Source organism: Oncorhynchus mykiss, chromosome 30 (assembly GCF_057628025.1).
Source record: "Oncorhynchus mykiss isolate SJ-2025 chromosome 30, ASM5762802v1, whole genome shotgun sequence".
Lineage (NCBI taxonomy): Eukaryota > Metazoa > Chordata > Actinopteri > Salmoniformes > Salmonidae > Oncorhynchus > Oncorhynchus mykiss.
Genome location: NC_143051.1, coordinates 21,115,375 through 21,356,457, shown reverse-complemented (window position 1 = coordinate 21,356,457; position 241,083 = coordinate 21,115,375). Strand labels below are relative to the sequence as shown.

Here is a 241,083-nt window from a genome sequence, read left to right as displayed (position 1 = left end):
ACACACACACACACACACACACACACACACACACACACACACACACACACACACACACACACACACACACCAGTCAGAGATATTATTAACTGGAGTAACTAGAGACCAAAATGGCTGGACTGGTACACAATATTGGCATCAACAGTGAAACTCACAGCTAAAGCCTGGTATTCATCTCTTACATTCACCCAGTGCTGGGTGTGGTGGAAATAAATAAAATGGGTATGATAACGACCAGATGGTAAACCGCTCACGTTTTCACATACGGACGAAGATACTAGTCATGTTTGAATATAAATGAGAACGTAACAACAACAGAAATGTACAGTATGTTAAAGAAGTAGACTTGGAATTCTTAGAATACTCAGTAGTAGATGCAGTCAATCATGTTAACATCAAGATAAGTTGCCTCACCTTCGCTCTTATTCTCCTGGATCCTCATGTTATTTTCCATTCCATGTCATATTCAATGAGGATTTTTGTTAATACCATGTAAGCCTCAGATGGGACGATGAAAGACGGGGCTAAAGGATTTCACGGTAAGCGGGGCAGGGCCAGCGCAGAGTCCATCCATGCCAAATGATCAGTCTTAGCCTGTGGAACATCTTTTATGGCATAGTTAGGAAGGTGGGAGAGGGGGACAGAACATCACGCCCAACTGGTCTTGATCTGGAAACTATCTTTAGCATTTTCTCTTTTCATCTAGAACGTGTCATAACACAGTGGTTAAGGGTCATAACATAGTTCTTGATGCACAGTACACAGATGAACCATCGTTTTATGGCACGGCCTACTGAATAGTGCAACAGCATCTAATGAAAGGCATTGTGGGTTGGATATGCACACAGCCTTAAAATACAGCTAAAAAACAGTCATTGTTTATTTTCCCTCTACCCCTCTTGACCCTCCTTTTCATTACAGCCTGACTGAAATACACTGACCATATACTGTAGTTTCTCCCTGTGGAGAGGTGGGCCTGTGGCTATAAGGGACTGGTAAAGGGGTATGGAGGAGATGCCCATGCCAAACCCCTATCAGCTCCCAATCAGAAAACTTAACTCACAGAGCCTGGGTCTTAACAGGCCATCAGTGGTATTATCACCTGCTGCATTCCATTCACCGCTATCCCAGGGGACGAGACGAGAAAACGGAATCCGCTCTGGAATGGCTTTTAAAAGGCTTAATTTAACCCAGAATGTGGATTGACACGGTAAATCAGGAAGATGTGTCATTCCCCCCAAGTCTCAGGTCCCGGGTGACAAGACTCTGTACTGATTTACCATCAGCTAATAATGGCATCCAGGCACATCTCGTGGTTGGCTCTGAAACAAACAATAGAAAGAAATAGCCCTTTGGAGACTGAGAGTCTTGGCTGAGTTAACACTGCAGATCTGGAGACTGAGAGCCTTGGCTAAGTTAACACTGCAGATCTGGAGACTGAGAGCCTTGGCTCAGTAAACACTGCAGATCTGGAGACTGAGCCTTGGCTGAGTAAACACTGCAGATCTGGAGACTGAGCCTTAGCTGAGTTAACACTGCAGATCTGGAGACTGAGGGCCTTGGCTGAGTTAACACTGCCGATCTGGAGACTTAGATCCTTGGCTGAGTTAACACTGCAGATCTGGAGACTGAGATCCTTGGCTGAGTTAACACTGCAGATCTGGAGACTTAGATCCTTGGCTGAGTTAACACTGCCGATCTGGAGACTGAGCCTTGGCTGAGTTAACACTGCCGATCTGGAGACTTAGAGCCTTGGCTGAGTAAACACTGCAGATCTGGAGACTGAGACTTGGCTGAGTAAACATTGCCGATCTGGAGACTGAGCCTTGGCTGAGTAAACACTGCAGACCTGGAGACTGAGAGCCTTGGCTGAGTTAACACTGCCGATCTGGAGACTGAGCCTTGGCTGAGTTAACACTGCCGATCTGGAGACTTAGAGCCTTGGCTGAGTAAACACTGCAGATCTGGAGACTGAGACTTGGCTGAGTAAACACTGCCGATCTGGAGACTGAGCCTTGGCTGAGTAAACACTGCAGATCTGGAGACTGAGAGCCTTGGCTGAGTTAACACTGCCGATCTGGAGACTGAGCCTTGGCTGAGTTAACACTGCAGATCTGGAGACTGAGAGCCTTAGCTGAGTTAACACTGCAGATCTGGAGACTTAGATCCTTGGCTGAGTTAACACTGCCGATCTGGAGACTGAGCCTTGGCTGAGTTAACACTGCCGATCTGGAGACTTAGAGCCTTGGCTGAGTAAACACTGCCGATCTGGAGACTGAGCCTTGGCTGAGTAAACACTGCAGATCTGGAGACTGAGAGCCTTGGCTGAGTTAACACTGCCGATCTGGAGACTGAGCCTTGGCTGAGTTAACACTGCAGATCTGGAGACTGAGAGCCTTGGCTGAGTTAACACTGCAGATCTGGCGACTGAGAGCCTTGGCTGAGTTAACGCTACAGATCTGGAAACCGGGAGCGCTTGATGAATGAATGACCTGTTTCAGGACTGGAGGTCGGTCGGTGCTGTGTTGCTCGTCCCAAATGGCACCCTATTTCGTGTATAGTGCACTACTTTTGACCAGAGCCCTGGTCGCTCCTATCTGTGTCTGTGTCGGATGGTGAGAGAGGCTGCTTACCAAACAACTTATAAATGCCTGCTTCTGGTTCACCAATAACTCAGTGTAGGAAGAGTGGGTAACGCAGGCAAGCTAGGTGCTCATGAAGGCAGATATACTGAACAAAAATATAAACGCAACATGCAACAATTTCAAAGATTTTACTGAGTTACAGTTCATATAAGGAAATCAGTCAATTGAAATAAATAAATTAGGCCCTAATCTATGGATTTCACAACTAGGAATACAGATATGCATCTGTTGGTCACAGATACCTTTAAAAAAAGGTAGGGGTGTGGATCAAAAAAACAGTCAGTATCTGGTGTCACCACTATTTGCAGCGTGACACATCTCCTTCGCATAGAGTTGATCAGGCTGTTGATTGTGGCCTGTGAAATGCTGTCCCACTTCTCTTCCATGGCTGTGCGAAGTTGCTGGACATTGGCAGGAACTGAAACACGCTGTCGTACACGTCAATCCAGAGCATCCCAAACATGCTCAATTGGTGACATATCTGTTGAGTATGCAGGCCATGGAAGAACTGAGACACTTTCAGCTTCCAGGAATTGTGTACAGATCCTTGCTACATGGGGCTGTGCATTCTCATGCTGAAACATGGCGATGGTGGCAGATGAATGGCACGTCAATGGGTATCAGAATCTCGTCATGGTATCTCTGTACATTCAAATTGCTATCAATAAAATGCAATTGTGTTCTATGTCCGGAGCTTATGCCTGCCCATACCAAAATCCCAACGCCACCATGGGTCACTCTGTTCATCATGTTGACATCAGCAAACCACTTTCCCACACGACGCCATACACGTGGTCTGTGGTTGTGAGGCCGGTTGGACATACTGCCAAATTCTCTAAAACGATTTTGGAGGCAGCTTATGACAGAGAAATTAACATTCAATTCCCTGGCAACAGACATCTGTGGCATTGTGTTGCGTGACAAAGCTGTACATTTTAGTGGCCTTTTATTGTCCTTATCACAAGGTGCACCTGTGTAATTATCATGCTGTTAAATCAGTGTCTTGATATTCCACACCTGTTAGGTGGATAGATTATCTTGACAAAGGAGACATGCTCACTAACAGGGATGTAAACAAATTTGTGCTCCAAATTTGAGAGAAAGAAGAGTTTTGTATGTATGGAAAATTTCTGGGATATTTTATTTCAGGTCATGAACCATGAGACCAACACTTTACATGTTGTGTTTATATTGTTGTTCAGTATATATAGGGTTTCCAAAAGTGTCAGGCCTCTCTAATATTAAAATGTCTTCAAAATAATTTTTAAACCTAAACCTTTCACCATTGGTCATATAACTGCCAGGGATGCTCACCTCTCCTCCAAATGAAGCAAATTATAACTTTGTTGTTCGCTTTTTTTCTCAACAACACACAGTCACTAATCAAATCAAATCGTAATAGTCACATGCGCCGAATACAAAAGGTGAAATGCTTACTTACGAGCCCCTAATCAATAATGCAGTTAAAAAATATATATATGGACGAGAATAAGAAATAAAAGTAACAAGTAATTAAAGAGCAGCAGTAAAATAACAATAGCGAGACTATATACACAAAGGGGTACCGGTACAGAGTCAATGTGCAGGGGCACCGGTTAGTTGTGGTAACAATTTTTAGGGCCTTCCTCTGACACCGCTTGGTATAAAGGTGCTGGGTGGCAGGGAGCTTGGCCCCAGTGATGTATTGGGCCGTTTGCACTACCCTCTGTAGTTCCTTGCGGTTGGAGGCCGAGCAGTTGCCATACCAGGCAGTGATGCAACCAGTCAGGATGCTCTCGATGGTGCAGCTGTAGAACCTTTTGAGGATCTGAGGACCCATGCCAAATCGTTTCAGTCTCCTGACGGGGAATAGGTTTTGTCGTGCCCTCTTCACCACTGTCTTGGGGTGCCAGGACCATGTTAGTTTGTTGGTGATGTGGACACCAAAGAACTTGAAGGTCTCAACCTTCTCCACTGCAGCCCTGTCGATGAGAATGGGGGTGTGCTTGGTCCTCTTCTTCCTGTAGTCCACAATCATCTCCTTTGTCTTGATCACGTTGAGGGAGAGGTTGTTGTCTTAGAACCACATGGCCAGGTCTCTAACCTCCTCCCTATAGGCTGTTTCGTCGATGTCGGTGATCAGGCCTATCACTGTTGTGTCATCAACAAACTTAATGATGGTGTTGGAGTTGTGCCTGGCCATGCAGTCATGAGTGAACAGGGAGTACAGGAGGGGACTGAACACACACCTCTGAGGGGCCCTTGTTAAGGATCAGCGTGGTGGACGTGTTGTTACCTACCCTTATCACCAGGGGCGGCCCATCAGGAAGTCCCGGATCCAGTTGCAGAGGGAGGTGTTTAGTCCAGGGTCCTTAGCTTATTGATGAGCTTTGAGGGCACTATGGTGTTGAACGCTGAGCTGTAGTCAATGAACAGCATTCTCACATAGGTGTTCCTTTTGTCCAGGTGGGAAAGGGAAGTGTGGAGTGCAACAGAGATTGCATCATCTGTGGATGTGTTGGGGCGGTTTGCAAATTGGAGTGGGGTTAGGGTTTCTGGGATAATGGTGTTAATGTGAGCCATGACCAGCCTTTCAAAGCCCTTCATGGCTACAGATGTGACCGTTACGGGTCAGTAGTCATTTAGGCAGGTTACCTTAGTGTTTTTGGTCACAGGCACTATGGTGGTCTGCTTAAAACATGTTGGTATTACAGACTCGGACAGGGAGAGGTTGAAAATGTCAGTGAAGACACTTGCCAGTTGGCTAGCACATGCTCGCAGTACACGTCCTGGTATTGCGTCTGGCCCTACAGCCTTGTGAATGTTGACCTGTTTAAAGGTCTTACATCGGCTGCGGTGAGCGTGATCACACAATCTTCCGGAGCAGCTGGTGCTCTCATGCATGTTTTAGTGCCATTTGCCCCGAAGCGAGCATAGAAGTAGTTTAGCTCGTCTGGTAGACTCGTGTCACTGGGCAGCTCTCGGCTGTGCTTCCGATTTGTTATCTCTCATGGACATACCAATCTGACTAAATTCTAGATTTTAGTTCTGGGTTAACTGGGATTACACAGTCACAACATATGGCTTGATAGACTGTAAATACACCTACATCTGAAATGTAAATTGGCTGGTTTTAAACTCTTCCAATACTCCCTTTGACTACAGTTTGAAAAACAGTTATTTTCTCCATCACTGTTTCATGTTGAGCCACACTGCCCCCTGTCGTTCAGTCACTGTATGCAAATATGACAGTAAGTGTGGAGGGTCAAAGAAAGACTCAATTTCATGTCTCAAAAAGATGTACAAGCCTTAAAATGTGTCCGTGTTGTGACATCAAATTGAACATGCAGTTAAACAAATATTTATATACAGAGTTAAGAAATATATTTATTCTGGATGTAAATTACAGCAATAGCCCAAAACAAAAGTGAAATTTGGACAATCACACGTTAAACCATTACATAGAGAATTAACATGCTTTACAATGTCATGCTTATAGCTGGATCAGAGATAATGTAATGAACTACAGGGAAGGATGCCATCTTTATGACTACGGAAGCTATTGACGACCCTGTAGCATCGGGTGTAGTCTTTAGGGCACACCATAGCGAAATACTTTACAACGGAAAACACAAATGATTATTTTTGGACAAGTTTAGGTTCTCCCTTATTCAGCTTTTCGCTTCCATTTGGTCCCTATTGAATACACCCCAGCTATCACCTCTGGGAGGCTAACTAGCCAGAGCAATGAGCTATAGCCTATTTATTTGTTACCTTAATAGGGAGTTCTGGGGCAGTATGTATCAAGCATATCAGAGTAGGAATGCTGACTTTGGGTCAGTTTAGCCTTTTAGATCACAATGAATAAGATTATTTGGACAGCCTGATCCTAGATCACCACTCCTACTACTCTGAGATGCTTGATACAGTTGAAGTCAGAAGTTTACATACACTTAGGTTGGAGTCATTAAAACTCATTTTTCAACCACTCCACAACATTCTTGTTAACAAACTAGTTTTGGCAAATCAGTTAGGACATCTACTTTGTGAATGACACAAGTAATTTTTCCCACAATTGTTTACAGATTATTTCACTGTATCACAATTCCAGTGGGTCAGATTACATACACTAAATTGACTGTGCCTTTAAAAAGCTTGGAACATTCCAGAAAATGATGTCATGGAGTTAGAAGCTTCTGATGGCGTTAGAAGCTTCATCATTTGAGTCAATTGGAGGTGTACCTGTGGATGTATTTCAAGGCCTACCTTCAAACTTGGCGCCTCTTCGCTTGGCATCATGGGAAAATCAAAACAAATCAGCCAAGACCTCAGAAAAAACATGGTTCATCTTTGAGAGGAATTTCCAAACACCTGAAGGTACCACGTTCATCTGTACAAACAATAGTAGGCAAGTATAAACACCATGCATCCGTCATACCGCTCAGGAATGAGACGCGTTCTGTGTCGTAAAGATGAACATACTTTGGTGCGAAAAGTGCAAATCAATCCCAGAACAACAGCAAAGGACCTTGTGAACATGCTGGAGGAAACAGGTACAAAAGTATCTATATCCACAGTAAAAGGCTGCTCAGCAAGGAAAAAGCCACTGCTGCAAAACTGCCATAAAAAAGCCAGACTACGGTTTGCAACTGCACATGGGGATTAAACCTTGTACTTTTTGGAGAAATGTCCCATGGTCTGATGAAACAAAAATAGAACTGTTTGGCCATAACGACCATCGTTATGTTTGGAGGAAAAGGGGGACGCTTGCAAGCCGAATTCGGAAAGTACTCGCGCATTCGGAAAGTACTCAGACCACTTGACTTAACATTTTGTTACAGCCTTATTCTAAAATAGATTAAATTTAAAAAATGTCCTCATCTACACACAATACCCCATAATGACAAAGAAAAAAACTGTTTAGACATTTTGCAGATTGATAAAAGAAGTACCTTATTTACATAAGTATTCAGACCCTTCGCTATGAGACTGGAAATTGAGCTCAGGTGCATCCTGTTTCCATGGACTATCCTTGAGATGTTTCTACAACTTGGAAGTCCACCTGTGGTAAATTCAATTGATTGGACATGATTTGGAAAGGCACACACCTGTCTATATAAAGGTCCCACCGTTGACAGTGCATGTCAGGGCAAAAACCAAGCCATGAGGTCAAAGGAATCGTCCGTTAGAGCTCCAAGACAGGATTGTGTCGAGGCACAGGGGATCTGTGTTTCCTCTTGATGAGGGTAAAACATTTTTATTTTAGAATAAGGCTGTAACATAACAAAATGTGGAAAAAGTCAAGGGGTCTGAATACTTTCTGAATGTACTGTATATGTATTAATTTCTGACCAACAATAAAATAACCTCAAAAATAAACATTCCTTTCATTGCACTTTGGTTACAAATAAAGTGAAATGAACACGACAAGGAACTTTATCAGTTATACAAATTGTTACATTCCGTTTTTTTTGTTCTAGCAGTTGTTTTGCTTCTGAAAGCAAATGCTAACAAATGAGCCTGTTTTATACAACAGTTTGTCTAGGTTTGTCAGAATATAGGCTTTGTTACAAAAACATGTTCAAATAAACAAACTCTCAAAATGCACACATACACAGTCATGACAGAGAATTCACTTGTGTGATCATGGAGAAACAGATTCCCTGTGCAGGTGTTAGCAGCAATTCCCTGTGCAGGTGTTAGCAGCATGACAGCCAGTGGGAGCTGACCATATTGCAGTGTCAGCCAGTCAGAGCTGACCATGTTGCAGTGTCAGTTAAGGCCAAGTGAAGAGACTGGATGTGCTGCTCAGTACATATACTGTGAACAGCTAAAATACATATTTGAAACATGAACAAGTTGTACACAGAATGTCCCATGATTTGATGGTCTGTGCCTTTATAACATCAGCAGCTATACGTAGTCTCGTAAGAGTGTCCAGGAGAGAAAAGTAGAGTATCAAGTGTCTACGACGAGGACGTCGTAAGGTAGTGGAAAGGGGAGTAGTATGCATGGACATCGGAATAGTATGACATTCGACATCATGCCATTTAGTAAGGGGTTTCATTTTGTCCACCGCGGTTTCCTAGAGTGAAGAGGGTTGGTGAATAGGGGGACAGGGTGAGACTGGTAGCAGATGGGTGTGGTCATCTATGTAGTGTTTTCAGGAGGAACGACCCTCTGGCGGGCAGTCTTGAGCCTCTGGCGTTGGGTAGGAGGAGAGGTATGCTTGCTCTTTGATTCGGACGGCTGGGTCTCTGTCTGTGGAGATCCGGTGTCGCCCAACATCTCACGCAGGAACTTGAACTTGGACAGAAAGAGCTGCCAGACAACATACCAACCTGAGGAGCCAAAAAGAACAAAAGTCCTCAATAGAAAGTGCACAGTGACCATATATGAATCAAACAATTAATTTGTTGTAATTTATTTTTATATACACACTGAATAACAATATAAACACAACATGTAACAAAGTGTTGGTCCCATGTTTCATGAGCTGAAATAAATAATCCCACCAATGTTCCATATGCACAAAAAGCTTCTCAAATTGTGTGCACTAATTTGTTTACGGCACTGTTAGTGAGCATTTATATCCACCTGATAGGTGTGTAATCTATCCACCTGATAGGTGTGGCATATCAAGAAGCTGATTAAACAGCAGGATCATTACACAGGTGCACCTTGTGCTGGGGACAATAAAACATCACTAAAATGTGAAGTCCTGTCACACAACACAATGCCACAGATGTCTCAAGTCTGCAGGAATGTCCAGCAGTGCGGTTGCCAGATCATTTAATTTCTCTACCATAAGCCACCTCCAACCTCATTTGAGAGTTTGACAGTACGTACAACTGGCCTCACAACCGCAGACCACGTGTTACCACACCAGCCCAGAACCTCCACATTCAGCTTCTTCACCTGCAGGATCGTCTAAGACCAGCCACCCGGACATATGATGAAACTGTGGGTTGGCAAAACCGAAGGAGATGTGTCCCGCTGCATGAAGTAAATGGTGGTCACACCAGATACTGCCAAAAAATTCTTCCCAGGCATGTGAAATCTATAGATTATGGCATAATTAATGTATTTCATTAACTAGATTTCTTTAGATTAACTGTAACTCAGTAAAATCTTAAATTGTTGCATGTTGCATTTATATTTTTGTTCAGTGTATATACACACAAGATAAAGTGCAAAACGTAACATCAAATAAGTCTTTGTTTTCCACACACAGGTATGCATAAATTAATGTAACTGGGCCTCAACAATTGATCATCACATTTTTTGATTATAATAGACAGATAGGGTTATTATTATTATAGGTAAAATTAGATGTAGCCTACAAAGATATGATAATGAAACAGGAGACTGCCTGACTGGATGATGCTTCAAGACAATCCTGTCGAACACTGCTCAAGCACAAAAAAACACTCAACTGATATGTATCAATTATTTAAACTGATCCAATTAATAACAGCTATGAGGGACAAACCTCTAATAACATGATGTCTTGAGAGATTATTCTTTGTATAGACAACGTTGATCTACCTACTCAACATTTTGAGAATGAAAAAGGTCAAGACAGTCGCTGCTCACTAAAGAAAGATAGATGGCAGGTAGCTCTGGATATGAAACACCATGGCAAGCACTAAGTATAATCATGGCTGAATGCTACATAGCTAGCTTACTGTACCTAACAGCTAATACGTTTCACAGCTGTGTCCGAGTAATGTCATTTCACATTACATTCAAGAAAACTGAAAAAATTAAGTCAAAATATTATGTTACTTACCAAACACCATGAAGAGCAACGCACACACAAGGGTTGCCACAATAACCAGCACAGTTAGACCAACGCTTTGCCACATGGTTGTCTTCTTGTCAGGGCTAACTAGCCAGCTAGCTTCTAGTTAGCGAAGGCGTTACAAAGTCAAAGTTGTTGACAGCTACGTGAACTCCCCAATTCGCGTTACCGTTCAGTCCATTAACTCATTCACCAGACTGACACTGACAGACAGTTTACAACTGTTGTTTGCCACAGAAATAACGTTACAACATAATTCCTTGCTTCAACATTAGTGGAAAATAACGTCACCTAATTAGCTACTGCGGCGAAGGAAAATAAATCCCTCGTTGCTGAGTGAATCGGTCTCGCCGCCTGCAAAAATGTCAACGTCGGTTTGCAGTGGCAAAATCATGGACGGATAAAGTACCGTTCATATTTAGCTGCATTATTGCAACCTGAACGATTACATTTGGAAAAGAAAGTAGATATTACAAATGGTGGAAATGAGCATGCGCAGTAGGCTTAAGATACGCGTTGCATTTTGGGTACAATAGTCAATAGAGTTCGCCAGCTTTTAGTTCTAAAACCCGGAAATGATTTACCTCTGGTTCGTTCAACAGTTCCAATGTGAAAGTGAATGGGGAAAGAATAGGGTTTTGCGCCGAAAATAAAGTCTGAGGTTAACACAAGCTTATGAGATCTATGAGATAATATCAAACATGATATTTATAAATTATGAAGCCTTTAAGTGCTTTTTAAAAATTAAATGTATTTTATTTAATCTTTATTTAACTAGGCAAGTCAGTTAAGAACAGATTATTATTTACAAGGACAGCCTAGGAACAGTGGGTTAACTGCCTTGTTCAGGGGGAAAACAACAGATTTTTACCTTGTCAGCTCAGGGATTCGATCTAGCAACCTTTCGGTTACTGACTATCATTTCTTCCAATCTAGTTAGACCTATATCCCCCAAAAGTGACATATTTAGAGTGATTCACACAACTGGAGTACAATTTGTCAGATCAACAACGACAGATCAACAAGTAAAATCAACAACAAGCATCTGGATCCGTTTTTCTGACATCTTCAACCAAGCTGGTGAAAGCTTTCACTACCATTGTGTTCAGGACACGTTTTCACAGCTCCCAGTCAAATTAAGGTCTTTCATCTTCTCCATGTAGATCTTGTCAAACATCTCACTCTGGGCCACTGTGAACATAGTCTTCCAGTCCCCCACCTTCCCCGATTAGAGACATAACAGACAGTATGGTATCACTTTATAGGCCTTTTCACACTGCATTGGTCTTAGCCCTGGGCTATCTTAGCCCCAGGCTAGCCTGGGCTAGCTTAGCCTGCATTCGCACAAGCATTTATTAAGCCTGGACTAAGCTTTAGCCCTGGCTAAGGATTTAAGCTTGTATTCCAAAACCCTGAGCTAACGGACAAACAACATGCTACCAACATTCGTTCTCTGACACACGACCAATGTTATAAGCAATAAGACATTTATTAGCACATTATTTGCTCTTGCTTTTAACCTAGCGTTTAGTTTCCAACAGTGATAGTTTGTTTGTATAAACCTTGCTGTCTGCCAATCTGACCTCGGAAACAATCAATATGTTTCACTTCTGAAATTCGATCTGGCCCTATGGGTTTTTGTCCTCAGGATGAAATAGTACCCTTATCAAAATAGCGTGCAGGCATCACGAGTATATGTAAATGAAGTAACAGTGCAGATTTTGTGATTGGACAGTGAGCATTCTAGACGTAGAACAATCCAGTTTCACTGGATATCTTTGCACCGTGTTTCTGGGGCTAGCCCCAAAAAGTTTGTACTAGCCCAGGGCTAAGGTTGGTGCTATCCCACTTTAGAATGTGCAAGAACACTTGCTTAGCCCCGGGCTAAAATCTCCCTTAGCCCAGGGCTTGGAGGCTCTTAGCCCTGGGATAAGGTGCAGTGTGAATGCGCAGTATTTGGATAGTCCCAAATAGATTATTTGTATGTTCAGTAGTCAACTAACTGTCAACAACATTTCAACTAACTATCCACTAGTATTTTTATCTTTTCTTTGGTGAATTTTTTACCATTAATTTAAATTAACTTCATTAATATGAACATACCATGCCTTTTCGATTCAAGGATCCACTTTGTTCAAAAATTGCAGGATGCTGTATATCATTTTGAGCCTGTGGATTTTCTTTCATGTTCTTGAAGGAGGGTTTGTCCACTATTGTGTCAATGGTTTTATCATCCAGGTTTTTAACCAAGAAGTTTGATATCCTGACAACTGCACCTCGTGTGTCCTGAAAGCAATTGTTGTTGTGTTGTTGTTTGATTAGTCTTACCAATATGCAATCCATTGTTTTGTGATCTGATCATTATGGACATTAATTTACCTTGATCATATCCTCAAATGTCAGTGAAAGGGTATCAAATGAATCTTTCTGAGCATACCAATCAGCAACATGGTCAAACCAAGAGCCCCCGAGAACTAAGAAATAAATATATTTAGGTTATTTCACAATGACACACTTATCATGTGCATTGAAGAGGCTATAGATGTGTTTGATCAATCAATTAAATCAATAGCATGCATTTTTTTACATCCCTCTGTCATTTGATCGCCATGATACAATAGGGACAAAATATTCTGTATCCATGTAGTTCCTGTGTTTTTTAAAGAAATATAATCTGGGCATTTGTGAGATTACGTTGCACATTCACAGTACAATCCCAAAATTCATGCAGAATTTAATATGTTTTGTAGTGTAGTCTACATGTCGCTCTGTAGTAAGTACTGTATAGTCCTATAACCTACACTATGTCAGATGCATGGTTTTACCTGACCGTGGGTAAGTAACAGCAAATATGTCATCATCATGTACTTCAAATGTCTCCAGAGACTCAAGGTGTTCAACTTGATGTACCCCTCTGATCAGGTTGATCCCCTTGTATGGGAAAAGCCCAAGGGCAGTCTTCTGAATCTTAATTTCCTCTCCCAGCCTTCAGGTAAAACAGGTATAACCACCTATTACGGCTATTAGGTTAAAAACTAACATTGTCTCCACAAGTACATATATACCCTCTACTGGGCAGAGTCAACTCTTTGCACATCTCCACAGCCAATACATCTCTGTTGCTAGGCAGGAACTTAAGTGATGTGTGTGATAAAACTGTTCCTTCTCCCTTCAAGTGACCTGACCTCTGCCCACATTCCTCACTAATCCACAGCTATCCACCTTTATCAGTGACCACAACCATGTGATTGTCTTTTACCTTAATTAGTAACTCTCCAAGCCCCTAGCTCTTATCCAACCTCCATTGACCCCACAATATACATTACTCATACATGTACCCATTAACTTCTAGTTTAGCAAGTATTTCAAACTAGAACCCAACACGACCTACAGGATGTTTCTGAGAAAATTCCACACTTTCAAAAAAGATTTAAGATCAATTTGGAGGAATCTCTAATCTGGCCTTATTTCACCATGTACTGAAGTATAGAAGTTCTAGAAACTGATTACAGCATGTCCAAGTGATTGGGAGTCTTCCTGGCTGCCTAACAAGCATGCATTGAGGTCGCACTGAGGTCATGTGAGACATTGGTCAATGTGAAGTTGATACAGGCAGAGACTATAATTTTGTATATATAATTACCCCTTCCCTCAAAACGTTGAATCATCCGTCATATTTGATACATTTCCGATTCATATGTAACAAAGTCATATATTTGCTCTCAAGGACTTTTGTGCAATTGTGGAGATGAAAGAACACTGCAACATGTTCCACACACAGTCCCTCAGAGAGTATTTCTGTCCAACAAGATCACATCATCTCACTGACGGGCTGCTGTCAGTTTGTCCATCATCATCAGTCCCGCAGGGGGTGTTACTGTACATCCACATCTGAGATTTTTGAGGCCCTAAACCTTTTCCCAAGCTTTACCCGATACTACACTGTTCTTGAACACTTTGTTATTGCTTATGCTTCCTTCCTGATGACAGTGCAATTCGCGGGATGATGGCATACAATATCTTTCTGTTTTCTGTTACACCGCTGGTAGCTTTGTTATAACAAGACCTTAGATCAGTAATCCTGTAACCACCATACAGTACAACGGTCATTAACATCATAACAGTTGACATCAACTGTGACGGACTGTCTTAAGTCAGTTTTCACTAGAAAAAAAGTTAATAACAGTAGTAACTGTTTTTCTGTCAAGTCAACATTATGGCTTCGTCCCAAATGACATACTAATGACAATGGCCCATAGGGCTCTGGTCAAAAGTAGTGCACTATATAGGGAACAGCGTGCCATTTGAGACGTAACCTTAATTCCCCAGTCAGCCCTCATGTGACCCTGCAGCAGTAATTATGTTTTAAACCTTTAAAACTGTAACAAACATCTCTCTGCCTTCTTTGGGAAAATGACAGGTCAAGTCTGGATGTGTGTTTGTTCATCTGTATATCTGTGTGAAACCGGGTGTGTTTAGTGAATTCTATACCTTGCATAAATATTTGCCCATGGTAGAAGTGGTCAGAAAGGGATTATTTTTGAACCTGACATTTGCCAAAACATTCAGAAAATGGTCCTCCATTTTGAATACCCCACCCTACCATAAGACATCCATGTCTTCATCACTGAAAAAGTTGAACAGTTGAGTTTGATTAAAAAACACCCCTGGTCTAGTTCCTCGTCATGAGAAACAGTGTGTGTGTGTGTGTGTGTATTGACAAGCGACCTAGTCAATATTTTATTTAACTAGGCAAGTCAGCAACCGTTTGTTTACTGGCCCAACGCTCTAACCACTAGGCTACCTTATTAGTGGAAGGAGCAGTACAATGGAAGCACACTGATGGCATTGTCTTATGTCAGATAGCACAACTATTCCTCCTGCACTGAGAGGGACGAGTGTTGCGAAGGAGTGACAACATAAAGTAAGACAATGCAATATTGGAGAAACTGTTCCCTCAAAATGAGTCATGAATTTATTAAACCCACAACAGAAGTTTGGTGAATTTCCTCATTCTCAAAATAACTATTATATTTTCCCATCAGTAATAATAGCAGTGAATAGCACGTATGAACAGCTCCCAGCACAGTGAGTCACAACAGAAGTTTTGCAGTAGAAAGACTTACAACTCCTCCAAAAGATGAAAGCTTATCAGTACCACTACCAAAACTGTGACAAAACGAAATAACTTTCCTACATATTATCCATTGTCACATCATGTTTCATCTGTAAAGCTTTGTCTAAAACATTATAAACATTTGGGGAGATAAACTTTCACAGACTAATTTATAACATTTTATTCTGATACTCCACATCAGATTCCATCTGTTTTGGCTGGTTACCACTTTGTGTCTCTGTGTTGCTACTTGGTCACACTGTGCATGATCTAACCCATCTCACGTCTTGATACGAAAACTGAAATTATGAATTGCCTGTATTCACACCACAACTCCATGCACACTGAAGAAAATAAAAAAAACTCCCTTGGCAGCTAATGAACACACACAGTGCATTCGGAAAGTATTTAGACCCCACATTCTGTTAAGTTACAGCCTTATTCTAAAATTGATTAAACCCCCCCCCCTTGGTTTCATCAGACCAGAGAATATTGTTTCTCATGGTCTGAGAGTCTTTAGGTGCCTTTTGGCAAACTCCAAGAGGGCTGTCATGTGCCTTTTACTGAGGAGTGGTTTGCGTCTTGCCACCCTAACATAAAGGCTTGATTGGTGGAGTGCTACAGAGATGGTTGTCCTTCTGGAAGGTTCTCCCATCTCCACAGAGGAACTCTGTTAGAGTGACCATCGGGTTCTTGGTCACCTCCCTGACCAAGGCCCTTCTCCCCCGATTGTTCAGTTTGACAGGGACGACCAGCTCTAGGAAGTCTTGGTGGTTCCAAACTACTTCCATTGGAGAATGATGGAGGCCACTGTGTTCTTGGGGACCTTCAATGCTGAAGAAATTTTTTGGTACCCTTCCCCAGATCTGTGCCTCGACACAATCCTGTCTCGGAGCTCTATGGACAATTCCGTCAACCTCATGGCTTGGTTTTTGCTCTGACATGCTCTCAACTGTTGGACCTTATCTAGAGAGGTATGTGCCTTTCCAAATCATATCCAATCAATTGAATTTACCACAAGTGGACTCCAATCAAGTTGTATAAACATCAAGGATAATCAATGGAAACAGGATGCACCCAAGCTCAATTGCGAGTCTCATAGCAAAGGGTCTGAATACTGAATACTGATGTATCATTTCTGCTTTTTGGGTTAAATATTTTTTTTTTAATTGCACAATTTTCTAGAAACCTGTTTTTGATCTGTAATTATGGGTTATTGTGTGTAGATTTATGAGAAAAATATTTTATTTAATCAATTTTAGAGTAAGGCATAACATAACAAAATGTGGAAAAGGGGAAGGGGTCTGAATACTTTCTGAATGCATTGTAGCAGGGCACTGAACAACGATCTGAAATTATAACAATAATACACAAGCCATCTGCTCTCACATTGCTACACACAGAATGAATACAAAGTAGATAGTAGAAAATTGCAAAAAATATTATACTGGTCTATATCTATTGACTTGATTATAGAGGTATTTTTTTTAATTAAGAATACAATTATACTTCTTCTCTGGACATTAATGTTCTTCAATGAACTTGACCCATAGAGCATCTACTTCACTACCGTATTAGACCGTACTAGACAGTTAGCTGTGACCACCATTATGGCACACTGTGCCGATAATACCCTTTATGTCATAATTCATCTTGAAACATTTGTCTATAATAGTGCCCTAAGGCCTATGTACAGTGGGGCAAAAAAGTATTTAGTCAGCCACCAATTGTGCAAGTTCTCCCACTTAAAAAGATGAGAGGCCTGTAATTTTCATCATAGGTACACTTCACCTATGACAGACAAAATTAGATTAAAAAAATCCAGAAAATCACATTGCAAATAAATTCATTAAAAATCCTACAGATTATGGTGGAAAATAAGTATTTGGTCAATAACAAAAGTTTCTCAATACTTTGTTATATACCCTTTGTTGGCAATGACAGAGGTCAAACGTTTTCTGTAAGTCTTCACAAGGTTTTCACACACCGTTGCTGGTATTTTGGCCCATTCCTCCATGCAGATCTCTAGAGCAGTGATGTTTTGGGGCTATTGCTGGGCAACTATTGCTGTGATTTTCTGGAAAAGTTGAAGTGTACCTATGATGAAAATTACAGGCCCCTCATCTTTTTAAGTGGGAGAACTTGCACAATTGGTGGCTGACTAAATACTTTTTTGCCCCACTGTACATGCATTCTGTAAGAATTTTGCTCCTCAAATACATTACTTTTACCCATCGAATACACTCGAGGGTCTAGAAAGAGTTATTAAATAGATACAACTTGCATCAACAATCAATTGCCTCCGGTTTTATGTTCGAGGCAATATAAGCGACCTAGTTCCTGAAACACTTGGCAAGAACACATTTGGCAAAGCAAATACAGTAGGAAGGTCAATGTTTCCCTAAAGTGGAAACACAGATCTTTATAGTAACTTGGACATTTTTTCAAGAGACTCTTTCAACTGAAAAAAACTACAAATCCCTCCATCTCAGAGCAACGAGCCAATCACAGGCCCTGAGAGGATCTCAGGGTGAGGATCTCAGCAGCCAGTCTCTGTGGGTCCATGAGATGGGGGAACATGTCCATGGCCCTGTCCACCAGACGGCCGTTAAAGATGGCCAGCAGCTTCTTCCTGACATCCTCCCTCTCCCTGCACTCCCCATGGGGGCTCGGCTGTGTCCGGGCAGGGGACCAGTGTCTCTGCTGCTCCACCTGAGCAATGCAATGGAGAGTCTGAGGATAAGTCCCAAACGGGTCCGACCAGAAGGTCTGCTGTGAACGGTGGACCCTGCCCTGCTGTTGGAAGTCACTGGGGTGGCTATACTGATGCATACTAACTGGATACATTGGTGTTCCATAGTTGGGGTAACAAGGGGGGTAGTAGGTCATCATGTCTGGGTTGTGGGTGCTGGCTGGGCCCATGCTATGGTGTGGGCTGTGGTGTTGTTGGTATCCTGCACTGGGGCCAGAAGGCTGAGGAGCATGGGAGCAGCAGTTACAAGGCAGGTCGCTAGGGAGAGAATAGCGTTGTTGTTTCATACTGGGGGCGGACTTTGACTGGCAGTTCCTGTACCCAGCGTTGCTATAGTGATCACAGTGGTTTCTAGAGGGGTCAGATGCCTGGCTCTCGAAGGAGCCCAGCCCAGAATCTAGCCTCTCTTGAGAGCCACTGGCCAGGGCCGAGTCCAGGTCGGTCAGGGAATGTCGGTTGGTGCTGGCCTTCTTAGCTGGGGACGTCCAGCTGGAGCGATGGCCTCCCTTGAGAAGAAGAACATTCTCACTGGTGAGGCCTTTCTTCAAGGAGCCATTCCACTGTTCTAGGGTCAGTTTCTGAGCCATCTGCTCCTCCAGGGAAAGGCCATAGGCAAGTCCAGGACCTGTGGTGGGGTGTTTCTGTTGTGACAAGGGCAGCTTGGCCTTCTCCCGCAGCTCGTCAGCCAAAGAGCGATTGGATTGGTTGACTCGCTCCGGGTGGTAGAATTTACACTTTATTCCATAAGTGCATTTCCTTCCTGTATTCATGAAATATAAACAAGAGTTAATTAGTACCGCTGAGTTTAAGCACATACAGTACATTTATTACATCCATTACAGTATTTGTGTCCGTTTGTTAATAATTATTTGGAAATGTTCCCCCCACCCATATGTAAGGTCAACCACAGGATGACCCCAGTAGAGATGTGATCTCACCGTAAGGACATGGCTGTTTGCGTGGTAACCGAGGAACCTTCCGTAGAAAGTTCTCCAGGGTGGGACCATGGCGACCCAGGGGGTCATCAGGGGGCATGAACCTGAGAGAGGGGGAGTGGAGTTTAGATTGATACTACATTGTGGCTAATGTATACTAAACAATAATGCATAATTTGCATATATTAATAGTTAAACATTCATAAGCATTTATAATGTCTCATTCATGAAAGTTATAGATCTGTAACAACTGCATTATCAGTTAAAACATGAGTTATTAATCCAGTGTGCCATTTTACGGTTAATAATAAGCTACCACAAGACTTACTTGTCATTGACGAACGAGAACATGAGCAGCCTCTCCTCGATGAAGCGCTTCCACTCCTGTCTCTCGCCCTGAAGGTCACGGTATGTGTCGTTGGATACGATGACACCGTCTGACTCGTACGCCAGCTTGACGATGAAGCGATCATCGTAGCAGACCACACGTTTGCCCGCTACACGCCGCGAAGGGGTGAACACCATGATTTTCTTTCTCTCCAGCTCACGCAAAATGTGTTGATCTTTAGAGTAGAGAAAAATATTAATGTTAGATAACTATTCAATTAGTTAATCATCAATTAAGTATTAAGATCAATCATACTCATTCACTTGTTTCCCCCTGATCTTTGTGTAAGATGTTTTTTTACCAGGCAACAAATTCTTCACAACACTTTACTTTCTCCCATGTTCTCTCTCTCCTGGGGGAAACATGTCATCCTTTGTTGACAAACTTAATTGGAACTCGAGCAACTAAGATGCTCTGATAGTGTGCCGGCTATAGCATGTATGCTCAACGTTGATATGATATTTGGCACACACATATTAAAAAGGACAAAGTTTAATTGATGAGCATCAGATATTTTACATCTTTAAATTAAACTCAATTGAAAAATATCTATATGTACAGTGAGGGGGAAAAAGTATTTGATTCCCTGCTGATTTTGTACGTTTGCCCACTGACAAAGAAATGATGAGTCTATCATTTTAATGGTAGGTTTATTTGAACAGTGAGAGACAGAATAACAACAACAAATGCATGTCAACAATGTTATAAATTGATTTGCATTTTAATGAGGGAAATAAGTATTTGACCCCCTCTCAATCAGAAAGATTTCTGGCTCCCAGGTGTCTTTTATACAGGTAACGAGCTGAGATTAGGAGCACACTCTTAAAGGGAGTTCTCCTAATCTCAGTTTGTTACCTGTATAAAAGACACCTGTCCACTGAAGCAATCAATCAGATTCCAAACTCTCCACCATGGCCAAGACCAAAGAGCTCTCCAAGGATGTCAGGGACAAGATTGTAGACCTACACAAGACTGGAATGGGCTACAAGACCATCGCCAAGCAGCTTGGTGAGAAGGTGACAACAGTTGGTGCGATTATTTGCAAATGGAAGAGACACAAAAGAACTGTCAATTTCCCTCGGCCTGGGGCTCCATGCAAGATCTCACCTCGTGGAGTTGCAATGATCATGAGATCATACGCCGTGAAGGACTGAAATCCAGCAGCGCCCGCAAGGTCCCCCTGCTCAAGAAACACATACATGCCCGTCTGAAGTTTGCCAATGAACATCTGAATGATTCACAGGACAACTGGGTGAAAGTGTTGTGGTCAGATGAGACCAAAATGGAGTTCTTTGGCATCAACTCAACTCGCCGTGTTTGGAGGAGGAGGAATGCTGCCTATGACCCCAAGAACACCATCCCCACCGTCAAACATGGAGGTGGAAGCATTATGCTTTGGGGGTGTTTTTCTGCTAAGGGGACAGGACAACTTCACCGCATCAAAAGGACGATGGACGGGGCCATGTACCATCAAATCTTGGGTGAGAACCTCCTTCCCTCAGCCAGGGCATTGAAAATAGGTAGTGGATGGGTATTCCAGCATGACAATGACCCAAAACACACGGCCAAGGCAACAAAGGAGTCCCTCAATAAGAAGCACATTAAGTTCCTGGAGTGGCCTAGCCAGTCTCCAGACCTTAATCCCATAGAAAATCTGTGGAGGGAGCTGAAGGTTTGAGTTGCCAAATGTCAGCCTTGAAACCTTAATGACTTGGAGAAGATCTGCAAAGAGGAGTGGGACAAAATCCCTCCTGAGATGTGTGCAAACCTGGTGGCCAACTACAATAAACGTCTGACCTCTGATTGCCAACAAGGGTTTTGCCACCAAGAACTAAGTCATGTTTTGCAGAGGGGTCAAATACTTATTTCCCTCATTAAAATGCAAATCAATTTATAACATTTCTGACATGTGTTTTTTTCTGGATTATTTTGTTGTTATTATGTCTCTCACTGTTCAAATAAACCCACCATTAAAATGATAGACTGATCATTTCTTTGTCAGTGGGCAAATGTACAAAATCAGCAGGAGATGAAATACTTTTTCCCCCTCACTGTATATATTAGAGAGATGTGTGCACATATCTATATGTTTGAGACAAACATCATATAAACATTTGAGCATACACGATATAGCTGGCTTTTGGCATAAATTGGCAATGGATAAGGCATGAGGATAATTGGCTATGGCAATAACAGTTACTATAAGTCAGCCAAGCCAAGCATCCTGTCATCACAGCAGCAGCTCATCGTGAGAGGACAATTTTTATGTGCTACAGCAGGAAGTAATAAAGATGTTTAGAAAAGTCCCTAATTTAATCAGATGAATAAGAGGTGGTTTGGAGATAAAGTTCAACACAAGTTGCAATTTGGAAACAGAAAAATACTGTTTCCCCTCCTGCTCGCTACACTGCTCTCACCAAGAGTACAGGAGTTGCATCACATTGAACCCTAATCCGTTTTCGTGCCTAAGTTGTTTGCCTCAGGTTCCGTAACTGACAAAGGCCAAATGGTATATTGTTTCTTGCTCAAACACAAAAATGTTTTACCTTTCCAGACCAAAGAGACACTCTCTACTCAATCATTGAGATTGTATGCACATTTCCTGCAGTCAATATATCCCATAAAGGTATTCAGTAGTAGAAAAAGTACCCAATTGTCATACTTGAGTAAAAGTCAAAGATACATTATTAGAAAATGACTCAAGTAAAAGTCAACCAGTAAAAAAAACTACTCAGGTAAAAGCCTAAAAGTATTTGGTTTTAAATATACTTAAGAATCAAAAGTAATTGCTAAAATATACTTAACGATTCAAAGTGAAAAATAATTTCACATTCCTTATATTAAGCAAACCAGGTGGCACGATTTCCTTTATTATTATTATTTTTTTTTTTTTACAGATAGCCAGGGGCACACTCCAACATAATTTACAAACAATGCATGTGTGTTTAGTGAGTCCGCCAGATCAGAAGCAGTAGTGATGAGCAGGCTCTTGATAAGTGTGGGAATTGGACCATTTTCCTGTCCTGCTAATCATCCAAAATGTAAGAAATACTTTTGTGGGTCAAGGTAAATGTACAGAGTAAAAAGTACATCATTTTCTTTAAGAATGTAGTGGAGTAAAAGTAAGTTAAAAATATAAATTGTTAAGCACAGATACCCCCAAAAAAACTCGTAGTACTTAGTGTTTTTACTTAAGTACTTTACACCACTGAAGGTATTAAATAATTTTCTCTATGTGCCATCTCTGATTTTAAAAAGCATATAAACTCAAAATTCCATTGAGTGCCGAAAACAAAATGTCCACCCATGTCCACCCATGTATTGAGGAGGAAATCTACTGGATTACATAGGCTACAATGAGGGCTGTTGTGTGATACAGAAAAGGAAGTAAATATTGGGCCCTGTGTGGTGTATTCCCAACATCCTACCTGTGATGGAGACATCTGGTCTGGGCTGCTCCTTCCTCCATGAGGGAACAAACACAGTGATATCAGTATGACCCCTGTCCAGGAAGAAGTTCACAGCCAGCTGGATTCCCAGGCAGGAAAACACTTCCTTGTTTCCGTGGCTACAACAGAGGCAATAGAAATAAATATTGCTGAGCAAGCAAGCCAATCAAATCCTTCTTTGTACACTACATTTCCTTGTTCACGTGGCTACAACAGAGGGGCAATAGAAATGAACTGTTGAGCAAGCAAACAAATCACGTTCGCAATTACTTATTTGTGTGGTCAGGGTAAATGGCACCCTATAACCTACATAGTGCCTATGACTCTGGTCAATATAAGTGCACTATATAGGGAAAATGTTTAAACTGTTGTTGTTCATGTTTTGCTGTGTTCTAGTGTACTATGGAATATATTGCTTTCTTATTCTTGACACTTCTCCCAGTCATATTTAAGGTTAGAACTACCTTTCTAAGTGTTCTGATATTTCTAGCTTGGAGTTGTATTTTTATGATAACATAGCTACAGTTCTTCACTTTTTAATGTGTATAGTATTGCTTACTAGGTGTGTCCAATCAATTTTGTAATCGCATTTGAATTAATTATATGAAGAGTGCCTTGGTCCTTCTTTCTTTTTGATGACCAATATTCAAAAATCTATTGAACTTAGTAGGGAAAATGTTAAAAGTTTATCATAAGACATGAACAGAATGCATCAGTGATTCGTAATTCCTAACTTTCTGAAGAGACAGGTGCTGCTACACCTGCATTGCTTGCTGTTTGGGGTTTTAGGCTGGGCTTCTGTACAGCACTTTGTGATATTAGCTGATGTAAGAAGGGCTATATGAATAAATTGGATTTTAATTACCCCAGATGATGCTAATGAAAATTATTCTAGTAGATGGAAAGGCTTTCCCAAAAACATTCTCAACTTAATGTTAACTAAAATGTTGCCTATGCTTGCTTACCGAGCAGAATGAGAATGATTATTTGTATCAATCTAGTGGGTATTTATTTGGCAAACCGTACCATATATGCGCACATAAACACAGCTAAACAGCATCTTGCTAGGTGAGCACTGGAATTAAAGGGTAACTATACCCAAAAATAAAAAGGACATTTTTTTTTTTTAACCAGACTTCAAAAGTTGTCTCCTGATGTGGTGGAAGAATTGTGAACTAAATAACTAAATTGGAGTTTCTATTAATAAAGTGTAACCTTGAGAGCAAAAACATGAAAACACAGGAGAAAACTTAAAATGTGGAAAATTACAGAATCAGACAAAAAATATATATTTTATAGGGCCCTTCTATGCCGTTTACTTTTTGCATCTAAGTCATATTGCTGAGTCTACCTTTAACAAAAACGTGTTATGGTAAAGATTGACTGTTGCACTGGTAAATGTACACTGTGCATTCTGAAAGTATTCCTTATTCTAAAATTGATTAAATTGTAAAAAAAACAATTTTTTTAAAGGATTCAGGCCCTTTACTCAGTACTTTGTTGAAGCACCTTTGGGAAAAGGAAAGGGTATACCTAGTCAGTTGAACTGAATGCATTCAACTGAAATGTGTCTTCCGCCTTTGGCAGCGATTAAAGTGTTCTTGTGTATGATGCTACAAGCTTGGCACACCTATATTTGGTGAGTTTCTCCCATTGTTCTCTGCAGATCTTTCAAGCCCTGTCAGGTTGAATGGGGAGCGTCGCAGCACAGCTATTTTCAGGTCTCTCTAGAGATGCTCGATCGAGTTCAAGTCCAGGCTCTGGCTGGACCACTTAAGGACATTGAGACTTGTCCTGAAGCAACTCCTGCGTTGTCTTGGCTGTGTGCTTAGCGTCGTTGTCCTGGAGCAGGTTTTCATCAAGGATCTCTCTTTACTTTGCTCCGTTCATCTTTCCCTAGATTCGGACTGGCTTCCGTCTGTCCACTCTACAATGCAGGGCTTAATTGGTGGAGTGCTGCAGAGCTGGTTGTCCTTCTGGAAGGTCCTCCCATCTCCACAGAGGAACTCTGGAGGTCTGTCAGAGTGACCATCGGGTTCTTGGACACCTCCCTGACCAAGGCCCTTCTCACCCGATTGCTCAGATTGGCAGGGCGGCAGGGCGGCCGGCTCTAGGAAGAGTTTTGGTGGTTCCAAACTTCTTATATTTTAAGAATGATGGAGGCCACTGTTCTTGGGGACCTTCAATGCTACAGAATTTTTTTTGTTACTTTCCCAAGATCTGTGCATCGACACAATCCTGTCTCTGAGCTTGGTTTTTGCTCTGGCATGCAATGTCAACTGTGGGACTTTATATAGACAGGTGTGTGCCTTTCCAAAATTGAATTTACCACAGACTCCAATCAAGTTGTAGAAAAAGCTCAAGGATGATCCGTGGAAATTGGATGCACCTGAGCTCAATTTCAAGTCTCATAGCAAAGGGTCTGAACACGTGTAAATAAGGCATTTCATTTTTTTATTTTATACATTTGCAAACATTTCTAAAAACCTGTTATTGTTTTGTCATCATGGGGTATTGTGTGTAGATTGATGAGGAAAACAATTTATGTTATCCATTTTAGAATAAGGCTGTAACATAACAAAATGTGGAAAAAGTCAAGGGGTCTGAATACTTTCTGACCGCAGTGTACATGTATTATCCTCATCAAAGGACAGTCAGTAAATGCAACGCAATCAAGCCTGTTCCTGTTAGACTGAACTGATTTGCATGCTCAGATTTGCATACCTGAGCAATAAGGGAGAGATGTGCCTGTATAGGTGTGAGTGTGTATCAAAGTGGGAAGGAAGCCAAAGAAGTACATGGTGCAGTGGCTGGGGGAGGGAGATAAAAGGTTGAGGCTTCCTCCAGACTAACTCCAGCCACCCAAGTCATAAACTGTTCTCTCTGCTACCGCACGGTAAGCGGTAACGGAGTGCCAAGTCTGGGACCAAAAGGCTCCTGAACAGCTTTTACCCCCAAGCCATAAGACTGCTGAACAGTTAATCAAATGGCTATCATTACCACTTGCTTTGACCCCCTTTTTATTTGCACTGAGTCTCTTGCACTGGCTCTATGCACACTCACTGGACTCTACCCACACACACATACTACAGTAACACACCAACACACACATGCAAACTACCTGCCCTCCAGGACACCTACAGCACCCGATGTCACAGGAAGACCATAAAGATCATCAAGGACAACAACCACCCGAGCCACTACCTGTTCACCCTGCTATCATCCAGAAGGTCAGGTCAGTACAGGTGCATCAAAGCTGGGACCGAGAGACTGAGAAAAACAGCTTCTATTTCAAGGCCATCACTAGCACTGTGAGGCTTCTGCAAACATATAGACTTGTAACCATTGACCACCTTAATAATGTTTACATATCTTGCATTACTCATCTCATATGTATATACTGTATTCTATCTATTTCATCTTAGCCAATGCTGCTCAAACATCACTCATCCATATATTTATATATTCTTATTCCATTCCTTACTTAGATTTGTGTGTATTAGGTATTTATTGTGGAATTGTTAGATATTACTTGTTAGATATTGCTGCACTGTCAGAACTAGAAGCACAAGCATTTCACTACACTCGCAATAACATCTGTGTGTGACCAATAAAATTTGATTTGATAGATGCCACACACACTTTGACATACGCTGCTACTCTATTATTTATCCTGTTTGCCTATTCACTTTTACCCCTACCTATACGTACATATTACGTCAATTACATCATACCCCTGCACTTTGACTCGGTACCGGTACTCTGTGTATATAGTCTCGTTACTGTTATTTTATTGTGTTACTATTTTATTTTTTGAACATTTTTCTTACATTTTTAACTCTGCATTGTTGGGAAAGGGCTTGTAAGGAACCCTTTCCCGGTAACACAGTCAAATTAAATTTAACAGTCAAATTAAATAAAATTGTATTTGTCATATTTTATTTTATTTATTTTATTTATTTTACCTTTATTTAACCAGGTAGGCAAGTTGAGAACAAGTTCTCATTTACAATTGCGACCTGGCCAAGATAAAGCAAAGCAGTTCGACAGATACAACAACACAGAGTTACACATGGAGTAAAACAAACATACAGTCAATAATAAAGTATAAACAAGTCTATATACAATGTGAGCAAATGAGGTGAGAAGGGAGGTAAAGGCAAAAAAAGGCCTTGGTGGCAAGGTAAATACAATATAGCAAGTAAAACACTGGAATGGTAGTTTTGCAATGGAAGAATGTGCAAAGTAGAAATAAAAATAATGGGGTGCAAAGGAGCAAAATAAATAAATAAATTAAATACAGTTGGGAAAGAGGTAGTTGATAGGGCTAAATTATATGTGGGCTATGTACAGGTGCAGTAATCTGTGAGCTGCTCTGACAGTTGGTGCTTAAAGCTAGTGAGGGAGATAAGAGTTTCCAGTTTCAGAGATTTTTGTAGTTCGTTCCAGTCATTGGCAGCAGAGAACTGGAAAGAGAGGCGGCCAAAGAAAGAATTGGTTTTGGGGGTGACTAGAGAGATATACCTGCTGGAGCGTGTGCTACAGGTGGGAGATGCTATGGTGACCAGCGAGCTGAGATAAGGGGGGACTTTACCTAGCAGGGTCTTGTAGATGACATGGAGCCAGTGGGTTTGGCGACGAGTATGAAGCGAGGGCCAGCCAACGAGAGCGTACAGGTCGCAATGGTGGGTAGTGTATGGGGCTTTGGTGACAAAACGGATTGCACTGTGATAGACTGCATCCAGTTTGTTGAGTAGGGTATTGGAGGCTATTTTGTAAATTACATCGCCAAAGTCGAGGATTGGTAGGATGGTCAGTTTTACAAGGGTATGTTTGGCAGCATGAGTGAAGGATGCTTTGTTGCGAAATAGGAAGCCAATTCTAGATTTAACTTTGGATTGGAGATGTTTGATATGGGTCTGGAAGGAGAGTTTACAGTCTAACCAGACACCTAAGTATTTGTAGTTGTCCACGTATTCTAAGTCAGAGCCGTCCAGAGTAGTGATGTTGGACAGGCGGGTAGGTGCAGGTAGTGATCGGTTGAAGAGCATGCATTTAGTTTTACTTGTATTTAAGAGCAGTTGGAGGCCACGGAAGGAGAGTTGTATGGCATTGAAGCTTGCCTGGAGGGTTGTTAACACAGTGTCCAAAGAAGGGCCGGAAGTATACAGAATGGTGTCGTCTGCGTAGAGGTGGATCAGAGACTCACCAGCAGCAAGAGCGACCTCATTGATGTATACAGAGAAGAGAGTCGGTCCAAGAATTGAACCCTGTGGCACCCCCATAGAGACTGCCAGAGGTCCGGACAACAGACCCTCAGATTTGACACACTGAACTCTATCAGAGAAGTAGTTGGTGAACCAGGCGAGGCAATCATTTGAGAAACCAAGGCTGTTGAGTCTGCCGATGAGGATGTGGTGATTGACAGAGTCGAAAGCCTTGGCCAGATCAATGAATACGGCTGCACAGTAATGTTTCTTATCGATGGCGGTTAAGATATCGTTTAGGACCTTGAGCGTGGCTGAGGTGCACCCATGACCAGCTCTGAAACCAGATTGCATAGCAGAGAAGGTATGGTGAGATTCAAAATGGTCGGTAATCTGTTTGTTGACTTGGCTTTCGAAGACCTTAGAAAGGCATGGTAGGATAGATATAGGTCTGTAGCAGTTTGGGTCAAGAGTGTCCCCCCCTTTGAAGAGGGGGATGACCGCAGCTGCTTTCCAATCTTTGGGAATCTCAGACGACACGAAAGAGAGGTTGAACAGGCTAGTAATAGGGGTGGCAACAATTTCGGCAGATAATTTTAGAAAGAAAGGGTCCAGATTGTCTAGCCCGGCTGATTTGTAGGGGTCCAGATTTTGCAGCTCTTTCAGAACATCAGCTGAATGGATTTGGGAGAAGGAGAAATGGGGAAGGCTTGGGCGAGTTGCTGTTGGGGGTGCAGTGCTGTTGACAGGGGTAGGAGTAGCCAGGTGGAAAGCATGGCCAGCAGTAGAAAAATGCTTATTGAAATTTTCAATTATGGTGGATTTATCAGTGGTGACAGTGTTTCCTATCTTCAGTGCAGTGGGCAGCTGGGAGGAGGTGTTCTTATTCTCCATGGACTTTACAGTGTCCCAGAACTTTTTTGAGTTAGTGTTGCAAGAAGCAAATTTCTGCTTGAAAAAGCTAGCCTTGGCTTTTCTAACTGCCTGTGTATAATGGTTTCTAGCTTCCCTGAACAGCTGCATATCACGGGGGCTGTTCGATGCTAATGCAGAACGCCATAGGACGTTTTTGTGTTGATTAAGGGCAGTCAGGTCTGGGGAGAACCAAGGGCTATATCTGTTCCTGGTTCTAAATTTCTTGAATGGGGCATGTTTATTTAAGATGGTTAGGAAGGCATTTTTAAAAAAAAAAATATGCACTGAATACAACAGGTACAACATACTTTTTTCTACTATGTTATTGACTTGTTTATTGTTTATTCCATGTGTAACTCTGTTGTCTGTTCACACTGCTATGCTTTATCTTGGCCAGGTCGCAGTTGTAAATGAGAACTTGTTCTCAACTAGCCTACCTGGTTTAATAAAGGTGAAATAAAAAATTTACAAATTTTAAAAAGTATGTTGTACCTGTTGTATTCAGTGCATATGACAAATACAATTTTATTTTATTTGACTGTGTCACCTGATAGTGATTGAGTATTGAGGGCTGAATCATAATTATTAGGTTAGGGCAGGAGTTTAGCGTAATAAGGAAATGATCTGTTCTTGAGGACAGGAGGGGGAATTCTGCCGGTAAAGTACAAACCACAAGTTCCTTCCTAGAAACAGTCACTGTAGAAACAGCCACTGGAGAGATTAGATTAAAGCTGGTCGAAGCCTGTATCTACGTGTATTCCATGAACATTATCCATTAAGAGTGATTATATGTCTACATTATGTCCACCCCTCCACTTTCTGCAATTAGAGCACAGATCTGAGAGCACGACTGATTTGTTTGTAATGTTCACAACTGAAGAGCACTTTAATGCTGACTCAAATACTTATTAGTAGTGGAGGTGGAGGTACGAGGAGTCCTGATGAGTGGCCAGTAATGTACATAACATGCAGATGTCACAGACCCCTGATACCTTCCTCAATGCAAATCAATTAGGTGTCCTCAGGACCCTATCAAAACACAGCTGAATAATACATTCTGCTATAACTATCACCAGCAAACAGCAATTCAAGACACATGTAGTTTCCCAGACACAGATTAAGCCTAGTCCAAGACTAAAAATGACTTTCTTTGAAGAATCTCCATTGAGCATGCTTTTTACATTTAAGTAGACACTCTTATTCAGAGCGATTTACAAGGTCAATCGGTAAGCTACCTGCCGCCCCTTTTAATCTAGGACTAGGACTAGGCTTAATCTGTGTCTGGGAAACCAGTCCTCAGACCCACAGCATGTAATTCTCTACTCACCTCATAGCTATATTACTCCCATCGATCACTATGGGTTTCAGGTCATCTTCCTCCTCACTGGCTGCATCCTCCCAAATTGGTGGAGGGGTGAGGGGCAGGCTACTAAGGGTCTCCCCTCTAGCAATCAGGACAGACATGGTAGTTGGGGCTCCCTCCTTCTCCATCCCTTCTGGGCTGGCTCCAGTCTGCACCAGTTCCCCCAGAATCCTGTTAGTGTCTGTGTTCAGGCCAAACTTCTGCAGCACGGTCTGGACCTGCGCTGGGGAGTAGCCCAGTTTACGGTAGAAGTCCAGCTGAGCCTCTCCAGGGTCTGTGGCGGTCTTGCTGCTCTCCTCTGGAGCAGAGCATTGGGTGCCACTCTGCTGCATTCTCTCACAGATGGGATAGGGTGGATGATGATTGTGGAAGGCAGGCAGAGCGGTGAGCCATCCGTCTGTGTCGTGGGGCTCTGTGGGGCTCAGACGGGGTGTGTAGGAGAACTCATTCCATGGGAAGACCTCTGCGACTGGGTACAGCTTTGGGATGGGACTGACTTCTATGTTCATCTCTCCCTCTCCCCCCTTCGGGCAGTGCTCTGTTTAAAAAAAAACATTGTTTTGGTTGTGTGAAGTGGTATAAAAAAAAATTGTTTCCCCGATCATATCAATACCATTAGGTTTAAAAACAATACAATCTGATGACAGATCACATCTCACTTTAGTATTGAAATTGACGTCTGTATTAGTTCTCATCAAAAATACCATTAAAAATCAGTTCATTTTACAGTTGTCACAAAATACTAATAATTAGTGATCATGGTTTAACAGCGTCCCCTGCTAATTTCTGTCAGTATCATATAATGAAGCCTAAATAAATGTATTGTATTCCTTCATACACTGTACATTTACAATACCCTTACTTTGGTCAGAAAATACATGTCTGTTATTGATATAGTTCTACTGTATTATAATTTGACTGGGCTACACTCCTATTCAATGGATAACGGCGATTATTGATTAATTCAGCCTATAGTGTCTTGGTTAATTTTATCATTGCCTATGTCTATTGTCAACCACTCCAGTATTTTCAGGAAATGAAATACATTTTTGGTGTTCATTCCCAGAGACATGTGTCAGAGACATGTAAAATGTATCCTACCAACCTGAGTTTACCTTCTTTGATTTGTTCTACATGTTAGTTTTGGAAAATCTAAAACGTCTGACTTCATGAGATTTTGACACCGTTATCTAGCCCAATGTTGGACTGATGGGTTACTCCTTAGTCCAAAGACCGTACATTTTCTGTTTAAAGGGCGAATTGGCTCTGAAACCAAATACTCCATGTCAACGTGAATCGATTCTCAATTGCGGTACAATAAACAAATCCCTCTATTTTCATATCAAATCTAAATACATTTAACAAATACAAAATCCACACTTACTATACCCTGTGTTAACCGATTTTAGCACAATTGTAGCGGATGGTATTTTTCAGTGACAACACGTCTGTGGCATCTGTCTTTTGTTTACACACAGGTGTTTGGAGTTGCAGATATTCAATTAACGTTAGCACAGTCGAGTCCACTGACTGTCTTCCGTGGACAAGCGCTGTAATATGGCAGTGTCGGAACCCTAACTCTACAATAGGTGTGTATCAATTTAACGTTTTGTTTTTTGTAAATTATCTCTCGCGGATATGAAAGATAAGGTCCTTAAGCTTTCAAAACCATACCCCCAGCGATGCGTCTTTATGTTCCGACCGAGCGTTGCGCTTCTTATCAAAAGTCCCCCATACAGAAGACTCCTTTGCCCAATGATCAAGGGCTACATGTTCCCAAATAAGAAACGAAGTAAACCCGTTAACGTAGTTATCCTACTTACCAGTAATTTATAGTCCAACAGTTTCGGCCATTCATGTTCGTGTTGTTATCCATGTGAAATATCTTGCTCTCTTATGAGCAGTTTCACTGTTGACAGTAGGCTACAACAGCATATTGGAGGCGATGACGTCAGTCATACGCTTCAAACTCTGAACAAGGAAATAGTGCTTTGTTTCGCTATACTTTTTTTTACACGTTTATTTATTAAAAACTCGGCAAGTCAGTTAAGAACACATTCTTATTTACAATGACGGCCTACCGTGGAACAACTTCCTTGTTCAGGGCAAGAACGACAGATTTGTACCTTGTCAGCTCGGGGATTCGATCCAGCAACCTTTCGGCCCAACGCTCTAACCACTAGGGCTACCGCCCCTGTTTGATGTAGCAATCAATGTAAGTTGTTGATCATTTTGTATTATGAATAAACGATTTTAAAAAATAAAATAAAAAAGGAAATAGAGCGTTTTCCGTTTTATTTTAGTAAGGAAAGGAAACAGGCCAACGGCAGTTGATCATTTATTGCCTGACTGAACACTTGATTCAAAGCCTTTTACAAATAAGTTTCAAGGGCGCCAATATTGTTATCAACTAATCGATGGTATGAAATGTATTTAGGCCAGAGACGTATTGGCTATTATTGCTACTGCCTATCCTATTTTTGTAGGCTAGGCTACCATAAGACATTTTGATTTCTGCTTGTTTTATTATAGGTTCACATATCCCCTCTCTACCTGTATTTACCTCCTGGTAAAGGAACAGAGTCAACATGGGGTATTTAGCCAGTAGTGTCATCAGTTTTAAGATTGCCCAACTTTGATTACCATTGATGGGTTTTTGACTCACATCATATAGTTAATCAAGCATTATCTTATATCTGAAGTGGTCATTGGCTGATACAATAAAGTATGATTTCTTCTTATTTCTGTAATGTATAGAATAGGGGTTGTTGATGTAAAGGGCAAAGGCCTTTTTCCCTTTACACTGTCTGTAAACATTGTCTATTTTCTACTGTCTATAGCCTACTGTACGACTCACAATATGTACAGGAAATATGCATTTGAGATTCCATTGACAACATTGGTAAATAACTGCTCTACATTTTCCTTCACCATAAAAGGAAGATAAAGGTCAACTGTATAAGCTTAGACCAGACAGAGAAACAGACAGAAATCAGCTGTGTGGTCTGATGACCTGTGACTGAACAATACACCCTTTTCTGCACTTGTAATTTTCCTAAGGCTCTTACCTGATTTTGGCATTTAGGCATGTTCCTGAGCTGTTTTTCATACTCAAGAGAAACTCAGAAAGCCCTTTGTCTTTATTTGCATACAGTTTAGTCTGAGGAGTAGGATAAGGTTGCATTGATGCTTGGGCTATTTTCTTATGGGTCATACTTATGCATTAAAATCAGTCATGTTTGTCTGCTTGCTTGCAATATGTAATTAGTTTTGCCTTACCTTTCGATATAAATATTTTAGAATCTGTGTCGTATAACTTTTATAAATTCTTTCCTGTTTCATCACAGCATGCAAATATAAACCCAAAATCTTTGGATAGACGAATTTAGACAGGGATGATCTGATCACCTTGAACTTAAGACTACACTTAAAGTAGTATTTACAGTAGTACTATTACATTTAAACCTAGAGGACTCACTGACTGGGTTTAGTTCGGGTGGGCAACTCCAGTCCTCGGGGGCCTGATTGGTGTCACAGTTTTGCCCCAGCCCCAGCTAACACACCTAACTCCAATAATCAACTAATCATGATCTTCAGTTTAGAATGCAATTAGTTGAATCAGCTGTGTTTGCTAGGGATGGAGAAAAAGTGTGACATCTATCAGGCCCCCGAGGACTGGAGTTGCCCACCCCTGTCCGGGAGGGCGCGGACGGAACTAAACCCACAGTTAGCGACTCCTCTGAGGGGCTAAGCCTCCTTATGGAGCTGGGCCCGTGTGTAGTGGATAGCAGAAAAGAGGAAAATCTGTCAGTATTATTGATGTTTGCCGAAGAATAATCTCCCTTCACATGTGAAGCTGGGATATGTAAGATATATGATGTGAGCTTTCGCATCCAAGCCGTTGTTTTTCTGGAATTTCAAAAGGTATGGCCATGTATCAAGTGTGTGCCAAAGCCATGTTGAAGAATCTGTGGATGTACAGTGTTGCAATTGTGCTGGAAATCATGTTCCCAATTCCCCGGAGTGCCCGGTTAGGGTAAAGGAGTATGAAGTGGCAAGGGTTTGAGCAGCAGGTCTCCTACACGGAGCCACACCAAATTGTTGCAAGAGCGAGTGAAGCTGACGATATGGCGGTGGATACCCCACAGCCTGTGGAAATTCAGTGTCCAACAGTTGAGGGAAACTGATATGCTGAAATGGATTATGATACTAGTTAATCACATTTTTTTAAAGTATGAAAAATAAAATAGTTCGCCATGCATGATTAGCATGATCCCTAACGTTTGCTATTTCAATTGATCGATAACTGAGCTAGCCTAAATGTTAAAGGCTTGAGCTGATTTATAATAGCTGTCAATTTAAACATATCAACAGCAATATAGTATAATATGATTGGTTATTGGAATCTCACAAGTAAGATAACAAACGACTTCAACCATACTTTTTCTTTAGATTCCTTAATCAATTCCTTGATAGATTTTTCCAGCTTTCTTCATGCTCGTCCCTTGCAGTGTCACTCTGAAAAGCACAGTCTCACTGTCATGTTTGCTCAAGAACTCCCACAGAACGTTCAGGACCTCGTGGAAATTGGTATGTTTTATATGCCCATTCATGACATCAAGGATGTTCTGGAAAATACTGGCCTCTACACGTATATCGAAGTATCGCAATCCTGCTTTCAGCTTGTTCTCAAAGGTTCAAGCCTGACACTGTATAAGTGGTCCACCGTACAGAGTTAGGCTCTCATGAGTTCCGGGGATAGTGAGAAATTGAAGGAGTTTGTCATCAAGTATATATGCCACGATAAACCACAAGCAGTTGTGAAAATCCTGAAAGGGAAGAGACAGAAAATCACATTTCTATCAACCAACATTAATATCATGATGATTTTATTTTATATGGCTAACTCCATGTGGAAAAAGAAAAGTATGCAAGTAGGTAACTCTGACTTACAAAGAAAGAAGACATAGGCATAGAGGGAAACCTATGGTTGTGGTATTTCCAAAAAAGACAGTCTGGGAAAGGAAAGAGTGGATATGGTGTTGTGGAAATTCTTACTAAGGGACACTCAAAGTCAATCTTAAATTAATCATAATCATCCAGCGTGCTGGAGAGGTTCCAACAAACTTGATGCACCTCTGTCTGTCAGGAGCTCTAACGTGGCAGTCCCGTTTAGTTCTCTTTTATAAACTGGGTGGTTGGAGCCCAGAATTCTGATTGTCTGACAGCCATAAGACCATATACCACGTACTGTTGAAGTCAGAAGTTTACATACACTTAGGTTGGAGTCATTAAAACTCGTTTTTCAACCACTCCACAAATGTATTGTTAACAAACTATAGTTTTGGCAAGTCGATTAGGACATCTACTTTGTGCGTGACACAAGTAATTTTTCCAACAATTGTTTACAGACAGATTATTTCACATATAATTCACTGCACCACAATTCCAGTGGGTCAGACGTTTACATACACTAAGTTGGATGTGCCTTTAAACAGCTTGGAAAATTCCCCAAAATTATGTCATGGCTTTAGAAGCTTTTGATAGGCTAATTGACATCATTTGAGTCAATTGGAGGTGTACCTGTGTATGTATTTCAAGTCCTACTTTCAAACTCAGTGTCTCTTTGCTTGACCTCATGGGAAAATCAAAAGAAATCAGCCAAGACCTCAGGAGAAAAAAAAAGTAGATCTCCACAAGTCTGGTTCATCCATGTGATCAATTTCCAAACGCCTGAAGGTACCACGTTCATCTGTACAAACAATAGTACGCAAGTATAAACACCATGGGACCACGCAACCGTTATACCGCTCAGAAAAGAGATGCGTTCTGTCTCCTAGAGATGAACGTACTTTGGAGTGAAAAGTGCAAATCAATCCCAGAACAGCAGCAAAGGATCTTGTGAAGATGCTGGAGGAAACAGGTACAAAAGTATATATTCACAGTAAAACGAGTCCTATATCGACATAACCTGAAAGGCCGCTGAGCAAAGAAGAACAACTGCTCTTTAAGTGGGAGAACTTGCACAATTGGTGGCTGACTAAATACTTTTTTGCCCCACTGTATGTAAACGCAGCCTTTGTACAGTGGGGCAAAAAAGTATTTAGTCAGCCACCAATTGTGCAAGTTTTCCCACTTAAAAAGATGAGAGAGGCCGGTCATTTTCATCATAGGTACACTTCAACTATGACAGACAAATTGAGGAAAAAAATCCAGAAAATCACATTGTAGGATTTTTAATGAATTTATTTGCAAACTCATTAAAAATCCTACAATGTGATTTTCTGGAGAGAAAAAAATCTAATTTTGTCTGTCATAGTTGAAGTGTAACTATGATGAAAATTACAGGCCTCTCATCTTTTTAAGTGGGAGAACATGCACAATTGGTGGCTGACTAAATACTTTTTTGCCCCACTGTATCTAACTATTTATGTTGACATTATACGTTGTTTTAGATATATTATTTGAAGCAGCTCTTCTACATACATAATAGAGATTTTTTTTAGAAAACATTTTAAACGGAAATGTTACATACGTACATTTATAAGAGGGTGTAAGTGATCGCCTTAGAGACTTAATCATTTACATGTCCAGATGAATCATCATCAAAACAAGCAGTAATATGCATTGTAACCTGTAGGTGTCACTGTGGGTTTAGATACAAGTTTCTGAAAGGCCCTATGCTATTTTATTAAACGTATTGATGGGAAAAAAATACCCTCAGACAGATCTCAGCACAGATGGGTTAATTTTAAAGTAACTATCAGATTTGTATATTTCAACTGCAACATGGAACAGTTGGTCTTTCCTAGTTAAACATGCAGTTAATATACAAAATACCACATAGTAGACAATTGTTTTACTGTTTGAAGGGAGCATTTGATTTTGTATTTATTGTTGTAAGGTTTTAGATGGGATTCTTCTTTACTGAGGTTAATTGGACAATAATTGTGTTTTTTAATCTCTTTATGTTTCTCATTGCATCTCTTCTTCCTTGGTTATTCCAGTAAGGCTCTTTGGGCTACCCTGGGGGTTCAGGTCCAGGTTCTGCTGGTTCAGGTTCTGCTGGTTAAGCCTCTACTGGTTCGGCCTCTGCTGGTTCAGTGTCTACTGGTTCAGGCTCTGCTGGTTCAGGCTCTGCTGGTTCAGCCTCTGCTGGCTCTGGCTCAGGCTCTGCTGTTTCAGGCTCTTCTGCTGCTTCTTCTGCAAGTTGGGGCTCTGCTGGTTCAGCCTCTGCTGGCTCTACTGGTTCAGGATCTACTGGTTCAGGCTCTGCTGGTTCAGCCTCTGCTGGCTCTACTGGTTCAGGTTCTACTGGTTCAGGCTCTGCTGGCTCTGGCTCTAATGGTTCAGGCTCTGCGGGTTCAGGTTCTACTGGTTCAGGCTCTGCTGGTTCTACTGGTTCAGGCTCTACTGGCTCAGGTCCTGCTGGCTCAGATTCTGCTGGTTCAGGCTTGGCTGGTTCAGCCTCTGCTGGCTCTGGCTCTGCTGATTCAGGCTCTGCTGGTTCAGGCTCTTCTAATGGCTGAACCTCTGCTGGTTCAGCCCCTGCTGGCTCTGGCTCTGCTGGTTCAGGCTCTGCTGGTTCAGGCTCTGCTGGTTCAGGCTCTTCTACTGGCTGAGGCTCTGCTGGTTCAGGCTTTTCTACTGGTTCAGGCTCTGCTGGTTCAGCCTCTGCTGGCTGAGTTTCTGCTGGTTCAGGCTCTGCTGGTTCAGGCTTTTCTACTGGTTCAGGCTCTACTGGTTCAGCCTCTGCTGGCTCTGACTCAACTGGTTCAGGCTCTTCTACTGGCTGAGTTTCTGCTGGTTCAGGCTCCGCTGACTCAGGCTCTACTGGTCCAGGCCCTGCTGTTTCAGGCTGTGCCGGTTCAGGCTGTACTGGTTCAGGCTCTTCGGCTGGCTGAGGCTTTGCAGGTTCCCGCTCTAATGGTTCAGGCTGTTCTGGTTGTTCAGATGAACCACTTCCTGGATTTCTGTTTATCTCAATGATGTTATGGATGAGGTCTGGACTGGGGAAGTCCATGCTGATTACCCCCAAGCAGTCTGGTTTGTTAGAGCCTGTCTGTAGTTCAACTATGAGCTTATTGAGCTGACCATTAACCACTTTGGCCACAGTTTTAGGGCCTTTGAAAATGGCTGTGGCGGAGGAATCGGTCAGTGCCAATGCATGACCACAATTCTCTTCAGCTTCTTTCAGATGTTTTGTGATCTTCTTCATCTTGTTTTCAATGTCTTTGAATGTGAAGTCGCCTGTGACAAAAGTGTCATGGTTAAGTGTTCCAACATTGAAATTGGTACTCTGCACGAAAATTATCTTCCCCCTTGCTTCTTGCATTTTGGGGACAAATATCTTTGTCCATACTCTATCTTCAGAATTCTCAATCAATGTTTTGATACATTTTCCAGCTTTTTTCATGCTTATTCCTTGCAGTGTCACTCTCAAAAGCACAGACTCACTTCCATGTTTGTCCAAGAACTCCCATAGAATGTTCAGCACCTCATGGAACTTGGTGTGTACTAAATGCCCATCCATGACATCAAGGATGTTGTGGAACATACTGGCCTCTACACGTATATCAAAGTACCGCAATCCTGCTTTCAGCTGGTTCTCCAAGGTCCAAGCCTGACACTGTGTAAGTGGTCCACCGTACAGAGTTAGGCTCTCATGAGTTCCGGGGATAGTAACAGCTGAAAGGAGTTTGTCATCAGGTATAGACTCCATCCACTTTTCCTGATAAGAGTTTTCATTAAGTGTTGAGTCATCACTAAAACCTGTATGTTCAGGCTCTGCTGGTGCAGGCTCTACTGATTCAGGCTCTTCTGAGTGCTCAGATGAACCACTCCCTGGTTTTCCATTGACCTCAATGATGTTATGGATGAGGTCTGGACTGGGGAAGTCCATGCTGATTACCCCCAAGCAGTCTGGTTTGTTAGAGCCTGTTTGTAGTTCAACTATGAGCTTATTGAGCTGACCATTAACCATTTTGGCCACAGTTTTAGGGCCTTTGAAAATGGCTGTGGCAGAGGAATCGGTCAGTGCCAATGCATGACCACAATTCTCTTTAGCTTCTTTCAGGTGTTTTGTGATCTTCTTCATCTTGTTTTCAAGGTCTTTGAATGTGTCGTCGCCTGTGACAAAAGTGTCATGGTTAAGTGTTCCAACATTGAAATTGGTACTCTGCACGAAGATGATCTTCCCCCTTGCTTCTTGCATTTTGGGGACAAATATCTTTGTCCATACTCTATCTTCAGAATTCTCAATCAATGTTTTGATACATTTTCCAGCTTTTTTCATGCTTATTCCTTGCAGTGTCACTCTCAAAAGCACAGACTCACTTCCATGTTTGTCCAAGAACTCCCATAGAATGTTCAGCACCTCATGGAACTTGGTGTGTACTAAATGCCCATCCATGACATCAAGGATGTTGTGGAACATACTGGCCTCTACACGTATATCAAAGTACCGCAATCCTGCTTTCAGCTGGTTCTCCAAGGTCCAAGCCTGACACTGTATAAGTGGTCCACCGTACAGAGTTAGGCTCTCATGAGTTCCGGGGATAGTAACAGCTGAAAGGAGTTTGTCATCAGGTATAGACTCCATCCACTTTTCCTTATAAGAGTTTTCATTAAGTGTTGAGTCGTCACTAAAACCTGAACCACAAGCAGTTGTGAAAATCCTAGAAGGGAAGAGACATAACATCACATTTCTGTCAACCTACGTTAACTAAATGATCATGTAATTTTGCTTTCTTTGAATAACTCCAGTACCATGTGGCAAACGAGCCTAATGCAAGCAAATAACTCTTTACTTACAAAGAGAGAAGACATAGGCATAGAGGGAAGCCCATGGTTGTAGTATTTCCAATGAAGCCAATCTGGGAATGAAAAGAGCGGATGCACTTGTCCCATGAACTGTATAGTAATGACACACACAATACAAAAAGTGAACTTACAAAACTTTTTAATAACAATATCCCATGTTAAAATCCAAGCTGTATCCTATTCAAAAGCTATGTTACAAATACTGCTCTGTAATTTTCAATCAGCCAATTAGTCCATGATATATACTGAGTGTACAAAACTTTAGGAACATCTTCCTAATATTGAGTTGCACCCTCTTTTGCCCTCAGAACAGCCTCAATTAATCAGGACATGGACTACAAGGTTCCAAGTGTTCCACAGGGATCATGTCGACTCCAATGCTTCCCAAAGTTGTGTCAAGTTGAACCATTCTTGACACACATGGGAAACTGTTGAGCGTGAAAACACCAGCAGCGTTGCAATTCTTGACACACTCAAACCGGGGCGCCTGGCACCTACTACCTTACCCTGTTCAAAGGCACTTAAATATTTTGTCTTGCCCATTTACCTTGTGAATGGCACACATACATATTCCATTTCTCAATTGTTTCAGGTTAAAGAAGGATTTTTATTCCTTGTCTCCTCCCCTTCATCTACATTGAATGAAGTGGATTTAACAGGTGACATCAACAAGGGAACATAGCTTTCACCTGGATACACCTAATGTTTTGTACACTCAGTGTATATATATTATCATTTTTTTGTCCATGATATTTCCTTACCTCTACAGGTGTTTAAGAGTCTTCTAATCCCCCAGTTTGTATCAAAGGTTGACAATGATCCTGTTCGTGGAACTGTCTATTGGATAACTGACTGTAAGACTATTAGGACTACACCCACACTGCTCTGTGGCTCACAAATGTACATAAAAGATATTAGGAATTTGCATCTTTCACTGTACCTGTCCTGCCCTAAGTCACACACTAATACATCTCATGATACTGTATTGCAATAAGTTAATATAGATTCCAAGGAATGCATAAAAGATGACGATGAGAGAGTTGTGGGACAATATGGCCTTGGAATGGTTCCTTTTAGCAATACAGAAACATTATGAGCAGACACAATAGTTAAACTGTAATGTTTGAGAACTGATCTCCCCTTTGATGATCATGGAAATACGAGCCAGTCATGAATGGGAGTATTTTCATATTGTAACACAGCCATCAGTGGCATGAAAGAAGCTATTCATTGCCATGTTTGATTTCAGGTAATACAACTTTTCAGGTAATTCTTATGACTCCTCAACAACAGGTACCAACCATGCTTGCATTCAACTTTTATTTTATATTTCGAATAGGCACTATTTATATGCAACAGTTTTTTTTAGGTTTGGCTTGATCATCCCCTACCAGATATGAGATGAGATGTCCTATCAAAAAAGTATCTCAGTGGACAAATTTGTTTCAGAGGGCATCAGTGGCGACCCGTCATTCAGGGCAGGTGGGGCACCTGTTTTTTTGGGGGAGGGGGCTTTCCTGTTTTGCATGTTATTTTGACATTAATACATGTCACATATCAGTTTGCAAATAATGTAAAAAGATATATATCATTGAGTTAATAAAGCCGCATACAAACATGGTCTCTTTTTTGTTTTCTTGAGTAAGGGAGCTCCAAATTGCAGGTGTTTCAGCCTAGCTCAGTGCTTTCTGTGGTGGTGCGGCAAGCTAGCAGAAAATCCGGGACTTTGATGACAAAGTTTGATAACAAAATTTGCCCACGAAGGACCTCCGCGCCACCTTCCTGTTCAAGTAAGTATAGCACAACAAGGTGAGTCCAAAAATGTCTTGTATGCTGCTGCATAAATGATATGATATGCCAGGGAGATATGCATACTGTAGCTAAGAAAGTAATACTAAGTGTATGTTGTGTATCAAGCTGTTAGTAGCCCATGTGCCTCACCACACAATCAACCTGATTGTAAGAGATGCTCTGAAGGGGATGAAGCCCACCGTGGACAAAGTGAAAGCAGCTGCGGAATACTTCCACAGGAGCACAGTAGATGTTGAAAAACTAAAGTCTACACAACGCCAGATGGGGATGCCTGAGCTGAGGCCTAAACAAGACTGCACTACATTGTGGAATTCAACATTTTATATGTTGAAGCGGTTTCTTGAGTCAAAGGATGCCATCATCTCTACCCCTGGCCATTGTCAATGCACCTGTTGATGCTCTGACCCAAGAGGAATGGAAGGTGGTGGAGGAGGTGTGCAGAGTCCTGGAACCCTTTGAGCAGGTCACTGTGGAGATCAGTGGAGAGAGGTACAGTAAGCAGTTATTACTACATCATTATTTAATCTAGTATTATATATGTATATGAGCAGTAGATGAGAATGTAGTATTAGTAGATAAAAAAATGAACCTGAACTAATAAGTTACTATTCTCTCTTTTCAGCTATGTGACAGCATCAAAAGTGATACTCCTGTGTCAGGGTCTGCAGCGAATCACAGCCAGCCGCCAGAGAGAAGCAAATGTAACCACAGGACAGAGTTGACACCCTATGTTCATCAATGGACAGAAAGTTCCAAAGAATGGAATATAATCACGTGCTATCAGAAACCGCTGCACTTGACCCCAGGTTTAAGAAGTTAGCCGTCAGTGATGCCAGAGCGATTGAGGCTCTTCAAAGAATAACCTCACAGCAGGGAGGGACAGCCCCAGCAGTCAGCTGACTCAGGCACCAGGGCAACGGGAAGAAGAGGGAACAGATGGAGCAGAAGCACCAGCAGTAGTTCCACAAACGTCTGCTGTTTGGATGCTGTTTGACAAGAGAGCAACTGGGGATGCAGTACGAAGGAATCTCTCAGCAGATGCCATAACGGAGGCCCGATCCTATTTGGAGGAGCCCCAGATCCTCTGAGCTGGTGGAAGTACAAGGCCTCTGTCTACCCACGGCTTACTAAAGTCATGACAGGGAGACTCTGCATAGTGGCCACATCCGTTCCCTCTGAGATGGTCTTCTCGAAAACAGGACAAATAATTATTGAAAGAAGAAACTGTATCAGCCCCTCGAAAGAGAGGCAGCTTGCAATTCTGGATGCAAATCCCTCATAAAAGCAAAATATGGTCAGCATTGCTGTGTGCTTGCTAGTTATAACATGGCAATAAAGAAGAGAGAGAAAAGAGGGACCAGTTTAATGTTTTAAGTGTGATGCTGCAGTTTTGCACATTGTTATTTATCTTTCTTTGATATGGTGCAATATTGTATTATTATGTTGTTCAGATTGTATTCGTTTTGAATTGTTACATTTATATACACTTTGTTTATATACATTAAAAAAGTTGTACTTTAAATGCACATGTGTAATAGCATCCTTCTTTTTTACATTTATTTAAATTTGTGGGATGCTGCAGTTTTGAAAATTGTTATTCATTTCCCTTTGATATGGTGCAATATTCTATTATGCTGTTCAGATTATATTCGTTTTGGTTAGATTTATATGCACTTCGTTCATATACTGTAACGACAATGGGTTCATATGCGTAGATATCGACACAGCCGCTCGAGTATGCTTTTATGGCACAGTCGATAGCGCGCTGGACTTCGGGCTAGAAGATCAAGGGTTCGAGACCTACTCCCTGCTTGTTTCATTACAATACATTAAAAAATTATACTTTAAATGCAAATGTTTAATAGCATTACTTTTCATAACAAACCAATGCATTTTTAAATACATTGTGGTTAAGGTAGAGTATGATTTCATTTAATAATTAAATTCTAATTGTTTTAACACCAATCACTTGGTGAGCCGAACGAGCCGGCTCACTGAAAAGAGCCGGAATGCCCATCACTACTGGAAAAATAGAGGTTGGTCTATGATGTGGTTCAATTTGTCTGGTTGGTTGTGTTCTGCTGTGCCACGTGACTTTGAGCGACTCAACTAGCCACCTGTCATGCGCAACTGTTCACTTTGTGATTGAAGAGCGGAGCAGAGGTTGAAGAACCCATCGACTAACTGTTACTTGGACTAGGCTAATTTTAACGGTCTATTTGAGCCTTTTGACATTATGCATTTACTACAAGGTTAGCAGATAAAGGTAGTTATCCACAGTCTCAGTACAGCACGGTCCACCAATACAGCAAGTGAGCTAACTAGCTTGCTAGCTAATCCTCTGAATCTACAAGATGTCTATGAGAACACTTCCTCTAGTTTTTATTAACCTCGGCGGAGAAATGCTCTATATTCTGGACCAACGTCTTCAAACTCAGAATACCGCCGATGATAATACACAGAAAGGTAGTCTGTAACTAGATTATCATAGCTAGCTACTGAAGGCATGTTAGCTGCGCACACAGTAGGCTCCCAATTAATCCTAACCCTTTCTAATTAGCCTAACTAGTTAGATGACTAACCTCAGTCACACATGAATAGGGGAAACCTATTCATCTGGGCCAGGGGTAGACAGCCCTGGTCCTGGAGTGCTACTTCATGTTTTGATATAACCAACCTGGAAGACCAGGTGTTGAATTCAGACAATTATTGAACTGATCAATTAGCTCAGTTGGTCAGGTGCCTAGTTGAAACTAAATCCTGCAGTATCTGCAGCACTCCAGGAACAGGGTTGCCTACCCCTGATCTGGGCAATTCTATGGTAACGTAGTGATGCTGAGACTCAGATTTTGTGCTTTAAAATGTATGTCAAACAAAAACCAATGATTGCAAAGTTAAACAAACAATAAAGCACTATGCACAATGACTACTGTTAACAATTTCAACATAATATTTTACAAAAACACAGTTGCAGAACAGTGTAGATGTAAAGTTTGGTAACAGAATGCATTTTTGTTCTGTCATTTTGTTACCAAACTTTGCATCTGCACAGTTCAAGTTAAAAAAAAAAGTCTCAGCATCACTCTGTTACCATGTCACTCTGTTACTTTGCCAATCTTTAAATGTATGAGTTAATTGCAAGTATCTTTGGTGTAGTAGCAGTTTGAATTTAACCATCCCCCCTCAACATATTATATATTTTTCCTCCTTAACATATTTATTTCCCTAAACATCACTTTATTGCAGGTGTATGGTCAGATGACGACAGAAAAAGAGGTATTTTCCTAGCCAGTCACATCCCTCTCCCCATGTATCCTAGCTGTAGCCTGTATTCTGTACTACTGTACTATTAGTCAGTGTAGCCCTAGGTCCAATACATTAGTGAAAAATGGTACTGGTTCAGAAAGCTTGTTATACAAGACAGCACTGCAATTCTATGATGTTCAACAATCGTATATATTGGGCATGTGTTGAATTTATCAAATTAATTATTGCTGTCACATTTGGCAAATTTTTGGATTCCTTTCTGTACCTCCATGTTATCACCTTTATTTTGTATCACCTAAAATGCATTCATAACCAAATTGACTTTTTTTTACATTTTTGTTTTGTTCAAGTCCTTAATAAATTAACTGTTTCTGTCTGTCCTATCATGTCTATAGTTATGAATGACATCATAGCCACCATGTTCAGTAAGGCCTTTATGGAGGAACTGCTGAAGCCTCAGGACCTCTACAGTAATAGGGCTCTGAGAACAGTGCTAACACGACTAGCCCATGCCTCCATCATGAGGCTCAACCCTGCCAGCATGGATAGGGTAGGCAACATACAGTAGACTAGAGGCCCTAATTCAAATAATCCAAGTTTAGAAATTACTTGATAATTGAAAGCCTCCATGTAGTCTGTTTACTGTAAATCATCACTGTATGGCTAATAAATCACTTTATTTCATGAAAATAACTCAAAATATATTTTGTTGCCAGTGAATTTACATACACAGCTCTGATTGGTGGATTGAATCAACTCTACCCCGCTTACCCCTTCAAAGTAGGAGGATACATATGCAAATAAAAGATGACTGGTCATTGGTCAGAATAATCAGATCAGATTGTGACGTCATGCTATGGGCCAAAAACTCCATCCCACCTGAGCAGACTGAAATTATTTTCAAAAAGCTCTTGCACTAAAAGGCATTATCATCATTTTCACAATTTCAGAGTGTTACATCGACCTCATAGGGTGCAGAATAAAAAAGGGGGGGAAAATACGTTTTTGACTGCACTGCCACTTTCAATCTGCCCCTTTTAAATCAGCTGTGTAGTGCTAGGGGAAAAACTAAAGCTGTGTTCGAATACCCATACTAACATACTGTGTACTATACTTAATGAGTATATACTACATACTAAAAGTCCAGACCTGAATCCAATCGAGAATCTGTGGAAAGAACTGAAAACTGCTGTTCACAAATGCTCTCCATCCAACCTCACTGAGCTCGAGCTATTTTGCAAGGAGGAATGGGAAAAAATGTCAGTCTCTCGATGTGCAAAACTGATAGAGACATACCCCAAGCGACTTACAGCTGTAATCAAAGCAAAAGGGGGCTGAATAATTACAGCTGTAATACAAAGTATTAACTTAAGGGGGCTGAATAATTTTGCACGACCAATTTTTCCGTTTTTAATTTGTTAAAAAAGTTTGAAATATCCAATAAATGTCGTTCCACTTCATGATTGTGTCCCACTTGTTGTTGATTCTTCACAAAAAAATACAGTTTTATATCTTTATGTTTGAAGCCTGAAATGTGGCAAAAGGTTGCAAAGTTCAAGGGGGCCGAATACTTTCGCAAGGCACTGTATTAGTTTATTTTAGTATACTGTAAACGAACGGTATCATTTCAGTTGAGCGTACTAGAGCTTCGCCTGTCTACTGGAAGTTGGTACTGTTGCTATGAAACCTCTTGCTAGCTTGTTAGCATAACAAATGACTAGCTAAACATATTATGATTTCGGTTGTGTTCGTAAATTCAATCCGGAGTGCCAGAGTGTACTCTAGGCATTCGTAAATCTATAGCGAACCTAGAACAGACTGTTCATAAATTCTGAACATTCAGAGAGCGCACACTGGAAGCTCTGGCCGAGGGTTGATCTGAGCGTTCAACGAAAGTCAAGCACCCAAGCTAACTGGCTAACATTGGCTTGCTACTTCCAGACACAAACTTGACGTGTAAATATTTGTATGAATATAACAAGATTCAACAACTGAGACATAAACTGAACAAGTTCCACAGACATGGAATAATGTGTTCCTGAACGAAGGGGTGGTTAAAATCAAAAGTAACAGTCAGTGTCTGGTGTGGCCACCAGCTGCATTAAGTACTGCAGTGCATCTCCTCCTCATGGACTACACCAGATTTGCTAGTTCTTGCTGTGAGATGTTACCCCACTCTTCCATCAAGGCACCTGCAAGTTCTTTGACATTTCTGGAGGGAATGGCCCTAGCTCTCACCCTCTGATCCAACAGGTCCCAGATGTGCTCATTGGGATTGAGATCCGGGCTCTTCGCTGGCCATGGCAGAACACTGACATTCCTGTCTTGCAGGAAATCACGCACAGAACGAGCAGTATGGCTGGTGGCATTGTCATGCTAGAGGGTCATGTCAGGATGAGCCTGCAGGAAGGGTACCACATGAGGGAGGAGGATGTCTTCCCTGTAACGCACAGCGTTGAGATTGCCTGCAATAACAACAAGCTCAGTCCGATGATGCTGTGACACACCGCCCCAAACCATGACGGACCCTCCACCTCCAAATTGATCCCGCTCCAGAGTACAGGGCTCGGCGTAACGCTCATTCCTTCGACGATACACGCGAATCCGACCGTAACCTCTGGTGAGACAAAACCGCGACTCGTCAGTGAAGTGCACTTTTTGCCAGTCCTGTCTGGCCCAGCGACGGTGGGATTGTGCCCATAGGCAATGTTGTTGCCGGTGATGTCTGGTGAGGACCTGCCTTACTACAACAGGCCTACAAGCCCTCAGTCCAGCCTCTCTCAGCCTATTGCGGACAGTCTGAGCACTGATGGAGGGATTGTGTGTTCCTGGTGTAACTCAGGCAGTTGTTGTTGCCATCCCGTACCTGTCCCACAGGTGTGATGTTGGGATGTACCGATCCTGTGCAGGTGTTGTTACACGTGGTCTGCCACTGCGAGGACGATCAGCTGTCCGTCCTGTCTCCCTGTGGCGCTGTCTTAGTCGTCTCACAGTACGGACATTGCAATTTATTGCCCTGGCCACATCTGCAGTCCTCATGCCTCCTTGCCGCTTGCTTAAGGCACGTTCACGCAGATGAGCAGGGACCCTGGGCATCTTTCTTTTGGTGATTTTCAGAGTCAGTAGAAAGGCCTATTTTAGTGTCCTAAGTTTTCAGAACTGTGACCTTAATTGCCTACCGTCTGTAACCTGTTAGTGTCTTACCGACTGTTCCACAGGTGCATGTTTATTAATTGTTTATGGTTCATTGAACAAGCATCGGAAACAGTGTTTAAACCCTTTACAATGAAGATCTGTGAAGTTAACTGGATTTTTTCTAATTATCTTTGAAAGACAGGGTCCTGAAAAAGGAATGTTTCTTTTTTTGCTGGGTTTATATACCTAATTCACGTCACTAATAGTGCGGTTAGTATGAGTATTCGAACACAGCTTAAATGTGAAACACTGCGGCCTATCCCTTTTACTCTCGACCACTAGGCCCGTAAACAGACCCCTTTCAAATATGAGTAGATTAGAAAATACTGGTCATGCCATCTTATTTGGCTTTCAACGTACTGTAATTTGTGTTTTCTTTTGTCTACTGTTTTCTGTATAGCTTTATGAATTGATGGTGATGGCTTTCAAATACCAACTCCTGCTGTGTCCACGTCCCAGAGACCTGCTGATTATTTCATACAATCACATAGACGCCATCCGGGAGTTTGTGAGAGACACCCCCAGTGTTCTCAACCAAGTGGACGAGACACACCGAAAGATCATTGAGGTACGGACCTGTCACTGGCACTCTATTCCCTATATAGTGCACTTCTTTTGATGAGGGCCCATATGGCATTTTTTATTTTCTTTTATACAAAAAAGTATCATGTTCGAGTGATCTGTGTACATGCTCGCAACAAAAAGCCCTGTAGCAGAGAGCTAATACACTGATGTCAGGACCTTGACAAACTTAGCACTGAGTAAGTGTTGACAACGACAACACAAGATTGATGGCTATAGCTATACTCAACAAGTATATTATTCCTCTGGGTTATTCTATCTAGCTCTGTTTGTGATATTCTACCTTGCCTCTCAAGCTTGCTAGGTAATCAATCTTCTGACACCTGTGATGATGTAGACAATAGCCATCTGATTAGGTGTTTCCTAATTTACATGAGCTGCATCTGGAGTCAGATGTGATCTTATTTCTGGTCAAAGGTAGTGCAATTTTGTAGGGAATTGGGTGCTATTTGGGACGCAACCTGACTCATTGTGACAGATTACATGCATGCTTTACCTAAACTACAAAAATATGGCCTTCATTTGCTGTCTCGCCCACATCCTGCTTGTAATGCCAAGCTAAGTCTGATGTACCCTTTTCTACTCTTCCTGTTTGTTAAAGGTGTACACACCCTTGTCTGATGGGGAATTTCAACTCCTCCGACAAACGCTTCTCATATTTCTTCAAGACATGCATGTCAGGGTAAGTCCCTTTTTATCTTTATCGGCTGTTGAAAACTCTAAATGTTTCTGTATAATTTTTTTTTTAAATCCATACAAAAAAATAGAATTTTGACCGATTCTGCTGTTGACAAAAACAAAAACAAATATGAATGTTGTCTCTGACAGGTATCACTTTTCCTCAAGGATAAAGTGCAGAATCCCAATGGACGCTTTGCTCTCTCGACCACAGGCCCAGTGCCCCATGGGACAGAAGTCCCAGGGTTAATCAGGTAATCTATTTGGCAGTAGCCAATGTGGAGTCTCCAGAAAACGCTAAGATCTGGTTTTCAGGGATATAGTATTTTCAACCTACCTTCCATTTCCCCTGAAAAAACTGAAGTGGGAACTCCGCTCAGGCATCTTTCTATACCTGCTACGTTAGGTTAACTTGGCAGTAACGCAACGGAGGTGTTAAACATATTTGAACCGCTAGTTAGCGGATCAACTACCTGGTCTCCATGAGTAGTGACTGAGAGGTCATATAGATATTCATTGTAAAGGCCAAGAGGAATTGTATTGACGGTCATGCATTGCATGCTACAGTTAGTGGTAGTATTTTGCTAGTCTGTTCCTTTTTTTACTAGTTCCCTTTTAGATGCGTTTCAACCTGAAGACATCAATGTAACCAATCTGAATTCAGGGTTTCATCTCTGACTTCCTGTTATCACAGGATGTTTAGTAGCAATGGGAAGGAGTGGAAGAGATGGGAGTTCCCCACTGGAGGCAGTTACACCAGCTCCATCCGAGTGGGCTCCTTTGAGCGGTTTGGAGATAGAGTCACCCGAATTGGGACAAATATGTAAGTAACTACCTACTGCACCTGGCATGGAGGCTCGACCATTAAACATCAGAGTCGGAATTCTACATTAGCTGTTTGTTTTAAATCAATATGTATCTGTTGAATTCTAACAGGTACAGTGTGACTCAACCAGAAGAAACTCACACATCCAAGAACTACTCTCAAAAGGTTGAACTCTGAACACACTTCATTCCACTTAAAGTGCCCTCATTTTTGTCATCAGGCAGTATGTATCATGCATCTCAACGTAGGGGTGCTGATTTAGGATCAGTTTAGCCTTTTAGATTACATTGAATAAGACTACATGGACAGGTAGGACCTGATCCTAGCACTCCTACTCTGAGAGACTTGATCCATACAACCTCTGGTATGCATTCTTACAAGCACAGTAAAGACTGCCCTCTTGAGGCACCAGCACTTACTGTACATTTTAGTCATTTAGCAGACACTGTTATCCAGAGCAACTTGCATGAATTATTTCTACTTTTTCATAATGGTCCAACATGGAAATTGAACCCACAACCTTAGCGTTGCAAGCGCCAAGCGCCATGCTCTACCAGCTGATCCACATGGGGGGCAGTAAACCCAAGTAACCCAATCTGCAACCGAAATGGCACCCTATTCCCTATATAGTGCCATTTGGGATGCATACCCACTATATATACTTATTATTCCACAGGCAAACTCTGAACCCAACCCCCTGGCCAAAGAGGAGCTGAACCTGCTGGCTCGACTGCTGGGTGGAATGAAGGTTCAGAACCGAAACACTGAAACAGGGTTCCGGGTCAACCTCTTTGCCACAGACCAAGAAGAAGAGGAGGCGTGAGTTCTCTTTCACTACTAGTGCCTTAGTTCTTTGTTTAACAGTGGTTGTGATGCATATTGCAGCATCTTGATCATCTATAATTTGGTTTGATCAGAGCGAGTAATTGGTATATGTGAAGGAATGATCTTTGTCTTCTACAGTGGAGCATCAGGAACGAATGGGGATCAGTCATTCCAAGTGATTAATATTCAAGCAACACAGGTATGATGGTATTGAGTGATTTCACAGCAATTACACACACCGAATGCGACCTGCCGTTCATCTGGCGTTTGTTCGCCGCAGTATGTGTTTTAGGGACTGTCTGACTGCTGATATTTTCAAGCGTTTCTATATGTAGATCGGTTTGCAAATTACGGCTGGCACTCTGTTCAGAGGTGCTAAGTACTCTCGGCAGGCAACCTAGCATCAGACTGACAAACCAAAGATCACCATGTCATTGGTGTGTATTCCTGCTCAGCTCTCATTTACAATCTCCACTAAAACCCCTTTAAGCTCAACAGCATATCTGTATCAAGCAACAATTGTAGTTCATTATTGTACTGATTATGCATCAAATGAAGTGGGGGTTTTTCCCCTCTCAGGACGTGCAAGTCAACACAGAACTGGCTCGGATCGCGGGAGAGTTTACCGGGGAGCCTGAACAGACTGAATCGCCAGAGGGACCAAGCAACAAGGGGGATGACCTGCTGGCCATGATGGATGAACTTATTGAACTATAATGTTGATTATGATGAGGTTTTAGTGGGTAGAGCTGTACAATCAGTATTGTAGTTTGGGCAAGATGCCTATTGTAGTTTGGGTGCTTAATGTTACTGTGGTTATCCACTATACTGGAGCTGGTCAATCAATGCTTACATACACAAACTCAACATTACCTCTTAGGCCCGTTTGTTGGACAAAAGTTGAATCACGTATTACTTTAGTCAATCTTTTCATCCCTCTGGTGGTGCTATTTTGGTTTGTAGATTACATCTTAAAACAAGTGCAAAAAGTGAAATATAAGACTCTAAAAATAAATGAAAATTATTGTAGATATGAATAGCTGTTATGTTGTATATTTGTAATGTAGATGATTCTATGAAGAACATCTTGTGTATATAGAGAATATTTATATATAGTATGTATGAGTTTTATTTTTGTATTCGGTGGCACTTCATATTTTGGTAAATGATCTACCAGTCATTGAATATAAGAAGCTTCTTCAATAAACCAACACTCAAGCATATTTTTCCACATTTGTATTTTTGTAGATTTGCACAGATCATGTTATTTTCTGAAGGATCCTCAGATCGCCAGCAGGGGGAGTAGTAACAACATGCCAGCAGAGCCATGTATTTCTAAAAACATGTTTTCTTGTTAAGTCATGTTCTTACAAACATAGATGGTGTTACAGTACAAAACAGCCTTTTTTTGTTACAAAAACAAATGTGTAAATCCACAAAAAAAAGCAACTTTTCTGTTTCATGAGGTGTGCAACCAAGGGAAGCTACACTACATAACTAAAAGTATGTGGACACCTGCTTGACGAACATCTCATTCCAAAATTATGGGCATTCATAAGGAGTTGGTCCCCTCCCTTTGCTGCTATAACAGCCTCCACTCTTCTGGGAAGGCTTTCCACTAGATGTTGGAACATTGTTGCGAGGATGTTGCTTCCATTCAGTCACAGGAGTAATGTCGGGCACTGATGTGGGTGATTAGGCTTGGCTTGCAGTTGGTGTTCCAATTCATCCCAAAGTTGTTCAATGGGGTTGAGGTCAGGACTCTGCGAGATGGTGAAGCGTGATTCATCACACCAGAGAACGAGTTTTCACTGCTTCCGAGTCCAATGGCGGCGAGCTTTACACCACTCCAGTCGACGGTTGGCATTGTGCATAGTGATCTTAGGCTTGTGTGCGGCTGCTCAGCCATGGAAACCTATTTCATGAAGCTCTCAACGAACAGTTCTTATGCAGACATTGCTTCCAGAGGCAGTTTGGAACTCGGTAGTGAGTGTTGCAACCGAGGACTAATGATTTTTACGCGCTTCAGCACTCTGCGATCCTGTTCTATGAGCTTGTGTGGCCTACCACTTCTCGACTGAGCCGTTGTTGCTCCTAGACGTTTCACCTCACAATAACCACTTATAGTTGACGAGGGCAGCTCTAGCAGGGAAGAAACTTGACGAACTGACTTGCTGGATAGGTGGCATCCTATGACGCCACAACACTGAAAGTCACTGAGCTCTTCAGTAAGGCCATTATACTGTTTGTCTATGGAGATTGCATGGATGTGTGCTCGATTTTATACACCTGTCAGCCGAATCCACTAACTTGAAGGGGTGTCCACATACTTGTGTATATATAGTGTACATAGATTTTAAGTGCCTATAATACTTTAAATAATGTGCTCCTTTAGTAGGAGTGAGTCTCAAAGCTCTTTGAGAAAGTCACCCCACTGAGGTTTTTCCTGGTCTTCCAGCCAGTGTGGGGGCCAGGTAGTTTTGACACTTGGTCTGTCCTTCATCATAGAGTAGTATGCTCTCAGTTTGGGGTAACGCTCTGCTGACAGCCCAGAGCGGAAGGAGTAGGCAATGGTGGGGAAGACAAGGACATCAGCCAACGAGAAGGCTTTTCCTGCCAGATAAGAGCCTGCCTCCATCTTCTGAAAGTATCCCTCCCACAGTTTAATTTCAATTGCAAGGTTATCTTTGTTCCTCTTGATAGCAGAGTCATGTCTCTCTCCCTGAGGGACATAATACTCATAGTAGACCACATCACTAAGTTTCTTGTAGAAGGTTTGGCCCTCAAACATGCGTTGGTACATCAGGGCCTGTTCGGCTAGACCCTCAGGGATCATCTGGGTCCCCTGGGACCTGAACTGGTTTTCCAAATACATGCATGCTCCATAGGACTCGTTCACTATGCAGTCCCCGTGTTTGAATGTAGGGAGCTGTGCCCGGGGGTTGAGGTCCATGACTATTGTAGATTTGTGCTCTTCTTTATCAAAGTCCAACAGCGTCTGGTTGTATCCCTGCAACATTTTCTCCTCCAGAGCGATCATAACCCGCCAGCACGGAACCGAGAAGGTGCACCAGAGAAGTGTCATGTTATTGGCCATGATTGTAGACACGGAGAAAGAAGCGAGGAGTACTCGACTTGGTAGTGTTGTTCAAGACGTTGGCAAGTTACGAAATACATGGGCCCTGCGTGGCAGTTGGTGGTGACGTAGACGACACAGTTGTGAAACGTCATCAAACTGCTCCGGCGGTTTACTTTCATCCTCAAGTTTGCTCCGTTGACATGATTAGCTGCAAAGTTGTTCTCTAAGTACACTTAACCTTGGTTTCTCCTGAATGTAAACGAATCAACCAAAATGTACGCTCGCTTCTTAGCTTTGTGTAAAGTCAGTGTTATCTAGCGTCTGTTGTACCTCTAGTCCATCGCGCTACTACAACGACTTATCTAGCTTTGTCGCCTTCCATTGATCCTTTAGGATATTCTTTCTCTATGCTTAGTGACTTGACTTATATATACTTTAGTAACCCACCAAAGTAAAGATGTTGTGCTGTACCGTGATAACTTATTTAATTGTGCGCACGGTGTCGCGTTTTTCCAAAATAGTAGCTCTGGTCCATGCGTCAGATGGGAATGCAGATCCAACGTGTGCGCCAGAGCCTTCTATTTAGAATTATAATATATGATAGGGCTACCCATAATCCCGTTTTTGCAAGAAACGTTTAGGAAACGAATTAATAACAAGGCTTTACATTTTATACACAGACCCTTTCCAGCCTCTCCATAGTCTTCCCTGGCTGTATCCTCAACCAAAGCAGGACCAATGGAGGTGTCCCATTCGATCAGGGAGCGCACCATAGCAGAGAACAGTCTGGTGATCCTTCTCCAGGGGCTTCAGGGGGAGGTGACCACCGTGGACCTGAGGGATGAAAGCACGGCGAGGGGACGTGTGGTCAACGTGGACGCCTTCATGAACGTGCGTCTGGAGGAGGTGATTTTGGGGTTGATTTTTGGGTAAAACAGATTTTTACATTTAGAAACAATAATGTTAAAGTACAAATAACTCAAGAGGATGACACATGTAAGTGTTAAATACACGTTTTTCCAATGTTCACTCATGGTGATGATGATAATGATATGTGTTGCACAATTAGATTTTATGTATTTATTTATTCTATGTGGATGCAGCAGCACATTCTTTAATCATCCAAGACGATTTCCCCCTTTGGTGACAATAAAGTATATCCTAATCCTTCCAATGTGGTCGACCACAGGTGCTGTACCGGGACCGTCGCGGCCGGCTCAGTCAGCTGGCCGATCTGTTTATCACGGCCAGGAACGTGCGCTACGTCCACATTCCCGACCACGTGGACATCATGGAGACCATACAGACCCAGCTGACCAGGATCAGACGCGTTCGCAACTTTGCCGGCAATAAAGGCGGCAGGAAGGAGTATCAAAAGAAAAAGAACTGAACTTGGAAGGGTGGAGGACGTTGTGTTGGCCCCAAGGGGCTGACCTGAGTTTCAGCTCCTTGTCACTCATGGTCACCTCAAACGTGTGGCTTGACAATCGGCAATGGAGTTGGCAAGAGCACAAACAGATCTGGGACCAGGCTATACTGAATTGATAAAATAATTGAACTTGAAGAGTGGTATTCTCATCCACCAGTTGGCTTTCTCTCTGTCTGTATGTGGTTGGCTAGCAATTGAACCAGGGGACGAGGTTAGAAGGGTGGAGGTTGTGTTGCCCCAAGGAGCCTTCCATTACCGCTCATTTCACATTGTGCAATTTCTCCTTGTTTCATTAATGAAATTGTGACTCCAGAACAGAAGAATATGAATTTGAATTGATTCTCACAAGTTACATGTGTCATCCTTGAGTCTTTATGTTCATAATGCTTTAACATTATAACTCACAGAGGGTGACAGGTTTTCCTCTTATCCAAGGAAAGAAAACTAAAGTTTAAGAATGTCAATAGTTGGCATTGTAAAGACTTTTCTTTGGTAAATAAAGACTATTCTTTTGGATGCTTAAGTGTTTTTGATTCTCATTTTGCTCCATCTCTTGTTGAAATACTTTGAATAAACATTCCTTTTTTAAAGAAATCATTGCATTTTCAGAAAAAAAAACGAATTGAGTAATTCCAAGCCATGTAGTCTTAAGTGCTGTTTGGTAAGATGACAAGATGTGTGATTGCTATATTTTGTTAGTTAGATTGTCCTTTTGTCTTGGGGAAAACTGGTTTTGATATAGGCACAATGCAATTTGGTTTATTGTGAATCAATCAATCAGATGTATTTATAAAGCCCCTTTAAACCAGCAGATGTCACAGTGCTGTACAGAAACCCAGCCTAAAATCCCAAACAGCAAGCATTTCAGATGTAAAAGCACACCATGTAAGTTACACATCTGTATACCATTATTTCATTACGTATACCTTTCGTCCCTTCCTTGAAGTGATCACAGACGGTTGATCCTGTAAGCTATGTATTGGTGTCCTTGCTTTCACCTGTCCAACTGTGTTAGATCTGTACTTATGAATTCAAGGAAGCAAGGAAATGTTTTAATTGTATAGAATTTGAACAGGAACCAATACATACAGCACACTACAGTGAGGGTGTGTTTGTGTGGGGGCAGTGTTTTCTCTACTGGACATGAACATGTCCAAATGGCACCCTATTCCCTATGTATTGCACTGAAGTGCAATATCCCTATGAGCTCTGGTGAAAAGTAGTGCACTATAAAGGGAATAGGGTGTCATTTGGGATGCAAACATGGCCAGGAGCCTCGGCTAGGATAGACCACAATGCCCATCTGTCTGAGGAACCAGCTCTCTGTCTCCCTCCCTACCCACAGGCCAGCCAGGGAAAAGATTACTTATGATCAATACCCGTCTGGATGAGGGGAAAAAAACAGGGCTGTTTCCAAACTTTAGCTCTCCCTCTCCCAAACAAAACCCACTCATAAAAGCCTTTTGGTTCACTCTTGAATGTGATTGGTGGACTGGCAGTCACAGAACCAGGATGGAACTTCTTGGGGCCAATGGCATAGAGAAACTAAGAGGAAGAAATAAGTGTTTCCCTTGGAAATGACTATCCTAAATGTTCCGATGGTGTTTGGGATTTAGAGGAATTTCTAAATGGGTATGTTATTTCTTAGCAGTGTCAGGAAGAGGACAGGTCTGACATAACATGTGTTGGCTGGAGAAGAAGATTAACCCCTCCACTTGTTTCTTGGGCTCAGTGCTAGTGAATGACACTCAACCTGTCTTCATCATAAGGGAGGTTTCTGAGTCAAAGGTGAACAAGGTGATTAGCTCACTAAAGAACTCTAAAGCCAAAGATGTGTTTGGGATGGACTCTACCTTTCTTAAAAACTACAAAGAGTCACTCATTGGCCCCATTACTAAGGTCACCAACACATCTATTGGTCTCGGTGTGTTTCCAAGGGTATGGAAGTCGGCCATAATAACGGCCATCTTTAAATCAGCCGACCCTGCTGACGTGAGTAACTACAGGCCCATTAGTATACTACCTGTGGTGTCAAAGGTTGTTGAAAAGTGTGTAGCAGAACAACTGATTGCCCACCTCAACAACAGCCCCTTCACATTACACTCCATGCAGTTTGGCTTCAGAGCGAAACACTCCACAGAAACGGCCAACTGCTTTCTTCTGGAAAATGTGAAGTCCAAGATGGACAAAGGGGGTGCTGTTGGGGCTGTGTTTCTGGACCTAAGGAAGGCTTTTGATACTGTTAACCATGAGATTCTCATCACAAAATTGTCCAAGTTCAACTTTTCCCCTGATGCCTTGAGATGGATGAAATCATACCTTGAAGGCAGAACTCAGTGTGTCAGAGTGAGCAATGAGCTGTCGCCCACTCGTAGCTATGATGTGGGCGTGCCCCAAGGGTCAATACTGGGGCCCCTCCTGTTCAGCCTGTACATTAATGATCTGCCTTCTGTCTGTACTGGGTCTGAAGTTCAAATGTATGCAGATGATACAGTGATATATGTGCATGCAAAGAGCAAACAACAAGCTGCACAAGAACTCACTACTGTAATGGTCCAGGTTACAAAGTGTCTCAGTGACTCGTGTTTGCATCTCAATGTGAAAAAAACTGTTTGCATGTTCTTCACAAAGAGGGCAACAGATGCTACTGAGACAGATGTCTATGTGTCAGGGGAGAAGCTCCAGGTGGTATCCGATTTTAAGTACCTTGGCATCATACTTGATTCCAACCTCTCTTTTAAAAAGCATGTGATAAAGGTAATTCAAATAACCAAATTCAACCTAGCTAATTTCCGATTTATACGAAATTGTTTGACTACAGAGGTAGCAAAACTGTACTTCAAATCTATGATACTCCCCCACTTAACATACTGCTTGACTAGTTGGGCCCAAGCTTGCTGTACAACATTAAAACCTATTCAGTCTGTCTACAAAGTGCTTGATAGGAAGCCCAATAGCCATCATCATTGTCACATCCTTAGAAAGCATGAGCTCTTGAGTTGGGAAAATCTTGTGCAATACACCGACGCATGTCTTGTATTCAAGATCCTTAATGGCCTGGCTCCCCCTCCACTCAGTATTTTTGTTAAACAGAAAACCCAGACATATGGCAGCAGATCCACAAGGTCTGCCATGAGAGGTGACTGTATAGTTCCCCTAAGGAAAAGCACCTTTAGTAAATCTGCATTCTCTGTGAGAGCTTCCCATGTCTGGAATACACTGCCATCAGACACACATAACTGCACCACATATCACACTTTCACAAAATGCTCGAAGACATGGCTAAAGGTCAATCAGATTTGTGAACATGGTCCCTAGCTGTGTGTTGCCGCTTTCCATGTTGTCTGTTGTCTGTAGCTTGTGAGGTGTGGAAACACTTTGTTACTTTTATGAATTTTGTCTTGCTGCTTTTTGTTTTATGTTGCTCTGTCTGTATGCTACGTATTGCTTGTCCTATGTTGCTCTGTCTGTATGCTATGTCTTGCTTGTCCTATGTTGCTATGTCTTGCTTGTTCTATGCTGCTATTGTCTATATTGTAATTGTTTTTAATAACCTGCCCAGGGACTGCGGTTGAAAATTAGCCGGCTGGCTAAAACCGGCACTTTTACTGAAACGTTGATTAATGTGCACTGTCCCTGTAAAAATAAAAATAAATAAAAATAAACTCAAACTCAAACGCTTGAGTTCAGATAGAGTTTCATGTATAGAGTGTACTACAAAGGGGAGGAGATGAATTCACCTGGGGTCAATATGTCCCTACAGAATGTAGTACATATGGAAAGGGGGATACCTAGTCAGTTCAACTGAATACAACTGAAATGTGTCTTCCGCATTTAACCCAACCCCTCTGAATCAGAGAGGTGGGGGGCTGCCATAATCGACATCCACGCATCTTTGGCGCCCAGGTAACAGTGGGTTAACTGCCTTGCTCTGACAGAACGACATATTTTTACCTTGGTCAGCTCGGGGATTCGATCCAGCAACCTTTCGGTTACCTGCCCAATGCTCTAACCACTAGATAAAGAATGTAGTTCCACCACTGGATCTCAGGAATTTCCCTATGCCGTTCCATTATTGTTAGTCGGGGACCTGTGGTCTGAGCTGTGGTGTGATTTTGGTTTTGAACCTTCTTTTAAAAAAACAAATGTTTTCTCTAAGACCAACCTTGAGAAACCTCTCAGTGACAACAACCACATAACTGCTTTTGAAAGCCACTGGACTGACTGCCACATCAACACTGTTTAGCTCAGTACAGTTCTTTACAGAGGAATTCAAAATAAACATTTTGGTTGTAAAAGCCCCTTGGAATAATAAGAAAAAATGGTTGTTTACCTCATCAATCTGAAATATGTGGACAAATCACTATGGTTTACACAACAAACACAAAGAACCACATAAAAAAACTTGTATGACTTTCATGGGGGTGTGAAACAGTTTATTTAAACCTTGCTAGGGACATATTAATCCCTAAAACCATGTGCCTGTCTTAAATGGCATCCTATACCCTACACAGTGCACTACTTTTGACCAGGACCCATAGGGCTTATGTCAAAAGTAGTTCCCTATATAGGGAATAGGGTGCCATTTGGAATGTAACCCCTGAGATCACAACACAAAAAGTTTAATTAATCCCCAGTCAGTCCCTCCTTCCTGGGTTAACGCTGAACAGAGCTTCCTCACTGTGGCATGGCCTAGAGCTGGAGATAGCCCACACACACAGAGGCCAAGTTAACAGGACACTGACTATAGCACAAGTATACCTCAGACTGAGTGTAAGTATGTATGTATGAAGATCTGTGGAATGCAACTAATGTTGTTTGGGGATTTTTGGTAAATGCTAATCAAGCTCATTTCTTTCTGTGTTTTTTGGAAAATGCTAATCAAGCTCATCTCTTTCTCTCCTCTCTCTCTTTTCTTTTCTCTCTCAACACCTCCCTTTTGACAGCCTCTTTTGGCCCAGGTTTGGCCAGTCCTCCCTCTCTCTGAGTAGAGGCAGTGGTGGTGGAGCACAGCTGATGTTGAGGAGAGAGGCAGTGGTGGTGGAGCACAGCTGATGTTGAGGAGAGAGGCAGTGGTGGTGGAGCACAGCTGATGTTGAGGAGAGAGGCAGTGGTGGTGGAGCACAGCTGATGTTGAGGAGAGAGGCAGTGGTGGTGGAGCACAGCTGATGTTGAGGAGAGAGGCAGTGGTGGTGGAGCACAGCTGATGTTGAGGAGAGAGGCAGCATGTGTGAAGGCTGTTCTCTAACAGATTATCTTCAGTTTTACAGAGAGGACAGGTCAAGCACCCCTGAGCCTTGGATCTTTCCTCATCTTAAGCAGCAGTATAACAGCCCGATGGGACTAACTGCTCCTACTCCTCTACGCCTCTGAGATCCTCTGATTTCTCCTCCACTTTTTTTCACAGCCTGTGGCAGTATTTGCTTTCCACAGAGATGGACAGCTGCTCAGTCTAGACTTAGAATCATTGTTGGATCTGTGGATTGACTGTGAAGCCACAAATTCAACTGACTTTATCAAGATTAAGGTGAGTGAGTGGTTTCAGTTCACTTGTGTTGTTGAATGGTGTTGTCACTATTTCTGTATGTAGGACCGACTGTTGATGTCCTCACCAGTGATAAGGATGTATTCACTTGCCTTTTTACATGTAATGTTTTCTATGGAAGAGATTGATTTCCTAACAATTTAGGAAAACACTTTGAGTTTACCTAAAAAAGTGATCCTGTACTCTGGAAGTAACAACATGACATGGAGGTTTATTAGTAGAGACTGTTATTAACTCTTATTCATGTCTGTACTTCATAATGCCACATCTAGAAAACTCTTTATAGGCACTGTAGCAGTAACAGAAGCAGAGACCCAAAACGCCTCTACATCCTCACTTAAACATGATCAGAGCAGTCTGTCTCCCAGCCTGCCACACATGTATGTTGTTAAAGACCATATGTGCTTTTGGCAGTTTTGTTGTCTCTTTATTTTTTGTATTATGACAACAACCTTATCCATTAAAGTTACTGTGTTGTTGGATGATATCTGTTTTAAGGCACCAGTGACAAGAATAATACTTACGGGAAAATCCACGGCAACAGAGTGATATTGAGATTTTAACAGAATGAAGGTTTGTGCTTTTGATGCCGTCATTCTGTTACCAAACTTTGCATCTGCACTGTTCTTCAAGTAAATGTGTTTTTGTAAAATTCTGTGGAAATTGTTAAAAGTTGTCCTTGTACATAGTTGTATGGTTTGTTTAACTTTGCAGTCATTGGTTTTTGTTTGGCATACATTTTAAAGTGAAAAATCTGAGTCTGTGTTACCGTAGAATTTCCCTTAGGTATTCAAAGGTTTAAAATGTCATCGTTTGAATCTGATTGATTTATCCAAGCAGGAAATGTGTAGGGTTGAAGGCAGAGGGTTTAATGAGGTATGTAAACACGCACGTCCACAGTTAATTTCAGGAGTTATTGAACTTGTCTGGTAGGTGTTAATGCTGTCTGTCTTAGAATTTGTTGACCAGAACTGTGTAACTTAAAGAGCCATCACCAGTTACCGCCGGTGTGTAGCATGCAGACATTTTGAGACTGAGAGAAACTTTTATGACGGTAACATTTCTTGTTTGTTGTGCTAAAGTTTTATGGTTGTTTGTGATAAAACTGCTTGGAGTGCATTGGTATACATGGCTATTCAAAGAGAGGGAGGGAGGGGAAGGAGAATGCACAGGGAGGAGAATGTGCTTGAAAGGGATTATATTTCGAGATGCCAAGAAGTAGACTATAAACACACAAAAAAGTACAGAAATGTGTCTGGTGCATTTTTCAAATGAAGAGAGCTTTTGTGCCTCTTAAAAAAAGAGCCTTCCTAACCTTGATCCTTTTCAATCTGCCTGACTCATGGTGATGAAACACCATCCTGGTAATTTGTAGGATTTGGGAAATTAAAATCGAGGCCAAGCAAGGCCTAATTAAATGAAAATATTGTTTGTCTTTAAATGAACAGCACTTGTCATTAAAGCCTGAAAAAAAAACTGAGGATGAAGTTGGTGAGCTATTTCCTTCCAAAAGTCAAATCAATTAGCTAGCCAAGATAACTATAAGCAGAGAACCCCTGATGGGGCAAGGCGGCAAGTCCCACCATCTCCCATGAGTCTGTGGGCCAACAAAGCAGCAATGCTGCCAATTGCGGCCACCATTTAATTGGCAAAATGTACTTTGAGAGTGAACAGGGTCAGGGTCTGCTGCGGGATAAAGGCTCGGCGGGATAAAGATCAGGGTGGGAAAACACAGGATCCTGATGGGCCTGATGATAGCTGGCATGATTTTAAACTCCCAGAGGAAAGACGCAGCGAAAGAGCAACAGTCTGCCATTGCCTCAGCTGTTGTTGAATTGCATGCAGGCAATGAGGGAGGGAGCAATCAGTCAGCAGTCATTGGATTTCATCAACACTTTGTTGTCCTATTCCCTCCCCCAATCCCCAGATTCACTCTCAACCTCTGTAACACTGTATAGTGTTATTTGTCTTTTAGATCTCTCCTTCCCTTTCACTTTGGCTCCTCCTCGAGGTGAGACTCCACACAGACAGACTGTTAGCGTGCATGTGAAACACGTGTTTCTGTGGGAAAAGTGAACCCCCCCACTCTGAGCACACAGGAAAGGAATAGCTGGGCCACTGCTACGGAAATACCAGAAATACGAAGTAATTAGTGGTTAAGCAAGCACACTGACTGACTCGGTGTTTATGGTGTCCTCTGTGGGGCACTAGGGACGTACTACCAGGAACACAATGTGTACATCCCAGTGACCTCTGACACCTCATTGAATTGTAGGGAGGATGGTTGGGTGGGAAATAGGTGGAGGCATTCTGTTACACTCTCTTCTAAGCCTTATGAGACTCCTAAGGACCAGAGAATGAGCTCAGACAGTTAGACACTTTGAGTGCTGGCTGTCTAAAATGACAGTCCGTTCCTCTCATTGGAAATGACACTGGCGTCATAGTAGAAGAGGAAATGTTGATTGTTTCCTGTTTGTGGGGGCAGTTCTGACGGTATGTTAATTATTTTTGAACTACAGGTCCTTGTATTGGAGACAGGCCCGGAACTGACACCAGAGACCTAGAGATGTGATGACCAGAGAAGTCGTCAAAACAGAAGAACTCGTCATATTGTTGGTGGATGGTGTCAACCAAACAGAGGTCAAAATGGAACCAATTAGAAAAGACATGGAGCTGCTAAGTAACAGCATGGCGAGCTATGCTCACATCAAAGGTGAGACATCCGTGTTTGTTCTTCTTATAATTCTAGGATAAAGCAACCCTTTATTAATTCTGATGCTTTAAGAAAGCTTTCCGAAAGATCTGTAACCTCTGAGTAGAACCACAATCCTTTCCAGGGACTTGTGCGTTCTGTTAGCTTTGGCTTGACACCCCTGTACCGGGAAAGTGTCTGCATGCTTGACCTCTCAAATATTGTGTAAAGTTCCTCATTTCCTGCACTCATATTACAGCCAAAGGAAAGTGGATTATACAGTAAGACCAGTCAGGGGCCCTTTGTGAAGAGATTTGCCAAGAACTGATACCAAACAAGGCATTGTTAAAGTCAATTCACATGCTGTTGTATTTAGTTTAAATGAAATGAAGAATTGACTGAACCCCTGGCAATGTAGCTGATAGCATCAAAACCAACCTGATCTTGCAAGCTCACACAATCTGTTTTCACAAGGCTATGTAAGTGAGTGATCTAAACTGTTTTTCCTAAACCCATCTAGCCAACCCAGAGAGCTTGGCTTTGTACTTCATGGTGGGTGTGTGTTTTGGCCTGCTCCTGGCCCTGTGCCTCCTGGTCACTGGCATCGCCTGTAGCACACGTCGTGGTCGCACCAAGAACAACAACACTCCCCACTCCCTAGAGAGGAGACAACTGAAGTCTAGTGAAGAAGATGAGGAACAGGAGAAAGTGGATGTGGAAGAAGGGGAGGAGGTTGAGATCCCTAAATTAACTGCGGTGCCTATGAGCAACCTCAGCAGCCAATCAAATGGTACTTTGAGGAGCGTGAACGTGTTTGCGTCGGCAGATGAGCTGGAGAGGGCGAGGCAACTGGAGGAGAGGGAGCGCATCATCAGAGAAATCTGGAGAAACAGGCAGCCTGATATAATGACCACTGGGACAGGGACCATCGGACGGGTACACTACCTCTAAAGGACCTAAAGTGACTCAATGACCTAACATTTTATTAACCCTGAACTTTATCTACTTCAGACAGAGACTGTAGAGGACTTTACTGGGCAGGCACAGATTCACCTTCATCTTTTCATTCAATGTGTATTTTCAACGTTTTTCATTAATGTACGACTATGGCAAATGTGTTGCACAATACAATGCACGCTTTTATGTTTATACTTCAATGAGTATCCATATACATTTTGGTAATAAAAAGTAGAATTTCATGACCACTGGACATTCACACATTGATTTACAATGCAGACAGCTTAGAGAAACCACCAATATCACTGTCTTATGTATGTTAACATTTGCTTATTGAATTACATGGTTGTTAGGCTGCTCCACAAGAGCTCCAAGCTCCAACCCTCCATGTTAATCTTAGCCGGCTACAAGTCTTCCCACAGAATCCCCCATCCTTTAACCCCTCGTTAGCCACCATCTCTGACTAGTAACTTCCTGTTTTCCTTTCCACAGTCCCAGCAGTCTATGTTACAGCAGCAGCAACACTGTGGATCCATAAATGGCACCCTACTCCCTTACATGGTGCACTACTTTTGACCAAACTCCTAAATGATTCCATTTGGGATGCATACTCGATTTCCCTTTCCACACTCCCTGCAGCCTCTCTCTCTTTCTCCTGAAGAGGTTGTTCAGGACTTATGAAAAGGTCATTTGTCCCCGGGCAAAATACCTGTTTTTGTTGCCCCAAATGGCACCCTATTTCCTACCAAGTGCACCACTTTTGACCATGGCCTCTGGTCAAAAGTAATGCACTATATAGGGAATAGGGTGTCATTTTGGACATACCTGTGCTGTACATCTTACCAAGGTACTACTTCCCTTGTGCAAAATCCAGTGCATCCCAGCTATGTCCCAGGGGATCCTCTGTTTTTGGCTTCCCTGGGTGAGTTTTTCCCTCCAAACCCAAACTGTTCTATGCTGAATGAAAAGGTTGCTTGTTATGACTGGAGTGTTCATGTCCAGTGCCAGTAAGTGTCCTGTTAATTATTTCAATTGGGGATTGTAACAGCCATATAAAAAAAAAAACTGGTGTATGTCTCAAATTGCACCCTATTCCCTGTATAGTGCACTACTTTTGACCAGGACCTTGGGCTCGGGTTAAGTGGTGCACTATGGGATAGGGTGCCATTTGGGCTGGCATGTATTCCTTGAATTTTGCTTGAGTGAGTGACCCGTGTTTGCTTTTGAGGTTATGTAACTTCAGTCTGCACTAGTGATGGATGGGTTATTAGCAATTCCAGGTGAACAAACAGCTGACCCGCGCACAACTAGTCTGCAGTCGCATATCGAGTATGTGCTCATTACCAAATTCCACAGCTAAATTCCTGCAGTCCTTATCAAATTGTCCTAAGCAGGCACTCATGTCTAAAATTAGTTAGACATGTTGCAGTATATCTTGTCAAGTCCAAAGAATTGCAATATAACAAATACCGTGGATGTGTACAACTTTTAGAGTTTCCATTAGGCACTTGATAAGAATGTTGAAAACTCAGAACTTTAAATGAGGAGTGCAGAAGGAAAAGGCAAGTAGTACATGACAAAACAATTCAAGTGAACCAGAGAAAATATTTATTGAAAATTAATGACAAGTACTTAAAATCTCTTAGGGAACAGTAGAAAAGATGTCAGCTTCTGTTTCGAGTAAGAGCGTAAAAACAAAGAATAGAGTCCTACAGTTACAGTATGCTCAACACATACAGTATGGACACAATGTAGTCTAGGGGTAGACTGCACAAAGCAGCAGTCTTGCACTGTTGCTGACTAAACCTGCTCCTTGACATCTACTCACCTGTATTCGTGCTCCAACAACAAGTATAGTTTGACAGTATTTATTTGCCACATACAGGGAAAAGTTATACTTATGTCATCTTGTGCCATAACCTCAATAGTATAGGTTTACCTTTTGATGTAGAACATTACGGAAGAACGAAAATGATGAAGCCCGTAAACTGCTATACTAGACTGAACAAAAATATAAAAACGCAACAATTTCACTTATTTTACTGAGTTACAGTTCATAAGGAAATCAGTCAATTGAAATAAGTTCATTAAGCCCTAATCTATGTATTTCACATGGCTGGGCAGGTGCGCCCAGATAGGCCCACCCACTGGGGAACCAGGCCCAGCCAATCAGACTGAGTCCTTCCCCACAAAATGGCTTTATTACAGACAGAACTACTCCTCAGTTTCATCAGCTGTCCAGGTGGCTGGTCTCAGATGATCCCGCAGGTGAAGAAACCGGATGTGGAGGTCCAGGGCTGGCATGGTTACATGTGGTCTGCTGTTATGAGGCCTGTTGGACGTACTGGCAAATTCTGTAAAACGATGTTGGAGGCGGCTTATGGTAGAGAAATGAACATTACATTCACTGGCAACAGCTCTGGTGGACATTCCTGCAGTCAGCATGACAATTGTACACGCCCTCAAAACTTGAGACATGTTGTGACCTTTTATAGTCCACAGCACAAGGGGCAATCGAGGCCAAGCAAGGCCTAATTAAATGAAAATATTGTTTGTCTTTAAATGAACAGCACTTGTCATTAAAGCCTGAAAAAAAAACTGAGGATGAAGTTGGTGAGCTATTTCCTTCCAAAAGTCAAATCAATTAGCTAGCCAAGATAACTATAAGCAGAGAACCCCTGATGGGGCAAGGCGGCAAGTCCCACCATCTCCCATGAGTCTGTGGGCCAACAAAGCAGCAATGCTGCCAATTGCGGCCACCATTTAATTGGCAAAATGTACTTTGAGAGTGAACAGGGTCAGGGTCTGCTGCGGGATAAAGGCTCGGCGGGATAAAGATCAGGGTGGGAAAACACAGGATCCTGATGGGCCTGATGATAGCTGGCATGATTTTAAACTCCCAGAGGAAAGACGCAGCGAAAGAGCAACAGTCTGCCATTGCCTCAGCTGTTGTTGAATTGCATGCAGGCAATGAGGGAGGGAGCAATCAGTCAGCAGTCATTGGATTTCATCAACACTTTGTTGTCCTATTCCCTCCCCCAATCCCCAGATTCACTCTCAACCTCTGTAACACTGTATAGTGTTATTTGTCTTTTAGATCTCTCCTTCCCTTTCACTTTGGCTCCTCCTCGAGGTGAGACTCCACACAGACAGACTGTTAGCGTGCATGTGAAACACGTGTTTCTGTGGGAAAAGTGAACCCCCCCACTCTGAGCACACAGGAAAGGAATAGCTGGGCCACTGCTACGGAAATACCAGAAATACGAAGTAATTAGTGGTTAAGCAAGCACACTGACTGACTCGGTGTTTATGGTGTCCTCTGTGGGGCACTAGGGACGTACTACCAGGAACACAATGTGTACATCCCAGTGACCTCTGACACCTCATTGAATTGTAGGGAGGATGGTTGGGTGGGAAATAGGTGGAGGCATTCTGTTACACTCTCTTCTAAGCCTTATGAGACTCCTAAGGACCAGAGAATGAGCTCAGACAGTTAGACACTTTGAGTGCTGGCTGTCCAAAATGACAGTCCGTTCCTCTCATTGGAAATGACACTGGCGTCATAGTAGAAGAGGAAATGTTGATTGTTTCCTGTTTGTGGGGGCAGTTCTGACGGTATGTTAATTATTTTTGAACTACAGGTCCTTGTATTGGAGACAGGCCCGGAACTGACACCAGAGACCTAGAGATGTGATGACCAGAGAAGTCGTCAAAACAGAAGAACTCGTCATATTGTTGGTGGATGGTGTCAACCAAACAGAGGTCAAAATGGAACCAATTAGAAAAGACATGGAGCTGCTAAGTAACAGCATGGCGAGCTATGCTCACATCAAAGGTGAGACATCCGTGTTTGTTCTTCTTATAATTCTAGGATAAAGCAACCCTTTATTAATTCTGATGCTTTAAGAAAGCTTTCCGAAAGATCTGTAACCTCTGAGTAGAACCACAATCCTTTCCAGGGACTTGTGCGTTCTGTTAGCTTTGGCTTGACACCCCTGTACCGGGAAAGTGTCTGCATGCTTGACCTCTCAAATATTGTGTAAAGTTCCTCATTTCCTGCACTCATATTACAGCCAAAGGAAAGTGGATTATACAGTAAGACCAGTCAGGGGCCCTTTGTGAAGAGATTTGCCAAGAACTGATACCAAACAAGGCATTGTTAAAGTCAATTCACATGCTGTTGTATTTAGTTTAAATGAAATGAAGAATTGACTGAACCCCTGGCAATGTAGCTGATAGCATCAAAACCAACCTGATCTTGCAAGCTCACACAATCTGTTTTCACAAGGCTATGTAAGTGAGTGATCTAAACTGTTTTTCCTAAACCCATCTAGCCAACCCAGAGAGCTTGGCTTTGTACTTCATGGTGGGTGTGTGTTTTGGCCTGCTCCTGGCCCTGTGCCTCCTGGTCACTGGCATCGCCTGTAGCACACGTCGTGGTCGCACCAAGAACAACAACACTCCCCACTCCCTAGAGAGGAGACAACTGAAGTCTAGTGAAGAAGATGAGGAACAGGAGAAAGTGGATGTGGAAGAAGGGGAGGAGGTTGAGATCCCTAAATTAACTGCGGTGCCTATGAGCAACCTCAGCAGCCAATCAAATGGTACTTTGAGGAGCGTGAACGTGTTTGCGTCGGCAGATGAGCTGGAGAGGGCGAGGCAACTGGAGGAGAGGGAGCGCATCATCAGAGAAATCTGGAGAAACAGGCAGCCTGATATAATGACCACTGGGACAGGGACCATCGGACGGGTACACTACCTCTAAAGGACCTAAAGTGACTCAATGACCTAACATTTTATTAACCCTGAACTTTATCTACTTCAGACAGAGACTGTAGAGGACTTTACTGGGCAGGCACAGATTCACCTTCATCTTTTCATTCAATGTGTATTTTCAACGTTTTTCATTAATGTACGACTATGGCAAATGTGTTGCACAATACAATGCACGCTTTTATGTTTATACTTCAATGAGTATCCATATACATTTTGGTAATAAAAAGTAGAATTTCATGACCACTGGACATTCACACATTGATTTACAATGCAGACAGCTTAGAGAAACCACCAATATCACTGTCTTATGTATGTTAACATTTGCTTATTGAATTACATGGTTGTTAGGCTGCTCCACAAGAGCTCCAAGCTCCAACCCTCCATGTTAATCTTAGCCGGCTACAAGTCTTCCCACAGAATCCCCCATCCTTTAACCCCTCGTTAGCCACCATCTCTGACTAGTAACTTCCTGTTTTCCTTTCCACAGTCCCAGCAGTCTATGTTACAGCAGCAGCAACACTGTGGATCCATAAATGGCACCCTACTCCCTTACATGGTGCACTACTTTTGACCAAACTCCTAAATGATTCCATTTGGGATGCATACTCGATTTCCCTTTCCACACTCCCTGCAGCCTCTCTCTCTTTCTCCTGAAGAGGTTGTTCAGGACTTATGAAAAGGTCATTTGTCCCCGGGCAAAATACCTGTTTTTGTTGCCCCAAATGGCACCCTATTTCCTACCAAGTGCACCACTTTTGACCATGGCCTCTGGTCAAAAGTAATGCACTATATAGGGAATAGGGTGTCATTTTGGACATACCTGTGCTGTACATCTTACCAAGGTACTACTTCCCTTGTGCAAAATCCAGTGCATCCCAGCTATGTCCCAGGGGATCCTCTGTTTTTGGCTTCCCTGGGTGAGTTTTTCCCTCCAAACCCAAACTGTTCTATGCTGAATGAAAAGGTTGCTTGTTATGACTGGAGTGTTCATGTCCAGTGCCAGTAAGTGTCCTGTTAATTATTTCAATTGGGGATTGTAACAGCCATATAAAAAAAAAAACTGGTGTATGTCTCAAATTGCACCCTATTCCCTGTATAGTGCACTACTTTTGACCAGGACCTTGGGCTCGGGTTAAGTGGTGCACTATGGGATAGGGTGCCATTTGGGCTGGCATGTATTCCTTGAATTTTGCTTGAGTGAGTGACCCGTGTTTGCTTTTGAGGTTATGTAACTTCAGTCTGCACTAGTGATGGATGGGTTATTAGCAATTCCAGGTGAACAAACAGCTGACCCGCGCACAACTAGTCTGCAGTCGCATATCGAGTATGTGCTCATTACCAAATTCCACAGCTAAATTCCTGCAGTCCTTATCAAATTGTCCTAAGCAGGCACTCATGTCTAAAATTAGTTAGACATGTTGCAGTATATCTTGTCAAGTCCAAAGAATTGCAATATAACAAATACCGTGGATGTGTACAACTTTTAGAGTTTCCATTAGGCACTTGATAAGAATGTTGAAAACTCAGAACTTTAAATGAGGAGTGCAGAAGGAAAAGGCAAGTAGTACATGACAAAACAATTCAAGTGAACCAGAGAAAATATTTATTGAAAATTAATGACAAGTACTTAAAATCTCTTAGGGAACAGTAGAAAAGATGTCAGCTTCTGTTTCGAGTAAGAGCGTAAAAACAAAGAATAGAGTCCTACAGTTACAGTATGCTCAACACATACAGTATGGACACAATGTAGTCTAGGGGTAGACTGCACAAAGCAGCAGTCTTGCACTGTTGCTGACTAAACCTGCTCCTTGACATCTACTCACCTGTATTTGTGCTCCAACAACAAGTATAGTTTGACAGTATTTATTTGCCACATACAGGGAAAAGTTATACTTATGTCATCTTGTGCCATAACCTCAATAGTATAGGTTTACCTTTTGATGTAGAACATTACGGAAGAACGAAAATGATGAAGCCCGTAAACTGCTATACTAGACTGAACAAAAATATAAAAACGCAACAATTTCACTTATTTTACTGAGTTACAGTTCATAAGGAAATCAGTCAATTGAAATAAGTTCATTAAGCCCTAATCTATGTATTTCACATGGCTGGGCAGGTGCGCCCAGATAGGCCCACCCACTGGGGAACCAGGCCCAGCCAATCAGACTGAGTCCTTCCCCACAAAATGGCTTTATTACAGACAGAACTACTCCTCAGTTTCATCAGCTGTCCAGGTGGCTGGTCTCAGATGATCCCGCAGGTGAAGAAACCGGATGTGGAGGTCCAGGGCTGGCATGGTTACATGTGGTCTGCTGTTATGAGGCCTGTTGGACGTACTGGCAAATTCTGTAAAACGATGTTGGAGGCGGCTTATGGTAGAGAAATGAACATTACATTCACTGGCAACAGCTCTGGTGGACATTCCTGCAGTCAGCATGACAATTGTACACGCCCTCAAAACTTGAGACATGTTGTGACCTTTTATAGTCCACAGCACAAGGGGCACCTGTGTAATGATCACGCTGTTTAATCAGCTTCTTGATATGTCACACATGTCAGGTGGATGGATTATCTTGGCAAAGGACCAATGTTGACTAACAGGGTTGAAAACAAATTTATGCACAAAATGAGAGAAATAAGCTTTTGTGAGTATGGAAAATTGTGATCTTTTATTTCAACTCATGAAACATGAGACCAACACATTACATGTTGCGTTTATATTTTTGTTCTGTATATTTAAAACATTTAAACTCCCAATATAAAAGGCCTCAATATCAATAATTTTGTTTGTTACATAACTACTTATTTTTCCTATAATTATATTCAAAAAAAATCTAAATAGTGATTTACCTAAAATTATGACACAGGCACAAACATACACCTGCTATTTGTCAGCTGTGAAACAATATTTTTTTGTAGCAGACCTTTCATTTTACACAGTGAAAGTCCTCTTGATGCTTAAAAACAGGAAGTATCAAGGGGAACAAACCACACAGAAACAAGCTCAACTCTCCAACAAGTAGAAGACCAGAAGTATTGGTGGTAATGAGAATGCTTATGTAGGATGGAGAATTCTCAACGTGGCAGGACATACTGGTATGTGAGCAGTAGCTGGGACGATAAACCGAAATTTAAATCGCAGGCATTTTGCTGATATCGTTCAATACGATAAGTAGCCTATAGTAGAGAAATGTGAACCTTTAAATAAAGTTTGCTAATATGGGTGATTGTTAATTGGATAATTGATGGCTACAACCATCAAACTAGTAGTAGTTGAAAGTATCATTTAAAAAAAAGAATTAACTGTGTTAATTGTTAGAAATGTATTGTTCTCGCATCAATTCAGGCAATTTATCGTGATATGGATTTTTGTCCACATCGCCCAGTTCTAGTATGAGCCCTGTACCCACAGTAGAGATTGGAATCTAACCTTACCACCCCATGGGACCAAAGTGTCATGCAAAACACCATCAAAAACCTAGCACTGCCCAAAACAGCTGTTTAGCTAAAGGCTTGCTTTAGCTAGTACAGCAGAAAAGCTGTACGACGAAAGTATAAGAGCAATACATATCACTATGAATATCAATTTTAAGGCACAAATCCATTTGTCATTTTTATGTCATGAGGAAAGTTACTTTGCTTTAAATCAACGTAGCTACAATAACGTAACCATTTCAGAGGACCCAGAGGGGTGTACTACAAAGCAAGATCAATGAGTTAGCCAACCAGAAATAACTACAGATATTCGGTTCATTAAGAAAGCTAAACTTTCATATGTATTTTTGGTTGTTGAGTCAATTAGACCATGCCTATTTCAATCTGGGCATGGTCTAATTGACTCCAAAAATAAATAACTTTCTTATTTCATAACATTTACTGTAGGCAAGTTAGCTTACCAACTCCTTTATCCTGTTTGTAGTATATCCCACAGGAGACGATCGGAAACCAGTCTGCTATTGTTCGTAACAAACAAGCAAATACAGATAAAAAGACAAACAAAGCACATCTTTACATATCAAACACCCAGAAACAAATACAAATTACTGGTAGTAATTAAACAAAAATAAAAAGTAGCTTGCCCCTTCATTCAAGTTAAATTAAACATTTTCTCCCATATAACCCTTACTGAAAGTGGCTTGAGTCAACGATAGGAAAACAACCGTGTACATTCTGATGCTGTGACTGACTAGGTGCAGGGCAGGTAGCCAGAGTTTAGACTCTTCAAGCTTACGCAGAGATGACGGCAGATAATCAGATGACCTCAAACAGATGAACAGAAAGCTCTGGAAGAAGGAAGAGGAGGGTCTACTACAGCTTGGAAGCTGAGGGGTCTCCGGACTGGATGTTGTCTTTATGGTCCATCTCTGTGTGGTGCTCCTCCCCATGCTCGCCCCCCTCCTCCCCATCCCCCTGGAACTTGTCATGAGTCCACTTGTTGGGGCTGCTGCCGCCCTTGCGGTAGATGAAGCGTCCCCTGCTGCGGGGGAAGGCCCCTCGGCCACGGCTCTCCAGCCACGTCTTCTCTCCCTCTCGGTCATCATGCTGCCAAATAAGTAAACGGTCAGATCAGTGAAAAGGATTCCAAGACAACATCAGCAAATTAAAATGTGTTAACATGTATTAATGTTCATTATTAAAGCCGAGATCCACATTGGTGTAACAGTGCCACTGGTCGCCCCAAGCACATTTATTGTTTTCTTTTGAAACGGGGCAGAGCATTCTACATCATGGTAAAAAAATATCATAGAACATACTCTGCTGTTCTATTGCGTGTGCAATGCTGTTCAAGGGAAAACTACGTCTTTGTTGTAATATCGCAAACAGACGTGGCAGTTTCACCGCTACCGATTCCAGATTTAACATGTATACATCTTGTATTAATGTCACTAAGAGCAAAGATGATCACCTATCACAATATGAAAACAGAATCAAGACCATGTTTTCATATTCTAATCTGGGAAAAACAGAACCAAAATCAGCTCTGAATGTTAGGAGAGACTATTTGGATTCAAATCCACTAGGGGTATTGTGCAGAGAAGTGCTCACACAAAAGTAATTATGGTATACTCAAATAAAGAGTAATTATGGTATACTCAAATAAAGAGTAATTATGGTATACTCAAATAAAGAGTAATTATGGTATACTCAAATAAAGAGTAAGTGCTGAAACTTACAAAGTAATATTTCCTACTCTTAGGAGTGTACTCTGGGTCCCACTCCTCGTCTGGCGGGCGCTCTGGGGGGGCATTGCTCATATTAGGAGGGGGGTTGCTGTTGTTGTTTCCTTGGTAATTGCCCCTGTTCCAGCCCCTTCCACCTCCTCTCACTCTGGGGAGCTGAAACCAAAACAAACAGGGTCAGACTGGGGGTGAAGAGTGAAGTTGCCCATAAACACTGATCTAGCATTTCCCCTATTAATAGCTAAGGTTAGGATTGAGGGAGGGGATGCTGATCCTAGATATGTACCTAGGAGAAACTTAGTCTGAGCACAATCAACTATTATAATTTCCAATATTCACAGGGCTTGGACTGAGGTGAGGGCTTGGACTGAGGTGAGGGCTTGGACTGAGGTGAGGGCTTGGACTGAGGTGAGGGCTTGGACTGAGGTGAGGGCTTGGACTGAGGGGAGGGCTTGGACTGAGGGGAGGGCTTGGACTGAGGGGAGGGCTTGGACTGAGGGCTTGGACTGAGGGCTTGGACTGAGGGCTTGGACCTGAATAAAAAATTATAGCTGCAGGAAAGCATTCCCAATGTAAAGATCAAATACATCAGAGATGGAGAGCGAGAGAGCGAGTAAGCGGGATGAGAACACCAGGGGCTCTCAGTCGGCTGTGGAGAGAAGGAGGAGTCAGGCTTCTACATTGAGTATTGTGTTTCTGAATGTCACATGAGTATTACTTTACCTTTAGTAATCAGGTATGGATTAAGTGTGAAATAGAATCATCATCCTCCTCATTTTCCTTATCATCATCATCATTAGGAGGAAGGAACAGAGCAGAGAAGCACAGTCTATAGCGAAGTTATAAAGATAGAAAATTACAAGACAATCAAATTCATTCCATAGTGCACTCCAGTCCATACAGTAGGCTGGCTAGGTGAAACAGTAGAATACGTCACACAGAGAGCAGAACTTACAAATCCTCCTCCACGTCCTCGGCCCCTATCCATGTGGCCCTCGTAATCCCGGGGGGGACCCCTCTCCATGTGGCCCTCATAATCCCGGGAGAGACCCCTATCCATGGGGCCTCCGTAGTCCCGGGGCCCGAAGCGAGGTTTATTGTAGCCCTGGTCCATGTGCTCCATCTCCTCCCCCATCATGTGGTCTTTACCTCTGAACCCTCCTCTGAAGGGAGAGGGAGAGGAGGAGGAAGAGGAGGAGGATGGAGAGCGATCACGCTTCTTCTTGGTTTTTCTGTGAGCGAGAGGGGTAAAAAGGGGGAAATTACAAACTAGACTCCATTTTAACTGGATCTATATTTTAAGTGCTGAACATGAAATCGCAAAGAAACCTTGGGGTGGAGAAAATGACATGCATATAGTTTATATAACCACATTCCAATGAAAGAAACAATTCAGGGATGGAGGAGACTATGGGGAGGTGATTTCAAAGTAAACTATAATAAGCCTACTTGGATTTCTTGTGGTGTTTGGCGGATCTCTCTGAGGACCTCTCTTGGCTGGGTCCTCGGGAGCCTCCGGAGCCCTTGCCCCCGTCCCGTTTATGCTGCCCAGGCTCCTTCCCAGAAAACCTTTTACGGCGCTCTATATCCAGACGCAGGTCCATTGGGTCACCTTTAGGTTTTTTACCCTGATCCTGTGGAGATATGGAAGTGCGGTCTATGTTATTTGCCACTTCCGATACCACAACTTAGAAGTGGGCAACATAATGAAGTAATGATGCCTTTCCATTTCATGGGTTGCACGTTTCGTCACAATATTGTTTTGAACATTCGTTTTAGGACTGGTGCCCAACTGAGCATTCTATTCAATGCATTGTCAATGAGCGCTGATGGAGATTTATTAAAAAGTGCAGTACAGTGTCTTGGAAATACAATCACATTTCAAAAGGAGGCAAATAATTAGTAAGAAAATAGTCATCATTGTGATGTCGCCAGATTGACTTTAGATGCAGTATAACATTAGCTAGCTAGCTAAGATTGAGGGAAGACCACCAGTTTTTAGCTGGCTAACATTAGCATTGCTAGCTATTTTTGAGAAACTTTGCAAGATAATGACATTTCCATCTTTCTAAAGTAAATTTGACAGCATGATAATGATGGCAAAGTTGCTGCCTACAAAATATTTTCCTACTTTAGCAATGTCAAATTTCCAGGCCACTATCGTATAATTTAAACAAAACAGTCATTAGCCTCCGTTCAGAATGACTGGACTTATCACGAGGGCATCTTGAGAACGTTCATAACAATGGCATGACGTGACAGTGACTGAGGTGCAACCTATGAATGTATCAAAGATTAAGTAAAAAATAAATAAAAATACATGCAGTGAAATAAGGAAGGTGTGTGTTTGTAGTATTGCACCCCATCTGCTGGTGATTGCACAATAAATGCATCCCTCCAGAGAGCCAAGGCCATCTTGAAATGTTTTCTTCCAAATAACTTAAGCTCTATATCAAAGTATTTTGAATAGATGTACTCAAGTAAACAGATCAATCACGTGTGTTAATGTAATCTTAGTTCATTTTCTAAGGCTTTATTAAACGGAGTAACTTGGCCAAGTAACAGACATTCACATCAACAGACATATACACACTCATGGGAAACAGGAGCATGCTTTTAAGATATCCTTTAAAAACAAAATCATTTTACTGAACTTGAAAACATGTTGCTTGTTTGAGGAGAAATACTTACGATGGCATTGCTTAGGGTCCCATGAGAGGCTTGGACACAGCATCTTAAGTCACCTCCTTTTAGCTTTTTCTTGGGTACGTACATACCCGCTCAATAACCATATCTCATAGGCTGGGGGGCTCGCTTGGGATTACAATACACAAATTGGGCTCTTTTGATTTAGACTTATGCATCTCCTTTAAAAGAAAAGCACAAGCTGAACACTGCTGCTTTGGATCGTCTCAATCACCTTATATTTTTACATTAAATGTCAAAAAGGCCGGTCACCTTGTAGCTGCAGTCCTCCAGCTCATCTAGCAGGTGAGAGTGTCTCTTAAAAGCACTGGGGGAGACATCGATTCTCCTGGAGAACACAAAAGGAAAAGGCACAAGGTGAGTTGGATATGGCTTCATCAAAGCATGTACTTAACACACTATAGTGTCAAAGTATTTGAGAGTATTTCATTTGTTGAACACACAACTTTGCAGCTATATTGAACGCTTAACGTAAACTCATAGCAATCTGAAAAGAAGACACTTATGAGAAAGACTGCCTTACCTATGGATTTCTGGACTCTTCCTTGGCTTCATCAATTCCATCTCAGCGGCTTTTCTTTGGTACATGGCAAACCGCTCACTTAAAGTCATGCCTGAAGAGCTGAAATGTTGGGCTGCAAATGGAGGACAGATACAATATCTATATAGTCTTTCTAGTCAATGGACATCTCTAACAGATTAGACCGGGTAAGAGATCTATTTCACCAGCCACGTTGGCGGGTGTTCAGGGCTCTACAGTGCAAACATTTCACGTGCCTTTGTGAATAAATAAAAGTATAACCACATTTATAGTAAAATCGCACAAAGTAAAAGAACTACAAATCCTATATAACCCATTCCACCTTGTGCTGCAACACTACCTGGCTGAACTGAGTGAAAGATTCATTTTCAGAAACGCTGCATACAGGCATGAAAGTTTACTTGAAGCGAAAGTCTACTGAAGTTAGACTTTGTCCTTGTTTCTTGGCTATTTACATTGTTTTGTTCACAAGCTAGGTTGTTTTCCTATGTATTAGTTTCAACTGCTAAGGAAGACAAGATATAACACTCCTACCAAAAATGTTTATAGCTAACCCAAGATCGTGTCATTTTAGCAGAAAATATATATTTTGGCTGGTAAATAATCTGAGTGGCTGGTAAATCCTACAAAGGGACAAGTGATTGAACAGTCCATGGAACTAGTGAATATTTCAAAGCTAAACCCCACTGCTGTCCTTGTTGTGTCTGTGGCGTCATAGACAGCACTTTATGGTCCCCAATAAGAGACCTTACCTTTGATGTAGTGCACAATGGTGACAATGTGCTGCGCAAAAAGCTCAGAGGGGCTGCGTCTGAGCTGAGCCGCCTGAATATGCTGGAAGATGGAACGGAACTCTCCGTGATCTTTCTTAGCGGGATGCACCAGATCCCTGGACATACCACGCTCCTTGGTCAGACCTCCAGATGAGGAGCTGAGAAAGAGAGACCAGGTGGATCAAGCAGATACAAAACTGTTTTGTTCAAGACCGTGATGAGTACCATAACATTTTTGACTTTCAGGCAGATCAAAAACTATCCTGTGTTAAAAATTATATTTTCAGAAAACATTAACCCTCCAAGCAGTCTGTTGATGAACAATAATGGTAATGCTGCTTACCTGGGCATCTTGTCAAAGGAGTTGATACTAAGCTCAAAGTCATCCCTCTTTCCAGAGGGCCTGGGTAGGGGTGACTCCACCCTAGAGATGGGGAATAGGGCCAGGGGCCTGTCCTTCTCCCTGCTACCTGAACCCCTAAGGGCCACGGTTGCTATGGTTGGGGACGTACTGCTCTTCTCCTTGTCTTTCTTCTCCTTCTTCTTGGACTTCTCTTCTTTCTTGGAGGCCTGCTTGCGGCTGCGGTAAAGCTCCTCCTCCATGTGCTCCAGGTCTTCCACCACATCTTCGGCCGTGTCTCTCAGTCTCTCCTCATCCTTCCCTGGGGGGTAGTAATGGGGCTCGTCTTCCCACTTCCCAAACACGTCCCGTGTTGTCAGGGTGGCTCCTTTGGGCTTGGCCTCCTCTTCTGCCTCCCTCTCCCTCTCTCTCCCTGCAGCCTGAGACTTGAGGAAGGCCTCTTCAGCTTTGTCCAGGAAGGGCAGGGACTTATCGGCCTTGGAGCTGAAGGAACCTGCTGTTATGTTTAAGAGGCCACTGCTAGTCCTGCTCTTGCCTTTCTCTCTGCCGTCTCCGTCCGTGGTGCTTTGGTCCCTGTCCCGGCCATTCTTCCACTCTGCCGCCGCCTGCTGTTTTTTGCTCTTGTTTTCTGCCAAGAACCTGGACAATCAGACAGAAGTAAATGGACCTTTACAACATGTTATACAAAGAAGAATGTCTAGTTGTGTTACAGAACCCCAGTTTTGTAACAGGGCACTGATTAAATTTGAATGCTTTTCGTCTCAAGGGGTACAAATATTGGATGATCAACAAACAAGACAGCACAACCATAGAGGTGACAACACCACAGAATGACATGTAACACTTACAATAGCATAGGTCTGGTATTGAAATAATGATACTTAATCTCCACCTCCAAAATTAGGGGGATTTCATACAACTGAACCTACTTTCAATGCATAGCAGAGGACAACAGCCAGCGACTTTTTAATTGTTATCACTAGCATTTGAAATGAGAAGAGGACTGCCATTGACTACGGCATACAGTTTTAGCTGTATTCTTCCAAGGATTTTTGTAGCTGAGCACAGACTGAACAATTTTAAAAGAATAATTACAATCACAAAGTGGGATGAGGAAAACTCAACTTAAAGAAAATAAAACAAAACAGGTATGATGAAAGACAAATGTAGCAGAATATAATGGGAAATATGGAACATACTTTTTGAAAGCAGAGGAAATGGCACTCTTATCGTCTACCGTGGTGGGATCCTCCTTGCCAAGGAAGCCAAACCCGCTGAAGGAGGCGGTTGGCCCAGCCTTGGTGGAGCCCGGTGGGCTGTTGGTGGAGGGAGCACTGCCAGTGCTGCCGATAGTTCTCCACAACGGCCCTTTGGGTTCTGATTTTCCCTGGTTGGCACCAACAGCAGGACTGCTGCGTTTGGGGCTGGTGTCATAGTCACTCAGACCCTGCCATTTCCCAGCAGAATCTTTATCATGACTACTGGCCTCTCCCCCCTGTCCTTCTGCCTGCTCCCCAGCCCCTCCTCCGCTCTCCCCCTTGGCCTCTGCTGGCGTAGGCCTGTCCTTTACATCCTTGGAGCCGGGCTTCCCCGAGCTAGGGCTGCTGCGGCGTTGCCGCGGGGATGAGGAGCGGGAGCGAGACGAGCTGTGGCGCCCCCGAGACCACCGAGAACCCCTGGAGGACGAGCGGTCAGAGTATCGAGACCGCGAGTGGCTGCGGCTGCCCGAGCGTTTCCTAGGAGTGCGGGAGCGTGAGCGGCCTCTCCTGGGGCTATGCGGACCGTGGTGATCCTGGTCGCGGTGTGGCCCGTCCCGGTGGCCACCCCCCCGCCAGTTGTTGGCCCTGTAGCCATAGCTGTTCCCTCCTCTCTGGTAACCACGGCGAGGGTAGAAGCCCCGGGTTCTACCTCGGAAGTAGAAGGGTCTGCGGAAGCCGCGGTTGTAGCCTCTCTGGTAACCCTGGTAACCCTGGTTGTTCTGATAGTCTCTGGTGGGATAGTTCCTGCCGTGGGACGGAGAGTGAGATCTGGAGCGGGAGCGAGACCTGGAACTAGGAGAAGAAAACAGAAGAGGAGGAAGAGGTACGTTAAAAGATACTGTGTAGTCAATGCCCATACAAGTTTCAGGAGGTAGCCTAAAACATTGTAAACCATAAACACATATTGAGATCCAGTCTGGTGTATTCAGACAGAGAGGAAAAGTATTGTTTCGCCAGCCTGCACTTTGCCAACTCAGGTGTGCGTTTGCCCGTCACCAGACAATTCACTCACAGAAAACAATGAATAAACCCCACAGGGATTGACATTAAGTTCTCAAAAAGGCACCTTACTTGCCCGTCCGTCCAGCCGTTTTTAATTGCCTGAAGAATATGGTCGCTTGACCAGAAAATGTATTTGGCTAAATAGTAACAACATTAATAGATCCAGAAAAGGAGCAATATCCACCGTTGTAGTACGGATTGTTTGTAAATTATGTCTGAGTGTTGGAGTGTGCCCTTGGCTATCCATAAATGAGCTGGAATGTGAAGCGGGAAAAAAACCTGAGTAGACCTAGCTTGCTTCGTAGTATACCCCTCAGCAGTGGTAGAAAAAGTACTCAAATGTCATTCTTGAGTAAAAGTAAAGATACCTTAATAGATAATGATTCACATAAAAGAGAAAGCCTCCTAGTAAAATACTACTTGAGTAAAAGTATTTGCTTTTAAATATAATTAAGTATCAATAGTAAATGGAATTGCTAAAATATACTTAAGTATCAAAAGTAAGTGTGTGAATTGGACAATTTTCCTGTCCAAATGTAACAAGTACTTTTGGGTGTCAGGGAAAATGGAGTAAAAAGTACATTATTTTCTTTAGGAATGTAGAAGTAAAAGTTTGCAAAAATATAAATAGTAAAGTAAGGTACAGATGCCAAAAAACCTACTCAAGTGGTACTTTAAAGTGTTTTTACTTAAGTACTTTATACAACTGCCCCTCAGATGTATTCAATAGCTGGGAGTGAATTAAACAAACAGCACAGATCATCAGGCTAAAGAAAACTGACTGTAAATTAACTGGTTGTGCTCCAAGTGGATGGGACTGAGGGACTGTGTTATGGAGTATTCTGTCCACTCGGGGGAGCTACAAAACCATACACTACATCACCAATTACAACTCAGCAAATATTCTACTGCTGCCATTTTCCTCTGAAGTCTCAACATCTTCACTTCAAGGTGCCCTTTGACCAGATGGAAAGAGCAGGAGAAGTGCCCATTCTAGCATTATATGGAATAAAGTAGCCAGCGTTTCTTACGAAAACAAATTAAATGTAGGCCTATTCATGCAAATGTAGCCACAAGCCAATGCATTTGGTTAACTCCTGGAGAGCATAAAAATCTGCTATCTAGGTCTAACACCTTCGAATAGTTTAAGATCATGTCTTGCCTGTTACACATTCTTCTTTAAATCAATGGAAATAATGTAAAAAGAATGAAATGGAAAACCACATGGTGGTAGCAGTAGAAGTACAATAACATTGAAAGTACCGTGCCTACAGTACATCAGCACACCTTACATATCATGGAAAATACTAACTAGCAGGCAAATTTTAAAAACGACGAATGCAAATTGGGGCCTCGCAACAAAACCCAAATTAGAACCCATGCAGCAAGCAAACCGGAGATTAGTTTCTACCCATCAAATCAAGTTTTATTGGTCACATACACGTGATTAGCAGATGTTATTGCGGGTGTAGCAAAATTCTTGTGCTTCTAGCTCCGACCATGCAGTAATATCTAACAAGTCATATCTAATAATTACACAACACACCATGTACAGCAGAGGGGATGGGGGGGGGGAACCCCCAAACAGCCAAATCTGTCATGTAAGCCTCTAATAAAATCCCCCATAACTTACCGCTTGCACCTTTTCATTGGAATATTCTGGAGGTGATGTGCTGAGCAACATATAACACTCACAGTAGTGAGGGACTCCCCATGTCTGGTGAGAGCGCGTGTGGTGGGACTGGAGCAGTGGAAAGAGGCGGAACACATTGGGCCAAAAGGGGAAGCATTTTCACTCTAATCCTTGAAGGGAGTGGGGAGAAGAGGGTTTGGCCTGGGTTCCCCCCCCCCCCCCCCACACCTCCCTCTCCTTCCTTCTGCCAATTCCTTCTCTCTTTATAAAAGCATGCACTTCCAGCCATTACTTTCACTTTGGACAAATCACTCAAAATGTATGTCACTTGTATTATGCATTGCTGACCATTAAACTGAAAGAGGTCCCAAGCGCTTTGTTTTGAGCCCTAAAGCATGGCATAAAAACAACATCTCCTACCAGAGTGGGATCAAACTTTAACAATAGCCATATATATATATATATTTTATTAATTACAAAGTTCAGTCATGAAAAACTAAGTTGTGACGTAACTGACGCCGGGCCCTCATTAAAGTCCTACCAGCTGAAAACATACCGACAAAGTGCTGAACGCTGTCTGGCAGCCCATCTACTTCAGAGCAAAGAACCAACCGAAATTATGAGTCAAATCAAAAGGATTCAAGTATTCCTCTGAAACAAAAGGCTGACTAAATAATTTATCAAAACTGATGGTGTCACTCCCTGCATGTTATGTAAGTGCACTACTTTATTATGTCACTCACAAAATGTACAACTCAACAGAAGACTGGAGCGAGGTTGTGTAACAGGTCCTATAATGTGTCATCTGGAAAAGAGGCTGTAGACTATACCAGAGCATTGATACTAGGGCCAGGATGATACCAGTCTCACGATACTCATTAGTATTGGGAAAACAGCCCTCATGTTGGAAATAAACATCATCATGGTGTCATTGAGTCACATTTATTTTTTTTCCAAGCTATTGCACACAACATTTAGCATACAGGAGGTTAAAGAGTAACTTTCATGGAAAAACATTTTAGGCTTAGTTTTACTGACACACTTCAATTCTGGTTCATTTTGACAGTTCAATGCAAAAGTGATATTCACAGACTGTACAAAACATTAGGGGTACCTTCTTAATATTGAGTTGGACCCCGCTTTGCCCTCAGAACAGCCTCAGTTCGTTGGGGCATGGAGTCTACAAGGTGTCAAAAGCATTCCACTGGGATGCTGGCCCGTGTTGACTCCAATGCTTCCCACAGTTGTGTCAAGTTGGCTGGATGTCCTTTGGGTGATGGACCATTCTTGATACACACGGGAAACTGCTGAGTGTGAAAAACCCAGCAGCGGTGCAGTTCTTGACACTCAAACCGGTGTGCCTGGCACCTACCACACCCCGTTCAAAGGCACTTAAATATGTTGTCTTTCCCATTCACCTTCTGAATGACACACAATACATGACCCAATTGTCTCAAGGCGTAAAATAAATCCTTCTTTAACCCGTCTCCTCTCCATCTACACTGATTGAAGTGAATTTAACAAGTGACATCGACAAGGAATCATAGCTTTCACCTGGATTCACCTCGTCAGTGTATTTTGGTCTTTTGGTAGTAAATCTAGTTCGTAGGCTACACTCCCTTCTAGATGTGCTGAGTGGTACCACCTCAAGGCTTACTATAAAAGCAGGTGAAGCACGGCGAATATATTTTGCATGATGCTTCCTTGACTACTGCCGTTACACATAATTGGGAAATCAGTATGGCACGTTTCCGCGTATGACCAAATTCAACATTTTTGCTTACCCTTTCATACACATCTATGTGGTTTTAAGAACAAATGTGTAGGCTATGAGGATTATATGATGTTCATATTCATAGAAATACATGACAATGGTGGTCATGTTTTTTTCTCACCTGCTATAACTGATTGATGGTGCAGTCCGCAAAGGCAGTTGGCTCATAGTTAAAAATATGAGTTTGAATCCCAAACAGGGCAGATATTATTTTGATCCTATATTTACAATATTCATCCGATGCCCACACACTTCTAATTCTGAAAAGTGAAAGCCTACTACCAGGGGTCAAACTGGTAGTAGTTGTAGGTTTTTATACAGTACCCAAGACCAACCTGTGAATTAATTTGACCATTGGAAAAAGAGCTACTGCGTAAATACTGCAATACAGGTTGGATTGAATTGAGCCCCTAACCTTAAATGTTCAAGGTGATTGCACTTTTCACAATACCACATAAAAATAAAAAAATCCATCCCATGGGATTTGAACTTAGTAGCAATTGGAACTCGGCGCCTTACCACCGTGAGCTAACTCCCCAGAGCCGTATTTTTATTATCAGAGTGTGCCAGTGGACTTCTGGTAAGTATGCTTTAGTGAGAATGTGTTGGGATCAGATGCAACTACATTTACCCACCACCAAAATAAATGTTTGAGCAATTTCCCCCCCACCCACAACTTCTCACGTGAATGCATTTTTTAAAACAAATTTAAAGTGTAGGGCAAAGGCTCAAATTGGAGTTGAGTTACCCTTTAAAAAAGGACCAAAGAGTTTGTCGGCTTCGTGTTTTCATTTTACTATAAAAAATGTTTTTAAAACGTTTTTTAAATGTGTGATACTGGTATTGTCACAGCCTCAATGGATACAGCACATCAGCCTTAATATGAAGAGAGGTTAGTCTTCTAGTAGCAAAAGAAGAGCAAGCAATAAACATACATTAGTTGAAAGTTTGTTTTACCCAAATATTCTAAGAATCGATATAGCCCAACTCCAGGCTGAAGAACAGGAAATACACATATTCAAATCTCATGGTGGGTAGGCTTTCCATCCCAGTAATCTTATGAGAAACAGGACTGGATTACAACTTCATACAGTAAGGCAGTGGTCCCCAAACTTTGAGCTGAGATCACAGAGTCAAAATGAAGGCCAAGATCTACCGCTCAGAATTTTTTTAAACATAACATTTACAAAAAACGTAAGCCTGTGCAACACTAACCTATTACAGCAGTTCTGTAACAATGAGGTTTGTAGTAGGCTATATGCCAAATACATTATCACTGCATATCGGTTATGCTCGAACTGTCCTGCCAATGTTCTTCTCAGACCATAAAAATATAGATTTTAAAACTTGAGGAATATGATCATACTGGTTATAGATCACTTGTGGTATTACTTGTGAGGCACAGCTGAGTGAGCATACATTTAAATAAATGTGCTTTTTGTGCCTGCATCAGATGGTCTGTCTCAGTGGAGGGAGAGCATCAGAAGGTCAACCTCCCACCATCAGACAGTCCCTTAGCCCTCCATGTAGACTGACCAAAAAGGGGAGTCTTCCAGCTGATAGCAAAAATCGAGTCATACCACATTATTTCTGCCTCATGCACAAATTCATGGTGTTACTCCTATGACTAGAGAAAGTGATATTCCTCTATATTAAAAAACACATCTACCAATAACTCCAGCCTATCAATACATTTTGCTACTAATTTCTTGAAGCTGCAATGCTGGTTGCAGCGCGAGTGGCGAAGCACATTTCATGGCTTATAAACGTGTTGAATAAAAACGTAAACATGAACTCACTCAAATACAGAAGCTCTGTTGTATTTGTTGATAGTCTCTCTTTAGTCATGGTTTTAGACATTTTGAAGTCACAGTATCAACTTACTTTTCTGTGCATTTGAGGAAGCTGCAGACAGACACAGAGGGGTCAAATGGTGGGGAAAACAAGTTCACATTGGTTATACCAGAACTGTGATTAGGTGCGTGTCATTTTTCTTATTTAAATTGTTACTAAGCCACAAACAATGTCATCAAATCATTGTTCAAAACAAAAAAACAGTATTAGGCCTAGTTATTTAAAAAAAAAATCTAGTCTATAGAATGATTTTCAAATTGTTTCTCTTATCCATAAAAATACTCAGATATCAGTTATTAGCCTACCTTTTAAAAACAAATATTATAGCCATATCAAGTGTAGGCCATTGTTATTTCATCTTGATCATCTAGGTATGCGCATTCACGCCATTCTTCCATTACGCCTCATGTCCACCAGATGCAAACTGTGTTCTGGCGGAAGTCATTCATTGTCAATGGAGCAGTCCGTAACGCTATGTTGGGGGTGCCGTACTAGGCTACGGTGTTTTCGGTGTACCACATACGTTCAATATTTTCAACTCCTGCGTTGCTTTATCACGCGGTGGTACAAACATTAGTACATAGACTCCAACTAGCTAGCTTTTAGCTAGTTGAAAAGTGAAGCACTTGGACATCAAGTACAGAAAATGCTGGCTAGACATCCAGAAAATAAAAATGCATCTGGTGGACATCGGGCATTAGGCTACATTTGCTTTTTGGTTAAGGTTAGGAATAAGGTTAGTAGTGTGGTTAAGGTTAAAATCACATTTTAAGAAGAGAAATTACATAAATAAGCTGGCTTTATGACTTTGTGGCTGTGGTAACTAGTGACAAATGCTACTTTCCGACATAAAAAGGAAGTGATGGGATTTCACTTATAGTATAGCCTGCCTTATGCTAAATCAGAAGGGGAAAAAACCATGGCTGACTTGGTGGAAAAGAAAGCAGGTCTTTGCTTTCAGGCCGACTGATAAATGTGAGGGATCAGCAGCAGACCTGACTGAAGTTACTTGCAGAATATGCAAAAAAAAAATATCAGGGCAAAGGACCTCCGTCAACATTAACAAGTGAATCATCCTGCTGAGTGCTCTACTCTGGGGCAGAAGAGGTGAACATGCTTGTGTTCCTTGCCAGAAAACTTTAGGTCTACCTAAGACTTGGCAACAAAAACAACTAGACCTAATTGTTCCTCATTGCACTTTAATTTTAAAATGGAGCCTATATTCAAAATACATTTCTTATAGGCAAAAATACTCTGTCAAATCTTGAAAGACTTATTTGCAGCATTTGTTTTTTTAGACTATTTTATATGCCTATATTTAGGATTTGTACAGTTTATTAGGCAAAAGGCATAGCCTGGTTAATAGGCCTATTTGTTTTAAGCCTAAACCAATGTTCATGCAAGTGGTAATAGTTTTCTGACTGTGGTGAACCTTTATATAAAATACACAATTTGTAAGTTATTCAAAATAAAATTTTGTTTTTCAGACAACTATGACACCAACTCATCATCAATTCATTTTTTGTTCCCGCTTATTGAAAGTTCTGCTACGGGAACTTATATGCTCAGTTTACGGACAATAATAAAAACACTTCGTAAATATTAGTTAAACTTTTAATGATAGTAGCCTATGTGTAGGTCTATAGCCTATTGTTGGTTTGGTTTGCAAGGAGAGAGTCTCTCTCTGAGTAGGCTAGGCCAACAAGTCACATTCAAATCAAATGGGGAGAAAAGGGGAAATTAAGATTTTAAAACAATAAGCCAGACAGAGTGTCTGCTGTAAACATCATCCAACATTGGAGAGGGGAGGGAAAAATAACAAAAAACACATTAGGCCCCATCTGACATTTTGCGCTGCTTTGGTGCCCTCCATTCTTTCTACATTGTGATCTTGCATTAGCAACTACCACACATGTATTGAACATTTTAGGTTATGGCAAATAGGGAATAGGCCATTTGGCATGTCACCCTGCTGTGTGCTTGCTGCCCTGCCAGACTCAAATATGCTAAAACATAGTTTGTGACATCACAATGTCATCATCATCGACGATGGCTGAAAAACATGGTTGATAGAAGATGCAATCGTAAAATCGTCCGACACTAATGCAAGGCTTGATCGTAGTTTTTTTTTACAGAAATGTTTCGTAATTGACCACCAAATAGGGGAAGGAAGTTCAAATAAACCTCACCTGTAGCGGTGCTTCCTGGATCTGGAGCGGCTTCTCGAGCGAGACCGAGTGTAAGACCTGGATCTGGACTTTGATCTGGAGCGGGACCGTGCAGGGGAATCTGGAGCCTTGGACATCTCCTCAGTCACAACTGTCTAGAGGTTTACCTGTCCAACAACAGGGTGATGTTAGTATGCACTGGGTAATACACTTGTGCTTTAGACAGTTCTCAACTTTCATGCCTATTGAACAAAATTGATACGCCTAAAACCAGGAAGTTGCCATCCTTGAAATAAGCACAGATCTACAATAAAACTAGTTTACTTGCAAAAATATACAGTACTAGTCAAAGTTTGGACACACCTACTAATTCAAGTGTTCATTTTTACCATTATCTAAATTGTAGAATAATAGTGAAGACATCAAATCTATGAGACAACATATACGGAATCATATAGTAACCAAAAAATGTGTTAAACAAATCAAATTAAATTTTCTATTTGAGATTCTTCAAAGTAGCTACCCTTCACCTTGACAGCTTTGCACACACTTGACATTCTCTCAACCAGCTTCATGTCACCTGGAATGCATTTCAATTAACAGGTGTGTCTTGTTAAAAGTACATTCGGAATTTCTTTCCTTCTTAATGCGTTTGAGCCAATCAGTTGTGTTGTGACAAGGTAGGGTTGGTATACAGAAAATAGCCCTATTTGGTAAAAGACCAAGTCCATATTATGGCAGGAACAGCTCAAATAAGCAAAGTGAAACAACAGTCCACATTACTTTAGGACATGAAGGTCAAGAACTTTGAACATTTCTTCAAGTGCAGTTGCAAAAACCATCCAGCTCTATGATGAAACTGGCTCTCATGAGCACCGCCACAGGAAAGGAAGACCCAGAGTTACCTCTGCTGCAGAGGATAAGTTCATTAGAGTTACCAGCTTCAGAAATTGCAGCCCAAATAAATGTGTCACTGAGTTCAAGTAACAGACATCTCAACATCCACTGTTCAGAGACAATCAGGACTTCGTGGTCAAATTGCTGCAAAGAAACCACTACTAAAGGACATCAAAAAGAAGAAGAGACTTGCGTGGGCCAAGAAACACGATTAATGGACATTAGACCGGTGGAAGCCTGTCCTTTGGTCTGAGGAGTCCAAATTTGAGATTTTTGGCTCCAACCGCTGTGTCTTTGTGAGACGCAGATTATGTTAACGGATGATCTCTGCATGTGTGGTTCCCACTGTGAAGCATGGAGTAGGAGGTGTGATGGTGCTTTGCTGGTGACAGTGTCAGGGATTTATTTCGAATTCAAGGCACACTTAACCAGCATGGCTACCACAGTATTCTGCAGTGATACACTATCCCATCTGGTTTGTGCTTAGTGGGACAATCTTTTTTTTTTTTTTACAGGACAATGACCTGAAACACACCTCCAGGCTATGTAGGGCTATTTGACCAGGAAGGAGAGTGATTCAAGTGCTGCATCAGACTACCTGGCCTCCACAATCACCCGACCTCAACCCAATTGAGATGGTTTGGGATGAATTGGACCGCAGAGTGAAGTAAAAGTAGCCAACAAGTGCTCAGCATGTGGGAACCCCTTCAAGACTGTTGGAAAAGCATTCCTCATGAAGCAGGTTGAGAGAATGCCAAGAGTGTGCAAAGCTGTCATCAAGGTAAAGGGTGGCTACTTTGAAGAATCTCAAATATAAAATACTTTTTTGGTTACTACATGATTCAATGTTATTTCATAGTTGATGTCTTCACTATTATTCTACAATGTAGAAAATCACATTTAAAAAAACTTGGATGAGTAACAAAATGTTGACAAATACTGTATATAAAATCACTACACAACTTAAAAACAATGTCCAAGAAAATCAACTCTACAAATTCAAAATCATGGCCCCCAGAGAATCTTGGAACCTATCAGCAACCAGGGGCCTGTCTGACTATGTCCCAAATGCCACCCTATACCTACAGACCCTGGTCAAAAGTAGTGCACTATATATAAGGCAGGGGTTGTCAACAGACTAATCTAGTTGATTTAGGGAATAGGTGCCATTTGAGACAGCCTATTTCTAGAGCTGTTGTGACCTCAGATCTGGAACAATGACTTGACACCTTGTCCCCCGTCTACAAGACCCACTTGCCTAGCGGCCCTCACCTGCTTAACCCCTGCCTGTCACCAGCAGTACCGCCAAAAGCCCCACACGACCTTCACGGCGAGTGTGGAAAAAGGCTAAACCTGGCACTGGCTAAAAATAAAAACTACACTGTCCGAATATATAACAAGAGAGAATGGCGAGGAATGCTTTTAGCGCCGGCTTTATCCTGCAGCCATATCCATAGTGCATGATAGTGCAGGTGGGGGCTGGGAATAGAGCAGCACTATTTCGGACACAAGACACACAGCCTCTGGCAACTCCATGGGGGTAATGGCTGGCTCTGCTTCAGATACACACAATCTTAATATTCAGCCCAAAGGACAGGTGCCTCCATCAAAACAGAAAGGAGGGATGGGGACGTAGTCCAAGATCAGACATAACACGAAGGATTTGAACATAGCTTTAAAAATCCTGACAGAAATCTAGTGCTCCGGCCCAAACATCCTTCTGAATATCAGGCAGCACGAACGTGTTTTATATTGTTTTCCTTGTGAAGTTATTAGAAAAGATAACGTCTAACTTCCAGCCACACAATCATCTCAGGGGTGTCAAACTCATTCCATGGAGGGCATAACGTCTGCTGGTTTTTGTTTCTCTTTCAAATAAGAATAAGAATTAAAAAAACAGATGAGGGGAATTGCTTGCTAATCAGCTACCTTAATTCATCAAACAAGTACAAGGGAGGAGTGAAAAGCCAGACACACGGTCCTCTGTGGAATGAGTTTGACATGTGATCTAGGACAAGTCAAAGGCAACTGGCCTCCTCACACGTGCATCAATATAATTGGACACAATGTACCATCATTTAACAGTGCAGTCTTCTCTGGAATAGTAGAGGAGGAAGACAAGTAAACAAAATTATGCAACTGGGTACTTATTGTAGGGTTAGGATGTCAAATTTGGTATTCAAATGTATTTTGGAAACACTTCCCAACAATACACAAGTATTACAATGATTTTTTTATTGTTCTGTAGTACTGTTAGCGATTGAGAAACATTTACAGTAGAGAGGACACTATGGCCCAAATGGGCCAAGAGACTGGCAGAAGTCAGGGGTCAAGTGCTCTGCATTTTTCTATTTCATTGCTAACAAAACATTATTTCAAATATTTAGAGGAGTTAACTTTAAGGTAGTCCACATACATAACACTAACTAGCAATGCATAAAGACGCTGTTAAACAATTAGGCCTAACCTTTGTATTTGCTCATAGCGAATGAGGATGCACTGCACACACCATCAAATGGTAAATAATTTATCAATTAAAATTACAAGCATTTCACGGCACCTGCAATAACATCTGCAAATCTGTGTATGCGACTAATGAACTTAGATTTAGATTTCTTGTCCAATTGGTATTTCAACCACAAACAAATGGTTTTCTTCAATCTACTGCCTAAATATGATTAACTTGTTCTCAAGTTGCAATCAACACAATGATGAGCATTTGCAATTTTGCACTTGTAGGCCTATTTCTTGCCTATTGTTCTCACCAAACCAGTTAGAGCCTAATGTTGGGACATTGTCTTTTCTGTATTAGGCTACTCATTATAGTCTGAGGTAGACCTATGATAAACAAGGCTGTCTACTGGTTAATAATTAGCAGTGGAAGGTTTGTATGCGAATCACCACTGTCTGATGCTCCTTTCCTCATTCCCATGGCTGTGCAGTGCATCCTGCAGAGTGCATGTTACAAGCACTGTATTGTATTTACTCCGCAATGCCTCAGTGCCTTCCTTCACTTTCCCTGGCCCGCATTGTCAACCTTATTCATCAAAACCAGCTTTCTCTGTCTGCATCCCAAATAGCACCCTATTCCCTACATAGTGCACTACTTTTGACCAGATCCTAAAAGTTGTGCGCTATGTAGTGAATAAGGTGCCATCTGGGACATACCCTTACCCCCTCTCAAACTTAAGTCAAGCAATCAGAACAGAGAATAAATAGTTCACAATGTGTTGTTCTTCCCCTTCTTTAACAGTATGCTGGTAAGGGGTTGTAGTGTACAAACGAGACAAGGGAGGTGGGGTCTTGGGAAGTGTTGACACATCATGTACAACACAGGAAATCTGACAGAAAGTTCCTTTACAACCTAGGTCTCTAGATCCTCAGCTTTCACAGATTCTGAAGAACATGGCTTTGTGACTTCGCTATGTTACTTATTCAGACGTAAAAGTTTACACTTCAACTAAGCAGTAGTCTCTCACAGAGAAGTGCAAGTCACATACCCAGCTAGAGTTCAGGTTTTTTCACAGTAAGAGGCTTCTAATTCTGGTCAACATACAGGCAGACAAAAAGAGCCTGTAGTTACTAAATGTGGGACCTATCCTAGTGCACACGCAGGCCTAGCATATAGACTACCGTTTAAAAGTTTGAGGTCACTAATACCCTGACTACATCGCGTGCGCAAGCATGGCAAAATACATTTAGAAATCTATATTATTCAATTATTGCGCAAGCGCAAACAAGCGTCTGTGTTGCCAAGGGCTAAAATAGAAGTCAGTTCTATTTGTGACACAGATTGCGCTGTAAGTCCTGCCTCTCCCATCTCCTCATTGGTTTATAGAAGCAGGTACTAAAGGTCGACCGATTAAGATTTTACCAATTATTGGAGGACCAAAAAAAGCCAACACCAATTAAATCTGACTATTTTATTTCTTTATTTGTAATAATGACAATTACAACAATACTGAAATTAACACTTATTTTAACTTAATATAATACATTAATAAAATCAATTTAGCCTTAAATAAATAATGAAACATGTTCAATTTGGTTTAAATAATGCAAAAACAAAGTGTTGGAGAAGAAAGTAAAAGTGCAATATGTGCCATGTAAAAAAGCTAACGTTTAAGTTCCTTGCTCAGAACATGAGAACATATGAAAGCTGGTGGTTCCTTTTAACACGTGTCTTCAATATTCCCAGGTAAGAAGTTTTAGGTTGAAGTTATTATAGGAATTATAGGACTATTCATCTCTATACCATTTGTATTTCATATACCTTTGACTATTGGATGTTCTTATAGGCACTTTAGTGTAACAGTATGGCTTCCGTCCCTCTCCTCGCCCCTACCCGGGCTCGAACCAGGAACACATCGAAAACAGCAACCCTCGAAGCATCGTTATCCATTGCTCCACATACGCCGCGGTCCTTGCAGGGCAAGGGGAACAACTACTGCATGGTCCTAAAGCCAAAACCTAATTTGGCCGCCTTTCTTTCCAGTTCTCTGCTGCCTGTGACTGAAACGAATTGCAAAAATCTTTCAAGTTGGAGACTTATCTCCCTCACCAACTTTAAACATCTGCTATCTGAGCAGCTAACCGATCGCTGCAGCTGTATATAGTCCATCGCTATATAGCCCACCCAATTTACCTACCTCATCCCCATACTGTTTTTATTTGATTTACTTTTCTGCTCTTTTGCACACCAGTATCTCTACCTGCACATGTTCATCTGATCATTTATCACTCCAGTGTTAATCTGCTAAATTGTAATTATTCACTCCTATGGCCTATTTATTGCCTACCTCCCCATGCCTTTAGCACACAACATATATAGATTCTTTTTGTTCTACTATGTTATTGACTTGTTTATTGTTTACTCCATGTGTAACTCTGTTGTTGTCTGTTCACACTGCTATGCTTTATCTTGGCCAGTCGCAGTTGCAAATGAGAACTTGTTCTTAACTAGCCTACCTTGTTAAATAAAGGTGAAATAAATAAATAAAAATGCTGTGTATGTGACAAAACAAGCTAGTGTAGAGAATCATCGTACCATCTAAACAGCTGTGAAATATACTTTCAATAATCACATTTTGTATTTTTCAGCTGTTTAAAGCTGGTGTACAAAACAGAAAGTAAAAACTAAACTTAACTGGAAGCATTGAAATGGAGCACAGAACAGATCTACCCCTTCTTAGACTTGCTTTCAATGAGAATTACATATCTACAATCCCATTTCTATCTGAATTTGGTCAGGTCGCCAAAAAAAGTTACATGTTGAAGCTTTAAATTATGACATAGCCTACACAGCCTAAGCCCTGTGGTTGAACATATTCGGTAAATAATGATAGTAAGAGTTGTAAGCCTCGGTTTCTTGTTACTGAGTATTGAATGCAGAGTCGGGTCCTCACTAGTCACCACAAAATCATATTTATGACTAATCCCAACCTAACTCGTCACTGGAAATAACACTATCATATTTCATACCGCTTTTAAAACAATGAAATGCACTCCAGATCGCCAAAGCAGCCAAAAGATGGTATGAGCATAATTGTCTAGAACACATCCATCCGTTTATATCGTCATGAAAAATGAAATATTTCACTTAGATGTGGTTTATCTAAACAGTGTCCAAAATGATTCAACTCTTTTTCTCCTTCAAGTACCATGTCGCAATGCGCCCTGTGTCTGTGAAACAGAGATATTAAATAAAGGAAAAAGAAACGCCCCATCCAACCATCATTCACGTCGTCATGCTAAATCACACGGTTGCTAAACTAATCGTCACGCAATCCCTTCTCAAATTTAGAGTAAGAGTAGATAAAGTTGCCTATTTTCCTCAAAAGTACGTAATGTCATGATTCCAAAGCTATATGATATTACAGCGAACAAGTTAATTATTTCACACCTTGGAAATGGTTTGCAACGTTGTACTTGTTTCTCGAAATTCATGCTAATGTTTGGTTTTTGAGCTAGGGCTCAATTGACTCCCATTCACTCCTTGAAGGAGAGCTCATTGCCACAGAATGCACCGTGCGGCCCATGGACGATTTATGGGCAATGTTCACAATGGGCGTTAATACGATTCTAATGGTGTACCCCATCTCCTCAAAAACATCTATGTGGGATAGCAACGTTACTCTGCTCTCGCTCTGGGTAGAGACGCCGTTTATAGCTCAGTGGCAGAAACAAACTGGAAGTTGAACTCAGTGAGTAAGACTTCTAAATTGATAGTGCTGTTTGTTTAGGCGATTGTACAGCTAGCTAGTTACTTCACATGCTTATATTGACTCTGCTACTATTGTGTGTAGCTATGTTTTCTAGCTACCTAGCCCAGCGAGAGAGAATTGCATTGTGGGTTTTGTAGTAGATTTGAGCTGCAACAGATTTCCTTAAGGAATTTAACGACAAAATGAAACATTTGTCCAAATTATTTTTACGTTAGTGATATTTATCACTCAATAATTTGTGTTTTGGGATGGATTATCCCTTCAGTAATTTTTGATATAGCAATTTTCACTGGCTAGTGACAACCGCGGAGTCGTCTAATCTAGAGCAATCTCATTTAAATATTGACATTGATTGGGAGCATTCTAGTCCCTGAAATGTTACCAGATTGACATGGGATCGGTCTGCTTTGGTCAATCAAAAGACATAAGCTTATATTTCAAGGATGTATTTCTACTCACATGATTAATGCTGGTGGAGTATTATTTAAAATTCTGGCTACAATACTGTAGGCTATTGTTGAATTCACATGAGGCTACATTATACAACCCCCAAAAAACAGATGACAGCAACTGTTTGATGCCCGTTAGTTAGGTCATTAACAGTTGGTGAATACATCTGTTTTTGCACTCATTTAGCTGTTTAATTATCCTAATGTGCTTGGCAAACATAGCTATGTTTAGAGGCAAACAGCTGCTCTAGCTAGTAGTGGAGTAATGGACATGAACAGTCAGTGTACATATACATTGTGGCTGGTTAGTTAGCTCAAGTCAAGGCTAATAATGAACAAGATTAACTATATAAAATCAGTTAGCTAGCTAGAATGGCGTTTTCTAACTACCTAACTAGTCAATTTTTACAGTAAACTGGGTTACACTTTAGTTGGTTAACTAGCTAACTACACTATTTTAGTATTAAAGTGACTAGTTACCTGGCTGGAGAGCAGAGGGTAAGTAGCCGACTAAACTGGAGTTGAGTGTAATCGGCTAGGGGGTGGGTAGCTAACGTTAGCTGGCTAACTAGCTTCACTGGCAGACGTCAACAGGTAAAATAACTGGTTTATAAAACAACATGCCCTTTCACTTACCTCAGACTGGTTTCACACGGCTAAATTAGCTAGCTTGTTTGTTAATACAAATAAAATGTTAAGTTAGCTAAATTGTGTTGCTAGCCAAACCAGACCAATACGCTCCTGCTGCTTTCCGACAAAGCAACGGAATAACTAACTCTACCCCTGACAAGGAGGACGCAGTTGCACGGTCGGTATTTAACTTAACTACCCGAAGTCATAAATGTAATTTTCTGCTAAATACATACATATTTCTGATATCGTACGCTAGCTACCAAATGTATTGAGCCATTTGGTCCCCTCACCAGTGAGTCGTAAGGTACAGTACGCAGCAGCAGTAGGCTAGTGAGGCAGAGATCGGTATATAATGACGAGATGCTCATATCTCCGCCCCAACAATGGAGTCGTTGTCCCAAAGGCAGGAAGGCAGGTGATTAGCTACAAAATAAGCCCATAGGAACAAATTATGCTTATTTTAGACATTTTGGCGAGAGTGAAACATCTTGCTATGCCTCTTCCTCTTTGACTGAGGTCAAATTTCCTTCCTAGATTTCCCTGTCAAATCTTTAATTAAGGCTGGTCCCCCATCTCATTTGATTATTATTTGGATTATTCAAATCATGCTGCCAATCAGTCATCCAGTAGCTACTGTAGGCTACTACTGTAAAATATTACCTGAACCTGCAATGTATTGTGCTTTCCTGATGAGACGCATTTTCTTGGGCTCGAAATAGATTACAGGATGCACTGTTTCCTCTACCAGTATTGACCTCAATGATTATGCGCTCAACCCCCTTTTGCTTCGTCATACTCTAAAATGTTCCGTACATTTTACAAGCAGTTGGCTACCTGTCCAAACTATCTGTCCCTAATGAAAAGGAAAGTGCGACTTAATTGAAATAGGGCAATCTTCTGTAAACCACCTCTACGTTGTCAAAACACAACTGATTGGCTCAAACAAATTAAGAAGGAAAGAAATTCCACAAATGAACTTTTAAAGGCACACCTGTTAAAATGCATTCCAGGTGACTACCTCATAAAGCTGGATGATAATACAAAGAGTGTGCAACGCTATAGGGTGGCTACTATATACAATATATTTAGATTTGTTTAACACTTTGTGGTTATTACATGATTCTGTATGTGTTATTTCATAGTTTTGATAGTCTTTACTATTCTACAATACAGAAAATTGTAAAAAATAAAGAAACTGTTGAATGTGTAGGTGTCCACACTTTTGACTGGTACTGTACCTGAGAGATATAAAGATTTGTATTATTATTATTTTTTTTACATTCATTTAACCCATTATTTTTGGTACTAAACAGTTTCCATGTATTTATTTTTATTTAACCATGTAGGCAGCTAACCCACTGTTCCTAGGCCGTCATTGAAAATAAGAATTAGTTCTTTAACTGACTTGCCTAGTTAAATAAAGGTTAAAAAAATATATATTAAGAAAAGCGACAACAACAGTTACAAACAAACGTACAGTCAATAACACAGTGTGTGCAAATGTAGAAGAGTAGGGAGGTAAGGCAATAAATAGGCCATAGAGGAGAAATAATTACAATTTAGCGATTAACACTGGAGTGATATATGTGCAAATGATGATGTGCAAGTAGAGATACTGAGGTGCAAGAGGGTAAGTAATAATATGGGGATGAGGTAGTTGGGTGCGCTATTTACAGATTGGCTGTGTACAGGTACAGTGATCTGTAAGCTGCTCTGACAGCTGATGCTTAAAGTTAGAGAGGGAGATATAAGACTATAAGAGATACTTCCATTCATAAAAAAAAATGGGTACTGGGGGGCCTTCAGAAGAGTCTTGTGAGGCCTGTGGGCGTCCTAGAGCAAAACAACCGACATGTACCTGTTTAAGAGTCTCAGAAGTTGGCAGATCGGCTGTACCGACATCATACAAGTCCCAAGACGTTTGTGGGGGTCGTAGAGCCAACCGGAGACTGAAATATTAGTGAGAGTCTCACCTTTTCATAGAGGGGTCATAATAGTTTGTAGGCCAACCCGTTCGGACGATAAAGACACGAGAAGACCGATTGTTGGGATATCTCATGGTCTGACAAACACCGCTCTAGCTGTCACCTTTCACGGCAAGATGCGGAAGTGCAACATCGGCGGATATGGTGGTGAAATGTTTTGTTGAATTCGCACGGCTCAACCGAATGTAAATTTAAAAAATAGACATTGAACTGACGTCTGTGCCCAGTAGGTGCCCCTCAATGAGGCCAACAGGAAGCTTAATCTGATTTGTGTCTAGTTCATAACTGTAAATACCTTGCACAAAGCAACACTCTATTTTAGTTAGGGTGTCATAGTACCCCTCAACCCAATTTGTGTGTGAGGAGGAGATGAAGGCCATCTGTTTGGGGGCCTATGTTGATGTTGTAATTGAATAGTAAAATCTTTTTCTTTTTTTTTGAGGCAGAGCACCCAGTGCCATTTTTAATTGGGGAGGACTGGCTCGTGGTAATGGCTGGAGTGGAATGCTATCAAATGCATCAGACACATGGTTTCCATGTGTTTAATGCCATTCCATTCGCTCTGTTCTGGCCATTATTATTATTATTATGAGCTGTCCTCCCCTCAGCAGCCTCCTGTGGTGTCAGCTATGATATGATACCTTGAGTTTGAAAAAATCTCTTGTTTATTGAGCTACAGTAAGTGAAGTGGATCAACACTTGGATGATGATAACATAATTACATTATTGGTCCATGATCTGTACTAAACATACTGTAAATGCATCATTTATTTATGTAATTCTCTTCATGGTGATGTATCCTGAAATATGTACACAAAGGTAGAAACATTTCATATCTTCCATTGCATGTTTGGGTCTTATTCTACACACTGGCTAACAAGCTCCTCCCCCAAACAAGACCAAATTTGTTTGGTCTAGACCTGACTAAATATGTTCCAGTCATATGTTTGGACATGACAGTATAGTACAGTAGACTACTGTCCAGTAAAGTAGAGCATATTACATTATACTGTACTCTACACGTGTGCTCTACGGTACTGTACTACACTATACTCTACTGTGCTGTACTGTATTTTACAGCTCTGTACTGTGCTCTACTGCAACTAGTTTGTGACTACTATGATTTCCCATTGTGACCAATTCAATTGCAGCTATTCTGTTACAGATTTTTCAGGTCACTCTGATTTGATAACAGAGTGACGTGTTTTAAATACTTAGTAATTCATAAACAAAATTGTTAGCAGTAAAAACACTAACTAATTAGTAGGTCTACCTTTTACTTCTGTGAACTTTCAGAATTTTCCCTCATGAGGGAGAGAAATGTGAAAATATCTTAAAGATATGGGGGTTATGGTCACAGAATGACAAGACCCTAGACAATATTTCTTAAACTTATAGAAGGCAAATCATTTCTGCAAAACTAAATATAAATGTTGATATTAGTTGGCAAGGGCCTTAACTTCAATGTAATTGTGTTTTAATATATTTCAAATACATTTTAAGACTTTATAGTAGATGTTTTTAAGACCTCTTTTGCGTCTGTGTGTGTGTGTGTGTGTGTGTGTGTGTGTGTGAGATTAGTCATCTGTAGAGGACTGTATTAGCCAGTAGTAAATGTGTAACAGATTTTGGAAACACTTTATTTGGATAGTCCCTAGTAGATGTTCAATAACCGTCAACAACATTTTAACTAACTATCCTCTACCCTAGCCCTACCCTAAACTTAACCCGTAGCCTAACCTTAACCTTAACCCTCACCCCACCCCTTATTCTAAACCTACCCTTAGCAAGTATTTGCTCATCAACAGACAGTTTGTTGATAGTATGACCATCTGTACATTCTCTATATGGGACTATCCAAATAAAGTGTGACCCATATTTTTATAATCATTGTCCATTCACAGAGAGAGGGCATTGTGGGAATCTGGAGTCATTTCACTGTTGGACATGTTATTCCCCCCTGAAGTGTTTAAAATAAAAATCTTTGTATTCAATGGAATACACTGCCAAACTTTATCCAAAGCCAAGGCCTAGCCAGCCAATTCAGTAAAACCCCAGATGTGTTATGGAAGTAAACAGCACTTTTCCACTCAGAAGAAGGTAGATAAAAGGATTATTTTTGCACTCGGGAGGAAATCCCCATTAAAATCCAAAATGAATAAGAATCATATTAATCCAGCAAGAATTACTGCATGAACATTAATAATGCAATTGTATTTTTGTGCTCTTGTAAAAATGAGCTGATTTGTGTAGTAATGCGCCTCTGTCGTCCCCTTTTTATTCTGTGCCATGTGTAGACCCCAGCAGCAGTTCTGTATTTCCATTACCTTCCATTTAACAGGGCAGAAAGATGGTAGCATGCAGCTTGTTGGCAGATGATGCCTTTGTTTTGATGGTCTCATAAACCAGCATCTTTGCTCCCTGCTGAGAAGTCGTGTTGACTATATCACTGCTACCATGCAGTTGGGGTTTGAACAGTGCCTGGCTGCAGGCTCCTGAAAGAGAACCTGATGAGATCAGGTGTGTTTGCTCTAAAGCATAAGCATTGAACACACGTCATTAGTCTGGAAACTAAATAGTGAGATATGTCATGCCCTGAGAGACTTGAGCAGGAAAAATGCGCTCGGCTTCAACTCCGTGCAGCGACAGTGACTCCCTTTCTATTCACTGTGTTCTTATCATGCTGCGTTGACATGTCCCATACTTGATAGTCTTTAAATAGGCTAACTGTGCACCACATACATACAGGGTATCATCATAATGGTTGTGGAAAGGAAACAAACCCGGCTGTTCTCTAAAACCATCTCAAGGACAGAGGAACTGCCTATCCAGATAGTTTCTGAAACTATCTTTCTTCTACTGCATATATAATATAGTCTACTGTATAACATATAACTAACCACTACCAACTCCAAGATGCATCCTTTATCATTTTTCCAAGCACATCTCACATCTGTGGTAGTAAATTCACCCCCTTTTGACCTTAGAGGCTGCAGAGATAGTGACAAACACTTTTTTTTTCTCTCCCTTCCTTCCCTTTCTTCCAGGTGCTTTTGGAATGCAGGTGTCCCTAGACCTGGTGGTGCCTAGATTCAATTTAGTCCATGCCCAATGTCCTGTCGACACATTGTGTAATGCCACATGCCTCCTAGACCTGTCAATCACTATTATAGACTGTTTATGGTCTCACTTTGGCTTTACATTCCATAAGGGAAGGAACTAAACCGGCAAAAGGTGGGTGACAATGAAAATTGTTGCCTCAAAGGTTTTGACCCTGTAAAGGTAACACTAACCTATAAGATGAAGATATGGCAAGGATTGTTGTAAACCTTAGGACATGTCTGCCGTATCATCCCTTTGACAACTCATTTACTAGCTCCTGAAGTTTCATATATCTAACGTCTTGATATTCTGAGCGTTTTTATGACTCTAGACCTACAACCAGTCAACTAAAGCCTTGGCCTATGTGAAAAAATCTTGGTGCTCTGCTTTACATGCACAATCCTTCAGGAAATGTGCTCCTTTATGTTCATGAAATTGTTGCACACCATGTAACTGCAAGCATAAACTAAATGGGGAAAGTTTTTATGCCAGTACTTGAGTCATCTAGTCATAGGCTTTCCAGGTTACGGGATTAGTACACTTGATGTCTTCATCCCACAAAAAAGGCTAAACCAATAGCACATGTCAACACTAGGCCCATAGGACAATGAAGTAAGTCAACTCAAAAAGAAGGAAAACCAACAACGAATGTTGCATAATTTGGTGAGATAGGTAGTCTGTCCACGACAGGGCTCTAAACCAACAGAACAAACACAAGGTCATGCTGCAATTCATTCAAGTTTTTATCAAATGTGTTTTGTGGTTTTTATCTGTGTGATTCCCAGTTTACTGCATTCCCATTGTAGGAATGCCAGTTTAAATCTGGAGTGTGTTGTAGTGAGTGACTGGCTGGCCACCATAAACTCAACCAAACACTGAAGTGGAAGACAACGTCTTTTGTCAGTACCTGTTTCTATTTAAAGCTTTGATCATTGCACTTCACTTTCACAGGAGACTGGAGGTACATATTCTGTGGGAATAAGATGGCTGCTGCTACAGCGGTGATGCAAACGATTTTGTGCTGTGACCTATTTCCTGCTTCTGGCTGAGAGCTGTCCACAGTAGGATGGTTACCAAATGGCACTCTATTCCCTATATAGTGCACTACTTTTTACCAGGGCCCATAGGACTATGTAGGCTGAGTCCCAAATGGCACCCTATTCCCTATGTGGCTCTAGTTGTGCAGAAACACACCGTCAAGTTTGAGGGTAATTCTGCTGAGTATGCAATGGGATGCTATGTCCCATTTACTTGGGCCTCATTGCACAGAGTGGCGTGTAAGGCCTCCACAAGGTCTCTCCATCTCTTCCTGTCCCCCTTAGCTTTAACTGGGGTTAACTGTGCACCATGTCAACAGCTTCAAACCCCTCAACAGCTTAATAAAAATGCCTCAACAGCTTCAAATGCCTCAACAGCTTCAAACCCTTCCTGTTATTATTTTGTTGGTCGACTTAATTGCCTCTCCTCTGTGTTGGTCACTTAACTCTGTTTACAATATTTTTTTTTTTTTTTTTTTTACATAGGGTCATGACGGATTATATAGATATACAGTCGGGTATTATATTCAAAACAATTATATTATTCTAAGTAGTAAAACATAATTATCGGCACCCCTGTTTTCAATACTCCGGCACCCTCTCCTTGCATCTTTCTTTCGACGCCAAACCCACCACTGGTGTGCGTGATCAAAGGGCTCGATTTGTGTGTCATCTGATCATAGCACCGGTTCCAATCCAAGTGCCAATGCTGTTTTAGCAAACTCCAGGCATTTACAATTGTTGGATGACATGAAAATACAGTTCTTGGCCACGCACACCCAGTGGTGGGTTTGGCCTTGAAAGAAATATGCATGTGCAGAAAAGTACATCATACCTACTGTAAAATAAGGTGGTGGATCCTTGATGTTATGGGGCTGTTATGCTTCCACTGGTCTTGAAGCCCTTGTTAAGGTCAACTGCATCAAACTCTACCAGGTATCAGGACATTTTAGCCAAAAACCTGGTTGCCTCTGCTAGGAGGCTGAAACTTGGCCGCAAGTGGATTTTCTACCAAGACAATAACCCTGAGCACACATTAAAATCCACAAAGAAATGGTTAATTGACCACAACATCAGCATTTTGCAAATGTCTTCTCAGTCTCCAGACTTGAACCTCAATAAATGTGTGTTTTGCATTCTGTATATAGAAATGGTCTAAGATCCCTCCCAATGTGTTCTGCAATCTCATAAAACATCTTTGAAAGAAGTGTAGGAGTATTGAAAACAGGAGTGCCAATTATTTTGACTTTCTTTTTTTAGATTTGTTTTTTATTTGTTAAACAAAGCAATTGTATTAGTATAAAATATAATTTTCACCATAAAATAGCATTGTATTACTTTATACAGTCTTTTTTTTGGTTGAATCAACGTTGTTTCCACGTCATTTCAATTAAATTACCTTGAACAAATGTGGAATAGACGTTGAATTGACGTCTATGCCCAGTGGGGTTATTGTATGTCCATTTAACTCATTATAATGGCTGATCTACTCTCAAATTATTTCAAAAACTTTTAAATAATTAGTTTCAGACCTGCATACCTACCATCACACAAGATCTGTCTAAAAACAAGGGCTAGGTTAGCATGTAAAAGTAAGAAATCCAAACATAAAAAGAGAACTCACCTCGAGTCTGGCAGCGTGAAAAAGAGAAAGTAAAAAATAAGAGCAGGAAGCCCAATGAACCACGGGGGAGGAATCACAAACCCTGGTTCTTATCTGGCATGTGCTTGATAAAAACTTCAACGGTAAACAATCTGTATACTGCACACATTGTTAGTTTTATTTAGTGCAGCATTGTCTGTAGTTATGTGGGATTATGTGTTTGTATATGGTATGTCTTCAGCCTCTAGGAAACCATGTGTTCAGCAGGTGGAGTTGACTTTAAAAACAATTAAATGGTAGATTTTATGAGGACCGAGACAGAGGCAAGGGTCAAAAGTTCAATCTTATTCATGTCTAAAGGATGGCCTCCCTAGATGCTAGTTCATTTCAGTAGACTCGGTGTTGTTTAGTCTGTGGGAAAGGACAACACAGTGTTGTGGAAAATGTGTCCTGTAGTGTTTTGGTAAAGTAGTGTTTTGGTAAGGCCCAAGGTAAAGTTAAGCAGAAGACCTGCCTCTCCCTTTCCAGATGACGGACATTTTAAAATGCAACACGCCTTCCATACCACTGTGGCCAACGTGGGACCAGAGAGGAAAGGGCCCTGACACACAGGTTTCAAATACCTGTCCGTCATTTTTCAAAACGGTAGAAAGACTAACACATCAGTCACTAGAGATACTGTAGCATACATGGTCGAAACATTTGCATAATTGTAGAAGATTCAAACTATCCATTGTCAAAGGTGTGATACCACATCACAATGTACAGACGGTTATGCAAATAGTCCAGTAACCAAAGAGCTAGCTCTCCAGTAACCAAAGAGCTAGCTCTCCAGTAACCAAAGGGAAATGGTTCTGTGTATTATCATATAGAGCAGTAGGCAGCTCTTGACCTAGCTACAATACCATAGAGATCCTATTAAATTACAAATGTGCTAAATTACTAGTATTCCTAATTCTATGATGCCTACACTATAGACATCATAACCTAGCTTTTTCCCAGAACACGTGACATGAGCAGCTGGGACCCTGGTGACATCACCTGGTTCCAGTGAGAACACCCAAGGAGAACATAGAAAATAAGTGAAGGGAAGGCTCTTCGTCTACCTCAATGCACTGTACAAGGGAAACAATGGGAATAAACCTTTTAATATACAGTATGTATTGTTGTCTTCAGCTGGAGTGCCTTTGTTTTTTTTTTATTGTCAAATAAGTCACATCAATTTATTGTAGTCTCCTAAAGACACAGAAAAAGCTTTTCACTCCAACAGAGAGTAAACCAATAAGGGCATACTTTCAGTGCCAGAAAGCCGTTACGGCTGCTGTTTCAGTAGGCCCAGTTTATTTAGCTGGATATTCAATATGTTAGCCAGGGCATGAAATAAGCACCATGACCATAGCCTAGGGGAATTTGTTGTAATAAAGGGTTCTATTAAAAGTTAGTGGGCTGCCCAGGGATGCTGAAAAGAGAGTGACCACAAGGCATATTATGTTTGATTGCAAAGGGATAGTGAACACACACCTGTTGTAGTGTCTGCTTTCATTACAAGGGTCAATCATCATGGGGTTGCAACCCAGAGCAACAGCTAAACAAATACAGCCTGCCCTGCACAGATAGCAGGTGTCTGACTCTTAGTGCAGCGATCTTTTTGTCCTTTATATCGACCGTCTAATGTCCAATGAATCAAGTCAAATTTGCTATCACAGTTCATTGACCTTTTTTTAAGTTAAAATTTTACCCACAGTAAAAACCTGAGATGTATAACACAACTTGAACACAACGAATGCCCACCAAAGATCAATAGTTTTAGCCATAGCAACCAAAACCCTGAAAGATTCACTGTATAATATGTTAGAATGAGGATTAGACATCTATAACAGCAACCAACAGGGTTGTTGGGTAGGTGACTTTCTAAATGTAATCTGTTAGTTACTACCTGTCAAATTGTAATCGGTAGTGTAACTTTTGGATTACCTTAACTCATTAACGTAATCTGATTACTTTCAGTTACTTTTGGATCACTTCCCCTTTTAGAGTCATTCGAGGAAGATAAAACGGATCCATCTTACGCAGTTGGTGTCACAGTGGTCTCTGACTTGTGGGTAGAGTCGCTCTGGTGAACAAATTTGAAATTGCGCTTTTCAATGTTGAATTGAATGTAATTGTGAAAAAAGAAAGGTGTCAATGTATTTTTTCGCAAACGTCCTTTTCTGAATTTAAGTGATCCAAGAAGTAATAATCAAGTGTTTTTTTAATACATGTATTCAGTTACTCTCCAACCCTGGCAACCAATCAACACCACAATAAACTATCTGTAATGTCATGAATCAAATCAATTCTCTTCAGTTGACACTTTGGGAACCTTCAGCGTTTCAAATGGAGGAAGAGGCGGCTCAATCCATCATAATGGATCCTGTCCCACATTCCCAATGAATCAAGTCCTTGTCTGTGTCCCAAATAGCACCCTATTCCCTACATAGTGCACTACTTTTGACCAGAGCCCTATGAGCTGTGGTCAAAAGACACATACCCTCTTGGCATAGACCATGACTGAAGCCCATATGTCATTGGACTGTCAACACTCTCCTATAAATAGACGGATAGATAAGAGCGAAAACGCTGGTGGTGCCTGAATGATGATGAGAGATGAGTCATGTTTTGCTATTTTTGAGGGAATAATAACAGCAAAAATCTTAGTTGCGTTTTGTTTTTGGATGCTGTAAAATCACTGTATCGTGCACAAGGCATTTGGGAAACAGGTGACATTTTCACTATCCTTCTGACCTTTTTGATGATTTAATCCGATCCTAATGATATTTCCTCTACTCACTGGAGTATCTGTGATAAAGATAAATACGGATGCCATTATAAAAGACCAGCTGGAGAAATCTGAACAGTTGTTGAACGATCCTCTTGGATCTGCATCATGTTTGTAAACAAGTGCTGCCACCTTCTGGCACAACGAGCTTATGCCTCTGCCTGAAATGGCAGCCCATTCCCTATATAGTGCACTCCTTCAAAAGTAGTGCACTATAAAGGGAATAGGGTGCCATATGGGATGAAGATAATGACTTATCTGATCAAACTAATAACCAACAAACCTACTCACAATTACCATTGTCCACTGAAGCAGTGGTGTTTTTCTCTCTTGAGAAAATAATAAGTCATTATTGTCTGTAATGGAGGTTTGAACCTGACTCAATGATTTGCATCACCAGCTGCTACTCTGGGTAAACAGGCTGGCAATCCTACCCCAGTGATTTCTAGTGAAGTGTGTTGTGATCAGAGAGAGCAGCTGTAATGCTGCACTTAACAGATCTATCCATCTCTCTCTCCTTCCATCCCTCCATTTTTCACTCTTGGTCCCTTGATCTGACAAAATCAATCTCTCTCTCTGTCAGATCAAGGGACAGAGTCTCTTAACCTCCCTCCATCTCCCTCCTCTCATTCACCACTTCAACATTTGGAGAGTTTGGGACTGAGGTTCTATCTGCATTTTTGTCAAAATGTTGCTATTGATGTAGCCATGTTCTGTTCAATGTTCTCTACCTGTATAGTACTCTAAATAACAAAATGCATGTTGTTCTGTTCAAAAGAATACTAGATAAAAATTGCGGACACCATTCAAACCAACAATGGTTCAGAATTTGAAAGAAAATTATCTCAGGAGTCATCTTTTTGCAGATAGAGCCTTTATAGAACCAGCAGTGAAATTGAACAGCGGACAGATACTGTACTGTGTCCTGATGGAACCAGCAGCGACATGGAACAGCAGACAGATACTGTACTGTGTCCTGATAGTACCAGCAGCGACATGGAACAGCAGACAGATACTGTACTGTGTCCTGATAGAACCAGCAGCGACATGGAATAGCAGACAGATGCTGTACTGTGTCCTGATAGAACCAGCACCGACATGGAACAGCAGACAGATACTGTACTGTGTCCTGATGGAACCAGCAGCGACATGGAACAGCAGACAGATACTGTACTGTGTCCTGATAGAACCAGCAGCGACATGGAACAGCGGACAGATACTGTACTGTGTCCTGATGGAACCAGCAGCGACATGGAATAGCAGACAGATACTGTACTGTGTCCTGATTCTCCTCTCTGTATTCATGTGATTCAAATGCGACATGGAAAAACACTGAAGAAACCAACCGTAACAGATTACGTTTAACAACCGCTGATCAAACTCCTGGCAAATGTAAGACTCTGTGACAATGTTAGACTCACGTCCCATACATTCATGTTTCACTTATCAGACATTGAGCCAACAGAAATGTACTACTTAGTCTGTATCATACCATCTTAAACAATAGACGAGAGTGACACAAACAGACGCACAGACGGACAGAAAGAGAAAGAAAGACAGGCACTCTCCATTTCATGAAGCTTTATCCCGCAGCTCCCCCATGGCAGGAGGCCTAGGCAGCCAGGCTCATATACATGTACACACTGCTCTGCTCCCTCTCCTAGTTCAATAACTCAATTATACAAGACAAAAAGAACCAACACACACTTTGTTCAACTTAAGATAACAATAGCAATAGAATAACAACGATGATGATGATGACAATAATAATAATAATAATAATAATAATAATAATTACAACCATAGTCAAATATTGTATATTTCCAGGTCTTATAATTCTCAAAAATTCCTAATATTACACTGTCAGTCGTTTTAAGGTGCACCATAACCTCTGCATGTGACATTTTCAATAAAACTTAACACATGTTGCACTATAACACACCGTGAAGAAGATAGACATCATTTTTTGCTTTTTTTGTTCATTTTTCAACAAGTATTTCTCCGCAGAGTTTTCTTCCTCCTTCTCGACCTCTGCGGCATTAGATATATGTTTTTAGTCATTTAAAAGCAGTCCATAGTTGTTTTTTTTGTTTGGCACACTTTTTTATTTCTAAACTGCTGTGTCGTGTGGCACAAACTGATTGGATCGACCGGTGGCCTGGTGTCTCAGAGGACTTCTGGAGGGAGAGAGGAGGGGGGAGAGAGAGAGAGCGAGAGAGAGAGCAAATCATTAATTTGTGCTTCAATTGGGAATATGAGCTATATTCTACAGTACATAATGGCCTACTGTGTATGAGGACATAATATAAGATGTCATTGGTCCTATTGCTTTCTTTGTTTGCTTTGCTTGGTTTAGGCTGTCTTCCAGACCGGCTGTGGGTTCTTGGCATGATGAATGGGGACTCGCTTCCCAACCTAAGGGGCCTGCCCAAACAGGACTGGGACCCTGTCCCACATAGGGCATGTTGCCTAAGCTCCCTGAGGCTGAGACCCAGGCTTGGGGATAGTGGTAGAGGTTTGGAGCCCCCTCTCTGCATACTGTAGTAATAGCTCTAGTCTAATTATGCTATAATTAGCCTGCCTTTCAGGCTGCCTTTAAGTTCTAGTTAATTACAGCATAATTAGACCTGCCTTTCAGGCTGCCTTTAAGTTCTAACTAATTACAGGATAATTAGACCTGCATTGTAGTCATTTAGCAGACATTCTTATCCAGAGCGACTTAGTTAGTGCATTCATCTTAAGATAGCTAGGTGGGACAACCACATATCACAGGCATATAAAGTACATTTTCCCTCAATGTAGTAGTCAGTGCTAGAAGGGGGGGGGGGGGGGGGGTGGCTGCTTTTAAGGTTGCCTTTATGTTCTAGCTAATTACAGCTAGAACTGTGCTGAGCTATACACATGCTGGTATTTTGGTTATAGAGCAATGGATTGCTTACAGTGATAAAACACTTTATTTGTAATGTTGAAATAAGCATTTTGATCATAAGGCATGTATGTAGGAATTAATCCTGACCTGCATAGCTACCTGCAGCATGCTGAGGCTTCATTGGACATGTTTTCATGAGGAAGGGCTCCAGGATTGGGTCACTGACTATGTCACTCCCCAGTTGCCCTGGCCCACCGTTGCTGCTCCCGCTGTGATTGGGCATCTGAATGATCTGCTCAAAGTCAGCAGCCTCACCATTGGCTGAGAGACCGTTCTGGTGTTTGGCTGGCTGGACACCGTTCAGCACAGGGGCAGACTCTGCTGCACTCTGCTTGCTCTCAGGAGCTGCAGAAAAAAAAGTTAGTCAAGGACCATTTTCCATTTTTGACTGGCTTCTTTTTTTTCACATGTTGGAGAGTCAGCAGAGTGACACTCTACAAATGTAATTGATATAGTTTACTCTTAAACAAATACTGTACATAGCCCTTAACAGGCTGGGTTTTCAAGGATGGAGGGAGAACAAAGTGACATTGCAAGTTACATCGCAGTGAACTTACATTTACTTCTGTCCGTAGTGTCCTTGACATTGGCCTGTGCTGGGGAAGTGGAATCCTTCGGCAGTGTAGGCTAGAAGAACATAAAATGGCACATGGTTGCCATGCATCAACCAAGGGTGCTACACATTGGTGGTGCTTTGACGATCTGGAAGAGCACTATATAAATGCAGTCAAACAAAGAGGGGGGGGTAGGTCTATACGAAAATAAGAAAATGTATACACTCACTACTGTAAGTCACTCTGGTTAAGAGCGTCTGCTAAATGACTCAAATGTAAATGTATTAAGGTCTATAAAACACTATATAAATATAATGTAGTATTATTATTATAAGGGTTTTAATATGAAGCATAGGCCTTACACTACTCGCCTTTTCTCCAGAATCACAACTCACCCTTTCTCCAGCATCACGACTCACCTTTTTCTCCAGCATCACGACTCACCTTTTTCTCCAGCATCACGACTCACCTTTTTCTCCAGCATCACGACTCACCTTTTTCTCCAGCATCACGACTCACCTTTTTCTCCAGCATCACAACTCACCTTTTTCCTCCAGCATCACGACTCACCTTTTTCCTCCAGCATCACGACTCACCTTTTCTCCAGCATCACTACTCTTACGTGTCCTCTTCATGATCTCCTCAAGGCGCTGTGAAATTCAACCGCAGAGGCAGATTAAGTCATCATCATTTCATTTTTTACAACTAATGTATTGTATTTCAACAGATTTTTATATAGACTTAGATATTTTCCTTGTAAGGATACATGATAGGTATTTTGATACACACTGTAAAAATTACAGACATGCTTGACTTCTCCACTTTGCTTCCCCCTCCATCCCTCTGTCTCTGATCCCTCCATCCTTCTCTACCTTCTTTCTCTCCAGGCGTGCCTGTTCCTCCTTCTGGAAGTGCTTCTCTCTCTCCAAGCGCTGACGCTCCGCCTCCTCACGAGCTCTGACATCAGCCTCTTCCCTCTGACACAGACAGACAGGGGAAAGCAACATGATCAATATATTATCAATAGTATGATTGAATAAGCCTACTAAATGTGCTGTTATTATGATAACAAGGAAATTACTTGACAATGAAATGGAACCATGTCAATCTTGATTAACGAAAAATAGAATTAGGATACATTCTTTCAAGGTAATTTGTAAAATGTATAATTTTGCCAATTTGAACATCTAGGGAATTGGTTAATAAATCAATTCCCTAACCACTAGGTGGCAGTAAAAGTCTACACTGCAGCAGGCACTGTAGGGCAGGGCTTGATGTCTCAAATAATAATTCCCTTACATGGCTCACAGGGTAGTTAGATTTTTTTTAACATTTATTTAACTAGGCAAGTCAGTTAAGAACAAATTCTTATTTTCAATGATGGCCTAGAAACAGTGGGTTAACTGCCTTGTTCAGGGGCAGAACGACATATTTTTACTTTGTCAACCTGGGGATAAGATCTTGCAACCTTTCGGTCACAAGTCCGACGCTCTAACCAATAGGCTACCTGCCGCCCCAAGTTAAAGCTTGGTCGGAAATACCGCAGGCAGCAAGGAAGTAAATGACAACATCAATAATATGTTATGTTTCACAAATAGTGCAAAAAAAACGAAACTACCTACAGTTAAAGTCGGAAGTTTACATGCACTTAGGTTGGAGTCATTAACTTGTTTTTCAACCACTCCACAAATGTATTGTTAACAAACTATAGTTTTGGCAAGTCGGTTAGGACATCTACTTTGTGCATGACATGTAATTTTTCCAACAATTGTTTGCAGACAGATTATTTCACTTCTAATTAATTCACTGTATCACAATTCCAGTGGGTCAGAAGTTCACATACACTAAGTTGACTGTGCCTTTTTAAACAGCTTAGAAAATTCAAGAAAATTATGTCATGGCTTTAGAAACCTCTGGGATGCTAATTTACATATTTTGAGTCAATCGGAGGTTTACCTGTGGATATATTTCAAGGCCTACCTTCAAACTCAGTGCTTCTTTGCTTGACATCATGGGAAAATCAAAACAAATCAACCAAGACCTCAGAAAAAATTGTAGACCTTCACAAGTCTGGTTCATCCTTGGGAGCAATTTCCAAACGCCTGAAGGTACCACGTTCATCTGTACAAACAATAGTATGCAAGTATAAACACCATGGGACCATGCAGCCATCATACCGCTCAGGAAGGAGACGCGTTCTGTCTCATAGAAATGAACGTACTTTGGTACGAAAAGTGCAAATCAATCCCAGAACAACAGCAAAGGACCTTGTGAAGATGCTGGAGGAAACAGGTACAAAAGTCTCTATATCCACAGTAAAACGAGTCCTATATCGACAACCCGAAAGGCCGCTCAGCAAGGAAGAAGCCACTGCTCCAAAACCGCCATAAAAAATCCAGACTACGGTTTGCAACTGCACATGGGGACAAAGATTGTACTTTTTGGAGAAATATCCTCTGGTCTGATGAAACACAAATAGAACTGTTTGGCCATAATGACCATCATTGTTATGTTTGGAGGTAAAAGAAGGAGGCTTGCAAACCAAAGAACACCATCCTGACCGTGAAGCATGGGGGTGGCAGCATCATGTTGTGGGGGTGATTTTCTGCAGGAGGGACTGGTGCACTTCACAAACTAGATGGCATCATGAGGATGGAAATGATGTGTATATATTGAAGCAACATCTCAAGACATCAGTCAGAAAGTTAAAGCTTGGTCGCAAATGGGTCTTCCAAATGGACAATGAACCCAAGCATACTTCCAAAGTTGTGGCAAAATGGCTTAAGGACAACAAAATCAAGGTATTGGAGTGACCATCACAAAGCCCTGACCTCAATCCTATAGAAAATTTGTGGGCAGAACTGAAAAAGCGTGTGTGAGCTAGGAGGCCTAATATCCTGACTCAGTTACGCCAGCTGTCAGGAGAAATGGGCCAAAATGCACCCACCTTATTATGGGAAGCTTGTGGAAGGCTACCCGAAACATTTGACCCATGTTAAAGAATTAAGGCAATGCTACCAAATACTAATTGAGTGTATGTAAACTTCTGACCCACTGGGAATGTGGTGAAAGAAAGAAAAACTTAAATAAATAATTTTCTCTACTATTATTCTGACATTTCGCATTCTTAAAATAAAGTGGTGATCTTAACTGATCTAAGACAGGGAATTTTTACTCGGATTACATGTCAGGAACTGTGAAAAACTGAGTTTAAATGTGTTTGGCTAAGGTGTATGTAAACCTCCAACTTCAACTGTATGTTTGCTATGGCATTTCAATGTTCAAAGTTGCCTGGAATATAAAACTTGCTTAGTCATGGTTCATGAGAGAGCTTAAACTACTGTCTGATGCCTGACTATCTTGACACACTGCATGGAAGATGGCTGGCAGTGTTAGACAAATGGCAAATTGAACTGTGCTTCCCTAGGTGGAGAAGGGACTCAAGTGCGTGTGAATGCTACAGGCATGGGTAGTGGGTACACTGTCGCTCCCTAGCCCCTGTCAGCTCACTGCAATGCGCAGACAGAGGGAGGCCAGAACTGTCACCATCTCAGAGTCACAACGGCCCTCTCAGCTCCACTAAATGCTGGGCCAACACTATTATGAAGGTCAACAGCTGGCATCTGCCTAGACTGGGCATGGAGGCTGGTACATGCTGATGGTACACCTCACAGTAACACACATTCCCTCCCATACCTAGACGTACTTAGATGATAGAGCTTCAGAGGATAGGTTTCAGAGTTGGAAATTGGACTATTCAGTTTATGTATTTAATATGTTGAGAATCCTTTCATTTGTGGTTATCAGGTGGCTGGCCTGATGGACTATGCAGAAAGCAACTTTGAAGGCTGCCTATCATATCTTCTATGTCAAGACTCTGTTACCCATAATGCTGCTCTCACCTGTTTCTGCAGGCGTTCATTCTGCTCCTGTTCAGCCCTGGCTCTCTCCCGCACCACCACCTCCTCCTCCAGACGCTGCGCCTCGTCTCTCAGACGCTGGTCCTCTGCCATGAGGTGCGCCTCCTCCTCCCTGCGCCTCCTCTCCTCCGCCTCCCGAGCCATGCCCTCCTCACAAGCAATCCTGCATGGGGAGCACGCACCGTTAAGTCTGCACATGCTAAGATACGCTCATACTGGACAATATTCTCATATCAACACACACACAATGGTTCATGCCAATGCTACACTCTTATATTCGTCGCCAGACCCACTGGCTCCAGGTCATCTATAAGTCTATGCTAGGTAAAGTTCCGCCTAATCTCAGCTCACTGGTCACGATAACAACACCCACCCGTAGCACGCGCTCCAGCAGGTATATCTCACTGGTCATCCCCAAAGCCAACACCTCATTTGGCCGCCTTTCCTTCCAGTTCTCTGCTGCCAATGACTGGAACGAATTGCAAAAATCGCTGGACACTTCTATTTCCCTCACTAACTTTAAACATCAGCTAACTGATCGCTGCAGCTGTACCTAGCCCACCCAATATACCTACCTCATCCCCATATTGTTTTTATGAACTTTTCTGCTCTTTTGCACACCAGTATTTCTACTTGCACATCATCATCTGCTCATCAATCACTCCAGTGTTAATTTGCTAAACTGTAATTACTTCGCTACTATGGCCTATTTATTGCCTTACCACCTCACGCCATTTGCACACACTGTTTATAGACTTTTTTCTATTGTGTTATTGACTGTACACTTGTTTATTCTATGTGTAACTCTGTGTTGTTGTTTGTGTCGCACTGCTTTGCTTTATCTTGGCCAGGTCACAGAACTTGTTCTCAACTAGCTTACCTGGTTAAATAAAGGTGAAATAAAATGTAAAAAACTTGTCTTGTACATTCAGTAAACCCTTCACGTCTATAGACAGACATATAAATACACTCCAGTCTATAATACTTAATTATTAAACAGTGCTATAATATTAACACAATGACATTTTTAATCAACTCCAGACAGTTTTAGACTGACCTTAACCTCTGCTCCTGCTCAAGGCGCTCCTGCTCTTCTCTCTCCCGTTGCTCTCTGGCCTGTCTGCGTTTCTCAGCCAGCACTCGTGCTGCTTCCTCTGGGTTGTTGGTGCCGGCTGAGGGTCTGGAAGCTGGAGTAGATGAGGTAGCCGGGGAAGCTGAGGCAGCCGGGGCAGTTGGGGTAGCCAGCTCAAGGTTTGAGGCAGGAGTGGAGGTGACCACTGTGACTGGTGCACTCAGCGATGGGGGTGTCACCGGCGCCGAAGACACCATAATGGCAGGAACGTTACTGGCGCCTGTAAGAGCAAGAGGGACAGGAGAGGCCTCTGTTTCAGATGAGAAGCCACATGATAGACCATGACCCTGGATAATGCTTCAGGGCTCATCTGAAGCAAACATCAAAGTCTAAACAATCTGCGTGTTTTCTCCAGGCAGAGAAGAAAGACTAAGTAGCAGTTGAAGAGAAACATGAGACCCACCTGATCAGTGGGACCGTAGTAATAATGTATGGCCTTTACAGTAGAGTAACTCTGGATAATAAAAGATACATGAACTCCAGAGAAACAAATAGATCATGGAATGTCAGAATATACAGTATGTGCTTGTGCTGAAGGCCACACTCAACCACAGGAGTTTGGTGGCACCTTAATTGTGGAGAACGGGCTCGTGGTAATGACGAACAGAATAAGTGGAATGGTATCAAATACATCAAACATGGTTTCCAGGTGTTTGATGCCATTCCATTTACGCCGTTCCAGTCATTATTATGAGCCGTCCTTCCCTCAGCAGCCTCCACTGCACTCAACGTGTGCTCCAGTAACACTACTGGTGTGGCTGTAGGCCAAAACATTTAAAAGACACCCTGGCGCTTGGATACAGTAACCATGGTGAACACACTTACTCTTTGTCTCAGGAGTGTCGGGCTGATGAGGCTCGCTGTTTGTTTCCACGACGACAGCGGCGACCGGCTGGGGCTGTACCCTGGCAGGTGTCTGGGCTCGTTTGGGGCGGGTTTTGGTGCCCGAGGGGGTCTTCTTGTCTGTGGAGGGGTTCTTGGGGGCCATTGGAGGGCAGGGGGACAACGGTCTGCTTTTGGGCGCCGCAGGCGACGGAGGTCTGTTTTTCGGTTTGGGGGTACTGCTGCAGGAAGGGAGAAAGGAGAGGAAAAGATGGAAAAGGAATGGAAAAGAGAGAGTGTAAATAAAAACAGCAGTATCATATCTGTAGTTTTCCTTTCAGACAGGTTGCAGGTTATTTCATTTAATATTTCAACATCAACTCTGTGGTGTTGAACTAGGTCAGAAAAAGTATTATTGAGAATGACTGACTCAATAACGCTGCCATGGTCCCATGGCCCTGTTGTAGTCAGATGTGAGATGAGACCATGGCTGATTCCCAAATAGCACCCTCTTCCCTATGTAGGGCACAACACAGGCTTTGGACAAAAGTAGTGCACTATATAGAGAATAGGGTGCCACGTGGGACGCAACCCATGGTTCTTCTCGGTTTCCCAGCGCTGAGCAGCACCAGCATCACTCAGGGAAACCCCATTCTGTCCGAGTGCTGCTGCCTCCCTCCTGCTCCTGGTCTTGGCAGACAGGGCCCTCAGCTGAATGGTATCCAGCGGCTCTTTGGGCCCAGTTACAACAGTCGGGACCATCTGTCAGTGAGACAGACCATTTAACCTGGCCCGGGGCTGAACCTCGATCCCCCTGCTAAGCACTAAGCTAACCCGATGCGGATCTCTTTTCACAAACACTCTATTAGCATCTAATACATAAAGGTCAAATACAAGATGGCTGTCTTGTCTTGGTCAATGATTATAGAGAGAGATAATGTAGCAGAGAGGAAAATAAAACAGTTTGACAGTATATATAAACTGTAGATCAATAGCTTTTTTTAACAAACAAATAGGATTTCTAACTTGAAAGGCTGACAGTATAAGGAAGACAGAGTATTCTACTATAGGGACATGTGGTATAGGACAGTTTAGAGTAGTTGTGCAGTTAAGTCTAAGACCAGATTCTGGGCTCTGATCTGTAACAACACCTTGACGCCGGCCTGGATCTGGTGGTGGTCTGGGTCGTTGTTGCGGTCTTCTTCTTCTTCAGCACGATCTCTTTGGAAAGAGCATTCTTCTCTTTTTCGTTCTCCCTCTCCTTGTCTTTCTTCTCTTTCTTTTTCTTATCCAACTTTGAGAAACAGAGAGAAAGGGGTGACCAGTTAGTGCTAATGACATGATGGTTGGGAGACCAGAGGAGGGTAGAATACATGTAACTACACATCAGTGTGTGTGTGAGGATGTAAGCTAACCGGCGTTGAGCTCCGTCGGCGTTGGCGCTGTGTGATGTCAGGCGTGCTGGCGGACACTCCTCCCCTCCAGCGCTCGGAGGTGTTCCGGTGAGGGTGGTGGTGGGAGCAGGCGTCCAGGGGGCTGGCGGAGGCTGAACGGGAGCAGTGGTGAGAGTCTGAGTACAACACAGAGATGAAGAGAAACAGGCTGGATGGACTAGGTCAGGTCAAGACTCCTCTTACAGTTATGATAATGATAGGCCACTTAGGCCAGCTACTGAGAACGTAATGGTGGCAGATAGCCACCCTGAATGGTTGTGTCTGGCAATATTAGGTTCTGCAGGATTTAACCACTCATGTTTGTGGCTGAGGTGAGTTTACTTCCTATGGCTGAAATAAGGCATGAAATCATGATACTGTAACTAGTGGGAGTATGGTGCATATCATACATGCTGTATGTTTTTCTCTGAAAGAGAAGGAAAACACTAGAATACCCAAGCTTCAACCCTGTAATTGTAAGTTAGCAACAAACAAAAGGAGAGAAGGTACTTTTCTTGTCATGTTAAGTTCTATAATAAAAGTAGAGTAAAGGGTCCTAGAGAGGGGTGACTCACGGAGGTCCCGGGAGTCGCTGGGGTTGAGCAGGGTCACAGCGCTGCGGCTGCGGGCCAAAAAGGACAGGGTGGGAGTCATGAGCCTCTCCACGATGCGGCTCTCCCACGGGCTCAGACGCAGACTGCGAGCTGGGAGACACAAGAGGGTGCTGTTAGTACCTGGGTACCCCCCCCACACACACACACACACTGCAGACTCCCCTAAACCAGACACTGCACCACCACCAGGTTCAGCCACCGTTCCCCAGTCACTCACTGACGACACTGCAGCACAGCTTTTCATCCCCCAACACAAACAGGCCTCTGTCTGACCACACTCTCTCTAACTGTACCAACCTCACTCTGACCACACAGAGACAGTCACAGACGTCTCTCCAGTTGTACATTATGATGTGGAGAAATTTGGAGGTGTTTCACCTAGTTACATGTCATTAATACAACTTTACCAATCACACATATTAACAAACCGACTCAACCGCTTCATTTTGAAAATGTTACTTCTTTCTAGATGACTTACCATTACAAAACACACCAAAAGCCATGGCTATCTAGTAGGCCTTGCAAAGGCAGGTTAAAGTTTCTGATCAATTCAGCATTATAAACTGGGTGGTTCGAGACCTGAATGCTGATTGGCTGACAGCCATGGTATATCAGACCACATACCACAGGTATGGCAAAACATTTATTTGTACTGCTCTAATAACGTTGGTAACCAGTTTATAATAGCAATAAGGCACCCCGGGGGTTTGTGATATATGGCCAATATACCACGGCTTTGCGTCGTGTCTAAGAACAGCCCTTAGCCGTGGTATATACCACACCCCCCTGGGCCTTATTGCTTAATTATAGCCTACACTACCCGGATGCTACAGGTAAGGCTCACTCTTATAATGCCATTAGGTCAGTATCATATGTTTGTCTGTCATATGATGTTAAGTGTTACATTAGTGTCATAAGATGAAGACTGATCCATATGAAGTTCAACAACAGGAGGATGTGCTTGATGCATTGTGATGGGCTGCTACACAGACATTGGTTGGCACCTCATTCCCTATATAGTGCATTCGTTTTGACCAGGGCCCATAGGACTCTGGACAAAATTTGTGCACTACATGGGGAATAGGGTGGCATTTGGGATGCAGAATTCTGACAAACACTCAAGAACAATCATAACTGGAACAAATGTAATGTCAGAGCAAATGTGTTTTGAACATTGCGAGAGCCTGAAATCATTTGTCCCTAAAACTACACCAATATCAGAAATGAAGAACATTTCAAACACAGCATATAAGGCAAAAAAACACAGAACTGGCGTTGTAGTGAAAGAACCAGACTGGTGGATTTGTTAGAGGCCTCTATGAGAGTTCTGTGTAGAGGAGGATTCGGAGGAGAAATTACAAAAACCTTTTGAAGATGAGTTGAAATAGGGACACTGTGCAATGCAGCGTTGCGTAATACTGTAACATACATAATACAGTACCTCCCGTTCCTCTCAAACTGGGGTAACGAGTCTGACCCTCTCCCTGAGTCTACTGGTGTCTCGTAAACTTCTTTCTGAGTAATTGGCAATTATCTGACTACAGAGTTTCAGCATCTTCAATGGGCCATTCATAGTATCTCACAATATAATATTTACATGGGCTTCTCAAGTTCAACTCCATCACAAGGACAATTTGACAGTGGAATGTCTCAAAATGTCCACAATGAGATGACCAAAACGGTAAAGGCCTAAATACCATTCTGTTAAGAGACTTCCTGTACATTGCTTCGCTGCTGTACATTTTAGCAGACAATATTATCCAAAACGACTTACAGGAGCAATTAGGTTTAAGTGACTTGCTAAAGGGCACATCGACAGATTTTTCCCCTAGTCGGCTCAGGGATTTGAACCAGCAACCTTTCAGATACTGGCCCAACACTCCTAACCGCTACGTTACCTGCCGCCTACTGGTTTATTGTGTGGCCCCGAGTCTTTAGATCAAGTCGGCTATGCTAATGAGCATCCCAAATGGCACCCTATCCCCTATTTGTATTTTTTTATTTAACTAGGTAAGTCAGTTAAGAACAAATTCTCATTTACAATGACTGCCTACACAACGCTGGGCCAATTGTGCGCCACCCTATGGGACTCCCAATCACGGCCGGTGCACTACTTTTGACCAGGGCCCATATGGTGCCATTTGGGATGCGACCTTGATACGGCTACTTAGGTCAAGTCAGCTATGCTTGTGTAGATCACTCAGCTCTCTCTGCATGCGTTAACTAATCACATACGTACGTACATACATACAGTCACACACACATTCACCCATGTAAGGTAAGCTCACAACAGCGACACATAGAAGCTGATGATAAGCGTGATGTGTAATTTCTGTAGATGCATGTAAAGCACATTTAGGATGTCACCTGTCAGTGAATGGAAAATCCTGAAAAGCATAGACAAATATACTAAGTTGCTAATATAATTGATTAGTTCATATTATCTAATGGACCTGGGGTTACCTTGGCTATATTTTTGGACAGATCATTTTCACAAAGTATTTTATGGTTGATAACCCAACTAGGCCCTGGCCTTGTTGCTAAGCAACAGTCAGGAGGATTTTTTTTCTCCTTCAATGCGGCAAGACATTTGCTTGGCTGCTGTTTGATAAAATGTACACCTGGTAGTTGGGATCCTGGGTCCATAAACACATCTGGCTGTTATTGGCATACTTACTGTATATCCTGAAGCCAGAACATTTGTAACTGCTAAATCGACTGGATTTTATATGGAAGCTTCTGGAAAATATACGTCTGCTGAGGGAGGACATTCTGTGTTCCTCATGTAAGAATTGACTTATGACGACTGAATATTGCATTTGAACAACCATTACAGTGGTGTGGTATTGGAGATCAATAAAAGTCGGTCATGAGAGACATGACAACATCTAAAAGAGTGGATGACAATAAAGCTGAATATTAATATTGTAGCAACTTTTAAACATCTCTATCTGAGATCTCCTATCTACATAATGTAATAAGTCAATAAAGAGTTCAGCCATGACTATCTGACCATGTACTTGTACATTTGTGCCACCACTACTGACACCACAGCACCATCACTGACACACCACCACCACTACTGACACCACACCATAACTGACACCACCATATCTGACACCACACCGCCACCACTACTGACACCACCACTACTGACACCACACCATAACTGACACCACCATCACTGACACCACACCGCTACTGACACACCACCACCACTGACACACCACCACCACTACTGACATCACACCAACACTACTGACATCACACCAACACTACTGACATTACACAACCACTACTGACAACACCATTACTGACACCACACAACCACTACTGACATCACACCACCACTACTGACAACACCACTACTGACACCACACAACCACTACTGACATCACACCACCACTACTGACGACACTGCCACTACTGACACCACAATACCACACCACTATCACTGACATCACACCACCACCACAACACCACCACTGCTGACACCACTACTGACACCACACCACCACTATTGACACCATAATACCACAACACCACCACTACTGACACCACACCACCACTACTGACACCACAACACCATACCATTGACACCACACCACCACCGACACCACACCACCACCCCTGACACCGCACCACCACCAACACAGCATATCACCACAGCAGAGTGGAGGACAACCAAAGAGTGTGGAAGAGGAGGGTGTTGGAACCGAAGTGACAGAAACATATATACACCATTATAAAAGATTATCACAAAATATGAATGTCAGGGCTGATCAAAAATGCAAAGAGAAGGTAAATCAATCAACAACAACATCAACAAAACCACGATGCACACGAGACTGGGGGTGTGAGGGAGGTGATGTAGTGTTTTAGGGATAGGAAATGACCAGTCACCAAGCAACAGGCAGGCAGGCAGGCCACCAGCAACAACAGTTAAAATAAAAACCAAACACTAGATCGGGGTAAGGTAAGGAGATCTGAGAGGGAGGGGGTGGGCAGAGGGGAGGAGGGGGGTTTATATAGAGGCCTGGTGGACATTGACGCAGGTCGGTCGTCCTTACTTCTGTTGGGGGAGTTCCAGAGGGTGGCAGAGGACTTGGACAGCCTGTTGTTAATGACAGGGTCCACCTGTCTTGGCAAGTTGACGGTGGAGGCCGAGCATCTGCCTGCACCGGAGAGAACGCAACAGACAACAACTGTTCACAAAGTTGGCGGGGTGGGGACCCGACGAGGCTGTGCTGGAGTCGTAGGGGAGAGGAGGGTCCGAGATCGCTGAGCTCAGATATATAAGACCTCTCTTCAAATGAAATCCCAAGTTCATGTCATTGTGATACCTAAATGCTATTTATCAAGTTTATTCTGCTGATCTGTTTATTTGTATGTGTATATAGTAACAATTGTTGGTCCACTAATGTTTTTATTACCATCCTCACACAGGTGTGGGCAATTGTAATTATCTGCTAGGCACCTGCATATAAAAAAAAAACGATGGCTTTGGCACATCTCTTGTTGATCTGATGAAGGCAAAACTGCCGAAACACGTTAGCCTGTCCGTCCGAAAATAAAAAGGTGAAATAAGGTGACGTCTTTTTTTGTCCCTTAAAAATAATAATAATTGGAGTGCCACCAATTCTCAATGTTCTTGAACTTGGGATTTCATTTGAAGTCATTGTCATATATGGCAGATCACCCAGCTATTAAACGAGATAGCGCACCTGCTACCCACTCCCCAATACATGACCCCTCTGTCTGTCTCCCTGGACCATGCAGCTGATAGAGCTAGACTTACAGGAGGACCACTTCACCATTCACTGTTTCATTTTAGGCTGTTGGCTCAGACAGACCTGATTCACTCTATTTACACAGGGCTAACTCTTTGATTCACCTCATTCATTACTAAGCAGTCCACTCGGACAGGACAGATTCAGAGTGCTTTTAATCTGGGGAAGGGGTTAGGGTACTGGAAAAAGGTTGGGGTAAAATTGGGAAAGTTAAATGACTGGGTTTATGAATGGCATCTAAAACCCAGAAACAAATCTTTGTATATAAAAGCAACAACCGGAAAAGTGGAAAAATAGATTGTCTTTGTTGCTCAAACCAAACACATCCACACACACTCATTTTCATTTACACTTCAGAGAGGAGAGAAGGTTCTTGACCTCAAGGTCACAATCAAAGAGATAGCCTTTCACAAGCTTGCGTCATTGTTGGACTGAGCAGCATAGGAGAGAGTTGGCACACTGAACCCTGAGTCGATTCCTTACAGCTCTGATCAACTCAACACCTTGCAGCTCACGCAGAAAGTCGAATGAAACGTATACATGACACCTTTTCCCTTCTATCTCCTATTTCTGGACTCTACTGAACAGTGAGAATCTGGAGTGAGAGAAACGGTACGTTAAGAATACAAATCCAGTCTAAATCATAATGGTACTCAGTGATTCAGTGATAAATGAAGTCAAGTAGAAATAGTGAGCCACTGTTAGGCAAAATAATGTTAGTAAACATGAATTATACTGTAGAATGACTAATCTCGCTATTCTAATGGTCCTCAGAACATTACCACCCCAACCAAATTACAGTGCCTAACAATGGCCTAACACCAAAACCTTAGGACACTGTAAATAATTAACATCAGTTAGACTAGAAAGTTACGTTTCTGTCCTGTACTATGAAGGTACTCTGTACAAGCAATTCATTGAAGTTCTGGGTGGTTCATGTCTATACGGTTCTATGAGGTTCTACGTGGTTCCAGTGCGACTCACTTTGTCTGCGGGAGGTCTGGTTGAGGCCTCCAGCCCAGGACCATCTCTGCTGACGGATTTCAGCCCAGGTCTTTTTGGTTGACTTCTTGATGGCCGCCTCGTAGCGCTCCTGTGGTGGGGACATTGGGAGACAAAAACTGTGACTCTCTCAAGAAGCTACACTTAGCTGAGAACAGTGATATGTAATATTTACAAAATACCAAACCACCATGTATGTGCCCTCTCCACCCAAAGCAACCGCTTAGAATTGAATATTATTCCTAAAATGAGAATTAATTAAAGCTTAGATCATTGGCTGTATGTGTACCCTAGACTAACCAAGCTGATAACAAAACTGCACACAACAATTGAGCAAGAGAGAGAAATTGAACGTGACCCTCCTCCAGGCCTCTACTCCCCACCTTGTTCTTTTCAAGTTTCTGCCTCTGTTTCTCCTCTAGGAGGGCTCTTCGTTTCTCAAGCTTCAGTCTCTGGTCCTCCAGCCTCTTCCTGCGCTCCTCGAGCTGGCTCTCCCTCAGACGCCTCGCCTTCTCCTCCTTCTCCAGCCACTGGGTCTTCTTAGCCGCTATGCAACGGGAGACAACGGGTACAGGTTTAGTTTTATTTGAATATACATGGTTTAGTTTAGTTTTATATACTCATGGTTTAATTGTTTCATTTCAATATACAGTACCAGTCAAAAGTTTGGACACCTACTCATTCAAGGGTTTTTCTTTATTTTTACTATTTTCTACATTATATAAAAATATAAAATATATCAAAACTATGAAATAACACTTATGGAATCATGTAGTAACCAAGAAAGTGTTAAACAAATCAAAGTATATTTTATATTTGAGATTCTTCAAAGTAGCCACCCTTTGCCTTGATGATAGCTTTGCACACTCTTGGCATTCTCTCAACCAGCTTCATGAGGGAGTCCCCTGGAATGCATTTCAATTAACAGGTGTGCCTTGTTAAAAGTTAATTTGTGGAATTTCTTTCCTTCTTAATGCATTTCAGACAATCAGTTGTGTTGTGACAATGTATGTGTGGTATACAGAAGATAACCCTATTTGGTAAAAGACCAAGTTCATATTATGGCAAGAACAGCTCAAATAAGCAAAGAGAAACAACAGACCATCATTACTTTAAGACATGAAGGTCAGTTAATGCAGAAGATTCAAGTTTCAAGTGCAGTCGTAAAAACCATCAAGCGCTATGATGGACCATCACAGGAAAGGAAGACCCAGAGTTGCCTCTGCTGCAGAGGATAAGTTAATTAGAGTTAACAGCTTCAACAATTGCAGCCCAAATAAATGCTTCACAGAGTTCAACAGACACATCTCACTATCAACTGTTCAGAAGAGACTGTGTGAATCAGGCCTTCACTACTAAAGGACACCAATAAGAATAAGAGGCTTGTTTGGGTCAAGAAACACAAGCAATGTACATTAGACAGGTGGAAATCTGTCGTTTGGGAGTCCAAATTTGAGATTTTTGGTTCAACCACCGTGTATTTGTGAGACGCAGAGTAGGTGAACGGATGATCTCCGCATTTGTGGTTTGTGGTTCCCACCGTGAAGCATGGAGGAGGAGGTGTTATGGTGTGGGGGTACTTTGCTGGTGACACTTTCAGTGATTTATTTAGAATTCAATGCACTCTTATCCAGCATGGCTACCACAGCATTCTGCAGCGATATGCCATCCCATCTGGTTTGCGCTTAGTGGGACTATCATTTGTTTTTCAACAGGACAATGACATAAGACACCTCCAGGCTGTGTAAGGGCTATTTCACCAAGAAGGAGAGTGATGGAGTGCTGCATCAGATGACCTGGCCTCCACAATCACACGACCTCAATCCAATTGAGGTGGTTTGGGATGAGTTGGACCGCGGAGTAAAGAAAAAGCAGCCAACAAGTGCTCAGCATATGTGGGAACTCCTTCAAGACTGTTGGAAAAGCGTTCCAGGTGAAGCTGGTTGAGAAAATGCCAAGAGTGTGCAAAGCTGTTATCAAGGCAAAGGGTGGCTACTTTGAAGAATTTAAAACTTGTTTGGTTACTACATGATTCCACATGTGTTATATCATAGTTTTGATGTCTTCACTATTATTCTACAATGTAGAAAATAGTCAAAATAAAGAAAAATGTGTAGGTGTGTCCAAACCTTTGACTGGTACTGTACATGGCAGCTATGCAAAAAAAAAACAGAAATAAATACATGCGGTACAGTTAGCTAATGAAGAAAGTTCAGAAGTCATGGATGGGATCATGTACCATTCAGCGTTGTTGAAGCACTTGGGGATAGTGAGCAGAGGAAATATCAGGGTTACATAACTAATACCTTAGACCTGTTCTCTGTTACCAGCCTATTACCTAACTGGGATATAATCTCCCCATCTCTTTATATTTCTTTCTGCCCTACCTGGTCATAAAAAACTCTGAATGACTGAGCAGTACATCATTTGCTGTTTGTTCACTGAGAGGAATTCTGGCCTGGTGATCTGTTAAAGACTTTTAGAGGCACAAAAGTCTCATGGCTTCCTGGAACCAGATTGGAAAAGGAAGACAAATAGAACGGGAAGATGAAGACATATTGTTGTTTACATCCTGCTAGAGTTGTAATCTTATTAGAATAATTCTAATAACAGTAAACAAGTCGTTGTGGTAGTAGCATCCTACTGTGTTTTACTAGTGCTTTCTAGCAGATACTGAGTTTCACGCCACAGATTCTGTGGCTCATTCCTGACAGACACGATTAAAATGCAATCATTCGGGCTTTGTTTAAAATCCAAGCATGCTGTGCACCAGCTGTGTCCTCTCAGCTCATTAAGCCTTCTTTGAGGTAGACGCCACATGTGTACTGTGTCTCAGAGTGGCATTTCCTGTTCTGCAGTCCCTTGCACATGGGCCCACTTCCACACACATGTTGTTTAGCATGGTGGGGGCAAGCTACTTTTGAAGAGTTTTTGGGGGGCTCATAGTTTTTTGGGGCCCACTTCCACTGCACACGTTTTGTTTAGCACTAAAATGGTGGGGTCTGGATACTCTTGAAGAGTACATTTTTTTCAAGATAATGTCTCAGTGCTGATTGTGAGATGTCTTTGATAACGCATGTGTTTGATAATGAATGCAATCCTCACTCTGAAATATTTAAAACATTAAAACGATTTGATCAAAATCTGAAATGCATGAGTGTTTGATGTTCTAAGTTAAGGGCCTGATTTGTATTCTGTTAACATTCCCTAGCCCTTCTCTATAAATAGGTAAAAGGCTAGAATACTCGAGTCCAGGGGTTCTCAAACATTTTCGGTCCGGGGACCCCTTTTGTGATAGCAAAATAATCATGGACCTCCTCATAATCAGAACACAACTTGCATATAAGGAGATTTACTATGACTTCTGCAGTGCATGCCCGGACGAACCAAATCTCCGGCCCTGGGAAGGAACATTTTCAAGTCCCACCTCTTGGCATCGGAGAGAAAATCTTCCAGTCCTCAAGCTAATTTCCTGCAATTCTACCCATTTTATCAAGGGGAAGAGAGATAACTTTGCAGTTTTAAAGGTTAAATTACAGTGCATTTATGTTTTAAAAATATCTATCGTTTTTGGGGAATACAAGAAGTATTGAGTGGAAAAATGTCTAATTGCTGGAGTACTGTGGATACCAATATTCCTGTGAGCCTCCCAGGCCCATGTTGTTCAGGGTTGAGAACATAAACTGTAGATTAATAATATGACATTGTATTTTGTATTACACCCTCTAAACGTATTCCACCAATCCCTTGGCCAAAATGTATCGTTGTTAGTAATATTCATTAAAAAATATAGAAAAATCAGATCTAAACATTACAATATCTGGTCCATAGGAGATTCATATCTTACATCTGGACCAACAGAGGTCAGCCAAAGGTTTGCCATTATCAGTCAAATAATAGGCTCTGTCCGCTGGCTGGCTGGCTGGCTGCTGAAACGATTCCTTGGCATGGCGATTATAATGAGACTAATGAAATAAGTAATTACATCTAATCTGTCTGAGAGGCACGTCACGGTCGATTCACGGTAATGACTACACATTTTTCACGCCGCTCCCCAGGGGGATTATGGGACGGCTCAGTGGGATACGCCCACCAAGTCCTCCTCTGATTGGTTGCTCAGGATTTGGCCTCAGTGCAGAGAAAGAGGGGCTTAGGCCAATGTTGTGGGAGAATAGGGTTGGGGAAAATACTAGCCTACTGCATGTGATCAGAATACAATATCATGAAAAATAGACCCTGAAAACATCTGTAGAGAAAAATCTATATTGGAACGACATTACTAATGCAAAGTATACATGCAAAAATTGATGGGGGATTTGAACAAATATGGTGAAAGAAAAATATCTGCAAAATGAGAACTTGAAAGAAAAAACATCATGATGGGGTCATATAACTGAACTATCTCATCGTTTTGACCTTCAGAGAAAAACAAGACATTCTAAGGTTCCCAGTGAAAAACGAGGACAACAAACAGAAGACAAAACAACTGATTCATGGAGGAGGTAGAAAAAGGAAAGAACTGTTGAGAAGCATACAGAGGGAAATAAAAAAACATTGCATCACCATCACAAGGTGGAGATGTGGAGAATAATAGCATGACTGTTGCTGCTAACAAGTGATGTTACCAGTGCTGATCTTATTGCCTTACCTTGCAGCTGAGTTTGCTGTTCTGAAGCAGCAATACGAGAGGGAAGACAACAGCAAGTGTCAACAAGCATCAATCATGCAAAAGCAGAACCCATGGCAGAGTATTTCAAATGTAAGACAGGAGGCCAGTTAAGGGTTGCGTAATTCAACATATTGAAGGCTACAGTGTCTAATGGGTTAATAATCCCTACATTCTGTATCACTGTCTAGAGTCAGAAATGTAGGTGCATCCCAAATGATACCCTATTCCCTTTATAGTGCACTACCTTTAATCAGGGCCCATAAGACTATGTAGGGAATAGGGTGCCATTTGGGACGCATCCCTAGACAAGACTAGATACGTCTCTTTGCCCTCCACAATAGGCAAACCCAATATGTCACATAGGATATAATGATATCATTTCTCTATAGCATATTTTCCTTTAGGGCTTACCAATGTATTTGGCCCTCTCCTCCCTCCGCTCCTTGGCCTGCTTCTGTCGTTGCTCTGTGCTCAACCCATCTAGGCAGAGAAAGATACACTAAGCATACCAAATATTAAGAACACCTTCCTAATATTGAGTTGCACCCCCCCATGTACATGTTTTGTCTTGCTCATTCACCCTCTGAATGGTACACACACAATTCATGTCTCAATTGTCTCAATGTTTAAAAATTCTTCTTTAACCTGTCTCCTCCCCTTTATCTACACCGATCGAAGTGGATTTAACAAGTGACATCAATAAGGGATCATAGCTTTCACCTGGAGTCACCTGGTCAGTCTATTTCAAGGAAAGAGCAGGTGTTCCTAATGATTTGTATACACATTGTACATTTATTTTGACCTAAAATATCAACGCACTACAGAGTCCCAGTGCACAGAACAGCTGATCGAACCTGTAATGTAGAGTACAATAGCATAGCAGAGGTCATGTACTTGAAACAATTATTGTATCAATTCTAAACTACAGTGTGTATTCATATATTCAAGATAAAGGTCTATGTGTGCGTTCCAAATGGCACCCTATTGCCTATATAGTGCATTACTTTTGACCAGAGCCCTATTGACCGTGGTGGAAAGCAGTGCACTACATAGGGAATAGGGTGTAATTTGGGACGCAGACTACATCTCCCGCTGCGATGGTATAATGTTATTCACGCTACAGCTTAACAGTTTGTGTGAACCCGAATGGAACTCATGTGATCATATATTTTGCACCTTTTCCTGTCTGCAGCAATCATCAATGTTAACTCTGACCCACTTTGATAAACGCAAACAGCATCAGAGGAAGGATTTTTGTATGCATTTTAAATCCAGTTTCAGCCTAGGCACAGATGTACTGTATTTTGGTGGCCGTGGCTGTGGACCGGACTCTGTTTTGATAAGCTGTATGTATTGGAAACGGGGCCTTAGGGTAATGCCAATCTCTTTCTGAGGAGCTCAAACTTCATGCTATGTAATATGTATGCCCCGGCCGTAACTATAGCAACCGCTCTTTCCTCCCACCACCATCAAAGGGTGAATTTCTGTACTGGAGTCTTATAAGGCTGGAGTCTGAAGAGACAGGCTGGAGAGTGTTCAGGAAAACTCCCTGAGCCTGAGGTCCTCCTGTCCCAACACAGGGTCTCAGTACTCCCCCCTCCTCCTCAAACCCCACCTCCTTATTCCTGCATACCGTACCATCCACAACAAATTATTTGGGGTTCAGCCATTGCCATCTGTCTGATTGGGTGTGTAATGACTAAAGATCAATTCGATCATCAGAAGCATCGGATGGTTTTCCCCTCTGTGGACAGGTAGACCAGCTTCAATAGCTCCCTTACTCTACACATTACACTGTATATCTAACCCCAGGCTATTTCCTTATCCTCCTGGTTCTCTCTCTCTCTGGTGCTCAGAGGTGACACGTTGTATACCGTACCTCCTTTTTTAGGCTGGGGGCTGGTACTAGACCCAGGGGTGCCAGGTCTGGCATCTGTCTTGGTGGAGGACTCTGTCTTTGAGGTGTGCTCTGTTTTGGGACAGATCTCTGTGTTTGGGGAGAGGTCTGTTTTGGGACAGGACTCTGTGTTTGGGGAGAGGTCTGAAATGTCTGAGTCATCTGGTGTCAGTAGGTCCTTGATTATCTCCTTCTCTTCATTCTGGATGGGCCGAGGCTCTGGTGTGGAGGGGAGACCTGGAACACAGGGATAACACTCCTCAATGAACGGAAATAAAACACTATACATAAAGGATAGGTTTGAAGACGAGATGATATATATATATATATATAAAACACGGTTCAAAAATGTCGGGTCACTTAAAAATTTCCTTGTTTTTGAAAGAAAAGCACATTTTTTTGTCCATTAAAATAACATCAAATTGATCAGAAATACAGTGTAGACATTGTTAATGTTGTAAATTACTATTGTAGCTGGAAACGGCAGATTTTTTATGGATATATAGAGGCCCATTATCAGCAACCATCACTCCTGTGTTCCAATGGCACGTTGTGTGAGTTAATCCAAGTTTACAATTTTAAAAGGCTAATTGATCATTAGAAAACCCTTTTGCAATTATGTTAGCACAGCTGAAAACTGTAGTCCTTATTAAAGAAGCAATAAAACTGGCCTTCTTTAGACTAGTTGAGTATCTGGAGCATCAGCATTTGTGGGTTCAATTACAGGCTCAAAATGGCCAGAAACAAAGAACTTTCTTCAGAAACTTGTCAGTCTATTCCTTTTCTGAGAAATGAAGGCTATTCCATTCGAGAAATTGCCAAGGAACTGAAGATCTCGTAAAACACTGTGTACTCCCTTCACAGAACAGCGAACACTGGCTCTAACCAGAATAGAAAGAGGAGTGGGAGGCCCCGGTGCACAACTGAGCAAGAGGACAATTACATTAGAGTGTCTAGTTTGAGAAACAGACGCCTCACAAGTCCTCAACTGGCAGCTTCATTAAATGGTACCCGCAAAACCCTAGTCTCAACTAGAGGTCGACCGATTACTCAGAATGGCCGATTAATTAAGGACGATTTCAAGTTTTCATAACAATCGGAAATCTGTATTTTTGGGCGCCGATTTCCGATTATTTAAAAAAAAATATATATATATATATATATATATATATATATATATATATATATATATATATATATATATATATATATATTTTATACCTTTAATTTAACTAGGCAAGTCAGTTAAGAAGAACACATTCTTATTTTCAATGACTGCCTAGGAACTGTGGGTTAACTGCCTTGTTCAGGGGCAGAACGACAGATTTTCACCTTGTCAGCTCAGGGGTTCCAATCTTGCAACCGCACAGTTAACTAGACCAACGCTCTAACCATTGCACTCCACGAGTAGCCTGCCTGTTACGCGAATGAAGTAGAAGCCAAGGTAAATTGCTAGCTAGCATTAAACTTATCTTATAAAAAACAATCAATCATAATCACTAGTTATAACTACTAATCCAGTCTAGCAGGCAACATTAACCAGGTGAAATTGTGTCATTTCTCTTGCGTTCATTGCACGCAGAGTCAGGGTATATGCAACAGTTTGGGCTGCCTGGCTCATTGCGAACTAATTTGCCAGAATTTTACGTAATTATGACATACATTGAAGGTTGTGCAATGTAACAAGAATATTTAGACTTAGGGATGCCACCCGTTAGATAAAATACCGAACGGTTCCGTATTTCACTGAAATAATAAACGTTTTGTTTTCGAAATGATAGATTCCGGATTTGATCATATTAATGACCAAAGGCTCGTATTTCTGTGTGTTATTATGTTATAATTAAGCCTGATTTGATAGAGCAGTCTGACTGAGCAGCAGCAGGCCCGTAATCATTCATTCAAACAGCACTTTTGTGCGTTTTGCCAGCAGTTCTTCACAAGCACAGCGCTGTTTATGACCTCAAGCCTATCAGCCTAATGGCTGGTGGAACCAATGTGAAATGGCTAGTTAGTTAGCTGGGTGTGCGCTAATACTGTTTCAAACGTCACTCGCTTTTAGATTTGGAGTAGTTATTCCCCTTGTGCTGCAAGGGCCGCAGCTTTTGTGGAGCGATGTGAAACGATGCTTTGAGTGTGGCTGTTGTCTATGTGTTCCTGGTTCGAGCCCAGGTAGGGCCAAGGAGGGGGATGGAAGCTATACTGTTACACTGGCAATACTATAGTGCCTATAAGAACATCCAATAGTCAAAGGTATATGAAATACAAACGGTATAGAGAGAAATAGTCCTATAAATACTATATTAACTACAACCTAAAACCTCTTACCTTGGAATATTGAAGTCTCATGTTAAAAGGAACCACCAACTTTCATATGTTCTCATGTTCTGAGCATGGAACTTAAACGTTAGCTTTTTTACATGGCACATATTTTACATGGCACACATTTTTACATGGCACATATTACTTTCTTCTCCAACACTTTGTTTTTGCATTATTTAAATCAAATTGAACATTATTTATTTATTCATTATTTATTTGAGAATAAATTGATTTTATTGATGTTTTATATTACGTTAAAATAAGTGTTAATTCAGTATTGTTGTAATTAATCGGTATCGGCTTTTGTGGTCCTCCAATAATGAGTATCGGCGTTGAAAAATCATAATCGGTCGACCTCTAGTCTCAACGTCAACAGTGAAGAGGCGACCCCGGGATGCTGGCCTTCAAGGCAGAGTAGCAAGGAAAAAGCCATATCTCAGACAGTTCACCAATAAAAATAAAAGATTAAGATAGGCAAAAGAACAGACACTGGACAGAGGAACTCTGCCTGGATGGCCAGCTTCCCGGAGTACTGGTGTTTTGCGGGTACTATTCAATGAAGCTGCCGGTTGAGAACTTGTGAGGCATCTGTTTCTCAAACGTTTTGGTCCACAGTGAGAAGAAGACAAGGCTCAGCCTAGCTTTAGCAAAAATACTAAGCAAGACAGTCAAAGGCATGGGCAGTTAGGGAATACGTAGATTTTTACAATAGATTGAGAGAGAGAGGGGGGAGAGAGGGAGTAGACTGATAAAGAGAAAGAGACAGAGTTGTCAAATTGGCTTTTTACCAAATTATCATACGACAGACCACGTATTCACTCTGCACACCCTAATTGACAAACAAACAAACAAACCAAAACAAAGGCAAAGTCTTCTCATGCTTTGTTGATTTCAAAAAAGCCTTCGACTCAATTTGGCATGAGGGTCTGCTATACAAATTGATGGAAAGTGGTGTTGGGGGAAAAACGTACAACATTATAAAATCCATGTACACAAACAATAAGTTTGCAGATAAAATTGGCAAAAAACACGCATTTCTTCCCACATGGCCTAAGGGTGAGACAGGGATGCAGCTTAAGCCCCACCCTCTTCGACATATATATCAACAAATTGGCGACGGCACTAGAAAAGTCTGCAGCACCCGGCCTCATCCTACTAGAATCTGAAGTGAAATGTCTACTATTTGCTGATGATCTGGTGCTTCTGTCACCAACCAAGGAGGGCCTGGAGCAGCACCTAGATCTTCTGCACAGATTCTGCCAGACCTGGGCCCTGACAGTAAATCTCAGTAAGACCAAAATAATGGTGTTCCAAAAAATGTCCAGTCGCCAGGACCACAAATACAGTCATGGCCATAAGTTTTGAGAATGACGCAAATATTAATATTCACAAAGTTTGCTGCTTCAGTGTCTTTATATATTTTTGTCAGATGTTACTATGGAATACTGAAGTATAATTACAAGCATTTTATAGGTGTCAAAGGCTTTTATTGACAATTACATGAAGTTGATGCAAAGAGTCAATATGTGTCAATCCGCCCTGGCATGCTGTCAATTAACTTCTGGGCCACATCCTGACTGACACATCCTGACCCATTCTTGCATAATCAATGCTTTGGGTTTGTCAGAATTTGTGGGTTTTTGTTTGTCCACCCGCCTCTTGAGGATTGACCACAAGATCTCAATTGAATTAAGGTTTGGGGAGTTTCCTGGCCATTGACCCAAAATATTGATGTTTTGTTCCCCGAGCCACTTAGTTATCATTTTTTCCTTATGGCAAGGTGCTCCATCATGCTGGAAAAGGAATTGTTCGTCACCAAACTGTTCCTGGATGGTTGGGAGAAGTTGCTCACGGAGGATGTGTTGGTACCATTCTTTATTCATGGCTGTGTTCTTAGGCAAAATTGTGAGTGAGCCCACTCCCTTGACTGAGAAGCAACCCCACACATGAATGGTCTCAGGATGCTTTACTGTTGGCATGCCACAGGACTGATGGTAGCGCTCCCCTTGTCTTCTCCGGACAAGCTTTTTTCCGGATGCCCCAAACAATCAGAAAGGGGATTGATCAGAGAAAATTACTTTACCGCAGTCCTCAGCAGTCCAATCCCTGTACCTTTTGCAGAATATCAGTCTGTTCCTGATGTTTTTCCTGGAGAGAAGTGGCTTCTTTGCTGCTCTTCTTGACACCAGGCCATCCTCCAAAAGTCTTTGCCTCACTGTGCGTGCAGATGCACTCACACCTGCCTGCTGCCATTCCTGAGCAAGCTCTGTACTGGTGGTGCCCCGATCCCGCAACTGAATCAACTTTAGGAGATGGTCCTGGCATTTTCTGGACTTTCTTGGGCGCCCTGAAGCCTTCTTCACAACTATTGAACCACTGTCCTTGAAGTTTTTGATGATCCGATAAATGGTTGATTTAGGTGAAATCTTACTGGCAGCAATATCCTTGCCTGTGAAGCCCTTTTTGTGCAAAGCAATGATGACGGCACGTGTTTCCTTGCAGGTAACCATGGTTGACAGAGGAAGAACAATGATTCCAAGCACCACCCTCCTTCTGAAGCTTCCAGTCTGTTATTCAAACTCAATCAGCATGACAGAGTGATCTGCAGCCTTGTCCTCGTCAACACTCTGTTATTAACGAGAGAATCACTGACATGATGTCAGCTGGTCTTTTTGTGGCAGGGCTGAAATGCAGTGGAAATGTTTTTTGGGGGGATTCAGTTCATTTGCATGGCAAAGAGGGACTTTGCAATTGATTGCAATTCTCCTTCATAACATTCTAGAGTATATTAAAATTGCCTTCATACAAACTGAGGCAGCATACTTTGTGAAAATTAATATTTGTCATTCTCAAAACTTTTGGCCACGACTGTACAAATTCCATCTAGACACAGTTGTCCTAGAGCACTTAAAAAACTATACATAACTTGGCCTAAACATCAGCGCCACAGGTAACTTCAGGTAGCTGTGAACGATCTGAGAGACAAGACAAGAAGGGCATTCTTTGCCATCAAAAGGAACATAAAATTTGACATACCAATTAGGATCTGGCTAAAAAAATACTTGAATCCGTTATAGAACCCATTGCCCTTTATGGTTGTGAGGTCTGGGGTCTGCTCACCAACCAATAATTCACAAAATGGGACAAACACCAAATTGAGAGACTGCATGCAGAATTCTGCAAAAATATCCTCCGTGTACAGCGTAGAACACCTAATAATGCATGCAGAGCAGAATTAGGCCGATACCCGCTAATTATCAAAAACCAGAGAAGAGACGTTCAATTCTACAACCACCTAAAGGGAAGCGATTCCCAAACCTTCCATAACAAAGCCATCACCTACAGAGAGATGAACCTGGATTAGAGTCCCCTAAGCAAACTGGTCCTGGGGCTCTGTTCACAAACACAAACACACCCCCCAGGACAGCAACACAATTATACCCAACCAAATCATGAAAAAACTAAAAGATAATTACTTGACACAAAACAAATAAACAGAGCAAACTAGAATGCTATTTGGCCCTAAACAGAGAGTACATAGTGGCAGAATACCTGACCACTGTGACTGACCCAAATTTAAGGAAAGCTTTGACCATGTACAGACTCAATGAGCATAGCCTTGCTATTGAGAAAGGCCGCCCACAAAATGAGGTGGAAACTGAGCTGCACTTCCTAACCTCCTGCCCAATGTATGACCATGTTAGAGACACATATTTCCCTCAGATTACACAGAGCCACAAAGAATTCGAAAACAAACCCAATTTTGATAAACTCCAATATCTACTGGGTGAAATACCACAGTGTGCCATCACAGCAGCAAGATTTGTGACCTGTTGCCACAAGAAAAGGTCAACCAGTGAAGAACAATCACCATTGTAAATACAACCCATTTTTATGCTTATTTATTTTACCTTTTGTACTTTAACCATTTGTACATCATTACAACACATAATATGACATTTGTAATGTCTTTATTCTTTTGGAACTTCTGTGAGTGTAATGTTTACTGTTAATTTTGATTGTTTATTTCACTTTTGTATATTATCTACTTCACTTGCTTTGACAATGTTAACATGCCAATAAAGCACCTTGAGTTTAATTGAATTGGGAGAGAGAGAGTACAGAGAAAAAGAAATAGAGAGATGGTATCAGAAAATAAGAGCGTGAGAGAGAAAAGGGGGAGGGAGTAGACTAAGAAAAATAATGGGAGAGAGTAGACTGAGAAAAAGAAAGAGAGAGTAGAATTAGAAAATGAAAGGGAGAGAGTCGATTGAGAGGGAGACTAAAGATATAGGCTATATTTCCATCAAGCACTATCAACAAATGCAGAGAAAAGGATCAGCCATAGAGCGCCATTTTGAGGGGCAAACAGGCCAATTTCAATACAGGCCTTCTCTTAAAAGGAAAGTGCTGACGTAACATTTAGAATGGCTAATTAATGATGTGCCAACCTCTGCAAAAGCTCTTAAAATGCTAAATATGCTGCTGGTTACTCAAGCTCTGTTCTGGAACTGGAACATTATCCCTCTGAGTGGGGGATGCAGTGTTTCCCCTATGATTTTTTTCAGCAGTGGTAGCAAAAGTTTGAGTGGGAGGGGGGGATTTCCTTTTGCTGGGGGGGTTCGGGGTCATTTGAACATTTCCAAAATTTCTAAAAACATGTTTTTACTTAGTCATAATGGGTTATTGTTTGTACATGGGTGATAAAATAAAATAAAATATTTAATCCATTTTGAATTGAGGCTGTAACACAACAAAATGTGTAATAAATCAAGGGGTATGAATACTTTCTGAAGGCACTGTACCTCATTTAAAACCACCAAAAGACTCAATGCATCAAATGCTACAAATATACATTTCAACTTGTCATTCCAGGGTTTTTTTCTGGAACAAAAGGGGGCTTTTGTGGGTGTGGCGGGGGCATGGTAGTGGGCATGGCCTGCTGCTGCTAAATTAATATAGGGTAAACACTGGGATGCATGAGTCGACAGAATGTGACGTGTGCACATCGACCATTGGAATGAAATACCATACCATCAGGCAGATACTTTGCAGTAACACATAACCAGTAGCATTCAAAGTCAAGTTCCAGGACATATCATATTCTCTATAGGATTCACTAACAAAAGCATGATGAAGCATAATCAGTCTTTGGTCTGATCTTCAGTCCTTGGACCAAGCTTCTTAACATCTGACCTTTGGACAGGTGACAGAGAGGTCACAGGAACCCAAAACATATCCTGTATTAATACCTCATCAGACGTTGTTTTTACACTTGGCTCCCCTGCTGACAGTGTCTGCGTCCCAGATGGAACCCTATTCCCTATATAATGCACTACTTTTGACCAGGACCGAGGGCTCTGTGTCTCTCTGTAGACGGTGCTATTCAGCTGCTATCTGGGCCTAGCTGTAACAGCAACACTGGTGCTCACAGTGACAAACTGCACTACGACATAATGGCGCATGGTGGGGGAGAGAGAAAAGGAGAGAAAGAGGGAGAGAGCGTTGGGGGGAGGGCGAAGAAAAATTGCACACCTCTACAAAGACCTATGGAGAACAGCGAGAGAGGAGAAGAGAGAGAGAGACAGAGATTGATAGAGAGAGGGGGAGGTTCAGTAGAACAAGGGAGAAGATAAATTGTGCATCTCTACAATGATTCAAAGGGCAACAAAAGAAAGAGAGACAAAAAAAGGAACAGAGGGGGGAGAGAGAGAGAGAGAGCGAGAGAGAGAGAGAGAGAGAGAGAGAGAGAGGAAAAGAAAGAGTGAGACAAAGAAAGATAAGGATAATGTTGTGTAATATAGGTGTGAAGGCATCCGGCCTGCACTCTGACTCACATTAAGCTCACAGTGGGCAGATGGAGCGTATCCCTCTCCTCAGACCCATCAAAGGGTCTAAGGATGGGCCTGCTCATAGGAATCTGGTCAAAAGTAGTGCACTATATAGGGAATAGGGTGCCATTTGGGACAGAGAACAAACGCTAACCGAACCCCATAAATCACATATTAACACTGGGCCACTCTCCAGCTGCCTCTATTTACAGTACACACATCTAGCCAGGGATGGCAACACAGAGGCGAAATCATAGCAGGTTAATGGGAGGATAATTAAGAAATAAGAATTGAGGGGGTGTGGTATATGGCCAATATACCACGGCTAAGGGCTGTTCTTACCACGACGCAACGCGGAGCCCTTAGCCGTGGTATATTGGGCATATAACACAAACCCCCGAGGTGCCTTAGTGCTATTATAAACTGGTTACCAACGTAATTAGAAGAGTAAAAATAGATGTTTTGTCATACCCGTGGTATATGGCTTTCAGATTATCAGCATTCATGGCTCGAACCACCCAGTTTATAATGTGCATTGAATCATCTGTCAAGATGACAGAACAACTGCAGGTTTCTGCAAAGACAATCACTCCACTTGTAACTGCCAGAAAATACAATGTGATTTGGCAAGAATAGTACGATAAACCTTCCCAGAGAGTAAACTTGGAATATTTGAACATTACATCACAAGAACCGCAAAATATGACCTAAATAAGAGTGCCATACATTGAGAGGGAAAAGGTGAAGAAACACCCCACAGTGCTACATTGACAGTGTGAAGGACTATCATGAGTTCACGAAGCATATCCAGGTCTGTTGGATAACTGGGAGGAAAAGGTTGAAGACACCCTTCAGCTATTATAGTGTCATGAGAGAAAGGTGAGAGAGCCCACCTCTGTCACTGAACTATAAACCCTCACGCGACTGGGAAAGACATGAAAAGGTCAAATGTCCAACTTTCCAAAAGCTAAAATTGAAGCTATTGTGAACTCTCTGCATAGAAACAGGAACTTAGCTAAAACCACAACAGAGGGAGAGAGGACGACAGAGTCTGACTTCATCCCAAGTCAAATTTGGGGGTGGTTTTGAAACTGTGCTATGGGGTTATTACAGTAATAAGTACGTTTGTGTGGGTGTGGCCCTGTGTTTTCATCTCTGGGCTTTAATGATGTTGAGGGAAGGAACCAAAAGTGGAAGGAGGAGCAGGACAAGAGGGAAGGAGAGAACAGAAGCAAACTCCAAAAGGAACAGACTGCGTGGAAGGAACATTGTGGAACGTTCTGTTAGAAAAACACTAAAGTTGTTTTCATTAGTGAGTCAATCTGTGAGTCTGGTACGGTCGGGTTGTTTATAGGAAGAGTACAAGCAAGTCCAAAATAGTTTCCGTTCATATTTGATCACTGATCATTTTGTAGCAAAATACTGTACATTATAATTTCATAGGGACGTAGTCAAACACAATTCATCTTAGTAACTATAAGAAGCTCCGGCTCCATGTCTTAAAGCCCTTCAGATATGTTCCTAGTCCACTCAACATGTGTAGGTCTCATCAACTAGGCCTATTCATGTGACAGGCCCCCAATGAACACACAAACACAGATCCAGCAGATTCACCCTCCTCCACCCTCCTCCCTTCTTCCGTTCTGCTCCCCTCTACCGCAGCCGGCCATCTCAGGTTTCTGTGCCACTCTGACAGACACGGGAGTTAAAAATAGTGACAAGCAGCTCGGAGCACAGTGCACCCTACGGAGAATGTCAACCATACATGGGACTGGGTTTCTGCTGTGGCACCTTTGGAAAATCACAGAGGCTGGAAGCATGCTCCGACGGTGGGTATAAGACAGTAAGAATCCCAAAGAAAAATAAAGTAATAAGTAAGTAGGTGGAAATGATAAGCAAATTAGAGTATTAACAAATCTATGTGAGAACTGCTTTACACAGGCCAGGACAAGATCATTGTTGTTACATAAGAATTGTGATCAAGTCAAGAGAAGTCCATTCTGGGTATGTTACACACTGCATTAGCCTAAGAACTGTAAGTAGAGCCTGCAATGGGGGCTGCGTTTGACGGAGGCAGTGTGTGTACAGTTTAGGGTCTGTCTGCCGAGGGAGGGAGGGAGGGAGGGAGGGAGGGAGGGAGGGAGGGAGGGAGGGAGGGAGGGAGGGAGGGAGGGAGGGAGGAGCACCAGCATACTGGATCTGGGTCAGGCTGACCTCAGGAATCCCTGGTATGTGCACTTCCCCCGAGTCTCAGTGTTTGTGTCTCAGTGATTGTGTCTCAGTGTGTGTGTCACAGTGTGTGTGTCTCAGTGTGTGTGTCACAGTGTGTGTGTCTCAGTGTGTGTGTCACAGTGTGTGTGTACAGTGTTTGTGGCTGGATGGCAACATGGTAAGTGACAGTGACCCCCAGTGAGGAGAGAGAGAGACAAAGATAGACAGTCATAATAAACAATATATCAACAACAACTCAACCGGGACAAGAGACAACATGGCTCCAATGAGGCCTACATTCAACAGTCTTTCTTCTACAATCACTTTCCCAGCTCCATCAGTGGCAGACAACACAGTCTCTGACCACTATAAAACCAAGTAAACCAGAAGGTCAGGGAGTCCAGTCATTCACGCAGCAACCTGCGCCATAACCATCCCCTCTGGGCCCATCCATGACTCTCAGACATCAATAACACCTGAAGCATCTTAGAACTCCCTCACAAGCATCTACAATGGGAACGGAGCAATAAAACAAACATTGGCTGAACCTTTGAACTTTGATAATTATCACCCAGCCACCTCAGTAGCTATTTAAAGATGCCTCCAGATGGTCAGTCCTTGCATCCATTGCTCTGTCTATGAATTTGAGAGAGGTTACATTTCTCCAACCCTATCCCTCAGCTGTTTACCAAAAACAGTGGAGGGGTATCCACTTGGTTGTTGTTTGAACTGCAGACTGCCCCTGTAGAGAGGTCACCAGATGAACACAGCCATAGCAGTCCTAGAGAGACCAGAAAGACCAACAACTGTAACGAATCACTGTCTCTCTTGGAAAAACACTACTTTTAGATTAGTTCAATGAAAGGGCGCTTTCAGAAAATATTTGATATTCTAAAGCAGCCTTTCAATTACAGGGCGCTTGCGCTCAAAGATATGCTCACTATGTGCAGCATATTTCTGTCTTCATTAAGTTTCAACTAACTTCCATGTTGCTGGTGCAGCATTTAGGCTAACTCAGACATTTGGATTGTGTTCAAACAGTAACGAGAAGAAATTAAAATGATGTTTTTCACAGAGTTAATTCTGCTGTATAGTTTCTTTCAACAGCCATATGTTGTTGTATTGGCACTGAAGAACATGGCTGGCGTTTGCATTCTCCCAACCAATTGTGCTATTTTGTAAGATTTTGGGGGTTTTGTGTAAGATGCAGGAAAAGGGGCCGCAAATCGGGCAGCCTTCTGAGAAGTCGGAGGAGAACGAGTAAACTCCCACTGCCGTCCGTTCTTTTGCTAATGTGCAATCGTTAGAAAATAAAATTCATGACCTACTATTAAGATTATCCTACCAACGGGACATTAAAAACTGTAACATCTTATGTTTCACTGAGACGTCGCTGAACAACAATACGGACAATATAGAGCAAGCAGGATTTTCCATGCACCGGCAGAACAGAGACGCTACCTCTGGTAAGACGAGGGGTGGGGATGTGTGTCTTTTTGTCAATAACAGCTGGTGCGCGATGTCTAATATTAAAGAAGTCTCGAGGTATTGCTCGCCTGAGGTAGAGTACCTTATGATAAGCAGTAGACCACACTATCTACCAAGAGAGTTCTCATCTGTATTATTTGTAGCCATGTATTTACCACCACAGAATGAAGCTGGCACTAAGACCGCTCTCAACCAACTCTATAAGGCCATAAGCAAAGAAGAAAATGCTCACCCAGAAGCGGCGCTCCTAGTGGCCGGGGACTTTAATACAGGCAAACTTAAATCAGTTTTATCACATTTTTACCAGCATGTCACGTGCAACTAGAGGGAGAAAAAAAATCCTAGACCACCTTTACTCCACACACAGAGATGCATACAAAGCTCTCCCCCGCCCCCCATTTGGCAAATCTGACCATAATTCTATTCTCCTCATTCCTGCTTAGAAGCAAAAACTAAAGCAGGGAGTACCAGTGACTCGCTCAATGCGGAAGTGGTCAGATGACGTGGATGCTACACTACAGGACTGTTTTGCTAGCACGGACTGGAATATGTTCCAGGATTCATCCAATGGCATTGAGGAGTACACCACCTCAGTCAACGGCTTCATCAAAAAATGCATCGACAACGTCGTCCCCACAGTGACTGTCCATACATATTCCAACCAGAATCCATGGATTACAGGCAACATCCGCATTGAGCTAAAGGCTAGAGCTGCCGCTTTCAAGGAGCAAGAGAACAATCCGGACACTTATAATAAATCCCGCTATGCAAAATAAATCCCTCAAGCAAAGCGTCAATACAGGATTAAGTTTGAATCCTACTACACTGGCTCTGACGCTCATCGGATGTGGCAGGGCTTGAAAACTATTACGGACTACAAAGGGAAAACCAGACGCGAGCTGCCCAGTGACGCGAGCCTACCAGATGAGCGAAATGCCTTTTATGCTCGCTTCGAGGCAAGCAACACTGAAGCATGCACAAGACCAGCTGTTCTAGATGACTGTGTGATAACGCTCTCAGTAGCCGATGTGAATAAAACCTTTAAACAGGTTCACATTCACAAAGCCACTGCTCCAGACGGATTACCAGGACGCGTACTCAAAGCATTTGATTTGATTTGACTGTCTATGGGACAGTCTAGAGGCTGTGTATGCAAGTCTAGCCTGCTCATTCTGTTTCATGGCCTAGACTACTGCTAGAGTGCAGCAATCCAGGTGCCTTTACTGACAATCATGGCTAATGGCTCCTCCAGCGAGCTTCGTTTTGGTATCAACACATTACCTATATCAGCGCTGGAGATGCTGCTGTGGGACCAACTCTTTACATCAATATGGAATATGGAAGCCCAATATGGAATATCCCCATCCGTCCCATCCATCCCTTGCCATTAAAAGAGTTAGAGAGCCAGAGCAGTTATAGGGACTCATGTGAGGGAATCAGCTGAATGCTAAGGTTAGACTGCCTGCCAAGGATCTCTACTGATGGTAGGAAACTCCTCATCCCTATCCCCTGCCATTAAGAGCCAGAGAGGTTACAGAGATTCATGTGAGTGCTAAGGTTAGAATAGACTGCCTGCCATTGATCTCTATCTAGAGGGAATGGATCCGAAGGCAACTATGAGAGGAAACTGTAGATGACAGCTGGCTGAGGAACGTGACTCGTCAGTCCTCCTGTGGAATGAACAAGGGCAATTTGACTCCAACTCTGCTGAGGCTTTCAGTCAGCATGAACTGGGTTACACACTCACACAGATAGACAATATAGAGAAAAGCATGAATCATAAATGGAATCATCAATGATTCAACATGTTCCTGCTCTGCATTCACCAGATGAAGTATGGTTAGAATAGAAGTTATGGAAGTGTTGGCATACATTAATAGACAGAGATAGAGAAAAGAGGTGAGGCGTTAAGATGGACGGAGCTTTTACAGGAGTGTGCATCACAAATTGCACCCTATTCCCTTTATAGTGCACTACTTTTGACCAGGGCCGGTCAAAAGTAGTGCAATATGTAGGGAATAGGGGGGCATTTGGGAGGCAGACAGGGAGAAAATAGACTGGGTGTGGTGACTGTAGAGGAGCCATGGACTCTGACAGACCATGACCTCATCATTATGTCACACATCCTCTATAGACGGGATGTCATTAGTGCAGTGCATGATGGGAATGAAAACAAGGGTTGCTGCATGAACATAATATTGGAGAGAGATGTGATTTAAATAGAGAAATATGGGACTTCAAGTGTGTTTGGTGTTAGAGAGACAGAAAGAGAGAGACAGAAAGACAGAGAGAGACAGAGAAAGATAAAGAGAGAGAGAGATACTGAAGTGTATATTTTCATCAAAATGAAAGCACTATTAACAGAGGAAGACTTGAGTCAGTTCCTGCTGACATGCTATCAGGTTATGGGACGCATTCCAGAGCAATTGCTCCAGCTAGCTCCTATTTGTTTTCATATGAACAACATTAGCCTTATTACAAATAAAAATTGCCTCAGCATGGCTTCTCCCTACTGACACAAACCCACACATTCAAACACATATACACACACACACACAACACAAAGACCAAATTGCAGCAGGAGAGGGGAGGGGGCCATAGACAGTTTAAGGAGGGAACATCTGGAGTGGTGGGGTTCAGTCCTGCAGAATCAGCAACATACATACAGTAAAGTCCCCACACATTCTCATACCACCACTTCCTAGCTCCGCCTGGGAGCACTCACTCACCGCATGTGTAAAAAGCTGTGATACATGTGTATACTGTAAATATGCTATGCAAGCACATATGACATAGCTTATCACAGCCCACTTCACATTGCCTATCACAGCCCACTTCACAGTCTTGACTAATAGAACACTTTATCAAAGTGTTCCATTTTTTATGCCAAAAAGAGGTGATATTCAATATAATAAAAACGGCCAAGGTAAGCCTTTTAATATTAAAACAGACCACTGAGATGTAATATTAAACACCAGACAGATACTCAATACTAATTATTTAAATAAGATGAGAGGCCACTGGTTGAGAATTGACATTCAATCATTTCAAATGGGAAATTCAACTCAACCTCCATTTACCTGTGTGTGTGTGTGTGTGTGTGTGTGTGTGTGTGTGTGTGTGTGTGTGTGTGTGTGTGTGTGTGTGTGTGTGTGTGTGTGACCAGTGGTGTGCTTTAAAGTATTACTTAAGTCGTTTTTTGGGGTATCTGTACACTACTTTACTATTTATATATATTTTTTTAATTTTTACTTTTATGTACACACAAAAGTACTCATTACATGTTGAACGCTTAGCAGAACAGAAATGGTCCAATTCACACACTTCTCAAGAGAACATCCCTGGTCATCCCCACGGCCTCTGATCTGGCGGACTCACTAAACACAAATGCTTTGTTTGTAAATGATGTCAGAGTGTTGGAGAGAATGACCCTGGCTATCTGTCTGGTTTGCTTAATGTAAGGAATTTTTAATTATTTGTACTTTTACTTTTATTTTTGATACTTAAGTATAGTTTAGCAAATATATTTACTTTTGATACTTAAGCATATTTAAAAACAAATACTTTAAGACTTTTACTCAGTAGTATATTACCGGGTGACTTTCACTTTAACTTGAGTCATTTTCTATTAAGGTATATATATTTTTACTCAAGTATGATAATTTAGTACTTTTTCCACCACTGTATGTGAGTGTGTGTATGTGTGTGCTTGCGAACGTGCAAGTGTGTTTAAAATGATAACATTGACAAGACTGTTAGGCACATGATCAGCACACACCTGAGGGGAAGGTGAGACAGGAGTCAACACAACACAGCAGAGCCCATATGATTCACTGCAGAGATGATCAGATCTAACAGATACTGTATCTCTTCAAAGGAGGCCACATAAGGAGTCCGGCGAGTGTTTTACTGTTTTCCTGGAACACAGACAGGATGTAACCTTGTTCCTGAGGCTGCCAGGGAAAATAAGTACCAGGAAGGAAAGAGACAAAGGATGTGCATCCCAAATGGCACGCTATTCCCTATGTAGTGCACTACTTTGACCAGGGCCCATTGGGCTCTGGTCAAAAGTAGTGCACTATATAAGGAATGGAATAGAGTGCCATTTGGGACGCATTAAAACCACAAAGACACAGGATTCTAACCTAGCAGTCACAGTTAAATCATTGTAATGGGGGAAGCATTGTGGCATCATTAAGAGACTGAGGAGGGAATCGATCGAACTTATGGAACGGATCGGAAGGATGTTTCAGTAGCTCTCTGTATCAGTGGTGAAGCCTGCCTGCTATTCTGTTGTGATTGAGGAGAGAAGAACATTTTATCTATAGTAAGTGGGGTTTCTTTCAATATTAGGAAGGATCTAAATAAATGTGGGGGAAGAAAAGTCAATTCAAGCGTCAGTGACATGAATTATAAACAAGACAATAGTAAAGATGTCGTCCCCCACGAATGATGCAGAGCCCCCCCTTGGGCCAATTGAGATATCGCATGTGACAAACACATTTCAGTTCATTACTATAGCTCCCACCTTGAGCCAATCAGTGTAATTGTGTGAATGCCGTATATCTATGGCAAGACGCATCATTCAACTAAGTTTCGTAACAATCGGGCCAGTACTGTCTGAGATATCACGTGTGACTAACGTATTAACGGACTGTGAAAGGTCCTGACACTACACAGTCACAGGTCAAGATAACTATCAAGACAAACGATCCTCTCCCTGTGCTGTCTAGAGCTGTAGACACAGTCTGTTAGGCCCAAGTCTAACCCTTCAGCTGTGCGCTAATATTAGTGCCCTGAGTCCTGTGACCAAGAGCGGTGTGTGTGTGTGTGTGTGTGTTTGTGTATGTGTGTGTGTGTGTGTGTGTGTGTGTGTGTGTGTGTGTGTGTGTGTGTGTGTGTGTGTGTGTGTGTGTGTGTGTGTGTGTGTGCTTAAATTCAGACACAGATAATGGTCTGCGGGTGGATAGCCTAAATCTGGAGTTCATGTGCACACTCCCAAAACACACACATGCCTTACTTCAAAGATAATAGAGGCTGCAGCTACTGGTGACTCCACTGGGGCTGAGGCAACAATACTTCAACAATAACCACCACAGAGAAATGCAACATGGCTACAGAGGAGCGGGACAACAGGAAGAAGTGCTCTGCTTCACAGCTGGATAGCACTTACACAGAGCAACACTACAAAGCTCTAATAAGACAGTGTCGACCATATATGGAATGGGGTAATAAAGACTATTGACTTGCGTAGAACAGAAAAAATATGTGTCATATTTCTGTATTTCACTCTTATTTATGCATGTATCAGTAGCTGTGTTAAACAAGATAGAAAACGGACTGCTTGTTGTAACAAAGGCTATTCACGTTTAATGTGAGGTCAATAGACACCATCCTACCAGTGTGCACAGCAAGAAATGAAGTACTTAACACATAAGATGGAATAAATTGCATTAAAATGACCTAATTAAACTGTACTGTAAAACTGTGTGTGCTACAGAAAAGCAGCAGAAGGATAGAAAGTCCTCTGGTTGATGTATAAAAGTTAGACATGAGGGACTTCAGTAACTAATAGTGTCAACAGGTTCTATATCGCCTTATTTCCTGGATTCTATATCGCCTTACTTCCTGGATCTACATCTAAAATACAGAATCCAGGTAGAAGAGGATTGGTTATTCCACCAATAGAGTGCCTTTTGGGTAGTGTAATTTGGTTAAACAAAAAAAACTCAATCATTTCACTAAAGTTTTACATTCTGTAATAAAGAGCACATGTTCAACTTCATAAAATATATATTTTCTAGATACTGATAAGATTAAATAACACTAGGTCTGATTGAAAACTGTTGTATCAGCCCTGTCCCTGTACTATAGATTGCCCTTTAACCTCTGTAGCCTTCTGCCCGGTGTGTTTAACTTGTCTAAAGTATGGTATCTTTAAAGCTATTTTTTTATTTGTATTTTTATTTGTATTTTTTTTCTAGTTGAGTATATTATTTATATTGCTTTGTCTTGTCTGTATGTGTGTATGTTCAAAACTTAATAAACAGAGTTAAAAAAAAAAAAAGAAAACTGTTGTATCAAAAGTAAAACAGACGGCCAGAAACACAAGGACAAAATTGGGAATTATGAAACTAACTGAAATATTAAATAACTAGGCCTGCAGTATGCTTGTACAGTAGCTAAAGTTGAATCCGGCAAATGAAACGCTGTACTGTGTATTTAACAGCACTAATTAGTGAGTAATCTGCATAGATAAGCAAGGAACCATAGTTTAAAGGAAAATGAACATGATAAGCATGGAGTAGATCAAATGCATTTCTTGTTAAGCATTGTCTTGCCATCATAATTATCCAAATTGTGACCCCCTTTCTCCTGCTACCTCAGATTACACACACCCTGTTATTAACTCTAAATAAATTAACTTTAAATCAAAATCTATTACAGTTTTCTGTTTAAAATTTGAATTGAACACACACACCCGTCTGTGTGTGTGTATCTGTTAAAATCAACCAAATGTATGCCTTTTGTAACTTAGATACATATCCAATCAAAAAAGTGTGATCAGGGTAATGACATTTAAACTCAACAAAAAAAGAACATTCCTTTTTCAGGACCCTGTCTTTCAAAGATAATTTGTAAAAATCCAAATATCTTCACAGATCTTCATTGTAAAGGGTTTAAACACTGTTTCCCATGCTTGTTCAATGAACCATAAACAATTAATGAACATGGAACGGTCATTAAGACACTAACAGCTTACAGACGGTAAGCAATTAAGGTCACAGTTATGAAAACGTACGACACTAAAGAGGCCTTTCAACTGACTCTGAAAAACACCAAAAGAAAGATGCCCAGGGTCCCAACTCATCTGTGTGAACGTGCCTTAGGCATGCTGCAGGAGGCATGAGAACTGCAGATGTGGCCAGGGCAATAAATTGTATTGTCCATACTGTGAGACGCCTAAGACAGCACTACAGGAAGACAGGACGGACAGCTGATCATCCTCGTAGTGACAGACCACGTGTAACAACACCTGCACAGGATCGGTACATCCGAACATCACACCTGCGGGACAGGTACAGGATGGCAACAACAACTGCCCGAGTTACACCAGGAACACACAATCCCTCCATCAGTGCTCAGACTGTCAGCAATAGGCTGAGAGAGGCTGGACTGAGGGCTTGTAGGCCTGTTGTAAGGCAGGTCCTCACCAGACATCACCGGCAACAACGTCGCCTATGGGCACAAACCCACCGTCGCTGGACCAGACAGGACTGGCTAAAAGTGCTCTTCACTGACAGATCGCGGTTTTGTCTCACCAGGGGTGATGGTCGCATTTGCAGGCAATCTCAACACTGTGCGTTACAGGGAAGACATCCTTCTCCCTCAGGTGGTACCCTTCCTGCAGGCTCATCCTGACATGACTCTCCAGCATGACAATGCCACCAGCCATACTGCTCGTTCTGTGTGTGATTTCCTGCAAGACAGGAATGTCAGTGTTCTGCCATGGCCAGCGAAGAGCCCGGATCTCAATCCCATTGAGCACGTCTGGGACCTGTTGGATCGGAGTGTGAGGGCTAGGGCCATTCCCCTCAGAAATGTCTGGGAACTTTCAGGTGCCTTTGTGGAAGAATGGGGTAACACCTCACAGCAAGAACTGGCAAATCTGGTGTAGTCCATGAGGAGGAGATGCACTGCAGTACTTAATACAGCTTGTGGCCACACTGGATACTGACTGTTACTTTTGATTTTGACCCCCCCCCCCCCACCCTTTGTTCAGGGACACATTATTCCATTTCTGTTTGTCACATGTCTGTGGAACTTGTTCACTTTATGTCTCAGTTGTTGAATCTTATGTTCATACAAATATTTACACATGTTAAGTTTGCTGAAAATAAACGCAGTTGACAGTGAGAGGACGTTTCTTTTCTTGCTGAGTTTATATTGTTTCTCCCTTCCTGTAGACAGTGGAAACAAGTGAGACATTTTTGAATTTCTTTCCACAGTAAAATGAATCTGATTAGAAAATGTGAGAGGACTACAGACATGAGTTAGATTTTCAGTCACACATTCGTCAATAAGGCAATTATAATTGAAAAATGTCTTTGATTAGTCATCAATGACTTCAGTGTTTTACTATCGCAACGAAGTGAAATGGGAATAGAAACTGAGCCCGTCTCTGGATCTAGAATCTACTATACTAAGATGCATCACAAAAGTTACCATATTCCCTACATAGTGCACTACTTTGGGTCTATACCAGGGCACATAGGCCATTTGGGACGTATCCTAAGGCAATGACCTCGACCGTCTCTATACGCTACAGGATGGAGCACTTCCTCTAGTTCCGGTGTGAGTGGTCAGTGGCCCTAATTTATACCAGCTGGATCTGCACGCAGCGAGGTAAGGCTGTGTGTGTGTGTGTGTGTGTGTGTGTGTGTGTGTGTGTGTGTGTGTGTGTGTGTGTGTGTGTGTGTGTGTGTGTGTGTGTGTGTGTGTGTGTGTGTGTGTGTGTGTGTGTGCGTGCGTGCGTGCGTGTGTGCGTGAGTGAGTGAGTGAGTGAGGCTGCTCCTGCTCGCTGACGTGGAGCGCTCGCTCTGGTTGGTCTGCCTAAGAATCACTGCAGACACCTCCCTCTCTCCCTTCCTCCCTCCATCTCTCACTCCCTTCCTCCCTCCATCTCTCCCTCCCTTCCTCCCTCCATCTCTCACTCCCTCCCTCCGACGCCCATGGCCCAGCTCAAACCCCAATAACACCCCTCGATACCCTCCTAACCCCTCACCCCCCCTGCTCGCACGCTGCAGATACGGGCCTCTGGAAAAGAATGCCTCACATTCTAACCAGGGCCTTCCACACCCATCCCAACCCCTACTCTCCTCTCTCCACCCGCATGTACAAACTGAACACACAGTCCAGCTGGCAATAGGGGAGAGACATTAGGAAAAGCTGTCAGAACTTCAACATGTCTGACTAAGGAGAAATGGGAGACGATGCTTTCCTCTTTTCTATTCTCACTCAGTCCCCCCTTATACTTCTGACCCTCTTTTTAGCAGTAAATCTTATGAAGTCCAAGGAATAAGTACAGAGTAATCACAGCAGGTTATCCAGGATGTGAACCTCATTATGTGTGGATTAGTAGTGCATTTTAATTAACCACACATGATGACGAAGAAGTAACCTGTTTTTCAACTGTTTTCATGAGAGAGAATGGGGAAACTTCTGTGGAAAGGGATCGTGCTGGGGCCAAAATCTACATCTGCGTACCAAATGGCACTCTATTCCCTATAGTGCACTACTTTTGACCGGGGCACATAGGGCTCTGATAAAAAGTAGTGCACAATATAGGGGATAGGGTGCCATTTGGGGTGCAGACTACACTTCCAAGCCTACTGTAATCTTGAATGTGGGCCAGGAACATTACATTAGGAAAACTTTGGGGGAGTGGAAGAGAGTCCACGTCAGTCCACGTTCAATGATTACTTCCACAGAAGAAGAAGACTTTTAGCAAAATCTGCAGTTCAAAGCTGATTTGCAACCAAGAAGTTAAACCTAGGGCTGGATTCAATCCGTATTACCGAAGATCAGCATTGTAGCGCGGGGGGAATTTAAAGGTGCTTTCCGATTGAGCCAACGTATGCAGCGTTTACTGTGAATACAGTCTCCACGAACGCGGAAACGTTGCATTTAAATTTCAATCATGCTACAACGCTGATCTTCAGCACTACGGATTGAATCCAGACTCTAGTTCTTCTGAAGTTAAACTTCAAGGTTTTATGTTTTTACATTTGAGTAGGTCCCTATATGGCAAGAAAAACACTTACAAACATTTGCAGTGTACTACCAGCCCTCAGGATGTCAAAGATAATATAAAGAATCATACAAGTTCAAACCCTTTCTGTCTGCATTAAACACAAATAAATGGGTGCCTCACTTCCTTTTGTAAGCTGCAAACAGAGCTCCTTTGAACATGTTACATCTTGGAGAGGGGCTTGGCTGCCTCGTCAACTACAAAGCCACTAATGTTGCTCTACAACAGGACTCTGGGGCTTGTATCTCTGTCTCTGTCTTTGTACCATGGTGGCCCGCTAGCCCCAGCTGCTTCACACTTCAAGCCAGAGGAGCACTATCCCTGAAGTGTCCAGTCTACACGGTATCATGGTTACATCCCAAATGCCAACCTATTCCCCAAATAGTGCACTGCTTTTAACCAGTGCCCTATGCTCCCAGGTCAAAAAGTAGTGCATAGGGTACAATGTGGGATGCATACCATGTCACTGGTTTCAAGGGGCATGAGAGGTGACAGAGGGTCAATGGGGTAGTCTAACTGCATTAGGCCTCAGTCAGCGCTCTGCTAGCCTCACCTCTGTCTGAATGCATCACATTACAACACAAAGATCTGGGATTAAAATCTCTTCTCATAGAACCATGTCAGACCAGGCCAGGCATGTGAGTCTGTCGGAGCAAAACAAACCTTTACAAGGCAGAGTCTGTCTTCAGAAGAGTCAGAGAGAAGGAATGTGTCTGTTTATTTAACATCTCTGCTTGTCCGACATGGACATTCCTGATAACGTCATACCGACCAATCAACACTGTGTATTAGCTGATGGTCCCGAGCCCACTTCAGTATCGTTGAAAAAAACTCCAGAACCACCTCACAGTAATGCGCTGGTTGAGGAAAATGGTGGTCACACCAGATACTGACTGGTTTTCTGATTCACGCTACTACCTTTTTTTTAAGGTATCTGTAACCAAAATATACATATTTGCATTCCCAGTCATGTGAAATCCATAGATTTGGGCCTAAGGAAATTTTTTCAATTTCCATTTCCAACTGTAACATTGTAAAATCTTTGAGCAAGGCTCTTAACCCTATGATATAGTGGCTCTTGCCACTGTAATGTATAGGCCTAAGGTCAAGACAATAACAAGACACAGTGGCTGAAAAAATTCAACCTCACCTTCAACCAAACCGGAGAGCAACATCTGTCCGGTGGAGTCCACAAAGCATATTGCATGTAACATGACCTACAGCATGGTCAGTCAAGTTAATATTTCAGACATTTTCGAACCACTAAACAACTACTGATTTAGAACCACAGAGTTACCGCAAGTCAAGAATTGCCTCCACTATTCCAGCACAATTTCAACTTTAACATTTCAACATCATCAAATCACCTATGCTTAGTCTAATACAGTGACAACTAAAAGGTAGCAAAAACTATTTAGTCCAATCAAAGTAAGCTAAATATGATGTGGCTGTCCATAGTACTGATTTATGTGTGTGTGTGTGTAAGTAGAAAAAAGCATGTTGTCTCACCCTACTTGAAGAGAAATGCCAATTCCCTCCTCCTCTCTTTCATGTTGCTCAAACAGTCTATGACTCTGTCATACATGTACTGTAGTAGCTACATACTTTTAGTTTTTGATGTCCTAGGCTACCTGGCTAAAATGTTTGCTCACTAGCCTAACTTCCTCTCATGGGCAATGATGCGCCAGCTAGTTAATGTTAGCCTCCTACACATGTTGAACCTCCATCCTTTTAGGCCAGAGGCACAATGTATGAATTTATGGTTGGATCAGAATCGCCATTATAATCATTGGCCAGTACAGAGAATGAAGTAAAACCACAAGTCCAAATCCTTATCTCTATCCATGGCTAATTTAGGAAAGGGACGATTTTAACAAGCTAGCTAGCCACTGGATGACAGCGACAACACAACGTGATGCAACAATGCAAGTTTTTTTCTGTCAAATAATTTGTCTTCCGATGTGATGTGATACAGTAGGTGTGACGCCAAATCCAACTGGCTTCCCTTTACACTTTTTTTTGGTGTGCAAGGACCATTCACAGTTGAGCTCAGTCAGTTTAGCTCAACGCTGATTGGCTATTATTATTTATTTTTAATCAAGGGAGGCCAAATGCTCACTGGCTTCCCTTGCTTTCAATGCTACGGGCGACAACAATGTCATACTATTTTGTACCACTGACCAGAAAGCATCAGATAGATATCCTACACATATTAAGACAGAGGGGCGCTGTTTCGTTCGCCTGGCTTTCTCTGGTGAGTTACGTTTAGCCTCTTGCGAATTGAAGGGACATTTATGAAACACAGAGTTGAAAGATACATTGTTTTGTTTCTTTTTTTCTTGGTCAATTTTTGGGGAAGTGTGGCTTCGGTTGGCATCCATGAATACACCCCTCTACTCTGCATTAGATAGAGAGAAAAACATGGACACTTAGACACACATCACACATGCACACAAGGCGAGGGCTATGACAGCCAGATTGTGTGCTTCTGGAATGATAAAGAGCTGCAGTGGTTCTCTTCTCCCTCCATCAAGTGCCTTGTTCACCAAAAGAAGGGGGAGGGTTACCAGCCTCAGCCTCCAGTGACCAAACCATGTCAACATGGCTGGAGGAGGGGTAGACTAGAGGAATACCGCAGTGGATTACTGTACATCCCAATATGATAGCCTATTGTTTACACCATCAAATCAGATTCATACACAAGTGTTATTATTACAAAGCAGTATGATGACCCAGATAACAGCAGTCACTGCTATAAGCTGGTTTATAACTAGATGTTGTAGTCAGACCAGACTAGACCACAACATGTGCCAGGTTTGCTGATGGAATATTATTGTGGTTGTTACCATGCTGGTTCGCAATGCAATGGTCATCTATTTTAAGGTATAGGGTTTGACACTGACAGCAGCTGGACACTGTAGAGTGAACGCCAGCAGATTTCCAATGTCAGGATAAATTTGATTACTGCCATGTTAGTTGTGCCTGGTGCTGTGGGCCATTTAACCCTTCCTGTGCAGGATTGGTTGGTAATGGAGAAAATAGGACAGGCTGCAGTATTTTCCAGCTCTCTGGTCAAGGAAAACTGTCAGAGCCTTTTCAAATATGATGAACATGCATCTTTCTGGTCATTTAATTGGAATAGCAGTTTGCCAAAAGGCAGCAAAAACCCTCATATGCTCTTTGGGGTAAAGAATGTGATGCGCCAGTCTGGTGATTCCGTTAGGAACAGTAGGCTATTAATGACGTTTTTTGCAGTCATGTTTTTGTGAATGGATTTTCAAATAGAACATAAAACAGAACGCATTTTCAAGCGCACACTGCACAGCCACCCTTATTTCATTAACACGTCGATGAATACCGACACATTCACTCCAAGCCTTCGATCCCCCACTGTTAAAATGTTGAATGTGCAGTTGATAATTTAGCAACAAGAACCAGATTAATCCTCTAACTGTTGCTTATTTCTTGTCTTATGTAGGCTATAATAAAATAACTTACATTTCTCTGTTAATGTCAGTTTCTCATCAAAATCGTTCTCAAGATCGTTGTATTCCATTTTTTCCATTTAAGCAATTCGCAGTCCTTTTCCAGTTGCAGTCATTCCTCAAATATATCGAAGGACAGGATAACAAACTCCCGGTACAGTCTGACCACCAATACGCCCTTCGTAAATCCAAAATGGAACGGTAGGGAGAAAAAGATAATATAATAACTGGACAGAAATCCAGTGAAAAACGGGTGTGAAAAATTACAATGACAAGTAGTCGATAAAAGTCTCTGTTATTTCCTCTTGAGGTAGAGATCCTGTCAGATGCTATTCTATTGCAAATTCTAATAGATCAACTACGAAATCGAGAAGTCCGGGCTGGGCACAGGGACTTGCCCGTAGCAATAGAACTGCTTGACGAATATTTATGAGCTACAGCCGCTGCCTGCCTCTCTGATAGACTCTACCATCTGGGCTACCGGGGGTAACCAAAACGCGGTGCGCCTACTCAAATAAAATGTTTTATGGATAACATGCTATCACATCTAGAAATGTTAAACACGTCTAGATCACTTGTTCAACATTTGCATTTGTGTACTATAATGTGTTTTTTTACGGGGAAAATAGGAGAATATATCGAGTTTTGCAAAAGGTTGACCCCCATGTTAGAAATGGTTATATCCATCAATAATCTACCCTGGACACTCCAAGCAAGGTAGACTATCTATCCAAGGAGCCCACAGAAATCTGTGCTGTGACCATAATAGCACTTAGGCTATTACAACTTTATAAACAGGTAATTCATCAAAGGGGGTAACACGGTCACTTGAACTCATATAAAATGTGTCATTGCTTTTTGTCTGTCTTTTTTGTATTGCTCTTTATTCCCTAACTAAGAGGCAAACAGTGAATGGAAACAGCTTGCAACATAGGGTACAGGGGAATTAATGTTTTAATTAAATCAGTCTGTAGTGTGACACAGTGAGAGAATAGTGGTGTTGATTAGGTAATTAATAATTAATACGACCTTCCTTTCACTGTAGGGGACACATTTCTCTTGCAGAGGATGGAGTCTGGTGCCTATTCCAATTCGATGAGGCAGGGCGAGCATTACGCCTGCTGGACCGGGCCTGTTACACAAAGCCAATGCGAGTGTATATTCTATTAGGTTCACTAACGTTTGTGAATAGTTTTATACCTACAATTTAGTGAAATTATATTTTTAAGATATTGTTTTAAAAAACAATGTCCCCATGTGGTTGAGTCAGTCTGTGTGTGGATAATTCATTAAAAAAAATTAAGAGCCGTTTAAAAAATGGATTTAACCTGATTCTCACCTCTATGCAGTACATTCTGCCTGGTATTTTTTTTTAACTAGGCAAGTGAGTTATGAACAAATTCTTATTTACTATGACGTCCTACCCCAGCCAAACCCCGACGACGCTGGGCCAATTGTGCGCCGCCCTATGGGACTCTCAATCATGGCCAGATGTGATACAGCCTGGATTTGAACCAGGAACTGTAGTGACACCTCTTGCACTGAGATGCAGGCACCACTCGGGAGCCTGGTATACTGGGTCTATTGGAGATCAGAGAATCAGGACATTCATGTAACATGATGTCAGGATGCTTTGAAAACGAAAGGCAAAACGCATTTCTAGGTGTTGAGACAAATAAAAAAAATTATGAGCCACTCAGGACAGTAGAAACAGCCATTCAAATATTCCAGAAAGTTTTTACAAGCTTGAGAATCGCATCTGAAGGCTCATCTCCAGTTTGAACGCTAGAATCTCTCTTTTTTTCAAGTTCTTCTGACACTCCTCTCTTTTAAACCACTGCACTCTGTTGAATCAAGACAGTTCAAAATCATACTCTTCCAAGACCGCAGAATGACAAGACCAGAGAATACTGACAAATCCTGCGGGAGATATAAATATAAATATTATTCAACAGGATTGAGAACACTGTGTGTCCTCTCTCCTTGTGTCAGCACTGGCGGGCATGGGAGCCTATGACATGGATCAAAAAACACCAACAAGATGAGTTATGATGTCAGTGAGGGGACTGTTGCTTGTCGGTGTACTATAGTGCACTGTACTGCCTCTCGAACACATCAACAGCCTCTCTTAAACCCAAGACTAGCAGCAACAGCATCCCTAATGGATTTATTTTTTATTAGTTTGAATTGCACTACAGTGCCTGTGAAGGAGAAATGACTCTGGGTAGTAGTAATCTACAGTGCTGTGGAGTCTGGAGGATCTCCTGTTAAGTAATGAGATTTTGAGAAGCAAGGACAGGAAGTAGGGGGTGGGGGAATGGTAGAGGACATTCAATCACCCACACCCATCCAAGATGAAATAGGGCTCGATTGGAAAATGGTCTCTCTCTATGATGCACACACAATGAAATGTTATCTGCAAAGCTCATAAAAACTTTCCCATACACTAAAAGGCACTCATACATACTGTATGTATAGCCAGTTAAACCCAAACATTATGCAACAGTTATTCAGGTTAATCAAAAAGTTGTTTAATATCCTTCACTCTACTCGTATTTCTTGCTCCCTGAAAGTTCCTGGTTTGAGAATACTGAATATTCAACAATGCAGTGCAATCAACCAGGCTCCAACTCATGTTTGTGCTGTTTTCAGTATGAAAATAGAATGGATAAGTCATGATTCCCGGGGACTTGTGTCCCCTGCTGATACAAACAGCCATTACTAAGCCTATTCTTCCACAAATCATTCAAGTTATGTTTTACAGCTATACAGAAGGAAGCAGGATCAGTAAAGAGGTTTTGTTGAGCTGATGACGATTTTAGGTTACAGTCAGTCTGTCTGCCATCTATTCTATCCATCCACTCTTCTATCCCTCCAATCATCTACCTATCCATCATTCATCTCATCCATCAATCCAAACATCCACAGTTATTGCTTGAGGTTATTTTTCACTGAGCATTTTAATTTCTGTCGTATTGTCTGTAGGCTATTACATATTCATAATTAAAAGCACAGCTTCCTAATTCAACGAATCAAAGAGGCAACAAAATAGAGGTTCTAATATTTTTCGATTTCTTAACTATCTTTTGTCACATGGTCCCTTGACGCAATCTGAGATTGTCTCCACACTCCTGTAAATATCTCTGGCAGTTTTTAAACGTCTTATGCAATCTTTATGAAATAATAGCACCATATTCTGCCCATATTCTGCCCCTAATGTACTGCCAAATCAGGGAAATAAGCTTAGATACCCTCAGCCGGGCCTCCCGGGTGGTGCAGTGGTTAAGGGCGCTGTACTGCAGCGCCAGCTGTGCCATCAGAGTCCCTGGGTTCGCGCCCAGGCTCTGTCGTAACCGGACGCGAACGGGAGGTCCGTGGGGCGACGCACAATTGGCCTAGCGTCGTCCGGGTTAGGGAGGGCTTGGTCGGTAGGGATGTCCTTGTCTCATCGCGCACCAGCGACTCCTGTGGCGGGCCGGGCGCAGTGCGCGCTAACCAAGGTTGCCAGGTGCACGGTGTAGCCTCCGACACATTGGTGCGGCTGGCTTCCGGGTTGGATGCGCGCTGTGTTAAGAAGCAGTGCGGTTGTGTATCGGAGGACGCATGACAACATGTCAACCTTCGTCTCTCCCGAGCCCGTATGGGAGTTGTAGCGATGAGACAAGCTACTACAACAATTGGATACCATGAAATTGGGGAGAAAAAGGGGTAAAAAAAATAATTAAAACACTTTAGCAGCGTTCTGTGGATACTCCGAATTATGAATCCCAAAATTCAACTGGATTCCTTTATTCCTTTATTTTCCAGATGATTATCAGTAATTAATGGAGGTATTGCTCTTTTATTTGATAAATAAAATGTTTTATACAAGAAAGAGTGATATGGCTTATGCTGGTTTATGCTTATGCTAAGAAGTGTGACAATAAAGAGATTACAGATATCAGTGTTAAATCATAAATATTTTAAGGGAGGTTTAAGGCAGGTTTCTCACTACACAGCTAATCACTATACAGTACCTGGGGAAAGGGGAAAATAAACATTTTGATCTCACAATACACACAAATGCAAAACGTTGCACAAACATACCTTCTCTCACAACAAAAGGCTGAATCAAGGGAGGGCTCTTTTGAATGAACACGCTTAAACTTGCTCAAATGTGAGTACAAACTGTAATAAACCCCAGACAGCTCCCATAAAACCACAGAGGTATGTGTTTCAGTGTCTCTGCCCCCTGTGGAACTACAATTTCAACACCCGTGGCCTCAGACAAGAGCCGTTAGTTGAGCCAATAGTTTAAATGTCAGGAAATTCTGTCACAGGGAGCTAGCTCCATAACACAAAGCTTCCTAAAGGCTTAAAGCAGAGGTGTCAAACTAATTTAGCCCCCCGGGCCGCATTCGGCCTTCAATGAGGTCTGGCAATATTTCCTCGCCGTCAAAGTAAAGTAGTTGCTGTATGAATGTAGGTCCATTATGATTTCTACACAGTTTCGATTTGGTTTTAGTCATTTAAAACTATAGAGCATATCCCCCCCCCCCCCCCCCCCCCCCCAACTAATTATATTATTTTAATATTTTTTAAATACAATGATTTTAATTCAAATCGGGCAAAATTGGACCCCCTCGCGAGCCGGATCTGGCCTGCGGGCAGCATGTTTGACACCCCTGGTCTAAAGCCTCCTCTGAAATATTTTTATTTTACAGGATGAAACAGTCTTCCTAGCAGTTTCCCAGACCAGTGGAAGACCAGAGGAGTAAAAAAAACACATTCATTTCTCAAAACTAAAGGGAGCTCAGACAGAAGCTTTGTTTGGGAGTGAAAGCCTTATAAATTGTTGTTTGGTTTTACAAGGAGTGCTTCTGCAGACAGAATATTGAAGTCAGTGTCTGAATATATATGCAGCTGTTAAAGCGTGGGAGTCAACCAAGTCTGCAGTTGCCGTGGTATCAGTAGAGGAGAATGCAGAGTGGCCAGGAAAAATCGTCAACTGATAACTCACTAGCAGATGGTCCGCTGGAAGCCATATTAAAGTGTTTGCTTTCATCAATATGTATATACAGCTCCAGTCAAAAGTTTGGATACACCCACTTATTCAAGGGTTTATAGAATAATAGTGAAGACTTCAAAACTATGAAATAACACATATGGAATCATGTAGTAACAAAAAAAGTGTTAAACAAATCAAAATATGTTTTATATTTGAGATTATTCACATATTTGTTCAGTGGTCAAGTGTCCTAAGTGTAACTCAATCTGGCAGACAAAACAGGCTGAGATGTAACTCATTATGATGGTCGAAACTGCTTTGGCAGGCAGAACCTGATCTGGGCCACTGATGATGTAAATGCCCTGAAATATGCACCATAGGCATAACCACACAGAGGTTCCAGACATAATACTGAGAACATGAGCCTACTTGTCAAAGGGACTGGCACATGCTAATTTCTCATGTAAACCAACCACTAATGGGGACTACTAACTGATATACAGGAGACAAGGGATAAGATGGGTATGGGTTGTCGTGCCACTGTGTACTAACATTTCAATGAAGTGAGAGAGGGGATAAGGGAGTGACTGACTGACACAGCCATTTGTCTTTTGGTTTAAAAGTTATCCCTGTCTCATGCTCAGGCACATTGTTCACATACAGAACCCCTCCTCAGTGTCCCATCCCTCATACAGACCCACTCCCAAGTGTCCCACCCCACAGCACGTCCCCAACAGTTGCTTTGACTACGTTGTCTCATGTGCTCAGCTGTTATTGGGGTGTACAGCTGACAATGATAGCACTAGCAGTTGTCAGGGACTACCATTACTGTCCATCATCTCTACATTACTGGGCACAAAACATGCTTATACATGTTTCTTCTAAACGACACAATGCCTTCAGAAAGTATTGATGCCGCTTGATTTTTTCAAAATGTTGTTCTGTTACAGCCTGAATTCAAAATCAATTAATTAAAATAAAAAAAATGTAAAAGGAATTAAATTGAGATGTTTCGTCACTGGCCTACACACAATACACCATAATGCCAAAGTGGAATTATGTTATTACGAAAATGAAAAGCTGAAATGCCTTGAGTCAATAAGTATTCAACCGTTTTGTTATGGCAAGCCTAAATATGTCCCAGAGTAAAAATGTACTTAATAAGTCACATAAGTTACATGGACTCACTCTGTGCAATAATAGTGTTTAACATGATTTTTGAATGACTACCTCATTTCTGTTCTCCACACATACAATTATCTGCAAGGTCCCGCAGTCAAGCAGTGAATTTCAAACACAGATTCAACCACAAAGACCAGGGAGATTTTCCAACGCCTCACAAAAAGGGCACCTATTGGTAGATGGGTTTAAAAAAGCAGATATTGAATATCCCTTTGAGCATGGTGAAGTTATTAATTACACGTTGGGTGGTGTATCAATACACCCATTCCCTACAAAGATACAGGCATCCTTCCTAACTTAGTTGCCAGAGAGGAAGGAAACCACTCAGGGATTTCACCAATGGTGACTTTAAAACAGTTACAGAGATTAACGGCTGTGATAGGAGAAAACTGACGATGGATCAACAACATTGTAGTTACTCAACAATACTAACCGAATTTACAAAGTGAAAAAAAAAGAATACAAATATTCCAAAATATGCATCCTGTTTGCAACAAGGCCCTAATGTCATACTGCAAAACATGAATACAAAGTGTTATGTTTGGGGCAATTCCAATACAACACATTACTTAGTACCACTTTCCATATTGTCAAGCATAGTGGTGGCTGCATCATGTATGGGTATGCTTGTAATCGTTAAGGACTGGGGAGTTTTTCAGGCGGGAAGAGAAATGGAATGGAGAAGCACAGACAAAATCGTAGAGAGAAATCTGGTTCAGTCGGTTGGTTCAGTCTTGCAGCAGGTAGTCCAGCAGTAAAGAGCGTTGGGTCAATAACTGAAAGATTGCTGGTTTGAAACCCTGAGCCAACTTTGTGAAAAATCTGTCGATGTGCCTTTGGACAAGGCACTTAACCCTAATTTCTCTGGATAAGAGAGTCCGTTAAATGACTAAAATGTAAAACACTGGGAGATTAATTCACCTTTCAGCAGGACAATAAACTACACATGAGTTCCTTACTAAGAAGACAGTGAATGTTCCTTAGTGGCCGAGTTAAAGTTTTGATTTAAATGTACTTTAAAATATATGGCAAGACCTGAAAATGGTTGTTTAGCTATGTTCAACAACCAATTTGACAGAGCTTGCAAAAGTTTGAAAATGCTGCACAATCCAGGTGTGGAAAGCTCTTAGAGACTTACCCAGAAAGACTAACAGCTGTAATTGTTGCCAAAGGTCCTTCTACAATGTATTGACTCAGGGGTGTGAATATTAAGATATTTCTGTTTTATTTTCAATACATTAGGTAAAATTTCTAAAAACATGGATTTAATTTGTCATTATGGGGTATTGTGTGTAGTTGGAAGTGGAACAAATGGAATCTAATCCATTTTGAATTGAGGCTGTAACACAACAAAATGTGGAATAAGTCAAGGGGTATGAATGCTTTCTGAAGACACTGTATTGGAAATACAATTACTGAATAGATGGAAATATGAAGTGATTTGTATCTTTCTCTTTAGTCACAGTGAAACACATGCGTACAGTACATGGAATGCACATGAAAACATTGTACAAAACCTTCCTTACATGCAGAAACAAACTCCCACACCAAGCCACTCAACCACAATACAATTCCACATAAAGTACACTAGTAAATATATGCCCAGTGTGGTGTGAACACATGCAAAAACACCCACACAAAAGCAATGTGAGTTGCCTCAAGTGCTTCATGCTGGAATCCAGTTGTTGGAGTAATTGTATAAGAAAGACCGCTTTGATGATGTGTCTGGTTCATAGTAACCTATAAACAAAAAAGTGACATTAAGTTCAATCAATATCCTCTCCAGTGAATGAAAGGTTAAACATGAATGTATTTTTTTAAGAATACCAATAACAATAGTAAAAAATAATATAGTATAACAGAAAACGAAAAATGGCCACTATAACCGTTAGTGTGATAAGAAGGGTCATTAATACAGCACCTGGCCCTGGAACTCCTTGGCCGCGCACATCCTGGGTCCAACGGCTTGTCCCAGAAACAAACACGGCACTGGACATGAAGTGCTTGGTCGGGTCTCCATAGTTCACTACATCATACTGCCCAGGGCCAGGCAGGGGAGGGTTCTTCAGAAGAATCAGAGGGGGAGCTGATATTCCCAGGTAATGTCTCCTCCTTGGACAAGGGTTAAAGGGCATGGGAGAGCAGTTTAAGACCAGAGAGATGTTATCAGAGAAACGATTACCCTGCTAGTCCTGGATCCGTACTCATAAAGCGTCTCCCAGTAGGAGTGCTGATCTAGAATCAGGACCCCCGTCCGTCCGTCCGTCCGTCCGTCCGTCCATGCAATCTTAAACATTCTGATCAAAAAGGCAAAACGTCATCTAAATCAGCACTCCTACTCTAAGATGGTTCATGTATATGGACCCTGTGCTTTTACTCACGGTAGGATGGTTCTCCTGACTGGCTCTGGGGCCTGGTAGGGACTATAGGTGCCTGGGCCTGGGACATGGTTATTCACAGGGGACTGGATCCTCACAGAGTTGGACTTAAAGCAGGAGAGGGGAACCTTGGGGCATTTCTGAGTTATGGCATCATTGACTTTGTAGTGACCTTGAACAAGCAAAGACAAACAGTATCATATACAGTATAAAATCCTGTAGAGGAGTCGATGTAATGCAGTTTAGATTAAAAATGATATTCCCAATTAGCAAAAATATAATGCTTTAATAAAAAGTGTAATACTTACATGGCGATGGTCCTTTTAGAGTGTTTGAGCACATAGAACTCCGTCCAGTTGTTGACAGAAATACTGATTGAGCGGACACTAACGTGTTTGGCTTTACCCCATTGAAAGACACCTAAAGCATCAAGAATAAAGGCAAGTCTTTAAACAAAAACACTACAGTCATGGCCAAAAGTTTTGAGAATGACACAAATATAAATTTTCACAAAGTCTGCTGCCTCAGTTTGTATGATGGCAATTTGCATATACTCTAGAATGTTATGAAGAATGATCAGATGAATTGCAATTAATTACAAAGTCCCTCTTTGCCATGCAAATGAACTGAACGCCCAAAAAACATTTCCACTGCAATTCAGCCCTGCCACAAAAGGACCAGCTGACATCATGTCAGTGATTCTCTCGTTAATAACACAGGTGTGAGTGTTGACGAGGACAAGGCTGGAGATCACTCTGTCATGTTGATTGAGTTTGAATAACAGACTGGAAGCTTCAAAAGGAGGGTGGACTTGGAATCATTGTTATTCCTCTGTCAACCATGGTTACCTGCATGGAAACACGTGCCGTCATCATTGCTTTGCACAAAAAGGGCTTCACAGGCAAGGATATTGCTGCCAGTAAGATTGCACCTAAATCAATCATTTATTGGATCATCAAGAACTTCAAGGAGAGTGGTTCAATAGTTGTGAAGAAGGCTTCAGGGCGCTCAAGAAAGTCCAGCAAGCGCCAGGACCGTCTCCTAAAGTTGATTCAGCTGTGGGATTGGGGCACCACCAGTACAGAGCTTGCTCGGGAATTGCAGTAGGCAGGTGTGAGTGCATCTGCACGCACAGTGAGGCGAAGACTTTTGGAAGATGGTCTGGTGTCAAGAAGGGCAGCAAAGAAGCCACTTCTCTCCAGGAAAAACATCAGGAACAGACTGATATTCTGCAAAAGGTACAGGGATTGGAATGCCGAGGACTGGGGTAAAGTCATTTTCTCTGATGAATCCCCTTTCCGATTGTTTGGGGCATCCGGAAAAAAGCTTGTCCGGAGAAGACAAGAGGATCGCTACCATCAGTCCTGTGTCATGCCAACAGTAAAGCATCCTGAGACCATTCATGTGTGGGGTTGCTTCTCAGCCAAGGAAGTGGGCTCACTCACAATTTTGCCTAAGAACACATCCATGAATAAAGAATGGTACCAACACATCCTCCGAGAGCAACTTCTCCCAACCATCCAGGAACAGTTTGGTGACGAACAATGCCTTTTCCAGCACAATGAAGCACCTTGCCATAAGGCAAAAAGGATAACTAAGTGGCTTGGGGAACAAAACATGGATATTTTGGGTCCATGGCCAGGAAACTCCCCAGACCTTAATCCCATTGAGAACTTGTGGTCAATCCTCAAGAGGCGAGAGGACAAACAAAAACCCACAAATTCTGACAAACTCCAAGCATTGATTATGCAAGAATGGGCTGCCATCAGTCAGGATGTGGCCTAGAAGTTAATTGACAGCATGCAAGGGCGGATTGCAGAGGTCTTGAAAAAGAAAGGTCAACACTGAAAATATTGACTCTTTGCATTAACTTCATGTAATTGTCAATAAAAGCCTTTGACACTTATGAAATGCTTGTAATTATACTTCAATATTCCATAGTAACATCTGACAAAAATATCTAAAGACACTGAAGTAGCAAACTTTGTGAAAATTAATATTTGTGTCATTCTCAAAACTTTTGGCCACGACTGTACTTTCATAGCAACATTTTTGAGTAAAATGTTCAGTACACAAACATGTAAGCCTATTGTATACAGGAAATACATGTACAGTATTTCATATTTTACATTCCAATATGGATCTAAAACATGGCTTCTCTCTTCTCATCAAATCAAATTAAATGTTATTTGTCACATGTGCCGAATACAACAGGTAGACCTTACCATGAAATACTTACTTACTAGCCCTTAACCAACAATGCAGTTCAAGAAATATAGTTAAGAAAATATTTACTAAATTAACTAAAATAAAAAATAAAATAAAAGTACACAATAAAATAACAATAACGAGGCTATATACAGGGGGTACTGGTACAGAGTCAATGTGCAGCGGTACAGGTTAGGGGTAAAGTGACTATGTGTAGATAATAAACAGCAAGTAGCAGCAGTGTAAAAACAAAGGGGGGGGGGAGTCAATGTAAATAGTCTAGGTGGCCATTTGATTAATTGTTCGGCAGTCTTATGGCTTTGGGGTAGAAGCTGTTAAGGAGCCTTTGGACCTAGACTTGGTGCTCCGGTACTGCTTGCCGTGTGGTAGCAGAGTGAACAGTCTATGACTTGGGTGACAGGAGTCTTTGACAATTTTTTGGGCCTTCCTCTGACACTGCCTAGTATATAGGTCCTGGATAGCAGGAAGCTTGGCCCCAGTGATGTACTGGGCTGTACGCACTACCCTCTGTAGCGCCTTACGGTTGGATGCCGAGCAGTTGCCAATACCAGGCGGTGATGCAACCAATCAGGATGCTCTCAATGGTGCAGCTGTAGAACTTGTTGAGGATCTGGGGACCTATACCAAATCTTTTCAGTCTCCTGAGGGTGAAAAGGTGTTGTCGTGCCCTCTTCATGACTGTCTTGGTGTGATAGTTTGGACCATGATAGTTTGTTGGTGATGTGGACACCAAGGAACTGGAAATTCTCGACCCGCTCTACTACAGCCCCGTCGATGTGAATGGGAGCGTGTTCGTCCGTCCTTTTCCTGTAGTCCACGATCAGCTCCTTTGTCTTGCTCACGTTGAGGGAGAGGTTGTTGTCTAGGGTCTCCGGGATGATGGTGTTGATGTGAGCCATGACCAGCCTTTCAAAGGACTTCATGGCTACCGATGTGAGTTTTACAGGGCGGTAGTCATTTATTTTCACTTATTTTCACTTGCCAGTTGGTCCGCACATGCTCTGAGTACACGTCCTGGTAATACGTCAGGCCCAACGGCTTTGTGAATGTTGACCTGTTTAAAGGTATTCTCATATAACCTAGGTTGTGAATAACCTTGAATACTGCACTTACATGATATTGATTAGGGGCTGGTGTCTTGTTCTTAGGGCCATCATGTTGTACAGCCACTGGTAGTCGGAAAGTTCTGGAGCCTCCCCTGCCAAAGCTGTGTTTGTGGATCAGAGAGGACTGCAGGTTATAGGCATTTGGTCCTGGGATACCTCTCTGAGGGTTACGGGGAACTCTGACAGCCTAGTGGAGAAGAGAAGATGCCCTAGGTAAGCGTTGTAAGTATGGCAGAGGACCGGGTTTTAAGAGAGTATAGACCTACCTAATAATCTATAACATAAGCTTCATCGGGTTTCTGAGATCCTAAGGACACTTTATTTGATCCCTATTATCGGTAAAGTTTGAGAATACATTTCATTAAAATCTCATGAGGATTCTACTGATGAGAACAAAGAGATTGAGGTTGTGAGTAGGGTACCATTAACATGTCTGACCTGGGATGCAAAGCCTCCTGTACCTTTCTTTGAGAAGGAGGGGCTGCTGATTTCAGCAGGCCTGTGAGACATATATGTGCCTGGCCCTGGGTTTTCATTCTGAAACCACATTTGAAAATCATATCATAATAGGACAATTATTATGTTGGTTGATTTATTGATTAGCAGGAGGACTGATTGATTAACTGGTTGACATATCTACCTGACTGTCTTCTGAAAGGAACCTCTTAGCTTGTGACAAGAACCCTTTCTTATCCTCATTGCTTATCACCACTATTTGGTATTTGGTGGGTATTGATGATATGTATCCTGGAAGTTTGCAGCCTAGATTAATATAAAAAGAGATATCTGAAGTCTGAGCAGATCGTTACTTAGGTCTACAAAGGATGAAAGGCAAAAAATGACACTTACTGTCATTCAATCCTTTGTGTATTTTGCCCATCATTAGCTAAGAGACATTCAACACAACTGGAGGTACAGGTGCCCGATGCATTTGCACCGCCTGACAATCTGTTTAGAAGGGAAGAGAGTTTGTAATGGCAACGACACTGCAACATCTAACGTTAGCATGCTAACATTTAGCTGACGACTAGTAGCCACAAGCTAGCGATTTGCATGGTAAATGTAGCTTGATGATCATGATAAAACAAAAGTAAAAAATAAATTGAAATAATTTCAGAAGGATTTAGACTTTTGTTATGATCATCGACCTACATTTGCTAAACACGCAAAGTGATCATAGGATGCAATAATTTATATCTTACCAAACTGCTGTCACAGTAGCCAGAAACACATTTCTGAGTGAGGATACAGTGTTTCCACATATGATATGTTGCCATGACAGCGAGTAAACGTTCTTGGCGGAAAGCAAAGAGGGTGAGGCCAGAGAATTAAACGCATTTGGCTCTTTGCACGCAACCTGTCATCTAGCGCCCACACGTGGCGAATGTTTTTACTGCTTATTTGCCTTCATCATTGAAGACGCGCGGCTGTTTGTTTTTCGAAGATTCATCATGGCAATGCATGCAAAAGCGACACCACCACAGATTCCCGACACACGTCGGGAACTCTCGGAGCTGGTCAAGAGGAAACAAGAACTTGCGGTAAGTGAATTAGTTAGCTACGTTTCCATTTCGCTAAATATTTTGCTATATGCGTATATTGCTGCATCTTATGCTTTATTTGGAAGTTAGCTTGCTAGCTAGCTAACTATCGTTAGGCCACGCTAGTTACTACGACGAGGCCTCGGCGTTCTACCAACATATTTGTGGCTAACTCGTTAGCTAGCTGCCATACTAATTGAGTTATCGAACATTAGATAAAATGTAACATGCCTTTATTGAGCATGGTGGGTATAGATGATTTTACTCCGGACTCAATGTTTATGTACAATGTGTCGCTGGGGCTAGTTACTATGTAGTAACTTATTTTGCCCACAAGGAGCAGCCAAAACCTACTATGCGCATACCCTCATACTGTACATCATGGCTCTGGTTCCAAAAGTTTCTCCTTTTATCTGTGCTGGTACAGTCTCTGGCTATATTGTAATAACACATTCTGTCCGTTTCATAAAACACAAATGCAAAGTCTAATGCCTTTTGCATACTTTCCACAGGAGACGTTGGTGAACTTGGAGAGACAGATCTATGCATTTGAGGGCAGCTACTTGGAAGATACCCAGATGTATGGGAACATCATCAGAGGATGGGACAGATATCTCACCAACCAAAAGTAAGCATGACATGGTACAGCATACTTAGACATGAAAAGTGAATAGTTGATATTGAATCATCAAGCCTGTGTTTGCAGTCTACAGTTGAAGTTGGACGTTTACATACACTTAGGTTGGAGTCACTCCACAAATTTCTTGTTAACAAACTATAGTTTTGGCATGTCGGTTAGGACATCTACTTTGTGCATGACACAAGTAATTTTTCCAACAATTGTTTACAGATTACTTCACTTATAATTCCCTGTATCACAGTTCCAGTGGGTCAGAAGTTTACATACACTAAGTTGACTGTGCCTTTAAACAGCTTAGAAAATTCTAGAAAATTATGTCATAGGCTAATTGACATCATTTGAGTCAATTGGAGGTGTACCTGTGGATGTATTTCAAGGCCTATCTCCAAACTCTGTGCCTCTTTGCTTGACATCATGGGAAAATCAAAAGAAATCTGACAAAATTTCTATAATTCCACAAGTCTGGTTCATCCTTGGGAGCAATTTCCAAATGCCTGAAGGTACCACGTGTATTATTGTTTGTACAGATGAACAAGTATAAACACCATTGGACCATGCAGCCGTCATACCGCTCAGGAAGGAGACACGTTCTGTCTCCTAGAGATGAACGTACTTTGGTGCAAAAAGTGCAAATCAATCCCAGAACAACAGCAAAGGACCTTGTGAAGATGCTGGAGGAAACTGGTACAAAAGTATCTATATCCACAGAAAAACAAGTCCTATATCGACATAACCTGAAAGGCCTCTCAGCAAGGAAGAAGCCACTGCTCCAAAACCGCCTTAAAAAAGCCAGACTATGGTTTGCAACTGCACATGTGGACAAAGATCGTACTTTTTGGAGAAATGTCCTCTGGTCTGATGAAACAAAAATATAACTGTTTGGCCATAATGACCATCGTTATGTTTGGAGGAAAAGGGGGAGGCTTGCAAGCAGAAGAACAACATCCCAACCGTGAAGCACGGGGATGGCAGCATCATGTTGTGGGGGTGCTTTTCTTCTGGAGAGACTGGTGCACTTCACAAAATAGATGGCGTCATGAGGTAGGAAATTATGTGGCTATATTGAAGCAACATCTCAAGACATCTGTCAGGAAGTTGAAGCTTGGTCGCAAATGGGTCTTCCAAATGGACAATGACCCCAAGCATACTAACAAAGTTGTGGCAAAATGGCTTAAGGACAACAAAGTCTAGTTATTGGATTGGCCATCACAAAGCCCTGGCCTCAATCCTATAGAAAATTTGTGGGCAGAACTGAAAAGCGTATGTGAGCAAGGAGGCCTACAAACCTGACTGTTACACCAGCTCTGTCAGGAGGAATGGGCCAAAATTCACCCACCTTATTGTGGGAAGCTTGTGGAAGGGTACCTGAAAACGTTTGACCTAAGTTAAACAATTTAAAGGCAACGCTACCAAATACTAATTGAGTGTATGTAAACTTCTGACCCACTGGGAATGCGATGAAAGAAATAAAAGCTGAAATAAATCATTTTCTACTATTATTCTGACATTTCACGTTCTTAAAATAAAGTGTTGGTCCTAACTGACCTAAAACAGGGAATGTTTACTTGGATTAAATGTCAGGAATTGTGAAAACTGAGTTTAAATGTACTTGGCTAAGGTGTATGTAAACCTTCGACTTAAACTGTATTTACCCTGTTCTGTATTGTTCCGTTATAGAAATTCCAACAGCAAGACGGACAGAAGAAACCGAAAGTTCAAGGAGGCAGAGCGTCTGTTCAGCAAGTCCTCCGTCACTTCTGTAGCAGTGAGTGCTTCACCTCACTCTATCCTTTGCCTGTCCTCTCAATATGTTCATGCTAGATCGTGTATGATTGCAAGAATGTGTAAATGCTGAGTCTGACCAACTTTTCACCTTTGTTGAACAGGCTGTCTGTGCACTCGGTGGGATACCAGATCACATGAATGAAAAGCGTAGGTATTTGGTTCAGAACAACTGCATGCAACTTTTTTTATTATTATATATTTTTTTTACCACAGTGCATATATCTGTGTGAGATACTGATAGATCTGAGTGTGACATGCTGCTCCATTGTGTGGGACAGAGAGCGACACGTCCCCAGACCTCCAGAACCAAGAGAATGAGCCCAGTCAGGAGGACACAGAGGATGCAGACGGGGCCCTGCAGGACCTCAAACCTCAGAAGGCTGCATCCTCTTCCTCAGGCAGTCACCACGGAAGCCACAAGAAGAGGAAGAACAAAAACAGACACAGGTACTTGACCCTAAACACAGCCCCTCTGGTCTAGGCTAACTCCTAAATACATCCCCCCTGGTCTAGGCTAACTCCTAAATACATCCCCCCTGTTCTAGGCTAACTCCTAAATACATCCCCCCTGTTCTAGGCTAACTCCTAAATACATCCCCCCTGGTCTAGGCTAACTCCTAAATACATCCCCCCTGGTCTAGGCTAACTCCTAAATACATCCCCCCTGGTCTAGGCTATCCTAGGGGGCTTTCAGTAGGACACATTGCTGTGGAATGTTCAGGTGGCAGGTAGCCTAGCGGTTAAGAGTGTTGCTCTTGTAAGTCGCTCTGGATAAGAGCGTCTGCTAAATGAGTGAAATGTAAGATTAACTGAACATGGCCCTACTGTCGAGTCTGAAATCTGTGCTGTGCTCTCTCACTCTTTTTGATTGCTATGGATAATGCACGTTGTCTCTGACTCTGAAGTTTCTTTGGCCAAGCTGCTAAGCTTGTACTGCTTTTGTTTTTCTTGGGTCAGCAACACACCATTTTTAAAGTTGTCAGGGTCAGTTTGATTGGGTGTAGTAGTGTATAAACATCTGGTTTATAGCAAGTGGATAGTCTTTGTTTATGTTGGAGCTGGAATGTGAGGAATAGTAAGCTTATCACACCTGTTTCTGTCCACTGTGTTATATGTTGTATGTAGCTTAATATATTTAGCGCCAGATCTGCTCAATAAGATACGCTTCATTTTGTGAAAAGACAAAATATTGTTGTAGGTTCATTTTACAGATATGTAGGCATCCCTTTAGAGTGAGTCCGGCCGGTGTACTAACTACTGCTGCTCTTTCCTCCCCTAACGCTGCCCCAGCCCTTCTGCCATGTTTGATTATGACTTTGAGTAAGTCTCCAATTTTACTTCCTGCTTCCTGTGGTGATACATCCTGGCTACGTACCACTATTCCCTACATAGCGCACTGCTCTTGGGCTCTGGTCAAAGGTAGTGCACTATGTAGGGAATATGGTTCCATTTGGGATACAACCCCCGCCTTCTTTGACCCCGTCCTGACTTTCCCACTCTCTCCATCCCTCAGCTCTCTGTTTTGCTTCTGTCGCTCTAGCTCTTTCGGTTCATGCGTCCTCATTGATTCACTATCGTTATTGCATGTCCAAATCTTCAACAATGTCCCAAATGATACCCAATTCCCTATTTAGTGCACCACTTTTGACCAGGCCCCATACAAGGAATAGGGTGCCATTTGGGGATGCACCCTTAATTTCTCAAATCATGTGTTGTTTATAATAAGGTATTAACACCTAGCTTCTGTAGACTCAACACTAGATTATTAAGTGTTTATGAATCATAGGGGCTTAAACACTTCTTCTTTAGAAGTTTAGTGTATTTCTTGACCCTTCATGGTTTCATTCCAAAAGGTCAAGTTCCCCTAATCCAGTTGTGAAAAAAGCTGCTCTTCCTGCCAAAATGAGATGGGGAGGTCAAAGGTTGAGTACAAACAAACATATTTCGCTGCACCCCAGGTGTTCATATGGTGCTCTGGTGGTCTTGTTGTGGTTTGGTCTCTTAGCTTGAGTAACTGTAGTGGTGCTTGTTGTCCCCCCTAGTTACCGTTGTATTTAGTCAAACCTGAAATTGGCCTACCTAACACAACTCTTGCATTGTTTTGTTTTTAGATTTGACATGAAAGTGAACAAAAAACCCAGAGTGGTAAGCTATTCATTTTGTAGGACAACATAACATTTAAATGTCTGCTCATTGCTTGCATTGAGCTATTAATAAAGACATTTGTTATTAGAAAGATTTAGGTTCTGCTTTTAATTCTGTTGTCTATATTGTCCTTGTTCCACAGGATTATTCGACTTGATCAAGTGGCCAGACAAAGGTCTACGGTGAAGCAGAGAGCCCCTCTGAACTTTAACTGTCTTTATTGTGTACATTGCATGAAACATTGCCTCTCACTTGCTATCAGAAATATTTCTGTTTCACGATTTTCCTGCAGACAAGGTGTGTTATTGCATGTTACTCAAGACGCAGGTGGGGGTTGGATAACACCTTATTGTATAGGGTTGAAAATGCACTATTTATTATGTAACTCCCACCATTTTTCTCTCTTTGTAACAAAAAGTTGTTTTACTTCGTATTAGTCATTGTGTAGTTTTGTAGCTCTAGAATATCCCAGCTTCTTTTTAATATTTTTTTTTACTTTGAGATTTGTTTTGCATAAGATTGTAATAAAATTACAATTACAATACATTTGTTTATTGCTAAAAATCTACGCTTCAGTAAATCATTAGTCACCATCTGTCTTTACCCTGTATTCTTCAGTAATAATACAGCAGGAAAATCAACACAGAAGCTAGTTTATTATCATCAGATTTCCCCTTGTCTGACAGCAATTACTGCCTGGTTTCTTTGTGGTGTCTTCATGGCTCATTTACGTACCAATTACAGGCCAATGAGCTCAGACGAGCCTCGGGATCCTAGGATGTCTCCCAAGTCCCCCCTCTTATTGGATCAGTCCTAAATAGCATCACCATTACCTTTTATAGTGCACTACTTTTGACCAGGGCCAATAGGGCTCTGGTCAAAAGTAGTGCTCTATATAGGGATTAGGGTCCCATTTTGGACGTAACCATTCACATTTGTCAGTAATTCTCTCATCCCAGAGAAGATGTGCAGTTGGTGAGATTCTGGAAATGGTATCAAAACAATGTTCACATTCAAACAGGCATTCCTGTGGGGCAGTTCTCATCGACTGAGTTTGTTTTATGAAAATAGTGACAGTTTGAGTGAACCAGGTGACAACACAATGACAGCCTATCCCATGCTATTTCTAGAATGTTCCCTTGTTTATAAAGATCAAACATGATGCGTACTGCATAGTAATGAAACAGGTTGGTGAATACAGACTCCTGTTTTGAAATGCAGGATGAATAGATAGTAGTAGTAGTAGTAGTAACCTTTTTAAAGTAGATATGCAGGTTCATAAGTGAATGTTCTTGTACTGCCATTGTGCAACACCACATTCGTTCACTAGGTAGCGCTACTTCATAATGCATGTTCAAAAGACCTCAAAGAATTGCCTTAACTGCCTTTCAACCACAGGATTTCCATATCATAACCAAAAAGTGTTTTCCCTGTTCCACATTTGGCTACTATGAGTCATAAGTGTTTAAATCTGCCATCAACCTATCAAATGTATGGTTCATGCTGTTCTTAAATTCTCTGTATTGCCTAAGATCTTATTGATTAGGGTGTCCTCTCACCAATATTATGCCATGTCAACTGTATTATGCCATCATGGCACACCCTGCACTTCAAAGTCCTTTGTTACCACAGCTTCTGGGCTTAGCTCACGGGTCTCTATGTATCCCAAATTACACCCTATTTACTGCACTACTTTTGATCAGAACCCATATGGATCTGGTCAAAAGTAGTGCACCACATAAGGAATAGGGTGCCATTTGGGACAGCCTGTACCACCTCAAGTCTTGACTCAGAACAGTGTTCAAGTCATATACAGTATCCCTCAGTTCTGTCATGTGCAGTGCATCAGTGAGGTTAGTCAGAACACTGACCCATTATGATGTAGTGACTTCCACGTTAGTCACAGGCTGAGTCCCCAATGGCACTCTATTCCCTACATAGTGCACTACTTTTGACCAAAGCCTTATGAGCCCTGGTCAAAAGTAGTTGCCCTATATAGGGAATAGTGTGCCATTTGGGGCATGGTTTCAAGCATCATCTCTCTGGAGACACCCAGGCAAAGCTAAACTGCTGACATTAATGATGGAGAGGCTGTCTGGAATAAATCAATCCCTAGAATGCATTCTTCGGTTTTATGCTATTCTCCCTCCACACCATGTTAGTCACGTTTAATTTGGAATGTACTATAGAATTACTATATTTTTAGCTGCTGCTTCTTTCCAAGGTTAGGCCTACCGCTCCTCTTGCTTTGGGTATTATTGTTGGTGTAGGGACTTGGGGGAGAAAGATTTGGGTTTTTCTCTAACAAATGGGTTTCATTTTATTCTCTAGCTTTTACCTCACTCATAATCCCTCATGAAGAATGATGGTGTATTTCAAATGATATACTTCTTTCCCTTCTCTATCCAAACCACAGTGTCTAGTCCAAATACATGTCCTCCCCTCCCTGTCACTTCCCATGTCTTCAGCCATGGAGTCTGACATGATGAGTTTGTGGTTCGAGCAGGTCACATTTCTGTCCATGACTCAGTCATGTGTCATAGATAAAAATGTTACTCTGTGTTCTAATGTAGCAATATGATCTGTCAGTTGTTGTTTTATGCTCCATCCAAAACATTCTGATCGGAACAATAGACTGTGCAAAGCAGCTTGAAAAATACAATTACTACAGGGTCGGGCCATTTCTATTTTGATTCCAGCCAGTACAGGAAATTCATAAACTAAAGACTAATGTTCCGGAACAACTGGATTCCTCGAAATGGCACTAGTTGTATAACTGGTTCCAGTATGTACTCTCTTGTGTCAGACTTTTAACATAAATGTTAACCAAATCAAGTAGTTGGCCAGCATTCTCATGAGATTTGGTTTTGTGTTCTGAGATTACTTGTAGTATAACTGTCCCCAGGCTCAATTGTAGAGAGTGCCGGCTGGGGACAAGAGTACTTCTAGTACAGTATAGTGTGTTGTGAATGTATCCTGTTACAGACCCTAGTGCATCATGTGAGGCCTATATCTCAGTGATGGCCTGTAGGGGGTCACATTATGTGAGCCTGATTTATTTTGCAGCTGCCACCGGCAGAACTGTTGAATAGGTTTCGGTGGGGCCTGTTGACTGCATCCCCAGCCCCAGCCTGTGTCCCAATTGGCATCCTATTCCCTATATAGTGCACTCCTTTTGACCAGAGCCCTATAGGGACAAAGCCCCAGATTAACTAGTCTATGATGCTCAGATCTCTTTGGGTGTTGTGGCCACAACCCTGGCTGATAGTCCTCGTGGGACCAAACAAGGCCACTTTCTAACGTCTCCGCAAACAGGGTCAGCCATATTCCAGGAGAAGTCATGGGAAAAAAATATTTAAAAACGCACAACAACATTGCCCTTGATTTTTTTTCTAGATTGTTGATCTCATCTGATAGGCTTTTGTTGCGATGAGAATCAAGCTTGTTACGCAGTTAGTATTTAAAATGTGGGCTCTTCGACATGGCTTCGACATAAGCTTGATCACAAAACACACATGTACTGTTTTGAACAAGAGATACATTTTAATCTATTACTATTATTTGTAATTTCCAGTTCCTGGAAATCATGCATATAGGAATCATGCATATAGGAATCATGCATATAGGAATCATGCATATAGGAATCATGCATATAGGAATCATGCATATGAAAGTGTTTATCAGCCCCATTCTTGACTGATGCATACACACTGCATTGACCTGGGTGTTGACACTGGTCCCCGAGGGGTGGCTCCTCAAGCACATGCACTTGCGACTTCAGAGGCTAGGCCCCTCACTTCCTGTCATCTTCAGTTGAATTTACAACACACGTGTTGTTGTCAATCCTGTAAGAATGTGTGAACAGTCTTGTGTCTCGCTTTCGACCCACTTGACCCAACATATCTGTTTTTAACTGTAGAAACAACTTGGTTTAAAATGCCAGCTACTTTTTGTTCTCTGTGTAGTCTTGTGAGGTACATATGGAGGGCATGTGCTTTTTTTCATAGAGCTATGAAGTTGCCATAGTGCCATGCTTAGTGAATTCCAAGTCTATACAAACTGAGCTACGGAGCACAACACTACATAGAACTGTTGGATCCATTGCGTAGACCGTGTAAAGCTTTTAACAGCCCATTATCAAAAAGTGGCTTTAGCAAGTCATTGGGTATTTTGAAGAAAACTACATTCCACATTGAATAAAGATTTAATCAGCCTTTTGGGGACAGTTTGTACCTCTGCTACAATGTGTTTTGTGTTGGTCTGCCTGAACCCTCACTGGATTCCAGGGAGTGGCCACTAGGCACCAACACCCTGGCACAATCAATGTAAAAATGATCAAATCTGTTCACACCCGGGGTTGAGTAAGGAAAGTCAACTGTAATGTACGCAGAAGTCTGAAGGCTGTTCTCATCAGAAGACAGTACACACAGCAAAGAAGCCTTATGAAGGGTTTCTTTTGGCCCATCTTGAGAAATAGAATATATTCATCTTTACAAATACAGTATTCTGATCAGTGCGTTATTATTACAGTAAATAAATTACGCTTTATTTCTTTAGATTAGTAACACTACACAATAGTTACAATACAGCATGAAAAAAACAAGGCAAGAAAGGCACTCTTGGTTTATATAAAATAATACAAAAATGTTAAATATTATTGACAAGCTGAGCTCTGACAACATTTGGATCATTTTTTATATTGCTGCAATAAAATACAGCTGTTAAGGCACTTAGTTTATACTACATGTGCATCACTAACACCATATTTCAGCAGAGCCCAGGTCAGGTGCATTAATATGTACGATACCTTAGGAAAAAAAATGTTTTAATGTATTTGTGTGCAAAAATATATTACAAATTACAAGAGGAAAAGCTTTAGTTACGTCATACTTGTTTGCTGACTTAAAACATACATTTCAACATACATTTCAATGTGATTTATGTTGTAAAGGCAGTTTAACAACAGAATACATGCAATGCTGATTTAATTTTAAAAATATAAATATATTTAAGGTGATGTAGTATAAAATGTAGTGTTTGCTTTAATATGTTGAGGTTTAGATGCTCTCTGTACTGTACTGTAGATGTTAACAAACCTGGAAGTGGACACCACTGTGTTACAAACTTGTTAGCTATTACTGTACATTTGTGATTGGTCAGGTGCAGTTGAAGGACGAAGACAGTGATTCTCATTGGTCTTCTTGGTCGTTATTGCAGTCTCCACACAGGATCTGGTCACGGTCGGGGAAGAAGCCAGCCCCAACCAGAGAGACGGAGCAGCGGGAGCACTTGAAGCAGGGCTGGTGCCATTGACGATCCTGGAAAGAAATATACTTCCCCTCGCCAAACCCTGGAGGGAAATAAAACACACTCGTTAGCATCTATAATAGAATACGGTTGCATTTCAAATGGCATCTTATTTCCTATATAGCCCTATGGGCCCTTGTCAAAAGTAGTTCACTATAAAGTGAATAGGGTGCCATTTGGGACATAGTCTACATCTACAAAGAGACCTTTGACGCTCACCTGGATTGACAGCTGGGCAGTAAGAGAGACATTACATAACACAAAGAAATTACATTCTGAACATTAAGTTCTGTGGGTTATTCTATGGTTGGCTACAATAATAGCCCTGCTGAGGATCTGCCAGGTCTCAGAGGTCCCTGTGTTTAATTGAAACATTGGCATTCTAAACATAGCCGCAAGTCTTACTAGTATATTTACAGTACGTCTGTGCTCTGGCATTTGCATGGGTTGGTACAAAGTGACATAATGGGGAAGACATTGAGTGCATCCCAAATGGCATTCTATTACCTTTATAGTGCACTCCTTTTGAACAGAGCTCCATGGGCTATATAAGGTTCCATTAAAGGACAAAACAGTGTCTCAAATCAATCCATATTATCTAGTCGAATGGAGAATGTACTAACCTGTAATGGGCGAGTTACAGGAGGCACACTTCTGTGCGTAGATGCTGCTGAAGCACTTGACACAGTAGGGTGTGTCTCCCTGGGAGGTGAAGGGCTGGCCGGCCAGTGGGATCTTACATCCTGTGCACACGAAACACTCTTTGTGCCACGTCTCATCCTTGTAGCTCACACCCCCTGTTGCCAGTGCCTACGGAGGATACATACCCATCAACCTCACCCACTTGATCTAGCAAGTCTTTTTCACAATGAACCTATCTACTACTGTGAGCATGTCACTAACAGTGACAGGGAGAGGATAATGAAGGTTAGCAGTTGATTTGAGAAGACCCTGGTTCACCTTTTTGCAGTGGCTGCATCGCGGGGCGAACCTGCCCTCGTAGCACGGTACACAGTAGTAGTGGTCTTTGTCTGGGATGAAGGACTGGGCACCGATGGGCTTCTCACAGCCATGGCACACAAAGCAGTTCTCGTGCCATGCAGAGCCCTCATACTCCAACTTCTTTGAGCCTGACAGAGGGAGGAGGGAGAGGGGGGATAGATAGGGAGGAGAGAGAGAAAGAAGAGAGACAGAGAGAGCAATAGAGACAAAGAGAAAGAGACACAGACAGGTTTTGTATAATTCAGTCTGTCTGCAAGAGTCATCATCTGAGTAGTCATCCCAAGTTTGTGTGCCATGTCAGCCACTTTAGTTCGGGGTTAGATTGTCCAACCTCAGCATTGCATAATCTCCAAGTACTCACACTACTGCCATTGCCAAAACAGGATGATTCAGTAATAACTGAACCGGTTTGTACACAGACTCAATATACCTCCCAGTCATCTCATGAAGTATAAATAATATTACAGTATTTTACCATCAAGAACGCTTGTGTGGTGTTACATCAAGTCAGGGCCGAATGGCTTTATGAAAGGAGGTATTTCAGAATTATGGTTTATGGGTGACTGTTATTGGAACCTCTGACTTTAAGCATGTGCAGTTTGGTCTTCCACAAATACACACTTCCTCCATGTATGTAATAAAAGTAGCCAAAATAAAACAGCGAGCCATGCCTATGAAAATGAACATCAGACCTCTTAATCATTGCTCTTGTTTTACGAGCTTTGGGACCTGAAATGCGCACGTGGGGAGGTCGACCAGTGGAACGTGTAACCGCCTGAATTTTTTAAAAGGGCGAGGGCACAGTGTAGTGTTTCACTGCGTTCCACTACAGAAACCTAACAAAACGACTGCTCAGTTCTGCAGAAACTGTGGAGAAATAACACCACACCCCACCCTGTCCAGATTAAACCCTATGTAATTTGCAGTCATCTTGACGCCCACCCCCGCTGATAGAGTAATGCTGCCATGCAGTCACAAAGACCCTCGGGACAGAATTCAACAGTGAGGCACTTTCAGTCGAGCGAGCAGACAATTGCAATGTCACATCTAAGCTGTGTCACACCCTAGCTGCTCAACAACAAAAATGCATTCGCCTTTCTATGGGAATGTCCCAAATGGCAAACTATTCCCTACGTAGTGCACTACTTTTGACCAGGGCCCTGAAGGTAGTGCACTACATAGGGAATAGGGTGCCATTTGGGACACAGCCTATGCCGTCCACGACTTGATGTGAGAACCCTTACGTCTACCCTTTAGTGACACTGACTGAAGCAGTGCTGCTTACTCTGTAATAACCATGAGAGAGGTTTCCCAGGTATTACACACCTGGCATTGATACAGATATAGGATCTTCATTTGAGCCAGTTTGCTACAGCAGGAAACTAAATGACAAACTTTAGAAGCCTTTTTAAACCTCAAATACACTACAAGTTTTAATATCCTGCATTGCGGAAAAGTTCTCTTGCAACAGTGTGATCAAATTATGATCCTACGTCTGTAGGTGTGAGAACAGGAGTTGAGTAACCACAGGCCAAAGCATCACCAGTTAGGCCTTTTTAATGCACTTTTATGCCACAGCAACTATGATGGATGTGTAACCAGCCTAGCGCGGCACAGCTCAGCTCGACTCAGCTCAATAATGTCAAAGGGTGTTGTGCAAAGGAGGACGGGCTCGTGGTAATGGTACTGGAATGTTGTCAAATATTTCAAACACATGATTTGATGCCATTCCATTTGCTCCCCTCAGCAGCCTCCACTGGTGTTGTCATGTATCCCTGCACGTTTTTGAGAGTTTCGATTAGTACCTCCTACTAATCATGGTAAACAGTATCAGGTTTGTGTACCTGGCATAACGGTCTTGTCGCAGGCCACACACTTGGAGGAGAACTCATTGCAGTAGCAGTCGTTGCACAGCAGCGCCTCCTCCTGGCTGGTGAAGGGCTCGTCTGCCAGGGAGCGATCGCAGCGGAAACAACGGAAACAGTGTTCATGGTAATGTCTGTCCTCATAGAACAGCTCCTGGAGAGGGAGAGGAGGAGTGAGAGGGATGGACCCAGGCAAGGCAGGTCAGAGTCCGAAATATTTGGATTGAAAGACCATTCATGTTAATGGTAGCTGGTGGGCCGAGATATCGGATGACGGGCTCATTGTAATAGCTGGAGTGGAAATGGAAACCATGTGTTTGATGTGTTTGACACCTTTCCTTTCCGTTCCTTCCATTCCAGCCATTACGATGAGCCCGTCCTTCTATATCTCCATCCACCAGCCTTCTCTGGTTCACATTCATCATTTATGTTTATATGACAATGAGCTAGATTAGATCTGTTAACAAGGAGGTTTTAGTGAATAACTCTAACTTCAATATAAACCATTTGAGTAAATATTGAAACAGTGTCCACAAAGGGATTTTTTTATAATCCACCTCTTATATTCCAGATCAACTGTAGTGCAAGCAAACACTGTTAACACACATCGCATGATTAATGTCTCGCTTTATGTTCGGGGTGAAAACAATAATAATCCATTTTATTTGACACGTTGGTGGGTTTTCACAGTGTTAGTAAAAGGGAATTGGACAGAGAGGGAGGAGTACTGTAAGTATTGTGTGGAGAAGGAGGAGGGCCAAAGCTAACAGGAGATTTATTTACTGCCTGTCCCTCTGAGAGAGTCCATAACTCAGGGGTCACCCGTGCCCTGTGGCGTCTAAGGGTGTTCCCTTCAGCCCTGTGTTTTCATTCGACTCTAACCAAAAGGCCTTAATGTCGGCCTGGAGCAGCTCAAAGGGGATTTTCAGATGTCTTGGTATTAGCCAAAAGAGCAGGAAAGTTGTGTTTTCCAAGAACTCCAGCTCTTTAGAAGCCATTATAATCGAACAGATGGACAAGGACAAATGCGCACATACACACACGCACACACTTGTGTACGTACACAGAAGTAAAACCTCAGAAGTGAGCACACATTCAAACAACTGTAGACAGAAAGCATCCACTTGCCACATGTAAACACATTCATACCCACAACATATGCTAAACACATTTACACCCACACACACAAAGACAGATCAAGTTTATGCTTACCCGTGCATTGTGTGCGATGAGCTCCTTGCACTCCTGACATGTGTTGGCATACAGGCGGTCATAGCAAGGGATGCAGTGGGGAACGTCCTCCACTTGGATGTATTTGCGTCCGTACAGGGACTCCTTGCACTCGCCACAGTCAAAACGGTCACTCATGTTGTCTTATCCCTGATTCACCTCCTGAAAGGAAACATCACAACCACAGTGAGTGAACGTTTGCTGAGCAAAGGAGGAGGGGAAGGAGGAGAGCACTGTGAACGTGTGAGGGACGAGGGGGAGGGGCAGTGAGGGGTGTGAGAGAGTGAGGAGAGGGAGAGAAATCATTAATACAGACATTGTCATCCTACAAGAATCATGCTAATTTGGTATAGAGCAGGCCGAATTCACTCTATTAAATTCATCAAAACAGGAATATTTTACATTTGGCTAGAAACGGAGAAAAATTTACTCCTGTGTGCTACCCCCACTAGAATCCCCATCCCCATACAGCTTCTCCATTCTGTAGGGGGAAATTAATCATTTCCATGCCCAGGGACATGTACTAGTCTGTGGCGACCTACATTCCAGAACTGGACAAGAACCTGACATCCTCAGCACACAGGGGGACAAACACATACCTGTAGGTGACAGCCTTCCCTCCCACATATTCCCCCTAGGCACAACTACGACAACATAACCAACAAAAACCGGTCACAACTCCTGCAGCTCTTTCGCACACTGGGTATGTACATAGTCAATGGTAGGCTTCGAGGGGACTCCTATGGTAGTTACACTTACAGCTCATCTCTTGGCAGTAGTACTGTAGACTACTTTATCACTGACCTCAACCCAGAGTCTCTCAGAGCGTTCACAGTCAGCCCACCTACACGCCTATCAGATCACAGCAAAATCACAGTCACAAAATCACAAAATCACAGTCTACTTGAACAGAGCAACATTCAATCATGAGGCATCAAAGCCAAAGGAACTGAATAATATTAAGAAATGCTATAGATGGAAGGAAAGTAGTGTGGAAACCTACCAAAAAACAATTAGGCAACAACAAATTGTAACCCTTTTAGACAACTTCCTGGTCAAAATGTTCCACTGCAATAGTGAAGGTGTAAACTTGAAAGTAAAAAACCTAAACAATATATTTCAGCTCTCAGCTTCCCTATCAAATCAAAAAAATTCCAACAGAAAACTGAAGAAACTGAACAACAATGACAAATGGTTTGATAAAGAATGCAAAAACCTAAGAAAGAAATTGAGAACCCTATCCAACCAAAAACACAGAGACCCAGAAAACCTGAGCCTACGCCTTCACTATGGTGGATCACTAAAACAATACAGAAATACACAACGGAAAAAGAAGGAACAGCACGTCAGAAATCAGCTCAATGTACTTTAACCATGTCTGGGAAAATTGGAAAACACTAAACAAAGAACAACACGAAGAGTTAGCTATCCAAAACAGAGATGTATGGGTAAACCACTTCTCAAATCTTTTTGGCCCTATAACAAAGAACAAACAGCAAAAACATATACATGATCAAATACAAATCTTAGAATCAACTATTAAACACTACCAGAACCCACTGGATTCTCCAATTACATTGAATGAACTACAGGACAAAATACAAACCCAAAAAGGCCTGTGGTGTTGATGGTATCATCAATGAAATAATAAAATATACAGACCACACATTTTAATTGGCTATACTTAAACTCTTTAACATCATCATCGGCTCTGGCATCTTCTACGATATTTGTAACCAAGGACTGATCACCCCAATCCAAAAAACTGGAGACAAATTTGACCCCAATAACTACCATGGGATATGCGTCACAGCAACCTTGGGAAAATCCTTGGCATTATCATTAATAGCAGACTCATACATTTCCTCAGTGAAAACAATGTATTGAGCAAATATCAAATTGGCATTTTACCAAATTACCATACGACAGACCACGCATTCACCCTGCACACCCTAATTGACAAACAAACAAACCAAAACAAAGGCAAAGTCTTCTCATGCTTTGTTGATTTCAAAAAAGCTTTTGACTCAATTTGGCATGAGAGCCTGCTTTACAAATTGATGGGAAATGGTATTGGGGGAAAAACATACAACATTATAAAATCCATGTAAACAAACAACCAGTGTGCGGTTAAAATGGGCAAAAAACACACATTTCTTTCTACAGGGCCGTGGGGTGAGACAGGGATGCAGCTTAAGCCCCACCCTCTTCAACATATACATCAATGAATTGGTGAGGGAACTAGAACAGTCTGCAGCACCCTGCCTCACCCTACTAGAATCTGAAGTCAAATGTTTACTGTTTTAAATCAAATCAAACTTTTTTTGTAAAATGCTCCGAATACAACAAGTGTAGACTTTATGCTTACTTACAAGCCCTTAACCAACAGTGCAGTTCAAGAAGAAGAAAATATTTACCAAGTAGACTAAAATAAAAAGTAACACAATAACAATAACAATAACGAGGCTATATACAGGAGGAACCAGTAACGAGTCAGTGTGCGGGGGTACATGCTAGTTGAGGTAATCTGTACCTGTAGGTGGGGGCGAAGTGACTTTGCATAGGTAACAAAGAAACAGCGAGTAGCAGCAGTGTACACAAGGGAAGGGAGGGGAGGGAGGGGAGGTGGGGGGGGATCAATGTAAATTGTCCGGTGGCAATTTTATGAATTTTCCAGCAGTCTTACGGCTTGGGGGAAGAAGCTGTTGAGGAGCCTTTTGATCCTAGACTTGGCGCTCCGGTACCGCTTGCCATGCAGTAGCATAGCTAACTGGACTGGAGTCTCTGACAATTTTATGGGCTATTATATAGGTCCTGGATGGCAGGAAGCTTGGCCCCAGTGATGTACTGGGCCTTTCGCACTACCCTCTGTAGCGCCTTACGGTCAGATGCCGAGCAGTTGCCAGACCACGCGGTGATGCAACCGGCCAGGATGCTCTCGATGGTGCAGCTGTAGAACTTTTTGAGGATCTGGGGACCCATGCCAAATCTTTTCAGTCTCCTGAGGGGGAAAAGGTTTTGTCGTGCCCTCGTCACGACTGTCTTGTTATGTTCAGACCATGATAGTTCGTTGGTGATGTGGACACCAAGGAACTTGAAACTCTCGCCCCACTCCACTACAGCCCCATCGATGTTAATGGGGGCCTGTTCGGCCCGCCTTTTCCTGTAGTCTACGATCAGCTCCTTAGTCTTGCTCACATTCAGGGAGAGGTTGTTGTCCTGCCACCACACTGCCAGTTCTCTGACCTCCTCCCTATAGGCTATCTCGTCATCGTTGTCAGTGATCACACTGTTGTGTCGTCAGCAAACTTAACGATGGTGTTGGAGTCATGTTTGGCCATGCAGTCGTGGGTGAACAGGGAATACAGGAGGGAACTAAGTACACACCCCCGAGGGGCCCCAGAGTTAAGGATCAGCGTGGCAGACATGTTGTTGCCTACTCTTACCACTTGGGGGCGGCACATCACGAAGTCCAGGATCCAGTTGCAGAGGGAGGTGTTTAGTCCCAGAGTCCTTAGCTTAGTGATGAGCTTCGTGGGCACTATGGTGTTGAATGCTGAGCTGTAGTCAATGAACAGTATTCTCACATAGGTGTTCCTTTTGTCCAGGTGAGGAAGGCCAGTGTTTAGTGCGATTGAGATTGTGTCATCTGTGAATCTGTTGGGGTGATATGTGAATTGGAGTGGGTCTAGGGTTTCTAGGAGGATGCTGTTGATGTGAGCCATAACCAGCCTTTCAAAGCACTTCAGGCTACTGTCATGAGTGCCACGGAGCGGTAATCATTTAGGCAGGTTACATTGGCTTCCTTGGGCACAGTGACTATGGTGGTCAGCTTGAAACATGTAGGTATTACAGACTCGGTCAGGCAGAGGTTGAAAATGTCAGTGAAGACACTTGACAGTTGGTCCGTGCATGCTCTGAGTACACATTCTGGTAATCCGTCTGGCCCAGCGGCTTTGTGAATGTTGACCTGTTTCAAGGTTTTGTTTACATCGGCTACCGAGAGCATTATCACACAGTCATCCAGAACAGCTGGTGCTCTCGTGCATGCTTCAGTGTTACTTGCCTCGAAGCGAGCATAAAAGACATTTAGCTCGTCTGGTAGGCTTGCGTCACTAGGCAGCTCGCGTCTGGGTTTCCCTTTGTAGTCCGTAATAGTTTTCAAGCCCTGCCACATCTGGTGAGTGTCAGAGTCAGTGTAGTAGGAGTCAATCTTAATCCTGTATTGACGCTTTGCTTGTTTGATGGTTCGTCTGAGGGCACAGTGGGATTTCTTATAAGCGTCCAGATTAGTCTCCCGCTCCTTGAAAGCGGCAGCTCTAGCCTTTAGCTCAATGCGGATTTTGCCTGTAATCCATGGCTTCTGGTTGGGATATGTACGTACAGTCACCGTGGGGGTGACGTCATCAATGCACTTATTGATAAAGCCGATGACTGAGGTGATGTATTCCTCAATGCCGTTGGATAAATAATAGAACATATTGCAGTCTGTGCTAGCAAAACAGTCCTGTAGTGTAGCATCCACGTCATGTTTGCTAATAATCTGGTGCTTCTTTCCCCAACCAAGGAGGGCCTACAGCAGCACCTAGATCTTCTGCACAGATTCTGTCAGACCTGACAGTAAATCTCCGTAAGACAAAAATAATGGTGTTCCAAAGGTCCAGTTCTCAAGAACACCAATACAAATTCCATCTAGGGCACCGTTGCCCTACAGTACACAAAAAACTGTACATAACTCGGCCTAAACATCAGCGCCACAGGTAACTTCCACAAACCTGTGAACGAGCTGAGAGACAAGGCAAGAAGGGCCTTCTATGCCTTTAAAAGGAACATAATATTCAACATACCAATTAGGATCTGGCTAAAAATACTTGAATCAGTTATAGAACGCATTGCCTTTTATGGTTGTGAGGTCTGGGGTCCGCTCACCAACCAAAAATTCACAAAATGGGACAAACACCAAATTGAGACTTTGCATGCAGAATTCTGAAAAAAATATCCTCTGTGTACAACGTAAAACACCAAATAATGCATGCAGAGCAGAATTAGGCCGATACCCGCTAACTATCAATATCCAGAAAAGAGCAGGTAAATTCTACAACCACCTTAAAGGAAGCGATTCCCAAACCTTCCATAACAAAGCCAGGGAGACATCACCTACAGAGAGATGAACCTGGAGAAGAGTCCCCTAAGCAAGCTGGTCCTGGGACTCTGTTCACAAACACAAACAGACCCCGCAGAGCCCCAGGACAATTAGACCAAATCATGAGAAAACAAAAAGATAATTACTTGACACATTGGAAAGAATTTACAAAAAAACAGCGCAAACTAGAATGCTATTTTGCCCTAAACAGCCCCCGTGGCAGAATACATGACCACTGTGACTGAACCAAACTTAAGGAAAGCTTTGACTATGTACAGACTCAGTGAGCATAGCCTTGCTATTGAGAAAGGCCGCAGTAGGGGGACCTGGCTCTTAAGAAAACAGAGAAAACAGTGCACACTGCCCACAAAATGAGGTGGAAACTGAGCTGCACTTCCTAACATCCTGCCAAATGTATGACCATATTAGAGATACACATTTCCCTCAGATTACACAAATCCACAAAGAATTCAAAACAAACCCAATTCTCATGAACGCCCATGTCTCTTGGGTGAAATACCACAGTATGCAATCACAGCAGCAAGATTAGTGACCTGTTGCCAGAAGAAAAGGGCAACCAGTGAGGAACAAACGCAATTGTAAAAACAACCCATATTTATGTTTATTTATTTTCCCTTTTGTACTTGAACTATTTGCACGTAATATGACATTTGTAATTTCTTTTTTCTTTTGGAACTTTTGTGAGTGTAATGTTTACTGTTCATTTTTATTGTTTATTTCACTTTTGTTTATTATCTAGTTCACTTGCTTTGGCAATGTTAACATAGGTTTTCCATGCCAATAACGCCCTTAAATTGAAATTGAAAGAGCGAGAGAAAGAGAGAGAGAGAGAGCGAGAGAGGAGTGAGAGAGAGGAGAGAGAGAGAGGAACAAGAGAGAGATTCCCATGCAACAAAAAAAATGTATGTACCTACAAGTAAGTATCCAAGGCAACCAGTCAACAGTAGGATAGGATGACCTTTAATGCCCCAGAGGGGGAAATTGTCTGCTGCTGTATACAAAATTGACACTGTACAAAACACACACAACATACAGGGCATTCGGAAAGTATTCAGACCCCTTGACTTTTTCCAAATGTTGTTACATTACAGCCTTATTCTAAAATGCATTAATTACAGATTGTTCCTCATCAAGCCCATAATGGAAACAGTTGTTTACAAATGTTTGCAAATGTATTAAAAATAAAAAACAGAAATACCTTATTTGCATAAGTATTCAGACCCTTTGCTATGAGACTCGAAATTGAGCTCAGGTGCATCCTGTTTCCATTGATCATCCTTGAGATCTTTCTACAACTTCATTTGAATCCACCTGGGTAAATTCAATTGATTGGACATCATTCGGAAAGGCACACACCTGTCTATATAAGGTCCAACAATTGACAGTGCATGTCAGATGCAAAAACCAAGCAATGAGGTTGAAGGAATTGTCCGTAGAGCTCCGAGACAGGATTATGTTGAGGCACAGATCTGGGGAAGGGTACCAAAAACTGTCTGCAGCATTTAAGGTCCCAAGATCATAGTGGCCTCCATCATTCTTAAATGGAAGAAGTTTGGAACCACCAAAACTCTTCTTAGAGCTGGCCGCCTGGCCAAACTGAGCATTTGGGGGAGAAGGGCCTTGGTCAGGGAGGTGAACAAGAACCCAATGGTCACTCTGACAGAGCTCCAGTGTTCCTCTGTGGAGATGGGAGAACCTTCCAGAAGGACAACCACCTCTGCAGCACTCCACAAATCAGGCCTTTATGGTAGAGTGGCCAGACAGAAGCCACTCCTCACTAATAGGCACATGACAACCCGCTTGGAGTTTGCCAAAAGGCACCTAAAGGACTCTCAGACCATGAGAAACAAGATTCTCTAGTCTGATGATACAAGATTGAACACTTTGGCCTGAATGCCAAACATCACATCTGGAGGAAACCTGGCACATTCCCTACGGTGAAGCATGGGGCTGGCAACATCAAGGTGTGTGGATGTTTTTCAGTGGCAGGGACTAGGAGATTATTCAGGATCGAGGGAAAGATGAACGGAGCAAAGTACAGAGAGCTCCTTGATGAAAACCTGCTCCAGAGCGCTCAGGACCTCAGCCTGGGGTGAAGGTTCACCTTCCAACAGGACAATGACCCTAAGCACACAGCCAAGATAATGCAGGAGTGGCTTCGGGACAAGTCTCGGAATGACCTTGAGTGGCCCAGTCAGAGCCCGGACTTGAACCCGATCTAACATCTCTGGAGAGACCTGAAAATAGCTGTGCAGCGACGCTCCCCATCTACATTGACAGAGCTTCTGCAGAGAATCTGCAGAGAAGAATGGGAGAAACTTCCCAAATTCAGGTGTACCAAGCTTGTGGTGTCATACCCAAGAAGACTTGAGGCTGTAATCACTGCCAAAGATGCTTCAACTAAGTACTGAGTAAATGGTCTGAATACTTATGTAATTTTTCAGTTGTTTGTTTTTTACAAATGTGCAACGTTTTCTAAAATACTGTTTTTGCTTTGTCATTATGGTTTATTGTGTGTAGATTTATGAGGGGGGAAAAAAACATTTAATCCATTTTAGAATAAGGCTGTAACAAAATGTGGAAAAAGTCAAGAGGCCTGAATACTTTCCGAATGCACTGTAGTACATACATTGCACGTCATACATGTTGAACACGTCTCGTACAACCAAATACAGTGCCTTGCGAAAGTATTCGGCCCCCTTGAACTTTGCGACCTTTTGCCACAATTCAGGCTTCAAACATAAAGATATAAAACTGTATTTTTTTGTGAAGAATCAACAACAAGTGGGACACAATCATGAAGTGGAACGACATTTATTGGATATTTCAAACTTTTTTAACAAATCAAAAACTGAAAAATTGGGCGTGCAAAATTATTCAGCCCCCTTAAGTTAATACTTTGTAGCGCCACCTTTTGCTGCGATTACAGCTGTAAGTCGCTTGGGGTATGTCTATCAGTTTTGCACATCGAGAGACTGACATTTTTTCCCATTCCTCCTTGCAAAACAGCTCGAGCTCAGTGAGGTTGGATGGAGAGCATTTGTGAACAGCAGTTTTCAGTTCTTTCCACAGATTCTCGATTGGATTCAGGTCTGGACTTTGACTTGGCCATTCTAACACCTGGATATGTTTATTTTTGAACCATTCCAGTGTAGATTTTGCTTTATGTTTTGGATCATTGTCTTGTTGGAAGACAAATCTCCGTCCCAGTCTCAGGTCTTTTGCAGACACCATCAGGTTTTCTTCCAGAATGGTCCTTTATTTGGCTCCATCCATCTTCCCATCAATTTTAACCATCTTCCCTGTCCCTGCTGAAGAAAAGCAGGCCCAAACCATGATGCTGCCACCACCATGTTTGACAGTGGGGATGGTGTGTTCAGCTGTGTTGCTTTTACGCCAAACATAACGTTTTGCATTGTTGCCAAAAAGTTCAATTTTGGTTTCATCTGACCAGAGCACCTTCTTCCACATGTTTGGTGTGTCTCCCAGGTGGCTTGTGGCAAACTTTAAACAACACTTTTTATGGATATCTTTAAGAAATGGCTTTCTTCTTGCCACTCTTCCATAAAGGCCAGATTTGTGCAATATACGACTGATTGTTGTCCTATGGACAGAGTCTCCCACCTCAGCTGTAGATCTCTGCAGTTCATCCAGAGTGATCATGGGCCTCTTGGCTGCATCTCTGATCAGTCTTCTCCTTGTATGAGCTGAAAGTTTAGAGGGATGGCCAGGTCTTGGTAGATTTGCAGTGGTCTGATACTCCTTCCATTTCAATATTATCGCTTGCACAGTGCTCCTTGGGAGGTTTAAAGCTTGGGAAATCTTTTTGTATCCAAATCCGGCTTTAAACTTCTTCACAACAGTATCTCGGACCTGCCTGGTGTGTTCCTTGTTCTTCATGATGCTCTCTGCGCTTTTAACGGACCTCTGAGACTATCACAGTGCAGGTGCATTTATATGGAGACTTGATTACACACAGGTGGATTGTATTTATCATCAATAGTCATTTAGGTCAACATTGGATCATTCAGAGATCTTCACTGAACTTCTGGAGAGAGTTTGCTGCACTGAAAGTAAAGGGGCTGAATAATTTTGCACGCCCAATTTTTCAGTTTTTGATTTGTTAAAAAAGTTTGAAATATCCAATAAATGTCGTTCCACTTCATGATTGTGTCCCACTTGTTGTTCATTCTTCACAAAAAAATACAGTTTTATATCTTTATGTTTGAAGCCTGAAATGTGGCAAAAGGTCGCAAAGTTCAAAGGGGCCGAATACTTTCGCAAGGCACTGTACATAATACATATTGCACACACTGCCCTTACACATTCTGTCAGCGGCATACTAACAGATCAGCTTAACTTATTGCTGTTTAGACACCATGGACCTCCAAGGTCCTAGCCTGGTCCCAGATCTGTGATTTTGAACACTCCATTTTTATTGTCAAGCCAAACAAGGTTTTGCATTACAATTCCATAAGAAGTTGGCAAGAGAACATAAAACAGATCTGGCACCCAGGCTGCCAAGGCCCCTGATTCACCCTGGGAAACATTCCTGATTACATGTTCTAATCAGGTGATTGACATCTTGTGTGGTGAATAGGGAGGACGGGATGGAAATAAGCCTGACAGCTCTACTATACTGAGACAATCATAACACCCTCCGGCTGCTTCTTACTGTAAGTCTGTAGGGAGCTGCAAGAGTATGTGACACGAGGTCAGATACATGTACCCCAGTAGCTTTCCTATGGAACGGGAAGGGCAAATAGGGTCCAAAAGGGTACATATGGGCTGTGTCTCAAATGGCACCTTATTTCCTACATAGTACACTACTTTGACCAGAACCATATGGGCCCTGATCAAAAGTAGTGCACTATATAGGGAATAGGGTGCCATTTGGGAAGCATACATAGTGTAGAGTAGCAAAAGTGGGGGGATAAAGGTTGGAATTACATGAGTGGAGAAAAGTCTCAAGAGTTCAGGTAACACAGGCTCAAGAAAACAATGTCAGGAACATGGCATTGACAGAGACTCTAAAGGCAGACACATAAATGTTTCTCTTGGAAGACATTTTGTTTATTATATTTTCCCTCTTTTCAAGGAAAAGAACACCCTTGAAATGCTTTCAGAATGTCAAAAAGCAATGAGCGCGGAGAAGGATTGTGGGTTCAATGATGTGCAGCGGAGATTCAGGCGGTAGGTTTTAAAAGGGGGAGTGAATGGAAGGGAAAGCTCTGGGGTGAAAGGTTTAGCAGCTCCCACTCAGCAGACAGAGCTGAAGTCACAGCCTCACAGGCTCCATGTCCTAGTGGTGATTGAACCCAAGAACTGGACTGAATCCCAAATGGCACCCTATTCCCAATACCTGTATAATGCACTACTTTTGACCAGGACCCAAAGGGCTCTGTCCAAATGTAGTGCACTTTATAGAGAATTGGGTCCCATTTGGCACGCGGACATGGAGTTCCTAATGAAGCAGACCTCATTTCTTGGAAATGCATTTTGCACACACAGGGTTGGCTTGATATAAAACAGGGGGGAATCAACCATTGCTCATGAAAGGAATTCCATCCCACAGTTGCGGTTGTTTTTTTACAGGTATTGAGTTAAATGTACTAGAACCCAAGTTATTTGCGTCTGGTCAATTAAGGAGTCGGCTCAGCAGTGGGGTGTACGTGCCATTCAAATGGCTAGCCTCAGACTTTATTTACCATTATTGCCACCATTTATACATGATGGCAAGCACACAAGACAGAAGACCTGGCAAAAGAACAACTTCTGTTTTATCCACCCTATTTGTCTCTTTTGTTTATAATCAAGCAACTGAAAACTTGGCTAACCTCCACAACATGTCATAGCAGCAGAGCATTTGTAATGGGAACATTCAGCCATATCCTCCTCCCCCATCAGCTAGGCTGCATCAGCCTAAAGAGGTTTGAGGCTTTACAAGGTCAAAGACACTTGGACGGAACACAAAACAGACAAGTCCATCAAACTCCATATCTGTTTCATGTCCGTTTAGTGTGAGAGCGGTGGAAATCAGCTTGACTTCCCCTGCTAATGTCTCTCAAGAGGTTAGGCTTCTAGCTATTCTAGTTCATCCATCCCTAAAACCACTGCACTGATACAACAATGGCCTTCCTTCCGGGCATAGTCCCCACACAGCACGACATCTGCAAATACGTTATTTGTACTCCACCTGTTGTGTCGACACGTATAAGCATTATGACATTCCTTTCTATCTTTTGAAAGTGATACAAATGTTAACCATAAAAATGTATATGTCTGACCATAATCAAAATACAAACCACTCCCTTTCTGTTGGATGATTTCTATCTATTGCGTCTACCCACCCACGGACAATATTTCTATCTTTGTTTAAACTCAATTTCAGCTCATTTATGCAATGTCCAGACCGTTCTGTTATAATAAGAGCTACTGAACAACAAAGAGCTATTCCCAAACAGCATGTCCTTTCCAGCTGTCGAGGAGATGACTGACCCTGAATGAGCCACGTCGGCATGGATACACTCCCTCTGTGGTTCCTCATCCTTACGACTGATGGTTGTGTTACACATGAACGTGACCCGGGTATAGAAACGATTTAGAGGGAATGCCTCAAAAATAGAGCAAGGAGCAGCAGGATGGGCACATGCAAATACACGTACACACGTACACATATCGTAACACAGAGTAGCTGGCTAGCATCATTGTTTTCGGAGCCACAGATGCATTGGACCTACCCTTCACTGAACAGAAATATAAACGCAGCATGTTGGTCCCATGTTTCATGAGCTGAAATAAAAGATCCCAGAAATTGTATGTATCCACAAAAAGCTTATTTCTCTCATATTTTGTGCACAAATTTGTTTACATCCCTGTTAGTTAGTGGGCCTGTCTGCCAAGTGGGTGGGCCTATGCCCTCCCATGCCCATCCATGGCTGCACCCCTGCACAGTCAGTTGAAATGCATAGATTGTGACCTAATGAGTTTATTTAAATGTGCTGATTTCCTTATATGAACTGTAACTCAGTAAAATCTTGGAAATTGTTGCATGTTGCGTTTATATTTTTGTTCAGTATATATAAATGTATCTGTGTCTCTGCGTCCTGCTCCCAGTGAGTGGTTAAGTCAAACAGAAATCCATCAGTGGGACACATATTTTTCTCTCCTAGCACACTTCTGTTATAACTCTGCATTTCGCACCTCCAGCCACAGCAGACACGTGGATATTCTTCAGTGATATATTGTCCACGCTGGTGAAAGATTAATCGGAGTCATCAACTCTGAAGACTTTGTACTGTGAGCCAGACAGCAAAACATACTCTCCCTCTTCGTCTCCCACATGGCCCAACAACAGACCAGGCCGCTCTCTGTCCCTTCAAGGTTCTCTGAAGTTGTTTTCTTTCTAACCTGACATTTTTTCAGAGTGCGGTGCCAGTTGTAACCGCATGAGCCATGTGAGTTCTACTGCAGGACCAATGGGGCTCTGGTCAAAAGTAGTGTACTGTAAAGGGATTAGGGTTCCATTTGGGATGCACACGGTGTGTTTATTTTCCCAGCAGAGGAGTCTAGTGTACCCTATGCTTTACAACCCAGAATGTTCCATGATGAAACCCTATGACACCAATGAGCAAGAGAAAAGAGAAAGGAGTCTTTGTATGAAATGGAACAATCCTACAGTAGTGTGTAGGTAGCCTATGATAACATTACCAGTTTCTTCCTAGGATTCAAAAAAAGACTAATCAGCTGGTTGTGCTTGTTGACATGTGCTGGGTGATGTATTGCGCTTTCCACTGACATTCAAATTAGAGCCCTGCACAAGCATGAATTTAATGCCTGAGTCCTACCCATACATGCAACGTTCAGGCCAGAATGCTTTGGCCAAATTTAAGGCTCTGCCTGAAAAAAAAAAGAAGAAGAAAAAAAAAAAAAAATCTTTGTTAGTATGCATTAGCTGCTCGTCTCTGTCTGTCCCACACTCCCTGCGCTTTTCGCGCTGCATCCGTTCTGTTGCTGGTCTCAATGATGAGACTTGAGAGAGCAGTTAGCTGTTAGCTAGATATTTTTCGTCTCTCTAAACTCAACAAAACTCAAGGAACAATATTATTTTATAGGGATGGGCATGAGTATCGAGTACTTGAGCACTCGAACGGACGTCAACATTTGATCTTTAACCAGATACAGTGGGGCAAAAAAGTATTTAGTCAGCCACCAATTGTGCAAGTTCTCCCACTTAAAAAGATGAGAGAGGCCTGTAATTTTCATCATAGGTACACTTCAACTATGACAGGCAAAATTAGAAAAAAAATCCAGAAAATCACATTGTAGGATTTTTTATGAATTTATTTGCAAATTATGGTGGAAAATAAGTATTTGGTCACCTACAAACAAGCAAGATTTCTGGCTCTCACAGACCTGTAACTTCTTCTTTAAGAGGCTCCTCTGTCCTCCACTCGTTACCTGTATTAATGGCACCTGTTTGAACTTGTTATCAGTATAAAAGACACCTGTCCACAACCTCAAACAGTCACACTCCAAACTCCACTATGGCCAAGACCAAATAGCTGTCAAAGGACACCAGAAACAAAATTGTAGACCTGCACCAGGCTGGGAAGACTGAATCTGCAATAGGTACGCAGCTTGGTTTGAAGAAATCAACTGTGGGAGCAATTATTAGGAAATGGAAGACATACAAGACCACTGATAATCTCCCTTGATCTGGGGCTCCACGCAAGATCTCACCCCGTGGGGTCAAAATGATCACAAGTACGGTGAGCAAAAATCCCAGAACCACACGGGGGGACCTAGTGAATGACCTGCAGAGAGCTGGGACCAAAGTAACAAAGCCTACCATCAGTAACACACTATGCCGCCAAGGACTCAAATCCTGCAGTGCCAGACGTGTCCCCCTGCTTAAGCCAGTACATGTCCAGGCCCGTCTGAAGTTTGCTAGAGAGCATTTGGATGATCCAGAAGAAGATTGGGAGAATTTCATATGGTCAAATGAAACCAAAATATAACTTTTTGGTAAAAACTCAACTCGTCGTGTTTGGAGGACAAAGAATGCTGAGTTGCATCCAAAGAACACCATACCTACTGTGAAGCATGGGGGTGGAAACATCATGCTTTGGGGATGTTTTTCTGGAAAGGGACCAGGACGACTGATCCCTGTGAAGGAAAGAATGAATGGGGCCATGTATCGTGAGATTTTGAGTGAAAACCTCCTTCCATCAGCAAGGGCATTGAAGATGAAACGTGGCTGGGTCTTTCAGCATGACAATGATCCCAAACACACCGCCCGGGCAACAAAGGAGTGGCTTCGTAAGAAGCATTTCAAGGTCCTGGAGTGGCCTAGCCAGTCTCCAGATTTCAACCCCATAGAAAATCTTTGGAGGGAGTAGAAAGTCTGTGTTGACCAGCAACAGCCCCAAAACATCACTGCTCTAGAGGAGATCTGCATGGAGGAATGGGCCAAAATACCAGCAACAGTGTGTGAAAACCTTGTGAAGACTTACAGAAAACATTTGACCTCTGTCATTGCCAACAAAGGGTATATACAAAGTATTGAGACACTTTTGTTATTGGCCAAATACTTATTTTCCACCATAATTTGCAAATAAATTCAATAAAAATCCTACAATGTGATTTTCTGGATTTTTTTTTCTCATTTTGTCTGTCATCTGTGTACCTATGATGAAAATTACAGGCCTCTCTCATCTTTTTAAGTGGGAGAACTTGCACAATTGGTGGCTGACTAAATACTTTTTTGCCCCACTGTATATATTTTTTCAAATACTGTAAAACTATTGAGTAAAACTTTCGTCTTGAAGACAACATTTATTTACTTTGACTTTAGTGTTCCGTTTGTACATGTGTATTTGTGGGGTAAAACAATAAAGAAACCAAGCCATGCATCAAACATTACTTATTATTAAACTCCCTTTCACCTCCGTGTCTCGCTCACTCAGTTGCGTTCTGATCTCTCCCTCTACACCAGTGGCATGCATTCATGGATGCCAAGGGGAGGCCAGTCTTCCCCAAAAAATTGACCAAGAAAAATATATATTTTTACATTTCTCTTTCGATAAATAATCTTTCTGTGTTTCATAAATTTCCTGCCATTCACAAGAGGCTGAATGTACCTCACCGGAGAAAGGATCCACTTTAACAAAACAGTGCCCCTTTGTCTCAGTATGTGCAGAATGAGTTCAGACCAATCACATCACAAGTCAAATGTCATTCTTGACAGGAAAAAAATTACATCTTGTTGTGTTGTTGTCCACTGGTGGCTAGCTAGCTACCAAGAATCGTCACTTTCCTAAATTAGCCATCGAAAGAATTTGGACTTGGACTTGTGGTTTTACTTAATTCTCCGTTCTGGCCAGTGATTATACCAGTGATTCTGATCCAACCTTAAATTCATACAGTACCAGTCAAAAGCTTGGACACACCTACTAATTCAATGGGTTTTCATTATTATCTTGGCATTCTCTCAACCAGCTTCATGAGGTAGTCACCTGGAATGCATTTAAATTAACAGGTATGCCTTGTTAAAAGTTAAATTGTGGAATTTCTTTCCTTCTTAATGCGCTTGAGCCGATCGTGACAAGGTAGAGGTGGTATACAGAAGATCGCCCTATTTGGTAAAAGACCAAGTCTATATTATGTAAAGAACAGCTCAAATAAGCAAAGACGACAGTCCATCATGACTTTAAGACATGAAGGTCAGTCAATGCGAAAAATGTCACTTTGAAAGTTTCTTCAAGTGCAGACGCAAAAACCATCAGGCGCTATCATGAGGACCGCCACAGGAAAGGAAGACCCAGAGTTACCTCTGCTGAAGAGGATAAGTTCATTAGTGTTACCAGAAATTGCAGCCCAAATAAATGCTTCACAGAGTTAAAGAAACAGACACATCTCTACATGAACTATGTGAATCAGGTCTTCATGGTCGAATTGCTGCAACAACAACAAAAACACTACTAAAGGACACCAATAAGAAGAAGACTTGCTTGGGCCAAGAAATACGAGTAATCAGTGGTGTACAGTACTTAAATAAAAAATACTTTAAAGTACTACTTAAGTTGTTCTTGTGGGTATCTGTACTTTACTATTTATATTTTTGACAACTTTTACTCCACTACATTCCTAAAGAAAATAATGTACTTTTTACTCCTTACATTTTCCCTGACACCCAAAAGTACTCATTACATTGTGAATGCTTAGCAGGACACAAAAATTGGCTAATTCACGCACTTATCAAGTGAACATCCCTGGTTATCCCCACTGCCTCTGATCTGGCAGACTCACTATATACAAATGCTTCGTTTGTAAATTATGTCTGACTGATGAAGTGTGCCCCTGGCTATCTGTAAATTTAAAAAATAAGAAAATCATGCTGTCTGGGTTGCATAATATAAGGAATTCTAAATGATTTATACTTTTCCTTTTCCTTTTGATACCTAAGTATATTTTAGCGATTACATTTACTTTTGATGCTTATGTATATTTAAAACCAAATACTTTTCAACTTTTACTCAAGTAATATTTTACTGGTTGACTTTCACTTCTACTTGAGTCACTTTACTTTTACTCAAATATGACAATTGGGTACTTTTTCCACCACTGCGAGCAATGGACATTAATTAGACCGGTGGAAATCTGTCCTTTGGTCTGATGAGTCCAAATTTAAGATTTTTGGTTCCAACTGCCATGTCTTTGTGAGACGCAGAGTAGGTGAACGGATGATCTCTGCATGTGTGTTTCCCACCATGAAGCATGGAGGAGGAAGTGGGAGTGCTTTGCTGGTGACACTGTTGGTGATGTATTTATAATTCAATGTATACTTAACCAACATGGCTTCCACAGCATTCTGCAGCAATATGCCATCCCATCTGGTTTGCACTTAGTGGGACTATCATTAGGACAATGACCCAAAACACACCTCCAGGCTGTGTAAGGGATATTTGACCAAGGAGAGTGATGGAGTGCTGCATCAGATGAACTGGCCTCCACAATCACCTGACCTCAACCCAATTGAGATGGTGTAGAACAATAGTAAAAATAAAGAAAAACCCTGGAATGAGTAGGTATCCAAACTTTTGACTGTGCTGTATGTGATGAGTCCAAAAAAGTTTGTGGAAAACAGGTCAATGTAGATAGTCTGCATAGCTATTTGTTTAATTATTTAGAAGTCTTATAGCTTGGTGTTAGAAGCTGTTCAGGGTCCTGTTGGTTCCAGACTTCGTGAATTGCTACTGCTTGCCATGTGGTAGCAGAGAGAAGAGTCTATGACTTGGGTGGCTAGAGTCTTTGACCATTCATAGGGCCTTCCTCTAACACCACATGGATGGCAGGGAGCTCGGACCTAGTGATGTACTGGGTCATACGCATTACCCTCTGTAGCGTCTTGCATACGGATGCCAAGCAGTAGCCATAACAAGCTGTGATGCAGCCAATCAAGATGCTCTCAATGGTGCAGCTGTAGAACTTTTTGAGGATCTGAGGGCCCATGCCAAATCTTTTCAGCCTTTTGAGAGGGAAGAAGCGTTGTTGTGCCCTCTTTACGACTGTGTTGGTGTGTGGACCATGATAGATCCTTAGTGATGTGGACACAAAGGTACTTGAAGCTCTCGACCCGCTCCACTACAGCCCTGTTAATGTGAATGGGGGCGTGCTCAGCCCTCCGTTTCCCATAATCCATGATGAGCTCCTTTGTCTTACTGATGTTGAGGGAGAGGTTGTTGTCCTGGCACCACACTACCAGGTCTCTGACCCTCTACCTATATCGTTGTCGGCGATGATCAGGCCTACCACCGTCATGCCGTCAGCAAACTTAATGATGGCGTTGGAGTTGTGCGGGGCCACGCAGTCGTGGGTGAACAGGAAGTACAGGAGGGGACTAAGCACTTACCCCTGAGGGGCCCCTGTGTTGAGGGTCATCGTGGCAGATGAGTGGTTGCCTACTCTAACCACCTGGGGCGGACCGTCAGGAAGTCCAGGATCCAGTTGCAGAGGGAGGTGTTCAACCTCAGGGTCCTTTGCTTAGTGATGAGCTTAGAAGGCATTATGGTGTTGAACGCTGAGCTGTATTCAATGAACAGCATTCTCACACAGGTGTTCCTCTTGTTCAGGTGGAAGAGGGCAGTGTGGAGTACAATAGAGAGCGTAATATGTGGATCTGTTGGGGCGGTATGCGAATTGGAGTGGATACAAGGTGTCTGGGATGATGGTGTTGATGTGAGCCATGACCATCCTTTCAAAGCACTTCATGGCTACAGAAGTGAATGTTAAGAGGCTATAATAATTTACCTTGGCTTTCCTGGGCACAGGGACTACGTTGTTCTTCATGAAACATGTAGGTATTACAGACTGGGTCAGTGAATGACTGGGTCAAGTGAATGTTAACCTGTTTAAAGGTCTTACTCACATGGGCTACAGAGAGCGTGATCACACTGTCAGCTGTCATTTAATAGTTACCCCACTTTACTTTTATATTTATTTATCATGAACCAAGATTAGCCAGCAGCATACCACCCTGTATACCACTGCTGGCTTGCTTCTGAAGCTAAGCAGGGTTGGTCCTGGTCAGTTCCTGGATGGGAGACCAGATGCTGCTGGAAGTGGTGTTGGAGGGCCAGTAGGAGGCCCTCTTTCCTCTGGTCTAACAAAATATCCCAATACCCCAGGGCAGTGATTGTGGATGCTTCCCTGGGTAGGGTGCCGTCTTTTGGATGGAACGTTAAACGGGTGACTTGACTCTCTGAGGTCATTAAAGATCCCATGGCACTTATTGTAGGAGTAGGAGTAGGGGTGTTAACCCCAGTGTCCTGGCTAAATTCCCAATATGGCCCTCAAAAAACCATCATGGTCACCTAATAATCCCCAGTTTACAATTGGCTCATTCATCTCCCTTGTAACTATTCCCCAGGTTGTTGCTGCAAATGAGAATGTGTTCTCAGTCAACTTAACTGGTAAAATAACAGATAAATAAATTAGCCTATGTTTAAACATGTTCCTGCCCAGAACAGTTCACATTTTGTTAGAGATTTTTGGGTCACACAACACAGCTCTCACAGAGAATGATATTGATGGGCTATTAAAGTTGCTATAAACACATTAAAAGCTCCTGTAGCTATAGTAAAATGTTCATGGTTGGGGCCATAAATTCTGTCAGAAAAAAAGGAAAGGCTTGTCCCTTACAGCCATCGGTCAGATGACTGCTCCCTCTCTCTTTTATCCCAGTACAAAGAGACCCAATGTGAAGTGACTGACTTCCTGCCAGATCAGAAAGCACTGTTAGCTGCCTACACGCACACACAAACCAAAATGAACAGTGGTTGCTCTCATCAAGTTGATATGCATTCCAAACGGAATGTTTTGAGACACAGGTTGCAAAACATCTCGTTTTGGATACTTGAACATCGACCAAGTCCAACATCCCTTTGCCAATGTCCTTGGGAGATCACTTGAATCAATGTGTTGAAAAGAGACACAATTGCACTGGGAAACACAGACTGGGCGATGATGATACTATCAACTCAAGACAACTGAAGACTTGACATAATCTTCATTCTTATCTGAATTCAATGACAAACACGGACTCCACCTGCTCGTAGGGTAGTAATAAGAAAATCCCTTGCTGACATTAACACAGAAAAACTGAGCCTGTAATCTGTTACCTGCCCTTTGAGGAACAATAAAAGCAAAATGAATGAGAGGGTACGTGCTTGGCTGTGTTTAGCTTTGGGCCCCCAGCTGGCTGTTTATACCCCGTAGGGAACAACGCAAGATGCAGCTGAAAGCCTTCTTCGAACTACGTCCCTCCCGCACCACCTCTGGTGTGTACTAAAACAAAAGGCCAAATCTGACAGCAAATAAAAAGACGTCACTGTGCCAAGGCCTTCTTCGCTCTGTGTGGTAGACCTATGCTGTCTTCATGAACAAAGAAAAGGAAAGGCCTGAGTATGACATGGTGTAGAAGTCAGTCTAGTAAAGATGACAACAAATATGTGCTTTAAATTAGACGATAAACAGATGAAAATCAATTGAAAAGGTGGAATACATATAATCTCCTATATCTAGTAAAAGGTAGTCATGGAGATAAGAAGGCAGGAAACGTCACTAGCATCCTCTTCTGAAGCAAAGTTGCTTTTGGCAACAGGCTATGTTTCATTTGGATTATTTTGCAGTGGGAATTCGGCCAAAGAATAAATAAATAAAGTTTGCTTGATGTGCACAATCAGCAGTCAGTCATTATCCAAAACAAATATGCATGTAAACATATTTTCCCAGCATCAGATGCTGGTAGCCAGTAGAGCGAGCATCCATCCAACCCCAGGCCCCGGGTGTTAATAGTATCAACTGTGTTTATTTTCCCAGAGCCCCTGGCGACCCTACAGCCTGTTGCCTTTGTTTCATGGATGCTGTAAGATTTATTTGTCTTTGTTTTTGAGTAACATCTACATGTGTAAGCACTTTAGGACTGTTGAGATAAATGGTTCTAGACCCCAAACAGTATTTTGTTGGGAGAGAGGGAGTTTGAGGAATGGTGGAGTGGAGATGGAGTGGAATGCACATGTTTCTGGACACAATGAATGAATGGGACCAAATTCATTAGAAAGAGAAAGAGAAAGAAAGAGAGAGAGAGAGAGAGAGAGAGAAGGGGGAAAGAGACAGGAGGGCATAACTCTGAGCTCACATCCCAACTCCTTTTAAATCTTCCATTGCTGCTGTTCATGGTGGGAAAAGTGACACTCTAGAACCAGCCAAGCAAGGAGGAAATGGAAACAGAAACAACAGTGTGATAATGATAATGAGTCATTTACAACCTATGGGTCAATGTCCCTAATTATGGCCTGAGCCCGTACCAGGTTATGTCCCAAATGGCACTATTCCAAAAGTAGTGCACTATATGGGGAATAAGTTGCTATTGACAATGTATCCCCAGCCTGGGAAAGACTTGTCCATCTCCAGAAGTCCTGGAAACTGTTTGGCTCTGCTCCAATGATTGTACACAGACCCAACCTTCCCCAATGAGAAGAATGTCAGAGGAATGAGACTGTGGTCAGAATGTGGCAGAATCATGTGGTGGGTCCAATGTTGGGATTGAAAAAAACAGCAAATGCATTTTTCTTCCATCCTCCCTCTGTTCTAAAAACGGCAAATTCCTCCCTTTCTAAAAATAATGAAGCAGTTCTCTCTGGTTACCACCACATTTCTGCTGGTTACTCACAGGGAAAGACTCCTCATAAAAAGCCAATTGTTGAAGTAATCAAAGAGCTATGTTAATTACACCCAAAGTGGGTCGAACTCACATGATGACATGGATATAGAGTTTGCTGAATACATGCAGAAACTATTCCATTTGGTGCCAATGATGGTGAGTGTCTGGGAAAATAATACTTGCAATCTTAAGTATAAGACATGACATTACTCTTAAGGATGTTGGCTAATTGAGATGGCTGCATAGGTGTCCTACACAGAATTTGTCCTAACAGTTTTTATTGCGATGCCGATAACGCCAGGAAATCACACAAAAGTAAAACAGTTGAAAACAACAGTGTATATTAAACGGTCTTCTTCCTGTTACACAATGTCTCCCCCCACCATATCAGGACACTGTTAATCAAGCTCTTAGTTTGAATGTGTGAGCAAATAATGTGTTACGTGTGTTAATGTTCAACATTAATGTGTCAGAATCCATGTAATTCAAACAGAGATTGACTTGGGGGCAAATGTTACAGAGGGGCCCGTCTCTTCAAAAAACTCCAGGTTCTCTCTTTAAATCATACCTGTTCAAAATGGTCTGCAGGTCTTGTTGTGGTGTGGTCTTAGGTACAGTGCCTTGCGAAAGTATTCGGCCCCCTTGAACTTTGCGACCTTTTGCCACATTTCAGGCTTCAAACATAAAGATATAAAACTGTATTTTTTTGTGAAGAATCAACAACAAGTGGGACACAATCATGAAGTGGAACGACATTTATTGGATATTTCAAACTTTTTTAACAAATCAAAAACTGAAAAATTGGGCGTGCAAAATTATTCAGCCCCCTTAAGTTAATACTTTGTAGCGCCACCTTTTGCTGCGATTACAGCTGTAAGTCGCTTGGGGTATGTCTCTATCAGTTTTGCACATCGAGAGACTGAAATTTTTCCCATTCCTCCTTGCAAAACAGCTCGAGCTCAGTGAGGTTGGATGGAGAGCATTTGTGAACAGCAGTTTTCAGTTCTTTCCACAGATTCTCGATTGGATTCAGGTCTGGACTTTGACTTGGCCATTCTAACACCTGGATATATTTATTTTTGAACCATTCCATTGTAGATTTTGCTTTATGTTTTGGATCATTGTCTTGTTGGAAGACAAATCTCCGTCCCAGTCTCAGGTCTTTTGCAGACTCCATCAGGTTTTCTTCCAGAATGGTCCTGTATTTTGCTCCATCCATCTTCCCATCAATTTTAACCATCTTCCCTGTCCCTGCTGAAGAAAAGCAGGCCCAAACCATGATGCTGCCACCACCATGTTTGACAGTGGGGATGGTGTGTTCAGCTGTGTTGCTTTTACGCCAAACATAACGTTTTGCATTGTTGCCAAAAAGTTCAATTTTGGTTTCATCTGACCAGAGCACCTTCTTCCACATGTTTGGTGTGTCTCCCAGGTGGCTTGTGGCAAACTTTAAACAACACTTTTTATGGATATCTTTAAGAAATGGCTTTATTCTTGCCACTCTTCCATAAAGGCCAGATTTGTGCAATATACGACTGATTGTTGTCCTATGGACAGAGTCTCCCACCTCAGCTGTAGATCTCTGCAGTTCATCCAGAGTGATCATGGGCCTCTTGGCTGCATCTCTGATCAGTCTTCTCCTTGTATGAGCTGAAAGTTTAGAGGGACGGCCAGGTCTTGGTAGATTTGCAGTGGTCTGATACTCCTTCCATTTCAATATTATCGCTTGCACAGTGCTTCTTGGGATGTTTAAAGCTTGTGAAATCTTTTTGTATCCAAATCCGGCTTTAAACTTCTTCACAACAGTATCTCGGACCTGCCCGGTGTGTTCCTGTTCTTCATGATGCTCTCTGCGCTTTTAACGGACCTCTGAGACTATCACAGTGCAGGTGCATTTATACGGAGACTTGATTACACACAGGTGGATTGTATTTATCATCATTAGTCATTTAGGTCAACATTGGATCATTCAGAGATCCTCACTGAACTTCTGGAGAGAGTTTGCTGCACTGAAAGTAAAGGAGATGAATAATTTTGCACGCCCAATCTTTCTGTTTTTGATTTGTTAAAAAAGTTTGAAATATCCAATAAATGTTGTTCCACTTCATGATTGTGTTCCACTTGTTGTTGATTCTTCACAAAAAAATACAGTTTTATATCTTTATGTTTGAAGCCTGAAATGTGGCAAAAGGTCGCAAAGTTCAAGGGGGCCGAATACTTTCGCAAGGCACTGTATCAATTATAAACTTGTGTGCCTCTGTCCAAGGCAACTAACCCCAACCCCCAACATCCCTCAGTTAGTTTCCTCATTCTAAAGTCAAATTAGGCTACATCCTACCATATATCCTGTCAGTCCAGTTCCTTGGGAGAGAAGGGACAGATGCTAAGAATCTGAGCAACAGGATGTATAAAGTGTAAAGAGAGATAAAGAGGATAAATAACCGAGAGAGAGCATGAGAGAACATGAGAGAGAGAGAAGACAAATTCCATTCTCTGCCCGTGGTTTGTGTCAACAACAAAAAAACAACAATGAATGTTCCTTCTAACAAGCATTGTGTTTGTGCATCTGCTTCATGTCGAATCGTGTGTGTATGATAGACGTATCACAGAGTTTCTCAGCTCGAATACTGTACTGTCTGAGACACAGGTGAGTTGTGAGAAAGATCTCTCGAGCTGTGATCTGTCTTGTGGACGTCGAGTGTCCAGATATCTTGACCTAAAACGTTACGCGAATTTCTGTTCCCTTGATAAAAATAAGCATAAATACCTTTCTCAATTTATGACAATAGTTAACATATAACACATATTTTATAAGATAAAATAGTCAGTAGGCTAGAACTGAAGGGTCTAATAACGGACGATTCGCCAGGTGACTCGATTCGCATCACCAATTGTATTATCCAGGTGCTTCATTGACTAAAATGTAGACAAGTAAAAGTAAGAATAAACAAGACTATTCACTTAATCTCGTTTTCAATAAAATATTGATCTTATCGGCTCTCATAATTTTGTTATTATTTGTTATAAAACTCAAACAAATAATTGTAAAATATCATACCACCAATTTACAGCTCCTTTCGGGTCAGGGAACTTTGTCAAATGTAGTTTATTTGTTTAGGTCACCAACCTGTAGCTTGCAGCTTTTCTCTGGCAGCAAAATTGACTCCAAATATTGACAAGTCAAGATCCGACGCAGTGCTGAACCCTTCTCAACTTCAACGAATATGAAATGCATCGTGCAGCCTACTACCTCCTGTGCGCAACAGCATCAGGCAAGCGCGTAAAATCACGCCCTACAGAAATGTCGCTTCTCGCTTTACTGCCGAGGCACAGCCGCACAGGTAATTTCAAGTGGCACAGACAAAAACATTTTTTTATTGAGCTATTCATTTACTTTGGAAGTCTGTGTTTGTTTAGACAAAATCTCTATGTTGTCATTGTTAAAGCTATGTTTTTGACTTGAATGTAAAAGTCAAACGTGAACAGAAGTCCGTAGACTGCTCCCTACTGTACCTTCTGGATCACAGACGACTGACTCATCAACCTGTATCTGTTTGTTCTTCATCCCTGTGTTATGTTAGTGCCAGTCTGTACTATCAGGTTAACTCCTTGTCACCCATTAGTGTCATGCCGTGTTTGGCTTGACAATTACCAATGGAGTTGACAAGAGCACAAGCAGATCTGGGACCAGGTCGTGTATCTCACTAACCAGTGTAAAGAAGTAGTGAACTACAAGTAGTTCAACTTGTAATTTAACTACATTTTGCATTAGCTTGGTGGCCTCGGCACTAAATTCAAATCTGGGTAGTGTTTTCACTAGTTAATTACTTTTTTTTGCCATGTAGTGGTGTAGATAACTACTGGAAGTACACTCTACTACTCTTTTTGCAAAAATAAAATATGGGTGAAATAGGCAATCATTTCCTTTCTTTTTCAGCATCAGACCTGCGTAATTCTCTCACTTGTGTTTAATAGGCTAAATATGACTTTGGGGTCAAATGTTAACATATGACCCCAAAATGATCTGTTCTTGCATTTATAGTCTATGACATTTCAGATTGACATATGCATTTTTTTTTTAGCTTAACCATTTTCAGTGAAAATATATTGCTAGCTTGGTAAACTATATTTTCAGAGTAGCTTCCCAAACACTGTCACTAACATTGGTTGATAAGAGGCTGATGGGGGTAAAAACTTAAGCAATTAACTACCATAAGGCTTCACATTTGTGTTGTCACTCATTCAGACTTGATTAAGGTTCCTTACCAACTCACTCAGCAGAGTAAATACTCTGCGGTCACGAGAAACTGCTGGGTTCCTGAAAAAAGCCCTGGCAAGCAAGATATTATTTTCCTTTTTTTTTTTTTTACCTCCATTTTCCACCAGTTTAAACTGGAGGTCTGGGGTTGATTAAAGAGTTACGTTGTGGCTCCATCCTGCCACTACCCATTAGGCATGAAAATGCATGAGCACATGCGTACTAAGTTTCATCTCACATGTAACTGACTTAACTATTTCAACCTATTTATCTTGTTAGTGTTGTTCACCCTGTACTGTTAAAAGGCTTTTAAGATGCTCAGAGGTCCTATGTTTCAATTATGTACAACATTTGGGGGGTGGGGGGGGGTTCAATTATGTAATGGAATAATGGAACATTATTTTTGGGTGATAGCAACCACCTGAGCTGATCATTCCCAACAGCATGCAGTGGGTCTACCTTAGACTACAATGCATAGACCATACAGACACATGTATACACAGTTCAAGTCAGGTCACCAATGTAGAGACAGTCACTGGTACCAAAGTAATGTAACACTGACTCCAGGTATTTTATATAATAATAAATACCATACAGCAATCTAGGTGTGCGTTACATTACATTTGTGGTTAGGTCGGTGGTCTTGAACCTCTGATGTTTATAATTCTATTAACAGTCATAAACATCATCATACTCCGCTTCTCTGATTATTTTCCTTAGTAGATCAATAGTGCCATCTACTGCCCACTGTAATACAGCAGCAGTGCCATGATGAGCCAAGACTAGGGTTGCACAATTCTAGGAACTGGCAATAAATTCCCTGGTTTTCCCAGAATGAGGAGGGAGCAGGAAAGCTCCAACCAGGATTTCTGGAAACCAGGGAATGTATTGAAAGTTCCCGGAAGTTTGCAACCCTAGCCAAGAAACACACATCTAGCCTCAATTTAGGCAAGTGACTTGTTTCAACCTCGGAAGCATTTTTTGTTTTGTTCAAGACAATACATTTACTGTATAGGATCCAAAATGGTAGGGAGACTGGATGTTCAGAACAGTACAGTTATGAGTGACAATATTCAAATGAAAAAATATCTTTAATGCTTCACACAATTTCAGATAAAATAGTGGGAGACACTCAAATTTCCCTTCTAATTCAAGTGCTTTAAATGCTTAATTACATTCAATAAAAAACAAACATTTATAACCTTATGGCATCTGACAACATATTCGATATGATTCACCTCCCTTTGCACCCAAAAGCAGAACAAAGACCAATGCAAACATTATCTCACAATGGAATCATAGAATCATACCAATTGGTTGTCAAATGAGTAACAAACACTTTCATCATAAAGGTTATATCCCGAATGGCACCCTATCCCCTTTATAGTGCACTACTTTTAACCAGGCCCTGGTAAAACAAATAGTATACTATACAGGGAATAGTGTGCCGCTTTGGAGGCATGCTAAGAGTCAGTCACTACAGCACCCTAGAACCAATAAGACTAACATCCTGTACTACTCCATTTGAAACGCTGGTAATTTATTAATTTATTATAACTTGCACAGTTGGGGTCTAGGGAGACCTCAAGCATTTCCTTTATAGTGCAGTACTTTAGACCAGGGCCCATACGGAAACCCATAGGGCTCTGGTCAAAAGTAGTTGCCTGACATCCTGAATTGAATTCTGCTGCTCTATCGATCACTCCATACAAGAAATGCTAGTGGATGTGGCCAGAGTGATGAGGATGGGTAGTCAGACTACAAAAGTATTGCACTATGTAGGGACGCAGTCTGAATGATTACCTCTACATACCACAATTGTTGTTGGTACTCACTACTAAAAACATACTGTAAGTACTGTACTGACCTTTCAGATAGCTTTCCATATCAGAGAGAGAAATACCTTTACACACACACACACGTCATAATTGTGTAATTGAAAGATTAAATTAATTAATACATTATGTAAAAAAAATGTTGGACCCAGGTATTTGTAACACAGAGACCTTTCAGCAAACATTCACACATTTTGTCATTAGTATAGTTCAATATATATGTTTTTATGCAGCACAGGGCACTGACTGGCCCAACAGTAAACTCATTTTATAGTGAATTTGGCTACAAGTTGAAACTGACAACTGCATGAGAGTAGTAGGTACAGTATCATAGTTTACAACCAGTACTTTTCGAGGTGGTTTTCTTCCCAGATGGGGGAATGTTATCTTTGAGGAACAAGGCCTAGTTTTTAGCTAGGCTCCAAAACAATCAAATCAACTAAGTTGAAATACATATAGCAATAGTTCCAGATCTATAGTTGTACGCTTACAAATAGACCCCTTTGCACCGTAGTAACCAATGTCCAGTGCGATAACACTAACATGTACACTACCAATCAAAAGTTTGGTGTCACTAAGGAATGTCCTTGTTTTTGAAAGAAAGCTATTTTTGTCCATTAAAATAACATAAAATTGATCAGAAATACAGTGTAGACATTGTTAATGTTGTAAAAGACTATTGTATCTGGAAACGGCTGATTTTTTTAAATGGAATATCTACATAGGCGTACAGAGGCCCATTATCAGAAACCATCACTCTTGTGTTCCAAGGGCACATTGTGTTAGCTAATCCAAGTATATCATTTTAAAAGGATAATTGATCATTAGAAAACCCTTTTGCAATTATGTTAGCACAGCTGAAAACTGTTGTTCTGGTTAAAGATGCAATAAAACTGTCCTTCTTTAGACTAATTGAGTACCTGGAGCATCAGCATTTTGGGTTCGATTACAGGCACAGAATGGCCAGAAACCAAGAACTTTCTTCTGAAACTCATCAGTCTATTCTTGTTCTGAGAAATGAAGGCTATTCCATGCGAGAAATCACCAAGAAACTGAAGATCTCGTACAACGCTGTGTATTACTCCCTTCACAGAACAGAACTGGCTCTAACCAGAATAGAACTAGGAGCAGGAAGCCCCGGTTCACAACTGAGCAAGAGTACAAGTACATTAAAGTGTCTAGTTTGAGAAACGGACACCTCACAAGTCTTCAACTGGCAGCTTCATTAAATAGTACCCGCAAAACACCAGTCTCAATGTCAACAGTGAAGAGGCGACTCCGGGATGCTGGCCTTCTAGGCAGAGTTCCTTAGCTAACACAACGTGCCATTGGAAAACAGGAGTGATGGTTTCTGATAATGGGCCTCTGTACACCTATGTAGATATTCCATTTTTTTTTTTTAAATCTGCCGTTTCCAGATACAATAGTATTTTACAACATTAACAATGTCTACACTGTATTTCTGATCCATTTTATGTTATTTTAAATGGCCAAAAAAACGTGTTTTTCTTTCAAAAACAAGGAAATGTCCATTTCTATGTGACCCCAAACGTTTGAATGGTAGTGATATTTACTGTTTCAATGCAGGCTTCCTAATTAATTTGTTTTCCAACATTGCTTCCTGTTGAACCTTGCCTGAAATAAGAGCGGGAAAACACAGATAGTGCCCTGTTTAAATGACTTGTGCTGAGGAAGACCACAATGACGACATTGTCATCTTGATACTCGTAAAACTGTTTGTAGCAAAAATAATCATTATCGTCAAATAAGTGATTAGACGCAACCAAAAACATTGAGGTGCTGAAAATAGATGTGCTTGCTGGCTTCAACTCTGTTCAGTGTTTAATCCATTGCAGCGTTTTTTTTACCCTTTCCAATCCTTGCACAGAACAGCATCCCCCCCATCCCAAGTGTTATTTTTCAAGGTTTTTCCCTGTGTCACCTTTGATGGTCCATAGCCTTCCAAGTAAAATAGACAGTTACTACTTGTCCATTCTCAGTGGCTAAGGCATTCCAAAACTCTTTGCTTTTCTTACATTCCTCTAAACAGCACTTCCGTTTAATACACCAATTTTTACGCTGGACAAGCTGTTGTTGGACGAACTTGGCTGTAGTCTGCCTGTCCTCTGTGTCAAGGACCCCACTTCAAACACCTCCTGGATGGCTTTGCGGAAACAATGGAAGTTATAGTCTATTAAACCTGAAAGAAAACAGAAAATAAATCACGCTACATGAATTTATTTCAAAACGAATTGGGCCAGTATCTTCCAGCACTACAAATGAGAGAAGCATGGAGGTGCAGCGTGTTAAACTTATTCTAAAGGCTATATGCATGTCAGTCAAATCAACAATAGGCTGCTAACATAAATGGTTAAATCCTATAAATGGTGCCAGACTTTTGTCTTACCTTTCTTTTCAAAGCTCTCCTCTCTAAGGATGCAAACGAGGGCTAGGAACTTGGTGACCTCTTTCAGGTAGAGTATGGTGGTATTGTTGAGCTTAATGATGGCCAAAGACTCTTTATCATATGCACTGCCATTTCCATCTTCCCTCAGGCTGCAATGGAAGAACACAAAGCTATTCACTTTTTACAATCCCAAAATAAACTCAAAGCTCTCCACAATAGCGTTTCACAATCACAGCAATCTACGATTCCTTGTCAACCTTCACAATCACAAAAGCATCCTTACCACATGCTTCAACCGAATACAGTGCCAGAGTGATGCGTATTCACTGCACTGTTCATCTCAAACGATTTTCACATAAATCCCAAGCATGTACAATGTAATTGATTGAAGAGACAGTTAAATAGGACGTCCAATACACACATTTTTAAATGGCATGACAGGGATCATCAACTAGATTCAGACGAGGGGTGATTGTTTTCTTGAGCAGATGGTCGGGGGCCGGAACATAATTACAAATTATTTGTAGACTGCAAATTGACGACAAGAAGCCCAAACACATAATAGTTGACTAAAACATAATAATTTGAAACCTTTCTTACATTTGTCTACGATCACGTGTCTCTCTATTATGCGTGGGAATACTTGGGAACAGATTTCCAAAGTTAAAATCACTTGGAGCTGATTTACTGGTGTTTTTGTAGTCTTATGTCCAACAATGATTTATTATTAGTATTTATTTTGGGGGGTTTTTTTGCTTATAAAACTTGGGAGGCCAAATAAAAGCACCTGCGGGACAAATTCGGCCTGCCAGTTGGGGAACCCTGGCATATGATTTTCTCTCACCCATAGATACAAGAGACGTCAATGACAACATCGATCATGTCACAACAAAGCTCGTATGACTGCATGTCCACAGGGGAGCTGTCGGTGGCGATGTAAATCTTACTGACCACGTCAAACAGGAAGGCTTTCTCAATCCCAGAATTCTGTCCAAAAATAAAAACACAGGGGCAATTTTGACATAAGAAACATTATCGAAAGGACTAAAACATTGCAAAAAATCTGTTGAGATTTGTGTAGAAGTTCAGAAAAACAAGCATCAGTTCAAATCAGCTTATTGGTCAAAATAATACGTACTGATATGAAAATGTTCACAAGGTTTTCCAATGTTGGTAGCTGAGGAATGAGCTTCTGGACAACTTTACTGAAAGCCTCAAATATAGAGTGGTCATAGATGCTGGTCAAATAAAAGCTGAAACATAGAAAGAGAGAGGAGAAAGAAAGAATTGAGATCGCAGTTATATTTCCTGTGTTTCTAACAGTTCCTCTCCCAACATGTTAGATCAAAAACAAGCTGATCCCTCTGAGTAACATTCAGCCACATACCTAACCTACCACCAGTTAAGGACAAATGGTTAAAAGCAAGTGTGTGGCCTTCATATATCCTCTGACCACAGAATTTCAGCTGACATTTACTACTGTTCATTTCCCTAAGATTCTTCATGTTGAATAGCCACAGTTGGTCCAGACCCAGCAGGTGATCTACTGCGCACGGCCGACGTTCATTATGTTGTGTCTTGTCCTTTATACTAAAGGCCGTTACACACGTCATGCAAACAGAACGACGGAGCGCTGTATATAGTCCGTTCCAAATTTTGATCCACACAAAAGTACATAGAACTACATGTGAAAATGACGCGTCGTTGCTGTGTTTGCATAGTTTGAGTGAAGTGTGTAGGGCCCTTAACCTGAGATGAAGCTTCTCCAGGCTGGCATCTGCCAGGTCATCGTTGGCTCTCTGATGGACGTCTCTTTGGGTTTCTATCTTGTGGTCGTCTGACAGGCCATCAACCTTATGGATAAACACCTCAAAGTTGATCTCTGGGTTGACCCTGTAGGCTCTGGACACAGTGAGATGTAGCCTCCCCAAGGCTTCAACATAATCATCCTGATGAAACCAATAGAGAACAAAAGCATAAGTAGAGCAGACACAATGCATCAGCCTATTTTTTTAAATAAATAAAGATCAGTGGAACTGTAGGCTGTACAGTCAGTCTCCCAGGACTTCTTCCCAGGAAGAAGAGCCTTCTCAATGTTTGCCATGGGTAGTGGGCAATTGCATGGTTACAGAATTATGCTGAGACTCATTTTTTCACTTTCAAATGTATACCTAACAAAAAAACATTGATTTTAGAGTTAAACAAACCATACATCTCTATAAACAAGGGCTACTTTTAACAATTTCCACTGAACATTTTACAAAAAAACTGTGCAGATAAAAAGTTCAGTAACAGAATAAAACTGAGGGAGATTTTACCATTATTCTGTTACAAACTGTGCATCTGCAGTTTTCTAAGTAGTCATTACAGTTGTATGGTTTGTTCATCTTTGAAATCAATGGTTTTTGTTTGGCATACATTTTAAAGCATAATTAAAGTGTGTTACCTTGGAATTGCCCTAGTACAATGTCTTAACATTCCTCTACTATTCTCACCTGAGCGTCAATGACGAATATCAAAGCCCCCGTGCCCCTGAAGATCATCTCATAGTCAAAGGTAGGGTCAAAGAAGTCCACCTGACCAGGGAAGTCCCAGATTTGAAAATTGACGAAAGAGCTGCTGGAGATGTCATCCTTGTAGATTTTGTTGGTGCTCTCCAAGAACAGCGTCTCGTTGGGCGACATCTTGTGGAATACAACCTGGATATTGCACAATAGATGTTTAAATTAGACAAATACAATCAGTGTACATTACTACTTGACTAACTAGCTAGGTAATCAACAACTTGAGTAGTGTACTATGCATAAACACTATGGTGCATACACATTATAAACATTGTAGTGATGCACAGAAGAACTGACCAGCAGCAACTTATTGGAGAACTAAACTAACAGAAGTATGGCAACACACCTTTTGAATAGATGACTTTCCACTTCTCCGCAATCCCATCAGCAGGATCCTTGGTTTACTGTCACCTGACGTCGTGCTCTCCTCCTCGATATCTGGTTCCTCTACTCCGTAGCCAAAATCCTTTGGGAAAGAGTCCACAACACCATAATTCCGAGCCAATGCAGGCTCCTCGTACTGAATCGACATTTTACCTCAACTCTACCAAACAAATCAACGTTAGCGATTGTTAAATCTACTGGTCAAATCCAACCCTGTTTGGAGATAGGCTAGGCTAGTTAGTGCTAACGCTAACTACTCAGATAACTTGCTAGCTACTGGTTTTGCTTGGTTGTTCACAAACTAGTCGTGATTTGAAAATAGACGATAGGTAGTGCTGTTATAGGGTGTATTCACTACGAACTAAATACCAGCATTTTAGTATCAAACAACATTATTGTATACTATACTTCCGCTACCCAACACCCCCGGGTTTAGTTTATCAACTTGCCAATTTTGTCTCACTTCCGCCATAACCTGTATTTCCGCCCCCTTAATCTCATTGGTTCTCCCGCCTAAAACGTTAATCATAGCCCAAAACGTGTACATCTAGGCACAGCAGTGTTAGAACATTGGCCCGTTGTCTTTCCTACTTCTCGAATTTTCAGCGCAGCTCAAGCAATTTCTCCAACCGTCAACACATTCAGATGAATAGAGGACGCGTACCGGGACAAGCGTTGGTTGGGAATTTTGTTTGTTGGGGGGGCCAAGGGTTGTTATTTTCACGAAGCAACACTGAGTGCCTGGATACAGCCCTTAGCCGTGGTATATTGGCCATATACCACAAACCCCAGAGGTGGTGCCTTATTACTATTATAAATGGGTTACCAACGTAATTAGAGCAGTACAAATTAATGTTTTGCCATACACGTGGTATGTGGTCTGATATAAGCCAATCAGGGCTTGAACCACCCAGTTTATAATTTTGTTTATACAAGGGGTGGGTCTAATCCTGAATGCTGATTGGTTAAAAGCCAATTCCAGCCGGTGTCTATTTCACTATTTCACCAGCTAAATCTATGACATTAAAATGCCTATTTACTCCACTGACTGCTCAATCTACTGTCTCATCAGCCCAGCTATTTATTTGTCTCACTTCCGTTTAATTAACTAGCCAAGTCAGTTAAGAACACATTCTTGTTTACAATGATTGCCTACCAGGGAACTGCCTTGTTCAGAGGCAGAATGACAGAGTTTTACCTTGTCAGCTCGGGGATTCGATCCAGCAACCTTTTGGTTACCTGCCCAAAGCTCTAACCACTAGGCTACCTGCCTTGATCACCACAATAAAAAGCATATTATATCATATTTCTTTTAGACTAACATTTCATTTTCAACAGAGGAGATTTGAATAAAACCTTGCTGTCAGGACACTGTTGTTCAGAGGAGCAAGAACGTTGCCAGCCAGTATGGCAATCCAACAATTAGAACTATCGAAGTTATTGGAAACTCAATAGTAGACTGTTGGAAGATGCTAATTTCAAGATCGTTGCCTAAGATATTATACAACAACATTTGAGGAAAGCCCAACCATTTAAGTCTTATGGGAAATATTGGGAATTAATGAAGTATGAAAAAAGACAAACAGCCATGAAGAGAGGTAAAGAAATTGCTGAACTTAAAAGACTGAGGTAAAATACATTTAAGGAAATACTTTTTCTAATCTCTATGGAGGACCTTGATGAAGAAGGAAAGGCTGAGTTATTTTCTTTACAACTAGAAATGGACCAATGTATGAAGAGAGAGCAAAAGTGGCATTTGTAAGATCAAGAAGGAGATGGTTGGAGGAAGGTAAAAATACACAAAATAACTTTACAATTTAGTGAGAAAATCTGAAATTACCTCAATTCATGAGTTTAATATAGATGGCAAAGAAAATGAAAACCCTAAAGATATTTCAAAATATGTTTCAGAATTCTATGGTAATCTTTACACCAGTAATGCCTGTCCTACTAGTGACATATCTGCCTTTCTAGATGAAGACTTCCAAAAGTCTTGTGATTAATTAATTTATATGAATGAAATTTAAAAAATGTATCAGCAAGATAAAAGAGAACAAATCTCCAGTGAATGATGGCGTTTTTTGTGTATTCTATAAATATTTTCAGGAGGATATTGTTTAATTTATATTTAATGTTTTAAAGAGGCAATTGATTTAGGGGTCCTGCCTGTTTCTGCAACACAAGGCCCCATTTCTGTTATCCCCAAACCAAACAAAGATCCTATGATGTTAGAAAATTGGAGACCAATCACATTAATGAACAATAATGGAAAGCTACTTGCATGCATCTTTGTAGAAAGACTTATAAAAGGTATTGACAAAATCATTGATGATACCCAGTCTGGTTTTATGAAGGGGAGACATATATGTAATAATATTCGACTAGTATTAGACTTGATAGACTACAATGAGCACATTATGGAAGATAGCTTTATTTTATTTGTAGACTTTTACAAGGCTTTGATACAGTAGAACATTATTTTATTTCTGAGACTTTGGTTTTGGTCAATATTTTCAAAGTGTAATTAAGACACTTCACAATAATAGTAATGCTCTGTTAAATTATCCCATGGAACTTCAAAGAGATTCGACATTAGAAGCGGAATTTAACAAGGATGCCCAATTTCTCCGTTCTTATTTTTATTGGTCACACAAGTTATGGCGCTTTATATCTATACGGATAGATTTAGGGGGTATTCAGATACAAGATAAAGAGATCAAATGTTCATTATTGTCTGATGACACCACCATTTAAAAAAAAAAAGATTATAATGAAGCCAGGAAAGCTATTGAGTGTATTAATGTCTTCTCACGTGTATCTGGTTTATCTCTGAATATTAGGGAATGTGAATTATTTGTGTTGAAAAGATGTGACTTAAACTCAGTATGTAATATCCCTGTAAAAGATGTGGTCACATATCTTGGTATTAAAGTTAGCAAAGATCCGAAAGAAAGGGCCAATTTAAATTGATCTCCTATTGTAGAGAAAATTGGAAAGAGATTTAACTCCTGGTTATTATGAGATTTTTCTTTATCTGGACTGTACTTTTGTCAAAATCTGAAAGTCTGTCCAGATGAGTTTATACCTCCCTTGCCTTGGATGTTCCTCTGTCAGTAACTAAAACGGTTGATTCTAAATGATTTAACTTCATGTGGAGGAATAAACCTCATTATTTAAGAGAAGCAGTAATATGTAGCACCCAAAGTGGGGAAGGGTTGAATGCTCTGGATTGTAAAACCTCTAATATAATCTTTAAGATCAAATGGATACAAAACTATTTAAGGTTTTACAACAGCATTATCTGGGTTAAACACTTGATTGTGTTAAACAATTGAATAACGATGGACAAATGTATGATTATCCAGAACACATGAGAACACACAATGTTACATTCACTCCTGAGGATTTTCAAAAAGTTGTTATAGCTGTCCCTAAAGGTGCCATTCTTCTTTTAGGAGATTATAACAGTACTCCAAGTTCAACTGTTGAGGATATTGTAGCCTCAATACAGCTAGAAGGAATTGACATCTTAAACTATTAATGTAGTAACATGTATATAAGAAAACTATGTCAAAATGTTACTATCCCCTCAGCTAAAATATAATGGAATGCAGCTCTAGGACAAGTGAACTGGAACAAAGTCTCGCTGTTGTCTGGCAAATATTGTATATCTAATAAGGTGAAAGAAGTATTATACAAACTAATTCGTAGAATCTACCCTGTAAAGACCTTTATTACACACAGATTCAAAACAGCTATTGATAACAAATGTGTATTTTGTGGTTGTGACCCAGAAACTCTTTTGGGACTGTTCTTCTGTCAGAATATTTCGGAGTGCGTTAGAGTATTTTATTTTAAAATAAACTACAATTGATATTAATTTGCGAGACTCTGATATTATGTTTTATTTTTATCCAAATTATATGAACCCTGATTTAACCTTCATTGTTAATTTGTTTATTTTTTCATACCAGATTCTTTATTCATAAAATGAAGTGGACGAAGAACAAACCTATCTTCACATTGTTTGTGATAGGATTGAAATATTTAGAAATTATCAGTAAGTGTAAAAACAAAAAAGCAACATGTACACTTTTTGTCAAATTTAAAATGTATCTCGATATGTAACACCCCTGTCTATGTACTCTTGTTTGTATATTTCTGTTTTTGTATTTGTTTTGTTCATAATAATAATAATTTATTTTAAAGAATGACAAAATGACCAGCCGGCTTGGGCAGCAACCCTAGATTTGTGTCGGGACTATATCTTGTGGAATAATTAAATGGTATGAATAAATAAAAATACAATAAATTAATCATAGTTTTAGCAATCGTAACGTGACAGCCGTGGAAGGGAGCAGTCAGGGGTATATTCATTACGTCTCGCAACGGAAACCGTTTACCGTTTAAGAACTAAACGGAAGCAAACAGAGAAACGGAACAAAACGGGGAGGGTCCTACCACAATTTGTCCAATAGAAACTCTAATTTTCGTTGTAAAACGTTTTCCCTTTGGATTGAACCGTTTCTGTTGCGAAACGTTATGCAACAGATGAGACATTTTGCAACAGAATCTGCGTAATGAATACAACACAGGCTTAGTCTTTTGATAAATAATTCCAGCTGTAGATAGTTTACTTATCTTCATAACGCAACATATTTGGTCGCCATGCATAATGTCCTATTACAGAGTAAGTATACAAAACCTTTCTTCAATTAACTTCATACGAGTGGTTTGAAGATATCGCTTTTATATCCTGTGTTTTCACTTGTTAGCGTAGTTTTAGCTAACGTTACCTGCATTAATTTATTACTTTAACTTTCACTCAGCGGCTACACATAATCAGCAGCATGGCTGTATTGGCTAGCTTGTTTAGTAGTTCGTTTTCAAACTTTATGGTCAACCAAACATATTTGTATTCTGCTTGCTTACTGCCCGGAAACAGTCAAGGAACTGAAGTAGTAAGCTAGTTGCTGCAAATGGACAACGTTTGTTTTGTTACAGCCTTTTTAATGTGTTTTCTTTATTGTTTCTTTCAGGGTTCTGAATCTAAGAGGGAACAATTTCGAAGGTATCTCGAAAAAGCGGGTGTTCTTGACACTCTCACCAATGGTAGGTCTTTCAGAAATCCAATGACATTACTGCCACAATGCATAGACTATGTATGCATATAGCCATTGTCTGTGTGCGAAACTTTGTTTAATTTTTCTTTTAACTGTAACTACTTGCAAAGGCTGTGTAAACGTAGTATCTTTGAGTTCTATACACATCACCACCAATGTCCATAACCACAGTCCTGCTGTTTGCAGTGTTGGTGGCCCTATACGAAGAGACAGAGAAACCTAATAATGCTTTGGAGTATCCTTTGTCTTGGTTTGGTAATACTCCAAATTGATATAACAGAAGCGTCTTAAACTAACTGATCTTATTGATGGGTCCTGTCATTTTTAATTTAATTTGTGATGAGAGATGCATGTATGTAGAACAAACATGCATCTCTGACAAAGGCTCTATTTGTGGTATTTCTATCTGCACAGGTCAAGAATGTTTTCGTACTGAACATGGCCCATGTAGGCCTAGTCAGTCATTGGGTGGGGAAATTACCTTGACCAAAGTCTGGTGACTACAGCCCCCCGGCAACTCGGTCAAGGGTAGAGTTTGTCTACATCACAAAATCCGCATCTACAATTGTGGTTGTGCATGTGATGTCTTTAAAATCTCCATCCCTAACTATAAAATTTTCTGACAAGATAGAATTGCCAAAGGGGGCGTAGTTAGCTTGCAGAGTTCTGTCATACTATCCAAGTCTGTGCCCAAACAATTTGAGCTTCTACTTTTAAAAATACACCTTTCCAGAAACAATTCTCTCACCGTTGCCGCTTGTTATAGACCCTTCAGCCCCCAGCTGTGCCCTGGACACCATATGTGAATTGATCGGGCCCCCATCTATCTTAAGAGTTTGTACGGTTAGGCAACCTACACTGGGACATGCTTAACACCCCGGCCGTCCTACAATCTAAACTAGATGCCCTCAATCTCACACACATTATCATGGAACCTACCAGGTACAACCCTCAATCCATAACCTTGGGCACCCTCTTAGATATCATCCTGACCAACTTGCCCTCTAAATACACCTCTGCTGTCTTCAACCAAGATCTCAGCGATCACTGCCTCATTGCCTGTGTGTGTAATGACCAGCGGTCAAACGACCACCACGCATCACTGTCAAACGCTCCCTAAAACACTTCAGCGAGAAGGCCTTTCTAATCAACCTGGCAAGGGTATCCTGGAAAGATATTGACCTCATCCCGTCAGTAGAGGATGCCTGGGTTCTCTTCAAAAGTGTGTTCCTTACCATCTTAAATAAGCATGCCACATTCCAAAAAATGTAGAACTAAGAACAGATACAGCCCTTGGTTCACTCCAGACTTGACTGCCCTTAACCAGCACAAAAACATCCTGTGGCATTCTGCATCAGCATTGAATAGCCCCCACAATATGCAACATTTCGGGGAAGTCAGGAACCAATATACTCAGTCAGTTAAGAAAGCTAAGGCTAGCTTTTTCAAACAGAAATTTGCTTCCTGTAGAACTGATTCCAAAACGTTTTGGGACATTATAAAGTCCATGGAGAATAAGAGCACCTTCTCCCAGCTGCCCACTGCACTGAGGATAGGAAACACTGTCACTACTAAAGGTCGACCGATTAATCGGATAGGCCGATTTAATTAGGGCCGATCTTGAAGTTTTCATAACAATCGGAAATCGGTATTTTTGGACACTAATTTCGCCGATATAAAATAAAAAATATAACTTTTTATTTTTTAATTTTTTTACACCTTTTATTTATCCTTTATTTAACTAGGCAAGTCCGTTAAGAACACCTTTTTATTTTCAATGACGGCCTAGGAACGGTGGGTTAACTGCCTTGTTCAGGGGCAGAATGACAGATTTTTACCTTGTCAGCTCGGGGATTCAATCTTGCAACCTTACAGTTAACTAGTCCAACGCTCTAATCACCTGATTACATTGCACTCCACGAGGAGACTGCCTATTATGCGAATGCAGTAAGAAGCCAAGGTAAGTTGCTAGCTAGCATTAAACTTATAAAAATTCCATCAATCATAATCACTAGTTAACTACACATGGTTGATGATATTACTAGTTTATCTAGCGTGTCCTGCGTTGCATATAATCGATGCAGTGCGTATTCGCGAAAAAGGACTGTTTTGCTCCAATGTGTACCATAAACATAACCATAAACATCAATGCCTTTCTTAAAATCAAAACACAAGTATATATTTTTAAACCTGCATATTTAGTTAATATTGCCTGCTAACCTGGCTCGTTGTGAACTCTGAAGACTTTCTTCCTAACAAAGACAGCCAACTTCGCCAAACGGGGGATGATTTAACAAAAGGGCATTTGCGAAAAAAGCACAATCGTTGCACGACTGTACCTAACCATAAACATCAATGCCTTTCTTAAAATCAATGCACAGACGTATATATTTTTAAACCTGCATATTTAGCTAAAAGAAATCCAGGTTTGCAGGCAATGTTAACCAGGTGAAATTGTGTTACTTCTCTTGCGTTCATTGCACACAGAGTCAGAGAATATGCAACAGTTTGGGCTGCCTAATTTGCCAGAATTTTACATAATTATGACTTAACATTGAAGGTTGTGCAATGTAACAGGAATATTTAGACTTATGGATGCCACCCGTTAGATAAAATACGGAACGGTTCCGTATTTCACTGACAGAATAAACGTCTAGTTTTCGAGATGATATTTTCCGGAATCTACCATATTAATGACCTAAGGCTTGTACTTCTGTGTGTTATTAAGTCTATGATTTGATAGAGCAGTCTGACTGAGCGGTGGTAGGCAGCAGCAGGCTCGTAAGCATTCATTCAAACAGCACTTTCGTGCGTTTTGCCAGCAGCTCTGCTTCAAGCATTGCGCTGTTTGACTTCAAGCCTATCAACTCCCGAGATTAGGCTGGTGTAACCGATGTGAAATAGCTAGCTACAGTGCCTTGCGAAAGTATTCGGCCCCCTTGAACTTTGCGAAGTTTTGCCACATTTCAGGCTTCAAACATAAAGATATAAAACTGTATTTTTTTGTGAAGAATCAACAACAAGTGGGACACAATCATGAAGTGGAACGACATTTATTGGATATTTCAAACTTTTTTAACAAATCAAAAACTGAAAAATTGGGCGTGCAAAATTATTCAGCCCTTTTACTTTCAGTGCAGCAAACTCTCTCCAGAAGTTCAGTGAGGATCTCTGAATGATCCAATGTTGACCTAAATGACTAATGATGATAAATACAATCCACCTGTGTGTAATCAAGTCTCCGTATAAATGCACCTGCACTGTGATAGTCTCAGAGGTCCGTTAAAAGCGCAGAGAGCATCATGAAGAACAAGGAACACACCAGGCAGGTCCGAGATACTGTTGTGAAGAAGTTTAAAGCCGGATTTGGATACAAAAAGATTTCCCAAGCTTTAAACATCCCAAGGAGCACTGTGCAAGCGATAATATTGAAATGGAAGGAGTATCAGACCACTGCAAATCTACCAAGACCTGGCCGTCCCTCTAAACTTTCAGCTCATACAAAGAGAAGACGGGTCAGAGATGCAGCCAAGAGGCCCATGATCACTCTGGATGAACTGCAGAGATCTACAGCTGAGGTGGGAGACTCTGTCCATAGGACAACAATCAGTCGTATATTGCACAAATCTGGCCTTTATGGAAGAGTGGCAAGAAGAAAGCCATTTCTTAAAGATATCCATAAAAAGTGTTGTTTAAAGTTTGCCACAAGCCACCTGGGCGACACACCAAACATGTGGAAGAAGGTGCTCTGGTCAGATGAAACCAAAATTGAACTTTTTGGCAACAATGCAAAACGTTATGTTTGGCGTAAAAGCAACACAGCTGAACACACCATCCCCACTGTCAAACATGGTGGTGGCAGCATCATGGTTTGGGCCTGCTTTTCTTCAGCAGGGACAGGGAAGATGGTTAAAATTAATGGGAAGATGGATGGAGCCAAATACAGGACCATTCTGGAAGAAAACCTGATGGAGTCTGCAAAAGACCTGAGACTGAGACTTGTCTTCCAACAAGACAATGATCCAAAACATAAAGCAAAATCTACACTGGAATGGTTCAAAAATAAACATATCCAGGTGTTAGAATGGCCAAGTCAAAGTCCAGACCTGAATCCAATCGAGAATCTGTGGAAAGAACTGAAAACTGCTGTTCACAAATGCTCTCCATCCAACCTCACTGAGCTCGAGCTGTTTTGCAAGGAGGAATGGGAAACAATTTCAGTCTCTCGATGTGCAAAACTGATAGACATACCCCAAGCGACTTACAGCTGTAATCGCAGCAAAAGGTGGCGCTACAAAGTATTAACTTAAGGGGGCTGAATAATTTTGCACGCCCAATTTTTCAGTTTTTGATTTGTTAAAAAAGTTTTAAATATCCAATAAATGTCGTTCCACTTCATGATTGTGTCCCACTTGTTGTTGATTCTTCACAAAAAAATACAGTTTTATATCTTTATGTTTGAAGCCTGAAATGTGGCAAAAGGTCGCAAAGTTCAAGGGGGCCGAATACTTTCGCAAGGCACTGTAGTTAGCGGGGTGCATGCTAATAGCGTTTCAAACATCACTCGCTCTGAGACTTGGAGTAGTTATTCACCTTGCTCTGCATGGGTAACGATGCTTCGAGGATGGCTGTTGACAATGTGTTCCTGGTTCAAACCCAGGTAGGGGCGAGGAGTGGGACGGAAGCTATACTGTTACACTGGCAATACTAAAGCGCCTATAAGAACATCCAATAGTCAAAGGTATATGAAATACAAATGGTATAGAGAGAAATAGTCCTATAATAACTACAACCTAAAACTTCTTACCTGAGAATATTGAAGACTCATGTTAAAAGGAACCACCAGCTTTCATATGTTCTCATGTTCTGAGCAAGGAACTTAAACGTTAGCTTTTTTACATGGCACATATTGGACTTTTACTTTCTTCTCCAACACTTTGTTTTTGCATTATTTAAACCAAATTGAACATGTTTCATTATTTATTTGAGGCTAAATTGATTTTATTGATGTATTATATTAAGTTAAAATGAGTGTTCATTCAGTATTGTTGTAATTGTCCGATTAATCGGTATCGGCTTTTTTTGGTCCTCCAATAATCGGTATCGGCGTTGAAAAATCATAATCGGTCGACCTCTAGTCACTACCGATAAATACCGATAATCCATAATTTCGATGAGCATTTTTCTACGGCTGGCCATACTTTCCACCTGGCTACCCCTACCCCGGCCAACATCTCAGCACCCCCTGCAGCAGCTTGCCCAAGCCCCCCCCCTGCTTCTCCTTCACCCAAATCCAGACAGCTGATGTTCTGAAAGAGTGGAAAAATCTGGATCCCTACAAATCAGCTGGACAAGACAATCTGGACCCTTTCTTTCTAAAATGATCCACCGGTCATCCCCCTCTTCAAAGGGGGAGACACTCTAGACCCAAACTGTTAGACCTATATCCATCCTGCCCTGCCCTTCCCTGCATTCTTATCGGCAGACTCCATAACCTTGGCTTCTCAAATCACTTCCTTGCCAATTTCACAAACTACTTTTCGGAGTTCATTGTGTCAAATTGGAGGGCCTGTTGTCCGGCCCTCTGGCAGTCTCTATGGGGGTGCCACAGGGTTCAATTCTCGGACAGACTCTTTTCTCTGTATATATCAATGATGTCGCTCTTGCAGCGGGTGATTCTCTGATCCAACTCTACGCAGACGACACCATTCTGTATACATCTGGCCCTTCTTTGGAGGCCACTCCTTCCGTGGCCTCTAATTGCTTTTAAATGCTGGTAAAACTAAGTGCATGCTCTTCAACCGATTGCTGCCCGCACCCTCCCGCCTGACTAGCATCACTACCCTGGACAATTCTGACTTTGAATACGTGGACAACTACAAATACCTGGGTGTCTGGTTAGACTAAACTTTCCTTCCAGACTCACATTAAACATCTCCAATCCAAAATTAAATCTAGAATCGGCTTCCTATTTCGCAGCAAAGCTTCGTAAAACGGACTATCCTACTGATCCTTGACTTTGGCGATGTGATTTACAAAATAGCCTCCAACACTCTACTCAGCAAATTGGATGCAGTCTATCACCGTGCAATCCGTTCTGTCACCAAAGCCCCATATACTACCCACCACTGCGACCTATATACTCTCGTTGGCTGGCCCTCACTACATATTCATCGCCAAACCCACTGGCTCCAGGTCAGCTATAAAACTTTGCTAGGTAAAGCTCCGCCTTATCTCGGCTCACTGGTCACCATAACACCCACCCGAAGCACGCGCTCCAGCGGTTATATTTCTCTGGTCACCCCCCGCCTTTCCTTCCAGTACTCTGCTGCCAATGACTGGAATGAATTGCAAAAATCACTGAAGCTGGAGTCTAACTTTAAGCATCAGCTGTCAGAGCAGCTTACAGATCACTGTACCTGTACACAGCCAATCTGTAAATAGCACACCCAACTACCTCATCCCCATGTTATTACTTACCCTCTTGCTCTTTTGCACCCAAGTATCTCTACTTGCACATCATCTGCACAGCTATCACTCCAGTGTTAATGCTAAATTGTAATTATGTCGCCTCTATGGCCTATTTATTGCCTACCTCCCTACTCTTCTACATTTGCACACACTGTACATATATTTTTCTATTGTGTTATTGACTGTACGTTTAACTCTTTTGTTTTTGTCGCTTTGCTTTATCTTGGCCAGTTCACAGTAAATGAGAACTTGTTCTCAACTGACCTACCTGGTTAAAAAAAAGGTTAAATTAAAAAATAAGAGTTTAGAATGTGCCAGTGGCTGGTCTAGTGGTAGAGCTGCTACCCCTAGACCACACATTGCCTCTGGAAGAGAACTCGATCACATTCCATTCTATGCACCATCAGCTCTATCTCATCTCAATAACTTATTCACTGTATCTAACAACAAGAAAGAGTTAGAATAGCCTTCACCTAAACACAGCTTTCTAAAGCATCACCTTGGTGTGGCTGGTGTGGAGACAGCAGATGCCGAGACCCTCCGTTTGGGGGTGTCTGAGCTACAGCAGAAGTGTGATCTGCTCATGGAGGAAAACAAAGAACTCAGAAAGAGGGTCAGCAGCATTGCTGGATAATTAAATATTTTTCCTGAATTGCAAGGGGTGGTTTCAGGACACTGATTTAGCCTAGGCTTGGACTAGAAAGCATTTTCAATCAAGTTTTATTTTTAAATGTTTTTGTCCCTGCTTTTAAGTCCAGTCCTACGCGTAATCTTTGTCTGGGAAGCCATCCCAAATGCCTGAAAATGTCAAATCTCGGTACCTTGCAAATAGCTGAATTTGCTCTACCTTGTTTTATAGCTTCTGCAGTATGAACCAACACCTGAGGATGGAGCAGCGGAGTAATGTAGTTGGTTGAATTGTTATATTTTTTTCACTGTTTGGAAGGGGCGCTTAATGTAAAGCCATCATTTCTTTATAGTGTGTGTGTGATATATATATATATATATATATATATAACACTTCATTATTAAGGCAACGTAATTTTGTTTAAGTAGTAAATGTGGCTTCTTTGTACAGGCACCTCCTTTATTACCATTATCTCCAATTTAAGTCAATAAATACTCTTGCAGGAAATATTTCTCATGGAATTTATTTTCGTTGATTTACATTTTACAGTATCTATACTGAACAAAAATATAAATGTAATGATTTTACTTAGTTACAGTTCATATAAGGAAATCTGTCAATTGAAATTCATTAGGCCCTAATCTATGGATTTCACTTGACTTGGAAGCTCCAATCAGAATGAGTTTTTCCCCACAGAAGGGCTTTGTTACAGACAGACATACTCCTCACCACCCCTCTGACGATCCCGCAGGTGACTAAGCCGGAATGCAGAGGTCCTGGGCTGGCGTAGTTACATGTGGTCTGCGGTTGTGAGGCCGTTTGGACGTACTGCCAAATTCTCTAAAATGACAGAGGCAGCTTATGGTAGAGAAATGAACATTAAATTCACTGGCAACAGCTCTGGTGGACATTCCTGCAGTCAGCATGTCAATTGCACTTGAGACATCTGTGGCATTTGTCCCAAGCACAAGGTGCACTGGTGTAATAACCATGCTGACTAACAGGGATGTAAACCAACTTATGTTCAACATTTGAGCAAAATAAGCTTTTTGTGCGTTTGGCAAATTTCAGGGATTTAAAAAAAAATTCAGCTCATGAAACACGGGACCAACACTACATGCTGCGTTTTTTATATTTTTGTTCAGTTTAGATGGATTCCCAACAACTGATACTTGCCCCTTATTTCAATGCCAAAAAAACAGGGCCATAGTAGACATTACTGCTTCTAACCTGTGGTGGGGTTTAAAAATGTTACTTTAAGTCAATGTTCTTGCCTGTCTCTGTTTGGATTGATATTTTAACCCATACCGTAGGGAAATGATTAGATTAATTTAAGAAATTCAAGAATATTTGTACTTTATTTTATAGAGGAAGTAATACAATTGTGAAAACAAATCAATGTTCAGTAAAAATATATATTTTTTTATATAATCCCCTACCACAGCACCATAAATATGTATAATTTACATTGTCAAATGATCAGTGGGCTTTGGGCCACAATATCAATGCTATTTGAGGACGGAGGACATCTGCAGTAATCCGGCCTGGGGGGGGGGGGGGGGGGGAACTAGTTGAGTAATATGCAACTCGTTTATTATTCCTTAGCCAAAGTCCTTGCAGTAGTGGGTTTTCAATTACAGTTCAACTCTAACTGTATTTTATTATAGTGGATAGTATTAAATACATTTGACCAGTACATCATGAGCAAAGAAACGATTAATTGGACTGATACTAAAATGGATCGTAATGTCGCTGACAAAATATCCTGATTAGTTTGGTAGCTAGTGAACTCCAGCCACCAATTTCAACTGGGGAAAGTCAAATTCTGAACGGAATTTTAAAAAGTGCAATACCACAGACTAAATGCTCTTTGTTCATTACTACAAAATGCACCTTTTTTTTTATGGTACAGTATATTTGACAAAAAAGCAATGCTGTAAACATGACACGGACGGGGCTATACTTTTTCGTTCAAACAGTTTTATCCTGCTTCAAGGTGTAGTTCACTATTTTACAACTTGATGTTAGGTAGTGCTTCACCCTGAAAGTAGTGGGTCAAGAGAAACTGTAAATCTTTAAACAGCCATTACAAACCTCAATTAATTTTAACCATCAAAAGCTAACAATCAATGGAAGTGATGGGGGAATGTGAGCATAGCCTAACACTGTAACAGTTTCTTGTGAAATGAGTTTAATAGCCTAACTCTTAGATCTGCAGGTCGCCTGGAGCTCGTCTGCTTGTGGCGTTACTTGCCAATGACATATGGCGGTTGGGAGAGCAGACAGGAGGACTGTTGCCATCGTGGCTGTGCCGGGACGCAGACCTCAGCTCTCCTATTGAGTCCGGGCTATGAGGTCTGCTCATTCTCTTGAGGTCCGGCTTAGAGAAGGCCCTGGCTCTGCTGGCAGCTAAGCTGCAGCGTGGCTTCATTCTTATTGTCCCAGGGTAGGAGTCCCCACTATTTGAGCCATTCCCTTCCACCACTGTGGAACAGTTCCATGGGGCACTGACCCGTCGTGGTTTCCTCACAATGACCGAAAGGGTCGGACATGAGGAGGCATCTACCCCGGGGTACTCAGAGCCCTGTGAATTGAAGCCCACATGGTGGGGGAGATGGGCGAGAGGATCTACGTGGCAGGGTAGAGGATCCATGTGATAGGGTCGAGGGTGCATGACAAGGTCCTCTGGCTCATCCACATAGGGAGACCGAGTCATCTCACTGCTGGTGTTTGAGTTGCTGTTGTGCTCAGTAGGACTTGGCAACACTCCCTCCTTACTGTCTGTATTGTGGCTGTCAGTACCTGGCTTGACTCCAGGGTCCCCCTGAATGGGAACAAAGGCAGAAGAGGCATTGAGGGGATACGTGGGTCCATTACCCTGCTTCTCTAGCAGGAATGTGTACCCACTCTGTGCTGTGTGGATAGTAGGCTTGGGGCCCACAGAGGTGGCCCCCATGTTAACCTGTTGCACAACAGAGTTTCTTTTGGACTTGCTAACATAGTAGTCATCCAGGTCATCCTTGAGATGTGTTTGATAGGCCAGGATGCCCTTCTTGAGCTTCTTGTAGCTCAGGTGCATGATCTCCAAGAGGCTGAGGAAGAGGGACACGGCGGCGATGCCCTGCATGAACATCATGAATATGTTTTTTTCCGTGGGCCTGGAGACAAAGCAGTCCACCACATTTGGGCAGGGCTCCCTCTTGCACTTAAATAGAGGGTCCAGGTGGTGGCCATAAAGGAGGTACTGGCACAGCATGAAGCCCACCTCCACCACAGACCGAGTGATGATGTGGGCCACGTAGGTCTGTAGCAGGGACCCCCTCAGCGGGGCCTTGTTGAGCTTCCCCAGATCCAGTTGTCTCATCTCCCTCTCGATACGTCTCCGCACCTCAATCAGCTCCACTTCCACCGCCTCCAGCTCCCGACGCAGAGCCGCCTTTTTAGTGTGACGCGTCTTCTCCAGAGCTCGCAGCTGGTAGATGGCGTGGCCCATGTAAACCAGAGAGGGCGAGGAGACGAAGATGACCTGGAGAACCCAGTAGCGGATGAGAGAGATGGGGAAGGCTCGGTCGTAGCACACATTGCGGCACCCTGGCTGTTCTGTGTTGCAGATGAAGTCGGCCTGCTCATCGTTCCACACGCCTTCTGCAGCAACGCCAAGTGCTAGCATCCGGAAGATGAAGAGGATGGTCAGCCAGGTCTTTCCCACCATGGTAGAGTGGATATGCACTTCCTCCAAGATCCCACCGAGGAAGTTCCAATCTCCCATCTTCACACGGGTTTTGCTTATTGACGGGAAAAGGTCTTTGTTACTTTAAAAGCAGAGACAATATGGAAATGGAATGTCAAAGTTTAGTGTATGGTGAGGTCAATAATAATACATAGCACAATGTTCACAGAATTCCTGGCTTCATTTGATTATATGAATTAGTATTGATGATGATGACGATCATTACAATGATTGGTAATTGAAGAAAAAATATAGAATATTAATATTTAGCCTGCCATTGATTCAGGTTTATTGGACAAAAAAAAGAAATTGGGACATGTGTAATGGATATAGGAGACGATAGCAGCGGGAAGTAGTTTGGGGGTGCCTGCGCTGAAGACTTCTATATCGGTCCACTAATAAACCTATAAAAGGTTATTTTTTACAATTAAATGCATTTGGGTGTTTAACAGCATTTGTAACTCGAGTCTGATAATTGTCTGTACAAAATAATTTATCTGATAATACTTGTGGAATATGAAAGTACTTGCTTAAGATGTTTTCCAGTTTCTTGAATTACTTTGTAAATGCAAATGATTTCTGTGGAAACTGAAATGGTCTACTCATTCCTTTTCCATTTTAGTAGCTGCTCTTATCCAGAGCAATTTACAGTAGTTAGTGCATACATGTTCATGCTGGTCGCCCATGGGAATCGAACCCACAATCCTAGCATTGCAAGGGCTCTGCTCTACCAACTGAGCCACATCGCATCAAAAATAACTTGTTTTTCTTCATGCTCAGTCTACAGGTACAAACCTAGATGAACAGCCTATTTATATTAATTGGTTTGTAAGGATGGTAAATTAATTCTGCTCAAAAAGTGGTTGTTTTCCATGTTATTTGATCAAGAAAAATATTTAATTTGACGTGAATGTTTTGTCTGTCCATAATTTGGCACCTTTTAATGTAAATGTTTGAGGACAGGGTTTTGTTGTTTCTGGATTGCATTAGAATGACAATCCACAGAGAAAGGGACAGGGCAAAAATTATTAGAATATGGCAAATATCAGTACATTTTTGCATCCTATCCATGCTTGCTTTCCAGTGCTAGCTGAGACAGGAAATAGATAGGCTGTCGACAATTTATTTATGCGCAATTTGTCTAAATGGCTGATGGAAACACTTCAATAGAAACACTGACGTCATTACGTCCAGCTGTTTTCGTCAACACAATAATTAAATGGCAACACACCCTAGCAGGCAATTGCCGCATCGATTTTCTATGCGAACTTTCTAAATGTCGAAAAAAAAAATCGCTGGACAAGTTAATGGAAACATGATGATCATTTTGTCCTAATTATAATGATAATATAATTAGGTAACACAATATCAAATAAAATTATCATCAATAACATTAAGCTGTTATATCATTCATATTTAGCCTATTTGCAGACCAGTTAATTGCATAATTTACAAGTTACAGAGAAAAAAATCAATGCGAATGACAATCATCAAAATGTAGTTCTCTTTGAGAGTTTAAGTCAGGAGACCTCTGCTGGGAAAATAATGTATTCATTCATATGTTAAAACTCAATCTAAAATAACACAAATAAACGTACCTTTCATTTGGGAAATAAGATGTACATAAACAGAAACGTTTTACCAAAATATTCGTACGTTCGATGCAGTCCCGTGCTCATTGTCAATCTCTTTATATTTATCAGAAAAAATGCATATGCCCTCATTAAGATGGGCTACAATCCCGACCCTGATGAAATGAAAACAAAATAAAAGCCAGCCTGTGGCTTTAGTTGGTAAGAACTATATAGGCTGCCAAGATAAATCAATTGTACTATTTGTTGTCGTTTACCTTGCAGCTGTATGCATAGACTGCGGGTGGTGGGGGGCCCTGTGCGTCATCGGGCGATGGGGGGACCGTCAAAAAATATTCAATAGTTTTTCTATTTGAGGCTGCTCCTAGAGGACCTAGAACCCATGGTGACCTTCGGTGGCGCTCTGCCCGGTGATGCCTGTGGAATATGATGTGGTGTTTATGGTACACCGACACTGAGCCAGAGCATTTCCCCCAGTAGCTCTGAGTGCATGTCGGAGGGGTTCCTGTAGTTACATAAAACATCTACAAAGTCAAATATACTGTGTCTGAATTGGATTAACTAGCCTGCCGGTGGTTACTAAAAGTGATGCCTACTTTGGGAACAAGTAGAAAACAATTAGAAACATCCTCAATTCAAAGCATTTTGAATATCTCCTCCCCGAATGTGTACTCTTCTTAATTAATGTATTTAAATTCTAGTAGTTGATTGGTCAGGATTATGTTGCAGAATTAATCAATTTGGAGAATGATAGTTCAGTCAAACTCAAATCTCAACAAACTACTGTGTTGGTAACAATTGTAGAATGTGTAAAAAATTGTATGTTTCATAGTGAGACAGACTGAACAGGAAAGCTCATTGTCTTTCATTCATCCATGGGTAGCTGTATTGCACAATACCTGTCAACCATTTTCTCAGTTTGTTGCCCAAGGCAATGATAGCCACACACCATCAATCAATGAGCTTCGGAATGAACCTGCTGAAACCTACAACCATACAGTAAAGCATACTCAATCATTTTTTTGTACATTTCCCAAACACAATTTAACACAATACTGGCACATAATCATGGAGATATCAACGCTACAGGTTTCAAACCTGCCATAAAGACAGGCTGCAATTATTTGTATTTTGTTTAACAAAACTGTCCACATATAATGTATCTTACCTTGTTCTGCAATGTCAAATATGTCTAAATATGTTTACAAGCAGCTTATCTATCTTCCACCTCCAATTAAAGTGATATTTCTAGTCATAGTTGATCCTCAAAACAAATGTATTCTATCCCAGTCATTTATTCCACTGGCTTTTAAAGTATTTTTAATGTGTGTTTTTGTTCTACATTGTTATTTTTAGTATTACATTGTTATTTTTAGTATTACATTGTTATTGATTACTGCATTGCTGGGTTTAGAGCTTGCAAGAAAGGTATTTCACTGTAGTGCAGGTGACATTAAAACTTGAAACTAAAATTTGAATCCCACACCAATATATATATATTTTTTAAGTGCTTGGATATTGGATGAAATGTGGGGAATTATAAAGGAAACATGTATATGTGATGTACACAACTTTATTAGTGTATATACATATTATAAATAGCATTTAATCACAAATGTACTATAAAAGACTGATTCTAATATGTTCACTTCATAATTCAAGGGATTTGGGTCCAGGGCCTATATTTTTGTCTCTTAGTTGCTCTTCACATATACAAGTCCAAGTGAATGCGTGTCATACTATATGAGAGCATTTCCACAATGGCACACTACACTTTTGGATCAATACATTTTCTCCGTCCTGAGGATCAATAGGTTATGTCCGATTTCATACATGGATGACTCCATGAATCAAATTAATATGGTCACCCCAGCTATTGCATGTTTTTTATTCTATTTATAGGAAATGAATGGGTATGGCTTGTTGGCAGGTTTGATTTTGTTGACTGCCCGGTGGCCTATTAATACTGCTTGAAGCAGCCAATCCAGGCCCTTTTTGAGTTTCAATGAGGTAAGAGCACCCTATTATGCAATTTATGTGTGTGAAAAAAGGCTGCCTCAAGGCTGGCTCTCTTTGCCACTGAAATATGGTAAAGCCATATGAACATTTGAAGTTACTGTACATGAAGTTTGTCTGGATGTCGCTGTCTGTTTTAGCTTAATCTACTATTGTTATTCTCTTATAGAGCTTGCAGCTTGTAGTCCTAAAAAACGGAAATGAGTTAGCATTTTCTACCCGTTTCATTGGCCATTCCTGTTGGGGAAATGAATGGGGTTTTGAGATAAAAGCTGAAAATAAGGTCTCCTATGATTGTGTTTACAAACCTTTTCAGTGTCAATCCAAAAACCATACAGAAACATATCCCCATAGGGTTTGGCCAATGAGTCATGGAAGAGTTAGCGCCTTCAAAAAGAAACCATTAATATTGCAGCTTTGGAGTGGTCGAAAACAGAAATTGATACGCGTATAGCTCAAATATCGTTGTGATTGGTAGACTGGAGTTTCCTGTTGTGTAAATTGTAAAGAAAACAAGCCTGAAATCTAGGAATTTTCTCTCCCTCATACCAATTGTTCAGCAATCAGAACTGTGTACTTGGACAGTAAATTGAATGTATTCCACGCTTTTGATTTTAATTTATGGTTGTTTCATGGTCTGATATTCTCCATAACTATGAACAATGTGCTTTATACTACTCAGAATGGCCCCCTGGTACTCCATTTGCTACAATGTTACACCTGTGTGACATGACCCGTATTAGGCTTACTTCATTTACTCTCACAAGAATTACATTCAAAATGATTCTCTTCAAATCAAGTATTTATTCAATGGTATAATTGTGTTCAACAAAACTGACCTTAAAACACAGTAGTTAGGACAATATTTTTGTAAAGATTCAGGGTATTATTTTGGTAAAAAGGTGATAGAGCTTCTTGTACAGCAGAGAGCAACTCAATCCACAACACAACTGGAGAATTAAAAATAAATCAAATGGCATGTCTTAATGGTAGGCAGTTTATGCAGACACACAGTTTACATTTGAATGGTGAAAATCTGTTCTTTCGACTTCAACCCATCCATTAAGGCGTACATTCCCTGTATTCAGTGGTGTGATGTGTAACACAACGTAATCCCTCCTCACCAAATCACAGAACACACCACCTGTACTACAGGGTCACCTAACTAAACTCTCCCCAAAAAATATCACAGTAAACTCATTTGATATAAAATCACAAGTAATCATTCAATAAATCAAATATACAAAAAGAGAGTACATAGGGCCAGCTACAGAATAAAAACATTGCGCAATTGGAACTCCACTCATTGTAAACCTCAAGGGCCCAGGCATATTGTAGCCAATTCAGGGGGAGGGGTAGCCATTTCACCAAGAGAGCCAAACCTTTTGATGAGGTTGCTAGGTGTTGGGTTAAGGTCACTACCAGAATCAAGTCTATACATATGTTTTATTCCAAACCAAGAGGTGACTGCAGTTACACACATTTCAGCCTCCATTTTTTGCTGGCTTATAACAAAAACCCTCATCCAGTCTATCCCTGTAAGAAGGATCATAACTAGTAAACAATTGAGCTCTTCCATCCATGTTTGATTTTCTTGGGAGTAATAGCCTGCATATTTTACAAAGAGCTCAGTATACCGACACACACTCTGTGTTGGCATCTCCTCAATTGCAGAATAATCTGGTAGAATGTCTAAGAAGAACCCTAAAATATGTAAAACAAGGGTATCACCCAAAACAACTGTACAAAATATGTATAAAGAAAAGCAAAACTGCAATTGCCTGTAGTACACAAGTTCCACTGTATAATATACCATTTACATAAAGCGCAAATAACTTTCATTTCTAAAATCAAAAGAAAACCACCTTTTCAAGTATGTTTTGTGAAAATAAAAAAAATGTAAAAAGGCATGTAGGGTTAAATGCTGCAGCAGTGAGTTTTGGCAGGTTAAATTGAACAGTGACGTCAGCCCAGCTTTCCACAACCCTTGAAAAGGCAAGTCCACTATCCATCTCCCAAAGAGCACATCCACACAAGTACAGTACAACTCAGACTCAGAATATTGAGTGTTTTAAAAGGAAATTCATGTCACTGAAGTAGTGAAGAAAAACTTGGAGATTGAACGCAGCAGTCTTGAGGTGAGCGCAGGTAGCTTACTGTTAAGAGTTCATGAGACATCTGAAAAATAGAAACAAAATGTTGATTTAAAACAGGCACTGGGGGAACCGAGGATAAAAAGTTTGTGCGTGTTTCGATTATCGTTGGAACTCACAGCTGGAGGGTCTAGCGCTATATTGTCGCATGATCTGGTCATGTGTGAACTTCACAAACGATTCATATTGTTCTGGGAAGGAACCAAAAACATAAAAATGATCTACGAGTCATCATACCATGAGATGGCCGGTATTCATAAAGCGTCTCAGAGTAGGAGTGCCGATCTAGGATCAGGTCGCCCATGTTCATGTAATATTATTCATTATGATCCAATAGCCAAAACAGATCCTAGATCAGTGCCGATCCTACTCAGATGCTTTATGAATACGGGCCCATACCTGTAATAAGGAAGTCTGAGTCAGCATACCCGCCAGCTTAGTGTTCAGGATCTGTTCATACTCTTCACAGATGGTCTCCTCGTGGTCCTTGAGGATTCGTTCACACAGGGAGCCTACCTGGCGCAATGTGAAGCAGGGCTGGTCCCTCTTCATAGACACTCCTGGGGAAACCATAACATGACAAGGAATGAGCTTTTGTCTGACAACTGCATACACAATCTGGTTAAAAAAAGATACACCCAATTAGGTCTGGTTTACTTCTGCAAGTGTTGAGACATTGAGAATAAACAACAAATGCAAAGGTGAGTGTGAGTCATCTTTTCTTAAGAATTTTACTTTGTGGCTCTTCTTCCCCACACCACAAACAAGAGACAGCACGGTGAGTTGACTGTTATTCACCCTTATAGTAAGTTTATTTGTAATCAGATGCTGACAGCATCTTCAGCTTCGTGAGGGCTAACTGCTTGAAAACAGACCTGATGGGGAGCTTGGTGCCATGAAACCAGAGCTTTGTCCTTGGCCATCACTTGGAGTCTGGGACTCACTCTGGTTGAAGGCCTCCTCAAGTTGGCACCGTCGCTGGTAACGGCTATATTCTTGCCTAAGATTCTGGACAATCTGCTCTGTGGATGGAAAAACAACTAAAGTCAGCTTAACATGGTTGGCTTACCCTGGAAAGGGTGTTTCCTCAGGCAACAGCCCAGGCCTCATATCTATATTGGGTGTGACGAAGCATGAAACATGGTCACATAGCCATGCACCCAATCAACCTATCAAACACATGATCAACTTGGTACCTGGATGGAAGCATGAATGATTTCCTAGCCAGGTATTATCATCAACTTGAAGCTACGCTGTTATACAGGATAACTATGTTATTTACAATCAGGACTGGGTTCATTCTGGACAACTAGAGAGTGGGTAACGTTAGTTAGCTATATGCCTATCTAGAACATCATGTTAGTTTTTCTTCAATGTTTGGCCTACTAACTACAACCTGTAAATCGGGTTCATTATTAGATAACGTTAGCTAGATAGCCTGCTAAATGATAATGTATGATCTCATATTTTACTATTCGCTACTTTCAGCCACTGCACTGGCGCTAGCTAGCTACAATGGCCACCATCTAACGTTAACTAATTAAAAAAATATATATATATTCAGGCAAACAAGTAACCTGGGGTAAGTCTATGTTCTCCTCCACAAGTTGATTGGGGAGACATCGAACTGTCACCGGTAGCAGAAAGCAGGTTACACCGCTTTGGCGAGGGGTTGACTGGGGTCCCTGGCAGAGGGTTGCACCTTCGCCGTTTTGGAGATTGAGGGCTGTGAAGGGCCTCAAACTCAATTGAACGCTTCAAAGTAGCTCCGCACGCCATGTTAGCTAATTTAGTCCAGAAAACAATGTTTTTCGGTCAGCAAAAAATTCGGATAGCTGCTAATAACGAGTAAATGAAGGTTATCAGTTTATCCGTCTTGTGCTTTCGTATGTTCTTATATCTTGCCGGTGTCTGGGAAATCGCTTATTCGCTAACACAGGCTTCGGCTAAATAAAAATGTGTTCAAGGAGCGTCTTCTTCCCTCGAGTTTAATGTACGATGTCACACCTTTACTTGCCTTTACCGCCACCCACTGGCACATTTTTTTTTTTTAACCTTTTATTTAACTAGGCAAGTCAGTTAATTAAGAACAAATTGTTATTTTCAAAGACGGCCTAGAAACAGTGGGTTAGCTGCCTTGTTCAGGAGCAGAACGATAGATTATTACCTTGTCAGCTCGGTGATTC

At 41.8% G+C, this 241,083-nt stretch overlaps 17 protein-coding genes and 1 long non-coding RNA gene across 77 annotated transcripts; 7 read left to right on the top strand and 11 right to left on the bottom strand.

Annotated features, from left to right (window-relative positions):
- Positions 1 to 5,991: 5,991 nt before the first annotated feature.
- Positions 5,992 to 10,931, bottom strand: LOC110488088 (small integral membrane protein 13). Its single transcript, XM_021560091.3, has 2 exons — positions 10,417 to 10,931; positions 5,992 to 8,965 (listed from the first exon to the last, which is right to left on the bottom strand). The coding sequence occupies exons 1-2, from the start codon at positions 10,490 to 10,492 to the stop codon at positions 8,775 to 8,777; spliced, it is 267 nt and encodes an 88-aa protein (XP_021415766.1). The 5' UTR covers positions 10,493 to 10,931; the 3' UTR covers positions 5,992 to 8,774.
- Positions 10,932 to 16,768: 5,837 nt separating this feature from the next.
- On the bottom strand, positions 16,769 to 32,740 carry zc3h12ab (zinc finger CCCH-type containing 12Ab). Its single transcript, XM_021560090.3, has 6 exons — positions 32,377 to 32,740; positions 30,518 to 31,091; positions 23,048 to 23,187; positions 19,560 to 19,794; positions 19,235 to 19,335; positions 16,769 to 19,056 (listed from the first exon to the last, which is right to left on the bottom strand). The coding sequence occupies exons 2-6, from the start codon at positions 31,060 to 31,062 to the stop codon at positions 18,050 to 18,052; spliced, it is 2,028 nt and encodes a 675-aa protein (XP_021415765.3). The 5' UTR covers positions 31,063 to 31,091; positions 32,377 to 32,740; the 3' UTR covers positions 16,769 to 18,049.
- Positions 32,741 to 37,410: 4,670 nt separating this feature from the next.
- Positions 37,411 to 40,459, bottom strand: LOC110489402 (uncharacterized). The gene is made up of 2 exons (XM_090227806.1): positions 40,367 to 40,459; positions 37,411 to 40,230 (listed from the first exon to the last, which is right to left on the bottom strand). Exons 1-2 carry the CDS (start codon positions 40,399 to 40,401, stop codon positions 37,623 to 37,625), a joined length of 2,643 nt encoding a protein of 880 aa, XP_090083932.1. The 5' UTR covers positions 40,402 to 40,459; the 3' UTR covers positions 37,411 to 37,622.
- Positions 40,224 to 43,876, top strand: LOC149970233 (uncharacterized). The gene is made up of 3 exons (XR_016493549.1): positions 40,224 to 42,165; positions 42,293 to 42,676; positions 42,810 to 43,876. It is a non-coding gene; the product is annotated as an uncharacterized LOC149970233 (long non-coding RNA).
- Positions 43,877 to 44,302: 426 nt separating this feature from the next.
- On the top strand, positions 44,303 to 52,781 carry oscp1a (organic solute carrier partner 1a). 2 transcript variants are annotated; one of them, XM_090227804.1, is made up of 11 exons: positions 44,403 to 44,653; positions 45,434 to 45,463; positions 45,850 to 46,004; positions 49,050 to 49,217; positions 49,833 to 49,913; positions 50,060 to 50,163; positions 50,604 to 50,732; positions 50,846 to 50,900; positions 51,412 to 51,554; positions 51,699 to 51,759; positions 52,140 to 52,777. In XM_090227804.1, exons 1-11 carry the CDS (start codon positions 44,542 to 44,544, stop codon positions 52,275 to 52,277), a joined length of 1,176 nt encoding a protein of 391 aa, XP_090083930.1. In that variant the 5' UTR covers positions 44,403 to 44,541; the 3' UTR covers positions 52,278 to 52,777. The 2 variants fall into 2 exon arrangements, with proteins under 2 accessions (XP_090083929.1, XP_090083930.1); XM_090227803.1 differs by lacking the exons at positions 45,434 to 45,463; positions 45,850 to 46,004 and having other exon boundaries at positions 44,303 to 44,653; positions 52,140 to 52,781.
- A 2-nt stretch (positions 52,782 to 52,783) lies between these two features.
- On the bottom strand, positions 52,784 to 54,657 carry LOC110488083 (glutathione S-transferase A). The gene has a single exon (XM_021560084.3). It carries the CDS (start codon positions 54,655 to 54,657, stop codon positions 53,968 to 53,970), a length of 690 nt encoding a protein of 229 aa, XP_021415759.1. The 3' UTR covers positions 52,784 to 53,967.
- A 116-nt stretch (positions 54,658 to 54,773) lies between these two features.
- On the top strand, positions 54,774 to 56,591 carry lsm10 (LSM10, U7 small nuclear RNA associated). 2 transcript variants are annotated; one of them, XM_021560088.3, is made up of 3 exons: positions 54,774 to 54,914; positions 55,320 to 55,530; positions 55,829 to 56,591. In XM_021560088.3, exons 2-3 carry the CDS (start codon positions 55,378 to 55,380, stop codon positions 56,027 to 56,029), a joined length of 354 nt encoding a protein of 117 aa, XP_021415763.1. In that variant the 5' UTR covers positions 54,774 to 54,914; positions 55,320 to 55,377; the 3' UTR covers positions 56,030 to 56,591. The 2 variants fall into 2 exon arrangements, with proteins under 2 accessions (XP_021415763.1, XP_021415761.1); XM_021560086.3 differs by having other exon boundaries at positions 54,776 to 54,914; positions 55,320 to 55,545.
- A 4,138-nt stretch (positions 56,592 to 60,729) lies between these two features.
- On the top strand, positions 60,730 to 65,504 carry eva1bb (eva-1 homolog Bb (C. elegans)). Its single transcript, XM_021560083.3, has 4 exons — positions 60,730 to 60,841; positions 61,015 to 61,595; positions 64,133 to 64,326; positions 64,826 to 65,504. Exons 3-4 carry the CDS (start codon positions 64,185 to 64,187, stop codon positions 65,254 to 65,256), a joined length of 573 nt encoding a protein of 190 aa, XP_021415758.1. The 5' UTR covers positions 60,730 to 60,841; positions 61,015 to 61,595; positions 64,133 to 64,184; the 3' UTR covers positions 65,257 to 65,504.
- Positions 65,505 to 68,904: 3,400 nt separating this feature from the next.
- Positions 68,905 to 70,275, top strand: LOC149970232 (protein eva-1 homolog B-like). Its single transcript, XM_090227802.1, has 2 exons — positions 68,905 to 69,097; positions 69,597 to 70,275. Exons 1-2 carry the CDS (start codon positions 68,956 to 68,958, stop codon positions 70,025 to 70,027), a joined length of 573 nt encoding a protein of 190 aa, XP_090083928.1. The 5' UTR covers positions 68,905 to 68,955; the 3' UTR covers positions 70,028 to 70,275.
- Positions 70,276 to 72,682: 2,407 nt separating this feature from the next.
- On the bottom strand, positions 72,683 to 105,485 carry thrap3b (thyroid hormone receptor associated protein 3b). Of its 14 annotated transcripts, none has more exons than XR_016493542.1 (12): positions 105,244 to 105,485; positions 89,314 to 89,459; positions 80,802 to 81,653; positions 79,585 to 80,241; positions 79,221 to 79,399; positions 78,451 to 78,562; positions 78,180 to 78,255; positions 76,671 to 76,855; positions 76,177 to 76,453; positions 75,216 to 75,377; positions 72,917 to 74,583; positions 72,683 to 72,839 (listed from the first exon to the last, which is right to left on the bottom strand). XR_016493542.1 is itself a non-coding variant. In XM_036970654.2 (11 exons), exons 2-11 carry the CDS (start codon positions 89,427 to 89,429, stop codon positions 74,350 to 74,352), a joined length of 2,850 nt encoding a protein of 949 aa, XP_036826549.1. In that variant the 5' UTR covers positions 89,430 to 89,459; positions 105,244 to 105,485; the 3' UTR covers positions 72,683 to 74,349. The 14 variants fall into 14 exon arrangements, 5 of the variants coding, with proteins under 5 accessions (XP_036826549.1, XP_036826548.1, XP_036826547.1 ...); XR_016493541.1 differs by lacking the exon at positions 105,244 to 105,485 and adding an exon at positions 97,499 to 97,859; XR_016493544.1 differs by lacking the exons at positions 72,683 to 72,839; positions 105,244 to 105,485 and adding exons at positions 75,945 to 76,050; positions 97,786 to 97,975 and having other exon boundaries at positions 74,273 to 74,583.
- A 3,412-nt stretch (positions 105,486 to 108,897) lies between these two features.
- Positions 108,898 to 157,424, bottom strand: map7d1b (MAP7 domain containing 1b). Of its 36 annotated transcripts, none has more exons than XM_021560074.3 (18): positions 156,964 to 157,422; positions 131,785 to 132,039; positions 130,317 to 130,385; positions 129,885 to 129,905; positions 125,620 to 125,783; positions 125,219 to 125,327; positions 123,515 to 123,619; positions 119,406 to 119,534; positions 118,813 to 118,967; positions 118,549 to 118,691; positions 117,401 to 117,639; positions 116,501 to 116,795; positions 115,426 to 115,606; positions 112,396 to 112,500; positions 112,120 to 112,173; positions 111,527 to 111,596; positions 111,069 to 111,314; positions 108,898 to 110,217 (listed from the first exon to the last, which is right to left on the bottom strand). In XM_021560074.3, the coding sequence occupies exons 1-18, from the start codon at positions 157,028 to 157,030 to the stop codon at positions 110,207 to 110,209; spliced, it is 2,418 nt and encodes an 805-aa protein (XP_021415749.2). In that variant the 5' UTR covers positions 157,031 to 157,422; the 3' UTR covers positions 108,898 to 110,206. The 36 variants fall into 36 exon arrangements, with proteins under 36 accessions (XP_021415749.2, XP_021415745.2, XP_021415750.2 ...); XM_021560070.3 differs by having other exon boundaries at positions 111,057 to 111,314; positions 156,964 to 157,417; XM_021560075.3 differs by having other exon boundaries at positions 108,898 to 110,214; positions 156,964 to 157,417.
- A 6,895-nt stretch (positions 157,425 to 164,319) lies between these two features.
- stpg1 (sperm-tail PG-rich repeat containing 1) lies at positions 164,320 to 170,166 on the bottom strand. Of its 7 annotated transcripts, none has more exons than XM_021560061.3 (9): positions 170,035 to 170,166; positions 169,682 to 169,780; positions 169,473 to 169,594; positions 169,271 to 169,369; positions 168,840 to 169,019; positions 165,806 to 165,917; positions 165,501 to 165,669; positions 165,041 to 165,231; positions 164,320 to 164,859 (listed from the first exon to the last, which is right to left on the bottom strand). In XM_021560061.3, exons 2-9 carry the CDS (start codon positions 169,713 to 169,715, stop codon positions 164,786 to 164,788), a joined length of 981 nt encoding a protein of 326 aa, XP_021415736.3. In that variant the 5' UTR covers positions 169,716 to 169,780; positions 170,035 to 170,166; the 3' UTR covers positions 164,320 to 164,785. The 7 variants fall into 7 exon arrangements, with proteins under 7 accessions (XP_021415736.3, XP_090083892.1, XP_021415737.3 ...); XM_090227766.1 differs by having other exon boundaries at positions 169,473 to 169,579; XM_021560062.3 differs by having other exon boundaries at positions 169,294 to 169,369; positions 170,035 to 170,132.
- LOC110488079 (chromatin modification-related protein MEAF6) lies at positions 170,062 to 175,507 on the top strand. 4 transcript variants are annotated; one of them, XM_021560065.3, is made up of 9 exons: positions 170,105 to 170,373; positions 170,886 to 171,001; positions 172,691 to 172,778; positions 172,900 to 172,945; positions 173,077 to 173,245; positions 174,089 to 174,118; positions 174,652 to 174,720; positions 174,910 to 174,943; positions 175,086 to 175,507. In XM_021560065.3, the coding sequence occupies exons 1-9, from the start codon at positions 170,284 to 170,286 to the stop codon at positions 175,098 to 175,100; spliced, it is 657 nt and encodes a 218-aa protein (XP_021415740.1). In that variant the 5' UTR covers positions 170,105 to 170,283; the 3' UTR covers positions 175,101 to 175,507. The 4 variants fall into 4 exon arrangements, with proteins under 4 accessions (XP_021415743.1, XP_021415741.1, XP_021415740.1 ...); XM_021560066.3 differs by lacking the exon at positions 174,089 to 174,118 and having other exon boundaries at positions 170,085 to 170,373; XM_021560067.3 differs by lacking the exon at positions 174,652 to 174,720.
- A 3,954-nt stretch (positions 175,508 to 179,461) lies between these two features.
- LOC110488077 (four and a half LIM domains protein 3) lies at positions 179,462 to 209,305 on the bottom strand. Its single transcript, XM_021560064.3, has 6 exons — positions 208,864 to 209,305; positions 184,330 to 184,509; positions 183,097 to 183,271; positions 181,211 to 181,380; positions 180,874 to 181,060; positions 179,462 to 180,293 (listed from the first exon to the last, which is right to left on the bottom strand). Exons 2-6 carry the CDS (start codon positions 184,483 to 184,485, stop codon positions 180,133 to 180,135), a joined length of 849 nt encoding a protein of 282 aa, XP_021415739.1. The 5' UTR covers positions 184,486 to 184,509; positions 208,864 to 209,305; the 3' UTR covers positions 179,462 to 180,132.
- Positions 209,306 to 211,066: 1,761 nt separating this feature from the next.
- Positions 211,067 to 217,677, bottom strand: LOC110488075 (ras-related GTP-binding protein C). The gene is made up of 7 exons (XM_021560060.3): positions 217,147 to 217,677; positions 216,732 to 216,935; positions 215,986 to 216,185; positions 215,375 to 215,489; positions 215,081 to 215,223; positions 214,237 to 214,385; positions 211,067 to 214,029 (listed from the first exon to the last, which is right to left on the bottom strand). Exons 1-7 carry the CDS (start codon positions 217,330 to 217,332, stop codon positions 213,872 to 213,874), a joined length of 1,155 nt encoding a protein of 384 aa, XP_021415735.1. The 5' UTR covers positions 217,333 to 217,677; the 3' UTR covers positions 211,067 to 213,871.
- A 4,014-nt stretch (positions 217,678 to 221,691) lies between these two features.
- Positions 221,692 to 229,913, top strand: LOC110488074 (c-Myc-binding protein). The gene is made up of 5 exons (XM_021560059.3): positions 221,692 to 221,874; positions 222,224 to 222,296; positions 222,494 to 222,542; positions 229,262 to 229,391; positions 229,638 to 229,913. The coding sequence occupies exons 1-5, from the start codon at positions 221,860 to 221,862 to the stop codon at positions 229,680 to 229,682; spliced, it is 312 nt and encodes a 103-aa protein (XP_021415734.1). The 5' UTR covers positions 221,692 to 221,859; the 3' UTR covers positions 229,683 to 229,913.
- A 1,435-nt stretch (positions 229,914 to 231,348) lies between these two features.
- Positions 231,349 to 234,880, bottom strand: LOC110489444 (gap junction alpha-9 protein-like). The gene has a single exon (XM_021562150.3). It carries the CDS (start codon positions 233,173 to 233,175, stop codon positions 231,613 to 231,615), a length of 1,563 nt encoding a protein of 520 aa, XP_021417825.3. The 5' UTR covers positions 233,176 to 234,880; the 3' UTR covers positions 231,349 to 231,612.
- Positions 234,881 to 238,888: 4,008 nt separating this feature from the next.
- Positions 238,889 to 240,681, bottom strand: LOC100499586 (akirin 1(2b)). Its single transcript, NM_001195164.1, is given in 5 exon segments — positions 238,889 to 238,922; positions 239,017 to 239,088; positions 239,326 to 239,457; positions 239,773 to 239,919; positions 240,475 to 240,681. Coding segments are annotated over 5 exon segments (564 nt in total). The 5' UTR covers positions 240,677 to 240,681; the 3' UTR covers positions 238,889 to 238,911.
- Positions 240,682 to 241,083: the final 402 nt, after the last annotated feature.

Coding starts and splice junctions, on each gene's coding strand:
- LOC110488088 (XM_021560091.3), bottom strand. CDS start 10,492: ATGTGGCAAAGCGTTGGTCTAACTGTGCTGGTTATTGTGGCAACCCTT. Junction 8,966..10,416: donor GTTGCTCTTCATGGTGTTTG/GTAAGTAACATA, acceptor TTGGCTCCTCAG/GTTGGTATGTTGTCTGGCAG.
- LOC110488074 (XM_021560059.3), top strand. Junction 222,543..229,261: donor AAACCTAATAATGCTTTGGA/GTATCCTTTGTC, acceptor ACCTAAACACAG/CTTTCTAAAGCATCACCTTG. Junction 229,392..229,637: donor ACAAAGAACTCAGAAAGAGG/GTCAGCAGCATT, acceptor CTTGTTTTATAG/CTTCTGCAGTATGAACCAAC.
- LOC110488077 (XM_021560064.3), bottom strand. CDS start 184,485: ATGAGTGACCGTTTTGACTGTGGCGAGTGCAAGGAGTCCCTGTACGGA. Junction 183,272..184,329: donor TCATCGCACACAATGCACGG/GTAAGCATAAAC, acceptor CTCCCTCTCCAG/GAGCTGTTCTATGAGGACAG. Junction 181,381..183,096: donor CGACAAGACCGTTATGCCAG/GTACACAAACCT, acceptor TCCCTCTGTCAG/GCTCAAAGAAGTTGGAGTAT.
- LOC110488079 (XM_021560065.3), top strand. CDS start 170,284: ATGGCAATGCATGCAAAAGCGACACCACCACAGATTCCCGACACACGT. Junction 172,779..172,899: donor CCTCCGTCACTTCTGTAGCA/GTGAGTGCTTCA, acceptor TTTGTTGAACAG/GCTGTCTGTGCACTCGGTGG. Junction 174,721..174,909: donor ATGAGATGGGGAGGTCAAAG/GTTGAGTACAAA, acceptor TTTTGTTTTTAG/ATTTGACATGAAAGTGAACA.
- LOC149970232 (XM_090227802.1), top strand. CDS start 68,956: ATGACCAGAGAAGTCGTCAAAACAGAAGAACTCGTCATATTGTTGGTG. Junction 69,098..69,596: donor GAGCTATGCTCACATCAAAG/GTGAGACATCCG, acceptor AAACCCATCTAG/CCAACCCAGAGAGCTTGGCT.
- eva1bb (XM_021560083.3), top strand. CDS start 64,185: ATGACCAGAGAAGTCGTCAAAACAGAAGAACTCGTCATATTGTTGGTG. Junction 64,327..64,825: donor GAGCTATGCTCACATCAAAG/GTGAGACATCCG, acceptor AAACCCATCTAG/CCAACCCAGAGAGCTTGGCT.
- LOC110489402 (XM_090227806.1), bottom strand. CDS start 40,401: ATGGGCTTCCCTCTATGCCTATGTCTTCTCTCTTT. Junction 40,231..40,366: donor TGCCTATGTCTTCTCTCTTT/GTAAGTAAAGAG, acceptor CTTCCCTTCTAG/GATTTTCACAACTGCTTGTG.
- oscp1a (XM_090227804.1), top strand. CDS start 44,542: ATGTCTATGAGAACACTTCCTCTAGTTTTTATTAACCTCGGCGGAGAA. Junction 46,005..49,049: donor ACCCTGCCAGCATGGATAGG/GTAGGCAACATA, acceptor TTTTCTGTATAG/CTTTATGAATTGATGGTGAT. Junction 50,901..51,411: donor CCAAGAACTACTCTCAAAAG/GTTGAACTCTGA, acceptor ATTATTCCACAG/GCAAACTCTGAACCCAACCC.
- thrap3b (XM_036970654.2), bottom strand. CDS start 89,429: ATGTCCAAGGCTCCAGATTCCCCTGCACGGTCCCGCTCCAGATCAAAG. Junction 80,242..80,801: donor ATTTCCTCTGCTTTCAAAAA/GTATGTTCCATA, acceptor CTGATTGTCCAG/GTTCTTGGCAGAAAACAAGA. Junction 74,584..75,215: donor AGAGTAGGAAATATTACTTT/GTAAGTTTCAGC, acceptor CTTATTTGGCAG/CATGATGACCGAGAGGGAGA.
- LOC110488075 (XM_021560060.3), bottom strand. CDS start 217,332: ATGTCGATTCAGTACGAGGAGCCTGCATTGGCTCGGAATTATGGTGTT. Junction 215,490..215,985: donor CTGGAGAAGCTTCATCTCAG/GTTAAGGGCCCT, acceptor TCTATGTTTCAG/CTTTTATTTGACCAGCATCT. Junction 215,224..215,374: donor TTGTGAACATTTTCATATCA/GTACGTATTATT, acceptor ATTTTTGGACAG/AATTCTGGGATTGAGAAAGC.
- stpg1 (XM_021560061.3), bottom strand. CDS start 169,715: ATGATGGGCAAAATACACAAAGGATTGAATGACA. Junction 169,595..169,681: donor ACACAAAGGATTGAATGACA/GTAAGTGTCATT, acceptor ATATTAATCTAG/GCTGCAAACTTCCAGGATAC. Junction 165,232..165,500: donor GTCAGGAGAACCATCCTACC/GTGAGTAAAAGC, acceptor CCCTTGTCCAAG/GAGGAGACATTACCTGGGAA.
- LOC110489444 (XM_021562150.3), bottom strand. CDS start 233,175: ATGGGAGATTGGAACTTCCTCGGTGGGATCTTGGAGGAAGTGCATATC.
- lsm10 (XM_021560086.3), top strand. CDS start 55,378: ATGGAGGTGTCCCATTCGATCAGGGAGCGCACCATAGCAGAGAACAGT. Junction 55,546..55,828: donor TGAACGTGCGTCTGGAGGAG/GTGATTTTGGGG, acceptor GGTCGACCACAG/GTGCTGTACCGGGACCGTCG.
- zc3h12ab (XM_021560090.3), bottom strand. CDS start 31,062: ATGAACATAGAAGTCAGTCCCATCCCAAAGCTGTACCCAGTCGCAGAG. Junction 19,336..19,559: donor TTCTCGTTCGTCAATGACAA/GTAAGTCTTGTG, acceptor CCCCTCTCTCAG/GTTCATGCCCCCTGATGACC. Junction 19,057..19,234: donor CAAACAGCCATGTCCTTACG/GTGAGATCACAT, acceptor TCATGAATACAG/GAAGGAAATGCACTTATGGA.
- LOC110488083 (XM_021560084.3), bottom strand. CDS start 54,657: ATGGCCAATAACATGACACTTCTCTGGTGCACCTTCTCGGTTCCGTGC.
- map7d1b (XM_021560070.3), bottom strand. CDS start 157,030: ATGGAAAAAATGGAATACAACGATCTTGAGAACGATTTTGATGAGAAA. Junction 132,040..156,963: donor ACTGACATTAACAGAGAAAT/GTAAGTTATTTT, acceptor CCTGTGTTCCAG/GTCTCCCCTCCACACCAGAG. Junction 119,535..123,514: donor CTGGAACTCCCCCAACAGAA/GTAAGGACGACC, acceptor TGTGTCTCCCAG/CTCGCAGTCTGCGTCTGAGC.